This window comes from Budorcas taxicolor, chromosome 1, assembly GCF_023091745.1.
Source record: "Budorcas taxicolor isolate Tak-1 chromosome 1, Takin1.1, whole genome shotgun sequence".
Taxonomy (NCBI): domain Eukaryota; kingdom Metazoa; phylum Chordata; class Mammalia; order Artiodactyla; family Bovidae; genus Budorcas; species Budorcas taxicolor.
Genome location: NC_068910.1, coordinates 6917803 through 7206160, shown reverse-complemented (window position 1 = coordinate 7206160; position 288358 = coordinate 6917803). Strand labels below are relative to the sequence as shown.

Genomic DNA, 288358 nt, shown 5'->3' with positions numbered 1-288358 from the left:
GGAGGCTTTCAGCCAGCGAGCCGCGTGGACACTCGCCTTCAGGGAGGAGCCCGGGAAGCCGGGGCCACGCCCCCAGCGCTCCTCGTCCTTTGCGCCATTTGACCATGAACCCTCCACCCCTCCCCGAGCGTGGCTTTCCTCATCTGTTAGCGTGGCTCCGCCTTTGCTGTGAGACCACGGCGCCCTGGGTGGTGACTGGCACACGGCCGGTCTCAGAAGAGCGGCCCCAGGAGAGTCATGGCTGTTGACCAAGGTCATAGCCACAGAGGTCACAGCTTGTCGCCGTGTCGGTGGTGCTGGACGCCTCTTGACCACAAAAGGGCATTATCTGAGCGCGTTTCCTTCTTTCTGGGGCTGCCTTGTAAAGTTCGGATATTTTTCCAAGATCCCAAATGATAAAACCAAATGACTGACGTTATCAGCCCTGGTTCCAGCATCAGGGATAAAGAGCAGATTCTGTCTCAGGAGAAACTACGGTTCTAATTTTGGTCAGAAAAATAGAGACTTATTTTGTTGGTTCAGCTTTCCAGGTGGCACTAGTACAGAACCTGCCTGCCAGTGCAGGAGACATCAGACACTCGGTTCGATCCCTGGGTCAGGAAGATCACCTAAAGGAGGGCATGGCAGCCCCAGGCCCTAGCCCGCCGGATCCCACAGACAGAGGAGCCTAGCAGGCTGCAGTCCGTAGGGTTGCAGAGTCGAACACAACTGAAGTGACTTAACGTGCACCTTGTTACTTCAGCGGGCCCAAAATAATCGTCTTTTTCTCATTGCTGTTGTTGTTACGGGAAACATGATGACGTATGCTATGCTGAATATCATCAGCATATGATAAATAACTTGCTTGACGTTAGTGGTGGCAACCACCACTCTCCATACAGCATGGAGGTCATTTGTCAACTCCACTAAGAATGTTTGACTTCAATACCTACATGTAAAACCCAGATTCTCCCTTTGAGAAAGCAAAATTAAAATCCTTAGATATTTTTGTGAGCATTTAATATAAGTAAAGCATAGGAATTTTATTTGATTCTATAATTAATTATATTTGGCTGTAAAATCATGAATGATTCTCTGGATCATAGCTGTACTCACTCATTTCTATGAGCCTCTTTCAGAAAAATACATATCATTATTTGCTTTTTTGTAAAGACTATATAAAGTTTGATAAGAATCACAACTAACATGCCCACCATGGGTCTTTTAAAAGTAAATGAATTCTCCTTTGCCATCTTTTGTCTGAGTTTCAGAACAGACACATGGGACTAGGCACATTGTAAAGATCATAAAACCCTCACCTATGAGTAAAACCTGAACCAGCCTTCTCCTCTGCCCCCTCCCCCCCCCCACATACCGCAGAGCTCCTCCAGAGCTTCGTGTCCACAGAACCCTCTGTGCTGGGCACTGACCAGCTGTGTGGAGCACCGCTCAGCAGAACTCTTGCCCTGGGAAACCATAGAGCACTCCTTCCCCCACAATGGAGCCCTTCCCACTCCCTGAAAAGAGGCCCCAAATGCAGTGTACTTCAAGGAGCCCAAGGGTGTGGCCATACTCACTGTGGCTTCCGTGGGGACCATGGTGGGTCAGACTCAGACTTGCTTCTAGAAAGAGAGGGCAAAAATCAAAACAAGGACTGGCTTTTAACTGAACAGTAGCAAATACCGAGAGATGGAGATAAAGCGTTAAATTTCTTTGTTCTCATGAACAAAAAAAATCTGCCAAGCCAGAGTTAGAATCCACGTTCTACTGATGCTGAGTTAAATAGATTTCAAGTCAAGTCTAGATTTCACAGTCATCTAGGTTGGTAACCTAGAGTTAAAAGAAACCTCTCCTTTGAGAGCACTTGGGGGCTTTGACGTCTTCCCAGCGCATCCTTTTTACCTTAACCCTTCTTCTCATAACTCAGCTTTTCTACCAGACGCCGCTACTCCAATTTTATCCACCAAGTGTCCCCTGAAGACGGCAGGACAGCAGACTTAAAAGAACGCTCCAGCTGACTGCTGGAGGGGCCTCTCGGCAACCAGGTGGCAAGAACCCCAGAGTGAGGTGGCCTCTGCCAGCGTCAGAGTCCCTCGCCAGGAGGGGCCCAGCACCCCAACACCTCCCTGCGTGCTCAGTTTACAAATTCAGGGCCTGTTTGCTCTGTACCTTGCCTTCAGCAGGAAAAGGAAGTCCTGCATTTCTTTACCAAAGAAAACACAGTTGTCTCATGCAGAGGGCCTCCAAACTAACTGAGGTAAATCTCTGCTGTTGTTTTCTTGTGTTTTGAATCTCTGCAAAACCCACCCCTCTGTGGCCAAGCAAACAACAGCTTGGTTCCTTTCAAGGAAGGGGTCTGTGCCCTAGTGGGGCATTTCTTTTTTTATACACCTTCAGTGAGTGTGTTTCCAAGAAGCATGTTCAGGCCCACACCCCAAGCTTCTGGAAGGAAATTTCTCCCTCATACATCCAACCGTAACCTGTTGGGCTTTTTTATTCTTGTTTTCACAACACAGCCTCGTGACTCTCCATGCTTTTCTAAGAGTGTAGTTGTTTTAGAAACATAGCATGTGAACGGGGAGATTGAGATTGACATATATACAGGACTGTGTATCAAATAGACAAGAACTGGCGAGAACTGCTGTATGGCACAGGGAACTCTCCTCCATGCTCTTTTGGTCACCTAGGTGGGAAGGCAAGCTGAAAACAGAGTGGATGTGTATGTATTAACTGATCCACTTTGCTCTACAGCAGGAACAAACACAGTGCTGTAAAGCAACTATACTCCAATTAAAAGAAAGAAAAAGAAGCATACTATGTGGGCTAGCCACTACGGAGACCCATTAAACACACGCCATGTGGTATCTGCCTAAGCAAAGTGCAAGCTCATATCCATACAGAGACTGACGTAGGAATGTTCTGGCAGCTTTGTTTGTAATAGCCAACTACTGGGAACAGCCCAACTGTCCTTCAAGTAGAGTGAATAAGTCACCGTGGAGTATCCATACAGTGAATTCGGAACAGCTGCTGATACACACAGCAACATGGATAAATTTCAAAATGACCCGGAAAAAAGTACATACTGTGTGATTCCACTTGTATAAAATTCTAGGAAATGGGAGCTAATCAATAGTCACAGAAAGCAGATCAGTGATTTCCTGGAGAGACAGAGAAGGGCAGGGCAGGGCAGGGCAAGAGGACAGGAAGGGACAAGAGCAGGCCAAGAAGCCTCCGGGGTGAGCAGTGTGCTCACTGAATTGATAGTGTGGTGATCTCACGGGGGTACACAAATGTCAGAACTTGGGTTCTGTACTTCAGACATTTGCAGTGCTGGTAGCTGGATCTCAGTAAAGTGGTCAAAGTAAAGAAAGGAAAAACAGCAAGATCTGATGAAACCTTTCTTCTTTCTGTCCCTCTTCAGAGTCATATCGGGCCGTTAGCAGGCGGGGGAAAGACACCCAGGACTTCCTCCTTGTAGCCTTCCTGCCAGTAGCTCCTCCAAAGTGCCTGAAGTGCCTTGGGCTGTTTGGTGGGAACTGAGGGCTCAATATGAACCCATGGCTTTTAGGGTTAGAAGAGATTAAGCAGATGATGTTTGATAGATCAGTCAATCGATTGATAAATAGATACAGATAAGTTTGCATGGATGTGTTTTGTTCAGTCACTTCAGTCGTGGCTGACTCTGTTTTGCGACCCCGTGGACTGTAGCCCGCCAAGCTCCTCTGTCTATGGGATTCTGCAGGCAAGATGAATATGAGAGTGGGTTGCCGTTTCCTCCTCCTCCAGGGATCTTCCTGACCCAGGAATCGAACCCACGTCTCCTGCATCTCCTGCCTTGCAGGTGGATTCTTTACCCGCTGAGCCACAGGTGTTATGTATTTTAGCTTATTTCCTGAGTCTCTCTGCTGAGACGACGTAAAAGCAAGGACACACAGTATAATGGCCAGCAGGTGCCCAGATCTTGGTTTCTAAATACCTTTCTTCCTGACAAGGAACCAGGACCCCATGGAGAAATGCCTGATTCCAGAGTTAGGGCAGGGAGACTGTAAGATGAACTTGGGACTGATTTTTAACCCAGAAAGCAAGTGTTTAAAGGCATTGAGGACTTGTCAAAGGACAGAGGCACCAACTTGATAGGGTTCCACTAGCCAAATCTGAGGCAGTTTGAGCATCAAATTAAATAATGATGGCAGTTATTATAGCACATTCAATTAAATAAGGATCCGTGGATCCATACTGAGAAAAATAAATGAGAAAACTAAGCTCTCCGTATGGTGCCAACTAATAAGTACAGAGGATTACTGTAATTAGAAAAATCACCAATGGATGATGAAATTAGCAGGTGAACATTTGATAAGAAATTTACTTAGTCTCAAAGGATCTCCCCCCAAATTACATATTGCCCCATGGACTTTATGATTTTTTTTCTCTTATGCTCTGAAACAAATCTTTGTAAAAAGTTGCCTAGTTAAGATGGGAAAATCTCAACTCATCTAATGTAATTTTAATACATCTTGGGAAATAGCGAAATAGTTTTTAAGACATTTGTTAGAAAACACTTCATATATTTCTAGTATCTATGTAGCCCCAGACTCTTTTCCATCCCATGTCACCTCCTTTTAACTTGCATAAAAAGACTAAATATTAACCAGATAATATCTGAGAAAACAAATTCCCGAAGGAGGAGGCCACACGAAGAATAAAGAATGGATTTGGTTATAGCTAGTTATAGGTTGAAAATAAGGACTGATGGTAATGATGCTGGTGAGAGTTTGAGGGAAAGGCCTCCACACAGCAGTGGGGAGTGTAAATTTGTGTGACCTTTTCGGAGGATTAAACCGTATCTGTCAAAACATACAGAGCACAGCAGCTCTGACTCAGCTGTTCATCTGCTGGGAACATGCCCGCCCTCCTAGTACTCACACAAAAGAACATAAAGGTGCATGAATGGCCCTGATGGTGAAGAGTTCACCTGCAGTGCAGAAGACCCAGGTTCGATTTCTGGGTCAGGAAGATTCCCCAGAGAAGGGCATGGCTACCCACTCCAGTATTCTTGCCTGGAGAATCCCACGTACAGAGGAGCCTGGTCAGCTATAGTTCATGGGATCGCAAAGAATCAGACACCACTGAGCGAGTAACACACAAGATCCTGTATGTTGTTCCCCCGCCGCCCCCAGAATCAGAAAAGCTAAAAGCAACCTATGTATCCAGCAGTAGGTGATATTCTGATACACTCATTCAGTAAATTGCAGCCAATAAATAGAATAAATCAGACCTCACACTGATACAAGGAGGTCACCAAGATTTTTAGGTATACACATGCGAAATGTAGATTATGATGCATGATCTTTTAAAAGATATATAAAAGGTTATACACTTGATAGCTGTCAGTACTGAAGTGTTTTCTGGAAGGAGGTTAAACAAGGATGACCAGTGGGAAGTGTGACTTTCATTTTTTTCCTTGAGGTTTTGTAACCTATTTACATATTCTACTTTGTGTACAACATTTTATTTTAAGGGCTATCTTAAAAATAACTTGTCAGCTTAAAAAAGAAAAAAATAAGCCCCAGCACTCTTCCGTCCTGTACACCTGTTTGCAAAAGTTGTCCATAGGAGGAACTCGTCCCCTCCTAACCCTGGAAGAAGAAATCTAGCAAGTAAATTCACTGTGGCTACTATTGGCGACTTTGGAATGCTACACTGGCTCTCTGTAAAGGTTTATCTTCCTTCCGTTATATAGGTGCTTTGGGCTCATAGACGATTTGGAGAGAGCCCAGGGGTGAAACTGAAAATGAAAAACATTCCTCCCTAGACCCACCACCTAGAGAACCCCTCGAGTCTCTGCATCTGCTCCTCCTGCCCTTTATCATATTGTTTGCCTCTGTCTTATTCCACAAACCGCACAAGTGTTAGAGCGTGCTTTCATTTTCTTCTGACCCCTGAGAAGGAGAGAAAAACAGAAGGGGAAAACCCACAAGTGACAAACACACTGAAAGCAAGAGACCTCTCTGCCGTCTGTTGGGAGAACATGAGGGCTGGGCTCGGTGCCCCCCCAGGTATCCCCACCGCTGCTCCACGAGGCCTCGCTGGGGTGCGTGAGCCACCCCGTCCACAAAGCCTGCTTGTCTATTGTCTCCCGGGGGAGGGAGGTGGGGGAGCACGCCAGCCCCCATCTGCTCCTTGGCCCATCTTTTGCTGCCTGTGGGACCTTAGCAAGGAGTGACCTGCCCTCCCCTAGCCTTGGTGTCCTTGTCTGTAAAATGGACTTGATCACCCGAGCTGCTCTAAAGGCTTGTTTCCAGGGTCAAGTGCAGTGCTGTGCGTTAAGACTCTGAGCGGGATGCAGAGAACTCTGCAATGATGAGGAAGCAGGCTTCACCCCACAGCTCACTTAAACAATGCGCCTGGACACCAGATACACTTTCTTGGCTTAAATACTGTGCAAGACATGATCCATGTCTTCAAGAAGCTCGCATTCAAGTACAGCGGATACATCATGGCTGCAAATACCAATAATGGGAAATGCTATGAGATGATTTTGGAATTGGGAGAAGGAAGCCGAGTCCCCAACTCCGGGGAAAATTCAGGAGGGCTTCATTGAGAAGGCAACAATTTTGCTGGCTCTTGTAGGCTGAAGAGGGCTTCCCAGGTGGGGCTAGTGGTAGAGAACCTGCCTGTCAATGCAGAAGACACAGGAGAACTAGGTTCGATCCCTGGCTCGGGAAGACCCCTGGAGGAGGGCATGGCAGCCCTCTCCAGGATTCTTGCCTGGAGAATCCTGTGGACAGAGGAACCTGGTGGGCTACAGTCCGTGGGGTCGCAAAGAGTCAGACACAACAGAAACAACTCAGAGCGCACACATGTAGGCTGAAGAGCATGAGGGCATTCAGTGAAGGGAGAAAAGATGACTCCAGGTCAGGGAAATGTAAAAGACATCCACAAAGGTGTGAGTGCCAGAAAGCAGCAAGTATGTGCCGGGTCCTGAGAAGTGGGGAGCTGCGCGTCTCTAAGAGTGGAAAGTGCCCACTAGAAAACTTAGCCTGGGATCTACTAATAGCTATCGTTTTTCTATTCTCTGCTGTCTTTCAAGGTAACCAGCGTGAAAATCCACATGGCGTTACTCATAGTAGCCCCAAAAAACTGGATACTGATACTAAAGTGAGTCAGGAAGGCAGGTCCTGACTTTGATCTTTGTCCAACTTGCCACACGGAAGTTGAATCACCTCTTGCGTTTTGTTTTTGTTTGGAAGCTCTGCTTTTTCACGTTGCACGACAGCAGGGACTCTGAGCTGTCCCTCTGGCTGTCTGCTGCCTAAGCCTGGGTGAAGTGCCCGCCCCTCGCTGGGCAGGCACTGTGCTGGGCTCGGGGGCTGTGAGTGAGGAGCATGTGAGGGGGCTTCAGAGCAGATGGACAGATATTGGGAAAAAGAGACTGTCAGACGCCAGATGCTGAAATAGCAGGTGAACTTGGGTTTGTGTGATGAGGCGGGGGAGGAACAGGCCTTGCCCACTGGTGGCTGTACCACATCCCAGCTCCACACCCAGCAGCTGCCCTCCCACAGAGGGTCCAAGGGGCCACAGCCAGCTAAGAGCTGGACAAGTATGTTGACAGGACAAAGCAGTGGTCAGTGAGGAGTCACTTACAATAGAGCAGCTTTACTTTTATCTGATTGTAAAGAACTGTATTCCCAATGAAGAAAAAATAATCCCCCAAAGCAAGCATATATAATGAAGAAAATAAAATCTCCCCAAACACCCCTTTCCTAGGATGGCCAGTGTTAGTCTTCTGAGATGCGGTCTTTTAGACATTCCAACACAATCCCACATACATACATACACATAGAGCCCGTAAAGGAAAGGAAATCAGACTACCCAAAGCGTTTTCTGTCTTGCTGTCTAGTTAACAGTCTCTCACAGACCACTTTTAATGCCAGTTCAGTGTGAAGTTATGTCACCAGATTGAGTGGCTGCCAAGTGTCCCACTCTCTGAATTCTATATGATTCATTTAACCAGTCACCTCTTGGTGCAGAGTTCACTTGTTTCCAGTTTTTCGCTGCTACAGAGAATGCTGCCAAAAACACACTTTCCCTGGGACAGCCCCTCAGACCCAGGGACCTCATCGGGGCTTCACTTTCCCAGCCCCGGCCCACCTTCTTGTCACCCGTCCCCCACTCTTGTTTCTCCCTCCTTCAAGGAACAGATGACCGAACAGACTGTCTTGAACCCGAGCCTCACACGTGTGGGTGGGAGGTAGTCTTATTACTCACCCTGGAAGCCTGAGCAAGGCACCCACCTGACTCACCTCCGCCTCCCTGGCAGCTTCTAGCCAAGTACCCAGTGCTCAAGGCCACTGAGCAAGCGAGTGGGTTTTAGAAGCCATCGTGGCAGCACACAGCTGAGGACCCAGTGCCCCTGGGATGGGGAGGAGGAAGAAGGTGGTACTCACGGGGGAGGGCAGCGAGTGAGGCTCCAGGAGGAGGCGGCCCCGCCAGCTCTGGGGAAGGGCCTGGCTTGCTCTCTGCCTGGGACGACGGGCAAGCCTTCTGTGAGCTCTGAGCAGGCTGCTACCCATAGAAAACACCCGAAAGGAAGCCAGGCCACCCCTGCCTGAGTTGTCACTGGTGGGGTGGCCAGGAGGGTGGGGAGAGGGAGTCACCAGCTGCAGCTTCCAGCAATCAGCAGAGTCGGTGATGTGCAACCAGAACTGAAAAGCCAAGAAGTGCTGGGCTAAGGGAAAACTGTCTTCTCTGAAGTTGCTCAGACAAGCCGATCGTCTGACAGCCACTTCTTTTCCTAGACAGCACGGCTCCTTTCAGGGAATGGGGAGGTGGAGAGTCCCATCGAGAGAGATCAGGCTGGCCCAAGTGTATCTTTATAAGGTCTCATTGTCTGGACAGGCCTGTGAGGGGGTGGTTATCACCCCTAGCCCCTGCTCTGGGCATCACAGTGTGACCCGTTAGACCTTCAGTTCAGTTCAGTTGCTCGGTCGTGTCCGACTCTTTGCAACCCCATGAATCACAGCACACCAGGCCTCCCTGTCCATCACCAACTCCCAGAGTTCACTCAGACTCGCGTCCATCGAGTCAGCGATGCCATCCAGCCATCTCATCCTCTGTCGTCCCCTTCTCCTCCTGCCCCCAATCCCTCCCCAGCATCAGAGTCTCTTCCAATGAGTCAACTCTTCGCATGAGGTGGCCAAAGTACTGGAGTTTCAGCTTCAGCATCATTCCCTCCAAAGAAATCCCAGGGCTGATCTCCTTCAGAATGGACTGGTTGGATCTCCTTGCAGTCCAACGGACTCTCAAGAGTCTTCTCCAACACCACAGTTCAAAAGCATCAATTCTTCGGCACTCAGCTTTCTTCACAGGCCAACTCTCACACCCATACATGACCACTGGAAAAACCATAGCCTTGACTAGATGGACCTTTGTTGGCAAAGTAATGTCTCTGCTTTTGAATATGCTATCTAGGTTGGTCATAACTTTTCTTCCAAGGAGTAAGCGTCTTTTAATTTCATGGCTGCAATCGCCATCTGCAGTGATTTTGGAGCCCCCAAAAATAAAGTCTGACACTGTCTCCACTGTTTCCCCATCTATTTCCCATGAAGTGATGGGACCGGATGCCATGATCTTCGTTTTCTGAATGTTGAGCTTTAAGCCAACTTTTTCACTCTCCTCTTTCACTTTCATCAAGAGGCTTTTTAGTTCCTCTTCACTTTCTGCCATAAGGGTGGTGTCATCTGCATATCTGAGGTTATTGATATTTCTCCTGGCAATCTTGATTCCAGCTTGTGCTTCTTCCAGCCCAGTGTTTCTCATGATGTACTCTGCATAGAAGTTAAATAAGCAGGGTGACAATATACAGCCTTGACGTGCTCCTTTTCCTATTTGGAAGCAGTCTGTTGGTCCATGTCCAGCTCTGACCGTTGCTTCCTGGCCTGCATGCAGGTCTCTCAAGAGGCAGGTCAGGTGGTCTGGTGTGCCCGCCTTAGATCCACCTGAACCCGTACAGCTGTGCTAATACCATGGCTACTCGTCACGTCTGCCTGTTTAAATTCAAATCCATTACAATGTGACTAGTTCCTGAGTCACAGTAGCCACAGTTCGGGTGCTTGACAGCCATGTGTGCCCGTGGCTACCGTGGAACACGGCATAGGTGAGGAGCAGGCCCGGCATCTCTGAAAGTTCCGTCGCGTGGCAGTGCCACCTTCGAAGGTCACGCATGGGACAGACACATCTGGGAACACAGGGAGTGTTGGAGAGCCAGGAACTCCTTGAAACTGAGGTCAAATACAGTAAGATTTTATTCTGACGTGACCACTATCCATGAGATATATCAGCATCAATGATGCATTTCATCTTACTGATCATGGATGTGCAGGTGACATTTTGAAAAACGCCTAAACAGATGTTATATTTTTGACGAAGTCACACGTGCAAGCCTTCACCAGCCACAGCAGCTTCGATGGAGCCTTCGATCACGATACAGTTGCACCTCTCTGGGTCCCAGGGCCAGGCACCATGCCTGGCATTTGAGGGGCATTTGGGGAATAATTGTCAAAGAGAAGCTACAGTCAACAGCCTCTGATGCCCAGAACAGAGAAAAGACTCAAGTTGATTCTTTGTTGACATTATGGCAAAGACTGTTGTTTTTTGATTTGTCCCCGCAGCACTGCAGTGAGACTGAGTTCGCCTTGTCAGTATATCATATATCGGCCTGTGGCCTTGGCGGTATTCTTCCAGGCACAGGACCCATCCATCACAGCCACCACCAGTTACTATAGAACAAAGCCATGCAGAAGACGCAGCTGGGTTTCTTATCTGAATGGAAAGGCCAGCAAGTAGCCCAGACGAAACGTGCAGCGCAGTGAGCAGTAAGAATGAAAGCAGTGGCTGATTCAGCAGCCTTGAGGGAGCTGTGAATTCCCTAACGTCGTCCACATTCATTGAGCATGGTGTCTATAACGGGGCCTGACTGAGAATCGGCTGAACGCCATGGCCTTTCACTTCTCCCTTGGAGTTGGCAAATGATGACAGAGAAGGAAGAGGCCACAGGGGGACACAAATGCCCCCTGAACTGATTTCTGGGGGTCTTGGCGGAGGGAGTGGTGATGTTGCTCCTCCCTTATGTTTGCTTGGGACCCGGGAAAGCTTCCAGGAGGCTGAGCGTGCACTACAAGGGCAAACGCCCTGGGCAAGGAAGACGGCTGTGCGTTCTACCTCCTCTTGACTCGGGCTGCTTGCCCACCACGTGGCTGGTGAGTCTGGTGGGAAGAGGCGCGTTGGGGGCGGTGGTCAGGGAAGAAGAGAAGGGGTCAGTGTGCTGCTGTGGGAAGAATTCTCTCTTCTGTGTGGCCCTGCCCCTGCCCCCGCCCCTGCGGTCCACGTGTTCTGGAAGTCGGTCCAGAAGTTCTAGATGAGCCACTTTGGAATTCCCAGGTTTTCCCTGGGTTGCAGAGGAGGCTGGGATGGCAAGGCTGGGGAGGCAGGAAGATGCAGGGAGGCAGTAGGGAGAACTTCTGGTGTCTCCAGTGAGCCTGGGACAAGTGGGGTTCCTTTGTCTGTCACTCAGTTTGGTTTCATTCCTCAGAGGGGACTCCCCATTCTTTTGTTTTCTTTGCTGTGTTTCTCTCTCTGCAGGTAGAATTCGGAGCTGGGTGATCATGGGCCATTGCTGGCTCCCTTTTGCAATGGGGATTTTTCTCTCTGCATTCTCACCTAGATGAGTTCTAGAGGGCAGGGGGTGGGTGCAGGCCCTCTGGGTCCCAGGGCTTGGGGCTGCACTGGAGTTGAAGGTCAACGAGGGACTAATTGTGAAATGAAATCTGTCCCCCATAGCGTCGCAAGTCTACCTCAGAGGAAAGGCCCACGGTGACTTTGTCGCAAGGGCCAGTGGGAGAGCCACGTCTGGGTTCGCCCTGTTTGTCCCCACATTCCGAGTGTCTAGCACAGTCTCTGGCAGAGAATAAATGAGTTTTGCTTCAGTCCTCTGCTTTCCAAGGTCTCCAGATCTAAGGCTAGGTTTGTAATCCTGCTCTTCTTCCTGAATCTTCGTTATGTATTGGGAAAGTCATCTTCCAAAAGCATAGGGGGGTCTTTGGAAGAAGGCAATGGTAGATTTCCACTCCTCCTTGATTAAAGCCTTATCATCCCTTGGGAAGTCCAAAGTGTCTTGAAGGGGTTAGCAATCGTTTGGTGGTGAGGGTCTGACTAGTGTGGGTACAAGGAGTTCCAGGGATAAACTTCCAAGGAATAAAGTTCATAAGGATTTTCTTTCCCCACTAACTCTGTGAGCACAGGACCATGAGGTCTTGGCATAGTTGCAGTTCAGCAGCACGTTCTAAGAGTTTAGTAATCATCTCTTGGCTACATTAATGAGAAAAGAAGCCTCATCCAAGTGCTGGGGTCTGGAGCAGGGCCGTGCATTAGCGCTTTCTACAAGGTGGTGGGGACAACATCCTGTGTCGGCGCTGTTCATGGCCCAGCTGCCATCACGTGTAGCAGTGAGCACGCAAGCTGTGCTTAGTGCGACTCAGAAATGGATTTCTCTAAATTTTATTTAATTGCAATTGGTTTGAATTCAGATAACCCCTTCAAGACACTCTGAACTTCCCAGGGGAGGATAATGGCTAAATCAAGGAAGAGTGGAAATCTATCATCGTCCTCTTCCAAAGACCCCACTGTGCTTTTGGATTGTCTTTCCTAATATGTATCGAAGATTCAGGAAGAAAAGCAAGATTACATACAGCCAGTGGCCACCATGGTGCACAGTGCAGGTCTAGACTGACCCACATTTCAGCAGCTGATACCTGTATTGTAGGAAGACTGACCCTACAGGGTGTGGCAGGGGACCACTCTTCTCTTCCTGAGGGCAGAGGGGCTTGAAGGAGGGCCCCTCCCTCCCAAGGAGGCTTAAAGTCGGTGCAGACTTTCCAGGATAACTACAGATTGTTTTTTCTTTTTTGTTTTTCAATTAATTTTTTTTGGAGTATAGTTGCTTTCCAGTGTTGCGTTAGATTCTTTAAATTCTTCGTGTTTTATGGTTAGCACTTAAAACCGTGAGAGGAGGGGAAGGAGGAAAGAAGTAGCCATTTTTGCTAATATCAGTTCTCATGAATAGCCACTGAAGGTTGGGAAGTGACCCAGGAGACAATTGTCAGAGGCAGACGGTGGGGGAAAGAGTGGTCGACACCGTGCCCAGCAGTAGGAATGAAAGGGATGAGAGAGACGTGCCAGGAGACCAGGGAGCTGGCAAGTGGCGGGAGGTTGCAGAACGGGGGAGCAGAATCATTCAGAGGCTCTGGGGAGACTTGGGTGCCCGTAATGAAAATGAGATATCAGGGATGGTGTTGGTTTCATAAGGCGGTGGTACGTTTAGCATTGGATGTGATATGGTTAAGGTGTTGAAATGAAGGTCTCTGGAACCTGGAGGAGGTCAAGAGTTCATTGTGTGGCCGCCAGGTTCTTGCAGAATATGCACAATTTATAAGGGAAAATAAACGTCATGCACACCTCCTGAGGTTTTGTGCTCGCCACGTGTGAGCCGTGAGACCAGTTGCAGGATTTGTGACTTTATTCGCACCATCTGTTTATGATAAAACATCAGTCCTTCTGCCTGGACATGCCTTTTCTCACTGGCCGGTCTCATTTGAGTCCTTCATTCAACATCTGTTTGCCAAGTTCCTGCTCTGTGCCAGCGCTCAACTAAAAGCTAGGGATAGGGCAGTACACAAGACCAAAAATACCAAGTTAAATGACAGAGGATTAAAGCAGAGAGATGGTGGAGTGAGTGAGGGGGCGTCTCACACCGGGTGGTTAGGAGGGGTTTACTAAAGAGGTGACATTTAGGACCTGGATCATAAATTCCCATGAGCTGAAGATTGGGGTAACCATTCCCAGCCCAGGGAACAGGTGGTAGGAAGTTGGGCATGTCCAAGGATGAGAAGAACATGCTAGGGGACAGAGAGGGGTGAGGCGGCTGGGGAACCAGGAGACGCCTGGTGGGGTGGGCTCTTGAGGCCCAGGTCCGTGGTGTTGACCTGATGCCCAGTGTGATGGAAGCCACTGAAGGGGTCTCTGGAGGCAATGACCCAATCCAGTTCCCATTCCTAAGAGATCACTGACTGCTGCGTGGGAAACTTCAGGGAAAAACCAGCAAAGCCTCGTGGTTTCTCTGCAGGCTTGCTCAGCGTGAGCTCCAGTTGGCCAGACCAGCTCACGGATTCTACCTCGCCTTGACTGGGCCACTGCTGGCTCCAGAACCCTCAGCTCTGCCTGTCTCTGCCTCTCTGCCCACTCCTGCCTCCAGGGAGGCTTCTGGGCACTTAGGGCTCGACAGCCCAGAGGGAGGGAGGGCACCCTGCTGACTGTCAGGGAACCTTTGCGGTGATGAGGACAGTTAGGCAGCAAGATTGCTGACAAGCTTTGTAAAAGACAAGCAGACACACTTTTTTTGCATTTGTAGGTTCACTGCAAAGTTGAGCAGAAGGTACAGCGGGTTCCCGCATATCCCCTGTTGCTTCCCCACCCATATCCTGCCCCACAGTGGTGTATTTATAACAACCGATGAACCTACATCAACATATCATCATCACCCAAAGTCCATGAAGGGTAACTCGTGGTGGTGTGCGTTCTCTGGATTTTGACAGATGTGTAGTGACGTATGTCCACCATTATAGAATCATTCAGAATAGTTTCTCTGCCTTAAAAATCCTCTCTGCTCCACCTGTTCATCTTTCTCTCCCCTCTGACCTCTGGCAACCAGTGATCTCTTCATTATCTCCATAGTTTTGCCTTTCCAGAATGTCGTTTGGTTGGACTCATCCAGCATATAGCCTTTTTAGACTGGCTTCTTTCATTTTGTGATATTCATCTAAGTTTCCTCCATGTCTTCTCATGGCTTGATAACCTCTTTCTCGCAATATTCCTTGTCATTCACCTACTGAAGGCCACTTGGTTGCTTTCAGGTTTGGGCAGTTACAAGCATTCATGTGAGGTTTTTGTGTGGACACAAATTTTGAGCTCTTTTGGGTAAATACCAAGGAGTTTGATTACTGGATCGTATGGTAAGACTATGTGTGGTTTTGTAAGAACCTTCCAAGGTGTCTGTATTTTGCATTTCCACCAGCAGTGGATAAGAATTTCTAAAGCTTCACGTCATTGCCAGCATTTGAAGATTTTGGCCACTCGCATAGCTCAATGGTGGAGAAGGAGATGGCAGCCCACTCCAGTATTCTTGCCTGGAGAATCCCAGGGACAGAGGAGCCTGGTGGGCTACCGTCTCTAGAGTCGTACAGAGTCAGACACGACTGAAGCGACTTAGCAGCAGCAGCATAGCTCTATGGTGGTATCTTACTGGTTTTTTGAATTTGCATTTCCTTGATGACATACGATAAAGAGCTTTTCATAAGATTGTTTATATCTTTTCATATGATTGTTTGCCATCTCTGTATCTTTTTGGTGAGGTGTCTGTTAAGGCCTTTGGCCCATTTTTTAAAAATCAGGTTGTTTTTCATTGGTGAGTTTTAAGCGTCCTTTGTATATTTTGGATAACAGTCGTTTACCAGGCATGTCTCCTGCAAATACGTTCTCCCAGCCTATGACTTGTCCTCTCAGTCTCTTGACGTCTTCTTTGCAGAGCAGTTTTTAGTGCAGTCTGGCTTTTCAGTTCTTTCTTTCACGGCTGCCTCTGTGCTGTTATATCTAAAACGTGTATCACCTGCCCAAGGCCATCTGGGTTTTCTCCTGGTGTTGCCTCCCGGGAGTTTCGTGTTTTACATTTAGATCAAAGATCCATTTTGAGCTGAATTTTGTGAAGGGCGTGAGGCCTGTGTCTGGATTCATTTTGGGCACATTTACGTCCTGTTGTTCCTGCGCCATTTGTTGCAAAGACTATCTTTGTCTTTTTCCGTTGTGTTTCCTTTGCTGCTTTGTCCAAGACCTGTTGGCGATATTCATGGGGGTCTCTGTTCTGAGTTCTCCTTTCTGTCCCATTGATCTATCTGTCTCTTCTTTCCCCAATACCACACTATCTTGATTACTCAAAGGCTTCTTTTTAACTTGGAGGCTTTTTGCAACCCTAAAAATCAGTCCGTTAAACTTTCAACTCTTTTCCTATATGAAATGTAAACAAAAAATAGGCCCCTCCTCCCCAGCCTCGTCCCCCTCTCAGTTTTCTCTATGATGTTGATCCTCACCGTGTCCCCGAGCCCACACTGCGTTGGTACCTGCTAATTTTTTCAGAAGCTTGAAGGTGGTGTTTTTAAAAAGTCAGAAATTTTCCACAGCTTTAAAATAGCTGTGTCAAAATGTCCCCAGTTTCAAAATGGCCACATCAGAGCAACCACATCAAAGATCGAGTCTCTGTCACAGAGGCCTGGAGAAGCACTTCTCCGTGGGGGCTGCTGACCTGAGGCCTCCAGTCTGATGCTCTCTCTGTAGAGTCTCTCACGTGTGGACCACACAGACACTTACCGAGTTCCTACCTGCTGGGCAGAGAGAAACATGGATTAAGACCCCATCCCAGGCTTCAGATTGGCCACAGGTTTCCTTCTGAGAACAACCCGCTTTTCAAAATCAGCCACATTTGAAAAAATATGTCCCCAAAACAATGTGTAGCAGCTTTCCCAAACTTGAGTCTTGTGGCCTAGAGATGTGAGTGAGTATTCAGCACAACGCAAATTTGCAAAACAGGCAAACAGCACATCCAAGGTTCTGAGGCATTTGCAGGAAAGACATCTGCTTGCGATCTTTTCAACTTGGAATCTGTGTTTCAGTACCTACGCTGTGGGACCTGGGGCTCACATTCCTTCCCCTCACCCTTGTGTTGATGAGGCCTTTCCCCCCACATTCGAGATGACTCCAGAGGGAGACAGCTGCTCTCTGGGCTCCCACCATCCTGCATGCGTGGGGCTCTGCCAAGAGGCTGGAGGTAAGCCACCTCCCACTCCGCTGTCCTTCAAGTTGCTCTGTGACGACCTGCCCTTCCTTTCTGTTGGCCTCAAAGATTTAGCTCACTTCTCTTTTTGTTTTAAACTCACTGTTGACTTAATATCTTGACCTTCCTCCATCCCTGGGAATGGTCATGGAAGAGGGTGAAAACTGTCTCCCACTAGAACAAGGTTGGGATGACCGCCATGCCTGTGTGACCTGGGGCAAGAGACTTATTTCTGAAATGTGGTGACGGTACCCCCCTCCACCCGTAGCCCCCCCAACTGCTGTGAGGATAAAAAAAAGCTAGTATATAAAAGGAGCCGAGAAGGGCCTAGCACTCCGCATGTGCCCAGTGAGCAGTACTTTCTAGTGAAGGTACTTCGTGTCACGGCCATGACTGAGGTCTGTCCAGTTCTACACTTACTTACAGGGTGGCCTTTGTCTCAAAGCCTCAGTTTCCTCTTTTGTAAGACAGTACGTTAATATCTGTTCCATAAGGTTGCTATGAATGTCGCTATCCGAGAGCTTGGCATTTGGGAGGCACCAAAGCAAAAGTACTGGCCCTTCTTGTGATAAACAATTTCTCTTCTAAACACTGCAGAGAAATCTGTTAAATGACAATGCAGGACTTATCGACCAAATTCAACCCACTTAACAGGCTTGCTTCACTATCTCACCCTGGGTCCCCTTCCTAATAACATTTCTTCTTAATGGTTCCAAGGCCTCTGAGGGCTTTCTTGGAGGAGAATGGCTCAGACATTCTCTTGACTGAGACTCTCCACTCTTCTCCAGAGAAAAAGGACATAAATAAATGTCCTGAGCTCCTAGTTGTGCCAAGAGCTTTACAACATCATCTTATCTAAATCACATAGAAGGCTACAAGATAAGGTGTGGTGTCCTTTTGAAATATAACGAAGCTGAGTCTTTGAGGAGCTAACCGAGTTTCCCAAGAAGGGCTCTAAAGGAAATAAGCAAGAAGTGCCTAAGGAACCACTGCATAATTTAGTGGCTTAAAGCATTGGTTGTCACTTAATTCATGATTCCGTAAGTTGCAATGTAAGCTGGGCTCTGCTGGCCAGTTCTTCTCATCCCTGGCAACCTCAGATAACTTGAGCTGGGTCTACTCATGTGTCTGATCAGCTAACAAGTTGATGAGGGGCTGGCTGGCTAGGATGAACATAGCTCTCATCTGAGTGGTCTCCCATCCTCCCCCTGAGTCGCCTGGGTTTGTGCACATGCTGATGGTTAGGTTCTAAGAGAGAGAGAGGCAGGGAGGGGAGAACAGCAGGAGGGAGAGAAGGCGAGAGAGAACACTTGGGAGCAGAAGGACACAAGGCTTCTGAAGATCTGGGCTCCGAGCTAACACACCATCACTTCTGTCACGTTCTGTTAGTCAAAGCAAGGCACATGGTCAGCGTAGATTCAGGGGGTTGGGGGGATGCAAACAGACTCTACCTCTTGGTGGAAACAGCTGCAAACTCCATCTTAAAGGATGTGGAAGGAGGGAGACCATTAACTGGGAACATCAATGACATTCATCTCCCACACAAGGTGATTGTCATCGAGGGTGGCTGGGTCGTGAAAAGGGAGAGGATGGGGCTACTTCCGATGGGCAAACAGGGAAGTCTTCTCTGAGGAGGTGACATGTAGGCTGACGTATGGAAAGGAAGAGCCGTTGCCTGAGATGGCAAGAGGCTTCCGCTAAGGTGCAGTTATAAAATATACAGTCCCCAAAGCAAAATGTCTGTGTCCTGCAGACAGACCTGTCAGGCAGACATGCAGTAAATAAAGGACCTACCAGCAGACATGGGAGAGCAACGTGGCTTAAGCATAGCATAAGACTGCTCAGCCGTTCACCTCCCTCCACCCACAGAGGGCTGCAGAAAGCCTGAGGGCTTTTCAGTGGCTGATAATTTCAGGAGGTAGTTTTGGTTCCTTAGAGAAAAATGTCCCTGAAAACGAGGATGTAGGAGCAAGAGGGAGGCAGAAGGATTATGAATGAAGAAGGAAGACAGGAGCGAATAATAAGAAACACAAGGGTAGAGCAGTCTCTGGCATGTGGTGACCCCTTACAGATACTCATAGAATCCATGAATGGATGACTTCACTGTCTGCGGCATAAGATAAAACAAATTACAAATAATCTAAGACAGAATAAGAAAATGTCATGAGCTAAATATGTGTGTGCGTGTGTGTGTGTATGTGTGCACTCATGCAATGGAGGAATAACGGAGATAAAGGGAAATGGAGAAAGACACTTCTGCAAGCGGGGGGAGAGAAGCTACCTGTCTTCACAAGGTCCTGTTACCCTTTGAGTGTTAAGCAACGGATAGTCCTTCAGGGGGTTACATGAAAGCCTGAGTGGAGGAGATCTTGGGAGAGAAGGCATGATATTAGGAGTCATGAATGGCTTCAGGAATGCCCAGAGGCAGGAAGGGTTTGTTTCTGTTTGAATTTGGGGATGGAGTAAAGTGAGTGGGTTTGGGGAAGTATTCCAGAGTTAGGGGGACTTGGTAAAATATCTACTACAGGAGCTTTGGGAGGAGAAACAGAGAATTATTATGAGCAAGACTCTATAAAAAAGAAAAGAAAGCAATTCAAACCTCCTCAGCGACAGCCTTGCCTTATTAGCCACGTTCGCAAAGGCTGGAAACACAGCCCACTCCAGACCTGTCTTCCGAAAGAAAAATGGCCGGAGCCTTTCCTCTCCAATCTTTTTAAACAAGATTTGACGACAGAGGGCTCGAGGGATGATGTCACACAGACCCAGCTCTTCAGCCCACACCACACCCCATCTTTGGGGTTTATCCTTATGGGTAAACTATGGCGGTTTATCCACGACCTCATCCACAGACACAGCAGAACCAGCTGCAGAGAAGCTGGGTCCCCTACCCCCTTCCTCCTCGGCCCCTCTGTGCCCCACAAGTGCCCATTCTCTCAAGCCCCCAGGCTTCAGCTTTCACCCAGGAAGATGCCCTGTGGAGATAAGTTCCCCTGCGGTTGAGAGCAAGTCGGTGAGCCTGGGTCTGCCAACCCCTTGCTGCCACCTGGTTGCTCCTCTGCCTCTGTCACCACTAGCAGCGTCGATGAGCCCCTCAGATAACCCCAGACAGGGGCCACAGACTGATGTCACTTCCTTAGGTGGGCAACGGATGAGCAGGAGCCCGGATCCCCAGCTCCCACCAGAGGAAAGATTCCTGCAGGAAAGAGTTGGTCCTCGGGCCACAGACCAAGCCCCTGCAGCCCGTGAAAGCCAGCCTGCGAAACCAGCCCACAGCTGTTGGCTGGAAATCACCCTTATTATTAAGCATCTGGCAGAACTACCTCACTTTTCTGTCTTTCATCTTTGCCGTTGCAATCTTTGGGGGCTTCACTCCGTTTACTAAACATGTGTGGGTGTTAAAGTCACGCTATGGAAAAAAACCCATGCACGCACGCACACACCACAGGCTTTTTGTTCCCTCCATTTCTCCGCCAGCAGGTGCCTTTATAGCTTTTTGCAGTCAAACAAACTGTCTTTTGCTACTTGCTTTTGCAGTTTCTCTTTGAAAAGATGTTCTGCTCCTACAAACTCAAAAGAAAAAGACAACCCAAAATCTAAAATGTGCAAAAATATGAAGAGGCAGCTCCCAGATGAGGAAAGAAAAACACCTGAAAAGATGCTCTAAGTGGTCATCAGGGACATGCAAGTTAAACAACAACATTTCCACCCTTCAAACAGGCAAATCTGTATGAGTTTAGTAGTGACCACTGGGGCGGGAAACTAGGTAGTCTCACGCTCCTCAGTGTGTGAAGTGGTTCGGCCATGCTGGGAGGGGATGGTGGCAGGATCTGTTCATGTACAAAAGTTGCAGCGGTTCCTTTAGAGACTATCCGTGCATGTTCTCAAGGGGGTATTGCAGCAAAGGTACCTGTGTTGGTGAAAATGGAAAGTGAAGTGAAGTCGCTCAGTCGTATCCAACTCTTTGCGACACCATGGACTGTAGCCTACCAGGCTCTGAGGAGCCTCTCAGTCCATGGAATTTTCCAGGCAAGAGTACTGAGTGGGTTGCCATTTCCTTCTTCAGGGGATCTTCCCAACCCAGGGATCGAACCTGGGTCTCCCTCACTGCAGGCAGAAGCTTTATTGTCTGAGCCAAAACCACCCACATTCCCATCAATAAAACAAAATTACATCAGTTCAGTTCAGTCCCTAAGTCATGTTCGACTCTTTGCAACCCCATGGACTGCAGCAAGTCAGGCCTCCCTGTCCATCACCAACTCCCAGTGCTTGTTCAAACACATGTTCATTGAGTCAGTGATGCCATCCAACCATCTCATCCTCTGTCATCCCCTTCTCCTCCTGCCTTCAATCCTTCCTAGCATTAGGGTCTTTTCCAGTGAGTCAGCTCTTCGCATCAGGTGGCCAAAGTATTGGAGCTTCAGCTTCAGTATCAGTCCCTCCAGTGAATATTCAGGACTGATCTCCTTCAGAATGGACTGGTTGGATCTCCTTGCAGTCCAAGGGACTCTCAAGAGTCTTCTCCAACACCACAGTTCAAAAGCATCAATTCTTTGGTGCTCAGCTTTCTTTATGGTCCAACTTTCACATCCATACATGACTACTGAAAAAAAACCATAGCTTTGACTAGACGGACCTTTGTTGGCAAAGTAATGTCTCTGCTTTTTAATATGCTGTCTAGGTTGGTCATAGCTTTACTTCAAAGGAGCAAGCATCTTTTAAGTTCATGGCTGCAGTCACCATCTGCAGTGATTTTGAAGCCCAAGAAAATAATTGCTGTCACTGTTTCCATTGTTTCCCCATCTGTTTGCCATAAGGTGATGGACCGTATGCCATGATCTTAGTTTTCTGAATATTGAGTTTTAAGCCAACTTCTTCACTCTGCTCTCTCACTTTCATCAAGAGGCTGTTTAGTTCCTCTTCACTTTCTGCCGTAAGGGTGGTATCATCTGCGTATCTGAGGTTATTGATATTTCTCCTGACAATGATTCAAACTTGTGCTTCATCCAGCCTGGCATTTCACATGATGTACTCTGCATATATGTTAAATAAGCAGGGTGACAATATACAGCCTTGATGTACTCCTTTCCCAATTTGGAACCAGTCCATTGTTCCATGTCCGGTTCTAACCCTTGCTTCTTGACCTGCATACAGGTTTCTCAGGAGGCAGGTAAGGCAGTCTGGTATTCCCATCTCTTTGAGAATGTTCCACAGTTTATTGTGATCCACACAGTCAAAGGCTTTGGTGTAGTCAATAAAGCAGAAATAGGTGTTTTTTTTGATTTCTCTTGCTTTTTCGATGATCCAGTGGATGTTGGCAATTTGATCTCTGGTTCTTCTGCCTTTTCTAAATTCAGCTTGAACATCTGGAAGTTCTCAATTCACATACTGTTGAAGCCTCTCTTGGAGGATTTTGAGCATTACTTTGCTAGCATGTGAGATGGGTGCAATTGTGTGGTAGTTTGAGCATTCTTTGGCATTGCCTTTCTTTGGGATGGGAATGAAAACTGACCTTTTCCAGTCCTGTGGGCACTGCTGAGTTTTCCAAATTTGCTGGCATATTGAGTGCAGCTCTTTCACAGCATCATCTTTTAGGATTTGAAATAGCCCAACTGGAATTCCATCACCTTCACTAGCTTTGTTCGTAGTGATACTCGCTAAGGCCCATTTGATTTGTATTCCAGGATGTCTGGCTCTAGGCAAGTGATCACAAGATCATGGTTATCTGGGTCATTAATATCTTTTTTTATATTCTTCTGTGTATTCTTGCCACCTCTTCTTAATATATTCTGCTTCTGTTAGGTCCATACCATTTCTGTCCTTTATTGTGCCCATCTCTGCATGAAATGTTCCCTTGGTATCTCTAATTTTCTTGAAGAGATCTCTAGCCTTTCCCATTCTATTGTTTTCCTCTATTTCTCTGCATTGATCACTGAGGAAGGATTATATAAAGATTACATAAAGATACATGGTTACATAAATGATGGCATATGCATTCTGCTGAATACTATGCAGTGGTTAGAAAGGAGATGGGTCTGTAAGTACTAACAGGAAAAAGTCTCCACAATATGTTTCTGAATGAACAAAGCAAATTGTAGGTAATGTGTTCAATATAATGATATTTCTAATAGAAACAAAACAGAACATCAGAATGACATTAGCTGTGTTTCTGGGAACGTGTTCATGTTTATAACTGTAGAGAAAAGGCCTTGGAAAGATTTATACACAAATGGCCACCACACTACTTGCCTCTGGGAAGAAGTTGGCATTGGTATGAAGTGGTTAAGGAGGAATTTAGCTGTGTCTGTAATCACTGACTATTTTACAACGAGAGTGTTCAGGAGTAAATTGCATAATCAACATTAACCATTTTAGGATTCTAACAAGTGTTTATATAGAGTAGCATTGAAAAAAACTTGTCCCTTGTCTTAAATGTTAAGTAGACTTTGTATGCATACAGTTATTTGTCTTTAGAAAGTTATTGTAAAGTCATTCCATTTGTCAGAATCTCTCGTTGTTCACCTGAGAGTTAAAAACAAAGCCAGATTCTCTATCTTCAACCACAACCACACACAAACACACACACACACACACACATACACCATCACTCATCCTGGGCATAGCAATTTCCACCCAATGCCACATTGTGCTAACTTTCAGGATATCTAAACCACATCCAAGCAGGCCTTTCTGATTAACTGATAACTTTGTTTCCAGGCTTCCGTGCCATCTGATTGTCAACTCATAATTTCAGAGCTGCCAAAACCAAGAGACACCTGACTTGGTGGTGGTGCCTGAGTCTGTGGGTGTAGCCTGACAGTCAGGCACCTGGTTTCCTGACCCCAAACCACACGGCTCCCCATGTGGCCTCATGAGCATCTTTGTAACATGCTGCCCTGTCCCTCCCACCAGCCTGAGCTTGAGAGTGGGCCCTGCAGAGATGGTGAGAGCTTAGAAGGCTGCCGGTCTGGGAGAATTCATCTCAGGAATATCTTCATTACGGCCCTCTAACCCTCGTTCATCACCCCATTGAACGAGGCAGCATTGTAGAATGGAAAGACATGGAGGAAAATACAAAGCCAAGCATCCCTGGGGTCCATCTGCTTTTGTTGGCATAACCTCTCCCTCTGCCCATGGGCCGACCCAAAGGAGAAGCCAAATTGTAAACCTGGAGGAAATGGTTTTAGAGCAGAGGTTAGAAGATGATGTACATGTCATCTTGGATTCATTCTTCCAGACGTTGGAGGTGACCTCATCTTTCTGGTTGAGACATACATGAATTCCTCTTTAGTCCAATGAGATGGACATTTTAGGGCTCCAGAAACAAAGCTTACCTGGGACCTTCATTTCCTACCAGGCCTCCTCCAGACATTATCCACATTGCTTCTGGCCACCTTCCTCTGAGGAGAGGCTCATCTGTGGTATGAACTATTGTAGACTCAGAATGGGCTGAATTTCCTTAAGAATTGCAGATGAGAGGAGGTTTGCTCCTTGGCATGCCTGTGTGCCATCCCTGACAGGGGCAGATGGAACTTGTGGGCACAGGGTGACATCCAACCACTTCCTCCATCAGACATTGACCACGTTCTCTGGGAAACATGACAGAGTAGGCACATGTGACTTGGAAACGAAAAGGAGATTTAGTTCGATACCAGACATGGCATCTTCTTTGCCCTGTCTTCAAGGAAGGTCTTCATGAAGGCTGACAGTGAAAAGGGATCACAGCCTGCCCATCCCAGTAACCCAACAGTCCCCCATGATCGACGTGCCTTGCCTGCAGATCTGGATGCCTCACGTGTCCCTGGCTCAGCAGTCCTGGCCCTTGCCTCTGGCCTTTAGCCACAGCCCTCCACCCCTGAGCGATGCTGGCAGTGTCTGTCAGTGGCAGCCTAGCCTCCACGACGCTGGTTTCTCTGTCCCTCCCTGCCAGACCAGCCCATTACAATGGGCATGTGCTTGCCTCAGATCTTCAGTCGGATCACGCAAAATGTGCTTGCGTGGGGGACGCTGTCTTCCCAGTAACTCTGCTCATCTCTGCTCATCATTCGACGGCTGACTTGATGAGAGGGCGTTTCAGACTTGAATGTGCCTACCCGTCACCTGGGGACCTTGTTCAAATGCAGATTCCGAGTTGGCAGGGCTGCCTGGAGCCTGGGAGCCTGCATTTCTAACAAGCTTCCAGGTCATGCCCCTGCTGCTGGGCCATGACTACACTTGAGTAGCCTGCCATCAGAGGACAGTCTCATTTCCAGGTTTGGGAGATGTGGGGAGAAGCCTGTATCATAGTAGTCACCTAAACAGCGGAGCATTTGTCAGGGCCCAAAGACAAAATGTACCTAGAGAACCTTATAAATTGTGGTGTGAGGGGAAAATTTTGATGGTTATTGTACTTTATATTATATAAAGTATACTATATGCTTACTTTGGATTTCACTGCGTGAGGGCTGAGCCAGTCAGTCAATCTCAGTTTCCTTAGCTGTGAAATGGGACGATATTATTTAAAGAAAGATACGTTTGCAGATATTTTGAGTGAATGTAGTTGCATATTCATTCTCTTTGTGAGCTTCCCAGGTGCTACTAGTGGTAAAAAACCCACCTGCCGATGCAAGAGACTCAAGACGTGGATTTGGTCCCTGGGTCGGGAAGAGCCCCTGGAGGAGGAAATGAAGCCCACTGCAGTGTTCTTAGCTGGAGAATCCCATGGACAGAGCAGCCTGGAGGCTACAGTCCGTGAGGTGGCACAGTTGACTGAGCTACTGAACACATACACACACTTCTCTTTGTAATCAAAATGAACAAAAGCTGTGTGGGCGTGTATTTATTGTGTGCCTCTGTGTGTGTGTTTAACTCACTAAACATTTCTGCTACATGCTGAGAATCTGGAACCAGCACTTGGCTAAAAATCCACTCCAAAACTATTCAATCAAACAGCTCTGTTAAGAGCCATCTGGTTGTCTAAGATTTGCAGAGTTTCTTAAGGAACCCAGAATGATTTATGGTTTGTTACCACAACTCTACAAAGCTCATGGTTTCAACCAAATTTCACTTAGCCCTGAAATTCAGCAGAAAGCTAGGGAAAATCCACTCAAAAAGAAATTTGCTCCTCTGAATCCTGCTGATGACCAGAGCTATCACGGCCAGAACTTGGGATCCATTCCACTGGGACCAGCCTTTATCTTTAGCAGAGATGAGTTTTCTAAAGAAGTGCTAAGTAGTAGTTCATTTAATTTTGTCTTTCATTCTTGTGTAATTGCCAGATTTTCTATATTAAATATGTATTGCCTTTTTAAAAAAACAGATTCATCAAGATATATAATCAGCCGCAATAAATTGAACCAATTTAAAGCATGCCTGCATGCTCAGTCAGGTCCGACTCTTTGCAACCCCATGAACTGTAGCTTGGAAGTCTCCTTTGTCCATGGGGTTTCCCAGGGAAGAATACTGGGGTGGGTTGCCATTCCTTCTCCAGGGGATCTTCCCAACTCAGGGATCAAACCCACATTTCCTCTATTGGTAGGCAAATTTTTTACCATGGAGCCACCTGGGAAGCTCATATTTAAAGCATAAAAGTGAATATAAATTTTGATGTAGTGTGCATCATGGAGCCTGTCTCTACGTGAAGGTGATGAGCTTTCCCTCATCCCCCAAATTCCCATGTGCCCTTTGTGAACCTGACCACTCACCCCTCCCCATTCCAGCACCAAGCTGCTGTCCCTCATTGTTTGGTTTCAATTTCTAGAATCTTAGATAAATTGAAACGTATAGCATGTATTCTATTTTGGCCTGGCTTCTTTGACTCAGCTTTGGTGTTCTGAGATTTACGCACGCCGTTGTGTGTGGCAGCAGCTGTTTAGTCCTGTTGAGTATCCAGTTAAGCCCGTCATCCAGTCCCTAGTTAGAGGGCATTTCAGCTGCTTCCACTGTTCGGTTTTTACAGGTAACGCTTCCCTAGACATCCGTGTCTTTATGCCTGTAGATATTTCATGTGTTCTTGTGTGCACAGCTCTGAGCGGAATGGCTGGGTCACACGGTAACTCTGTAGCTTTTGAGGAACCGCCCGATTGTCTTCAAGTGAACTGTACCATATTTACATTTCTACCGGGAGTATATGAGGCCATCTTGCTTTCTTTTAAAAATTACTTGAGAAGTAAGTGACTATCTTCTGCTTTAAAGAGAATTCAGAAAAGTCAGAAATATCTAAAGTAAGAAAAGTTAAATTTCCCTTTCATTCCATTCCTTTCCTAGCTCCTCATACATACTTGTCATTGAGAGCTCGGTGCGTGTTCATCCTGAGCCTTTACTTTTTGCTTGGGCAGGCACATGTGTGTGCACACATGTATTTTTATGTGCAAATGTGTGTGGATTCTCTGGTCCTGCTGCTCTGGCTCTAGCTTCCTTCCTGCACAGTGAAGCCTGGAGACCTTCCTTGTTGGTGCCTGTGGCTCTACGTCGGTCTTTTCAGTGGTCACCGAGCATCATACTGTAATCATCACATCAGGAAAGAGGTTTTTAACACGGTGAGAATTTTTTTACCTGTCGCATGGAAGAGGCAGGCCTCTTGGAAATTATAAATGAATGTGGAGTTTCTTTTTCTTCGCACACTGAGAAAGGGCCACCGCCGGAGAAGGATTGAGTTTCTTGCAGTCAGTCCTGGTCTTCTGGTAGCAGCACAGGCTTGGCCGCCCTTCTGGAGGGTGAGAGGACATTCTGTGAACATTTACTGGATGCCACAGATTTAAACAGCTCTGCCCTCGTGTTACGTGTATGCATATCTCGTGTCTGTCAGAGCAGGATTGCCTTTTCTGGGCCCCAGCCGGGGAAGGCTCTGTCAGTGAGAAGGCACACATACATTTAGTCATTCTGAGAAGGTCAAAAGGGCTTCAACTCTTCAACTTTCAGCTTTGGAGATGAGTAAAATTAGGAGTTTCTTTTTTATCATGTCAGAACATTTACCACACCTGCCCAATGTGGTGAGAGAATTTACTCTCTGGTTTAAAACAGAATATAATGTAATCTATGCCTAATGAACTTGACAGAAAGGCAGAACACAGCCTTCCCCAGGTGTATTTTTTTTTAATTATTTTAACGGTCCAGTGTTGCTGGGAATACATTAAATGGTTCCTCTTTATACCTCTCTCAACAATTATCTGGAGGCTGAGTCACTTATACATACATAAACTTAGGACTATCTTATAATATAGTTGTATATCTGCACTTAAATTTATATCATAAACATGTTTTCATGTTGTCAAATATCAATTCACAAGTTAAATCCAACTGTTGGTAATGTCACAATATTTTAGATATGGATATTCCATAATTTTCTAACCATCCCCTAGTGATTGATTGATTTTTGCTAATAGATGAAGATTTTAAGTACCACTAAGCAAAGGAAAGTTATGAAAACACTCATCACGATTCTTGGAAATTAGGTTCTGGTAGCTATACTGTTAGCTATCAAGTCTTGAATTTTTTTTTAACTCATCTGATGATAATGCTTTCTTCATTATCCTTAAATTAAATATTTGATGCTACTCTTTTTTAACTTTACTCATCTTAAAGACTTCAGTGTTTAGAAAATGTACAAAATTTTTACTCATTATTTGATAGCAGCTTCTCATTACACGTTCCTTGCTAGTCTCTGATGAGTGTGGTAGGTTAAAGGTCTGTGTGTGTGTGTGTGTGTGTGTGTGCAGCTCTTCCGTCGGGGACCTGGATGTCATAGTCTGTTTCACACATGATGTTCCACTGTACGTCGCCGGCAAAGAATAAGTTAGAGACATCGTGACGTTACCCACTGTGGTGGTGGCGGTGTAGTCGCTAAGTCCTGTCTGACTCTTGGGACCCCAGGGACTGCAGCCTGTCAGGCTCATCTGTCCATGGGATTTCCCAGGCAAGAATACTGGAGGGGGTTGCCAGGGGCTGTTTTGGACCCAGGGATCCAACCCATGTCTCCTGCATTGCAAGCAGATTCTTGACCAACTGAACCACCTGGGAAGCCCACATTACCCTCAAAGCACCTCAAAATGCATTTCTAAAAAATTAGAACACTTTCCTTTGTAACCAAAAATAACATGATCACACCAAAAATTAATAATCATTCTTTAACATTATTTAATAGCCTATATATATTCAAATTCCACAAACGTTCCCCCAAATGTCCTTTATAGCTTATTTGTCCAAACCAAAAACAAATTTCAGACCCCAAATTCAGATACATTATACCTGGTTATCATGTCCCCTTGGTGTCTTTTAATCCAGCCTCTTTCTTTAGTCTCTTTCTTTCCTGAACCTTTTAATGCAACTACTGGGTCTGTAGAGATTCCTTGCATCTCCGTGTGTCATTTAGCTGGTTCCTCTTTTCCCTTCATTTCCAGGAAATTAACACCTACATGATGACTAGACCCCAAGTAAATATCTTTGGCTAGATCTTGGCATCTGGTCCCATCACTTCATGGGAAATAGATGGGGAAACTTTCCACTGTTTAACAGTGGAAAGTCTAACAGTGTCAGACTTTATTTTGGGGGGCTCCAAAATCACTGCAGATGGTGATTGCAGCCATGAAATTAAAAGATGCTTACTCCTTGGAGGGAAAGTTATGACCAACCTAGATAGCATATTCAAAAGCAGAGACATTACTTTGCTGACAAAGGTCCATCTAGTCAAGGCTATGGTTTTTCCAGTGGTCATGTACGGATGTGAGAGTTGGACTGTGAAGAAAGCTGAGCACCAAAGAATTGATGCTTTCGAACTGTGGTGTTGGATAAGACTCTTGAGAGTCCCTTGGACTGCAAGGAGACCCAACCAGACCATCCTAAAGGAGATCAGTCCTGGGTGTTCTTTGGAAGGAATGATGCTGAAGCTGAAACTCCAGTACTTTGGCCACCTCATGTGAAGAGTTGACTCATTGTTAAAGACCCTGATGCTAGGAGGGATTGGGGGCAGGAGGAGAAGGGGACGACCGAGGATGAGATGGCTGGATGGCATCACTGACTCGATGGACGTGAGTTTGAGTGAACTCCGGGAGTTGGTGATGGACAGGGAGGCCTGGCGTGCTGCGATTCATGGGGTCGCAAGGAGTCAGACACGACTGAGCGACTGAACTGCACTGAAGACTGCATCCCAGGTGATGCTGTGATTCAGAATGCATGACACCAGGAGACACATAATATCTGGTTGCGCCACCATTTCTGAGGCTAAAATCAATGCTTAGTTTAGGGTGATGGCAGTCTGATCATCCGTTGTACAGCTCTGATTTTCTCCTGATGCCCAGCATATTGTTGCGGTTTTACTTGGTTCCATATGACTCTCCCAGGCCCCATCTGCTGCTCCCCTAGTGTCTTCAACACAAGTGGGTAGTCCTCACTTGGACCTGCCTTCCCATAAGGAGTTGCAAGATTATGATTGTCGAAGTGTCTCATCCTTCTGCACTCAGCAGGCATTCTTCTGTGAAATAGAGCTTTATCTCATCAACTGGAACTATTTGTTTACCCTGCAATATAGTTTCTACTGGAAAGGCATTAAATGTATTTTCCCCTTAATTACATAGTTTCCAAATAAGAGGTTGTGAACTAACTGCCTCAAATGAGTTTCTTCTGATTTTCTCTTTTTAAAGTATCATTATGGACTCATGACTTTTACTATATTCAATGGGTGTGTTTTTATTGAATTATTTTCAACTCCCATAATAATAATATTCTCATCAGAAACCAATAAGCCAAAACTGAGTGTAATTTAAAACAAAGTTGCAAAACAAGAGTGGTTCCAAGTGTAACCTTTACACATTCTGGAAAGAGGAAGTGCTACTCTCTAAGAGAAGGATGGAAGACAGTTAATTATTATTATTCGCATTCGTGTCCGCTCCTCATCTTCAAGATGTGGGAGAATTCCAGATGTGCACCTGATGGATGGTCCCGTTCACCGATCGTCAGCCTGTTAGGTCTGTATTGTTACTGATGCCGCACAGATAAACTTGTATCCAAGGTCAGGATCTACTTGACTGGCCTCTACTTTAAGAGGCTTCCAAGACACATTTTAAAAAGTTTTTTTTCCTGCCTGCAGCTGAGGGCCTGACCTAGGCTCTCTTTTTTTTCCTCACGTAACAGCATACAGAAACAAGATCAGAGTCCATCCCTCAGTAAGTCATGGTTTCCCCACCCTAGTCTGTGGAAGAAGCAAGGAGGAGACTGATGTTGTTATTGTTAAAATGGCTGTTGAGGCAGGTGTGTGCACAGAGTTCCCTGCCCTCATTGACCTCCACGGCCCTGCAGGATGCTCTGGGATTGACTTTGGCCTGTCTCATTCCTGGTCTTCTCCCTGCGGAGCAGATGCATCTGGGGAGAAGCCAGGGCATTCCTGCTCCCCGCTTGGGACTTGGCCCTGCTTTGTGCTCTCTCGGCAGAGGCTGAGGCATGCTTCCAGGCCACCTCTTGTGCCATAGTGCTTCAGATGGGAAATGCAGAGGCTGCCATTAGTCTGCACATTTCTTCAAAGGAAGAACAAAGGTTTATATTATTTTTAATAAATTTTAAAAATTGAAGTAGAATTGATTTACAGTGCTGTGTTAATTCCTATGTTACATCAAAGTAATTCGGTTGTACGTGTGTGTGTATATACATATATATATATATATGTTCCTTTTAAAATATTCTTTTCCATTATGGTTTATCATAGGATATTAAATACAGTTCCCTGTGCTGCATGGTAGGACCTAGTTGTTTATCCATTCTGTTTAGAAAAGCTTACATCTGGTAACTGCGACCTCCCACCCACTTTGGCAGCCACCATCTGTTTTCAGTGTCTGTGATCCTGTTTCTGTTTCATAATAAAGTCCGTCCGTGTCATATTTTAGATCCCATGCGGAAGTCATGGTATTTGTCTTTCTCTTTCTGACTTAACTCACATAGCATGATAATCTCTGGTGGTATCCATGTTGCAGCAAATGGCATTTTTCGTTCTTTTGTATGGCTGAGTAGTATTCCGTTTTATATACACACACAAACACACACTTTTGGTTGTATAGTTGCTAAGTCGTGTCCAACCCTTTTGTGACCCCATGAACTCTGCAGGCTCCTCTGTCCAAGGGATTTCCCAGGCAAGAATACTGAGTGGGCTGGCGTTTCCCTCTCTAAGGGATCTTCCCAACCCAGCGATTGAACCCGTGGCTCCTGCCACAGCTCCTGCGTTGCAGGCAGATTCTTCAGCACTGAGCCACCGGGGAAGCCCGCTGTATATACACATAAGAAGGTGTGGTGTGTATACACGTCTTCTTTATCCATGTGTCAGCGGGCATGTGTGTTGTTTCCACGTCTTGGCTGTTGTGAGTAGTGCTGCTGTGAACACAGGGGTGCATGTACCTTTTTGAGTTACAGTTTTGTCTGGGTGTATGCCCGAGAGTGAGACTGCTGGATTACATGGGAATTCTACTTTTCGTTTTCTGGGGACCCTCTATACTGTTTTGCACAGTGACTGTACCGCCTTCCATTCCTTCCAGTAGCGTAGAAGGGCTCCCCTTTCTGCACACCCTCTCTAGAATTTTGTCATCTGTAGATTTTAATGATGGCCATTCTGACTGGTGTGAGGTGGTGTCTCATTGTAGGTTTGATTTGCGTTTCTCTAATAATCGGCAATGTTGAGTATCCTTTCATGTGCCTATTGGCCATCTGTATTTAGAGGAACAAAATTTTCGAACCAAATTTTACAGCTATGAGACTCACTTTGAAGGGGGCGACAGAGGATGAAATGGTTGGATAGCATCATTGATGCAATGGATATGAGTTTGAGCAAATCCCGGGAGATAGTGAAGGATGAAGAAAGCTCAGGCGCTGTCGTCCATGGGGTCGCAAAGAGTTGGGCACGACTTAATGACTACACAAGACTCACTTTACCTCATGAGAGTAGAGGCTGTGTCTGTTTCATCATCAGTGTGACCCCAGAGCCTAAGATAGTGCCTGCCATATGAACCATTTCATTATCATTTGATGAGCAAATAAATGAACTTGATAACCAAAAGTCCGTTGCTGGCCATATATCATTTTTTTTTCCCCTTGGGAAAAAGAACTCCATAACAGTCATAGTGGCAATAACCACCAGCTGGGGAAGAAAATGCTGTGACAGTGCCTTGTATCTCAGGCAGGCCCTGGGGCTGTTGTGGATCTCGGTTGTCCCCAAGAAAGGTTGTAGTAAACCATATGCATGTCCCTCACAGCTTTCAGTTTCTAAAAATAAATTGCTTTTTTTAGGTAAAGGGTGATAAGTTCTTGCAGTTAGTCACCCTGAGAGATGTAATTGGTGAAGCATAAGAAATTGATGGACCTCAAATCACTTGTGCACTATATCTTGTAATGAAACACCAGTATGTTCTCATGAGGTCTTACCTATGATTTTGCTTCTTGTGTCTGCCAATAATCAGGCATGACAACGTGCACACACACACACACACACTTTTGCAAATACAGTTCACTCATAGGTAGGGTCACCTTACCCATAGGACTTTCTTTGCTAAACCTTGTCCCATACCTACCTCCCCACACACACACACAAATGCACTAGCTGGGGCAAATGATTTTATGTGAGACTAGCAGCCAGTTAGAAAAACCTTTGAGGAATAAGACAGATGTATTCAGCAAGCGTCTGGCTCAGGAAAAAACAAACAGTCTGCAAACCAAACAGCGCTTCTGGGCTTTCTGAGCTTTTGGCATTTTAATCAGCATTCTTGATTTTACTCATAATCCATCTTCCCTTTTAACAGTAAAAATAAATCCTCCCTTGAACTTTTGCCCTCTAAAGTTTTGATCTCTGAAGGCATTCTTTCATAATAACTCTACTACCCACAAAGGGTATCTGTCCTGAGACTAAGCAGGTTTGGAATAAATGCTATTCCCAGGCCCTCTCTGGTTTCCCAGAAATGACACCTATCTCTCTGGCCTAATTAAACTCCTTCCTATAAGGCCAGTGTACTTGGACCTTGTGTTAAATAGAGTTACATTTTTTTTTTCCTTCTCTCTTAAAACAATCCCAAATAAAAGGCCCAGAAGAAATATGCCCAGATGAGAGGTAAGCAGGAAAATGTTGGCAATGGACTAGACCAGGTGTCAGTTCAGAGACTTGAGCTGAAAATCTCTCCTAGTAGCAGAAAAAGAGTGATTTTTAAAACTAAGGTGGGCAGGAATGTCGCTCAACTATTCCACGTTTATTATACAACCCTTGAGCTGAGCTTCCTCAATTGTGCCAGTGTTAATGAGACCAGATGAGAACCAACCTTTTTTATACTGTAAAGCTCCCCTGGAGCTCTGTCAGGCCTTGGTAATCCATTTTCCAGATTATTCTTGTGTTCTGCTTGCTCTGAAAGTCACATAGTACCTTTTACTGAAAACATAGGCACCTGGGCCTAAGTATTTTCACAAAATCTAAAATAATAAAAGACTGGCTTCCGGGAAAGAAAATCTTTACCTGCCAATGAGAACTCCAGAATTCTGTTATGAGAAAAACTATAATTTTTGTTGGCTGATGCTATTTTTTTTTTATCACCTACAAAAAGCATTTATTAAGATCAGCTCCTGATAAATGCTAATCCACCATCAGAATTATTTTAGGACCTTAAAGTCCTTTCCTGTTCATTTCTTTTCCTGCATACACACACATATACCCATACATTCATGCATATACATACAGACGCATACGCACCCATATACACAAATGCACACACATCCATATACCACACAGATGTATGCAAATATATACACACATACTGGGCTTCACAGGTGGTGTTAGTGGTAAAGAATCCACTTATCAATGCAGGAGACGCAGGAGACACAGATTTGATCCCTGGATCGGCCAGATTCCTCTGAAGGAGGGCATGGTAACCCACTCCAATATTCTTGCCTAGAGAATCCCATGGACAGGACCCCGGTGGGCTATAGTCCAGAGGGTAGCACAGTCGGGCACAGCTAAAGCCACTTAGCACACACACATACACATATACCATATACTTTACATTCATGGACATATTCTTTCATTCTCTTGGCATCATTTTTGAATCAGTTATTACTTCAGTTGCAAATTTTTAAAATATACTTGAAATCTTCACTTTCTCCCTCAAAGATAACAGTGGCTGTTCATCATGCTGTGATCCGTAGAGGCTACCAGAGCCTTATTCTGTGATTGAAAGTGAAAGTGAGTCGCTCAATCATGTCCGACACTTTGTGACCCCGTGGCCTATACATTCCATGGAATTCTCCAGGCCAGAATACTGGAGTGGTTAGCCTTTCCCTTCTCCAGGGGATCTTCTCAACCCAGGGACTGAACCCAGGTCCCCTGCATTGCAGGCAGATTCTTCAGCCACAAGGGAAGCCCAAGAATACTGGAGGGGGTAGCCTATCCCTTCTCCAGTGGATCTTCCCGACCCAGGAATCGAACTGGGGTCTCCTGCATTGCAGGCAGATTCTTTACCAGCTGAGCTGTCAGGGTGGCCCCTCTATTCTGTGACTAACATATGATTTATATGCCATTCCAAGGTTCCCAAACACTGATTTTTCAAAAAGGAAGTGAACTTTATTTCAGTTCTTCACACTATTTAATAAGTATTCCATGTAATGTTCTCTGTGAAACATTCACATTCATTCACCTATTACTTTTCACCATTGGAAAATGAGAATTAGACGGCACTGGTGTTTCTTGCTAATTAAAGATGAAAATTCCAGCATAAGTTAGAGGCCTGGACGGGGTCAGACATTTTTCTGATAGGAGTGAATGGATTAGAAAAGTTAGACCAGACTTCTAGGTTAATTATAAGATTAAAAATTACCTCCGTAAAGCAATTTTTTTTTAATACAGAAAGAGATTAGTTCCCATTTCTACCCCACATCTTGTATTATCAACTTGTGCTTTCCAGAGAAGCAAGATCCTGCATTTTGCTTTTAAGTCCAACTGTTAGAACCATACTTTTTACCTGTAAAATAACTTGTTTAAGGAGCAATGCCTCCAGCTGTCATTTCTCAGAGAGCTTCCTGGAGGCCTGTAAGCTCCCAGCTAGTGGGAACAGGTTGGTAAAGTAAATCAACCCTCTCTGAAACCCATGATTTGTAACTGTAAATGAACAAACACTGATTGCTACTGTGCACATCCCATAGCAAACATTTTCAACCTTGAGCTTCAAAATGACAGCTTTTAGAATTATGTTTTTTAATAATGACATTACCGGAAAACTCTTTGCTCTTTTGGTAAACACAGACTCAGTTTTCTGGTGAGATAAAATATGAGCCCGTGTTTAACAAAATTGACTATCCTTTTTCTTTAGACCTAAATAAGGTACTTTCAAAGTAGTCATGTCTACAGCTTCTCATTCTCTCAAAATTTTTATATATTTTTACATTGAGCTTGCTTTTTTTAATAGTATATATAGCATATAAATACAAGTTATAAAATATGCCATCTGATTTTAACTTTAACAAAGGATTTTTTAAAAAGGTATTAGGTATAATAACAGATTATCTTCAAAACTTGAGGTAAAAATGTAAGTAAGTACATTTAGTTTACCTGCCGCTTTGAATGCTTCTCTGTGACTGTTTATACCCTAGCAGTCTTGTACCCTATAGTCTCCCAAATCTTCCCTTGACCTCGGAGGTGATGTTGAAGGGCTGATTCATATTTTGGCTAAACTACTTACAAGCCTGTCGAGAATATTTCAGAGGAAAGAAGAGAAGCATGAAATAATTCTTTTGTGAAACACTGGTGTTTTTTTCTTGACGGCACACCCTGACAGTTGTTAGAAGAGCCATGTATGGAAGCATTTATTTTTAATCTGCTGTTTATATACCTATTCACTGTTCCTGGAAATAGATGTATTAGCCAGTATTTTTTTTCCTGAAAACCGAGTGCATAAAAGTGTGAAATACCTGGAAAGGCTTTTTTATAAAAGAATGATGGCTATTCATTTCATCCATTTCACAAGAAAAGTGCAAACATAGCCAGTATTCAAACTGGTACATCTTTGATAAAATTATCATGATTAACTGACTCGCCCCAAAACGAAAACTCACAAAACTATTTTTTTCACATCAGAACTGAAAACTAAAACTAGATGTGTGTGAGAATCATCGCTTTGATTTTCCAAGTCACAATTAAATTTTTTTTTTTCAGGGAAGTTTTATTTTTATTTTTATTTTTTTTGTTTTATTTTATTGTTATTATTTTTTACTTTATTTTACTTTACAATACTGTATTGGTTTTGCCATACATTGACATGAATCCACCACGGGTGTACATGCATTCCCAAACATGAACCCCCCTCCCACCTCCCTCCCCATAACATCTCTCTGGGTCATCACCGTGCACCAGCCCCAAGCATGCTGTATCCTGCGTCGGACATAGACTGGCGATTCGATTCTTACATGATAGTATACATGTTACAGTGCCATTCTCCCAAATCATCCCACCCTCTCCCTCTGCCTCTGAGTCCAAAAGTCCGTTATACACACAATTAAATTTTTATTTTGAACTCCATTTCATGGGGAAGGATCTGTACCCCACCCACCCACCTTCCACAACTTTTCCATGAGGCTGGTCTAAATTCCAGGAGGTAAGAGCTCTGTAAATTAGTACGTGCTTTAGACAGATTAGAATTATGTTCTGGTTTTGTTGACGTTGTTTTTTGGTATTATTCAAGTTGAGAGGAATAGGACTGGGGAGTAGCTGTTAGAATGAACAAGAGAGGGTCAGTGATTTTGCAAGTTATTTCAGGAGATGTAGCCCCAGGATATGCAGGCGGAGAGAATGGAGAACTCACGGAGGATTCTGAATCATCTCACTGGTGCGACTGGTGATGGAACAGGACTAAGACAGACTGGCGGACTATCATTAGATGTGCTGAATTTACACAGCTTTGGGGGCACATGGAAAAACCTAGAGATGTAAGTTGTAAGCTTCTGGAAATGTAAGTTGGGTAGGCAGGTGAGAAGCATGGCTTAAGGGTGCAGGTTTGATGGTCATCCTACATGAGAGATGAAACCGCAGGAATGAGTGAAATTACACAGACGAGGAAGGCACAGTGTGAAGACAAGTTGAGGAGAGATGCCAGCAGACACCACTTTCCAGAGTGGAGCAGAAGAGGGGTCAGCCGTGGAGAGGGAAGCAGCAGGGAGGAGAGGGAAGAGCCGCAGAAGCGCGGAAAGCATAAGGAAGGAAGCCGCCCGCCCTGGGACACGCTGCCAGCCGACTTGGACAGGCGTGAGGTTCGGCAAGTGGAGCTCATCCGATGGCTTCTGAGAAGTCTGTTTCAATAGGGAGCAGGGGAACAGAGCCAGACTGGGGGGGTGAGTGAGCTGTGGCACATGAGCGGTCATCGGGGAGTGCTCTCCTCAAAGAGGCTGGCAGTAAGAGGAGGAGGAAGCCAGGGCAGCGGATGGTAGGGAAAGTTTAGACAAAGGAAGGGTTGGTTTAGAGTTAATATTTGTTATTGTTTTGTTTCACTTTGAATCTAGAGGAGACAAGCATAATTTGAACCTGACGGAGAATCAAAGAGAGAGAAAGGGATATAGGAGCTAAGCATTTATATATATGTATATATATGAACGTGAAAATATTAGTTTCTCAGTCCTGTCTGACTCTTTGGGACTCCATGAACTGTAGCCCTCTAGGCTCCTCTGTCCATGGGATTCTCCAGAGCAGAATGCTGGAGTGGGTAGCCATTCTCTTCTCCAAGGGATCTTCCTGACCCAGGAATCAAACCTGGGTCTCTCGCATTGCAGGCAGATTCTTTACTGTCTGAGCCATCAGGAAATATATATAATGAGTGGAGTTGACCCAGCAGAGGTAGGAGGTGGTAGATGGGACCATGAAATCTGGGTCATACTTAGCCTTAGACAAGAGTTTCTCCTGAGAATCAGTAGGGAAAGAAGTTATGTGGGTGTTCTAGAAGATGAGGTAAGAACTTAGATTATGTAGCCCCTGAGATACTTTGCATGCATTTAATGACTTTGCCCTCTCTTTCTGGAAAAAAAAGGGTGGCAATAATAAACCATGATTGATAATCACTGATCATTTTGGTGTAAGTCATATCAAAATGGATATGCACCTTTCCCATAAAAGGTGTTACATGTAATGCAGTAAAGAAAATGAACCTAATGGTTTTATTGTTCCTGTACAGTGCATCTTCGTGTCGAAGACATATGCTGGTTTCCTGTTTAATTTTGTTATAAAATATCTGTTCAGCCATCTGGAGAAAGAAAAAAAAAAGAGGAAGAAAGCTAACAGCAGCGGGCTGCAACCAAAGTGAAAATATCTAAATGTTGGCCTTGTGTTTGGAGTGATCACCTCTGGGTGGTCTCCATACAGGTCTACTGTTGACCTGGCATTTCTGCCTCTTCTCTTGTTTATAGAGAACAGGCGTGAGGCTTGACCTTTCGAAGGAGGGTGCCTTGATTGTGGTGGACACATAAAACACTGGCAAATGTAACAAGGGTGCTTTTGTACTGGCTTTTATCTTACTTTCTTCGTATATCACTAAATTATAAAAGTAATGCCCGCTTAACACGTTATTGACCAGAGGCATATTAACACATGCTGGGCCTTATTGACTGGAGTGTTTCAGTATCACTTACAGAACAAGTCGCTGGCCACAGACATTAGTTTCAGAAACCCCCCAGTGAATAAAGAGTTAATAATGAAATTACAATTACAGACTACAATGTATAGTGTAGGGATCAAGCACTGCACACACCTGTCCCCATTCTATGACCCCGGCCTGGATTTGGGTATAAGGAGTTTGGCACATCACCTTTCTGACTAAGTCTGTATTTATAACTGCGTTTATAAGTAACTAAGTGGAATCTTTCAATGACTGCGATTCTCCAACTTGACTTTGTCACTTTATTATATATTGTGAATATCTTTCCATGTCAGTGCACATGGATTCTTCCTGGGCATTTTGACAGCTGCAGAAGACTCCACTTTACTGCAGCACAGTTCATTTAGTCATCCCCCCAAAAGAGGAACATTTAAACAGTCTCAGGGTTTTTACCACATCAAAGCCACAGTAAACATCTCTGTACATACTTCTTCACCCTCTTGTTTTTTCTTAAATAAATTCTTAGAAGTGAAGACAAATCACTGGGTCAAAGGGCGTGTGCATTCTCAGTTTTGATACTAATTTCCAGTTTGTCCTCCAAAAAGGAGAAGACCTGCTCCATTCTTTATCCTCCAGCTAAAGTTTTAAAGCATGTCATTTCCTTATACCCTAGGCAATACCAGGTGTGTGTAATCTTTACTATTTCCTCACTTACTGATGAAGAAAATGGGAGCATGAATTCAGGGACTTCCAGGGAGCTTACCCTTCTAGAAAAGCCGAAGGGGATCATCTGTGGGGGTTGAAGAGAGGGGAGGGGAATGATGCTTGAGGACTAGGGAACTTTAGGGGACAGCCACCTGGGTCATGTGGAAGAGAAGCTGAGCCAGAATATCAGCAGCTGTAAAGGCCAGAAGAAATTGAGAAAACATAGTTCAAAAGTTTTTATGCAGTAAATACAGTTAGTTATGTGAGTTCTCTTGTTTTGGAACGAGAAAAACAACAACAAATAGATGGCTGGAGGGATTAAAGGCTGATCAAGTTGGTGTTGTAACAGAGTCAGCTGGTAGGAAATAGAAGCTTCTCTTGGTGGAGTGATGACCTGGAGGAGTGAGTCAAGGAGAAGAGATGCTAGACCAGAAAGACATAGAAGGTTCACAAGGTCACGGTTAGGTCACAGTCAGGCCAGAGGTAAGGTTTAAGGCAAGTGTAGGAATCGGAGAAACTCAGATAGCTGGGGCTTCCCTGCTGGCTCAGATGGTAAAGAATCTGCTTGCTTTGCAGGAGACCCGGGTTCGAGCTTGGAAAGATCCCCCGGGGAAGGGAATGACTACCCACTCCAGTATTCTTGCCTGCAAAATTCCATGGACTGAGGAGCCTGGCAGGCTGCAGTCCATGGGGTCGCGGAGAGTTGGACGTGACTAACACTTCCGTTGTTCAGAGAGTTGGTGATGATCAGAGAGGGTCACTTCTGAGCTGTCAGCATGGCAGTGAAGCAGCTTCGGGCTCAGGCAGAGCCGGGACAAAGGGGCGCCAGCCAGGCCATCCTCGGGTGTGCTTGAGTGCACGCGGGATCTGGAGGTTGGTGAAGATGACTGACGGGAGACAGGCAGCAGCGGGTGACTGGAGATGAGAGATGACTGAGGCAAAGGCCAATAAGTGACTGAAGGAGGCAAGCCGAGTAGGCCCTCCAAGGGTCTGTGTATCGAGGGGCGCAGCGGTGGGAAGAAGGAAGTATTTATCTTCCGGGATTGCTTTGAGGATTAAACTAAATATCACTTTTTAAACATGAAGTCTTTGTTACTGAAACAGTTCACTGTGCAAACGATTTTGAAGGCTATAATGATTCACATCATAGAGGGTTTTAAAATACATACCTACTTAAAGAAGCAAATCTTCACACTATTGTAAATTCTAACTGAAAAATACATGGGGCCTATGGACAATCTCTCAACACATAGAACCTTCTCTGTGGATACAAGCAGAGATCCTAGGGAAGAAACTAACTCCGTGGTTTCAATGGGTTCTCTCACACAATATTAGATATGTAGATTCACACTAAATCTCTTACAATGCAAAACTTTTTCTGTCCTATACATGCCACTATTGATGTCTAAGTTGTCTTCTGACTTATACTCAGGTCTCGTTATTTTTCAGTAAGACCAGATAAGAACAACTGGGGATCATAGATCTCCGCTTATGCTCACTGAAAGTTTCAATTCTGTGAGTGTTAGATGTTCGGAGTTAACCCTCCACAGGTTTGTTCAGGGATGTTTCCATAAAGCCCCAGCCACATTTCTCCTCCACTGTACCTGCTGGTGCTGGGGACGGTGTGCAGGCTGACTGAGTGCAGGCCAGAGAGAGACACTCAGTCCTGGAAAGACATCCTCCCCTTAGGGGAACACCAGATGGGTTTCTGAGCCTCCACTGTAACAGTAAACCAGGTACATTACCTTTTTTCTTTTTTTCATTTTTAAAACCTTTTAGTTGAAGGGGAAGTGTCAGTCGCTCAGTCGTGTCTGACTCTTTGCCACCCCATGGACTGTAGCCCACCAGGCTCCTCTGTCCATGGAATTCTCCAGGCAAGAACACTGGAGTGGGTTGCTATTCCCTCGTCCAGGGTAGCTTCCTGACCCAGGGATCAAACCCATGTCTCTTGTGTTTCCTGCGTTGGCAGGTGAACTCTTTATTGAAATATTTATACACAAATACATACAGATTTGTATAAGCATTTACATTTTCAAAGACTTGATTGAAGTTATACGTATAAGAATATAACTCATTATTTTTCACAAACTAAAAATATATAACTTGCACACAGATCATGAAACAGAATAGTGCCACTGCCCTAGTACCCCAGAAGTCACCCTGTGCTCCCTTTAAGACAGTAACAGATAAAGAGATATAAGTTATCTTTATATCCCTTTGGTTTTTAGAGTGCTGGGTTATTTTTTTCCTTGTGAAGATAGTTTTTCTAGTCATGACTTATTTGTCAATACTTTTAGCAAAGCAGTGACATTCTGGGCAGCAGTAACTCCTACGCTAGATGCTAACATATTATTCACGCTTTGTTAGGAATTCAAGCACTGGACTGTTTGAGGTTTTGCTTCCTCTACCCTCTCTGCCTTGCTTTCCCAAGCTAGCTCTTGCCAATCCCTCAAGATTCAGTTCAGGGATCTTCTCAATGGTTTCCTTGAAGTCCTAGATTGAACTAAGTGCCCCTTATCTAGTTTCCCAGAGACTGACCAGTTACATGAACGTGACCTTCTAATGGGTCTAGTTCTTTTGCTACACAGTTAGGAGCCTAGAGAGCAGAGGTTTCAATCCTCTTTGCCCTCCCAACATCCACAGACATTTAAGGCACAGGGCCCAAGCCCTATAAATATGTGAAATAAAAGACTATGGATATTATATAATATATATTCAATATATAATATATAGTATGATATATGATAAAATATATAATAAGGGTTTCCCAGGTGGTGCTAGTGGCAAAGAACCCACCTACCAATGCAGGAGACATAAGAGGCTCAGGTTCAATCCCTGGGTGAGGAAGATCCCCTGGAGGAGAGCATGGCAACCCACTGCAGGCGGTATTCTTGCCTGGAGAATCCATGCACAGAGGAGCCTGGTGGGCTGCAGTCCATGAGGTCACAAAGAGTCAGACACGACTGAAGTGACTTGGCATGCATGCATACATAATAATGTGAGTCCATGACAATGAAAAGAAAACCACATACCTAAATTAGTAATAGTTTTATGAGATATCTTCAAAATGTATCATTAAGTCAACTAATCAACTAGAATTCAATTTGTAGTTATATAAAAACATAAGGGTTAAGTCACAAGAACTAAATAATTCATTCTCGAAGACTCACAGTTATGAAAGTTATATAAACCAAACTCAGAATAACATTTAACACAGGAAATAGGGATAGCTGTGAAAGTGAAAGTGAAGTTGCTCAGTCGTGTCCGACTTTTTGTGACCCCATGGACTGTAGCCTACCAGGCTCCTCAGTCCATGGAATTTTCCAGGCAAGAGTACTGGAGTGGGTTGCCATTTCCTTCTCCAGAGGGTCTTCCTAACCCAGGGATCTAACCTGGGTCTCCCGCACTGCAGGCAGACGCTTTACCGTCTGAGCCACCAGGGAAGGGATAGTTGGATGTTTGATAATATATGATGCATGTCCAGGAGAAGGCTTGCCCAGAGCAACCCCTCCCTGCCCCCTGAACACACACAGTATCTGGAACCCAGCTGCTGCTGCTTTTAAGTCATGTCAGTCGTGTCCGACTCTGTGCGACCCCACAGACAGCAGCTCACCAGGCTCCCGTCCCTATGATTCTCCAGGCAACAATACTGGAGTGGGTTGCCATTTTCTTTTCCAGTGCATGAAAGTGAAAAGTGAAAGTGAAGTCACTCAGTCGTGTCCAACTCTTCATGACCCCATGGACTCTAACTTACCAGGCTCGTCCGTCCATGGGATTTCCCAGGCAAGAGTACTGGAGTGGGTTGCCATTGCCTTCTCCAATCTGGAACTCAGCAGGCACTCACAAATGTTTGTTGAGATGTTCCTGTTTAATTTCAATTCAGTTCTTTAAGCATTGCTCAGAGGTATTATAGCCCAGCCCTTGCTGGGTGCAGGGGAGGGGCAATTCAGGTTGATCATGTAATAAAGATTCCATCCTTCAAGGAGCTTGAAATATAGTAGTGAGAAAGACAGAGAAGTATAAACTGACCAAGAATGACACCCACCCCACTGAGAAAACTTCCATCCATGAACACAGCTGCACTAGGCGATTCAGACCTTGCAAAGGGACTGCAGAGCCCTATCTTTGTAAGCAGAACTTCCTGAGCAAATCTAAGTTTTCCATTTTCTAAGATGGAATGCAGTTGGTGAACATATTTCCATTGACATTAGTCCAGGTAAACATGTAGCAAAGATCCTAGATCTAGGATTCACATTCCTGAATAAGACACTAGCATAGATACTCCATCACTGTGTACATTGTGTATCTCTTTTTGCAGTTTGACTTGAAATAACAAATCGAAAAGCACATCTCTGGACAGTTTTACTGCCTCACCTGATGAAAATTCTGGTTCCTTGCTCAGGACAACCTTCTCTCCCTCAATCATCATGCTCACTCACAACTCTTGCACACACTAAAGACCAGCTGGAATTCTTCTGCCTCCTGAAAGACTCTCCTGAACTTCCTTTTACCTTCAAGAGAGTTGACTTTCTCTTCTCTGAACTCCCATTCCCCATATTGCCTGCTCTGAGATCCCTTTGTAAGCTTGCGTCTTCCCTTGACTTGATCATAAGGCCCTGTTTGAAAGGGACGAATCCCATCTTGCTTACTGTTCCCTTCCCCAGAGTGTCTGTTGTGTATCAGGTTTCCCACAAACGATTGCTGAATACAGGGATTGAGCTTGTGCGTCTGACTCAGATGCAGACATGCACATGAGGCTGTGGAATGAGGATTTGGTGCATATCATCGTGTTGGCTCAGTGGGTAAAGAATCTGCCTGCAGTGAAGGAGACCAGGGTTTGATCCCTGGGTCGGGAAGATCCACCCAGAGAAGGAAATGGTAACCCACTGTAGTATTCTTACCTGGGAAATCCCATGGACAGAGGAGCCTGGGGCTCACAAGAGTTGGACTTAGTGGCTAAACCACCACCACACCATATGCACAGTAAATTATTCTTGTACTTCACAAGGAGGTATTCGTCCCAACCAGTTCCTAACATTTCTTAGTCAGTCTTCAGTTTTCGATGTTTTTGGTGTTTTTTTCCCTTGGGTTGTTTTAACTTTGGAGATTTAGATCAGTGAAGCTAATCTATCATTTGGGCTAAGACATTACCGTCATCCACACAGTCTTAAAGGGAGTCGTAGTATTTTATGGTGAACCACTTCCTTGCCTGACCTCCTTTAAAACATGATATTTATTTCACAAATCTAACTTGTCAGCACCCTCTAATACTCTGTGGTCACCTGGAGCATTTTGAAACCGATTGACTGAATGAGCAAATAGAAGAGCAGAAAATGGCCTCATGCCCACTAGTTGCTGTTGTTGTTAGTAGTTAAGACATGTCCACCTCTTTTGTGACTCATGGACAGGAAAAAACACTGAAGTAGCTTGCCACCTCCTTCTGCAGGGGATCTTTCCAACCCAGGGGTGGAACGCCTGTCTCCTGCGTTGGCAGGCAGATTCGTTACCACTGACCCACCAGGGAAACCCAATCAGATGCCATAGTTCCTGTAAAGCCTCTTTGAATCCTGCATTCTCTTCTTTCACGTTTTGACTACTTTCTCAGTTGTAATTGGGTAGGGTGGGGGGAGTTACAGAGGACCCTGGTAGTATCACATGGACAAAGCCATATTCCTCCTTCAAGATAATCCCCTTCCCCTGCAACGATTCTCCCCTACCATTTCCTGCCTACTACATTCAAGATTCATATTTTTTAATGATTTTCTTTATTACTTTCTCTTTTAAGTAAAGCCTCACCTTAGTCCCTCAACCCTACCCAAAGATTTATAGAGTAGGGGACTTTCGGGCTTCCTGAATCCTCCACTTCTTCCCTGAGACGCTACCTTGGCCACAGAACCTGGGAGCTCTGTAAATAGTGGCAGAAGAAGTCACTATGTCAAGACCAAGCAAATCTGTCACCTTCCCGTTCCTCCTTTTGCCTAGTCTAGGTTGTAAACACCCCCAAATTGGTGACCTGATGTTAAGACTAGTCATTTATAAACTCATAAAAGTCTCATTTTGTAACAATCTAAAAAGACAAGAGCTGATCTTTATTTACACTGAGCTCTGCTAAAAGGTGGACTTCCCAGGTGACTCAGTGATAAAGAATCTGTCTGCCAGTGTAGGAGATGCAAGAGATGTGTGTTCGATCCCTGGATTAGGAAGATCCCTTGGAGGAGGAAATGGCAACATGCTCCAGTATTCTTGGCTGGAAAATTCCATGGGCAGAGGAGCCTGGTGGCTTGCAGTCCATCCATGGGGTTGCAAAGAGTGGGACATGACTGACTGAGCATGCATGCTGCTAAAAGGTATACAACAGCCTTGGTTGTATGCCTCCCATCCAATCCGTCCAGAGTGACACTCACGTGTGCACACACACACACACACACATTTTTTTAAATTGTCACAGTGATTTAAAAAAAATAGAAGGAGGCTGAGAAACCCACAGTTAAAGTAGGGTGGAGCTCTTCTCCTTCACAGCTCAAATTATTTGCTCTGGTAATCAACACAAGCTAGTAAGCAGCACGGGTTCAGCCTTTTCATGAGCCAGATTCACCACTTTAAGACCAAAAAACACGTTCATATTTGCTGACACTATTTAGACAGCTTATGTAATAACACTTAGCTCAGCTGGATAGATGGGCTAACAGTGATATTGTTAACAACCTTGGTACAGAAGATTTTAGATTAAAGTAGATTTTTAAATTAAAATGACTGATGCAGCTTTGCAAAACAACTGAAAAAGTCACCAAGCCCCAGACGTATTCGCCAATGAAATATTTGCATCATCCACCCACTGCTTTGACTCCCCTGCATTAATAACACTCAGTAAGCATGGGAGTTTGCTAGCAAGAAAATACTTAAGTTTCCTTAGAAATGCAAACTGGTGAACAACTGTTTACTTAAATTTCTTAAAAGTGTTTATGAAATTCCTTCTTTATCTACATCATCTAGTAAAGTGACCTTCTCTCTGTGTGAATTCAGTGAGTACCTATTACAGTAAGAAAAAAAAACTAAAGATTTGGAGGATTAATTATGGAAATGGAATGTCTAGCCTAGTGTAGGCACTAAATAATGGCACTCTTATTATCAAATTTGACAAACACTCATTGAACAGAAATGTAAGGAATGGCATAGCAAAGCAGAACTTTAAGTGATCTTAGAGGGAGTCATCATGGGGGTCTTGGGATGAGAACCTGCTTTTAGATCCTGCAGGGAGACAATGGTTCTGCCCAGATACTACTGGGAGGCCAGTCAAGTTGGTCAAAGTGCTCCCAGGCCATCCTTCCATGCCTGGGAGTGCTCCAGGTGACACACAGAGCAACCTCTTGTCCCTGAGGATTGAGATCCTTCCATGGGCAACTGCCTGCATATCATTCCTGGATCATCCAAGCAAAGGACTCCTAACCATGCCCCATCCAAACAGAAAAACTGCCCTTTCACCCCCTGCTTTTCAGCAGTCATGGGACACTCAAGATCCCCTACCCAGAGGGTGAGAGGGCCTTATGTACAGAGGGGTGGGGATAAATTTGGAAGAAAAAGCTCTGTCACCTGTATTTGGGTGGAACTAAATGGTCAGGAAACCCTTGCCAAGAAGCCAAGAGATTTGAATTCCAGACCTGGTTCTGCTGCTCTTGTTCCTGGCCAAGACACTTTACTTTCCTGAGCTGTCTTTCCTCATCTGAAAGTATTATACCCTTCTAGCTCCTACTTTGTCTGAATTTAAAATTATCCATTTAAATTACTTCCATTTTACTGTATTGACCACTTAACTACTAAACGTTTTCATTGCTCCACCTCTTTTTCTAAAGACGTCATCCATTTGTAAGTAAGCTTTATTCTACAGAATTTATCTGCTACTACTTTATTCTGGCAGTTAAAGTGTCAAGGTAAAAAAGTATTGAACTCAGTTCTTGGGAAAATTACTAAGTTCTGTACACAATTTACATTAAATAAAACGAATATGGTGATAAATGAAAAATGAAATTCTTGAAACCAGAATATGATTGAATATGCACCATACCAGAATAGTTCACACCTGCTTTCTGGTTTTGCTCTTTAGAAACATATTTGTATTAGTTTCATCACTGACTCAAAGCTTCAGATGCCCCCACCTAGTCTTCTGAAGACTTGGACATGTGACCTTGCCCCTCGGTCTCTTCATCCATAAATTAACCAGGTGGAACCAGCTCTCTAAAATCCTGTCTGGATTTTTAGGTTCCAATTGTGATTCCTTTCTTTTTTCAATTGTGACTCATTTTAAGTTGTACTGTGTAGGAGCCAAAATCAATCTAAGCTCCCAAAGCATTATCTACACTAGCTTGTCTGTTCCTGAGATAGGGATGATGGTTATCATCCTCCTCCAGCTTTGAGTGTCCCAGTGTCTGGGTCTATGCTCCTTCTCATTTCAGTGTCTATCATGTGGGGCTCTCTTTCTAGTTTACAGGCTGCCTCCCCAGTGATTGTATCCTCTTGTGTTAGTCTTCTGAGCCTCTGAAATGCCCCCTGAATGGCCTAGGCCCATTCATTGGCTTTCACCTACCCAAGCCCAACACTCCCCCTTCCCCACTGACATAGTCCATCTCTTTCTAGACCTCAGCCTCTTCCAGAACAGTGGTTCTTTTATGTCTTCTTGGCCACACCATGCAACATGTGGGATCTTAATTCCCTGACCAGGGATAGAACCTATGTCCCCTGATTGGGAGTCCAGAGTTCCAACCACTGGACCACCAAGGAAGTCCCTAGGACAGTGCTTCATAAAGAGTAGTCCACAGTCAGCCCTGGAGGTTGGTAAAAATTGTAGATTCCAAAGGCCCAAGCTTGACTTCGTGATTCAGGATTTCTGGAGGTAAGGCAACGGAAAGCATTTGTACAATACTTTCCCCTGATGATTCTAGGCATAACAGTTTGAAATACACTGCTCTTTCACCAGTTTCCGTTTGCGGTTTTTTGTTTTGTTTTGTTTTTTAAGGGAAAAGGCACTTTATTAGAGATTTTTTACCAAGAATGTAAAAAGAAGAAATAGCAGTGGGGAGCGGGTTATTCAAAGCTCTGTCCAGGAATATGGAAGCTCTGGTGCTGGTGGCCTATTTCTGCCAAGTAGGAAGTCTTGGAGAGGAGAGAATTAAGTCTGGGACGCCCCCACGAGACCGTTGGAAGGTCAGGAGTCAGCAGTCGTGGCAACGGCCATTCGTCGGGGCCGCCACGCCACAGGAAGTGCTGGGCAAGGCCTGAGCAGCAAGGCTGGCTGGGATGCCCCGCGGCTCTCGGTAGCGATTGGGTGCCAGGCAGCCGCGCCTTTCCTGTTGCCGTTGGCAACAGCGGCCGCTCCCGTAGTCGGCGTGGCGCGTGAGGGCGGGACTTCCCGCGCCTAGGAGCAAATGCGCGTGCGGCGGTCGGCCGGTCTCTCGCACTTCCTGTCACGTGATCTTGAGAACCAATCAAAGTGCGTAACTCCCTAGTCCCGTGCGTCTGTTCCCGTTAGCAACGCTTCTAAACAACCGGCCTTGCCTCGCGTCTGGCGCGGTCCAGGGTTTCTCGACGACCCCGGGCTTGGTGAGGCTGAGCCTGGCCTCTCCCGCTTTTCCAGACCGCTGACTTCCCTCCTCGCCGCAATGGTGAGTAGCCGGCCTGTCGGCGCCACCGCGCGCCGAGGAGAGACGCGGAGCCGGGGCCTCGAAGTGATGGCGTGCCTTGCGGCAGAACTTAGTCCGGCCCTGGGCCTCTCTGAAAAGGGGACGCCACGCCGGGTGCGAGAGACTGTTAACCAAGGTCGAAGCCCTTCCGGGATAATTCTTGGTGGAGCCCTCTTCTAGCAGCCGCGCTCCGCCGCGTTACCATTCCTCGCTGCTGCCTGAAGGGCCTAGGCCAAGTCACACCTCAGGTCGTTGGCGAAGAGAGCTGGAGGGAACCATCTGCCAGCAGAAGGCGCAAAGCGGTTTCTTGTTCCATTCCAGAAACTCAAGTTTATGCACGCGCGCACACACTCACACACATACCCCCGCCCCCCCCCCCCTTTGGCAGTATTAGGTTAACGAGCCGAGGAGGAAGAACGTGATTGAATACAACTTTCTTATGTGAGAGTGGTACAAGAATCCCCAGACCCCATATTATACCTGAGAAAACTTGAGTGACATTCCTTGTGTTCTGACCTGTTCAAAAGAAGGCATGTTTTTCCTGGATGCTTGAACATAATCCCATTTGTCATTCCAGCGGATACAGAATGCCAACTTAAACAGCAGCCGTCCTTCGAACAAGACACAGTACTGAAGTGTTGAGGAAAAAAAAAAAAAAGATGAATCCAGAGTTGGGGGCACCATCGAAATAGGCTACTGAAATACTTCAGCAGCCAGAATTCCTCTTTAGCCCACGGGGTATACCAAGTACTGTTGCCGCTGAGGGTACAACTGTGAATGAAACAAACCATTCCCTACCATTCTTGGATCCTGTCCCACACATTCTGTTGGTTTCCATAAAATATGAACAAATTGAAAAAATGGTGATGTCACAAGAAAATTGACAGCTGCTCGCATTCTTACCTGCTGTCATTCCATTTCCCAGGCTAATGCTATTTCTGCTACTGAAATCAGCTGCTTATTTCTGCTCCCTTTCTTCACTCCCATCCATTTTAGACGAACTTTTCTGTCTTTTGTTATAAATTTCATTCTCAGTTTCAGTAATTTTTCTTCTTGGTCTGGGGACAGTCTTTACTTGACAGAAGAGAACAGACATGCGTTGGGCACTTACTCTGCGTAAGGCACTATATGAGGAAACTATGGTGTAAGAAATGATTCATGCTGTGATGAGCTTACAGTCTACTTGAAGGAGCAATACCTAAGGAAAAAAAGACTGCTGATAGTTTTTGTTTAGTCACTAGGTCGTGTCTGACTTTTTGACCCCGTGGACTGCAGCACGCCTGGCCTTTGTTATCTCCCGGAGTTTGCTCAAGTTCATGTCCGTTGAGTCGTTGATGCTATCCAACCATCTCATCCACCTATGTGCTAATTTTTGGAGGAAGGCATAACTAGAGTTAATGAGGGCATGTTGGGAGGCTTCACAGAGTAGGTAAAAAAGGTTTGATCTTGAAGGATGGGTAGGAATTTGGTGGATTTATGGAGCATGCTTATACCTCTGAGAGCCAATTATATGCATTTCTTGTCACCTCTGCAGTGCAGTGACATGTTGATAGCTTGAGACCCGCCATGCTGGGAGATTTTACACTGGAAATTAGCAAGGGCTGCAAATCAGTTTCATACTCCAACCCTCACCAGTGCCTGTTAAGCATTCACCAGCACACCACTGGGTTGGGACTCAGATTCTTGAATAGGCATGGAGAGGTGCTTTTAGTCAAGGACTGGGGTAATGAGGGTGAAAGTATAGGATGTTCAAGGCTGGTAAGCAGACTAATCTGACTGAATAGGAGTGTTCTTAACAGAATCTTGGGAAATGGGTTTGGGGAGTATGGAGGGCTTATGAGTATAGATTTAACACTGTAAGCAAGAATAATTGAAACTTTATGAGATTTTTTTTTAGCAAGTTGTGACATCATTTTGAGATTTCCAATTGTAGGATATTCTTGCTGACACTTACATGAGTATAGAGATAACATCATTTCTAACATAGGTATTGAGGTTTATTTCAAATGCCTGGTGGAGATGTGTCTTGTGAGTCACAACTCAGGTTGATTTGCAGCTGTAACATATCTGTGTTCTTTTATTTATTTAAATCAAGCCATTTTTCTAAAAAGGATTTGAAAAGCAGAGTGTGGACTTTGGAGTTAGATTTCCTGGTTCAAGTCTGTGCTCTCCCACTTGCCAATTCAATAGCATAGGAAAAAAAAAATTTCTTTGGACCTCAGTTTTCTATCTGTAAAGTAGGTTTATATTTACTTTTCCATAGCGTTGTATTGAGGACTAAATGAGATCATGCCAGGCACTTTGTAACTTGCGAATGACTTTTAGATGTTGTCATCATTACTGTTTCTAACGTTTAACATTAGAAATTAGACATTTGACATTGACATTTGAAGTAGTTCGAGGAGTTGGCTAACAATCCATGTAAACTAAAACATGAGAAACTTATTTCCATTCACATTGTCTAGCCCTAAGGCAAAAGGTTAATTTACCAGTTTAATCAAATAAGGTAGAGTCAGGAAATGTCAGTACATACTGCAAATGTGTTGGTTTGCCTTGGCCAGAATATCTCAACTGGTTGTTTTGAAGCAGTCTACTGGATAGGTAACCATTAGAGAGCATCATGATATCTTGGGTAATTCTTAACTTACTGAACTTTAACAGAAGTGTTAAAAATAATGTGGGGGAGAAAAAGACTTGATGGAGCCGTTCATGTGGTTGGGGGTACTGGTCTGTAGGCCAGGCTGTGATACTTGAGAGATGCTTGTAGGTAACACCTTGAAAGAGATCATGTCATCCAGAAGAGGATATAGAGCGACAAGAGTAAGGGTCTAAGGGCAGCGTCCTAGGAAGCGCAGCTGCTTAAGAGGCAAGCTCAAGAAGAGAAGGCTACCGGTGAGATCGAGAAGGGAAGGTGGGCTTAGCAGGCAGAGAATGGAGCAGGTCAGCAGACAGCAAAGCACCAGCCACAGTAGTTGGACTTGTTATTAAGTTGCTGGTGAGCTTTGCAGAGGTGGTTGGAGCAGCATTTAGGATGGAGACACAGGAGCAGAAGAGAGCCAGAGAAACGCGGTGGTAGCTGGAGGGAACCTACGGTTTTGTTTTGGTTTCACACGAATGAGGTTTGTGTGCAGCCTTGTCTGTAGTCTGAAGGGAAGAAGAAACCTCTGTAGAGTGTTGAGAGAAGTGATTGGTTGAAGTCCCCCAGGAGCTTGAAAGAGAACAGATGAAAGCCATGAATGACCTTCAAAAGAAGGAACTCTTTCAGGTCACTTGTTAGGCACATGTCCCCTGTGTGCAGGCAGTATGAGGAGTCCTGGGGATCCTCAGGGAACCAGAGGGAAAAGGTCATGGCCCTTGTGGTCTTATGTCCTACATCTACAGGTAAGGATGTATGTAGATGCAACGAAGCCATGGTGAGGGGCTGCGAGGGTGAAGGAGATTGTGCCCAGTGACTTTGGTGGTGTCCTCCACAGTGCTGGAGGCAGCCCTGCGTGCTGGAAGTAGGAGATAAGCCTGAAGAAGAGGATTGCAGAGGATACCGTTGTCTCCCATAAGAATGCTATGACACATCAAATTACTCTTAAAGAGAATTCTAACTGAATTAGTCCCCTGCATTAGATGTTCAATTTTATAATTTCCTTCTGTAATTTTCAGTGTAGCTATAACATGAAAAAAAATCAGTCTCTAGCTTATAGTTGTCAAGCTCTCATCTGGTTTAAAAGCAAGAGCAATTGATGGCTGCTTCAAAACCAAATATACTGTTTAAGGCTGTGTGAGATGGAATAAGGTTAAGTTGCTCTAATAGAGGTGGTTTTTTTTTTTTTTATAAAATGCACCTTAAAGAATACAGAAGTTTATTTCTCTCACACTTAACAGCCTTCTCACTGCTCATCTCAGGTATGTGGGTCTGTGCTGCTCCATGAGGTTATTCGGGGTACAGTTCCCTTTCATCTTGCTCCCCCAGCCCTGAGGTCATTGTGCTGTCTGCATGGTTCAGCAGAGTCTCACCTCCAGGTTTCAGAGACATAGGGTGTGGCAGACATGTACCCTGTGTATTAAGGCTTTAGAAATAGCTTTCATTCCTCTGTTCCCATCTGTTGCTGAGAAGTAGTCACGTGATCATGCCTGACTTCAAGAGTGCTGGAGTGTTTTCTAGTTGGGCAGCCAATGCGGGAGATGTGGGTTTGATCCCTGGGTCAGGAATATCCTCGGAGAAGGAAATGGCAACCCACTCCAGTATCCTTGCCTGGGAAATCCCACGGACAGAGGACCTTGATGGGCTACAGTCCAGGGATCACGAAAGAGTCAGACGTGACTTAATGACTAAACAACAGCAAGCCATGTGTCTGGAAAGATGGAAAGAACAGCATTTAGTAGACATCCAGCAGTCTGCACCACAGGACAGTCTGTACATTTTCATTGTTGGTTCTTTTATTATATTTTCAAGACTTAACAAATTACGTCTCTCTTTCAGGCAGAGTTGGGTCTAAATGAGCACCATCAAAATGAAGTTATTAATTATATGCGTTTTGCTCGCTCAAAAAGAGGCTTGAGACTCAAAACTGTGGATTCCTGCTTCCAAGACCTCAAGGAGAGCAGGTATCAGAGAATTCTGAGGAGACCCGGTGGGAAGTGACAGTCATCCTTTCTGGTGGCCAGTGTGGGGCAGCTGTAGCAGAGGCCATACAAACCACTGCTAGGATACAATCAATTATCCATTGTGAGCAGCTACACATAACCTTACGGATATGTAAAATTCAAGAAATCAGATTGTGGTGGGAGCAATCTGTTATTAAACATCCACATAGGATAGTTAAGGGATTGCAGAGATTCAGAAGGGCAGTCAGAAAATTGTTAAGTGCTAGTGGGTTAATAATTGGCTTGCTGTAGTAGAGATTCCAGAACTTTAATTACTTGAGTTATGAATTAAAAGAGTAGAACCATAAGACATGGCATTTAGCAAGAAAATACCTATACCGTTTTATATTGAAATAGACGAGGAGAAAACAGCAGGAAACCATGAAAAGATTGCTGACTAGTACGAAAATTGCTAGCCGACTTGCAGCAAGAGGTGATAATTCGCTTGTTTGGACCAATACTGGGAGATAATAAAAGTCCGTAGAAAATTTAGTGATAGAGGCTAATGGGAAGCAGCCTAAAGGACTGAGTAATAGAGAGACCTCAGGCTGCTTGGGGATCAGATTTTGGCACACCTGGATGTGGGGACCTAAATAAACTTGCAACTCTGGCAAGCTCTAATGTCACTCAGCGGCAGAGACCATCAGCTGTAGACTTATCTGTTCAGTTTACTAATCTAGTCTGATAATCTGGCTTCCTGACTCACAGCAGCTGTATGCCACAGTCTTGGTTGGCGAGGCTGTGAGATGGCCAAAGAAGGTGCCGCTTTATTTACTTTACACATTGGGAGTTTGGGGTACCTTAATTGCTGTTCATAGTAATGAACTTGGGTTGCTCAAAAAGCAACATTTTTAAGCAGATTTAGTTTGTTCTGTTAAAGAATACAGGAAGATTGTTGATATTTTTAATAGGGACTTAAACTTCTGGGTTTTTAAGAGTTGTTAAATTCTGCTTGGTAAACAAAACATTAAAGCTTGCTAGAGCAAATAATATTAACTTGAGTATAACTGTGAGAGAAGTTTGGTGGGGCTCCCTGTGTTCTGTCCTTCTGGACACAACATGTCCTTCTTCCTTTTGGAGTAAGGGAGAGGATGACTAGCATCAGGGCTGTAGCTCTTCATCCACTGGGTATCTGAAGGATAAAGGACCTTGGGGGTGGAGGCAGGGAGTGGAGAGGACTGTTCCTGTAAGCCTCTCACTGACCGTAGGAGGCCTGCATGGATACTTTCTCAAGGGTTCAGTTGTTGGGCATGTTTCCGAGATTACTGGAAGTGACTGTGGGGTTGAGTCACACCCCAGTGGGACGCTGGGCGCGTCACCTCCACCTCCTGAGCCTGTGTTGCATCTGCGAAGTGAGGGGATTGAAGCAAATACCTTGGGAGTTCCCTTCCAACCCAGACATTCTCTGTGAAAGAGTGAGGTTTTAATACTTTTGATGATGTTCATTTTTATGGAGCTTTAATTAAGTTCCGGGGTGTTTTCTTTCAGGTCTCAAGATGCTAAGAAAAGCAATACATAATTAGCACTAATTTTCTTATAGGCGTTTACTAACTTGTGAATAGCCTGTAAGGTCTTTGAAATGCTAGACGACTAATACAAAGAAAGGGAGGAATTAGCACCTCTCAGGTGACTTATGAAAGAATTAAATGTGATAAAGCTAATTTTCACCAAAAAGCTGAAGAAAAATTAGGTAGTTCGGGGCTTGTTTCTGAGCACATAACTTGTATGAAAGGATGTGCACATTTGAGGAGCAAGCCACAGTTTAATCATTTAACCAGACATCAAAAACTAATTGAATCTAAATTATTTTCAAACTGTTTTACGAATAAAGAAGATAGTTCCCAGAGAGACTTTCACTGTAACCTTTTCATCCCTCCGATGACACGCTGGGGGCTTCTCAGTTTTGTTTTTCGTTGTAAATGGTTTCTGTTGTTTACGCAGAGGTTTGGGGTCGTGGTTGTTTTTCAGGCTTGTGGAGGAGACCTTCACCGTCGATGAGGTCTCTGAGGTGCTGAATGGGCTGCAGGCTGTGGTCCACAGCGAGGTGGAGTCTGAGCTCATCAACACGGCCTACACCAATGTGCTGCTTCTGCGGCAGCTTTTCTCACAAGCCGAGAAGTGGTACCTCAAGCTGCAGACAGACATCTCTGAACTTGAAAACAGGTAATAATATCTGTTTCCACAGTTGCGACCATAGAGGCCCAAGCAAGAAGTTGAAAGCGCGTGCCTGTCTCTGCTGCTGTTTTTCTTGAGCATAGTGTGCGAGAAAATTTGGGTAGCCTGACAGCAACGCATCCAGCTAATGAGTCATCTCTTAGGTGCCACTCAGAGTCCTCTTCAGAGTGCCCTGTGTCCACTGTGATAAAGGCCTCGAGGTCTATGAGACTGCTCTGAAGGTGATTAGCAATTATTCCTCACAGCAGCTCTGGTTAGCCTGATCAATATTGTACTAAGTTTTTAGAGATAGGTCAACTAAGAAGTAGCAGTTATGAAACAGATTTGAAAAATTAATTCAACTACCATCAAATCACACTTAGTAGTATGGGAAGTGTACTTTTATTAATTGCATTAAAATTATATACCACTCTTTAAAATAGGGAAAGTTTTCTTAGAAAGTTTTGTAATCTGAACAACATAAAAAAGCTCCCTTATTTTTTAAAAACATGGTAAAATCAGTGAAATTGATACTCATTCTGTGAAAAGTCATGCCAGACATCTGGAAAAACTGACCTGGAGCCCGGGGGCCATTTGCTAACCACAGAGGCAGCACGGCTCACAGTCCGTGCTGAGCGTCACTGACTGTGGCCTCGGGTAGGGGAGGAAACCCTCCAGCTTCACCAACTGTCAGTAGGTAATTGATGAGAAAACTTTGAGAAATTGACGTTAAGAAGCTTAAAAGAATAGTTAACTACCATTCACTGTAGAAGCTTTTGTATAGTAAGCATCCATGTACTTTTGCAAATAAGAGGAAATGTTCAGGTGGAAACCATCCGTCTTCCTTGAGAATTTACCATACTCAGTAGATGTGAACTAATTCCATTTTTCCCAGGCTATTCTATTAAAACCAGTTTTTCTTGAATCTCTACCAGATAACAGTGTATGTTATATTAGAGCAGTTTCCCTTTCAGTTCAGTCGCTCATTTGTGTCCGACTCTTTGCAAACCCATGAATCGCAGCACACCAGGCCTCCCTGTCCATCACCAACTCCTGGAGTCTACTCAAACTCATCTCCATTGAGTCGGTGATGCCATCCAACCATCTCATCCTCTGTTGTCCCCTTCTCCTCCTGCCTTCAGTCTTTCCCAACATCAGGGTCTTTTCAAATGAGTCAGTTCTTCCCATCAGGTGGCCAAAGTATTGGAGTTTCAGCTTCAACATCAATCCTTACAATGAACACTCAGGACTGATCTTGTTTAGGATGGACTGGTGGGATCTCCTTCCTGTCCAAGGGACTCTCAAGAGTCTTCTCCAACACCGCAGTTCAAAAGCATCAATTCAAAAAAAGAAAAAAGCATCAATTCCTCAGTGCTCAGCTTTCTTTATAGTCCAACTCTCACATCCATACATGACTACTGGAAAAATAGCTTTGACGAGATGGGCCTTTGTTGGCAAAGTAATGTCTCTGCTTTTTAATATGCTGTCTAGGTTGGTCATAACTTTCTTTCCAAGGAGCAAGAGTCTTTTAATTTCATGGCTGCAGTCACCATCTGCAGTGATTTGGGAGCCCAAAAAAATAAAGTCAGCCACTGTTTCCACTGTTTCTCCATCTATTTGCCATGAAGTGATGGGACCAGATGCCTTGATCTTAGATTTTTTGAATGTTGAATTTTAAGCCAACTTTTTCACTCTCCTCTTTCACTTTCATCAAGAGGCTCTTTAGTTCTTCTTCGCTTTCTGCCATAAGGGTGGTGTCATCTGCATATCTGAGGTTATTGATATTTCTCCTGGCAATCTTGATTCCAGCTTGTGCTTCCTCCAGCCCAGCTTTCCTCATGATGTTCTCTGCATTTAAGTTAAATAAGCAGGGTGACAATATACAGCCTTGACGTGTTCCTTTTCGTATTTGGAAGCAGTCTGTTGTTCCATGTCCAGTTCTAACTGTTGCTTCCTGACCTGCATAGATTTCTCAAGAGGCAGGTCAGGTGGTCTGGTATTCCTATCTGTTTCAGAATTTTCCACAGTTTATTGTGATCCACACAGTCAAAGGCTTTGGTATAGTCAATAAAGCAGAAATAGGTGTTTTTCTGAAACTCTCTTGCTTTTTCCATGATCCAGCGGATGTTGGCAATTTGATCTCTGGTTCCTCTGCCTTGTCTAAAACCAGCTTGAATGTCTGGAATTTCCTAGTTCACGTATTGCTGAAGCCTGGCTTGGAGAATTTGGAGCATTACTTTACTAGCATGTGAGATGAGTGCAGTTGTGTGGCAGTTTGAGCATTCTTTGGCATTGCCTTTCTTTGGGATTGGAATGAAAACTGACCTTTTCCAGTCCTGTGGCCACTGCTGATTTTTCTAAATTTGCTGGCATATTGAGTGCAGCACTTTCACAGCATCATCTTTTAGGATTTGAAATAGCTCAACTGGAATTCTGTCACCTCCACTAGCTTTGTTCATAGTGATGCTTCCTAAGGTCCACTTGACTTCACATTCCAGGATGTCTGGCTCTAGGTGAGTGATCACACCGTTGTGGTTATCCAGGCTGGGAAGATCATTTTTGTATAGTTCTTCTGTGTATTCTTGACACCTCTTAAAATCTTCTGCTTCTGTTAGGTCCCTACCATTTCTGTCCTTTATCGAGCCCTTCTTTGCATGAAATGTTCCCTTGATATCTCTAATTTTCTTGAAGAGATCTCTAGTCTTTCCCATTCTATTGTTTTCCTCTATTTCTTTGCACTGATCACTGAGGAGGGCTTTCTTATCTCTCCTTGCTATCCTTTGGAACTTGCATTCAAATGGGAATATCTTTCCTTTTCTCCTTTGCTTTTCATTTCTCTTCTTTACACAGCTATTTGTAAGGCCTCCTCAGACAGCCATTTGGGTTTTTTTGCATTTCTTTTTCTTGGGGATGGTCTTGATCCCTGTCTCCTGTACAGTGTCATGAACCTCCATCCGTAGCTCATCAGGCACTCTGGCTATCAGATCTAGTCCCTTAAATCTATTTTTCACTTCTACTGTATAATCGTAAGGGATTTGATTTAGGTCATACCTGAATGGTCTAGTGGTTTTCCCTACTTTCTTCAATTTCCCTTTAGTACTTCAAAAATACAGTGTTAACTACAAACTTCAGACATGTTGTATTACCATTGTAGTTTAGTTCTGGCAATTATATTGTACACTCAGTAAGTACAAAATACCAGGTGCTATGGGGATTCAGATTTGAGTGCATGGAACTTAGTTCTTCTGCCTTTAGTAACTAGTACCATTTTTGATGTGACGAAGTTTTGTTCATCTTGCCCTGTTGTCTCTGGCATGTAATAGGTTGATACCAGTGCTTTTATTTGTCTTGTGCATATGATACAAATCTGTTTTAAACAGTTATTTTTTCATATTTTCTTTTTATCTTCAAGAGAATTATTGGAGCAAGTTGCAGAATTTGAAAAAGCGGAATTTACATCTTCAAGTAAAAAGGTAATTTTCGGTCCATATCTTAATAGCCACTGTTTAGCATCCTCAAATTGCTTCGAACATTCAGAGGCTGAAGGGAGAACTCTCAAGGAAAAGCATTCAGCTCAAGACCAGAATTCAAAAGTTGCCTTGTGGATTTTTAGGCAAAAGAAAAGCTTTGGACGTTACTGTGAAGAGCTTGCTTCTGTCTGCTGCCTCACACACAAGCATGTGCACGCTCACAACGCCCCTTCGGCCCACCTGCCTCTCACTTGTGCAGGCTTCGTTGCAGCATCCTGGCACTGCCACTCCCCAGCCGGGTGACCTTGAGCGGCTGACCTTGAGACGGCTGAGCCTCGTTCTCCTCGTCTCTCGAGTGGAGACAGCACTAGTCATTACCTACTTCTCTCCTTAATCAGTCTTATTACCTACGGTGACCCTTCCACTGTGTGCGCGAACCGTGAATGCTCTGGCGTTGCGTAGTAAAGCCCTGCCGAGATGAGTCCGTGAATGTACACACACATATGAGTTTTTTGATTGTTCCTTTGGAACTTATTTCTAGCTAAGAAATTTCTGGTTCAGAGGCATGAATTCTTTAGCTTTAATACATATTGTAGAATGTATGTATCAAGTTGTGTCAAGTTAGTCATTTGCAATGTAGTTTAGCTAAATCCTCATCATTATTGCAATTTTGGGGGGTTTGTGCAGAAATCTCGCTTCCAGCTCCCACAGTATTAAAACCTCAGTTCCTAGGTACTAGGATCTTTATCTGCTCTGGCTTTGACTACCGCCCCTCCCACCTTTCTCTTCCACCTGTTTGTTTTGTTTGTTTGTTTAAGATACCAGGAGGATGGGTTTCATTTTTATCTAACTTTCGTTGGGCACTGTGGGCCAGGCTCTGTCCTAAGCACCGGTGCGTGGTAGAGAAGCAAACCAGTAAAGCTCTAGCTGACATCCCATTGGTGGGTTTGCACAGTGTCTGCCACTTAGAAAGGACAAGGGTTCCGTGCTTACACGCGCTTTATTTGGTGGTGATTTCAGTTCGGTTTGTTTCGTTTCAGTCCATCATAGACAGCATGAAGCCAAAACTCGCTCCACTTCACGAAGGTGGCGCGGCAGAACTCCTGAACCAGGTAATGTCGCCGTCATTGTGAGGAGCGGCAGCTCTCAGGGTGTATGCTGGCCGCCTGCGCAGCTCCAGCTGGAGGCGGGGTGAAAGGCCCAGCTTCTGTCCACTGAGGGTGATGAGTCTGTCAAAGTAGTTGTCGTTAATGGTACTTAGTAAGAGGTTTATAAAAAATGATTACCAACATACAGCTATTTTTCTTGACTCTTGTGTTTTCAACGTTATGCTAGATGTTGTTACATAAAAAGAAAAGTAATACCTGGCCTTTTGCCCTCAAGACCTTACAGTCTCGTTGGGAAGGGATAACTAACATTCTAGAAATGGAGACAGGAAACTGCTAACCTTTGTACCACAGGGTGGCAGAGAAGACACAGCGCCATGTGGATGAGAGTCGAGGAGGACTGGCTGTTGGGTACGGTGGTGCCCAAGATGGGCTGAAAGGTGAAGGCGCAGTGAATTGTCAGAAGAGAAGGGGCACGAGCAGCAGGGGAGCAGAGTGGGCAGCAGCCTGAGGCAGGGCGGAGGCTGGCGTGCCTGGGAGCAGAGCGCAGGCTCCGCCCGGCGGTGGTGTGTGCGCCAGAGCGTGATGAGACCGCACTGGCAGGCGGTGCTCCTGGCGGAGCTGCTGACGAGCCAGGGCTGTGGGTCTCCGCTCATAGGGACCATTGAGGGCTGGACACAGGGTATGGAATGGTGGTGGCTGTGCTTTGAGGATAAGTGCAGGTGCCGCGCTGTATAGGCCAAGAATAGACCAAGAGTTTCAGGATCAGCTAGGTGAGAGATGGCAGAGGAGGGGGCTTTGGGAAAAGGCTGAGAACAGAGGCTGAAAAACGTCTGAGAGACTGTGAAAGAAGGAACTAGAAGTCTTAGAGCCAGAGGTGACTAACAGATGTTGAGGCTGGTGGGCTGGGTGAAGCTGGGATGTTACCAGCAGCCAGGGCATGCAGACTCTGGAGTTTCTATGTAATTTAAAAATTAAAAGTATGAGTGAAACAAGTAATTTCAAGGATGAAAAGTACTTTGGCTAATATAGTAAAACTTGAATCTACTCACAAAGGAAATTATAAGACTTCAAGAAGAGAATGAGAAATTGAAGTCAAGACTGAAGACCATTGAATCCCAGGTAACTGAGAAATACTTAAAACAAAATTATTGAGAGCATTCCTTACAGATTGGATATTGAATGTTTTCTGTTTACTCTTGATTTTAGGCAACAGATGCATTGGATGAGAAGTCAAAGCTGGAGAGAGCACTGCAAGATTTACAGCTTGAGCACGGGAATCAAAAGGTGAAATCAGTCTTAGCTTTTTCACATTTTCCAGATAGAATCAAGTTAGAAACTTATATGAAGTCTTAGTTACTATCATGCCCCACCCCCAGCCACTCCCTGAGAAAGAGCCCGCCACTGCTGCCCTGCATCGAGACAGACTTGTCCAGGAAAGGCCACGTGAGCGCCTGCTCAGGGCAGAGGGGGCGCATGCGTGGCTCACGTGCTCCACGTGTCCCAGAGCACATGGGCATCTCAGATTTGCTTAATTTTTTTTTTTTAAGTTTTTTCCCTTTCCCTCTCCCATTCCAGTTCCAATAGGAAAGATAGAAGAATGGAAAGGTTCTTAGCTAATTGGATTTATTGTTGTGGTTTAGCACTAAGTCCTGTCCGAGGCTTTGCAATCCCATGGGCTGTAGCCCGCCAGGCTCCTCTGTCCATGGGCTTTCCCAGGCAAGAATACAGAGTGGGCTGCCATCTCCTCTTCCAGGGGATCTTCCCGACCCAGGGATCAAACCCCAGGCCTCCTGCTTTGATAGGTGGGTTCTTTACCACTGCGCCACCAGGGATTTGAATTTGGGTTTTATTATACAGAACTTATTTTTACTTAAATTTCCCTTTGGGAGTATGATAAAATGAAATGAATTTATTAGTTGCGCATCTTCAGATCCATCTGTATCTAGCAGAGCTTGGGTGAAACAGTGAAATTCAGTGTTAAAGTTCTCCAGGTTTGTCTGAGTGGAGTGCCCGAGTCCCGCTCCACCCTGGAAGTCATCGTGGGCACAGTTCTGCCTCGTGTGGCCTTTGCACCGAGATGAGATGCTGTAGTAGGACCCCGTCAGCAGGGCTGTTTGACTGAATCTTCATTGCAGCACTGACTTTCCTAGTGGGTTTAGTGCCATTGTAAATGTCTACCAAATAATCCCCGAACTTGCTTCATTAGACGTTGGTTACCCTTTCTCTGTGGAAACTTTCGAACATGTATAAGAATAGAAGAATAGTGTAATGTAAGCCAGGCACTTGCCACTCAGCTTTCCCGCTCAGTCGCCACGGCGCGGCCAGCCTATGTGATGCTAACCTCTACTTTCTTCTCTTCTCCCCCATGTTTTTTTGAAACGAATTTCAGGCATTACATTATTTCATCTATAGATACTTTTTTAAAATAAAAGGATACTTCTTACATGGCTAAAATGAAAGGAAATATATATGATTTTCAATCATTATATGCCAAGGACCATAAATTTATAAAACAGCTGAATACTCTGTAAAACAGTTGCATTTTTGGATGATAAATTTGTTTTATAAGCCATTGAAGACTTTGCTCCAATTTTACTGTTTTAAGATTTAGCAAAAGCAAAATGTGTACAGAGATACAGTGAAGTAAAATCATTTCAAGACCAGATTTCAAAAATAAGGAATTTTTCTTTTGTTGATAGTAGTGCTCCATCTTCGTAGTTAGCAATTAGAGACCATTTTCTTGTCTTATTAATATTACTCTTCTTTACATTATAAATGGTATCTGGTAGAAAACATGATCCAAGTAGAGAGAAGATCCAACTGCTTATGTTACACAGACAAAGTGTACGAATACGTGTATCTCAAATTAAGGTGAAAATTTTAGTCTTATAAATGTAGCAAGCCATATACTCAATAAGCATTAATTAGGCTCTTGCAATATTGTGAAACATGTCACCCCAACTCTGGGAAACACAGCCTTGTCAAATTTAGGATCTCACCTCTCTCGTTCTCCCTTTGGAGTCCCAACAGCTCATAAATCATATTTGACATATTTGGAAATCCGTGACCGCTGAGTGGCCGTGCGTGTGTGCAGTGACCAGGCACTGGGTGCCGAGTGACCCTCCGGGACTGCAGCGGCGGGGGAGGCTGGCGTGCACGCGCAGCACACAGCCTCCCCTCTTTCCATCGCTGAGGTGTTGAGTCTAAAGCCATTGCTATTTAGGGTGTCAGCGTGAACTTATGTGGATGTATGTATTTTTCACAGGATTTTATAAAGGCCCAGGACTTGAGTGACTTGGAAAACACAGTTGCTGCTTTGAAGAGTGAGTTTCAGAAGACACTTAATGACCAGACAGAAAACCAGAAATCCCTGGAAGAGAATCTAGCGACGGCCAAGCACGACCTCCTGAGGGTCCAGGAGCAGCTGAGCATGGCTGAGAAGGTCAGCTTTGTCTGTCCACATGGGCCTGAGCGATGAATGCAGTGTGACTGAGGGAAATGTGGATAGCTGCAGATTTACTTTATTTTTTCTCAAGGTGTTAGGCACTTTGTGTTCTAAAAGACTGACCCCTTTTGGTAGAAAGATTGCTCTTTGACACCAGAACGCCTGAGGTGATGGAAAGCCTGTGCTCCTCCTGGTGCACGCGCACACCCAGCACCCGGCACCCCCGCGTTGCTCTTCTTGACCATCCCGCTCACAGTCAGCAGAGGCTTGGCGGGTGTTTCCCCGAAGGGGTCTGTCCCTGTTCTTAATTTACAAGCAGTATGCCGAGAACTGTTCTTTTCACTCTAGGGACTAGACTCTTACGAATATACAAGCTAAACTGTAATTAAATTTAAAATCCTCTTCTTAAAATACTGGCACTACTTTGGGATTTAGAAAGAAGAGCATGTCTGTTTTATCTAAAAATGAATTAACTGTTTCAAATAGATTTCCCATCTCTGTGGCATAGTATGTTTGAGTTATTTGTTAATATTGTACTTGGGAAATGTTACCATTTTATTGGCTTCTCACTTGAAAGAATGTATTTTTAAAGTTTCAATAGTCTTAATTTCATATAAATACGTTAAAAATAAATTAGAAAATAAGCAGAATCTTAGTAAATTAGGGCAAAACTGTATATTTTCATCAAATGTGTTCTTTCTTTCCTTAACTATTTCTTATTAGTGGACTGAAATTTTTCCCTATGTAGGAATTAGAGAAGAAATTCCAACAAACAGCAGCGTTTCGAAACATGAAGGAGATTCTTACCAAGAAGAATGACCAAATCAAAGACCTGAGGAAAAGACTGGCAAAGTAAGCTGTGCTGATCCTGCCCCTTGGGTTGTCCCCCTGCTGGGTTGGCGTCTGTCCTCCATTAAGTCTGATCTCGTGTCCGGAGAGGCTAGACCCGTGGGGAGTTGCTTTGTCATCCAGTCCAGCGGCCTTGTGTGGGGAGGGCAAAGGGGCTCCGGCCAGGCCTCCCTCGCCACACCCACCTCGGGTTTCTTTTCAGGTTCAGCTGGACCCTTGGGGTCACTCAGGGCCACACTGGGCTGCCTTCGCCCCGCATTCTCTCAGCAGGATGTTGGACAGGGCAGCGCCAGGCGTTGCTGCTCAGTGGTGTCCTTGCTGCAGTCCAGGGCCTGCTCACACTGTGCTCCCACGTGACACTTTTGTTGTTTAATTGCTCAGTTGTGTCTGACTCTTTGTGACCCTGTGGACTGTAGCCTGCCAGGCTCCTTTGTCCACGGAATTTTCCAGGCAAGAATACTGGAGTGGGTTTCTGCTTCCTTCTCCACGGGAGCTTCCCAACCCCGGGATCGAACCTGAGTCTCTTGTACCTCCTGCATTGGCAGGTGGATTCTTTACCATCTGAGTCACCAGAGCAGCCCCCACGTGACAATTCAGGTGCTACCAAGTGAGGTCCGTGTGTGGATGCCAGAGCCCGCGTGCCTTAGAAGTCCATGCCCCACGTAGGAGCGCTGTCTCTGGCACAGCTACGTGACACTCTGGCGGGGATGTGTCCAGGAACTCACTGCACACGGCGAAGCCGAAGCCCTGGTTTCTGCCGTGGATGTATGGTTGGCCACAGTTCTTGTGGTCCAGATGGAGTCTTCTAATCAGGGTCATTTCTGCCATCAGTGGTTCTGCCTGGAAACTCAGCTGACATTTTACTTTTATCAGAGTTCCAGGGTACCAGAGCTGAAAAGTGAATCCCAGCTCAGACTTCTCCTTAGAGAAGGGGGTTGGTTAACCTTGTACTCACAAGGTCATATCAGCTGTTTGTGTCCATCAGGCCTTCGATTAAATAATAATCTACTAAGCTGACATGGGTGTAGATGCCACACATGGTAGAGGCTTAGAGCCTGATGGTCTGTCAGTGGTTATCTGGTCCATTCTCTGGTCCAGGAATCCTCCGACTCACCCCCATCATGCCTTGAACGAATCTGACTTGTACCACAGCGGTGATTTTAGATGAAGGATGCAACATTACTGGCTTAATCACTGGAAGTGTTTCAGGTAGACTCACGTGGTACAACAATTGACATTATGCTCTTAATTAAATACATATCTCTTTCCAGATATGAACCTGAAGATTAAAAACTGATGATTTCATCTGGAAGCTGCCACAATATGAAAGCACAAGCCCTTTCTCACCTCAGGCATGTATTTGAAGCAGTTTGTTATATTCCCTCTTTATTTTTCGAAGATTTAGACTTTGCTTATGATATTTAGAGCTAGAGTTCCTATTTCAGTTACCTAATTGAGAACAGAGAAAACCTCCTGACTGATTCTGGCTGGTCATCCCAAACTCCTCTCTGCGAGTGCTCCAGATTCTTAGTTCAAAGGCAGTGAGAATTCTTTATAGTAAAGAAAGACTTAACGTTTTGCGTTAATATAAAGAGTACACCTTTTCAATACGTGTTAAAGCTAGCTTTGTCTACAGTTATGCATTCCCTAGAATAAAAATATAGAATTATTAAAGATAGTTTATTATAAATAAACCTTATTTTAAAAAATGAAATGTAAATTGTTTTCTCTATGCGATCAACAAAAAATATATATATAAATTTGTTGAAAATTTGAATGCCATCTATTATAGGCATCATTTTTACCAATTATAATGAAAGTTAACAGTGAACGTGAGGATTTGATTAACTCCTTCAGTCAGACATTTTTTTGCAGCATACATTTTCATAAATCTATATTACTGAAGAAGAAGGCAGAGGCATCCTTGTACTTCTACAGTTGAGAAAGTATCTGGACTCAGAATAAATGTAATCTTTACACTTCAGTTTACAGAATATTATATTAAATTATATGTTGAATGAGAACACTTTTTAAAAGATCTCTATTCAACATAGAATCAGTTACTAGACTTGAGATTCAGCTTTTGATTATAGTTTATTTATTTAGGTACATCTACAGTAACTTCATTTTCAAGAGGTTTTGATTATATTTCCATTGGCCTGCTTTTCTTGTGTTTGTTTTGGGATAAATCATTAGAAATTAGGTATCTGGTATCTGTACTTGGATGATGCATCAATATACAATAAGGATAAACAAAAATAAAGTTCATAAAGCATTAATGCTTCAGAAGTAAAGTACTTGCTTTTAACACATTATTTAGAAAGTAATCATTCCTACTTCCACAAGATTCTATTCACCAAGAAGAGTTTACTGATTCGAGGAAAAGGTTTGTTATTTTTTTTCAAGCTTTTAATACTAGCCTTGAATTTGTTGTTTTTCTTGTAGGTTTTATATTAAAATACTGAAGGAACAAATGATAAAGGGTAATATAACTCCCCCCAGAAAGAACACAGAAGGCAGTGTTTAAGCGGTGGCAGGATGGGAGAAGCGAGGGGGAAGGAGCCGGCCATGAGTCAGCACTCCTGCATGGCTGCGCCTCACCGTCCCCGCTGTGCAGGCCAATCCTGGGGTTCTGAGGATTCCAGTCACATACCATACTACTTCAGGCCAGAATTCATTCTCTCCCCAAAAACTATTCCATTATTTAATGGGCCAGGATATTCTATTAAATTCAGAGAGAGACTTTTTTTTTAATGGCTTGGTATCTTTTTAAAACCATATATTTTCTTCTTGCCTTAGTTTGATGCATAGGGAAGAAAGTTATGTTGAAAAACCTATGTCGCTAGGTAGAATTTCAACTTAGTATTTTTTTTCTTTTTTGATAGCAACTTTGAAATATTCTGTATATCCAGTTCAATAATAAATCAAAAGTCTTTATGATCCTGTAACACCTAACTATGCCCTGCATTAAGATAAACAAACATGACATTTTTTGACATAAATTAACATGATGATTCTTCACCATATAAATACTTTTTTGCCTGGTTGTGTCACTGTGTGTGTGTAACTCATGTGCTTAGCAAAATGCAGTCGTGAAATGTTTTTTTTTTTTAACATTTTCCTGGTCTTAAGACTTATCTCATTTAACTAAGAAAGCCTTTTTAGTTGTTGTATTTTGCATTTGTAAGAAGGCCGCCTCAAGCCCTGATTGAACTTTCAGTCTGAGCTCTACGAGCTGTGCACAGTGGCTGCCACAATGCAGCTTTAGTTTAGCGTAAATACTCAAGGCTCCTACTAAATTACGACTCAGACCTTTATGGACAAAAATAAACTGTAAAGGGTTTTTGTTACTGATTTCCTCTGCTCAGAATTTAAGTGTTCATTTTTTCCTCATGATCCATTTTGAGTCATATTAGTGTTTAATGATCATTTGTTTATGGCTTATATAACTCATAAGGAAAATACTGCTCTACATTGAACTTGTTATCCTGTGTGATAAAACCTTTGCTATGTATTATTCCACTCTGATGAGTTGAAAAGAGTTGATAGAGATGTTTACTCATTTATTCATTAATGTTGAAGTATAGTTGTTTACAGTGTCGTGCTAATTTCTGTTATACAGAAAGGTGACTCAGCCACACACATGCAATACTTTTTATGTTCTTTTCCGTGACGGCTTATCCCAGGAGACTGCATACAGTTCCCTGTGCTATCCGGTAGGGTCTTGCTTATGTGTTCTAAAGGTGATAGTTGGTGTCTACTAACCCCCAACTCCCAGCCCGCCCTTCTCCCTCCCCACCTTCCCACTGGAGTCACTGAGTCACTAAGTCTGAGTCTCTTTCTGCTTGGTGAGTTCATTCGGGTCATTTCTTTAGATACCACATAGAAGTGATTCCATGTGATGCTTGCCTTTGTCTGATTGACCTCACTTAGTGTAATCATCTCCAGGTCCATACCTGTCGCTGCAGATGGCATTATTTCATTCTCTTTTGATGGCTGTGTATGCATGCCACAGCTTCGTTACCCACTCCTCTGTCAGTGGACATTAGGCCGCTGCCATGTCTTGGCCGTTGTAAACAGTGCTGCAGCGAACACTGGGCTGCACGTATCCTATCCTTTCAGAACCATGGTTTGCTCCAGATGCACGTCCCGTAGTGGGATTGCTGGATCTGACGGTGGCTTTTTTTTTTTCCAAGGAACCTCCAGCGTGGCTGTACCAATCATATTGCCCCCAACAGTGTAGAAGGGTTCCCTTCTCTCCACCCACTCTCCAACATTTATTGTTTGTAGTTTTTGATGATGGCCATTCTGACCATCTAATAATTAATGACGTTGAGCATCTTTTCCTGTGCGTCTTGGCCATCTGTGTATCTTCTTTGGAGAAATGTTGCCTGCTGTTTTGATTGGGTGGTTTGTTTTTTTCTTGGCATTGAGCCATGTGAGATGTTTGTAAATTTTGGAGATTAATCCCTGTTGGTCACGTCGTTTGCAAATCATTTCTCCCATTCTGAGGGTTTTGTGCGTGGTTTTCTCCGTTTGTCTGTTGATGGATCCTTGGGTTGCTTCCATGTCTTAGCTGTTGTAAATAGTGCTGCTGTGAACGTTGGATGAACATTGGATGCATGCATCTTTTTGAATTAGTCTTTTTGCTTTTTTCCGGATACATACCCTGGAGTGGAACTGTTGGGTCACTGGGCGGTTCTGTTCTTAGCTTTCTGAGGACCCTCTCTGTTGTTTTCTGCTGTGGCCGCACCAGTTTACACTCCTGCCACGATACACTCTTGCCCTGTGTTTCGGTACTCTAAAGTAACATCTTTAGAGCTGCTCCAGAGTCCACTTAGGTCATTATATATTCCAAACAAATAAGCCATCTTACTTTTAATCACCTTTTTGAGGTATACTTTACAGTAATAACATTGATGCATTTTAAGGTCCTGTTGGATGGATTTTGGTTGATGGAGTCACCTGTGTATGCACTACCACAGTTAAGATACAGACATTTTCATCACCTACAAGTTCCTTCCCGCCCCTCTACAGATGGTCTTCTCCACCCTGGGCCCTGGGAAGCCACTGATGTGCTGTCTCTCATGATAGATTAGATTTGCCTTTTCTAGAATTTTCATATGATCTCACATAGTGTGTCGTCCTCTATGCCTGGCTTCTTTAGCTCAACAAAACGTATTTAAGATTATCCATATTGGTACGTGTATCGATAGTTCATTACTGTTATTATTGAGCCGTACTCCATCATAGGCTATCTCACAATTTTGTTTATCTACCCAACTAAACCTTAGAATACCTTAGCCCGTGTTCACTGCACTTCACGTGGGAGCTGAAGATCAGACCCTCTCTTTGGACGAATTTGAGATGCCTCCCTTCCCTGACCTCCCAATGGGGATTTGGGTAGGTGGTAGACATACCAGGCCAAACATTAAGGTGTGGTCGAGGCCGAAGCTACACCCGTCGTGAGCTACAAATGTAGGGGTGGCTTTTAAAACACAATTACGAAAGATACCGAGGTGGGCGGAGATGAGAAGCCCCAGGGCCCTCCGGTATCACGGATCGTGGAGAGAGGAGGAATAAGCAGAGGAGAGCAAGGAGGAGAACCAGAAAACAGTGCCGCCCTGGCAGCAAGCCTGCAAGGCCCCCAGGAGGACAGCGTGACCACCTGGCTCAGACTCCGCTGGGTGGCCACGGGAGGAAGGCCTGAGAACTGGCCGCCCAAGTCAGCCACGTGGGCCCATCGGTGACCTGGACAGGTTGTTAGAGCGGCAGTGGCTGGCCTGGGGCGGGAGCCTGTTAGCACCAGTGGGAGGAGAGAGTCTGCAGACAGGAGTGGGTATAGACATCTCTTGAGTTTTCCTAGAAAATAAAGTAGAAACAGGGTAGAGGCCAGAAGGAAAAGTGGGATCAAGCAGAGAGATCGTTTTTCTTGAGCTGAAGAAGCCACAGCATGTGTTCTTACCAGAATGCCCGTCCCAGAGAGCTGGGGTCTGGGTTGTCCCGTTTACTCATGCCTGCCCAGTACCTAGAGCAGGGCCCACCCAGCACAGAAGGACAATCAGTAATTACCTCTAAGTAAATTGACGAATCAAACCTGATAAACCAGAAACTCACATTGTATGCTAAATGGTGATAAGGGCCAAGGAGATAGCATAAAGCAGGCAAGAAGGGCATAAAACGTGGGGTGGTGGTTGACCTGTTAGCGAAGCTTATCTCTGAGGCCTCGGCGGGAGAAGCTGACTTTTGAGCAAAACTCTGAAGAAGTACAAACAGCTGTGAAAAGAAGAGAAGCAAAAGGCAAAGGAGAACAGGAAAGATATACCCATTTGAGTGCAGAGTTCTAGAGAATAGCAAGGAGAGATAAGAAAGCCTTCCTCGGTAATCAGTGCAAAGAAATAGAGGAAAACAATAGAATGGGAAAAATTAGAGATCGCGTCAAGAAAATTAGAGATACCAAGGGAACATTTCATGCAAAGATGGGCTCGATGAAGGACAGAAATGGTAGGGTCCTAACAGAAGCAGAAGATATTAAGAAGAGGTAGCAAGAATACACAGAGGAACTATAAAAAAAGATCTTCATGACCCAGATAATCATGATGGTATGATCACTTACCTAGAGCCAGACATCCTGGAATGCCTAGTCAAGTGGACCTTAGGAAGCATCACTACGAACAAAGCTATGGAGGTGATGGAATTCCAGTTGAGCTATTTCAAATCCTAAAAGATGATGCTGTGAAAGTGCTGGACTCAATATGCCAGCAAATTTGGAAGACTCAGCAGTGGCCACAGGACTGAAAAAATTCAGTTTTCATTCCCATCCCAAAGAAAGGCAATGCCAAAGAATGCTCAAACTGCCACACAGTTGCACTCATCTCACATGCTAGTAAAGTAATGCTCAAAATTCTCCAAGCCAGGGTTCAACAGTATGTGAACCGTGAATTTCCATATGTTCAAGCTGGTTTTAGAAAAGGCAGAGGAACCAGAGATACAATTGCCAACATCCGCTGGATCATTGAAAAAGCAAGAGAGTTCCAGAAAAACATCGATTTCTGCTTTATTGGTTACGCCAGAGCCTTTGACTGTGTGGATCACAACAAACTGGAAAATTCTGAAAGAGATGGGAATACCAGACCACCTGACCTGCCTCTTGAGAAATCTGTATATGCAGGTCAGGAAGTAACAGTTAGAACTGGACATGGAACAACAGACTGCTTCCAAATAGGAAAAGGAGTATGTCAAGGCTGTATATTGTCACCTTGCTTATTTAGCTTATATGCAGAGTACATCATGAGAAACGCTGGGCTGGAGGAAGCACAAGCTGGAATCAAGATTGCCAGGAGAAATATCAATAACCTCAGATATGCAGATGACACCACCCTTATGGCAGAAAGTGAAGAAGAACTAAAGAGCCTCTTGATGAAAGTGAAAGAGAGTGAAAAAGTTGACTTAAAGCTCAACATTCAGAAAACGAAGATCAAGGCATCTGGTCCCATCACTTCATGGCAAATAGATGGGGAAACAGTGACAGATTTTATTTTGGGGGGCTCCAAAATTACTGCAGATGGTGACTGCAACCATGAAGTTAAAAGACGCTTACTCCTTGGAAGGAAAGTTATGACCAACCTCAGTTCAGTTCAGTTCAGTCATTCAGCTGTGTCCGACTCTTTACAGCCCCATGAAACGCAGCATGCCAGGCCTCCCTGTCCATCACCATCTCCCGGAGTTCACTCAGACTCACGTCCATCGAGTCAGTGATGCCATCCAGCCATCTCATCCTCGGTCGTCCCCTTCTCCTCCTGCCCCCAATCCCTCCCAGCATCAGAGTCTTTTCCAATGAGTCAACTCTTTGCATGAGGTGGCCAAAGTACTGGAGCTTCAGCTTTAGCATCATTCCTTCCAAAGAAATCCCAGAGTTGATCTCCTTCAGAATGGACTGGTTGGATCTCCTTGCAGTCCAAGGGACTCTCAAGGGTCTTCTCCAACACCACAGTTCAAAAGCATCAATTCTTCGGTGCTCAGCCTTCTTCACAGTCCACCTGTCACGTCCATACATGACCACAGGAAAAACCATAGCCTTGACTAGACATAGATAGCATATTAAAAAGCAGAGACATTACTTTGTCAACAAAGGTCCGTCTAGTCGAGGCTATCGGTTTTCCAGGAGTCATGTATGGATGTGAGAGTCGGACTGTGAAGAAAGCTGAGCGCTGAAGAACTGATGCTTTTGAACTGTGTTGTTGGAGGAGACTCTTGAGAGTCCCTTGGACTGTAGGGAGAACCAACTAGTCCTGAATATTCATTGGAGGGGCTGATGTTGAAGCTGAAACTCCAATACTTTGGCCACCTGATGCAAAGAACTAACTCATTTTGAAAAGACCCTGATGCTGGGAAAGAGTGAAGACAGGAGGAGAAGGGGACGACAGAAGTGAGATGGTTGGATGGCATCACCGACTCGATGGACATGAGTTTGAGTAAACTGGAGTTGCTGATGGACAGGGAGGCCTGGCGTGCTGCAGTCCACGGGGTCGCAAAGAGTCGGACAGGACTGAGCGACTGAACTGAACTGAGGAAGTAAGAGAGCCTGGCTCTCTCCAGGCAGCATAGCACCTTGATTAAGTAAGCACGGAAAATATTTCGAGCTCCTCCGGTCCAGGAGGAGACATTTTTGTTGTATATACAACAAAATTATCTTTCAGATCTCTTTTTGTTTACTCAGTGTATTTTAGAGAGGAAATTGGAAAGGTGGGGAAAAGCAGGTAGAAGGGGACCATTTACAAGGGGCCCTGGGGACATGGGAAGTGGAAACTGGAGTGGAATTTTGAGGGGAGGAGATGTGCAGCCGTGAATAAAATGAGTGTGTAGTGGCAGCAGTAAGGCTGCTTCTTCTAGAAAAAGGAGCCGGAGCCGGCTCCCACATGACTTCCAAAGGGACCATTCACTGGGCTCCTGCCTGTGTGCTTTAAAGCTGCATAGAGGATCCTGCTGTGAAACCAGGTTGAAGAATGCAGCAGTGCTCCGGAAACCTTGACATCCCTACAGAGCCCATGGGGGTCTTGCTGAAACATAGGTTGTGACTCAGGAGGCCTGGAGCGGGGCCCGGGAGTCTGCATTCCTCACAGTCTCCCCAGGGGTGCCCCTTCTGGGCCGGTGACCACATTTTGAATACACACAGGCAGAAGAAATCCAGTATAACTTGAAATGTTGAGCTTGTGAAACGAAGCATGTGTGTTTTTTGGCAGAGTGAGATTCACAGGGCTGCTTCTGGTATGAAATGAGAGAGCAGGCACAGAACAGCGCAGCAGGACATGGTGAGGCCCCTTAGGGGCCACTAATTGAGGCTGTCGGTGTGCTCTGACCCTGGGAAATATTTTCACAGGGTTCTGTTTGTTTTTCTCCACCAGATTATGCCTTCTAGTGGGTCCTGATTGCTTGTTCCTGGCAAAAAATATTTGAGGTGACGAAATGAGTTTAGCCAAGACCAACACACAGCACGGAAGGGTTCTTTGCGGCTCTCGGGCTGCTGTTTTCATAGCACTTGGCTGGATCTTCCTCAGGCAGGTGATCAGCTGAGTGGTCGTGGGGAGAAACTGCACTGTTTTCCAGATAAGCTTGTTTCTCCATCTGTTCCCTCTGACCTGAAAAAGCCTCTTTGTTCCGTCCAGGCCCTTCTAAACAATGCCCACTTGGTGCGCTTTACACACATGAGTTCCTGCAGACAGCGAAGGATCAATGTACAGAAAAGCGTTGCAGGTTATTCAGTTGAAACAGTTGTCCTTTGGAAGTGAGCCTGTGGACAAAAGGACACAGCATATTGATGTGTTATTTTCTCTAACCTTACTCTGGGTCTCACAAAGCCCTGAGTTTTGACCTGAATTAATAGTGAAGTTGCTGGTGTTCAGTCGCTCCATCATGTCCGACTCTGCCACCCCATGGACTGCAGCGTGCCAGACTTTCCTGTCCTTCACTGTCTCCTGGAACTTGCTCAGACTCACGTGCGTTGAGTTGCTGATGCCATCCAACCATCTCATCCTCTGTCATCCCCTTCCCTTCCTGCCTTCAGCCTTTCCCAACATCAGGGTCTTTAGTACACAAAGAGTAAATTATACAAATTGAGACATTTATATTATGACTTCCTATCATTTTAGATTAAGTCTTTGCATTCAAGCCTCAGACTTCTCATTCTCTTTTATCTTAAACTGCCATTGAAGTCGTCTGTGTCCCATTAGTTTTTCCCATCTCACAGCAGAAACAACAGCCACAGCCTGCAGCTGCCACCCCAGGCCCAGCTCTGTGCGGTCACCAGACTTCGGTTCTAGCCAGCAGTTCTTCAACATCCTAGGGGCTCTTGGCTTCAGTGACATATGCCAAATAGTCTCAATTTAGTGGAGAACTTCAGTTCAGTTGCTCAGTCATGTCCGACTCTTTGTGACTCCAGGGACTGCAGCACACCAGGCTTCCATCTCCATTGCCAACTCCTGGAGCTTGCTCAAACTCATGCCCACTGAGTCAGTGATGCCGTCCAACCATCCCATCCTCTGTTGCCCGTTTCTCCTCCTGCCAGCAGTCTTTTGCAGCATCAGGGTTTTTTCCAGTGAGTCAGTTCTTCATGTCAGGTGGCGATACGTCACAAAGTAGTGGAGCTTCAGCCTCAGTCCTTCCAATGAACACCCAAGACTGATCTCCTTTAGGATGGACTGGTTGGATCTCCTTGCAGTCCAAGGGACTTCCGGGAGTCTGCTCTAACACCACAGTTGAAAAGCATCAATTCTTCGGCTCTCAGCTTTCTTTATAGTCCAACTCTCACATCCATACATGACTACTGGAAAAACCATAGCTTTGACTAGATGGACCTTTGTTGGCAAGTCATGTCTGCTTTATAATATGCTGTCTAGGTTGGTCATAGCTTTTCTTCCAAGGAGCAAGTGTCTTTTAATTTCATGTCTGCAATCACCATCTACAGTGATTTTTGAAGCCCAGGAAAATAAAGTCTGTCACTGTTGCCATTGTTTTCCCATCTATTTGCCATGAAGTGATGGGATCAGATGTTATAATCTTAGTTGCTTGAATGTTGAGTTTTAATCCAGCTTTCTTCACTCTGTTCTTTCACTTTCATCAAGGAGTTCTTTAGTTCCTCTTCACCTTCTGCCATAAGGGTGGTGTCATCTGCATATCTGAGGTTACTGATGATTCTCCCAGCCATCTTGATTCCAGTTGTGCTTCATCCAGTCCAGCATTTTGCATGATGTACTCTGCATGTAAGTTAAATAAGCAGAGTGACAGTATACAGCCTTGACATACAGATTTCTCAGGAGGCAGGTCAGGTGGTCTGGTATTCCCATCTTTTGAAGAATTTTCCACAGTTTATTGTAATTCACATAGTCGAAGGCTTTGGCATAGTCAGTAAAGCAGAAGTAGTTGTTTTTCTGGAATTCTGTTGCTTTTACTATGATCCAGTGGATTTCAGCAATTTTATTTCTGGTTCCTCTACCTTTTCTAAATCCACCTTGAACATCTGGTACAGTCTCCCATTTTACAAACGTAAAATATAAACGCAGGTTATACACTCATTTTTTTCCAAAGTCTGGCGATAGGAAAAATATAAAAATGCCTAAGTGTATTTACAGTGCTGTAATATATATTATGCTTCCCTGGTGGTGCAGAGGTTAAAGCGTCTGCCTGCAATGTGGGAGACCTGGGTTCGATCCCTGGGTCGGGAAGATCCCATGGAGAAGGAAATGGCAACCCACTCCAGTATTCTTGCCTGCAGAATCACATGGACGGAGGAGCTTGGTGGGCTACAGTCCTGCCATATAAAAACTAAATTAAACACATTTTCTGCAAGTTATAGGGAGAAAAAAGGTGTTAAATAACCCCCAACGAAACAGTCGGGCAAATCCTGAATGTAAAACATTCTGCAATTTAAGCAGTCAGTTTTGTCTCTTCAGAAAGTCAATGTCATGAAATTTAAAAGTTGGGAAAACTGTCCTAAAATCAACTCTGTTCTTACCAACTGCATGCAATCTGTGACCCTAATTAGGTCCTGGGGAGCTATGGAAATCATCTGGGCCGAGCCCCTGAAACGTTCACTGTGCGTACCATCACAGGGTCTAAAGTTACTCACCTCTGTAGAACATTTGAATTCTTGGGCTGTGCTGCACTCGGTCACTCAGGTGGGTCCAACTCTGCGACCCCGTGGGCTGCAGCCTTCCAGGCTCCTCTCTCCATGGGATTCTCGAGGCAAGAACACTGGAGTGGGTTGGCATTTCCCTCTCCAGGGGATCTTCCTGACCCAGGGATTGTGTCTTCTGGGTCTCCTGCATTGCAGGCAGATTCTTTACCACTTCACCCACTCTTCTAAATTACATGCTATTCTACTTTTTCAGACCTAAGTTCTATTTTCTAGTTTTTCAAAACCCCCCAAATTGAACAGTCCTCTGCAGCAAGACCTTTGTCATGGATTAAGGGCTCACCATGATGTTCTGGAGCTTCATCATGAGCCATCCTGATATATATTTCATTTTTTTTTAATCTTGCATAAGATTGACTGGACTAAATGAATCCATAGTGGAAAGTGCTGAGCTCCTAGCACTTTTATAAGTATGGGTCTGTCTCAGTCTCTTTTCTCATTCTAGAGCTATAAATAAGCGGATACTACTGCATTGCCCTGTGTATCTTATCTGTGTGTCTTCTCATATATTTCTTACCTGTTTCTGTGCAATCTTCCAGAAAATTTCTGACATATCTTTGAGTTCATAAAATCTCTTCAGCTGTGTCTAATCCACTTTTAAACCCATTCACTGGGTTTCTGATTTCACTTATTTTTCATTTCTAAAAGTTCCATTTGGCTCTTAGTTTAATAATCTGTGTCTTTTTTCATTCCTTGTTCTTTACTTTTTATTTTCTGCTTTATCGGTGATGGAGAGAGGAGTATGGAGATCGCCATCATGACGTGTCCATTTCTCCTTGTTGTTCAGTCGCTCAGTCGTGGCTGACTCTTTGCAGCCCCATGGACTGCAGCACTAGGCTTCCCTGTCCTTCACTCTTTCCCGGAGCTTGCTCAAATCCATGTCCATCGAGTTGGTGATGCCATCCAACCGTCTCATCCTCTGTCATCCCCTTCTCCTCCTGCCTTCAATCTTTCCCAGCATCAGGGTCATTCCCAGTGAGTCGACTCTTCTCATCACGCGGCCAAAGTATTGGAGCTTCAGCTTCAGCATCAGCCCTTTCCATGAATATTCAAGGTTGATTTCCTTTGCTTCTCAGCTGTGGAAGCTATATCTTCCTGGTGATAGATGTTATTTCTATCATTAATGATACTCTTTAAAGTCTATTTTGTCTGATGTAGTATAGCTCTCCTTAGCTTTCTTTTAGACAATGTTTTCCTGCTCTTTTCTTTTTATCATTTTACTGTATATCTTTCCGTGATCTTCTATTTGATTTTCCTCTTGTATATGGCATGTAATGTATGTGTGAATTTTTAAATTCTGGTCTTATAAGTCTCTGTCACCATACACATTACTGATGACATCAGTCATGTCCCCACCAATTAATCCAACAAGCCTACAATAACTGTAATACCAGAGAGTAATTTAGTATTGAATATTTCCCAGATCATGTGAATCTGAAATTCATTTTAATCTGTTTCCTTTGTATTTCCAAGAATTTATGTAAGCACTAGTTTCATTGCAGCACATGTACTCTTAATTGCAGCACGTAGAATTTAGTTCCCTGACCAGGGCTCGAACCCTGGGCCCTCTGCATTGGGAACCACAGAGTCTTAGCCACTGGACCACCAGGGAAGTCCTTCCTGCTTGAATTTAAAAGGACTCCCACCACCCCGTTCTTTTTAGTCTCAGGAATTGGAGAGGGTCAGGAAAGATCAGTTGAGAGTCCTGGTAAAACGCTTACATCTCAAAGGCACAGGGAAAAAGGAACGGGTTCCTCTTCCAAGACCAGCTTCTTCCAGCTGCGAACGCAAAAACCCGCTTGGGAATATCAGCAGAGCCCCATCTTGGCCATTTCATGCTGGTATACTTCAGTTCTCAAATAGCCAGTTCAGTTTAGACAAATCACAGTAATATTTAGTAACACATGTCATTCACTCACCTTCACACTTCCAGACAAACTTACCTGTTCTGAATCAGGCTCAAGACCACATTTAAACTGTCAGTTTCTAAGAGTGTCTCAACCACATTTTCAAGTTACCAAGGACTCTCTAAATGGTCAAAACCAGGGATAGAAAACTTGAACGTGTGTGTCAAGACACTCATGCACACACACACAAGATGAAAACCAAACTAATTCCAAAAGACTTATGTTGGTACAATGGGATAAAAGCCCACACGTAAGCAATGTCATCCCAGTTTCCTTCCCTTTTACAAAGCAGTTCTAACGGAAGGACGGTGTTACAGTCTAAAGAGCATTGAGGGGTGGTGGTTCTCGAGATCCCAAGGAGTACTGAGGCTTAGCACTATTACAATAAAGTACCATTTTTTTCTTTTATGGGAACATAACTGAAGATCTCCCAGTTTTGAAAAATACACCCTAGAAAACTCCAAAATGGAATAGAGTTACTGTTTCCCATTATTCTTTCACATGGCTCGTATTAGTAGAAACAGGCAGATCAGTACCCGATGCCTCTCAGAGTCACGGTTCCCTAGCACAGGAATGGAAGATTTCCCAGATGGGGCTGCAGACAAGCCTTGGTCTAACAGTGAGTTTCCCTCTTAGCACTCAGGCAATACCTGATGGCCCAAGGACTCCTTGACCCAGAATGGAAAACCCAGTAAAAGCAGTGCTCCGCTCAAAACCAGATGACCGAGTCCCATGCCTTCCCCTCCCCAGAAAGGGAAGCTCTAATCAGGGCAACCCAGCAGAGAGGGATAGCCTGGTGTCAGCACTCAGAGGTTGGGCCCCTTGCCAGAGAAGTGGTACGCACCAGGGTCAAAGCCTTGCTCCCATCCCCATGACTCCAGAGCACCTGGGTTAGCAGCGAGTTTGGGGGGTTTGTCCATGAGACAGGGGCACTCAGGCAGCTGCCAGACAGGACCCACCTGCCACCACCAGCCAGGGGTCAGTGTGCCATAGGCAAGATGCCCACTTGGGACAGCTGTCCTTTCGTGGTTGACAATATTTTAAGTGAACTTGAGTTCTGCACAACAGCAGGTTGTGGTGAAGGAAAGTACAGCATTTATTTGCAGACCATCAAGCAAGGAAAACAGGGAGCTTAGGCTCAAAAGACCTTAACTCTCTGCATCTTTCAAGAAGGGGTTTCTACAGGCAGCATTTGGGGTGAGGCTACAAGGTGGAAGACTCCCTTTGGATTGATTGGGTGAGGTAACTGGTGTTTCAGGAACCTTAATTATCAGCCTCCTGATTCCAGTCTGAAGTCTGCATGCTTGGAGTCAGCAGAGTCACTGCCCTCCACCTGGGTGGGGGGTCTTAGTTTCTGCCTAAAAACTCAAGAGATATGCATCACACTGCTACATGTATCCCCTGAGGGGAGCTAGGGCTGTGTTTTATCACTGGAGTGATTGGTTTTCCTGCTGAACCATTTGCTTTTCCTTTGTGTGTTCCTTCACTTCCCTAATTAGTAACAGGCTTGAGTCTGCTCTTTGGAATTCAGGGAAGGCCTAGGAGACTAAAGCCTTTTTCTCCAGACAAGAAGCAGGGGACATGGAGAAACTTCTGTACCCAGGAAGGCCTCGCAGGACCCCGCTCAGTTTCGCTGTCTCCTCTGCATCACACGTCGATGCACACACAAATACACATTTATATACATGTGTACATGCACTCACAAGCATGTATGCAGGCACACATATAAGCACACAAATACACATACATGTGCTCAGTTGCACACAGAAACACACAGAAGCATGTGTGTGTGCAGCCACACATGCACACCTGCAGGCACACACAAATACCTGCACATGTGTGTGTGCATACTCAGCCCTGGGGCAGGGCCTCCCCCAGACTCTGTGGAAGACCCTCCACCACCTGGGCTGGACCAGTGACCCCAGCAGCTTCAGCATTTCTTCTGCAGGACCTCCTCCTGGTGGCTGCCACATGCCTGTGCGTACCGTGTGTGTGTGCGTGCGTGCGCGCCCCACAGGAGAATGAGCAGGCGCCTCAGACAACAGAGGTAAACCTCAAGTCTCCAGGCGCACAGTAGCAGGTGGGCAAGAAAGACTTGAATGTCTGCAGAACCTGCAGCATGGGTGACTCAGGGTCTTGCCTGGAATTTATACTGAAGTGCTCGGAGCCTGCAGCAGGCTTCTCATGCACCCACAACCTCACTGAGACTCTGGGGCGTAAAGGGTGACTGTAAGACATTCCAGCCACAGCCCAGAGGGGATGTATATGTATCTTGCAGTTTTCCTGCCGAGGCAGCACAGAAAGTGTTAGAAACCAGATATGCACGCGGTCCTGAGGGCAGGGGAGAAGAAGGAATAGATTCTGCCTGGGGATAGAGCTGCTGGCGCTTCTGGAAAAGGGTAATATTCCATCTGGGTCGAGAACAACGGACTGGCTTTTCCCGGGTCAAGAAAGGAGAGCCTTTTCCTGATTGAGGGAGCTGCCCTGAAGTATAAAACTGCACAGCTGTTTCCAGGAGGTGAAAAGTCTGGGCTCTCCTGGAACCTAGGTGAGCAAGGGTCAAATTCCTCAGGGCCCAATTAAAAAGAAAAAAATTCCCAGAGCCTCACAGACCAGGCTGAGGAGTTTGGACTTTTATCTTGTGGGGAACCGAGAGCCACTGATGGGATTAAGTAACAGCGGGGTCACTAGGGTGAGTGCATTACTGAAAGCTGCGTGGCTGTAACTTGTGGGGTAAGAATCTGGAATCCTGGCACGGGGCTGTGACCCACACCCACACAGCTGAGTCAGGGCCACCCTCCCTGGTTCCACCCTCGTCCAGAAATCAGATAAGGCGCACAGGCTGGCTTCTTCGGGGAGTGTGTCCTGCGTGACGTGGCCCAGTGAGACCGGACAGGCCGGTCCATGGGAAGGCTTCTCCTACACTGCCCATCGCGGCCCCCCAGGAGCACTCAGGGTGGGGCTTAGCTGAGCCGAAAACCCTGCTGCCCGTGGGCCCTGGCCCCTGAGAGCTGAACTGCCCCTGTCGCCCCGCCACACAAGTTGCTTCCCCAGCCCCAGGTCCTTATAGAGAGCTGGGCCAGGGCCTGCGGGCTGGTGAGCGCCACCAGGTACATTTTCAGCAATTGTGTGTGGGAGCTAATTGCTAAACACAGTCATCGTTAAAAACTGAGTGTTAGAAACCAGATAAGCACCCAGTCTTGAGGGCGAGGGAGAAGAAGGAATAGATTCTAGCGGGGGATAGAGCTGCTGGGGTTTCTGGCTAGCAGTCCGTCTGGGTTGAGGAGAATGGACCAGCTAACAGTTTAAATCAGAAGTAGTAAACCCTCAAAGGCCGCCACTTCCTGAATGATTTCCTACACTATTAGCTGTGCTCTCACTGAGGTTGCTTTGTCTCTGTGTTTGTGCGGTGGGCATTCAGTTTAATGGTGAGCTCCTGTACTTCTCTCCAAACTCCTCGTTTGGTGACACCACGTTGGTAGCTTGGAATCAGCCGTAGTGGAGACATCTACACCATAGAAATGGTTAGCTGATGTATCAGCGCTCCTCCCGCAGGGAGCCGGTTGTTAAACGCCTGCCAGCCAGCTGCTGCTTTGCTGGGCCCCCATGGAAGCACACCCCCCTTCCCAGGCCTGTTCTGTCCTCTCCGAGCAGCCACAGCAGCGCGGTGGGTCTTGTCAGCTTACAGTCTTGTCAGATGGGGTTCAGGAAGGTGTGGGGACCTTACCAGGACTCCTGAGGATTTACTTCGTCCTGTTATGGGGGGTGTCTCCTTGTGCTTCCCACGCCCCGCCCAGGGCCTCACACCGTGAACAGGCCCCCCACGGTGTCGGGCAGTGTGACTGGACGGAGGTGCTGGCTTGATCCCCAGGGTAGGGAATTGAAGAGGGGCCTGGCCTGTGTCAAACCAACAAGTGCCAAGCAGCCTCCTGTTTCAGGTCGTAGGCTGGGCATCTCCCTAAGGTGTCCTGTTCCTGAGCCGCCGTATAGCCAGCTTCCCTCTGGGAAAACTCATTTATGAGAATAAGAAAGTGCCAAGTGAATGGCTGGAGACAGCAACATGCCTTCTTTACCATTCAACAGCAATAAAAGGCTGACCAATCTATGTGTCACCGAGGCTTATTTTGCCACAGATTTTGATTATCTCATTATGACCCTGGAGTTGAGAGATTTATAAAAATTGAAAAAGAAAAAGAAACCAAAGGGGAACACTGAAATTAGCCATTGGTAAATTAGGACTTTATTAAAATTAAGTATCCATTGGTAGATGAAGACACCGGTAGAATAAAAAGGCCACTCACTGAGAAAAGAAATCTGTAATAGACAAAACTGACAAAGGGCTGATATCCAGAATATATAAAGAACCATACCCACAAGGCATTTAGAAGCTGGCAGTAGACTTAGCCCTCCAGGAAAGGATATACAAATGACCCCATCAGCCTATGGCAAGGTATGCAATACGGAGCTTAAAAGCCACCGTTAAGGATCACTGCGCACCCACAAGGTGGGGTAGACCTTGGAAAACAGCATCAAGTGTCAGAGGCACAGCCACCGTGTCAACTGGTACAACCTCTGCAAAGGGTTTGGCAGCGTCTGCTAGAGGTGCGCGTGTGCCCACCTTACAGCCCCGAGTTCACGCGATGAGTGGGTTCACGCACCCAAGGCCTCGTACTAGATGTCGTTAACACTTGATTCCTCACAGCCACAAACTGGAAACAACACAGACCCCATCAGCCACGATGGACGCACATTCACACCTCGGAATACTAGGTGGCAGGGATAAAGGACATTGTCCACTGCACGCTGGAATGTGAGTAAGTCCCACTGAGGAAGCCAGGCAGCACAGCACATGTTGCAAAAGTTCAGTTTTGTAAAGGTCAAAGCAGCTGAAACTGAACCATGGGATATAAACCGGGGGGGGGGGGGGGGGGGGGGGGTTGCTTGGGCAAGGAGGGCCAGGGGTTAAAAACAACAACTACAACAACAAAACCCGGCTATCTAGAAGATGAAGTCTAGAAGTCAAAATCGTCTCCCTGTTGCATTGAGAATTTGTTCTGCTTTGGTTTTTGGAGGTAGGAAGGTTGAGGACAGGTAATATGTCTAAGGAGCCCCTACCTTCCTCACGACACCCCACTTTCTTTTCTGCCACCAGCCAGGGGCAAGTCTACCCTGAGACTGAAGCACAATGGTGATTTCCTTTTGGCATCACATAAGATTTCCACTGGCAACACTGCTTTTCGTCTCTTTAATTTTACTTATCAAGTATTTTCTTAACTGTTACTATACACCAAGTGGACTGTTCAAAGTATGTAATTATTACTTAGTGTATTACCCATTCATTTATTCAGCCTATAATACTGGCTGCTTTACTGAGCACTTAGTATGTGCCAGATAATAAGCTAAATTGTTAATTCTCACATGAACCCATGGAAAGGGGAATATATTTGTCCGCACTATAGATAAGGAAGCAGAGGCTCAGAGAGGTTAAATGCCTTGTTCAAGGTCAGAGCCATGTCAGAGGCTTTGAATCAGAACTGAGATTCAAAGCCAGATTGTGCATTATTCCAAAGCACCCCACTTGGTCGTTGCTAGGGACCTCCTTAAACCCAGTCACCTTGAGAGACTGATAGAAACAGGAGGCTTCTTAGGTCCAGACCTGAGGCTAGTGAATCGGAATCTCTGGCCCCAGGAGTAGAATATCCCTCAGCGGTTGTCCGGAAACCTGGTCCGGCCCCATCTCTCCCTACCGAGCCATACTCGTGGCCCTGCACACAGTAGGCACACACAACCTGCCTGTAGACGGAAGCAGATGGCTGCGTGCGTCACTCCCGGTCCGCTGGGGAAGTGGGGGAGCCCCTCACTTTTTCCTGGTCTCTGAACAAATGTAAGCCCCCTCCTCTGGGAAGCCCTCCTTGACCACCCCAGCCTACCCCCCGTAACTGCTGACCCCTTTGCTTTGGCTTAGTTGCCCTCCTTGTGTCTCTCTGTCTTAAATACGGAGTAAGATAAACCACATGGAGTTATCTTTTCTGAGGGTAAAAACTGGTGGAAAATGGGCTCTTTCGTCCAGTCCATTGAAGCAATTCCTTTTACCAGAGTGTCAGCTCCAGGAGGGCTGGGGGATATCTGTGTCGTTCACAGACCCATCCCCAGACCAAGAGTAGCACACAGGTGGCCACACTGTAAATGACCACCCCCCACCCCCACCCCCGCGGAGCTCGCAGCCGACACACCAGCCCCCACGTGGAACCGGAGGGGCCGCGGCGCCTCCCTGGACGGCGCAATCTCGGGCGCCTTCCCGGCCGCGGCGGCCCGAGGGCGGGGTGGGGCTCGCCGTCACCCATTTACTAGCCTCGCCCCTCCGATGGGCGCGCCGTTAATGAGATTAGCAATTAAAAAGCGGGCGAGAGGCAGAGGCGTGGGGCCATCCCCTGGCCGAGCCGGGCGGTACGGCGCTCCTGGCGGCCGCGCACCCGCCGCGCCGCGCGCCGAGCCCGGGGGCCATGGAGAAAACGCGGCCGCTGTGGGCCACCCCGCTGCAGTTCGTGTTCGCCTGCATCTCGTACGCCGTGGGCCTGGGCAACGTGTGGCGCTTCCCCTACCTGTGCCAAATGTACGGCGGAGGTGAGTGCCGGCGCCCGGGCTGCGCCCACCCCGCCAGACCGGCGCGCGCCCCTTCCGAGCCGGGGGGCCCGGGGCGCGCTGGGCTTGGTCCCGTGTTGCGTGCCAGGAAACTGAGGCTCCGAGAGCGAAGCGATTTGCCCAGAATCACGGAGCCCGGAACTGGACCTAGGACATCCCAGTCCACGGCTGGAGCCCTTTTCCAGAGCGCCCTCCCGAGCCCTCTGGGGCGGCCAAGCGCCCCCCAGCACCCCCTGCCACCCCGGTCAGGCTGCGGCGCTTGGAGCAGCAGGAGCCGTCAGGGACACTCTTTTCCTCCCTCCGGAGAAGTGGCGATGATCTGACTGCTAGTGTGTAAACCTTACGTTTAAGTGTAAAAAGTGAGCAGGAAATTGTGTTGTTTAACAGAAACTCGTTATACAACTTTCAGATCCGAAGCATATTCCTGGCAGCATGACTTGAAACTCAGGATAAAATGATCTTGAGCTAGTTGTTTGTTGTTGTTTTTTTTTTAACTTTTTAATCACAAGATTAATTTGGGTTTGGAACCACAGTAGGCAGGAAGGCTAATCACTCTATTTCAGTTTAGTTCGTTTATTTGCCAAATTGTCCTCACATCGCAGGGCATCCCAGTGCTTGCACTAGACAGGAGCGCACCCACACAGCCTTCCCCCGCCTTGCAGGGAGCTGGAAACACCTTATAGGGCCCGCCAAGGGACCTCGGAGGAGGCAAGGTGGCAATAGGGGTTGAAGTCTCAGCACTAAAAAAGTTTGTGAATTATCCCATTTCCAGAACTTTACCTAAGTAAAATAGTTCTGAGAGAAGGCAGACCCCAGGAAGGATGGCCTCCGTCTTTAAATAAGAGCAAGACGGAGACTTCCTAAGCCCTCAATTAAAGGGAACTGCTTCCCTGAGTTATGGGACCTGCATGCCACGCACGGTGCTCTTGGAAGTCATTAAGATGGTGTTTTCAAAAAAGGTATTTGAGTATTTTTTCACGTCATACATTAAACAGAGGGAGGGGAGTCAGATTCGAATCTGTATAAAATAGGTGCTCTTAATTATGTTTGAAACAATGCAGAAAAAAGGGAATGAGCAAAAACCTACCCAAGAGAATAAAACAATAGATATCTCCGGGTGGTTTTTGCTGACCTTGTACTGTGTGTGCGTGTGTGGTGTCTTCTATAATCAGCATGAGCTGTTTTTTTTTCACAATAAAGGACAATGAAAGATGTTAGGTCAAAGTATTTACCAAATTTAAGCCATTTAAGAAGAATAAGGCTAAAACACTGCTCCGTCACTCTCACCCCCAACTCCCAGCTCAAAAAAAAGAAGAAAAAACTTGACAAAAGGTTGTACAGGTTTTTTAAAATAGTGCATTCTTCGTCCTCTGACTCCTTTTACATTTGAAAGGCATATATATTATGTATCGTAATTATGTGAGGTTCATGTGTTCTCATATGCTGTAAGAGCTTGAGAATTGACTTTTGAAAGAACTGTCAGCATGAGATTCCCACATCATTCTGTATTGAGCGCACCTACCCGCAATACCTTTATCCTGGCTACACGTTTCCCAAACATCAGGTCAGGTGAGCCGTACTGCCACAGGGCTATTCAATCCCTTGTTTCTAACAACACCATCACCTGAATAGTCTGCAGGTTGACACCGGTAGGGAGGGGTAGTTCTCAGGTAGAATATAATTGACCCTGGAACAACATGGGGGTGAAGGCACCCATCCTCCGTGCTGTGGAAAATCCCGATATAACTTACAGCTGGCTCTTTGTATCCATATTTCCTCTAGATCCACGGTTCAGCCAAATGGGGATTATATAGTATTTTTGGATTTACTATTGAAAAAAGTGTGCGTATAAGTGGATTCATGCCGTTAAATCAGGGTTGTTTAAGGGTAAACGGCATATATAAGTTGCTGGGGAGGTGATAAGACCTTCAAGACCCAGGAAAAGAAGGAAGAAATCTTGTACCTGGTACAGAGTCCACTTAAGCTGATAGGTGGACAGGTAGATGGATGGGTGATGGTTGAGCAGAGAATGGATACTGGAGAGAGGATGGATTAGGGGGTGGGCGAGTGGACAGATGAATGGATGGATCTAGGGTGGACAGCTGTACTTAGGTGGGCGGCATCCTCTCAGTCATGTGTCTGCACATCAAGGACTAAAGAGTTTATCCTGTCTCACTGAGCATGTGGCCACCCAACACCTACCCCTGTTCTCACCTCATCTTCCAGCTCGCCCTCCGGTTTCTGGAGGAGGCTCTGTGTTTACTGAACACTCACTCTGCCTGCACACTCTGCTCAAGCTACTCGTCCACCTGGACGCTAGCCTGGGACACTCCCAGCACTGGGTCTGAAGCACTGCACTCTGTTCTGGAGTTTCTGTCCCGTCTCTGTGAAGTGGTGGGGTCAAAGGAGGCGCCCAGTCAATGTCTGTTGAATGAAGAAGGCTGATCTGTGAGGAAAAGCTGCCGAGTTTGGGAGGCGGGGGAGTGGGGGGCTTTCGCGAGCCTCTCACTGCCCAGTGATGTCACCTACAGTCAGTGACGTGTGTTTACACTCCCATCCTGTACCTGACCGCTAACCAACCACATCATGAAAAGCTCTAGTGGGGTGTCTAACTTCCCTCCACACAGAGCCCTGGCTTCCACCACCCCTACCCCTCACCCTCCAGCCAACAAAGAGCTTGTTTATAAACGGCAGAGCCAGGCCATGCCCAAACACTCCCCGGAATAAAAAGGATTAGGGTCCCGCTCCTCTCCGTCAGGCTCTGCCCGTGGCCAGGGAGGCTGGTTTCCTGCCTGCTCTGCGGGCTGGGCGGCACGAGGAATGTTAATTCTGAAGATTACAGCCCAGGTGCTTACAGAACCCAGGCCCAGAGCAGAGGAAAGGCAGCGGAAGGGACTGCTCGCAGTCTGCGCTCGGCGAGGCCAGCAGGCCTTGGCAGCTGTGCCAAAGTCTAAGGCCGTGGTGTTCGGGAAGAAGTCAGGATACAAACGTGTTGCGTCCTAATGTGTGGAAAATGAGTGTACCCACGGTTGACTTTTATATAAATTTTCTCTTCCTCAACGGCTCAGTGGGTAAAGAATCTGCCTGCAGAACAGGAGACACAGGACCCACGGGCTCAATCCCTGGGTGGGGAAGACCTCCTGGGGGAGGGCATGGCAAGTCCACTGCTGGATTCTTGCCTGGAGAATCCCATGGACAGAGGAGCCTGGCGAGCTACAGTCCCTGGGCTCGCAGAGTCGGACGCGACTGCGCGTGCTCAGATCATGGAGGACTAGCCAGTTATGTGGCTAATGGAAAGGTGGATTATTTTTTCCCCTATATTTTCCCTATATGATATTTACCCCTTACAAGGGGGGCAGTTAGGGGACACCTGACTTGGCAGTAGGAGAATGGGACTTTTCCTCAAAGCCCCTCCTGCTCCTCCCTGGTACTTAGACCTTTGCATCTCAGATTTGCCCACCGAAGCGTCTTGATGAACTACTGGTCCCACCCCTAGAGATTCTGATATGGAGGCCTGGGGGAGAGGGCAAATTTCTGACAAGCTCCTAGGTGATGCCGATGGATGCTGCTGGTCCGTGGACCACACTTTAGAGGAATCCCACCCCACCAGGGCACTAGCTGCTGGGAGCCAGGAGAGGGGCTCCATTCATGCAGTGCTGGCTTTGGAAGGACGAGCAGGACATAATTCATAGTGTTGGCTGGTGTGCGATGTAAACACTCGCACGATGGCCGCGTCAGACGGCAAGTGTGGTGTCCAGTGTAGTGTGGGGTTTGAAGAGACATGCAACTCTCGACAGCTGGTGTGAGCGGGCCCCGGCACGCCTGGAGCCATGGCCCTCTGGGCAGCACCCAGCCTGGGACTGAGCCACAGCGGGTCAGTCCACGGATGGACAGGTGGACAGCACGACCACTGCTCCCCTGTCCTGTGGGTGCGTGTGCGTGCGTGTGCGTGCGTGTGTGTGCGCGCGTGCGTGTGTGCTCAGCCTCTGGCTCTTGATGTTTCTGCAGTGCTCCTGGACGGAGCAGAATCCTGAGTTTCAGAGGCTGTAAAGTGTCAAGCACAATTTGGCAAGTAAGCTTGAGATGCTGGGTCCCAGGTGTAAGGAAATGTGGCCGGGTGGTCCCTTGAGAGAACACATCTGTGGCTCATCCTGGGGATTCTGGATTCAGTCCCAGTAGCAACCAAGCTCTTGGGCTCCTAACACGTGCTGGGCACCTGGAGGGTGGACACAGGGGACTGCACAGAGATGCCAGCAGAGTTAGCTTGGGGTTAGGCTGGGCCCCAAATAGGGAAGAACGTTAGTATTCTAGCACAAGTTAATCACTAAAGGGATGTTGCCTCAAGCTTGAATTATACATAATGAGCCATTTCTGGGAACCCTGGCTCCCAGGGTAAGAAGCTTCAAGCTAAAATAGCTTTGTTTAGCTCACAGGAAGGACTGTCCAGGTGGCTCAGTGGTAAAAAATCCACCTGCCAATGCAAAAGGAGACCCAGGAGACGTGGGTTCGATCCCTGGGTCAGGAAGATCCCCTGGAGGAGGAAATGGCAACCCACTTCAGTAGTCCTGCCTGGAGCATCCCCTGGACAGAGGAGCCTGGCGGGCTATGATCCGTGGAGTCGCAAAGAGTCGGGCACGACCTAGCGTCTGAGCACTCACAGCTCAGAAACATCCTGATCAGGCCCACGAGTGAATTGGCTGCATTGCTCTTGCCGCCCCGCCCCGCAACCAGGCTGACCAGAAGCAGGAAATGCTTGGCTTTACTCCCTCCCCCTTACTATAAAAGAGCCTGATTTACTCTGGGCTTTGAGTCCGCTATCTTCTCAGTCCACTAGCTTTCCAGCCAGAGTCGCTATTCCTTGCCCCCGCAACTCATGTTTCCATTAATTGGCCCGTCATGCAGTCAGCAGTGCAAACTTGGAGTGAGTAACAGATTTTGCATGGGGGAGTGTCTGAGTAAGGCCCTAGCAGCCCTCGGGACCACTTGTCCTGCGCACCTGGGCTTCAGAATTCTCCAAAGCAGTACTGGCTTCTCCAGCGCTTGGCATTTGGAGCTAGGAATTGATATTTGGGATCCGATGGACTTCATATAGTAAGGTAAATCACTCTGGTGTGTACAGCCGGAAACTATTTCCTTTGGGTGTGCGGCTTTTCCTTCAAAATAAGGCCAGTTGTCATGTATGTGAGTGGGCTGCTCTGTTGGAGAGAGGAAAGAGCTGCTGGACTTCTGCCTGGCTCGTTTGCCTCTTTGCTTTCTGTTCTTTTGTGCAGATTGATTTTCGGCTGCGGCGCATCCTCGTTGCGAGCCTGGGCTCTAGGGCACGTGGGCTCTCCTCGGACCAGGGATGGAACCCGTGTCCCCTGCATCGGCAGGCGGGTTCTTTACCCCAGGACCACCTGCTTCCTCGGATGTTAGCATTTAGATGGGCCGTCTGTATTTTGTCTTGACTTTCGGTCTGTAAAAATGGGAAATGTTTCAGCTATCCCTAAAGAAAGCTTTCCGAGGCGTGTTTTGGGTGAGTGATCTGATTACAGCTGTGAGTGGAAGGTGAGGCCGGTTTACTGTACCCCCGAGTGGCCACGGTACCTGTTAGGATCTCCCCCTCAAGGGGCTCAGGTGGGGGGACCCGTGGGCCCTGCACGCCAGGTACTGCCACCCTTGCTGTGTCAGTGACGTCGCTTGTAGCCTTCTGTATTGTTGGTATATGTAAAACCCCGAGACCAAACTGGAGGGTTTATTTAGGATTTCCTGATTGTCTTTGGGGTTTTTTGTTTCATTTTGTTTGGCCCTGTTCCTCCATTTACAGCCAAATCAAATTGATGGTATTTAAAACCCTTAATGATGTCACATGGAGGATAGTAATAGAAAAGAAAAAAACAAAAACCTCCTCTTATCCCAGGGATAAGAGAAAGGTTCCGCTTGGGTCCTAAAATCACCAAGCGCCCCAGCCCAGCATTCAGCCTGGTTGTTTGGTGCCAAGGCGAAGGCACCCTTTTGTAGTTAGACACAGTCCACTGCTACGTATGGCCTTAGGGTGGCTCTTCTGTGAAGAATGGCAGGAAATGATGACATTCTCTACATGCAGGCGTTCGTGCTGTTACATCAGAGAAAATAAGAAAAAGAAGGTAAGGAGAGTGAGGACAGGTCGCTCCAAACCTTAACTCCTCCAGCTGAGCCCAGGATGGCCCCTCCTTCAAGGGATCAACCAGAAGACCCCGTGTGAGCACTGGGACACCGGGACCCGGTCTGGTATCACCATCTAAGACCCGACAGGGCACCAGTTGGGGCCAGAAGCCACTCCTGGGACAGGGCAGCTTGCCTTACCCCGTCACCTCCTGGGGGCCTCAGTGTCAACCACCTGCTGGCTGGGTTTCTCGGACGAGTTTATTTGGAAGGATCGTGACCCCCTTACAAGGAGGCTCTCCTACACCTGAGCCCACTTGGCAGTATCACAGCTGAACCAAATTGGGTCTCAACGAGGGAGGCCCGCTCTTATTCAAATGTCGCTTATCAGTACGTCCTAGCCGGGCTTTGAAAAGCGGACCCAAAGCAAGAGAGTCTGAACAAAATTCAAGCAATTCAGCAAAAACCATGTGAAGACCCTTCTGAATTTTTGGAAAAGATTTATCAGGCCTACAGACACTATACCAATACAGATCCCAAGGCCCCTGACAATATAAGAACGGTAAACTTGACCTTTTTCTGGCGGGTGTTAGGGAACACCTTACAGCAGGAGAAAGTTGCAAACATTCGTGCGTTTGGAATGAACCCTTCTCAGTTGGTAGATGCTGCTTCCTAAAAGGGTTCAACAGGGAACAACAGAAGAAAGAAAAGGCAAAATGAAGTGCCACTTTTTTGGAAGTGGCACTGGATTCCGTCAAAGGTGAGTAACTCAGAGTTCAAAAGCCTGGGCGCTATGCTACGCTCTCCACAAGTTTGCCTCCAGCAGCTCTGCCTGTCCAGTGAAGTAAATGGTCATTTCATTGTAACCGGAGACGTGTCAACCTGTTCGTTTAATTCTGTCCGAGTAAAAAGTCACAGCTAACACGATTTGCCTCACACTTCTGTCGCTGGCTGGGCACTTCTCTACCAGTCTCATCAGGCCTGGCTCACACGGCTACATTTGCTGGTGGGTCAGCTGGGCTGGAAGGCCCCCCACGTGTTGGCAGCTGGACGCCTTGGCTCTTCTCCGTGTGGCCCCTCATCCCCAGGTGGCCTGTGCGGGGTGGCCTCCGGGCTGGGCTCCAAAAGGATGAGGCTGGAGCTGGAAGGCATCTTGAGGTCTGGAGGCTCTGTGACCATCATGGTGCCCCCTTCCCCACATTCCAGTGGACAAGCTGAGTCCCAGGGCCCGCCCAGACCCACGAGCGGAAATAGACTCTGCGTCTCTGCAGGAGCGGCCAAGAGCGCACGCGTGTGTGGGGAGGTTAGTCTCCCCCACTTTTGCCGCATTGACATGCAGGGGAGCAGGCTGTCCAGTCTCAGGCCTCTGTCAGCCTCTCTCTGATGCCAGGCTCTCCTCATGCAGAGCCTGAGTCAGAATTCTTATATAAAAGGAGTTTGAGGAATAGTCCAGTTGGAAGAGAGTTTGGTGAGTGGACTTGTTCTCAAACTGATCACAAAACAGAATTCTTTCATTGAGATTTTTTTGCATGCAGAAAAATTAGCATATTTTGGTGTACAGTTACATGAATTTCGACCAAAGCAGGCAGCTGTGTTACCAGCACCACAATCATGCCCCGTGTAGTCAGCCCCTCCTCACTCCAGCCAACCCCCGAAGCCACAGCTCTTTTTCCCTATAGTTTTGCCTGTTTCAGTTTGTCCTGTGAATGGAATCGCACAGTATGTCGCGTCTTTTGAATCTGGTATCTTCCACTTAGCATAATGCTTTTGAGATTCTCCCATGTTGCTGCTTGGGAGAGCTTTTTTTTTTTTTAATTGGCTGAGTACCATTTCCTTATGTAGATATACCAGGGTTTATTTATCCATGCACTCACTGAAGGACAGTTAGATTGTTTCTAGTTTATGACAGCTGTGGATACAGTGTAAATGTCAGTGTGTAGGTTTTTGTGTGAATGTAAGTCTTCATTTCTCTGGAGTCAATACCCAGGAGTGGGATTTCTGGGTCATATAGTTCACGTGTGCTTAACTTCAGACGCAACTGCCAAGCTGCTTTCTAGAGTGGCTGGACCATCTTACAATCCCACTAGTGATGTATGCAATGGCACCCCACTCCAGTACCCTTGCCTGGAAAATCCCATGGGCGAAGGAGCCTGGTGGGCTGCAGTCCATGGGGTCGCTAAGAGTCAGACACGACTGAGCGACGTCACTTTCACTTTTCACTTTGTTGCATTGGAGAATGAAATGGCACCCCACTCCAGTGTTCTTGCCTGGAGAATCCCAGGGACAGGGGAGCCTGGTGGGCTGCCGTCTGTGGGGTCGCACAGAGTCGGACACGACTGAAGCGACTTAGCAGCAGCAGCAGTGATGTATGGGTATTTGCACATCCTCCTCAGCACTTGGTGTCATCAGCATTTTCTGTTGTAGGCATTCTGTTAGGTGTATGCTGTCATCTCGTGGAGGGTCAGATAATGCATTCTCCTAATGGACACCATTTATGGATTTTCTTCAGTGAAATGTCTGTTCATTTTTGTACATTTTCAAATGTGGTGTTTTCTCATTTCTGAGTTTTTATTAATATCTATCCTGGAAATAAAGAAACGTGGATGTCTTTGTCAGATGTGTTTCCCTGATGCTTTCTCCCAGTTCCTAGCTGGTCTGTTTGGTTTCCAGACTTCTTTCTTGAAGTGCAGTTTTAAAATGGAGCCCAATATCTTATCAACATTTATCAATGTTTTCTTTCACAAAAAGCTTTTCTGATGTTGTATCTAAGAAATCTAGGCCTAACCCAAGGTCAGAAAGACTTTCTCTTGTGTTTATTCTAGAAGTTTTATAGTTTTAGGTTGTCCCTCTGGTCAGTGATCCATTTCAAGGGCCTTTTTGGGGGGGGGTGAGCGGTATATAAACTGTGAGATATGGGTTGCGGTTCACTTTTTCGGCATATGGATGTTCAGTTGTTCCAGCATCGTTTGTTGAGAAAGTGATTGTAGGCCAGATCCACTGGGATTGTGTGTCTGTTGGATGGTTGGGCGGTGGGAGGGGGTAGTAAAACCCACTGAAGGGCAGGGCTGAAGAGCCCTCATATCCCGATCTGGGCACCAGGCCTTGAATTTCCAACCTTCCCACTGGCAGTGGACCATCAGGCAGGCCCTGTGAAAGAGAACAATGTTCTGTGGACCTTGCCAGGCCTCCCGTGGTTACTGTTTAACATCTTGGGTGAAATGAAGCTTTTCTTACAACCACTGAAGGTTGCTCCAGGCAGGCTGTATCAGCACAGCCTGTAAGGATGGTGTCTGTTGGGCAGGAGCCCCCCATGGCCTCTCAGACTCCTTGCTGTTGAGAGGAGCCGGGTGAGATGCTGAAGCCAGGCGAGGGCCTGGCAAAGTCCAGGAACGAGGCGGGGGATTCGCCGTCGCCCTGATGTGAGCAGGGAGTTCGGAGCTGGATATGCAGAGCCCTGCTGGTGTGGGGCCTGCTCTGGTGAGCACACGCTCGCACCTTTCCGAGGTGAGAGGGGTGGGCGGGGGTGGGCGGGGGCTCTGCGTGGCCTTGGTGCCAGCCACCTCCTTCTGGGATTTCTATCCTGAGGAGATAAACGCACGGACCAGGCTTTGCTTGTGATGGCAGAAGACTGGCAACAGCCTGAGTGCCCAGGGACCGATGAGGAATTGTGGGCACGCTCTCCTAGTGGAATGTCCGCGGTGTGGTCCAGAGAGTGCTCATGAGACCCTATCGGGGGAGACGCGTGGGCTACAGGACAGCACGCGTGTACAGTGGAGGCTTTAAAAAGAAATCTATTTGGCTGTGTTGGGCCTTGGTTGCTGCACGTGGCATCTTGTGTTGCGGGATGCAGAATCTTTTTCTTGTGGCCCACAGGCTTAGTTGCCCCGCGGCATGTGGGAATCCTAGTTCCCTGACCAGGGAGTGAACCCGAGGACTCTGCATTGGAAGGCAGGTTCTTAACCACTGAACCACCAGGCCAGTCCCCAAGGGACCGTTTTTGTGAATATTCGATGTGTCGATGAACATATGGATTCTGTTTACCTTAATCCTTCGAGAGCCAGTTCCTTCTGTAAGCAGCCCTTAATCCCTGCAGCTGTAGGGTCAGGGTTTTCTTTTAATCAGAAGTCCTGCCCTCCTCTCCCAGTGAACGTTTCTTCAGGTCCACTGCCAAGGAGCCAGGAGCTGGGGGAGAGGTGTCTGGGGGTGTGTGGAGGAGGAGGAGACGGGACCAACAGCAGAAACAGTGGGGCGGCTGGGCGCCCCCAGCAGGCTGCCAGCCTCTTTCCATGTCTGCGGGTGGGGGTCCTTTCTTGGCTCTGTTCACTCACCCTGCTCCCCACCATCACCAGGGGTCCTTGTCTGCAGATGGCTGCTTGGGAACCTGTGGTTCACATCGCTCTAGTCATAGTGGCAGGCTGCAGTCGCTCAGTCGAGTCTGACTCTGTGCGACCCTGTGGACTGTAGCCCACCGGGCTCCTCTGTCCATGGGATTTCCCAGGCAAGAATTCTGGGGTGGGTTGCCATTTCCTTCTCCAGGGGATCACCTGACCCAGAGATAGAACCTGCATCTCCTGCACTGCAGACAATTCTTTACCGCTGAGCCGCTCGGTAACCTGTTATTGAAGTGAAAATGTAGGCCGAGGGCCACTGTATAAGACAGACACACATGCAACAAAAGTGCTCCTTCAAGGGAGGCGGCGGCCTGGGTTCTGTCTATTGGGGAGCCCTTGTCTCCACGCATGCCTATCAAGCCCCGGCCGCGTCTCTGAAGACATAGGCCCTGCGGAGTACCTGTGGCTCTCGACAAGCATGAGGCCACGGAAATTCTTCTGCTCGGGTGGCCGCTCGTGGGCAGGAAGCGGGGCTGCTGTTCCCCCATCCTCCGCACACTTGGCTTGGGGCCTGGCCCAGAGGAAGCGTTCAGTGAGACACCTGTTTAGGGTGACACCTGCTGTGGGGCACCATGCGGGCCCGTGAAAAGCCCAAGGGAAGTACGTGGAGGTGGGTGGCTGTCTGGCCGGATTGAGGGGCGATGTGCAGAACAGTCAACCACTGAGCGGCCCGGGCTCTGACCAGCCATTAGCTGCTTTAGTAGAAATGGAACGGGGGTTTCTGGCAGAGGGTTGGGGGCAGCCGAGGCACTGAAGGCGCTCAAGGGTCTTGGGACAGGGGCAGTTTACCACGCAGGATGGAAGTATTTAGAAGCGTTAAGGACTGATGTGGCTGCATGTGGCCCATGGGTGGAACGGTGAGTCGAAAGGTAAAAGGATAGAAGGATGGGTGGATGGAAGGACAGACGAGTGCACAGGTGGGAGGGTGGATTCTGGGGCAAAGGGGAAATGCAGGAATGGATGGATGGGGCTTCCCTGCTGGGTCTCTGGTAAAGAATCCAGTGCAGGAGACGCGGGTTCGATCCCTGGTCCAGGAAGACCCCACATGCCACAGGGCACGAAGCCCCTGTACCGTGACTGCTGAACCTGAGCTCTAGAGCCCCCAGGAGCCACAGCTATGAAGCCCGCTCACTGCAGCTGCAGAGTAGCCCCCACTCGCTGCAACCAGAGACAGCCCGCACGCAGCGACGAAGACCCAGCACAGCCAGAAGCAAACAGAATACATTTTAAACTGTGTTTAAGCGTGGATGGACGAACGGAAAGTTAGGGGAAGGAAGCGGCGAGTAGAATGGGGGGGAGAGAGGGAGGGTGTGTGTGGGTCCCCGGGGGGAGCCCCGGGTGACGCCCGGCTTCGTCTCTGCCCCCCGCAGGGAGCTTCCTGGTGCCCTACGTCATCATGCTGGTCGTGGAGGGCATGCCGCTGCTGTACCTGGAGCTGGCGGTGGGGCAGCGCATGCGCCAGGGCAGCATCGGGGCCTGGAGGACCGTCAGCCCCTACCTCAGCGGCGTCGGTAAGTGGGCACCCCTCCGTCCCCTCTGGAACAGGGAAGTAAGGGCTTCCCGGTGACTCCCCAGTGAAGAATCTGCCTGCCAACTCAGGAGATGCGGGTTCCATCCCTGGGTGGAAAATACCCGCTGGAGGAGAAAGTGGCAGCCCACTCGGGTATTCGCCAAGACTCGGACACCACTGAGCGATTTAACTCACGCTACTTGTGGCTTGCCAGTGTTCTTGCCTGAAAAGTCACATGGACAGAGGAGCCTGGCCGGCTACCGTCCAGAGGGTCTCAGAGTCAGGCGTGACTGAACAGCTGCACACACACGAGAAAGAGCTGCCCAAGACAAGAGCTGTGACCCCTTGTCTGGGCCCTTCCACCAGCCGTTGCGGGACATACAGCGGCTCCTGCTAAGTACTGACGTCTCCCCCCAATCAGCGGGCACCTGCTCCCTGCTAGGCGCTGGCCTGTGTGGGTGTGAGCTCACTAATCATCATCACACCAGAGGGCTTGTGGGGTGCTGTTAATATCTCCAGTGCATGGAAGTAGGGGCCCAGTGAGTAGCAAGAGGGGCACTGCCTTCCCTCCCGCCTCCTGAGTTACTTTGAGCCGGTGTCTGGGGCGCCCTCGTGGGATCTTCGCCCGCCCAGCGCGGCCCTCGTGTGCCAGGCTCCCCTGGGAGCAGGACGAACTTTGGCCAGCAGTGGCCACGGTCTGTTCCGCTCACCTCTCCCACACCCACACCCACACAGGCAGAAAGGGGAACAGGAACACACAGGAAAGTTTCAGGAACAGGACGCATGTGAACTGGCAGGTAACTTCATCTCAGGTGCAGAAGAAGTGTGTCCAGAGGCCTCACACATCCAAGCGGAACTGCCCCCTCGTCTTGAACGGCTGTTAATTTTTAACACAGAGGTGTGTGGTTTTACGATCGGCCCGAGCCGTCAATCACAGAGGGCTTCTCCAAGGCAGCGTTTGCGGCCTAATAGGAAAAACACCAGCTGTGGCTGCCAGCCGGGGATGCTGGTGAATGTTTACCAGCCAGCTCTGCCAGGCGGGGTGGGGTAGGGGAGACCCGAGGAGAGGTCGCGGAGCGGGGCCCGGGCCCGGAGGCGCGCACTGGCTCTCCAGACCCCCACGCTCTGCTCCGGGTCCCCTGGCAGCGCGGCTGGTTCCCCGCAGGCCCGGCCGGCGCAGGGCAGCCCCCGTCCCCTCCTCGCCTGACACCGCTCCCAGGCCGCCCCCGCCACCACCGAGCAGGGTGTGGCGCCGGTGACCCCGCTGTAGGCAGGCCGAGGAGCGGGCCGCTGTGGCGTCTGGCGTCGGTGACGCGAGGCGCGAATCCCAGCTCCGCCGCTTGGTAGCGGCGGCCTCGGACAGGCGCCGTGTGTGGGCTCCGCGTCTGCGAAGTGGGCCTGAGGTCGCGCTGCACAACGCAGCTGTAGCGCCGCCGGCTTCACGGCCGGGGAGGCGGGGAGGGCAGCAGAGGGCGGACCGACCCTTAGCGCTCGCGGTGCCAGGCCCCACGGCGGCCCTGCCGGGCAGAGCGGGCCCTGCGGCGGGTCCTGGCTCCGCGTGCTCCTCAGGGCCCCGCGTCCTGTCTCTGCAGGCGTGGCCAGCGTGGTGGTGTCCGTCTTCCTCTGCACGTACTACAACGTCATCAACGCCTGGGCCTTCTGGTACCTCTTCCACTCCTTCCAGGTGAGCGGCCGCGGGCTGCAGCAGGAGCAGCGGGGTGAGGGGCGCCGGCCTCAAGGGCGCCAGGCCATGGGCGGCCAGGCACCCTGGACCGAGCAGAGGGCTTCTGAGCCGGGGATCCATGGACCCCTGCTGTTGTGTGCGATGTGTGCATACATTTTTGGGGAGCAGGCCCCCAGATCTCATCGGGCGCTCTCTGGAGGATGTGACCCCCTCCAAAATATTAAGGACCGCTACCTGCTGGGCCCAGGGGAAACTGTGGGGACAGGTGGGGATGGGCCCCCCACTGAGTGTGACCGCACGGCCCCCCCTTCTGCCTCCTGCCTCTCACCACGCGTCCTCCCGGGTTTCTGACCCTTGCCACATCCCTTCTGGTCCCTGCAAAAGTTCTAGAAGAACCACCGTCAACCTATAACACAAAGATGCACATTTGAAACCTGCCTTTCTGATCATAGCCCTAGCTGATGCTCACTGTAGAAAATGTGGAAGGGACTGGGACTTGTGGCGAAGAGAGGAGCCTAATTCCACACCAAGAGGGGGTCTTAGTGTCCAAAGCTTCCCCTCATGGCCTGTGTCCACACCTTTTCCTCAGAGTCTGTCCGTCCGCTCCCGGGGCCCCTCCTCATGCGGCCTCCTGCACCTCAGCCTCTTCCCAGACGGGGAAATATGGGGAGACGGGAGCCTGCTGGGGGGATGCCTGCCCCTTTGCCACTGAGCCAGGCCTTCACGAGCCAGACCCTGTCTCCAAGGTCAGAAGCTATGTGGCCTGGTCGTGGAGTCTGAACTGACCCCAGCTTGTGAGGCCAGTCTCTGGAGCATTTGAGCACACCCTTGAATCTTCGGGGCCCCGAGAGTCAGGGGCCAGCATCTCTTCTCAGAAGGTGCTATATCCACCTCCAGTGGTAGCCTTCCCCTCTGCCACACCCAGGTCATCTGGTTGGAAAATGCCCTGACAGGACGGACTATGCCCTGAGCTGACCTGTGCCTCTTCCTCTCCTGGCTCAACCTCGAGTTCCGTGAGGACGGATCGCAGCTGTGCCTGCCCTCCACCTTCTGGGTGGCAGGGGGCAGCTCCTCTGCTCTCCCACCTGGGGACCGTTCCCTTCCTCCGTGCTGGGCTGTCACATGTGGCTGGGCAGGCTGTGCGCCGCACAATGCCATTCCAACTTCGGCATTGCCATACGTGCCGCAGGCATTATATATAGGCATCCTGAAGGCCGTTTTCCGAAAGTGGAAGCATTGTGTGTTCTTGTAACAAATCAAGATGATTTGACCATTTTCCAAAGGCAAAAATTAAGTATATAAAGTAAGGGGGTACCATTTTCTAACCCTCAGAAGTGTAAAAGTCAGGGACTCTGGAATCACTCGGCCGTTCATTCCAGCCGTCACAGGTCCGCGTGCCCCTCCCATACCCCTCTGCCAGGAGGCCGCCTCCATGGTCCCATAGGAATGACCGTGCCTCCAGCTGCAGACGCTCACTCACACTTGCTCCGGGCCAGCTAGCGCCACCAGCACGTTAGAACTATCCCCTTGTGTAATCACGACCACACCCTGCAGTGCTGACGCCCCAGGTTCCAGAGGGGCCTTGCGAAGCTGGAAGGCTGGATGCAGCAGCCTGGCCATGGGGTCTGTGCTCTGGTCCAACCAAGTGGGGCTTTCCAGCTTTTCCCCGTGGGAGCTCCAGGCTAATAAGCATGTGAATGCAGGGGTCTCCGCCGCCTCACCTAGTGATTCAGAGGGGGAGAGGCTGGGTTCTGAGAGGTGGTCAGTCAAAGTCCTTCCACACTTTAAAGCTTCTCCACGCCGGCTGCGTGCTGGAAGCACCTGGGGGAGCTTTTAAAACCCTGAGACCCAGGCCCCACCCAGACCAGTGAAATCTGAGTCACTGCCGATACAGCCCGGGCATCAGAGTTTTTAAAGCCTCCCTTCCTCTCAAACACGTACGTGATTAAGTCATGTACGTGTAGCCAAGGTTGGCGACCAGGCTGTGCTGAACAGCAATGAATGGACGCAGTCAGTCCCCCGTAGGCCAGGTGGACCCAGGGGGGCTGTGGTCTGGGCTTCAGGTCCACAGGGACCCCCCCCCCCCCACCACCTGATGGGGGCACAGTCCTGGCTGTCACTCCACCTCGGTTTACTCCACGCGGCCTTTCTCTCCACGAGTCCTCCTGGCTCAGCAGTCCAGCCCGAGGGTCTGTGCAGGGTGCTGGCCCACGAGAATGAAAGTAAAAGCTGCAAGGCCTCGGATGTGAGGCCGGGAGGTCATGCGGCTTCACTCAGTGCCTCCTGTTGGTCAGACCTGGACACAGGTCAGCCCGGGTCACGGGCAGGGGCAGAGGGCGCCACCTCTCAAGGGGAGTTGCTGGTGGTCACCTTTGGAAGCATTTTAGGTCAACGCTAGAAACCGGCTTGGGGGGATCGTTTTCTGCCCGGGGTCCCAGCAGCACAGGGCCTAAGCACTTTCCAGGTGACAGACGTGGGCTCCAGCTCCTTACCAGCGGAGTGGCCCTAGCCCATCAGGTAATGCTGTTGGGGCTCATTCCTGTTTCTTGCGAAATATAGGGGTTGAACCCATTGGGGTTAGACTTGCTTCTGTCAGCGGGGAATTTTTATCTAATGAAATCTGATCCACGTTGGGCTGGTTTTTGGCAGAGCAGAGGTGGGACCCTAACCCCCCTCCCTCCCCCACCCAGTTCAGCACTTCTCTTTAGCTCTTGGCCTTGGGTCGTGTTCATCATACCGGCACCATTTCAGTTCAGTTCAGTCGCTCAGTCGTGTCCGACTCTTTGCGACCCCATGAACCGCAGCACTCCAGGCCTCCCTGTCCGTCACCAACTCCCGGAGTTCACCCAAACCGCTGCACCATTTAGGCGCCCTGGTTTCTAAGGGAGAGAGAACCCAGCTGGAACTGGCTGATGCAGAAGAAGCCCTTACTGGCTCTACCTGCAAAGTCCAGGAGTGGAACTGCTTCAGGTGTAGCTTGACTCAGGCTTAACAGGAGTCATCAGTATCTGCTCGTCTGTCTTAGATACAGAAGAAGGCTGTGGTGGGGGCAAACCGCAGCCCCCTCGAACCTCCAGACACAGTGACTGTTGGGAAATGCCTGTCTCCACCCAGGTAGCGAGGGCAGGACCCAAGTCTTATTCCTGCTGGGACTTGCTAGGGGCTTGCGGAAATAAAGACCACCCAGATGAGAGCAAGCAGAGGCTGTTTATCCAGAGCTTGTCACAACGAGGGAGTCCCATCGCTTGCATTTGACAGAGACTCCAGGGCAGGCAGAGGACTGGGGATTGTGCTGGGTGTGTGATTGGTTAGGGGAGGGTCTCTGGCTGTTTCCTCTTGGTCCTGAGTTGGAGGGAACACAGGTTCAGAAAGCTGCAGTCAGTGACCAAGTCCTGACTGTTCCGAGCTGATGACTGCAGGCGCTGCAGTTTGGGATCCTGGGCTGGAGGCTATAGAGGTTGTGGGTCAGAGTTCATTGGTCATAGACGGTCTGGCCGTTGTCCCTTTGATTCGGTCTCTCCCACCCACCGTAGAGCTGAGATATTTTCAGCAGACACCCACGGGATCGCTGGGAGTGTGGGGCCTCTGCCCAAGCCCCACCGGTGCCCGGGGTGGGGGAGAGCCTTTGGCTCCTGGTCTGCCTTCAGGAGCTCCTGCCCTCTGGGGACCAGCGACCTCCTCCAAGAGCCTCCCCTCAGGGCCGCCTCCCGTCCTCCCGCCCCGACCTTTGGCCTCCACCCGCACCTCTGAGTGTAGCGTGTCTTCTGACCCCACAGGACCCCCTGCCGTGGTCCGTGTGCCCGCTGAACGGCAACCGCACGGGCTACGTCGAGGAGTGTGAGAAGGCCTCGTCCACGCAGTACTTCTGGTACCGGAAAACCCTCAACATCTCGCCGTCCATCCAGGAGAGCGGGGCGGTGCAGTGGGAGCCGGCGCTGTGCCTCGTCCTGGCCTGGCTGGTGGTGTATCTGTGCATCCTGAGGGGCACCGAGTCCACCGGCAAGGTAGGGCTTGGGGGAGTGAGTGCCCCGGGCAGCAGCGAGGCCGCCGGCGCTGGCGAGCGGGGGCGGATGGCCATGCTGGCTCGAGTCTAGCCGCCGGAGACGGGGTCCTGGAAGTCACAGCGCTGAATGTCAAAATGAGGACCTCCCCATTCCCGGCAAGATGCGCATGTCTGTCCCGGTCCCCCGCCCGTGCCGCCCAGGGCAGCCAGGCAGCTCGACCTGGTTTTCCTCTCTGAAGGCTTGTCACGGCGACGTCCTCCCCGACGCGCACTGCGCCCAGCCGCTCCCGCACCGCCGGGAGAGCCGCTAGAACTCGGCCGACCCTCGGAGCTGCCGAGACGGTCCGTGTGGGGCCCCCTGGGCACTGGGGCTTTCAAAGCTCTGCAGCTGGCCTGAGTGGGCAGCTGAGTCTCAGAACCTTTGGCCCATGCTGAGCTCCCCGACCTAGAGAGCTGCCAGGCCTGGTTAGAAACCTTGTCTCTTCGGTGTGTCCCTAAGTTTGTGGTCCTGCCGGAGCGGGGACGTTTCTTTGACCCGCTCCGTGTGGACCGTTTTCCTGGAGGGGTTCCCTCACCTCCCGTCTCTCCGCAGCTGCAGCAGATGCTCTGGACACGCATGTGCCCCCCTCACGCTCAGTCACGCCTCGCAGTCCCTCCGTCGTGGGCGGGACACGCCCGTTGTTTCAGTCTTCAGTCCTTCCCAGTAGGTCTCGCTGTCCACTCACCTGAGGCTTTCAGAGGTGAAGTCCTGCCCAGGGGGGCCGAGTAGAGAGGGCAGAGCCAGGCAGACCCCGCTTTGCCCCAGAAACTCCCATCATTTTTGATCGCACACCTCCTGCTGGCCCACACTTTTCAGGACTTAATCAAGCCCAGCTTTTCCCTTGTGAAGGTCGTACGAGTCCACCTGGCCCCTTGCTCCTGGCCAGCCCGGTTGCCTTCTCCAGCCCCGCCTTGTGTCTCTAACACTGGTTGGTCTCTTTACAGCTGTGTTAGTCTTAGCGTGGCGCAGTCCTCGCTGTAGCCTGTGGCATCTTTCGATGCGGTGTGCGCGCCTCTCTCCGGCTGTGGCGTGTGGTCCCAGGAGGTGTGTTGTGCTGGTTTAGTTGCCCCGCAGCACGTGGGATCCTAGTTCTCCAACCAGGGATCAAACCCCTGCCCCAGAAGGCAGATTCGTGACCACCAGACCACCAGGCTAGTCCCCCCACTGTGTGTCTCTTGAGGCATCAGGACCAGAACTACCCACAGAATTTTAGGTGTCCGGTGACACCCCAGGACCGTGTCTAGTAGGTTATCTTTAGGTTTCCAGGGCCCTGTGATGGTCAGCATCTTAGTCCCAATAAGCCCCATCTCACCACCAAAAAGTTGAGATTCTACAGCAGCTCACTCTGTCCCATCTTGAAGTTTGGAGGGTATTTTATGCTCAGAATAAAGGTTTCGCCACTGGCCTCTGCCAAATTATCACGAACATGATCCAGAAGATCCAAGGGCAGTATCTGCAAATGTGGAGACTCAGTGTTCAGTTCAGTCGCTCAGTCGTGTCCGACTTTGCGACCCCATGAACCGCAGCACGCCAGGCCTCCCTGTCCATCACCAACTCCCGGAGTTCACCCAAACCCATGTCCATTGAGTCAGTGATGCCATCCAGCCCTCTCATCCTCTGTCGTCCCCTTCTCCTGCCCTCAATCTTTCCCAACATCAGGGTCTTTTCAAATGAGTCAGCTCTTTGCATCAGGTGGCCAAAGTATTGGAGTTTCAGCAATGAGGCCATCCCTTTTCCAGATCACTGAGAAAGTTGCTAAATGAGGACATGTCATGACATGAAAACTTACTATTTCCTCAGCTTAAGCCATGCCCCTCTCCATGACAAAAGTACCCCAACAGCTGTTAGTTTGTGGCGTACAGCAGTGATTCAGTTATGGACCTTCTTTTCATATTCTCTTCCATTATGGTTTATTACAGGATATTTAGTGCATCCTGGGCTAGACAATAGGACCTTGTTGTTTATCCATTATATATGTATATATCTTATAGTTTGCATCGGCTAATCCCAGACTCCCAGTCCAGCCTTCCCCACCCTCCTTTTTCCTTAGCAACTGCAACTCTGTTCTCTGTTTTGTAGATAGGCTCATTTGCGTCGTATTTTAGATTCCACGGATAAGTGATATGACATGGTATTTGCCATTCTGACTTACTTCAGTTAGTATAACTTCTGGGTCCATCCATGTCGCTGCAAATGGCATGATTTCATTCTCTTTATGGCTGACTCATAGGCCATTGCTTCCATATATCACATCTTCTTTATCTATTCATCTGTTGATGGACATTCAGGCTGTTCCCACGTCTTATCTGTCATGAATAGCGCTGCCGTGAACGTAAGGGTGCATGTATCTTTTTTAATTTTAGTTTTGTCTGAATATATGCCCAGGAGTGGGACTGCTGGGTCATATGGCAACTCCATTTTTAGTTTTCGGAGGCACCTCCATATTGCTTTCTCTAGTGGCTGTACCATCTTACATTCTCAGCAACAGTGTGGGAGGGCTCCCTTTTCTCCACACCCTCTCCAGCATTTGTTATGTGTAGACTTTTTAATGATGGCCATTCTGACCGGTGTGAGGTGACGCCTCATTGTAGTTTTGATTTGTCTAGTGACCAGCGACGCTGAACATCTTTTCATGTGCCCATTGTCCATCTGAGTGTCCGGGAAAATGTCTCTTTAGGGCTTCTGCCCATCTTTGGATTGGGTTGTGTTTTTTTGCTGTAGTTGTTACTGAGTCATAGGAGCTCCAACAGCTCTGTTTATGGGGGTGAATTTTGTTAAAGCCTGTGTGCTGTGTGTTGGCCTTCTTTGTTGGACTCTGCTTTCTTCCCTTCCAAGGTTTGTTTTCAGATTATTCACAAATGGTTTTCCCAAGTAGTTTAGGCTGGATCACACATCCAGCAATCCTTCTAGCTTCCCTGACTGGGGAGAGGTGAGCCAGCCTGGTCTCGACCTAAGAGAGCTGCCCAGGAAGTGTGCTGACCTCCGGGGGCAGGTGGGGGCTACCAAGGCCTGGCTCCGTGTGTCCTCCGAGCATTCCCTGGTTAGACACTGGTCACCCCTCCCCTGTGGTCTCTTGATTTCCTTCAGCTCACTAGCCAGATGCCCTCTTTTCACTTTCCCACTCCCATCTTGAACCTGGTTTATCTTCATGTAATCTCATGTGGGTGCATTACTCATCTCAAGTTACAATATCCTCACTTAAGCAATCATAGAAGACACACCCAACGTCTGCCTGCCATCCCCAGAGTGACAGGGCAGAGTGCCACTCAGGTGTCCTTGGAAATTCATGGGAAGATAGTGCCACACCTCAGTGGGAGTGGAGGGCCGGGTGCAGCTGGGCTTGGGTCACCGGCTCTGATTCTCACAGGGGGACCAAACATGAAGGGAACTGGTTTTACTTAAAAAAAAAGAAACAAACCCCAAACAATCCCCCCCACCAGAGAAAATAACCAAGCAGACAAAAAAACGTGCAGAGTGTTTGAAAAGGGGCTCTGGTGCACATACGAGCTGATCTGCAGGAAAGCAAACTCCAGCCCCGTGTGGGCATCCGTGCACTTGAAGGTCTCTACTGTAAGACTCTGTGGAAAAGCTGCCCAGCGTTGAGAGACTACTTCCAAAGCTACCATGAAAATCAAAGATAAAACATCAGTGAACCCATGACATACGTCAGCAGGGAAAGAACTGGTTGACAAAAAAAATCCCACTGATATGCACCTTTAAAGCCCATGGAAGGCCTCTCTCACCTTCTGAGGTGGCCCACACTCTGTATGTGGGGTGCGCTTCCCTCTAAATAAATCCACTTCGTACCTGAAAAAAAAGAAAAAGCCCGTGGAGGCGAGGCCTTTCATAAAAACCATTGCATTGCTATTGTATTTTTCACAGGCACACCAAATGACACTGCTTTCCTTTATATACTCATGGCCAAGCTTGCCTCAGGCCCCAGTCCTGGGGGTACCTGACCTTCCTCCAAGCTCCTGTTTTTTTTTTTTCCTTTCAGAGGTGATATAAATCCTGTGTGACTGCTTCCTGCTCTGCTTGGGCCACGAGGGAAGCTCAGAGATCAGTCTGGCTCAGAATCTGGGTAGCACCTCACCTCTTCTGTGAGCCTCCTTTTCCTCGGGGCACATCTTCCTGGATTGCCTACATTTTCTTTTTACACAGATATCTCATGATATTCCTGTGGGAAGCCTTAAGTCCTTTCTGGAATAAGGTTGAGTTGAAGGGAGGCTGGAGGACAGAGGTTTCCAGGACCTGTTCCCTCTTCTCCACTGAACAGGAGATTTCCTGGGGGTCCCACACGTGGGCATCCATGTCCACCACCCAGTTCCCCAAACTCAGAACCCGTGTCTGACCAAGAACCACAATACCTTCCCAGCTGTTGGTTGCCCGAACAGCCAAGATGGTGCCATGGCGTTCCGTGGGGATGGCGGGTCTGCCTTCGTTGGGCCTAAGGGCCATGTAGTCCCTGCTTCTCCAGGGAGCTGACTCTGTGCTCTGGTGCCCACAGGTGGTATACTTCACTGCGCTGCTGCCCTACTGTGTGCTTATCATCTACCTGGTCAGGGGCCTCACGCTCCATGGAGCCACCAATGGCCTGGCGTACATGTTCACTCCCAAGGTATGGGCTGGAGGGGAGGGGCCCCAAGGGTACCCCCATTTATCCCCTCACCTTGCAGGATGGGTGGAAGGGGGGAGACCAAGCAGGAGTGGAGCAGTCGTGAACTCAGGGAAGTGGATGTGAGCCCGCCAGGCAGTGAGGGTCGTGCCTTCCATGTCCTCAGCCAGGGAGCCCCCACACCTGTGGATGCTAGGGCGTGACTCTGTGCTCCACCTTCATGCTCATCCTCACTGCCCCCAACCTCTGCTGCCCCAGTCTCACCCCAAAGCCTCCACTCCAGCTGCGGACCAAGTTGTTCCCCAGGAGCATCCCTGCAGTCAGCTCACCCTCCTGCTCGCACTTCTAGGCACCCCTTTCCCTATGGAGGTGAATCCACACGGCAGGGTCCCCTGTGATCCTGTCCCAGGCACCCCACAGCTGATGCTCATTAAGAGGGCTGCTGTTGCCGTTGGGACAGGGCAGTCGTTTAGCAAGTCTGGTCCCTGGGGACAGTGTGGCTCTAGCAGCATTGCCCCTAACGTCAGGCTGGGGCACAAGTCAGCCCCAGGCACCAGCACCTGCATCCCTGGAGGCCCAGACCCGTGCAGTGCCTGGGTCATGGACCAGGGCTTCAATTCCTTTGAGAACTATTTTATCCGATACTGTCTCCTCTGGGTAAGAGGTGGGGGGGTGGGGGTGGGGGTGACGTGAGGATGTGTTTTATCCTCTGAGAACCTAGCGGGGCCAGGAGTACTGGGTTCGAGCCTCAGGCCTGCCCTGGCTGGCTGTGTGCCGCAGGCCAGTTCCTTCCCCTCTCTGCGCCCCTGCTGGTCTGAAAGCCTGGGGTTCCCATCTGGGGTTCACCCACCCTGTCCCCACTGGCTTTACCCCCCAACTGCTCCCCACAGATGGAGCAGTTGGCCAACCCCAAGGCCTGGATCAACGCAGCCACCCAGATCTTCTTCTCGCTCGGCCTGGGGTTCGGCAGCCTCATCGCCTTCGCCAGCTACAACGAACCCTCCAGCAACTGCCAGAAGCACGCCATCATCGTGTCCATCATCAACAGCTCCACCTCCATCTTTGCCAGCATCGTCACCTTCTCCATCTATGGCTTCAAGGCCACCTTCAACTACGAGAGCTGCTTGAACAAGTAAGCCTGGGCCACCTGGTGGGCCCCAGCCTCTAGGGGGCCAGTGAGCCTGCAAAGGCCTGAGCTGAAGGGCCTCTGTGAAGAGGCAGAGGCCAGAAACCAAGGGGTAGGGCAAAGGGCACTGTCTTTGCCGACCTCAATCCAGGCTTCAAATCAGAACCACTGGCGTCTGCCTGAGGGGATGAGGGCAGTTTTGCTCACTTAGCACCAATAGGGCATTCAACACGTGAGAAACGAGCATCTTCTGCCCCATCTCCCCCGCCTCAGAGGTAACCAAGAGCTCCCCAGCTGAGCCGTGGAGCTTGCAGAATCTTTCTGGTGCCCCCTTACCCAAAACATAAGAAACATCATCCAGAAGGTATGCTGTCCAGCACAGCAATCCCTAGCCACAAGGGGCTATTTACAAATTTAAATGTAAATTGAATGAACAGTAGCTAAAATTTTGTTTTGTTGTTGTTCAGTGGCTAAGTCGTGTCTGACTTTGCCACCCCATGGCCTACAGCACACCAGGCTTCCCTGTCCTTCACTGTCTCCCAGAGTTTGCTCAAACTCATGTCTACTGAGTCAGTGATGCCATCCAAACATCTCATCCTCTGTCAGCCCCTTCTCCTGCCTTCAATCTTGCCCAGCATCAGGGTCTTTTCCGGTGAGTCAGCTCTTTGCATCAGGTGGCCAGAGTATTGGAGCTTCAGCATCAGTCCTTCCAATGAATTTTCGGGGTTGATGTCCTTTTAGGATTGACTGGTTTAATCTTTTACTGTCCAAGGCACTCTCAAGAACCTTCTCCAGCACCACAGTTCAAAAGCATCCATTCTTGATTTAAGACTGGTCTCCATCTCGGTATAAGGTAATGAAATCAGCCTCTCCGTGGCTCTAGCCTGATTCAAGTACTCAGTGGCCACACGTGATGAGTGGGTACGAGATTGGAGAGCACTGATGTAGAACTCGCCCATCATCGCTGGAGTTTCTCTGACAATGCTGGTCCAGAGGGTAAAACAGCCCACCCAGCAGTGTGGGTCTGGTTCCTTTGATTATCACTGTTTCTATCTGAGGCTCCTTCAAAGCCATTTACAATCACCCTGTCCTTTAAAAGCTCACCAGTCAGCACATGCCCTAAGTGGGAGAGGGTTTGGTGACAGTGACCTTTGTAATCAGCTGCTGTGCTCTGCAGGGTGATTCTGCTGCTGACAAATTCTTTCGACCTTGAAGATGACTTTTTGACAGCCAACAACCTGGAGCAAGTGAAAGATTACCTGGCGTCTGCCTACCCCAGCAAGTACAGTGAGGTGTTCCCACAAATTAAAAACTGCAGCTTGGAGTCGGAGCTGGAGACGGTAAGCTGCTGGCAAAATCTTGACTTGCTTCACCCACACGCTTCACAGGGGCCTTTACCCCTGCCCATGAGAAAGGGCAAATTGAGGGGTATACACACCCCATGAATATCAGGGAAAACTCTGAATTTTCTTCCCTGTGCCTCTTAGAGGACGAGCACCCTGCCACCATTCTCCTGGGTGCTGCACGGGCGTCCCAGTCACCACACAGTTCCTTTGGGACCCCTGTGTCCTTTGTTTCTTTAACTTGGCTCTTTTTAAAATTTAAAAATAGAAGAAAGGATGAAGAGTAATTAAACACCCACTTGTCCACATCTCAGAATGAAAAATGTAAACATTTTGTCAATTTAAGGCTCAGATTTTCTTTTTTACGTAAAAGGAAGGAACATTTTCGGGACAAAGGTAGAATTCTCTGTTACTCTCCCGAGCCCAGAACCTTCGTTTTGACGACTTTATTACCCATATATATCATGAGTAATGTTGTTTTTCTTGGCAGTTTTTAAGTGGAAATAAGTGGTCCTAAGAGAGATCTTTCTCATTCAGCATTTTATTTGAGATTGCTCTATGGGGATACATATGGACTTCCATTCATTCAGTGTAAGAGTGACATTTTGTTCTATCATAAATATCCCACACTTGATTGAACCTGAGCCACCAGCACTGGAAGCCTAGAGTCCCCAGCTGGACCTCCAGAGAATTCTCTATGAACTTCCCTACTGATTTATTTAGGTTTTTCAAAAAACTTCTGCTACAAAAATCACTCTGACATACATTTTACAGAATTAAATGGCTATGCTTGGACCTCTATTTTTAAAAATGTTAAAAAAAATTGAACTCTGCTTGATTTCAAATCTGTTATTATAAACATCACAGTGATTCAGTTACACATAAATTTTTTTTCATATACTTTTGCGTTAAGGTTTATTATAGATTATTGAATACAGTTCCTTGTGCTTTAAGTATTACCTTGTTTATCTAATATATCAATAGATGTGTGTGTGTGTGTGTGTGTATGTATATGTAAGTTTTCCTCTCCAGGTTCTAACTCCCAATTCAACCTTCTTCAGAATCCCCCGCCCAGGCAATCACAAGAATATTCTCAATGTTTGTGGCTTTCTTCTTTCATAGAAAACTTCCTTTTAGTCATAGTATTTTTTAAACTATTATTAATATAATTTTATTTTATAATGAGTAGAGTTGATTTATGCTATTGTGTTTGTTTTGGGTATCCATCAACGTCAAACAGTTATACATAAAAGATTTCAGATTCTTTTCAAAATCCATTTTGAGTTTATTTTTGTGTGTGGTGTTAGAAAGTGTTCTAGTTTCATTCTTTTCCACGTGGTTGACCAGTTTTCCCAGTACCACTTGTTAAAGAGATTGTCTTTTGTCCACTGTATATTCTTGCCTCCTTTGTCAAAGATAAGGTGTCCATAGGTGCGTGGATTTATCTCTGGGCTTTCTATTTTGTTCCATTGATCTATAGTTTTGTCTCTGTGCCAGTACCATACTGTCTTGATGACTGTGGCTTTGTAGAAGAGCCTGAAGTCAGGCAGGTTGATTCCTCCAGTTCCATTCTTCTTTCTCAAGATTGCTTTGGCTATTAGACATTTTTTGTATTTCCATACAAATTGTGAAATTATTTATTCTAGCTCTGTGAAAAATACTGTTGGTAGCTTGATAGGGATTGCATTGAATCTATAGATTGCTTTCGGTAGTATGCTCATTTTCACTGTATTGATTTTTCCGATCCATGAACATGGTATATTTCTCCATCTATTAGTGTCCCCTTTGATTTCTTTCACCAGTGTTTTATAGTTTTCTATATATTGGTCTTTAGTTTCTTTAGGTAGATATATTCCTAAGTACTTTATTCTTTGCGTTGCAATGGTGAATGGAATTGTTTCCTTAATTTCTCTATTTTCTCATTGTTAGTGTATAGGATGCAAGGGATTTCTGTGTGTTGATTTTATATCCTGCAACTTTACTATATTCATTGATAAACTCTAGTAATTTTCTGGTGGAGTCTTTAGGGTTTTCTATGTAGAGGATCATGTCATCTGCAAACAGTGAGAGTTTTACTTCTTCTTTTCCAATTTGGATTCCTTTTATTTCTTTTTCTGCTCTGATTGCTGTGGCCAAAACTTCCAGAACTATGTTGAATAGTAGTGGTAAAAGTGGGCACCCTTGTCTTGTTCCTGACTTTAGGGGAAATGCTTTCAATTTTTCACCATTGAGGATAATGTTTGCTGTGGGTTTGTCATATATAGCTTTTATTATGTTGAGGTATGTTCCTTCTATTCCTGCTTTCTGGAGAGTTTTTATCATAAATGGATGTTGAATTTTGTCAAAGGCTTTCTCTGCATCTATTGAGATAATCATATGGCTTTTATTTTTTAATTTGTTAATGTGGCATATTACATTGATTGATTTGTGGATATTGAAGAATCCTTGCATCCCTGGGATAAAGCCCACTTGGTCCTGGTGTATGATCTTTTTAATGTGTTGTTGGATTCTGATTGTTAGAATTTTGTTAAGGATTTTTGCATCTATGTTCATCAGTGATACTGGGCTCTAGTTTTCTTTTTTTGTGTGGCATCTTTGTCAGGTTTTGGTATTAGGGTGATGGTGGCCTCATAGAATGAATTTGGAATTTTACCTTCCTCTGCAATTTTCTGGAAGAGTTTGAGTAGGATAGGTGTTAGCTATTCTCTAAATTTTTGGTAGAATTCAGCTGTGAAGCCATCTGGACCTGGGCTTTTGTTTGCTGGAATATTTCTGATTGCAGTTTCAATTTCTGTGCTTGTGATGGGTCTGTTAAGATTTTCTATTTCTTCCTGGTTCAGTTTTGGAAAGTTGTACTTTTCTAAGAATTTGTCCATTTCTTCCACGTTGTCCATTTTATTGGCATATAGTTGCTGATAGTAGTCTCTTATGATCCTTTGTATTTCTGTTTTGTCTGTTGTGATCTCTCCATTTTCATTTCTAATTTTATTGATTTGATTTTTCTCCCTTTGTTTCTTGATGAGTCTGGCTAATGGTTTATCAATTTTATTTATCCTTTCAAAGAACCAGCTTTTGGCTTTGTTGATTTTTGCTATGGTCTCTTTTGTTTCTTTTGCATTTATTTCTGCCCTAATTTTTAAGATTTCTTTCCTTTTACTAACCCTGAGGTTCTTCATTTCTTCCTTTTTAGTTGCTTTAGGTGTAGAGTTAGGTTATTTATTTGACTTTTTTCTTGTTTCTTGAGGTATGCCTGTATTGCTATGAACTTTCCCCTTAGCACTGCTTTTACAGTGTCCTGCAGGTTTTGGGTTGTTTTCATTTTCATTTGTTTCTATGCATATTTTGATATCTTTTTGATTTCTTCTGTGATTTGTTGGTTATTCAGCAGTGTGTTGTTCAGCCTCCGTATGTTGGAATTTTTAATAGTTTTTCTCCTGTAATTGACATCTAATCTTACTGCATTGTGGTCAGAAAAGATGCTTGGAGTGACTTCAATTTTTTGAATTTACCAAGGCTAGATTTATGGCCCAGGATGTGATCTATCCTGGAGAAGGTTCCATGTGCACTTGAGAAAAAGGTGAAATTCATTGTTTTGGGGTGAAATGTCCTATAGATATCAATTAGGTCTAACTGGTCTATTGTATCATTTAAAGTTTGTGTTTCTTTGTTAATTTTCTTTTCAGTTGATCTGTCCATAGGTGTGAGTGGGGTATTAAAGTCTCCTACTATTATTGTGTTATTTTTTATTTCCCCTTTCATACTTGTTCGCAGTTATCTTACATATTGCAGTGCTCCTGTGTTGGGTGCATATATAATTGTTGTATCTTCTTCTTGGATTGATCCTTTGATCATTATGTAGTGTCCTTGTCTCTTTTCACAGCCTTTATTTTAAAGTCTATTTTATTTGACATGAGTATTGCTACTCCTGCTCTCTTTTGGTCTCCATTTGTGTGGAATGTCTTTTTCCAGCCCTTCGCTTTCAGTCTGTATGTGTCCCTTGTTTTGAGGTGGGTCTCTTGTACAACATATATAGGGGTCTTGTTTTGCTATCCATTCAGCCAGCCTTTGTCTTTTGGTTGGGGCATTCAACCCATTTACATTTAAGGTAATTATTGATAAGTATGATCCCCTTGTTATTTACTTTGTTGTTTTGGGTTCGAGTTTATACACCCTTTCTGTGTTTCCTGTCTAGAGAAGATCCTTAAGCATTTGTTGGAGAGCTGGTTTGGTGGTGCTGAATTCTCTCAGCTTTTGCTTGTCTCTGAAGCTTTTGATTTCTCCTTCATATTTGAATGAGATCCTTGCTGGGTACAGTAATCTGGGCGGTAGGTTATTTTCTTTCATCACTTTAAGTATGTCCTGCCATTCCCTCCTGGCCTGAAGAGTTTCTGTTGAAAGATCAGCTGTTATCCTTACGGGAATCCCCTTGTGTGGTATTAGTTGTTTTTCCCCTGTTGCTTTTAATGTTTGTTCTTTGTGTTTGATCTTCGTTGATTTGATTAATATGTGTCTTGGGTGTTTCATCTTGGGTTTATCCTGTTTGGGAATCTCTGAGTTTCTTGGACTTGGGCAACTATTTCCTTCCCCATTTTAGGGAAGTTTTCAACTACTATCTCCTCAAGTATTATCTCATGGTCTTTCTTTTTGTCTTCTTCTTCTGGGACTCCTGTGATTCAAATGTTGGGGCATTTAACATTGTCCCAGAGGTCTCTGAGGTTGTCCTCATTTCTTTTAATTCTTTTTTCTTCTCTGCTTCACTTATTTCTACTGTTCTATATTCTACCTCACTTATCCTATCTTCTGCCTCTGTTATTCTACTGTTGGTTCCCTGCAGAGTGGTTTTGATCTCATTTATTGCATTATTCATTATATACTGACTTTTTAAATTTCTTCTAGGTCCTTGTTAAACCTTTCTTGCACCTTCTCAATCCTTGTCTCCAGGCTATTTATCTGTAACTCCATTTTGTTTTCAAGACTTTGGATCATTTTCACTGTCATTATTCTGAATTCTTTTATCAGGTAGGTTCCCTATCTCTTCTTCTTTTGTTTGGTTTGGTGGGCATTTATCCTGTTCCTTTACCTGCTGAATATTTCTCTGCCTTTTCATCTCGTTTAGATTGCTGTGTTTGGGGTGGCCTTTCCGTATTCTGGCAGTGTGCAGTTCCTCTTTATTGTGGAGGTTCCTCACTGTGGGTGGGGTTGTAAGGGTGGCTTGTCAAGGTTTCCTGGTTAGGGAAGCTTGTGTTGGTGTTCTGGTGGGTAGAGCCGGGTTTCTTCTCTCTGGAGTGCAATGAAGTATCCAGTAGTGAGTTTTGAGATGTCAGTGGGTTTGCTGTGACTTTGGGCAGCCTGTATATTGAAGCTCGGGGCTACGTTCCTGTGTTGCTGGAGAATTTGCATGGTATGTCTTACTCTGGAACTTGTTGGCTCTTGAGTGGTGCTTGGTTTCCGTGTATGTATGGAGGGTTTTGGATGAGCTCTTATCAATTAATGTTCCCTGGAGCCAGGAGTTCTCTGGTGTTCTCAGGATTTGGACTTAAGCCTCCTGCCTCTCGATTTGTCTTATTCTTACAGTAACCTCAAGACTTCTCCATCTATACAGCACCAATGGTAAAACATCTAGGTTAATGATAAAAAGTTTCTCCACAGTGAGGGACATCTGGAGAGGTTCACAGAGTTACAGGGAGACGAGAAGAGGGAGGAGGGAGATAGAGGTGACCAGGAGGAGAACAGGTGGAATCAGAAGGGGAGAGAGCAAGCTAGCCAGTAATCAATTCCCTGAGTGTTCTCCACAGCCCGGAACACACAAAGAGCTTCACAGAGTTGGGTAGAGAAGGGGGAGGGAGGAGATAGAGGCAACCTGGTGGAGAAAAAGGAGAGACAAAAGAGGGAGAGAGCAATCAAGCCAGTAATCACACTCCCAAGTAAAAATGGGTACTGAAGATTGGGTTCTTAAAGGTCAAAAGTGATAACAAATACCAAAAAGCAAAGATTAAAAATCTAGAGGTTAGACTCAAAAATACAATATTAAAAAAAACAAAACAAAGTCACAGAAATTATATATATGAAGTTTGCTTTAAAAATAGGGTCTTTTTTTTGGCAAGGTAATAGATTATAAAAATGAAAATTAAAGGAGTAATAGAGGACTTAAAAATAAAAAAAAATTTTAATTTAAGAAATGATAATAGTAAAAATATATCTAAGAATTTCTCTGGAGCTGTTGTGGACAGTGTGGGGTCAGTTCAGTTTCAGGTAGTTCCTTGATCCGGCTTACACTTCTGGAGATCTCTAGGCCCCTTGCAGTGTAGTCAATGCTAACTACAGGGTTTTAAGCTGTTGCACCTGCCCCTTCCAAAGCGGTTCCCTCTGTTTATTTTAGCTTCTCCTGTTTGCTGGTCTCTTCAGTGTTTAACTTCCGGCCTGACACAAGGGGGAGAAGGTGGTCACTTATTTAGGCTCACTTGTTCAGTCGTGCTGTGGAGAGGGACAGTGGGAACAAATATCACTGGCGCGTGGGGAGTGCGCGCACTGTCAGCCGCTCTGGGTTTGCCCCGCTCACGGCGTGGGGGCTTTCATGGTCTACGCTGCTCAGGCTCTGGGTTGCTCTGCCGGGAACTGTCTGAGGCGGGCCCTGGGTTGCCTGCACTTTCCAGGTCTAAGCCGTTCAGGTTCTCGGGTACTCCACAAAGGCGCAGACTCAGCTGGGCCTGCGTTTTGTGCCCTTCCCAGGTCCGAGCAGCTCAGGTGACCAGGTGCTTGGTGAGCGCAGTCGCCCCCAGGTGGGGGGGGGGGGTCTTATCACCTCCCCCGCCCCAGCCGCTCGGTTTTCTGGGTGTACAATGGGCGCACCTTCTCAGGTGTGCTGTGTCTCCTGGGGAGCTGATCTCTGCTGCAACCCTACAGGCAGAGGTCAACCGTCCAGAATCCCAAGAACTCTCGGTTAGCAGCAGAGCCTGCTTGCAGTTGGGTAGAGGATGCCTCTCTGGGGCCGCGATTGCCCCTTTCCAGCTCTGGATGCTCCCCCGCCCTCCGCTTGTCTCCCGCGGAGGATGGGCCGGTCTGCAGCCAGCTAGCTCTCCTCTGGTATTCACTCAGTCCTTTGTTCTGTGAGCGGGCCTGGCAGTGCCTCAGGTTAGGGCGTTTCGCGGGACAGTTCTTTCTCTTTCTCGCTATCCCACAGTTCAGGTTGCTATCTCAGGTTAGTTCCCTCAGATTGCCCTCAGGGCATTCGTGCCTGGTCCTTACCCTAAGCAATGCAGCCCACCCTCCCTGTTCAGCCCCCCGCTTGCTGGTGGCGGCTGTGAGTTGCTGTTAGGCATGTAATCTGTGGGGTTTAATTATTTTTCCTCCCGGTTATGTTGCCCTCTGGGATTCCAAGATTCCCCACAGACCCGCCGGTGAGAGTGTTTCCTGCTGTTTGGAAACTTCTAAGACTCCCTTCCCGGGACAGATCTCCGTCCCTACCTCTTTTGTCTCTCTTTTTATCCTTTATATTTTGTCCTGAAGGACAGATCTCCGTCCCTACCTCTTTTGTCTCTCTTTTTATCCTTTATATTTTGTCCTGAAGGACAGATCTCCGTCCCTACCTCTTTTGTCTTTTTATCTATTTTGTCCTACCTCCTTTTGAAGACAATGGGCTGCCTTTCTGGGTGCCTGATGTCCTCTGCCAGCGTTCAAATGTTCTTTCGATGAATTTGTCGGGGAGAAAGTGGTCTCCTGGTCCTATTCCTCCACCATGTTAGGACCGCCCCCAACCCCCGTATCCATTTTAAAGTTACAACTATAAATGGCGTCATATAATACTTGCAATTATCTGGCAAACTTGACTAGTATGGTCACCTCTGGTCCATCCATGTTGCTGTAGGTAGAGATCTCATTCTTTGACCCAACAGTCCGTCATGTGGCCGGTGCACATCTTCTTTTGTGTGTATTCTGAAGGTGGACAGATGGGGGGTTCACATGCCTGTTGCAGGTGGATGGGAAAAGGCCAGTGGACTCCGTGTGTGACTGTTGTCAATGGTTTTCTCTTTGGACAGACAAGCAGGAGGGGCATTGCCGGACCTTCGGGGAGCTGCACCTTTCCTTTCCTAAGGACCTTCTCTACTTCTCTCCATACTGGCTGTGAGAAATTTACCTTTCCACGTATACATTGCACAGGGTCCCTTCTCTCCAGGCCCCCTCCATCATATATTCTGTGTAGTCTCTCTAATGACTGGTGCCAGGGGATACCTCCTTGTAGATTCCATTTGCATTTCTCTAAGCACTAGAGATGCCTCCCCCGCCACCCAGGGGTTTTAAAAAGAAAAACACAGGTTGAGTGAACTTTCCCCTTTTGAACTTGGTTTGTCGCAGGTTGGTCCATTTTTGAATTTGTCTTCGATTACCTCATGCAGTTTCTTGAGAGCTATGGTGTTTCACAGCCCCTGAAGCCTTTTTGCATGTTAAATACCCAGAAGCACAGGGTTTAAGGCTGTTGCTTCTAGAAACGGCCACAAGGCGGCAGCACTTCTGCATCAGCTCTCTGGTAACCTAAGTAACCAGAGTCTGGAGAACGTCCTGTTTCTTGCCTGTCAATCAGGTGGAAAGTGCCCTAACAGACACCCAAGGGCTTGTGTCTCATTTCTCCTGGCTCCATGAACTTCTAGACAGATCCCAACACCTGCGCCAGTGGTATGCAACTGAGGGAGTGTAAGGAAGGAGGCTAGAGGTACCTATTCACCAGAAGCCATGAAGACTGGGGGGCTTGCTCTCCTTGCCCAGGGAGTCCACCACCCTTTAGCTGTGTGAGACTTGGTTTACCTGTAGGATGGCTCATGGTTTACCTGCAGAATGGCTCGACTGTATTTAGAGATCAGGGTCCCATCCAGAGGAGACCAGGTACTACAGGTCCAAGGTGGCTTGTATGCTGGCTGTCCCATTCTCCCCTGGTCACTGGGGCCCATGGCTGTCAAAGCAGGGATCCAAGCCCCCTCTGCACTCCAGGAGATGAGCCCAACCAGAATCATGAGGCCTGAGTGAAACAGAGGAGGCGTTTTTACACTGCATTTTTATCTTCTCCTGGAATATGGTCAATAGGAACTGGATTCAAGTTCACATCAAGGACCGATTTTTCTTTTGATTCTTTTGTGACGGTGTTTGTAGAGTGAGTAGAGTTGTCTGTGCTGTGCAGTGGGGCCTCATTAACTGTCTGTTTACATTTGTTTGTATGTAAGCGTGTACCAGTTCAGGCGAACCTCGTGATTTTTGTCTCCAACCTCGCCATCATGCTCCACCAGAAACTCTAAATTTTCTGTCTGAGGGTGGGTGTTTACATTTCCCTGTCAATTAGTTCAGTTCGGTTCATTTCTAGTTTCCACCTAGAAGTGATATCATCAGCTTGGTCTTTCTCTGCCTTACCCGAGTTAGTGAGGCCTTCTCCAGGTCCAGGCATACTGTTGTCAATGGTGTGTTGTAGTTTGGTTTTCTGAGTAACAGCCTGTTGTATACATGGGGTCGTCTTTGTATAAGATGTATACGTATGTAGTCTTTGTTGTACTATCGCTGGACAATAGTTTGCGTGCTGTGCCCGTTGCAGGTAGATGGGAAAAGGCCAAGGGAGGGAGTGGGTGGTCTTCACTGTAGCTCTTCTCTTTGAACACGAAAGTAGGAGTGCTTGGCCAGATGTGCGGAGCTGTAGCTCTCCTTTCTTAACGAGCTTCTTTACTTCTCTCTATACTGGCTCTGAGCAATTTACCTTTCCACGAATACCTTGCTCAGGGTACCTGTTCTCCAGGCCCTCTCCATCATGTATTGTTTGTAGGATTTTTGATGATTTGTGTCAGAGGTACCTTGTTGTAGATTTCATTTGCATTTCTCTAAGCAATGGAAATGCTGAGCATCTTCTCAGGTGCTTTAAAAAGAAAAACACAGGTTGAGTGAACTTTCTCCCTTTGAAACTGGCATGTGGCAAGCAGACTCTTACGAATTTTTCTTCCATTACCTCCTACAGAACTTCATGAGAGCTGTGGTCTTTCACACTCTCCAAGCTTTTTGCTTATTAAGTACCCAGAAACATAGGTCTTACCTTAGGGTCACAAAGAGTCAGACAGAACTGAGTGACTTCACTTTCAACATTGGTTTTAAAGTTGTTGATCCTAGAAACAGCCACTGTCAAACTTGGGATCCAAGCTACCTCAGGGCTCCAAGATATGACCCCAGCCCAGACCAGTTAGGCCTGAATGGAAAAGAGGGGGCATTTCTAAAGTGAATTCAAGTTCTGAGGTGAATGGGAACTGGACTCAGATTCAAACGTACATGGAATGACTGTTGTTTGGATTCTTTGGGACATAGTTATTTGCAGAGTGAAGAGAGTTGTCTGTGTTCCACTGCAGGGTCTCCTAAATCATCTATGTTAAACATATATACAAATGCATGCATCAGTGTGCAGCTGTGAACTCCGAGCTCGTAATTCCCCTCTCCACCCTCCCCATCTTATCCCTTTGAACAGTTTGTTTTTCTGAAATTGGCTGTTTCCATCTCCTGGTGTGTTATCTTGTCCGGGTCCATCCAGTCTAGTCAGGCCTGTGCTGTTACTCGGTTATCTGAGCAGCAGTCCATTGTTTATATGAGGCCCATCTTCTTTATCCTTTCTTCTGTCGCTGGGCATTCTGGTAGTTTCCATGCCTTGCCTGCTGCAGGTAGATGGGCAAAGGCCAGTGGAGCGTGTGCGTGTGTTTCCAAAGGACGGTCTCCTCTCCCCACATGCAAGCAGGAGTGGGGCTGCCGGAGCTTTAGGGAGCTGCACCTTCCTTCCCTAAGGGCTTCGTCACTTCTCTGCATACTGTGAGCCACTCAGCTTTCCACAAACACCTTCCTCAGAGTCGCTTTTCTCCACACCCTCCCCGTCAGATACTGTGTCGTCTCTTTGATGACAGGTACCAGGAGATACTCTTGTAGATCTCACCTTCCTTTCTCTAAGCACTGGAGATACTGGGCATCTTTCCAGGGATTTTAAAAAGGAAAGCACACGTTCACTCTTCTTCACGCTTTGGCGCAGCCTTGTCGCCAGTTGGCCCTAGTTGATGTTTTCGTCCCTCACGTCCTGCAGTAATTTCTTGGGAGCCTGGTCACTCACAGCCCCTCAAGCCTTGTGCACATTAGGTACGCACAAGGATAGCGTTTCAGGCTGCTGTTCGAGGAGACGGCCACAAGGAGGCAGCACCTCCCCCCAACTCCGCTCACCAGGGCAACCAGAGTCGGGGAGAAAGCCTTGTTCCTGGGATGTCAATTAGGTCGCAAGTACCCGAATAGACATCGAAGGTGGGCCTCATTTTCCTCTCCCCATGAAGCTCTAGACCAATTCCAAGCCCTGCACCAGTGTTGTGGTTCGCCAATTCTGAGGAGGAGGGCAAAGCTACCTCTGCTCCAGGAGCCATGAAGACAGGCTGGCTTTCCCACTCACTCTGCCCCGGGACACACCATCCTCTGGCTGTGGGAGGCTTGGGGTACCTGCAGGAAGGCTCGTTTGGAAATAGAGACTGGGTTCCCATCTAGGGGATACTAGGAACCACAGGTCCGCAGTGGCCTCCTTGGAAGGCTGTCACTTCCTGCCTTCCTCAGGTGGTCGGGGGGGACTCATGACTTTCCACTGAGGAATCCCAGGCACCTCAGGTGCCAGGATATACCCCAGGCTTAATCAGTTAAGCCTGATTCCAAACAGGATGCATTCTTAACCTCTCACAGGAACTGGACCCACCTTTCCGTACGCCTGCAGTGATTCTCCTCCACCTACTTCCGTATGCTTCTGTGTCCTTAGCTGTGCCTTCACCATCTCAACTCCTAGGTCACCTCCTCAGTCCCGATTAGGAAGCAACAATTATTCCAAGCTGTGAATACTTTATTAGTAGAGAATGATATAAGTTCTGGCAGAAAAAGCACACTCAGTGTTTGAAGCAGTTAAGAGTCAGGTATGAGGTCTCGACAGGTTACAATTCTCTCTAGCTTGGGTCAAGCTCGGGTGCTGCTGTGTAGATGGAAGATCCAACCTCAAGATGTGGCTTCTCCTCGCCGATTTCAAGGTGCCCCAAGTACCTTAGCAGCAGGGGTCTTGAGGGAGTCCTAACTTCCCTGGGTGTGTACCTGTGTGTTCCTGCCTCGCACAGGCTGTCCAAGGCACTGGCCTGGCTTTCATCGTCTACACGGAGGCCATCAAGAACATGGAGGTGTCGCAGCTGTGGTCCGTGCTCTACTTCTTCATGCTGCTGCTGCTGGGCATTGGGAGCATGCTGGGCAACACGGCCGCCATCCTCACCCCTCTCACGGACAGCAAGGTCATCTCCAGCTACCTGCCCAAGGAGGCCATCTCCGGTGAGTGGGCCAGGCACCGAGGCGGTGGGGCTCGGGGGGCCGAGCAGAGGCGCAGTCCTCAGGACGCACCTGCTGGGAGTCCTGCCGCAGCTGTCAGGCGCTCTGGGAACGTAGTTCACCCCACGTCTGGCCCTCCACATCATGGGCAAGTCAGGTGGTCACCCCAACCTCCAGCAAAGGCCAGGCTCCCCACCATGGCCCTCCAAGCTCTCCAGGCATTCGGAGAACCTGCTTTTGTCTGTGCTGACCTAAGAGTAACAATGACAATTTGTACATTTCTTAAGCACACTCTCAGCGACCCACCACCGAGTCAAGGTACAGAGCCTTTCTCTCCTGAGGGCCGCTTCCCGCTGGGCCCAGGCGGCACGCCCCGCCCCAGCAGCCGCCTCTGCTGTGAATGCTGCCGTCTGAGGTCGCTCCTGCTCTCACACTGCAAGCCAGGAACGCACACTGCACTTACCCTGTCTGTTGTCGCCATCCAGACTCAGTCTGTGAAATCCACTCTGGTTCAGTTCAGCCCAGTCGACTCTGCGACCCCATGGACTGCAGCACACCAGGCCGCCCTGTCCATCACCAACTCCCGGAGAGTTTACTCAAACTCATCTCCATTGAGTCGGTGATGCCATCCAACCATCGAATCCTCTGTCATCCCCTTCTTCCACCTTCCGTCTTTCCCAGCATCAGGGTCTTTTCCAATGAGTCAGTTCTTCGCATCAGGTGGCCAAAGTATTGGAGTTTCAGCTTCAGTCCTTCCAATAAATATTCAGGACTGATTTCCTTTAGGATGGATTGCTTCAATCTCCTTGCAGTCCAAGGGACTCTCAAAAGTCTTCTCCAATACCACAGTTCAAAAGCATCAATTCTTTGGCACTCGGCTTTCTTTATGGTCCACCTCTCACATCCATACACTCTGTGGCAAGCACTAATCATCTATCTCTCTTCTATGAAAAGAGCCATCGACAGCCCACACGCGACAACTTATCTGCCCACTCTGCTCTTGGTGGACAAGCATGCCTCTCCACTCCACTCCACCACCCATGTGCTCCTCTCCAACCCACCGTGTCTGGAGGACCCGCGGAACCCCCAAGCCCTGCCTCTGACACCATTCCAGCACATCCACAAGGGCCCTCCAGCCCCAAGCCAACTCTGCTCCTGTCAGCGCCTGCTGGCCTCTCTCAGGAGCCAGCACTGCATGGCTGCAGCCCCCCGCCGGCTCACAGCCTGTTCTCCCCTCAGGACAGCAGGGGAAGGGGGGCGCTCACGGCGGGTGACAGTGGAGGGGTGAGCGTTAGGGTCTGATACTTTTTTTGGGGTGAGGGGGAGGGTGTCTGAATTCCGTCACCGCTTCTTTCTCTGCTGTGTGATGTTGGGAAAGTTACCCGACATCTCTGAGCTTTGGCTCGCCCCACCCTATAAAAGGGGGCTCAACTCCTGCTACCTGACTCATAGCCTTCAGGAGCCGACAGGGGACAAATGCCTAAGGCGCCGTGGGATCTCGGTCAGCGTTTATGTCTCCTCTTCCCCTCTCTTCCGGTCAGATGTCAGTTCTCGACTGGGAGTCCTGCAGCTCAACTCTCCTCCCCACTAATTCACCTCCCCTGAGCTCGGAGGTTGAGTCGCTGGGATAAAGAACATAAGCAGGCCCACAGCCCTGATGAGACCACTTAGACAACAGTGCGCCCAGTTTTACCTTCTACACTGGGTCGGGCGTCCTCTGCCAGACCCCTCCCCCCCTCCCCGCCCCCCGCCATGAACGAGCGTCAGAAGTCCTGCTGACCAGCCTCCCGCCGCCTTGGCCCCCTGGGAAGCTGGGTGCACAGGCGTGGATGCAGGCGGGTAAGCAGGGGTGTTGTGGCCCCAGGTCTGGTGTGCCTCGCCAACTGTGCCATTGGCATGCTGTTCACCATGGAGGCCGGCAGCTACTGGTTCGACATCTTCAACGACTACGCTGCCACCCTGTCCCTGCTGCTCATCGTCCTGGTGGAGACGGTCGCCGTGTGCTACCTGTACGGGCTGAGCAGGTACAGCTGCGCGGGAAATGCACGCACGAAGGCCACGACTCCCAGCACTTTCTCCGTGTGTGGTTTCAACAATCCCGGAGAAGCCTCTCCAGTCTACTGTAGGACAGACACTGTCAGGCTATTTTTGAATTCAGGCAAGGGTCAAGTTATGAGAAACAAAGAGAGGGCCCGCAGACACGATGGACATCACAGTGGTGGGCTGCAGGCGCTACGGCTGCTGACGAGCAGGAGGGACGGGGCAGGGCTGCCCTCAGGGCCCCCCCGGGGCTGAGGACGGCTTCACGGGCGTCTCACCAGGTCCTCTATGCCTGCTGGCGCCAGGCGCTGCCCTCCTGTCTACAGCAGTGGCCTCCACCTGGAGGCCGGCACCAGTGGCGTGTCCTCTGATGGCCACTCACCTGTGGGCGGTCGCTTTGCCCCCTTGGTGGCAGCCTGTGCCCTTCTCCCCTCCCCCAGGACCCCTGTCCCTAGGAGAGAGGGCCCCCCACGGTCATGTTCAAGCACCAGTGCCCAGCACAGAAGCTTCCTAAGCACAGAGGGCTCCGAGGCCTGGACCGCCTGCCTCCAACAGCACTCCAGGCTTTCTCTCCCCGCTCTCCAAACAGATTTGAAAGCGACCTCAAGGCCATGACTGGACGCGCCCTGAACTGGTACTGGAAGGCCATGTGGGGCGGTGTGAGCCCGCTGCTCATCATCAGCCTCTTCATCTTCTACCTGAGCGACTACATCATCACGGGGACCCTGCAGTACCAGGCCTGGGACGCCGCCCAGGTACCTGCCACCTCGGGGGTCTCGCTTTCTGAAACCAAGTGGTCTCCAGAACGGGGGCGGTTATTTGTCACAACGGGGAATCGTCACCCAGGTACTTGCTTTCCTCAGTTGCATTAGTCTCTGCTGCAGGACAAAGTGAATCAGTCACACACGTCCTTTTTTTTGGCACTTTCTTCCCATTTAGGTCGCCACAGAGCTCTGAGTAGAGCTCCCTTTGCTAAGAGCAGGTTATCATTAGTTATCTATTTATACACCGTATTATGTATGTCAATTCCAACCTCCCAATTCATCCCACCCTGCTCTCCCGCTGATACCTCACTGTAGTTCTCATTTCTCTCGTAACTTGTGAAATCAGAGTCTTTGGTGTTTCCAAGTGTGCAATGTTTTGTTCTGGTTCTGTGAAAATTTCCTCGGTAGACTGGCAGGGACTGCAGTGAATCTGTGGACTGCTTGGGGTAGTACAGTGATTTTCACAGTAGAGAGTCTTTCAGTCCAAGAACATGGGAGATCTCTCTATCTGTCTGCGTCATCTTTGGTTTCTTTCGTCACGGTTTTAGTTTTCTGAGTACAAGTCTTTTGCCTCCTCGGGCAGGTTTATTCCTAGGGATTCTATTCTTTCTGTTGTGATGGTAAATGGAATTCTTTTCCTCTTTCCAGTCTTCTGTTAGTATACAGGGATGCAAGAGATTTCTGTGCATTAACTTTGTATCCCTGCAACTTTAACCAATTCACTGATTAGCACCAATAGTTTTCTGGTGGCTCTTTAGGACTTGCAGATGACATACTATACACAGAGAACAGTGATCGTTTACCTTCTTTTCCAGTTTGTATTTCTTTTTCCTCTCTGATCACTGTGGCTAGGACTTCCAAAACTGTACTGAATAAACCTACTACCGCACAGCGCAGGGAACTCTGTTCCCTGTTGTGTGGCGGCCTGGATGGGAGGGGAGTCTGGAGAGAATGGATACCTATGTATGTATGGCTGAGCCCCTTTGCTCTCCACCTGAAACTATCACAACACTGTTACCCAGCTTTACTCCAACACAAAAAGTTAAAAGTAAGCGTCTCAGAAACAGTCACAGAGGTATGGATATGAAGGTCCCCACTGCTGTTGTAGCAGACGCTGTCCTGCTCGCAGCATCAGGGAGCCCATCCCGTCTGTGTGGACGTGAGAGTTCATGAACTCAGAGCCCAAGTGCGCTCGCTTTCTGCTCCCTCAGATGTGCAAGCTGCCCGGCTAGAACTCTGCAAGCTTATTACCAGTCTTGGACATGTTCTTAATTTCTAATTCCGAACAGAGGAAATAAAAAGTGGGGAACAAAGTCATTAGGGGGGTGTACGCACCGATTTCAGAAGAACAGACTGAACATATACAATATACCCTTTCCCCTGATTATGAGAGAAAGAGGCTGTTATAAAGTCATAGAAATACTAATTTGAGAGGGCAATTTATTCTGTTTACATGGAGAAGCGAACACTAGTATCTCCATCTACAAATACAAAGCAGGTCTACAAAACAGCACTTCACATGAAGCCCCCAAAACAGGTAATGGGAGGAAACTGGAATAAGCACGGTGGGAGTGGCCATCCTTGGCCTGCTCCTGATCTTGGTGGAAATGCTTTCAGGGTTTCACCGAGAATGATGTTTGCTGTGGGTTTGTCGTTTATTGCCTTTATGATGTCGGGGAAGGTTCCCTCTTTGACTGCTCTCTGGAGCGTTTTTACTGTGAGTGCTGAGCTTTGTCAAAGCTTTTTTTTGCATCTGAGACACACAGAATGTAAAGAGCAACAAGCCTGTGGGCTGCTTCCCACAGCCACACTCGGCGTGGTGTTTTGGTTTACACACCGTACGTACTTTGGTTGACAGCAGGCTCCCTCGACTCGAGTGTCCTCTGGTTCCTTGGTGGGAAGGCAGCGTTTGTTGGCTTTGGGGCCTCAACTGGTTTGTTATCAATTTCGTATTTAGGGAAACATCACAAATCCTACCGACTAAGTCCATCAACCCTTCTCTTGAGACGAGAGCTGTGTCACTGGACTTAGTAGCTAACAATCCACGTGGGGGTGGGTTGAACTCCTTAATATTAAATGAAATTGAAAATCCAGCCCTCTGTCATCTCTGGCCACATTTCCAGGGGCCACCTGTGTCCGGGGGCGGGCAATCCTACGGGACAGCACTGGGCAAGGGGAGCCCCTGCCCTTCGGTGCCTCTCTTGCTGCCTTGAACACAAGCCTTTATCATTCCCATGGTTGCTCTTCACAGGGAGCCCCAAACAGCAAGCACGCTGCTAGTGTTCACCGAGGGGCACGAGGGCTGGGTCTGCCCCGGGGGTAAGGACACGCGCCTCCTCCCATTGGGGGGCATCTCCTGACACTCGGGCTCTCTCCTCAGGGTCAGCTGGTGACCAAGGACTACCCGCCCCACGCCCTGGCCGTCATCGGGCTGCTCGTCGCCTCCTCCATCATGTGCATCCCGCTCGCGGCCCTGGGCACACTCATCACACGCCGCCTCAGGCGGGGAGACCCAGCCCCCGTGGCCTGAGAGCCGGGAGCCCCGGGACCGACGCCGGCCGCTCTGTTCCAGCCCCTCACCCAAAGGTGGGCGCATCGGCTGCTGCCAGAAATCCTGACTCTGGACGCTCTCGGCCCGCGGTCTTCTCGCCGATCAGGAAGGTGAGGAGGTGACTCCCTGAGGAGGAGCCCCATCCCGCCCACCAGGCGGCCCTGTGTCCCCGCCACCAGAGGCAGGATTCCCATGGCGAGTCTGGAAGGTGGCTGCTTGATGGCAGCAAAGTCCAACAAGCAGGGCGCACTATGAACTGAAATTTTTATGAAATAAAATTTTAGCAGTTTTTTTTCTGAAGAAATCTCAGAATGTTAGAGGGCATTCATTTGTACAGAAGTTGGGAGAAGGAGTTTTCAGTGCCTAAGATGACAGATTTCAATGTCGTCAGTGCAAAGTGAGTTCTATTCTCAGTCATGGTGAACCTGCAATCAACTGTATTCCTCCCTGAGAGGATGGGCTGTCCATCAAGAAAGAGGGGCTTTGCTCAGGGCTCACACAGGCACTCATGATTCCCTCACCTGCGGCCTCTCCACGAACAACCCCAAGCCCCAGTGTCTCAGAGCCCTCACCAGCTGCCAGAGCCACTGCAAGGATGAAAGTGAAGCCAACTTTCCCACAGGTCTAAGGTCATATTTGGACATAACGACCAGCTCTTTATAGGAAAGACCATGATCACAACTTAGTGTTAATTTACCTGTATGTAAGTCTTCTAAAATGTATAGGAAGACTGGTCTCAAACAGAGCCTTTCTTAAGTGGAGACACCATATTTATGACACGGCATTAGTCCACCATGCAAACATCTGCTTTTCACCTGTAACAGTAAGTAGGTCAAGGTCATCCTGACTTGAGAGGGTCCCTTCCTGTTCTAACATTCCTGAATCCCATGATCTCAGTGAAGCACAGGAAGGTTCTTTGGGTACACTGTACAGACATCTTTAAAGACACTTAAACACTCACCTGGGACATCGGCTGGAGATGGCTTTTCTTTTAAAACTTTATTTTCATGCTGTAAACTTCCAGTTTCACCTGATGCCCAGTTATAGAAAGACCATTTGGTGGTGTGGGGTAAGCTGGAGAGTCACATGTAAATCAATGAAGTTAGGAGAGACCCTCACCCCATATACAAAAATAAACCCCAAATGACCTAAAGACTTAATATAAGACATGATACCATAAGACTCATAGAAGAGAACATAGGCAAAACATCCTCTTGACATAAACCATACCAATATTTTCTTAGGTTAGTTTCCCAAGGCAATAGAGATAAAAGCAAAAATAAAATAGGGCCTAATCAAACGTATAAGCTGTTGCACAGCAAAAGGAAACCATAAACAAAACAAAAAGACAACCTATGGACTGGGAGAAACTATTTCCACATGATGTTACTAACAAGGGCTTAATTTCCAAAATTCACAGATAGCTCACACAACTCAACAGTAATAAAGCAACCTAACCCAAAAATGGGCAGAAGAACCAAAGACAACGTACAGATAGCCAATATGCACATGGAAAGATGCTCAACATCAGAAATGATTAGAGGAATGCAAATCAAAACTACAAATTAAAACATCACACTGGTGAGAATGGCCATCATTGACAAGTCTACAAATAGCAAATGCTGGGGAGGGTGCAGCAGAAAGGGACCCTCCTACACTCTTGGTGGGAACGTACACTGTTGCAACCACCGTGGGGACCAGTATGGAGGTCCCTCACAAAACCAGGGTTGCTGTATCACCCAGCAATCCCACTCCCAGGCCTATGTCCAGACAAAACTAGAATTCACAAGGGCACACGCACCTGTAATGTCTTGGCAGCACTATTCACAACAGCCAAGACCCGGTAACAACCTAAATGACCATCAGCAGATGAATGGAGAAAGATGTGGTGCGTATATGCAGTGGAAGATCATGGAGCCATGAAAAAGCACCAAACAATGCCGTTTACGGCGGCAGGGATGGACCTAGAGATCATGCTGTGCAAGCCAGAAAGAGAAAGGCAACTATTGTGCTGCCACTTCTACGTGGAAGCTAAACCTCGATGCAGATGAACTCATCTACGAAACAGAGACAGACCCAGAGAACCGACTTGTGGTTGCCGAGGGGGAGGGATGGTGGCCAAAGGATGACCTGGGAGTCTGGGAACACTATATACAGGATGGACAAACCGCACGGTCCTACCGAAGGGCGTGGGAACTGAGTTCTACATCCTGTGATAAACCGTAACAGGAAAAAAACACTTGGCTTTAAAATGTATGCATTTACGTACCACATCCCGTCAGTCCTGTGAGTTCTCATCAGAGGGTTCTTCACTGTCCAGACCCCTCAGCTGTCAAGGCTTGAAGAGTGGACATGCTCGAGAGGAGATACACAACACAGAGTCTGTTCCCACCACCTGACAGCTCGGCCCCCACCTCAGCCCTCAGTCACGATCCCTACAACAGAGGCCACCCATCCTGGCATTGTTCGTCAGCTGGGCGTCTCAGCCCCAAATGCCGGGGTCCTTAGGAGCGTGGACAAATTCTGTCCTCGAGCAGCACCGCACTCACCGCGCTTGGACCTCGGGGGTCCCTGCCAGCCCGCTGGGCGCAGGTGAAACTCCTGGTGCGCAGCCCACACCGTGGACCCTGCCACCCTGAGGACCGGTGCCCCAGTGAAGAGAGATGCGGAATGGGCCAGACGCTCAGGCACGTGGACATCAAAAGTGACCTGTACAAGTCAGAGAGCACGTTTGAGCACGGAAAAGTCTCTTCTCCGAAATAATTTCTGCTCACAAAAGTCAAATACAGAAGAACCATTCTTCTAGACTAATGTGCTCCAGATGAAAATGTCTCTAGTTTCAGTTCAGTTTTATCCTGGTTTCTAAGAACTGCATGAAGAGCAGAACATTTCACAGTCGTCCTCTTAAACCATTAGTCCTGTTTCAAAAAAGCCTTTCCTGGCTGTTTTCTAGGGACTGCACCAAGTAGTCATCTTGGCATCCGTCCACCCTCCTCCAAGAAGCTGGAGAAAGAAGGCACATTCCATCCCCGCACCCTTAGCGGCACCATGACATCAGCACCAGGCAGGGGCTCTGGAGAGCTTTCCACTTAAACTAAGAACACACCAATTCCTAGTGCTAAAAAATCAGGTAGGGAAATATTTGTGTTTTTAGCCACCGTCATAATAAAACCCTAAACAAGTATCTCTCTCGATCTTTTTGGTCATTTATGGGATGAAATCTCTAAACACAAGTTTTTCCCCTCATTATGTAAACATACTAATTTTGGGAAAAAAAGGAAAATAAAGGAACAGAGAACCCGTCCAATCTCTTACGTTTGCTTCCTGACATGCACTGAAGCCACACCAGCGCAGCAGTGTGTGAAGGTCATCACCTGAGAACAGGGTCAGACGGTAACAGGAAGGGCAGCTTCCCAAAGAAAAATCAGGAAAAAATTCTAATTTGCTGGATTTAAGCAGAATGTGAGCTCTTCTGAATTGCTGCAGAATCTTTCCAATCCTTCTGAGAGAGAGGTCCTGGGCAACCTGCCCACCTCAGGATCCCTTGTTGGTTGAGGCCACAAGAACCCACTCAATAGGCCTGGGTGTGACCTCGGAACTGTCCTGAGGGGGAAAAGGTGTGTTACCTACTGCGTTAGATTTTTTTTTTATAAGTTATTGTACATAAAAAATTAATTTATGGCTATTGACAGAAAAGCTGGGGAAAAGAACTCACCCAACATTTTCTACCAAACATTCAGGGAAAGAAAGAAAAAGAGTGACTGGTTTAAAAAATCCTTTTGCAAGGCAAAAAGTGCACCTACAAATATGAAATTCTCAACCAGAACTCTCTGACCGGCCTCTCCATGTCAGCCTCGTGTCCCCTGGCCACTGCCCACCTGTGCAGGGTCCACCTTTCACGGAGCCTGTGAAAACCAGCCCTGAGGAGGTTCTAGGGATAGTTCTGGTCCCTGGACTTGATCGCTGTCAGATTCTAGGAGAGAGAACAATACCAGATAATAAATGATACGATTACAGACCGCAGTCTTTTCTAAAAAGGAAATAAACGAGCCTGGTGATAGTGTGAGCGGGACAATGCATAATATCAAGTGGCTGAGGAGGAGAAGCGGGGCCTGTAGTTCCTGGAATTGCTGGAAGGTCCATCCAGGCAGAAGCAAAAGCAGTGCACAGGCCCGCACGGAGGAGGAGCAGAAAGGAGGCCTGCAGCTGGCCCAGGAGGAGAGTGACGGTGGGTGGGCGGGAGCAGAGGGACCAGGCCAGACGAGGCCTGGCAGCCATGACAATGAGGTCGCGTTTTCTTCAGAGAGCAGCGAAGTCTCACCCAAGGGCCTTACCGTGGGGCCCTGTGTCACCCAGCTGACACTGGAAGATGACCAGCAGCTGTGGAGAAGGGACCAGAGGGGCTATAGATGGGCTTAGGGGTCCACGTCAGAGACGGGGTTGGGGTGGACACTGACATGAGGAACTGGTGGGTCTGAGGTGTATTTTGGAGGGGAGAGTTGCCAAGACTTGCTTATGGACAGGGTGCGTAGTTGGAGAGAGGGATACAGTGTCACACTTACTGGGTGGATGTTGGTGGCATTTTCTGAGATGGAGAAAGCTGGGCATGGAACCAACCAGTCTACAGAGTATAAACCAAGAGCCCTGGGGAAAAAAAAAAACAAAACAAAACTGTGCTAGACTGCATGAAGTTTGAGGTGACTGTGCATCAGGGGGGAGTACATGGTAGACAGCTGAACATCAGAATCTAAGCTTCGGGAAAGATCCAATCTAGAGGCATAATTTTGGGAATCACAGTATAAAGATGCTATTCAACCACGGTTTCTCAACGGCATCACCGGGGGCAAGTGTGTACGTGGAGAAGAGGGCTTACGGCGGAAGGCTACAAAAACCCCCGTGTTACAGACACAGCATGGCTTCCTTTCCATCCTTCTCACGGAAGAGGGGGTCTGTGTGCCTCCCTGAGCATCTGAATGGGCTTCTGAGTGCTCCGACCAGGGAACCTGGTGGAAGGAACACCCTTTGACATCAGAGGCTCGACCACACAAGCTTCCACCTGGATTACTGGACCCCTCACTCAGGCCGCCCCAAGGCTGCAGAGCCATGCGGGAGGCGCTGAGCTAACAGAACCAGTGGCACTCACCTTCTGGCCTCCTTTGTTTAGCGCCAGACCAACCTGGACCAGGGAGACCAGCCCCTCTGTCAGCTGAGAGACCCAAGTCAGCGCCCCCTGGGTCACAGGAATCACCCAGCTGAGCTCACACCCAGCTGTGACTCCTGACTCACAACACTGTGAGACTACCATCCAGCAACAGGAAACCAGAACACAGAGAAGGTATCAATGGGTGAGAGCGTGGAGTAAAGAACCCAGGAGGAGGTGTGCTCCCAAAAGCTCAGACAGAAGGACATCTCCAGGTCTCCTAGACACGACTGACAACCTGTAGTTTCTACTTCTCACCTCAGAATCTACACTTAAACCCGACGGTAACAGGAGATCAATTTAGGACATGAAATTTAAGACGATATTTTAACGGATGACACTGTAGCTCTGCACAGCTAGAAAAATACATACACAAAAGGCATGCTTCATTGAAAATGGTGAGTGAAGAAAGAGGAACGCCTGGGCCTTGGGCTAAAACAAAAAGGAAAGACAAAGTCACGTTCAGAATAATCGGTTAAAGGAAGTGCTAAGAACAAGCAGGCCATCTAACCAGTTCAGCCAGGGCCCGGGCAGTTGTGGCGATAATTGCACATGTCACAACTCATTACCTGTTCCGCTCCCCGCAGTGAAACCCCATTCATGGCGCCTCTGTATAACGTCCAACCCAGAGGATGGGAGCTGGACCTCCAGGAAGACCTTCCGCCTGTAGAGTACCTGGGATTCTCAGCAGGTGTGTGCGTGCGTCTGCGTGGTGATCTTAGTGAACTGCCGTGTGGATGAGAATCAAGAAGTGTGAACAGACCAAGTTCAACACTCAAGTGAGGCCCAAATACAAATCTGACCCCACGTTTTTCAACTCCAAGGCCATTGCTCTCATGCGTGCCTTATCCAAAAGCAATTTCACAAGATGCTCTGTAAATAAAAAAATCCCACAAACCAACAATTCTGGTGCCGCTGTGTTACACTCACCCCTCTCTAAGAGTCAGTTTTCAAACCTCTGACAAGCCCAAGAGTTGAGACAACTGTGACTTTAATCTGATGTCTGCAAATGGCTCTCACCTCAGATCCCTACTGTCAAAAAAACAAAAACAGCTATGAGTACCTAAGACTCGGGTTACTGCAAAACACCCTCCAGAGAATCCTCTGGCCCACAGACTGAGGAGCCGGGGCCCTGAGCTCAGGGCAGAGCCAGGCCACCCTGCAAGAGGCGTCAGAGTGAGGACGCGTTCTCGGCAGTGGAGAAGCCCGACGCCCCTGGCAGTGGAGGGAGCCTGCGGTCCAACAGAGGCAATGCTGTACCACAGGGCGGGGGAGTCGGCAGGCTCTCTGCTGACTCTCCCAGGAACCAGGCGGGACAAGAAAACTGGACCGCGTGTCGGATCACAGCACACAGTCCCTCCTGGGCTGTGCTCCTCCATCCGGTACCTCAGGTTTGGCCACGCGACCTGCTCTGACCAATGACATGGGAGCGGAAGGGGCTGTCACCTTCACGCGGAAATGTCTCCCTTTCCTTCCTGCGAGGACAACTGGTCATGTTCCCGTGTGAAGCTGTTCCATCACTGGGCCCCAGAATGCAGACGGCACGTCGCAGAGCTCCAGCAGACCCTTCAAGGATACACAGAAGCAGTGAGAAATAAGCCTTTGTTTTTTTTTTTATGCCCTTGAGATCTGTGGCTCATTTGTTACCTTAGCATAACGTGATCTACCTGGACGGACACAGACCCTTTCCTTACTTTACAGGGAGGAACAAAGACCTGAAAGGTGAAAAGATCAAAATTATGTCAGAAGGACCCCTCCACCCCCACCTTGGAGTTGAGCCATGTGGCCTTCCCCAGGCACAAGCAGTGGGAGGAAATGTTTGGTAAATTCAACACCACTGAAATTGCACACTTCACCAAAAGTAACAAGAAAATGAAACGAGAAGTCACAGATTAGAAGATACATATAGTACACATAACCAACAGAGAATTCCTCTACAAACAAGGATTCCAACACATCTTTAAGGACAAGCAATCTCACAGAAAATGGTCAGAAGACCCGAAGGCACAGCACAGGAAACACCCGATTCTCAGCAGCTCTGAATCACGACCTTGGATCGCTCCCCTCCTTCCAGGCTACGTGACCAGACCTGCAGAGAGGCCCTGCCCTGTACTCGCACCCCGCGTGGTCCCCTCCCGAGTGCGCCGACCCAGTGGCTTGTTTCTAGCGCAGAGACTATGGCACACGTGAAATAAGAGGACACTTCGGAGAGGAGGTGGAAGAAGACTGTGACTTACGGGCTTTGACGAACCAAACTGCCAAGACAGAGAGGCCTATGTGGCAAAGAACATAATGTTTTAAAGGTAAAAATGACCGTGCACTGCTTTGCATGATTCTTAAAATTCTGAAATAAAAAAGATCATCCCTTTGAAGACAAGGTGCAGGAATGACACCAACATTAGTAAGAAAAGAATATGTCATTTTATTTTCACTTACAGATGAGACAGTACATGAATTTAGGAATAAAATCACTGCAGGTTTCTGAAATATTGACACCTCAAGGTCTAACACACCAACATTAGCCCATTCACTGCAAAACAGCCACATTAGCAGTTCAGATTTGGTCTTTGTCATGGTTGTTGAAATAAGTTCTTAATGTGAAATGCCCAGTAGCATCTGACGATACATCACAGTAGACGTGAGCCGAGTTTTGATATTTCCTCTTTGGAACAAATGATGCTTATTTACAAGTTAAGAGTAGGCAGTTCTAATTACTTACCCTATTGTGAGTGTTAACGACTGACTTTAAGCTACAGAGGGTTTTCCAGCTATTATTTCCTTTAGAGTTTCTAAAAGCAACAACTCTTATTAATGTTTATAAACGATAATGTTGGAAAAAAAAGGTGATATTAAAATCAAGGTGCTTTTTAGAGATATTTAAGGACAACAAAAGGTATTACCATTGGAAAAAAAACTGTACATATTTTCAAGCACAACACAAATATTGCAGCAGGATTTAATCGAACTATTTTAAAATAGTGGCAACTGCACTACCTTAGATACTTTCTAGTTTTTAAACCTCATAATTACAATTTCAATATACAGTTTTCCGACTTATTCATTAGAATTATGCACAGCTTCTAAAGCATATTTTTCAGGTTTATTTCTGCACATAAATTAAAGCTGTAAGTTGGTCCTTGATCTGGAGAGCAATAACTACCTGGAAGCACTAAATTTCAGACACACTTATTGATGCCAACAAAAATAATTACAGAGTGAAAAGCGCCAACACTGCCGTGCGTGGACAAGCAGCTGCTGCCTCCAAGGGCAACACGGAATTCGGCATGAGACGCGCTCAGGGACCTGCATGTCTCGAAGAAAGACGCTAGGAAAGCACAAGGGCCAGGAGGGAGGAGCTGACCAACCGAGGGTGTTTCCCACACTGGGGCAATCCTGAAGACCAAGGAGGCTTTGGACCTCTAGCATGAGGAAGAGACTTTACATTCGCTGATTTCATCTACACCTTTTAAAAAAGATAGAGTACATCTGAACTTCTTTCATCACACTTAAACTGCACAGCTCAAGCTGACTGAACTCGTAAGGCAGCCCAACTAGAACTCGAGAGGAACACCAGACCCTGGTCTCCTCTTTCCTACTATGTAGTCATGGACAGTTTCGTCCAAGTATCTGATCTATTAGGAGATTTACATGTTATGAACAGACTAGATAGCTTATCGTTAAGCTGTTAAGAAAAGTCCAAAGGTATATGGAAAAGTAAGCCTGCTAATACCAACTGCTTTTACAGTGACAATAAACTGAGCTAGAAAAATAATTTCACTGTTTCAAATGAGGGAAGAAGCTAGATTTTTTAAATATGTTACTCATTCTGCAATGGCTGATTAAACTGATGATGTATAGGTTCCTTCCATTCGTGAGCTGAATTCAGGTTACATTTTAATTATAGACTAGCTTCAAATTATAAATATAACTATCCCAATAGTAAAGAGATCATCAAGGCAGTAACACCAGATCAACCCTAAGTCATCACCCCCACACCAAGCACAAGATGTGCTCCTGGATAAACGATTTACAAAGACCTCGGCTGCCGTGGAAAGCGGGTCAGTAAAGACTCCAGTTCTGCATGATGGAATCTTCCAGGCCAAGCCGCTTTCCACAGACACAAATTCAGTCTATCTTTTCTTTTTGGACCAATCTGGGAGCATCAACAAAGTCTTTGCCATTGTAAAGAATAATAAAAAATGTTCCGATGCTTGCGACTCCCCAGAAGAGCACATAGGCCAGTGTTTCTGTCCAGGTGTCACCTGTTGATTTTAAAAAACAAAAAACTGATAAATAACAAGCCATTTTATTGACACCAGTTCCAGCTTTCAGCTGTTTAGCACATCTTGACAGCATTCAAGTTTACAAACACATCCAAAGGAAAAACTTAAGAACCTCTCAGTTAAGGTTTGAACCAGTGGTTCTCTGACTCTGGCTGGCTCGAGAATCTTCTTCAGGGCTGGAAACAGTGTCAGCTGCGAGGCTCATCCCCAGCCTGTGTGCTTTGGCAGGGTTGGAGCAGGGCCCCCGAAGCTGCATTTCTCATAAGTTCCCAGATTATGCTGATGCTGCTGGTCAAGGGACCACGTTTGAGAACCACTTGACTACACTTCCCTGGTGACTCAGACATTAAAGAATCCACCTGCAGTGCAGGAGAGCCGGGTTCAATCCCTGGGTTGGGAAGATCCCCCAGAGAAGGGAATGGCAACGCACTCCAGGATTCTTGGGCTTTCCGTGTGGCTCAGCTGGTAAAGAATCTGCCTGCAATGTGGGAGACCTGGGTTCGATTCCTGGGTCAGGAAGATCCCTTGGAGACAGGCAAGGCTACCCACTTCAGTATTCTGGACTGGAGAATTCCATGCACTGTCTAGTCCATGGGGTTGCAAAGAGTTGGACACGACTGAGAGACTTTCACTAAAAACCAAAGTAGGGGCTAGAAATCAAACACTGTCATATCTGACACCACAAAGATCATTATGTTACAAGTAACTGAAGTCAGAGATTACTATCCACAGCATCCAGTCCATCTTCACTTGTGCAACAGTCACATTTCTACAGCTGCTAATTCTGACAGCTCGGGTTTTAAAGCTCTTTCTGGATAAAGAGAAAGGTGGCTCCTCAAAAGTCTACCCTGGGTCGCTCCCCAAAGGGATGGTCCCTTTGTTCCAGCTGAGTCTCGGTCCTGACATCCCTGTTTTTGCAGACGTTCTACAGGGAAATGTGCGTATATAAAAAGACCAAGATAACTCAACAGTGGAGTGGCTCCCAGAAAAGGCATCCCCTGGGCAGTGTGTTAAACAAAGAAAGCAGAGGACCAAGGGCGTGGACTGAGCCATGAGCACCACAGTCCACTGGTCCCTCCTTTTCCTTCCTGCCCCGAATGTGACACAGGCCCCCGTCCTGGCACACAGCGATGCTACACTCGAGATGCCCTGGCCTGTTTTCGTACTGTGAGAGTTCTCACATTTTCAAACAGCTGCAAAAACAGTACGCAAGAGAGACCATACGTAGCTTGCAGAATCTAAAATACGTATTGTCTGGCTCTTTCCAGAAAACATACGCTAACCTGTGCCCTAGAGTAACAGGAGGGCAGCTCCTTCCTGTGTTGTGACCACCTTCACTGCTGAACACTCAGGGATTACAGAGACGAACAAGTTTCGAGCCACCCCTGGAGAAGCTGGCAGAATTAGTGTGCGGGGTGAACAGGAGGCCTTAATTCAGGAAACTTTTGCTGAGGGCTTCCTGTATCCAGTATTCTTGCCTGGGAAATCCCATGGACAGAGGAGTCTGGTGGGCTACAGTCCATGGGGTCACAAAGAGTTGGACATGGCTGAGGCAACTTAGCACGCATGCCCTGTATCCTAGGCACAGGAGGTAAGATAGTAAGAAAGACAGGTCTTTGCCTTCAAAAAGCTGCTGATGCGCTCAGAAAGATGAGCAAGTATGCAAAGCATTCCCACTCTACCCAACTAGAAACACACGCTGGGTGCCGGGACACCACGGAGCGGAGCGCCTCCGAAGATGAAATCCCTCAGTGCTGAGGCTGTTAGGAGAGGAGTGCTCTCGAGGGAGCGACACGCCGCGCTGTGGAACCCAGAAAGGGGGGGCTGAGGTCTGTGCAGGGGAGCGCAAAGGGACACTCGATGAGAGGGGAGCCTGTCAGCCCAGCGATTTCAGGACGGAGGCTGAGCCCAGCAGTGCCCTTCAGAGTGGCTGAGGCTGCACCTCCAGGCAAAACACCAGCATCACAGACTCATTCTCAGAGCACTGAATATTACTAACTAAGCGGTTAAGTAACTTAACCCCATTAGTTTAGTGACACAGGAAAACACTAAGAGGAAAAAGAAAAGCAGCAACACTCCTGTTTGTTGGCTCAGGTCCCTAGGCAATGTTTCTATTTAAATTTAGTAAGTAATGTATTAATCTCTAATAATATTGACTTGCCCAACAGTAGGTGCTTGGTTACATAAACTATACATCCATCAACGGAATACTTTGCAGCCATTCAAAATAAAAGACATGGGGAAATGTTTATACTACTCAGTGAAAAAAACAGTACAAAAAAGTTTATAGGATCTGCCTTTTGAAAAAAAAATACACATCTATAAAGATTAAAACATCAAAATGTTGAAGAGTAATTAGCTGATCTCTGAAAGGCAAGGTGATAACATTTTCTTTTTTGTCTAACTGTATTTTCTGTAATTACTATGTATTACTTTGGTAACGAGAAAAAAAAAGTAAAGAGCTTAAGTGGAAAAAAACACACCATCAAGCTACCGAGTATGCATTTTCCTTCCCGTCACATCTAAGGACGCACCTCACCCGCTCCCTTTGCTCATCCAGTTTAACAGGGACACACCACGTACTGAGCAGGTGCAAACTGAAGACGCTGTACAGGAAAGTTCAACATTCTAAAAGATGAATGTGAAATCAGTGCAGACTTACCAGCCATCAGCAAACAGATAATGCACATGGAAAAGGCAACCACCATGATAATAGGCAACTGGAAAAGGAAAGAGAGAGAAACCATCACGTAAGATGCTAATCGATGGTTGCAAGATCAGCTTCCCTGAAAGACAACAGAACCCGTCTGCATCTAATATACAAAATACCTTTCAGCAAAACATCATTAGAGTTTTGATCATAACTGTCCAAATCTTCAAACAGATTAAAAGAAAGTGGAAGGAGGTCACCCAGATGTGTACTCAGACTCTAGGCCCCTGACTCCAGGACACCCTGCCCGCTGGCGTGAAACCCCAGAGAGGCTCTTGCAAAGTCTGGTGAACGAGTCAAAAACGAGAGACGTGTCAAACACATACATTGACCTCTACATCGCAAATTTGCCTCCAGCAACCCCTGAACCTCCGGGGGAGCAGAGTCTCCCTGAAACAAGAGAGCCCCACACCTGTTCCGCATCTGTGTTCTCACTTAAACAGCATCTGCGGCTAGACGTCTAGGCGCTTCTGCGTCTAGGCTACGGTAAACGGTGCTGCGATGGACGCCAGGGTGCGTGTCTTTTACAACTGTGGTTTCTCAGGGCATATGCCCAACAGCGGGGCTGCTGGGTCACACGGTGGGTGCATTCCTAGTTTTTAAGGATGGCATGCTTTTCTCCATAATGGCTGCAGCTAACATTCCTGCCAACAGTGAAGGAGCGCTCCCTTTCCTCCACATCCTCGCCAGCATTTACTGTTTATAGATTTTTCAAAATGTGGTACATATATACAACGGAGTATTACTCAGCCATAAAAAAAAGAACAAACCTGAGTCAGTTTTAGTGAGGTGGATGAACCCAGAGACTGTTCTACAGAGTGAAGTCAGAAAGAGAAAAACAAATACTATGTATTAACCCATATATGTGGAATCTAGAAAATGGTACTGATGAACCTATCTGCAGGGCAGGAAATACAGGTGGAGAGGAGGGGCATGTGGGTGCCGTCGGGGAGGGAGAGGCTGTGACGAGTGGAGAAGTAGCACCGACGTGCACACATGATCGCGTGCAAAATGGGAGCTGGTGCTGAGCCGCTGGGAGCCACAGGGAGCCCACGACCCTCCGTGCTGACCTGGAGGCGGCCGGATGCCAGGAGGGGAGGGAGGCTGGGGAGGGACGGGCTGTGTGTATAATTATGGCTGCTGCACACTGCTGTACAGCAGAAACCAAGACAACACTGTAAAAATTAACAAAACAACAAAATAAAGGAGCTGCAAAAGTCAGTCAAGTTTGAGAGAGGACAACATTCCAAAGTTACCTCACTCTTCTCCCTGACCTGCTCCTTGGGGCAACATAAGTATTTATATTTCATTTAGAACAACACATAATGTTTTATGTCAAGGGGAGCTGGACCATCTGTGCCTTCAGTCACAACGCTATTAACAACTTAAAAAACATAAAGGTTTCTTACAGCCAGGAATTTCAGATCTCTTGGAACACTTAAAGGACTATGAGAGTCTAATTCATCCACTGAATAGTTCCCAAGAAATAAGTCTATGGAATCCTAGAAGAGAAAAAAAGGAAAATAATAACTCCCAAATTAGGTATGGGGAACAGTACAAAAATACAGCCACCAAATAACCACAAATTAGCATCAGAAAACAAACTTACTTGTCTAAATCCATCAGAAAAGTTGTTCTTGTAATACCGTATTAATGAGTTCCAGCCATCCATTATAAGTCCCAACTGAGTTCTCTTCCCAGTTCTGGTTAAATAAGAGGTTAAGTTTTGAGTTACAGATTTGCATATTAAATTCTCACACTGTTTATAGCCAATAACTACGTGGTAAGGAGATAAGTAAATTATAAAGATTTCTTTTTTAAAATTCTTGAATATATAAAGGAGACATCTCACAAAAGAAACCGAACTGAGTCCAAGAAATCTGCATCCTCTTTCTAAAGCATTATCACAGTAGACACAAAGAGGAAACATGCTCAGTTCCCCTTGCAAAGATAAGAAACAAGAAGAGAAACACATAGCCCAGGCTAAGTGGTATAAAGCGAACAGACTAGAAATCTTATCTTGCTCCCAGGGAATCCATACAGCAGAAAAAGACCCAACCACATCCGTAACAAATTCAAAACGTTCCAACCTCTCACTACCCAATGCGGTCCTTGAAACCAGCTCCAGCATCACGCAAGCACATAGTCTCAGGCCCCTCCCAGACCTGCTGAACGGGCCTGGGGTGAGTCAGGTGCACAGCAGGTGGCTGAGAGGAGCTGAGGTGCCCTGGTGCTCAACCCCACTGTGCGCCAGAATCACCCAGGGACGCTAACAAGCCACCGCTGCCTGGGCCTTATCTCCCCCGAGTCCCAGCTTGATGGCCTGGAGCGAGGCCCGGGCACCAGCGGGCGCTCTTGGGTGAAAGCTGCGCGAGCGATCTGCCATGCACCGGAGTGTGCGATCCAGCGCGCGGCTTACCTGGTAAAGTCAGTCTTCAAGGCACCGGTTCCCGCGTACTGTTTGGCACAAGCATTTGCATTGTCAGCCCAGGCTGTGGAGGGGCAAAAAGAGGAAAACTCAGTTAATAACCATTGACAACCAATGCTCTAAATCCAAAATGTTTATTTCAAAATTTGAATGACCTTGCCTCTGTTCAAGAAATGACCTACCATTTTTGTAAATCTTTTCAAATTCATCTTGTTCTTCAAGCTTTTGTCCCACATGCAAAACTCCTAGTCTCTGGAATAAGAATCATACCCATGTTTACATGTTACAGATTTCAGCATAGTCTCCACAGAGTCTCACGTGCTTGCTGGCTTCAGCCAGGAGATGTTTTCCCTGTAACACAGCCCTCTGCTGCTCAGCCCGGCTGCAAAGCCTCTCTCTGGGCTCGCATCCGCCCACAGCCCCTGTCTCCCCTGAGCCCCAGACCACAGCACCAGCAGCAGGACTGTGTAAACCCAGAGACAGGGGCAGAGGTAAAGGCAGGGAGTATGCAGTCAATGCTCCCTCCTTCCCTGCCCCCGCCCCCAACCTCCCATCACCTGGACCCTCTGCCCGCCTCACAGTTCACCACCCAGACTGCGGACCTCCACACTTACCCCTAGCCAGGGGCCCTTTGAGAACCAGAGGAATGCAACCCCCTCCCTCCCCACAAACTGCACAGAAGCACAGCCCTCTGCATATCAGCTCACAGGACTCCGGGCAGCCCGAGTCTCTCTACGGACTCCCCTGTGGAGTTCACTGACCACAGACTGGACTCCTACCTTGGCCTTTGTTTTGGACCTGCAACCCTCTTAGAGCCACTATCCTCACTGCTCGCCTCCGATGGCCTCTCCCTCACTCCCCCAGCACAGGGCCTGCCCACCCCGGTGACTATCCTCACTGCTCGCCTCCGATGGCCTCTCCCTCACTCCCCCAGCACAGGGCCTGCCCACCCCAGTGACCGGCCCTCTCTGGAAGGGGACAGGCACAGCTGGAGGCCCCACGTCAGCGGGCCCTGAGGCTGGAGAGGCTCCTGCCCCCAGGCTCTCTGCAGGCTGCTGAGCTTTCATAGGACTGTTTTTAGCATGTAAATTAGTTAAATACAGATTACAGAACCCAGTCCAATAGATTTCTGTTAGCCAGCCTTGGAAGCAACCAGTCTCAATATGGTTTCTGTTGAAAAATATCCTCTGAAGTAAATCCATCAGACTGACGAGGACACATATCACACAAGCTAGAGTACTCAAAGGCGGTGCCCACGCCTTCGGCATGGCTACGCGAGGGCTCGGGGAGGCATTTTACTCCACAATTCTTCCCCGAGTTCCACAGAACTGCCATAAACAAAGATGAATGCTTACAAATTATTTAGGCAGGAAATCATTTGGGATGCATTTTGTTTGCTCCCTACAACAAACACCACTGCAGTCTGGAAATCTAGGCTGTATATATTTTTAACTTCATATATCAACAAAAGAAACTATTTAAACCTACTCTTTCTCAACAACACAGTCACACTGGTGAAGCAAAGCTGTGTCACCAAGTATCTTCCCGGGTGTTCACATCCCTTGCCAACGGTAAAAGAGATGCAGACAAAACGACCTAGAGGCCCTACTCTGTGCCGCCAGAAAGGAAACCTTCCTAAATAAAAGTGACGCTAGCAAGACTCTTTCATTATTGCTGGTAAGTATTAGGGGCAAACTGGTGCAACCCTCTTGGAAAGTGTGCATGCACGCGAAGTCGCTTCAGGCGAGTCAAACTCTTTGCAACCCTATGGACTGCGGCCCGCCAGGCTCCTCTCTCCATGGGATTCTCCAGGCAAGAATACTGGAGTGGGGTGCCATGCTCTCCTCCAGGGGATCTTCCAGACCCAGGGATCAAACCCACATCTCTTATGTCTCCTGCACTGGCAAGCAGTGCCACCTGGGAAGCCCCTTGGAAAGTATAAATTCTCTTTAACCCAGCAGGAGTTAACGCAAAGGAAATAACCCGCTAAAAATATTATACGCAGATGTATTCTCTACAATCTTATTTATAAGCCAAAAATGTAGCAACCTAAATGGCTTAGTGAATTACAGCACAACAGTACAACTCTTAAAAAACTATAATGCTAGAGCAAAATAGCCAACTTTAAAACTGTGCACACACTGACCGTGGTCATGCGCAAACCACACCCGTGGATGCCAGGACACAAAACCACAAAGAGCCGGGTTAGGGCACATGGATGTGCTTTATTCCTGGTTTTCAAAAATTGCTTACTTAATAAAAGAAAAAAAAGCGCGTGCACCTGAAGCTGGGCCTGAAGTGAACGGCGAGCCAGCAGGCTCTGGATCACGTTGGTTCTGTCCAGACAGTCCATGCAGTTGCTGCGGAACACGCCCTCCTGGTTACTCAGCACCGCGCCGGCTGGGTCTACTAGAAAATAACTAAAACATATTTGTATAAACATTCTCATACCAAAGCCAGCCAAGCGATCTTCCCAACCCAGGGATCGAACCCAGGTCTCCCACACTGCAGGCAGATTCTTTCCCAGCTGAGCCACAAGGGAAGCCCAAGAATACTGGGGTGGGTAGCCTATCCCTTCTCCAGGGGATCTTCCCCACCCAGTAATCGAACCAGGGTCTCCTGCATTGCAGGCGGATTCTTCTCTGAGCTATCGGAGAAGCCCTCCCACTAAGGACAGTCCTCCTATAATACAGGTCTATGTCAGAAACATTATTAAAGCTGGTACATTAGAGGACAGACAGGAAATGTACAGTTCAGGTATATTTGATCACCAAAGACCAACAGGAAGTGTGAAGAGAACAGGCAAGACAGACTATCTCAAAACCACCGCAGCATCCAGGTCACTTCACCCGACAGTCGTGAGAAAGGAGTCGGGAGCACTGCAGCAGATGCCTCGGGCCACACCATGTCTCCCCAAGGCCACAAGGGGGCTTCCTTGGACCTAGCGCAACTATGACCCATTCCTCCGTCCCCTGTGCTGTGTCAGAACTCCCTGAGTTGTTCATTTAAAATGAACATGCTTGACCTTCATTTTTAACCAACAACTCAGAAATAAACTGAGTAAGAATCTCTGAAGAAAGGACTGGATATTGTGCATTAAAAACATTTTAAAACCCCTTCTCCAAATGGCTAATATATGCAAATAGTACACAGTTTATAGGGTATACTAGGGTATTATTTGAAACATCTGTTTTACTTTCCCCCTGAACCACCCAGATGTCTGCACTGGAGCCAAACAGTTACCAGTTCCTGTGGTTCCGTCATTGTTAACAGTATGTTCAGATAATTCTATGAACCCCCAAATTTGACAACAAATAGTGTAGCAGTGAGGAGCATAGACTTTGCCAGCAAAGTTTGCGAGCCGTAGTTCCTAGGCAAGTTACTAGCTGTGTAATTTTAAGTAAATAACCTAATTTCTCAGAGCCTATATATTTTCATCCACAAAGTGGAGACAGCAGCACCACCAAGAGGCTGCTCTACAGTTAAATGAGATCATGCATAATGCATATAAGGTGCCTGGCGGAGTGTACGGGACAGGAAATACGATGAATACCAAACAGCATTAAATTAACCACAATTATTCCCTAATATCAAAAAGTGAAGGGGAAATACAATAGATTCACCACAAGCTAAAAATCACGACCTTAAAAAACATGGGCTTAAGGGATTTCCCTGGCAGTCCAGTGGTTGACTCCACGTTTCCAATGCAGGGGACACGAGTTAGGTCCCTGGTCAGGGAACTAAGACACCGTATGTCAGGACACCAAAAAAAAAAAAAAAAAAAAAGGCTTAAAAGAATGTGTTTAGATTAAAGATATACAAGAGGTTCATTCCAAACCAGTGAGGTTCAATTAGAGTATGTATATATAGACTGCATGTGAGTGTTGGCATCCCATTCAGTTCAGTTGCGTCCGACTCTTTGCGATCCCATGAACTGCAGCACGCCAGGCCTCCCTGTCCATCACCAACTCCCGGAGTCCACCCAAACCCATGTCCATCGAGTAGATGATGCCATCCAACCATCTCATCCTCTGTCGTCCCCTTCTCCTCCAGCCCTCAATCTTTCCCAGCATCAGGGTCTTTTCAAATGAGTCAGCTCTTTGCATCAAGTGGCCAAAGTATTGGAGTTTCAGCCTCAACATCAGTCCTTCCAATGAACACCCAGGACTGATCTCCTTTAGGACTGAATTGGATCTCCTTTAGGACTGGATCTCCTTGCAGTCCAAAGGACCCTGAAGAGTCTTCTCCAACACCACAGTTCAAAAGCATCAATTCTTTCGCGCTCAGCTTTCTTTACAGTCCAACTCTCACATCCATACGTGACCACTGGAAAAACCATAGCCTTGACTAGACAGACCTTTGTTGACAAAGTAATGTCTCTAGTACTTATAAAATAAATACTACATATTTTATAAATATTGCTTCTTAAACTACAGAACAGGTCTAAGAGATAAGTATTATTATCTCCACTTTTCAGATGGAGAAATCAAGGCTTAAAGATAACTAACTAGCTCCTGTTCACACGGCTACTAAGAGGCAACCTGAGATTTCAAATACTCTGGGTAGGGCCCCAAAGCCCAGATTCTTTCCACTTTCCCCCAAATCCCTGAGAACAAATGTGCAGAGAGGTCTGAACGTCACAGTTTCGTGAAAGGGGTCTACTATCCCTGTGGAACATGGTGACTGCAATGGACACAGATTTTGGCGTCAATCTCTCCTTCTTTCTTAACTCTTGTGGGGCTGCAATTAACAGGGGAACTCAAGGAAATATTCCCCGACAATGTTTCTCTACACCCCAGTAATGATATAGGTCATCCCCTCTACACTAGCTATGCTCAAAACAAAACCTCATGGGGAAGGGATGGGGGTGGGGGAAAAAAGCAGATTAAACTAACTATAGCTGGGATTACTGGAGAAGGAGATGACAACCCACTCCAGTATTGGCCCAACCCACTCCCACTCCAGTACTCTTGCCTGGAAAATCCCATGGACGGAGAAGCCTGGTAGACTACAGTTCATGGGGTCACAAAGAGTCAGACTTCACTTCTCTTTCATTACCAATACAGAGACTCTCAAAGATTTTAAAAACCATGAAACAAAAGGTTGTAATTAAACAGCAGGCAGAGGCAATTCCTGGAGAAGGAAATGCCAGCCCACTCCACTATTCTTGCCTGGAGAATCCAATGGACAGAGGAGCCTGGTGGGCCACAGTCCATGAGGCTGCACAGAGCTGGACATGACTGAGCGATTTAACAGCATCAGCACGCATTACTTAATATGTATACAGATATTTTTTTCTTAACGCTGACCAAATGACTATAGGAGAAGCTTTACTATGTTACCATGAAACTAAAATTAACACAGTACATTTGGCTTGCCAGGATTAGAACTACAAAGGCGAAAACAAAACAAGACTAGTTTCCAGATTCCTACTTCTGGCTCTAAAACAGGTAAAAACTGACATGCATAGAGTACAGTCCATCTATGAAGCCACACAGTAATTAACACCTTAACACACATAAGTACCATAAAGGTATTTAGACCCTTCAGTCCATTATCCTCCCCTGAAGACTTTAAGAAACGATTTAACAGAAGTAAAGATGTCTTTATACCCAGTGATTCACTGAAGCACCATCTTTCAGGGACGGAAGAGAAAAGGAAATGAACCAGATGCCCAGTGTGAAGAAGAGCATTTAGCTAACTGTGCTGCGGCACAAGGGAACGCAGCGAAGCTGCTGAATGCTCACATTACAGAGTCTTGGTGGGCTAACGACAGACAGCGACAGACAGTAATGAAATAGTGAAAAGAACTGAACATAAAACAGTAGCCAACTATCTTTAATTGAGTAAAAGTTTGTAAATGTGTAGAAGATAATACATAAAAATATGAAAATACCTAGACTTGGGTCATTTTTAAGAATTTTAAAATACTTAAAAATCACCAAGCCTAATCTTTCAGGAAAAAAACACAGACTGAAAATGAGAACAGAGCAGTGCTATGAAGCTAGTGAACTCTATGCGTAGGTCTGCTAGCTAACGCATGACATCTGTGATTAATGCATGCATCTATCTCACCCCTCAGTTTCCACAGAGAAACGGCAGAACTTACCTTAATTCATCTTGCATTTCTGCTACCTGATCCAATAAAATACTCAGCCGATCCCACCTCATATTTTTACATTCCTTATGGAAGTCAAAGGCAATGTACCTAACAAAACAAAAGATATTCAGAAAGTGACTAAAAATTAATCATTTTTTCTTTAATACTACCTTCATAAGCTGATCCTCCTCTCTAAATACATTTCACCTAGGAACATACATTTACTCTGGGTTTACCACTATACATACACACACACAGAGGCATGCACAGATACGCTGACCTTCTCATGCGCATAGCTAGTGAAGGAAAAAAATACACACTTGTATCTTTACACGTTTCTCTATAGGCCCTAAGATAGGCGTCAACAAGCCCAGCAAAAGGCTAGAGACGTGAGCTCCGGCACAGCAATGAGGCATGTTAATATAAAGGAGCCTTGTCCAACTGGGTTATCTACTGTGTATTTATTCTCTGCCCCAGGTGCCAAGAAGAGGGCCCCTTTCTGATTTTCCAATCAATTAAGATATTCCAAATGGTCAAACTCGATTCAGGCCAAGGAGGGCTGGACTGCGTTGGGTACTTGAGGCTGTGAGAACAACAGAAACAGGATGGCCCCTACTCCGGTTGTTACTTGTTCATCCTGCCAAAATATTCACTTTATCAATATCCACACATCACACACGCAAGTGGTACAGAAAACTTTCTGGTCTGTCAATCGGTAATGGGTTGTTTTCAGTTATCTGATATTTAAGAGGCATAAATCTCAAAGCTGGAACACATCTATCAGTGAAGGTGTCCTCCTAGGAACTTGAAAATGCTGCCCCTTGAGAGGGAGGAGAAAATCATTAACCAACTCCCAAAAGTCAAGAGAGGAAGAAGAATGCAAAGCACCTGGGCACCAGGGTACCTGAAGATTCTCACACAAGCCACCTTCACCCAACTTCCTATTCCAGCATCAGGTCAAGTCATGGAGGAGGAGGACCAGAAGGACACTACACTCTCCCCAACAGAGCAAAATTCAGACTAGGCGCCTGCTCTCGTGTGACCTCCTGGCTCCAACGGCCGAAGGGACAGCAAACACCAATACAGGATGTGCTTCCAGCAGGTCAAGAGAGAGGTTCTATCACCTTAGCGGTTATCTCAGGGCACAAGAGGGGCCTTAGCCACTAGCATAAAAACAGGTTAGCCAATTGTGAGGCCTTGTCGTTGCTGAGTCACATCCGACTCTTTTGCGACCCCATGGACTGTAGCCCGCCAGGCTTCTCTGTCCATGGGATTCTCCATACTAGAGTGGGTTACCATTTCCTTCTACAGAGGGACCTTACACACTGGCATAAAAACAGAAGTTAGCCAACTGTGAGCTAACTTCTGTTAGACTGCCAAAGTAGACTTTGGGCAGACTGAGAGTCGGGGAAGCACTTTCAAAGGCAGCTCCATTAAAACTGGTGGCATCGTATTTATTTTTGGAGAGCTCTGATCATGGCCATACACTCGTCTGAAGAATTTAAGTGGCTCATTAGCACCTAAATGCATTTGGATTCTTCGGCTTACATCATTCTAAAATTATGTTTGTGTCTTCTCAGAATATGTGTTACATCATTTCGGTAACAATAGCTTTAGGGTTTCACTTCTTGGCAGGAGCCTTCCGAGAGCACTGGAACACCAAAGGCACAACTTTAGACTGACATATGCCTGAAGTTCTCAAAGTTAGCTTCTGCTGCAAACTCACCTACAGAAACCCTCTGAAACACAGAAAGGGTCTTAACCAGGGGTGTAACCCAGCAACCAGGAGATAAACTTTTGCTAGAATATATGATACATGCTGGACTTTAAACCCAGAGATTCTGATTTTTCAGGTCTTAGATATATTCTGAGTAATTCCTCTGAAAATTTAAGGCACATCTTGGATAGGAATCACTTCTCTGATTCACGCAAAGTGTGTTTGGGCAGGTTCCACCGTGAGAAGGCAGAAATGTGCATGAAGCAAGGGTCTGAAGAATTTGCTAGAGTTTTTGAGTTGGATAAAACAAACTTAATTTCTTCCCCAAAGGTTCATTATGTCCTAATTTTGTTTGTTTTAAAATTTTCTATAGCTTAAAAAAAATGGTCCCCAAATAACCCAGTACCATTTCTTTGAAAGTCTTCCCCAATGCCTGTGACCACGTCCTACCAGAGTACACCCTCATCTCCTAGCCCAGATTCTGGATGCAGGACGCTCCAAATGGGCTGACTTTTCACCCTGCACATGTCCACAGGGCAACTACTACTGTTTTAGGATCCCTCTCTTTTCTGACAGAGCTTCAGAGAATTTCTAACTATTGTCTGGTGGCTGACAGGAGAGACAAGCTGCTGCTCCAGACGAGGCCACCACACAAGAGTAAGCTGCTCCAGCCTGTGTGGGGTCAGGACCAGGCAGAGGCGAGTAACTTAAAGACCCAACGGCTGTGGCAACACAGAGCCTCAAGGTGAGGATTTTAACCAAAATTCAAATTTAAACTCAACTGTTAAATTATTCTGTACAAATGAGCTTATTTAGAAGTAGGGTCATGGATGTAGAAAACAAACTTAGGGCCACCAGGGATATGGGTTGCAGGGGATAAATGGGTAGACTAGGACTGATATACACACACTACAATACATAAAGAGATGAAACTAACAAGAACCTGCTGTGAAGCACAGGGAACCAAGGAACTCTACTCAGGATTCTGTAATGGCCTATATGGGAAAAGAATCTTAAAAAAAAAGAAAAAAAGAGAGTGGATATATGTGTATTTCACCCTGCCATATACATGACACTAACACAACACTGTAAATCAACTATACTCCCAGTAAAAATTAAAAAAGAAGTTATCCTGCAACATGAATTAAGTCTGAGAAAATTTCAAGCAAACAAAATCACGCTTCAGAAACAACAAAGTGAAATAAGTCTAGAGAGAGATCCATGTACTTGCATGCACATGAAGTGCACATCTAACCTGAAAAGCCCAACAACAGATTTCTAGTGAGGTACCTGATCATTCCGTTCCCCAAGGAAGACACCATTGTTGCAAATGCCTGTTCAAGTGGCTTCTCTGAGCCCTTCTGATTCACCTGTAAAAAATTAAAACCACCATAGCTGTAAGTTTAATTAAAAGGAGACAGTGACATCAGCAAAATGGCAGACTGTGAAGCTTTAAGCTCTTGTACCCTCACAAAAACATCGGAGAAAAGAGATGCTGTCTAAACCAAATTTGTAGGAACTCTGGAAAACAATCAAAGGTTTTTAGCTACCAAGGAGAGGTCCAATCAAGATATAGCCATCTTCAAACCTGGAGGACAATTTTGTAGCATTTTTCTTGCCCTTGCCTTAGCCTTTCTCCAGTGCAGTGACAATCTTAGCTTAAGCAGCAGCAACAGTTCTCAGTCCCTCTCCTCTAACTGGAGGGAGCAGACGAGAACTTATTTGCAAACTATTGTGTATGTTCTGTTCTGATCTGAAGGAGTGACTCGGCGGTCTCTGTCCTGCATAAATGTGAACACAGGCAGGGAAAGTGGTAAACGCTGCTCATATAAGCTGCAAGAGGACTACAGACCAACAGATGCCTAGGGCAAGATATTTCAGGTGGTGACATTGAAAAGACCATCTAAAGCCTGCAGAAGCTGCTGGGGTGTTAATGATAACTCTTTGGGAAATTAGGATATTAAAAAACAGCCACATTCACGGAGGGTTTTAGAAAGCCATGTGCATACCCAAGCAAGACGCACACTCTGAGAAATCCTAAAAAGACCTTAAGGCTTCACCTCAAGCTAATCTCTAGGTTCAGAGCAAGCCTAACTAAATACGGGAAGGACTGCTCCACCACAGAACCAGTCAGCAGAAACTGGGAGATGGGTTTGTTCTCTTTTTCGGTTTTTCCTTTGTCTACTTCAGGTCCTGATACTCAAGGAAATTTCTATCACACTGTTAGCTGAACACAAGCAAGCTCAAAGAATAGAGACTTTAGTGAGCATACACAAGGAACAGTCTTTGCAAAAATAGTTTGGAAAAGTCTCAAAACAGATGGATTACTATAGCATTCAACAATCAAAACAAAAACAAAACAACAGGAAACCCCTAGGAAAGAAGAATCTGACTTCCTGAGTTACTGTATTCTGTACATCCAATTCCCTGTTCTCAACAACAAAATCATAAGGTATACAAAAAAAAAAAAGGAAGACAAGGCTTAATGAAAAAGGGTAAACTGATAGAAATCATCTCTATAGAAGCCTTATTTATAAAGAACTTTCAAAATAACTGTCCTAAATATGCTCAGAGCTAAATGAAAACACGGACAAAGAAGTAAAGGAAATCAGGAAAACAGTATATGAAAAAAAAACAGAGAATATCAAAGAAACAGAAATTATTCTAAGGAACCACACAGTAAGCCTGGAGTTGAGAAGCACAAGAGGGAAACTAAAAATTCACTAAAGGAGTTCAACAGCACCTTGGAGCAGGAAGAAAAAAGAATCAGCAAACTGAACAGAGTCTAGGGGACTTGGGACACCACCGAGCACAAAATATATTCACTATAGGAGTCCTGGAAAAAGGAGAGAAAAGGCCAGAGAGGTTATAAAGAGAAAATGGCAAAACAACTTCCCGAATTTGATGAAATATAGAGATCTTCAAATTCAAGAGGTATCCAATCTCCAGATAGGACAAATCCAAAGAAATTCACATCAGACATTATAATCGAACTACTTAAAGACAAAGAGAGATCTTGAAAGCAGCAAGAGAGAAAGGACTTGTCACATAGAGTGATTCTGAGTAGAATTATACGCCAATTTCTCTTCAGAAACCTTAGAGGCCAGACGGCCATGAGATGGCATATTTATAGGAAAAAAAGGACTGTCAACCAAGAATTCTATGTCTGGCAAAACTGTAATTCAAAAATGAGAAATTAATAAGATATTCTTAGTTTTAAAAAAGCTGAAGGAATTGGTAGCTCAGCTGGTAAAGATTCTGCCTGCAATGAAAAAACCCTGGTTTGACTCCTGGGTCAGGAAGATCCCCTGGAGAAAGCATCGGCTATCCACTCCAGTACTCTTGGGCTTCCTTGGTGGCTCAGACAGTAAAGAATCCGCCTGCAACGCGGGAGACCTGGGTTCAATCCCTGGGTTGGGAAGATCCCCTGGAGGAAGGCACAGCAACCCACTCTAGTAATCTTGCTAGGAGAATCCCCCACGAACAGAGAAGCCTGGCGGGCTACAGTCCATGGGGTCGCAAAGAGCTGGACATGACTGAGCAACAAAGCACAGCACGGCACAGATCTGCCCTAGCAGAAACACTACAGAGTCCTCAGCTTAAAACGGCAAGACACTACAAAGTAACTCAGAGCCAGGTAAAGAAAAACAGCCTGCTCAAGACAAGCAAGACACGAAGGGATAAACACTGCACAGCGTGACTTAAGACGAGGCACTTAGAACAGGCACATCTACAGAGACAGAAGCAGAATAGAGTTACCAGGAGTTGAGGTGAGAGGGATAACATAAGGTGACTATTTAAGGGAGACTGAGTTTTTGTCTGGTATGATGAAAACTTCCGGAAATGGAGAGTGGTGATGGTTGTGCAACACTAACTTAAGGCCACTGAACTGCACACTTAAAAATAATTACCAAGGTTAAATTTTGTCATGTTAAAAAGAATATGCTAAGGTTTTGTGCCCCAAGAAATGGAAGAAAGACACATACCAGATTGATTATGACTTGTTTTCCATAAATAATTATTTGTGAATCAAAATGCCTTTGGAAACCGTCCATCTAGAAAGAGGGGGGAAAAAAGTTATACACTTTACCAGATTACAAGAATATTTCCAGGATGTTTAAAAGGATCTCCTTAAATGTCCTATCTCTATATTCAAGAAAATGACATTAAGCTGTCTTCTAGATATTCTTAATACCATTTAGTAAGTAGTAATTATAAGCCATTCTACTCTGAGCTACAATATTACTATTTTATTTCTGAGCTTAATCTCAATACACTAAATATTTTAAACAGCATAAGGCTGCAAATTTTACTGAGATCTCTAAAATCAAAATTTACTGTGACATTCAATTTGTTTTTCCACATTTTAATATGCCATCTATACAGTCTCTTGGTTTAGAGGTCCACTCTGTGCCAGAACCAAGAAGAAAGGCCTCAAAGATACTGAAGCCTGACTTATGAGGAATACATGCTCTATATGCAAATTATAATTCCAATAAGCTTCTGTTCATAGTCAATGAAAATAGCATGGAAGATACACACATGATTTGCTACTTTGTTGATCAGTGGCAATGGTTTGTACTTGAGGTTTGGTCTTTGAGACCAGTAAAGTGGTATTGATCCTCGAGTCTACAAAAAAAGAGAAGATACGTAAAAAGAAACATATACACACACACACTTGTTTTTCTCAGCTTTCTGCCAGGCGTATATAAGTATCAATGACTGAAAAATAGAAAAATAAACATATGACCTGCTAACTATGAAATAAATTCATGATTACCTGCTCCTAAATTCGTATTTTGTGGGGAAACATTTAGAAAGGACTTTTTCTGATTTTACATACATGTACTTGTGGACAGTTGGGCTTCTCCTAAATTCTAAAATAAATCAATTTATCTGCAAGTAAAAATTACCAAGTTATGTCTGCTATATAATTTGGCATATAATAAAATGGAAAAAATAGCTTTATTCATTCTCAAAAGAGTATCTTTATCAACTTAAAAATATTTTTAGCCATTAATGCTCTCGACCAACAAGTGACCCACTGCTCAGGTATTATGTCACAATGACGTGCACGGCAGGTCGGGTCAGGCACAAGCCAGCTGCTTGTCCTGTCCTCACGGCCCTGTAGAGGTCTGACAGGTTAAGCACACCCCTGCACCGCCTACCCTATCCTCTTCTGTAGGGATTTAATTCAAGGGCCGGAAACAGAGGAAGCTGAGTGCCGGCCGGCTTAATGGAATATCCTTATTCTGGGTGAACTCTGTCCACATCATAGACTGCAATATTACTTTAAAAAGGAGAGAAAAGGAGAAAAACGTCAACAGTGTAACGGGAAATCACAATCCAAGCTGTAAAGCCCGACTGGCTGGCTGCCTCACAGACACGGTCACTTGCCTGCACGAATGAAGCCTTGCTCCCATTGTAGTGCACAATCTGCTCTGTCTCGACAAAGTTAGCTGCATGGCCTTCGGAATCAATCCCTGAATTGAAAAAAATAACTATATTTATTACGTAAGAAAAACACAAGAAACTCGCTAATTCACTCTTAACTTGAAGAGAATTAAGTCAGTTCAAATTAGTGGAAAAGTGCTTTCAAAACTAAATTTCAAACAAATGCAGAGTACACCATCAGAAAGCTAACAGATGCTTGCTCACTTACATGGGCTTAAAAGCAGTATTAAGGACCTATTAATAAACAAATGATGTTGACTGCTATTTACTACATCAATTATTTATATATACACAATTTCTCCAAAACAGTGTTTCTCGAACTTTGTACCTCTTTTAAAGAAAAAACAAGTTCTCAAAAACCTCTGAGAGTATATTATGACATAGATCCCAGTTTGAAAAACACCATTTTGGAAGTTAAACCATTAAACACAGTATTAAATGCAAATGTGGGCCATTTTGTTAATAATTTTTGTTATGATGATGCAAGTAGCCCAGGAGATGCTGATAACTTTAACCATCAAAATGAAAGCACAAAAAACTGTATATAATCCTACAATTTCTAGAACTCCATGCATATACCAAAAAAAACTAATTTGAAAAGCACTGCTCTTATTTAGCCTTGATTTAGTTAGTTCTTTCACATGTTTGAAGCATTACCTTACTGTCTTGTTTATATTATCTATTTTAACTAAGAAAAGTTTGCTAAAAATAAGCAAAAGCAACTTTCAATTAGTGCCTGACTCAAATTATCAGGGAAAAAAAAAAAAAGTAGATTTTTAACCATCTCAAATATTTAACATCCTTTCTATCTGACATATGTCTAAAACACTTAACACTGAGGTGTAACATATAATATCACTGTTTTTGTTAACATATTTACCAGAAGGGGAAAAAAATTATGAGTCAAATCAACAATAAAATGCCTTTTCAACACCTTCTAAAACCACTTGTTGAAGCATGGGCTATACTCGGTTCTGCCTAGAATTTTCATTAAGGATAATATGTAGTTATTTTAAAAACTGAGACTAAGAGTTAAGAGTGTGTGAGAGAGAGTTAAGAGTTATGTGTGAGAGAGAGGATCTTTAAGTAGGGATTTTCAATATATATTTAGTTTAAAAAAACCCAAGGTACAAGAAAATGTACACAGTATACAACCACTGCCTACAAAAGGAGAAGACACTTGCAATAACATAAAAATTATCTGAAAGATAAGAAACTAACAACAGATCAGCTGGTCAGGGGTAAGATGTAGCAGATACAGTCAGAAAGGCGAAATATTTTTTAATTGCATATCTTTTTATATTTCTTGACTGCATTGCAAATTTAAAGCTTTTAATTAAAAAATATGACTCCATCCAAGACAATCCAGATATAAAGGCATTGCTAACTTTAATCCTGATTCTATAACCGTGGTCAGTTAACTCACTAAATGTCTTTCTTCCTCTGCTATGCTAAAGATTAATGAAATGACTTTTACAACCTCCTAGCCCAAAACTTTCATGATTTACCATAGAGTAAATCCAGTTTTATTCTGATATATTTTGGCTTTAAAAAAATAGATTGAAGGAAACTTCTCTCATAATGACAGTAACTTTTAACACAGATTTTAATACCCTGGTTTAAGCAAATTAGCATGTTGCTAGAACAAAGTCTAGAGAATAAATGCTCGAATGTAAATCTTAAAAGGCTGAAGGCACAAAGTCAAATGTCTAGCTTTATACATGCAAAGAAACCAAGAGCAATAAAAGAAAAATACTTTCCGATATGGGTTTAGGTTACTGAAAACTATAGTGATTTCAGTTATGCTTTCAGACATTCAGCAAATTACACGATTGGTTCATCTTAAAGTATTAAGCAGCAGTCGACAGTGTCTATGAACAATGCAATGAATGTCACCGCAGAAGCTGGAGGAAAGCACAGAAGACCTACCTAATTATCATAATGGAGCAGGAGATAAACATTAGCGAGGCTATCAAATGATAACGAAAACAAATACAAAAGGTTACACTCAGGTCACCATGAGCCAAACGCTAATTAGAGACAGATATAACCCAGTACCAAATCGCGCTGACAAAATTCATCTCACCTCTCACATAATAGCGCACACCAGCTCTGAAACAACTCCTCCTCGAGATGAGAATCCAATCAAAGTATTTTCCATTAATAGAACATGAGTGCATGGTAATAACTCAACTACATTAAGAAAAATACAACATGTGGAGAAATCATATGTATTATTTTCAGATGAAATTTGAATCTCTCTACCCTAGTTAGAATGACTGTCTCTAAAAGGAAAAAAAAGAGAATATGCAAATCTTTGTTTCTTCATGAATATTCACAAGCCTTTACTTCTGATTGTGAAGTTCTGTCAAGTCAGTAACCCTATGATGACGTATAGTCAGTGTGTTTCAGTGGTTCATTAGAGTGTCTCTATTTACATAATATGATCTCCATTCCCTGACAGTCTCAACCACTTTGTGAAAGCAAAGAATACTAACCACATCACAAAAAAATCATCTTTGAGTCAAAAACATATACATTTAAAAATAGATTAACCTTCAAATAAGAAATGGAAAAAAGATTAGGCTACTGAAGTTCACATTATATATATTATATACATAATTACAAATAACAGTTGGTACGCATATGAAGATTTACAGGTCAAATTGTAAATTAAAGATTATTCAGAAGCAGATGATAATTAAAAATTATCTCCTCCTTCCTCATGTATTTGGCCATGGTTACTTTACATATATATAACATTTTTCTTAATATAGTTTGATTCATCCATTATAAAGCACAGTATTATAATAAAGTATCTATAAACCTACTTTCAACTTCCAAACAGTATCAAAACCCTGAATCTAACCATGTGCTCCTCGATCCCATCCAACTGTCTACTTGCCCACAAGGCTTGTGGAGACCAGTCTTCTGCCTTTTAAGTGTAGTCCCTGATAGCTCATTTGGTAAAGAATCTGCCTGCAATGCAGGAGACCCCGGTTCAATTCCTGGGTCGGGATGATCCGCTGGACAAGGAAGAGGCTACCCACTCCAGCATTCTTGGGCCTCCCCTGTGGCTCAGCTGGTAGAGAATCCACCCGCAATGTAGGAGACCTGGGTTGGATCCCTGGGTTGGGAAGATGGCCTAGAGAAGGGAAAGGCCACCCACTCCAGTATTCTGGCCTGGAGAATTCCATGGGCTGCGTATAGTCCACGGGGTCCCAAAGAGTCAGACACGACTGAGTGCCTTTCACTTTTTCATACGCAACCGTGACTTAAAAACACACAGCTTGTTTTATAAGAATGGCACAACACTCTTAATGTAACTCCAAGTCCTTGTTTATTCCCCCAGTAAGTACCTAACAGTCATCATTACTGCTTGAAGCAGCAGCTCGGTCCTCTTCGGTGTCGTATGAAATCTGAAAGGACCGTATCACAAAAGCCCTAATTGTGCTGATGGAACCTGCAGCTCCGAGTCGGTTCTAACACTGGTGCTGCGGACATTCTTGAAAAACCTCCTGGTATAAACATGTTGGGTATCCAGAGGGGAAGGCCTAGTCAATTCATAAGAAAATGCTAAATAATTTTCAAAACAGCAGTACTGAATGACACGAGCAATATGAATTTCTAATGATTCATCCTTCTCCATCATCTGGTATCATCAGCTTTAATGACTCATCTTGAGCTCCCAATTCACAATCCTTTAAAAGCACAGTGCTAAAGAAGACTTCAAAGCAGTATTTATGCATTCATTTGCTCAAGTTATCTCTTTGGAGCAGGGCAGAAAGACGAATCAGACAGGAGCCTGCCCTGACAGAACTGAGTAAAGCATGGAATATGTCTGACTTTTATGAATCATTTTCTTCTGATTACAAGATGAATATCCTTCCAGAAAGCACCGAAGGAACAAGAGAAAAATAAAAAGTCACGCAGAAGCCCATCATCACGACACAGCTTTTAAAATGTCAATGTGTTTACTTCTCATCTTGTATCAGTTAGTGACTCCCAGGGCCATGCGCTCCCACGTGGGATGCCCACCTCACATGTTGTCCTCAGCTTCTGACCACTGCTCACAGCTAACAGCACTGCTTTCATTTCACTGTGAAAGTAGCCACCACCACATACTCCCACCACATCTAAGCGCCCACCGGCCTCCACGCCCACCCAACTGCTTCCTTGCTACCATGGCGGCTGAGCTGGACAGTCCAGCGGACGAGCTGCCCTTGCCAGGCCTGTGACCTGTGCACGGGGCCCCAGCCCCTCACACACTCAAGGACACTGCGCCAGCAGCGATGGCGTTCTCGCCTTCTTCACAACCTGGCTTCCGGGATTTGGTGAGAGCCCCCACTGGGGAGGGGAGTGAGGGAGCAGGAGCGAACCTCCCTCCCTAATGGTCATTTTAAACGACCAGCAGCACGTCAGCTGATCCAGCCCTCTGCTTGGACACCTGGTACGCCTCTGCTTTGGGACACAGCTCTCACTTGGCTGGTTCTCCTCTTCCTTAGCGGCCTTTGCTGGTTGGTCTTCATTTCCCCAACTTTAACTCTTAGAGCCACTCTGTGCGACTCATCCTTCCATCAGCCACTCTGACGCCCCGCTTCAAAGACCCTCCATCCTCACCGGGGCCAACAGTCTGCGGCTCTAGCACGGACTATCTAGAATCCCCTTCAGTCAGGCTTCTCTCCTTCACACCGTTTCCTTCGCTATTGCCTTTCTCCCTCTGATGCTCTCATCCCATAGCTTTGAATGCCATCTGCACCCTGAGGTCTCTCAAACATATGTCTCCAGTGTGGACTTCCCGCCTAAATTCCACTTCCACTAATCCATGTTTTCTTGCCATCTCTACTTTGATATCCACAGACATTTCAGGCTTAACGTGTCCAAAGAAAGGCCTGAATGCTCTGGCCTCCCTCCCACCTCAGCTCTGACCCCTCAGTACATGGCTTCCTTCCACTTACTCTGGCCAAAAACCTTAAGATGCATACTAAACCCTCTGCCCTTCCCCGTGCAATACAATTTGTCAGAAACTCCTTTCAGCTCTATCTTCAAAACTTATCTGGAGCCCGACCACTGTTGATCACCATCACCTCCCACCCAGGTTACGACAACTGCTCCTAACTCTGCCTTGCATGCCCCCTGCTCCCCTTGGGCTTATTCTCTGCACCAGTGTCCGAGTGGCCCTGTCCGACCATGCCGATTCTCTGCCCAGATCCCAAGCGCTCCTCCTGACAGTTAGGCCAAGCTGCTGAGGGCCTGCAGGATGTGGGCCCAGATGCATCTTGGAACCCAGCTCCCGCCTGCCCTGTCCACTCTCTGCCCCAGTCATGCTCCCGCCACGGGCCCTCTGTCCTTGCTGGTCTCTAAGTACACGGAACGTCTGACGACAGTTCTCCAAAGTCAACACTAAACAAAGAACAATGTAGGGACCCCTGGCGGCTCAGGGGTAAAGACTCCCCCGGCCAATGCACAAGACATAGGTCTGACTCCTGGCCTGGGAAGATCCCACATGCAGCGGAGTAACTGAGCCTGTGCACCACAAGTACTGAGCCCGTGCTCCAGAGTCCAGGAGCCGCGACTACTGAAGCCTGCACGCCCTACAGCCTGCGCTCTGCAGAGAGAGAAGCCACCGCGATGAGAAGCCCAGGCACCGCAGTGAGGAGCAGCCCCCACGCGCTACAAGCAGAGAAGAGTGCACGCAGCAAGAAGACCACCACAGCCAGAAACAACGAGCTACATTCAAACATGTTTAAAAAGCCAATGTTAAGCTTCAGATTTAAAGCTAAATGGATAATCTATTTATATAATCTCATTTACCATTATTTGCCCATTTACAATCTCATTTTGGAATTAAAAAACACACACACAAACAAGTGGCCCAGATCCTTCAAGTGCTACTGAAATAGAACATCTGCTACTATTTTACCCTTAGGAGAACTTGAGAGAGCTTCAGGGAAAAAGCAAAACAAAACCAGAATAAACAAGTGCTTTTACCCTGACATTTTCTGATTTCTATTCCCTCACAACTGTACAAAATCTTTTCCTGCATTACTATTTTCTGCTTTTAAGTATAATAGGCATGATAATTTAAGGAAATCACATTAACACAATGAACAAATAAATCACAGACTGCCGTGTTAGCTCACAAGCTTCTCTGGCAGTACCTGAGAGACCCCTCAGTTTCTAGCAGAGCCCTGGTCTCGGGCGCTCAGCAGCACGCTGTGCGGGCCCTTTAACAGCTAGCTCAGTCTGTTCCCCTGTTTTTATTACTACAGTGATGTCTCTGATAAAGGTGTTTTTAAAAACGAACTTACGATTAGATAACCATTACTCACTCTGTACTAGTACCGTACCTTCTCCGCAAGCATCACTCTTTGTAAAAACGTCTATGTTTCATTTTTTCTGAGGCTATTTCAAATGACAAATATAATTTTCAACTGTAATTCTCCTCTCCAAGTTGCTGGTCACCCTAGTTCCTGAGTCTTTCTTAATTACTAAGAAAAATGTTCACGAGTCAGGCTAAAATTATTCTTGTTGAATTGATAAAGTCTTAAAAAGCCAAAACACAGTGGACATATTTCTTCTTTTAACCCACTAGCCCCAGAATTCTGGGAGAGAGAGAACATGATTCAGTCTAAAGAGTTCATTCTATTAAAAAAAAAAAAAAAGGGTCATTTACAACCAGTATTCTCAGATTTTGTTAATAGGTTTGATTTTATCAAAAGCAGTATCTACTACTTCTAAAATACTCTCATGTAACAGTTGAGACTGTCTTTAAATCTGCCTTATAATAATATTTAAACAAAGACTGCCACAAAACTGAAGAGTAATATGCAAGGATACAGCCATGTAATACCGGAAGGGCAAACCGATGGACCTGAAATGAAGATAATGTTTAGGAATAAATATACTTTAATAATAAAAAGAAGCACTATATAAAAAATATTTAAAGATGGGGAGGTGATACACGAATACAACAAAGCAGCAAACTTATGGGCAACTTAATTTTAATGAAATTTTTCTACTGTCACATTGCCTTTGCAATTTAAAAAATTTAAGTATTTGCTGGAATCATTTGGGCTTGAACATTCATAGATATTGGAACACTAACAAGACTACACAAAGGGCCAGAGTGTTTATCTCTCTTTGTCAGTCTTGGCCTACGACAACTGCACTCCTCCAGGGAGTTCAATCTACTTTTCTCACAAAAGCAAAGCAAATGTCAAAAAATGAAGCCCTCAGGCAAATCTATTTACCTAGATTCCATACATTACGCTTCTGAAGTGGGCCTCCTTGTCTATACCTCATTTGTGTAAACCAGGAACAGAGGGAGGTGACATCTATGCACGTCTATCCTGGGTGACTGAAGGGAGTCAGGGTCCCTTACAGACGCAAATGCACAGCTTCCCACTTGCCTGGGGAATTAGCTAAGGCCCGATTTCTACATTGTTCATTTTCCAAGACGTATTCTCTCTCTCTTCCTTATGGAAAGCAATGTTATTTTTACTCAGGTATTTTTTCCTTATTTAAGGCTTCCATAGCAGAGCAAAGTAAAATAACTAGGCTTCTTCAACCTAGAATGATGTGAGAGGGTAGATCTAATCGAAGTCCACAAGTTTATAAACAGTTAAATCAGATTTCTTTGCCAAAATCCTTAGTGATTAACTAGCCGTTATGTAACGTATTCAATTACAACTTGGATGGTGACAAATAAGCTGGTTTAATTTAGTGCACATTACCTCTGGCTGAGCAGAAAGTTCTCGGAGAAGATGACCATTCCATACAAACCGCTGATCTGCCTGAGAGAGAAGTTTTAAAATCAGCGTGGGCTCAGCCATGTCCTTTGCAACCTCATGAACTGCAGTATGCCTCTGTCCTCCTGCAGACTCCTCTGTCCTCCACTGTCTCCTGGAATTTGCTCAAATTCACGTCCACTGAGTTAGTGATGCTATCTAACCATCTCATCCTTTGTTGCCTCCTTCTCCTTACACCTAAGACTACATATAATTTTACCAGAGTAGACTATTATAGTCTTTAGTAAGTTAGTCAACTAAAATATTGATTCAGGTTGAACTGTATAAAATTATCACTTTTATGGGTCAAAAATGGTCAATTAGTGGCAATTTCATATAGTCTAAGCCAATAGATAACTGACTACAACTTTATAAATGCTATCTGCCCCCCTAAACATATCTATTTTTGTTAACAACAACAACAAAAAAATCAAGGCAGCAATTATCTAGGTTCTTGAACAGCAGAAATTTCATGTTAAGATCATCTGAGATCTAGTTTTAAAGATACGCTTAATTAAAAAAGAGAAGGCGGGGGAGGGGGAAATCACAAAAAAACCCACACTAAACAAAAGCATATTTTCCAAGTTAACAAGCTGTTACTTTTCTTGTTGTAAAAGCTATAAATGACACCACTACAAAAGGAAGTTCATCTCTTAGAATATTAATTTTACAAGCACAATGGTGTTGCTAATATTCTGTTATACCACAGACCACTGAGAGCTAGGAAATGACCAACATGTGTGTTCAAGTTAGATTTCTGAAAATGCACAAATGCAGTTCCCAATCGTGTCTGTGAAACATACAGATTCTGGGATCTTGAATCTGGAAGTGTGATGTCTACTTGAAACACGGTATGTTTTCAAAGCCCCATACATGATGCTGATACAGCCAGGACTGAGAAAAATCAATATATATTTTTTGGATAAAATAGAGGCATGCTCCTAAAAATTAGAAAATAAATCAAAATTTAAAAAAAATAGAAGATTAAGCTTACCCTTTCCAAGAGACTCATTTCCTGGAATTCTGGACTAGTGTTGGAGAGCCGCTGCAAAGTATGGGTCAAATCATATGTCGTTGAAAAGTAAAATCCATCCATACTCAACACATGGTTCATCATTGCTAGGAAAGTTTTATTATCTTGTAACTGCAAAGAAAGCAGAGAGCACAGTCTATCTTACCCCTGAAAAGGAATCAGCATGATCACAGGGTCAAAGTAAAAACCTTTAAGTCAAGCCCTGTTAACTGCCATCGGCACGAAGGCTGCACGAGGGGGATGCTCACTTCCCTCGGACCTGGGACAGTTCCTGTCACATGGACAACGCTCAGGAGCGCAGGGTATTACAGAAACTGGGAGGCAGACCTCCTTGCCATTAGCATCCTTCACAATTTTTGCTCTAAAGGGCAGAAGAGGTAGTTTAATCAAACACCACCACCTTAAGTTATGACCTACTGAGTCTCAGATACTTTATACAGATTCTCTTGTCATGTTCTCAGAAACTCCTTGCGAGGTTAGCATAATTATCCTCATCTGACAGAAGAAAAAAATTCTTTTAAAAAAATAAAGCAAAAATGCAAAAGTCTAGGAGAGAATGCAGTGGTCAAGGTGGTAATGAAGGAAGACCCTGAACTCACCTCCTCCCACAGGCACCAAAATTACAACAATCCACACAGCAACTGTCTATGAAAGCAAGCTGAAGGCTGGTAGGACAGATTTTTCACAGCTAAAGATATCAAGACGGAACCATGAGATGGGTAAGAGAGGTGAAGACCTGGTATAGTCAAGACCCACACCCTCAAGCAAGTGATTCGCAAATGGGAGGATTATCACGACTACCGAGGTTTTTCCCAGTGAGCAAGGGGTCTGAGCCCTACGTCAGCTCTTGAGGTCAACGATCTTGTACCAGCAAGACAAGCTCCCAGAAATGTCTGGATTTGAAGGCCAGAGGCCAGCAGGGCTTGTGTACAGGAGAGCAGGACCGCTGCAGGAAACAGACTCCCCTCCTAAAGGCCTGCAGAGACTCTCACGCGCTCCAAGGCCTAGCATGGGGGCACCTGAAAGGAGCCAGGGCCAGACCCACTTAGTGATCTCAGCAAGCCTCCTGGACAGGCAGAAGGCAGTTGGGACTGCCACTGTGGATGGAGACACTGGCAGCAACCACCTTAGGGAGCTTGTTCTACCAGAAGGACAGTAGCGCTAGCAAGTGCCATTCTGGACCTCCTTAACGCCTGTTAGTGGGGGTGGCGGGGGGGTGGCTTCCGCGCCCACCAGCTGGCTGGCAACAGCACCCGGACACCCCAGGGCAGACAAGAGAAAAGAACAATGAAACCAAGACCTGATCCTTTGAAAGGGAAAACAAAATTGACGAATCAAGGGGAAAAGGGAGAGGACCTAACTAAGTAAAGTCAGAAACTAAAGAGGGCAAATCACAGCGGACACTGCAGAGACACAAAGCACAGAAGAGCTTACTACAAGCAACCGCCCGCCAGCGAAACAGACAACCGAGGAGACGGACACACTTCTAGGAAGGACCTCCCAAGACGAACCAGGGAGAAATAGAAAGTGTGAACAGATTTATTACCAGCAATGACACTGAATCAGTAATTTAAAAACCACCAAAGTCCAGGATCAGACAACTTCACCGGTGAATTAAACCAGTGAACGCCTCTCTGAAACTATTTCAAAAAACTGAAGAGGAAGGAATGCCAAACTCATGCCAAAAGGCCAGTATCACCCGGATACTCACATCAGATCAAGTTATCACACAAACTCACAATCATAGGCCAGTATCACTGATGAACACAAGGCAAAATCCTCAACAAAATACTAGCAAACCAAATTCAGCAATACATTAAAAAGATCATATGCCATGATCAAATGGTACTGAGCCCAAGGATGGGAGGACAGTTCAATACCCACCAATCAAACAATATACTACATTAACTGAAGAATAAAAATCGTATGATCAACAGATGCAGAAAAGGCATTTTACAAAATCTATTATGCATCTGTGATAAGACCTCTCGACAAAGCACGTGTGCTGCGCTTGGTCGCTCAGTCGTGTCCGACTCTTTGCGACCCCAGGGACTGTAGCCACCAGGCTCCTCTGGCCGTGGGATTCTCCAGGCAAGAATACTGGAGAGGGTTGCCAAGCCCTCCTCCAGGGGATCTTCCCAACCCAGAGATCAAACCCAGGTGTCCTGCATTGCAGGTGGATTCTTTCCCATCTGAGCCACCAAGGAAGCTCATGAATACTGGAGTGGGTAGCCTACCCCTTCTCCAGAGGATCTTCCCAACCCAGGAATCAAATCAGGGTCTCTCAGATTGCAGACAGATTCTCTACCAGCTGAGCTACCAGGGAAGCCCATGAAGGGAGCATACCTTATTAATAAAGACCATATCTGATAAACCTATAGCCAGTATCAAGTTCAACAGGGAAAATCTGAAAGCATTTCTTCTAAGTTAAGGAACAAGACAAGGATGCCTATTCTTACCACCTTTACTCAACATATCAGATGTCCTAGCCAACTTGGTGGACATGAGTTTGAGTAAGCTCCGGGAGTTGGTGATGGACAGGGTAGCCTGGCACGCTGCAGTCCATGGGGTTGCAAAGAGTTGGACACAACTGAGAGACTGAACTGAACTGAGCTATAGCAATTAGACGAAAGAAATCAAAGAAATTTAAACTGAAAAGGAAGAACTAAAATTGTTACTGCTTGCAAATGACATGATACTACACATAGAAAACCCTAAAGGAAAGATGCCACCAAAAAAACTAGTAAAAGTTGGGATATAAAATTAATATATTGAAGTCCATCGCATTTCGATACAGTAACAATGAACTAACTGGGAATAGGCATTAAGGAGAAAATCCCATGTACATCTGCATGAAAAGAATAAAATACCCAGGAAAAAAATTTAACCAAGATGGGAAGAAAACATGTCACTGGAAAACTATAAGACAACGATGAAAGAAATTAAAAATGACACAGACTCCCAGAGAACAAACTGATGGTTACCAGTGAGGAGTGCAGGTAAGAAGGATGAGTGAAGTAGGGAAGGGAGACTAAGAGATACAAACTCCCAATTATAAAATAAGCAAGTCATGGGGATAAATTGTACAGTATAGAGAGTACAGTCAATGATACTTTGTATAGTGACAGATGGTAAGGACATTTATTGTGGTGATCATTTTATAATGCATAAAAATACTGAATTACCATGTTGTATACTTGAAACAAATACTGTAAATCAACTATACTTCAATAGGAAAGAAAGGAAGATTCAGTAAAAGTAATATTTCTACTTATTTTCTGATAATCATTTTAGCTGGCTTTCACAATGAATACTGAGACTGATGTTCGTTTTTATCCTTGTCTAAAAAAGTAATTTTTAATGTCTGGTAATACTTAATGTTTAACAAATGATTAACATTTAATCTACACATTACAAATCTACATACTACGAAATTTTTATTTTGGCCTCAACATTGTTTTGAAAAACGGAAGATACAAATAAGCAATTAGTTACACAGCCTGACAACAAACTAGAGCAATCAAGAAGAAATTGTTCACTATTACGGGGCTATTAAATGTAAACAGCCTCACTGCCTTAAATGATCGTGTCTCATAGAGGATGATATATTAATATACTGATTGATATACAAGTAGGAGAAAAAATAGATTTTAAGTTTAAATAAATTTTGAATTTTAAGTTGCTGTTGTGTTCGACTCTTTTGCAACCCTATGGACTACAGCCTGCCAGGATCCTCTGTCCGTGGGATTTGGCAGACAAGAACACTGGAGTGGGCTGCCATTTCCTTCTCCAGGGCATCTTCCTGACCAAGGGATCGAACCCATGTCTCCTGCGTTGGCAGGTGGATTCTTTACCAGTGAGCCAACAGGGAAGGCCATTCTACAGCTTTACTTAGTCAAGAAGACAATAGTGTTAGGACTAATTTTTAAAAATGTCTATTACAGGTAAGATACACGTTTCAGAATAGTTTGCTTTCTCTTAAAAACAAACTTTTTGTAATTCTGGGAATAAAAATACAATGTAAAAATTTTTTAAAGCAAATACTATAATGTACATTTAGAAAACAAATACTCAATAGCTATAAATCTCTAAATATAATGTTGATTTAATGTAGTTTTCAAAAAATAGAAGAGTTAATACCATTCAACTAAGTTTTTTAAAATACTTCAAGCAAAAATAGCTTTGTTTGAATAAGAATACAGGCAGTCTTTGTTTTGCACAATAGGGCTGGACCATGCAAATGACCAGGCTATCCTTCTCAATAATCTTAACCTATGTTAATAATCAACAGGAAAAATTACAACTGTTGCATGACAGATTTTTAAAAACTCAAAACATTAAAATACTCTCCTACTGTAAGTTATAAATGGAAAAATGAAAACATAGTAAAACTAATATTATTTAGTACACTATAATTTAAAACATCAAGAATTTAAAGTATTTTATTTCTTGTCAAAACTGTATCAAGAGTAGCCTGAACAGTGCCTGTGCTGCTCCCATCATGCAACTTATGAGCCATCTGCCCTGTGCCCTGGTGGACTATCACACAGCTAGGCCGGAACCAGTTTCTAACTCTTAAATACGAACTTAAATCTATGTGTTGAGTACATGGGCATTTTCAGTTTGTTCTTTTCTCTTTTATGAAATTTCATATTTTAAGAATTGAGTCAGTTAAAAAAAATAAGCAACAACCCAAGAGCAGTAAAATATACGAAGAGTTATATATATATATATCTCCCTGATCAGGGAACTGGATCCCACATGCCGCAACTAAGAATATGCCTGCCGCCACTAGAGATCCCTCACACTGCAACTAAGATAGCCAGATAAATACATTGTTTTAACTCCACCAAACATTCTGTGTTCCACCTCCCTTCCCCACCCACGCCGCGGGACTTCTTTGGGTTTTGCAATGAGTAAGCGCTTCCAGTCCTTACCTGAATATCAGTTAAGTGCAACATCGTCTTCTTATAAGAAAGGACATCAAAATCTGTTGCTTTCCAGATTACATGATTGAAAAATTCACCTATTTTTTTCTTTTTGGTAATGACAATTAGATAATTACCTGCAAAAAGCAAAGCCAAACTTAGGTAAATAGAAACAAGGCAACCAGAAAGCCAGGAGTGGCAGTCCCTTAAACTCCAGAGGCGGGAGCGTGCTAAATAAAGGACAAGTACGTTTTTAAGGCAATCTTAGAATTTATGAATAGAGAGACAAGCATATTATTTAAAAGTATTTTTTTGAAAGGTCAAATTTTTTCTCAAAAAGGTAACAGCAAAAGCTTTTGGTAACCAGAGTCGTGATCCTAGCAGATAGAAAATGAGAGACAGAAAACACCTCTCTCTCTCTCCTTCCCCCCTAAGTGTGCCCTAAGCATACACGCCTCTGCTCATGCATTTCCCAATGTGCAGCTTGAAGCATGACAGGTCATGAGATTTGGCCAGTGCAGGACAGTGTCCCATCTGCGTCCCCCACGTCGTCCCGTTATTCCACATGGTAGAGATGTGCTTGGCAGCGTAACTAACTGGTTACTGTGACACTCCAAAGATGAGTGGTCAGGAAGCAAGAAGCCATCAAAGCACCATGTATAACACACCAACCCTGATCTTGACCACCTCCTCTCCCTCCCACAAATAAGCCAGGGAACGTTATTCTTCAGATCTGTTTGGGGCTCTAACCAAAAGTGCCCTCTCTGGAAGTTTTCCTAGGTATAGCTCTCTACTAGAACTTGTCACACTGTACTGTAGTAACTTACCATTTAAATGCCTCTCTCACTTGACTGTAAACTGCAGGACAAAAGGGACCTGAATCTTTTATAACAGCATTCAGCATTTTATAGATATAACAGCATTCAGTTATATTCAGCATATAACTGTATGCCTGAAACAATAGGAACTTTTTAAAAGTATGAAATAAAATTTAAATTCGAAAAATCACTCTTTTAATAACTAGAACCAGGTAACATTCTCTAAGATGCTCTATGTCATAATCAACCCCAGTAAGGAGCTGAAGGTATAAAAAACTCTGGTTCATCAATGCATTAAAATTTTTGTGTAAATACTCTTAAAATTTATGAAAAACCTCTAGCAGACTAGAGATTTCAACTCCAGTTGAATAAAACCAAAATCAAAACTTTAAAAAAAAAGAACCTCAGCCTTTTAAATGTAACCACTTACTATTAGGGGTATATTACTTTTAGAAATTAAGTACAAATACCTAAACTACAGATTCACTGCTTCAAGTAAGATATAAAGTGTGCCTTCACCTTTATACTCTGATAGGGTCGATTTAATTACCGTTTGCCCCCACTTTAGCTCATTTTTCTTACCTGCCACCAGATGGATTGTGCCCAGTATACCAAATATTGGTCTCGTGACTGCTGAAGGAGGAATATCTTTCTTGACTTTAAAGAAAAAAGTAAAGGAAAAAAGAAAATTCATTGAGAAAAAGCTCAGCAACAGAAAGAGAAATTTAGTTTCATTTCAATGGTTACTTCAACTAAATCAATGTGCATGCTTTGTTCTAAGAAAGCGATATTCCTTCATTAACGCTAGCCCTGTATTTTGGCAGAATATACGACAAAGATGTCCATGTCACATCACAAAGGTCTCTGCCTGGTCTAGAATATGGTGCCAAAAGTAGCATGCTTCAGCAACCTCACTATGTAAAGTATGGATTATTTCCAACGGCAATTTTCAAATAACTTATTCAGCCTCTTGTCAGAAACCGAATCTATCCCTTTAAGAGAATTAGAAAGTAAATGGAGGTTGAGACGAGATTTTAATTTCAACGTGCAACAAATGGAATGTAAAACAGGACTCCGGTGTTCCTGTCTAAGAATGTGGGAAGTGGGGGCAAAGAGCCAAGAGGGGAAGGAGGCAGGAGAAGGCTCCTCTTGGTGCCTAAGAGCTGACGCAAGCACCCAGGGAGGCCACATCATCAGCTGTGATTCAGCAATGCCCTCATGAACGAAGAGAACCTTAGATGCAAGGTTCGTTTCACAACTGTTAAACTTTAAGCCAATGAGCCACACAAAACATATTTTGTAGAACTCTAGTTTAAGGGATAATGGCAGAAAGGAGGGAAAGTAGGGTCTCCCAGTCAAAGAAGAGTGTTTCGCTACATCCATAGTAACTCTGCTTCCTGAGTCACAATGCACAGCAGGAGAGTAGAGGCTCTGAGAAGGCCTACGTGAGAAAAGCTGCTCCGTGGTTTCACTCAGTTTCCCAAGTTTACATGGCTATAAACTGTTTCTTTCAGTCACACTGTAATTAGCATCCATTCTGAAACACTGCTGTCTTGTGTCTTTACGGCACTCCTGTAATTCTAAAATTTACTTTTCTCTCAATAATTCAATTTACTTAGTAATGCTATGCCATAACTAACCATCATGAAAAATGGGAATACCAGTGCAGTAAAAAGCTCAGAGGACACTCCGAACATGCTGAGAGAACTGATAAATGCACTACTGATAGAGCTGTTAAGTCATAATAACCAGAGTGTGGCAGCAAGGGAAGTAAAAGCGTCAGGCACTCAGCTGTGTCCGACTCTCTGCGGCCCCACAGGCTACAGCCCACGCTCCTCTGTCCGTGGAATCCTCCAAGCAAGAATGCTAGGGTGGGTAGTCATCCCCTTCTCCAGGGGAGTCTTCCTGGCCTAAGGATTGAACCCGGGTCTGCTGCATGGCAGGCAAATGCTTTACCATCTGAGCCACCGGGGTGGTAATTCCTAGGACCATAAGTTTTCACGGAAGAAAAAAGAAAAAAAAAACTCCCCTTTCTGTGGCAATGGTCTGCATTCCCAGTGGTAAAAGGAAACTGGCAGGGAAACTGGGATCAACAGGCTCTCATCATCACTGGCTTAAGGTCAGCATCTCTTCATGTGTCTACCGATGACCACTAACATTTTTACATCCACACTGTTCAAGACCTTTAGCTTTGTCCACTCAAATGGGTCAGCAATCTCTACTTACAAATAAAACGTCACTGACAGGTCAAAAGCGTAATTGAAAATACATCTACACTGACGCTTTTATAAGACACTAGGTTGTATCAATGTGGTATAAAGAAGTTTGGGGACTAAAGTTTAGAAGTAAACTAACAGTGTGATAAAAGCAGTCAGCCATTCTGAGAGAGCAGCCACCAAGCAAGTCACAGGAAAGGCCACATCACCAAACTAAAACAGCCGTCACTCCATTTGGTCAAACGAAGAGTTATATACAGTACTTAACAAGAACAAGCAGATACTCAAGAAAACAGACTTAGTCCTAACTTTCTCACACTTTCGTATCCTATGCAAAATATCTTCATGTTTCACTTTATCCATTCCGAGGATAGTTACTATTTACTGAATGCCTACCCTATGGTCACTCAAATACTGTGCTTCAGGAAAAAAATAAGAGAGTTCTGTCTGGAGGTGAATTTTTAAATAAGTGACATACGACCTTCTAAATGGGATTCTCACATGGCACATTGATTTGTCACTGAAATTATTTCACATTAATCTAGTCAGAAATCAGTGTTCCACACAATTTAACAACAAGTTGTTTTTCACACCCCAGAGAAGCAAAACCGAAATACAGATAGATTAGATAAAGGTTAGGAAAACCATTCTGCCTAAAACATAAGTTTTAGTGATATATATATAATTTTTCATTTATTAAATTATCCTCATAGTCATGAATATTTTCAAACACAAAGCGGTTGTTAAAATTCCACACTTTACGCTAAAACAACTTTCTCACACTCTAATACTTTAAATAGTTAGAGTTATAGTTAATAGAGAGGAACATTAACATCAACAAAATCAATCCTGTTCTAGTACCGTTGAGAAAACAAATAATTAAGTTTTAAAATCCTTATGAACAGTAAAATGCTAAAAATTTCAAGAAAAAGCATAAAATCAAGGCACAAAAATCAAATGAGGTAGTAAGAATTAAATTTTTTCTAAGAAGGCGCTCAGAGATCCACACACCAACACAGACCTCGTCAGTTTAACTACTACTGCAACTGAGATGTAACATCTTTCAGGACGCTCATAACCCTGGCCGTGACGTACCTGAGAGCGTAACTTCTGTGGACACGCGGTCGATGATAAGTACATCATCTGCTCCGTCATCACAAGCTTCCACATAGAATTTTTCAGGGGTGATGTGCCTAAGAAGAAGTTCAAAACCATAAACAACTGAAGGAAATAACATGAACACTTCCCCAAAACCTACTGCAACAAGGTAGTTCAACTTGGCATCATTTCCCCAGCCTTTGAACAGATGAAGCTGTTACGCGGTTCGTATGTGTTCACTGCCACTCTTCTGACTTACTTTAAGGCTGACACGGTTCCAATCTGCTCTGGCAGCACAGTGACTCACAGAAGACAATCACACCAGAATCTAACTCGAGTCAGCAGCTGCAGAGGGAATGCCGCACAGCAGTCAGGAGCACGGCCTGCGGGACCAGACTCACTGCGCTGTGTGAACCTGGGCACGCTCCTTATGCTCTCTGTTCTTCAGTTCCCTTTCCACAAAATAAGGTACCACCAGACTCGTGAAATAGCACTGCTGTGAGGATGCAAAGAGCTAACCATTGAGAGACTCTCAGAACACTTGATACACAGTAACCAAGACGCGTTAGCCAAAAATACTAAGAAACACATTTCCAGGAAATCGCTTAAAATAAACTTTAACATTTTGGCATTTTGTTAGAATGCCACCTATAATGTTCTTGGGGGGAAGACAGACACTCTGCAAAATAAAAAATAGGGTAAAATCTGGGTTGGGAAAGAGTACTCAAAATGTATGCAACTTTTTAACATGAATTCAACAAAAATGAAGTTGGATCTTCAAGAGAGAAACTGGGTAACTTCAGCAAGCAACTGAGCATGGTTCAGGAAATAACCATCAACAAAAACAACAGTGAAAATCAAGATTTGCATGCACTAAAACAATGGAGATTGAGGCTGTTGTTAAGGTGGTGTGTGTATTAATCACGTCCGACTCTTTGCGACCCCATGGACTGTAGCCTGCCAGGCTCCTTTGCCCATGGGATCTTCAAGCAAGAATACTGGAGTGGGTTGCCATTTCCTTCTCCATGGGATTTTCCCAATCCAGGGATTGAACCTGTATCTCTTGTGTCTCCTGCACTGGCACCTGAGAAGCCCATTGGGTTTATTATAATATTATTAAGACAGATAATAATAAACTATGGCCTCAAAAAGTTGGGAGTATAAAATGAAGAAGGGCAAAGGTTAACAGAGTTTTGCCAAGAAAACACATTGGTCATAGCAAACACCCTTTTCCAACAACACAAGAGAAGACTCTACATACACATGAACATCACCAGATGTAATTAGTCCCAACTTTGCTCATTACTCTTGAGAGTCCCTTGGACTGCAAGGAGATCCAGCCAGTCCAATCTAAAGGAGATCAGCCCTGGGATTTCTTTGGAAGGAATGATGCTAAAGCTGGAACTCCAGTACTTTGGCCACCTCATGCAAAGAGTTGACTCATTGGAAAAGACTGATGCTGGGAGGGACTGGGGGCAGGAGAAGGGGACGACAGAGGATCAGATGGCTGGATGGCATCACCGACTTGATGGACATTATTTTGGGTGAACTCCAGGAGTTGGTGATGGACAGGGAGGCCTGGCGTGATGCAATTCATGGGGTCGCAAAGAGTCGGACACGACTGAGCGGCTGAACTGAACTGTGTAATGCGGGCCAAGTTAGGAGTGTTACCTCACGCCAGGCCTTGTTAGGTACTAGAGGTACAAAGTCTCCGGATAACAGAGCTTACATGGCAACGGGAAAGACAATACACATGGAAGTGATTCCGTGATTTCAGATGGTGATCTGAACTACAAAGAAAATAAAGGGGCCTCCAGTTCAAGAAGGTAGAGGGACATGCGTTCATCTCATCCTGCGAGAACACCAAAATCACAACCATCTGTTGAACTACCATCAACAGGAGGATGCTGGAACCTATCAAAAATGATACTCCATGACCAAAGACAAAGGGAAAACCACAGCAAGACAGCAGGAGGGGCACAATCACAATAAAATCAAATTGCATACCCGCTGGGTGGGCGACCTACAAACTGGAGAGCACCAAAGAAGTTTCCCCACTGCTGTGAAGGCTCAGAACCCCATGTCGGGCTTCCCGGCCTGGGGAACCAACGGAGGGACTGGGAGGCCCCGGGGAATGCGACCTTGAGGCCAGCAGGATTTGATTACAAGACTTCCCAGAACTGGGAAGGACTTCCACAGGACTTCCACGCTGCTGCTGCTGCTAAGTCACTTCAGCCATGCCCGACTCTGTGACCCCAGAGACGGCAGCCCACCAGGCTCCCCTGTCCCTGGGATTCTCCAGGCACGAACACTGGAGTGGGTTGCCATTTTCTTCTCCAATGCTTGAAAGTGAAAAGTGAAAGTGAGGTCGCTCAGTCATGTCCAACTCTTAGCAACCCCATGGACTGCAGCCTTCCAGGCTCCTCCATCCATGGGATTTTCCAGGCAAGAGTACTGGAGTGGGGTGCCATCACCTTTTCCTCAGGAGGATGCTGGAACTCACCAAAAAAAAGATATCCCATGTCCAAAGACAAAGAAGAAGCTGCAGCAAAGACGGGAGGAGGGGCGCAATCACAATCAAATCAAATCCCATACCCATCACGTGGGTGACCCAAAACTGGAGAAGACGACGACCAAAGAAGTTCTCCCACTGCTGTGAGGGTTCGGAATCCGCAGGGCTTCCCAGTCCGGAGATCTGACAAAGGGACTAGGAATCCCCAGGGGATCTGGCCGCGAAGGTCAGCAGGACTTGATCACAGGACTTCCACAGGACGGGGGGAAACAGAGCCTCCAGCCTTGCAGGGCACAAACAAAACCCTGGGCACACCAAGACCCAGAGCAAAGGAGCGGTGCGCCCACAGGAGTCCAAACCGAGACCACCTGCTAGCGTTGGAGGGTCTCCTGTGGGGGCGGGTCTGCAGGGGCTCCCCACAGGACGGGGCACAGCAGCAGCAGGCCCGGAAGGGCCCCTTGGTGTAAGCCCTCTTGGAGGTCACCATCAACCCTGCCACAGAGCCTGCAGACGCCAGGGCTGGGTTACCTCAGGCCAAACAACTACCAGGGAGGGAGTGCGACTCCACCCCTCAGCTGACAACTGGATGGAAGCTTTACTGCGCAAGGCCCTGCCCTCCAGAGCAAGACCCAGTGTTTCCCACGACCAGTTCCTCCCATCTGGAATCTTACACAAGCCTCTTAGCTTCCTCCATCAGGGGGCAAACAGAAGAAGCAAGGAGTGGCTTCTTGCCACAGTGGCTGAAAAAAAATCCATATTACAGAAAGTTAATCAGGATGAAAAGCAAAGTTATGTCCCTGAGGAAGGGACAATATAAAACCCCCAAAAAACAACTAAATGAAGTAGAGATAGGAAACCTTTCAGAAAAAGATTTCAGAGTAATGATAGGGAAGATGATCCAGGATCTAGGAAAAACAATGAAGAAGATTCAAGAAATGTCTACCAAAGACATACAAGAACTAAAGAACAAGCAAACAGAGATGAATAAGAAATACACTGGTCGGAGTCAATAGCAGAATAGTTGAGGCAGAAGAACAGATAAATGGCCTGGAGGCCAGACTGGTGGAAATCACTGCCACAGAAGAGAATACAGAGAAAAGAAAGAAAAGAAATGAAGACAGCCTCAGAGACCTCTAGAACAAGATCAAACGCACCAACATTAGCATTATAGCGGTCCCAGAAGGAGAAGAGAAAGAGAGAAAGGATCTGAGCAGAGAGAGTCCCAGACAGGATAAACCCAAGGAGGAACACACAGAGACACATAGTAATGAAACTGACAAAGATTAAAGACAGAGATAAAATATTAGAAGCAACAAGGGGAAAATAACGTATAAAGGAACTCCCATCGGGCTATCAGCTGATTTCTCATCAGAAACTCTACAAGCCAGAAGGGAATGGCACCATATGTTTAAAGTGATGAAAGGGAGGACTCTACAACCAAGAATACTCTACCCAGCAAGACTCTCCTTCAGAGGGGACGGAGAAATGAAAAGCTTTCCAGACAAGCCAGAGTGAAGAGAATTCAGCACCACCAATCCAGCTTCACAGCAAATGCTCTAGGAACTTCTCTAGGCAGGAAATACAAGAGAAGGAAAACACCTGAAGAAAATAAACCCGAAACAATCAAGGAATGGTAATAAGGTCTTACACATCGATAACTACCTTAAATGTAAATGCATTAAATGCACCAACCAAAAGACTGACTGGGTGGATTAAAACACGCAGGTACGCACTTTCACTTAGCACACTCTGCTTGACCCTCCAATAGTATATAATTATTTTATATTGTTTAATTATGTTACCATTATGGCTTGCAACCGTAATTAACTTTTATTTTTTTGTCTGGCTATTGACTGTGAAAACTGACAAACATCTTTCACTACTGTGATAACGTAACTATTACTCACTTAATACCATTGGAGCATGACTGGTCAACAGAAAAATAACAACTCTGTATCACCGAAACTACAACTTAATAGAAACAACTGTAGTCACTTTTCAAAATCCAGGTGCATATCAGAATTATCTTGAAATGTTTTGAAGAATACAAATGCCCAGGTATTTACACTTGTTTGACTTACTATGAATAGAATGTTAGATTTCCAATTTAAAAAATAGATACATAACAAGCAACAAAAGTTTACATACAGCACAGGGAACTATAGTTGATATCTTGTTACAACCTATAATGGAAAATAATTTCAAAAATAATATGTGTATAACTGAATCACTTTGCTGCACACTGGCAACACTGTAAGCCAACGATACTTCAATGAAATATATATATTAAGAAAAAAAAAAGAGCCGCAGAATAGGAGAGCACAGAAAGGAAGAACGGGGAGAGGAAGAAAGAGAGGGATACAATCCAGGACGCTCAACATCCGCTGAGCAGGAACTTCAGGACAGCAGACAAAAAAAGAAATCTATCAAAGAAACCTCAAACCAAAGGACAAGTTTCCAGATGTAAAAGGGCTACCAAATAAACATGCACAGCGCACACGTGTGTGCGCGCGCACACACACACACAGGCACATTCAGGGTAAAACTACAAAACACCACGCAGACACAATCCTAAAGTTTCTAGGGGAAAAAAAAAAAACAGCCAAAAAAGTAAGAGAAAGAAGTACTGAAATATTCAACAGTCAAACTACTGGATTACTCAACAGCAACACATTCTGGACTATTTAACAGCAAGGTCTTCAATTCTAAAGGATAATAATTCTCAGTCCTAGTTGAGAATTCTATACTTAGCCACAGTATCATATAAATGCACCTGAGGACAAAATGGAAACATTTGCAGACGTGCAACATCTGAAAAGATACTTCTCTTTCACTCTTTCTGAGAAAGAAGGAAAAGCTCTTTCACCAAAATGGAGTAAATCGACAGTCAGAATCCAGAGCAGGAGAGAGATAAAAGACATTGTCCCGATGATGGTAAAGCGAGGGTCCAGGCCAACAGCTTACACAACAGGCCTAAGGAACAGCCAGTCAGATTAACGCAGAGAGGACAGGGCTCCCAGAGGCGGAAATGAATCGACAGCTACCTGACTTATCTGAGAAGTTTTATCGCTGTCCCAGAGACTGAAGATTTATTAGCAATAGGAACACAAAGGAAAGCCAAGCAAATAAAATACAAGCAGTTTTTTTTAAAAAACTCCTTATTTTGCACTGGGGTCTAGCCCATTAACAACCAATGTTGCGGTGGTTTCAGGTGAACAGCCGTACATAGAGTTGTATCCACTCTGCCCCAAACCCCTCTCCCATCCAGGATGCCACATCACATCGCGCAGAGTTCCACGAGCCGTGCAGTGCGTCTGTTAGTCATCCATTAAACACAGCAGTGTGTACATGCCCATCAAAAAAGACACTTTCTAATTCAAGGAAAAACAAAGCGCTTTTATAAGCAAATATAATAACATACTGTTGATGTCCTTTGAGTCAATCATATGCAACCATAATAATGTGAGCACTGAATCTCTTAAAATTACCACATTGAGAGAAGAGAAAGAGAGGTACAAAAACTAAATTCCCATTCTTTGAAGCAGAAAGTCATCATGTGACTAAAACTGAAAAAAAATCATTAAATGGCACTGCAAGCGTGTCATTCACAGGCGCAGAGCGAAGCACCGGAGGAAACTGCCTACAAACATGAAAGCAGGTCTCTGGGACAGCGGGGCTTGGGAGTGTGAAGAGTGCTCTTTACAATAAGCGTTGTTCGTTTCAAACCGCTCTCTTGTATTAGATGACAATGAGAATTAACTTTTGAAAGGTGTTAAAAGAACAAAAACAAACATAAGAGTAACTGTGGATCAAGCTAAAAAAAGAGTTCCATCTAGCCCAAGGGCTCTGGGAGCTTTGCTGACTCTAAGTTACTACTGGGCTGCCAGCAGGCTGCGCTGATCGATGTTATTGAAAACAGTTTACGAATTGGAAAAATGAAGATACGAACAGTGACTGCTACCTAATCAACATTTCTAAGAGTAATTACAAGTAACAGCCCAGAAGCCCACTAATCTTAACAGCAAGTATCATTCCAACTCGTATCTTGTTTAGTCCTGCGGTCCTGTCAGACTCTTTTCGATCCCACGGACTATAAGCCGCCAGGCTCCTTTGTCCACGGGATTTCCCGGGCAAGAATACTGGAGTGGGCTGCCACTGCCTGCTCCAGGGGATCTTCCCGACCCAGCGATCGAACCCACTTCTCTCATGTCTCCTGCACTGGAAGGCGGGCTCTTTACCACTAGCGCTACCTGGGAAGCTCTGCGGCAGTTACACTGTACCCAATAAGAGAGAAGAACTGGGTTTTCTCTGATTAGAAGCTCTACAAACCATCACTAAAGCCAAGTTCTGCCTGGAGTTGGTCCAAAATCAACCAGTCAACAGGCTACACCAAGTTCTCAACGGATTAAGTACACAGAAACTAAGAACACTCGATGATGAACAAATATAGGCAAGGGACTTCCCTTGTGGTCCAGTGGTGAAGACTCCCTGTTCCCAATGCAGGGGCATGGATTCCAGCCCTGGTTTGAGGAACTTAAGATCTCACATGCCCCTCTCTGTGGCCAAAAAAAAAAAAAAATCCTAAGATAAAAATTAAGATTGATTCTCTGGTTTGCAAATGTGTGTGTGTGTGTGTGTGTGTGTGTGTGTGTGTGTGTGTGTGTGTAGGCAAGATTTTCTTCCTGTTGCAAAAGGAAAAGTGTGTGTGTGTGTGTGTAGGCAAAATTTTCTTCCTGTTGCAAAAGGAAAAATAATGGCCCTCAACTGATGTGATGTTTTTTTCAAATTACTTATCTTACAAGGTAGATTTCAGAAGTTAAAGAAATTCCCTGTGAGAAGATTATTTGGTCATTAACTAAGCTGTTGATATCAAATCTCTAAAGTTCAGAGTAATATCGCATACTAAAATAAACTGGTGAAGTCATAAGAATCCAGGAGGTGTTAACAATTCTAACTCAACAGGAATACTACCTGGTGTCTTTCAAGACAGCGGACTTGACATCAACCCAGAGTTCTGGCCTCTGTTAAGATGACACTTAGTTTTTGGAAGACACATCAAAGTAGGCCCAAGCTTGAACTCTCTCTTCTTGATCCCAGAGACCATGGACTTCAAAGCCCATTAGGTTTTAAAAATAAAGGGCTGTTAGGTCCATGGAGATGTGTGGCCAAGATGGCAAAGGTAGGAAGATTGTGAACTCGCCTCCTCCCACAGGCACACCCACGTCACATTTACAGAGCAACTACCGATGAGACAAAGGCAAAGACCAGCAGGAGAGAGCCTCTATAACTACGGACACAGAGAAGGAACCACAAGACCGGCAGGAGGGAGGAGACGCAGGCTAGGCAAGATCCATACCCCCGGGCAGGTGCCCCCCCAAAAGGGAGGATACCTCAACTGCAGAGGCTCTCCCCAAGGCGCGAGGGCCCCAGCCCCACGCGGAGTGGGCGCTCCAGCTGGGCGCGCCTCCACTGGGAAGGCCAGTCCCTACAGCATTTCACTTCGAAGGCCAGTGGGCCTTACTTTCAGGAGAGCCAGAGGGCTGTGGGAAACAGATTCCACTCTTAAAGGGCGCACACAGAATCTCCCATGCTCCAGCACAGAAGCAATCATTTGAAAGGAGCCTGGGTCAGACTCACCTGCTGACCCCAGAGGGAGAAGGATGGTAGCAGACATCCCCCCCTCTATCACAAGGTCGCTGGCCCTGGCACCTGCCACTCTGGAATCCTCTTAGCTTATCAGCACAAGGACCTCGCCCCACTAGCTGCCTAGCCTGGCCTGACTCCACAAGCGTCAGTACTGGGACACCTCAGGCCAAGCAACTGGCCAGGCAGAGAAACAGCCCACCTACCCACCAGCAGACATGCTGTCCCAGCCCTGTAACACCAAAGGGCACGGGATCAGCCCTAGACACCTGGGTCCCGGGACTAGCCCCAGGATCGCCAGGACCCTGCAACCAGGGCCCTGGGACCCAGCTCCACACACCAGTGGGCTGGCACCACCCCTGGGGCCCCCTAGGTCCCAGCCCCACAGTCCAGTGGGCAGACAACAGCGCCAGGACCACTGCAGCCCTACAGCCTGCCATATCAGAACCCAGCCGCACATTCTGAGACCGAGCTCTGCCCACCAGCAGGGCAACTCCAGCTCTGGGCCACCGTGCACTCTGCAGCCAGTGGACACGGCCAGGAAAATCACCTGCATCCACAATGAGTAGTTAAGGGATACGCAAAACAAAAAGATACAAAGCATGATGTCAAATGAGTAAACACGCGGGGCTGGGGGTGGGGAGGAGAGCAGTGAAAGTGCAGGGTGGTTACAGTGCTTTTCACTTAGGAGAGCAGCAGCTTAAAATAATGATCGAGACTTCTATACATAAACCTCACAGTAACCACAAACCAAAAATCTATAACAGATACACACATGCGTGCACGCACGCACACAGACACACACAGGACTTCTTCCAAGTGCACAGGGAACATTCTCCAGGACAGTGTGTTGGGAAAACTGTGGACAGCTACGTGTAAAAGCACTAAAGCGTTCCCTCACACCGTGCACAAGGGTGAATTCAAAGCAGATTAGAGATTTAAATGCAAGCTATGAAGACATAAATTTCTAGAAGAAAACATAGGCACAATGCTTTCTGACATCCATCTCAGTAATTTTTTTTTTTGATATGTCTCCGCAGGCAAAGGAAACAAAATAAAAAATAACAAATGTAACTACATCAAATTAAAAAGCTTTCGCACAGTGAAGGAAACTATGAACAAAAGGCAGCCTCCTGAATGGGAGAAGTTATATGCAAATGATATATATGACATACAGAACTCTAACAGCTCAAGAGGAAAAAGACGAGCGACCTGGTTAAAAAATGGGCAGAGGATCTGAACAGACATCCTTCCAAGCAGACATTCAGATGGCCAACATTCACATGAAGAGGCGCCCCGCATCACTACTCATGAAGGAAATGCCAATCAAAACCACAACGAGACGCCGTCTCTCACTTGTCAGCTGGCTGTTATCAAACAGACAACAAAGAACAAGTATTGGCAAGAATGTGGAGAAAATGGAACCCTTGTGCCCTGGTGATAAATCAGTGCTGCTGCTAAGTCACTTCAGTCGTGTCCGACTCTGTGTGACCCCATAGACGGCAGCCCACCAGGCTCCCCTGCCCATGGGATTCTCCAGGCAAGAACACTGGAGTGGGTGGCCATTTCCTTCTCCAATGGGTGACAGTGAAAACTGAAAGTGAAGTGGCTCAGTCGTGTCCGACTCAGTGACCCCATGGACTGCAGCCCACCAGGCTCCTCCGCCCATGGGATTCTCCAGGCAAGAGTACTGGAGTGGGGTGCCATTGCCTTCTCCGATAAATTAGTGCAGTCACTATGAAAAAGAGAAGGGAGATTCCTCAAAAAATTAAAAACAGAAGTACCATATGATCCGGCAATTCCACTCCTGGGTATTTAACTGAAGAAAACAAAAACGGTAATTAGAAAAAATAAATGCATTCCTACATTCAATGCAACATTATTTACAAAAGCCAAGATATGGAAACAATCCAAGTGCTCGTCAATAGAGAAATGGATAAAGATGATGTGTTTTATATACATATATATATATACACACACACACACTGGAATATTACTCAGCCATAACAAAACAATGAAATCTTGCCATTGTTAACAACCGATGAACTAAAAGGGTATCATGGTGAATGAAATGAGTCAGAACGAGAAAAGCAAAATCTGTATGACTTCAACTGTATGTAGACTCTAAAAGACAAAGCAAAGACACAAACCTAAAGGAACAGAAGCGGAATCACAGACGCAGGGAACGGGGTGCTGGGGCGGGGGGCGGGCGATGCAAGATTGGAGGGAGGGAGAGGGAGGAAAGGAATACGTGAGGGAGATTAACAGGTACAAACTTCTAGTTAGAAAATAAATGAGTCAAGGGTATGAAGTGTACCATGTGGGAAATACAGTCAATAGTTATTAATATCTTTGTATGATGAAATAGCACAACCAGATTTATACTCTATGAAAAGCACAAAAATACCAAGTCATTATGTTGTGTACCAGAAACTAACATAGTGTTGTAGGTCAATTATACTTAAAAAACAAACTCCTAAAAAAGAGATCAGATTTGTGGTCATCAGAGGCCAGGCAGGGGGAGGCACAAGTGGATGCAAGCAATCAGGAAGAGAGGTGTGAGAAAGATCTGAATGCTCACTGTACTGGACAGACTTCGGACGCCGTCATCACACTAGCCCAGCCTACGTCTGTTCTCAGGGCTCCAGCGCCTCTGCCCTGGTTGACCTCCCAGCTATGACAATTTTTTGAAAAAGGCCACTTCTTAACTGAGGACACAGCTGGAAGAAACACCTTTCAGTGTTTCCAATAATGGACTTCTGTTGTCAACTGTCTTGTAATTTCAAATTTGTCACTGTTTGACATCAAGCTTACATAAATGATTTAAATGAAAAAGGATACTCAGAACTGCCTGGATGTTAAAGTTATATAAATTTCAGATTCCAAACAAATCAATATTGTTTTATACATGTTCAAATTAAAATTGAACATGCCCGTGATTTTCAGTCGTAAGTAACTCATTTCCATACCACCCCAGGACTAAGATGAGAGCAAACTGATGATAAGAGAAGATAAGGTCGTGTGTAGTGAGCAGCGCATCGGAATGGAAAGGTCGGCGGGCTCTGGGCCTGCTGCGCCCCACGGCCAGTGCTGCCACCGCTGGGCTGCGTGACCCACCTGCGGGGCCAAGGGCAGTGACCTCCCTGTCTGCCACACTGACAGAGAACACACATCAGCCTAGCTTCACAGAGGCACTGGAAAGATGGCACCATGCAAGGGTACCCCGCACTGTGATCTTTCTCAAGTGCTAGTGCTACTTTCTACACTAGACAGTTCTTTTCATTTCCGCAGGTGCTCCACTGAGGACCTGCCACGCACCAGGCTTTGTGCTGGGTACTGAGGAGGACCAGAGAAGAAATCAACACTAAGATGTTTCTATTATGTTCCACATCCTCGTAACCCGTAACCCGGCTGGAGAAACAAAGTATACATGATGATTTCATCGTTTCCAGACGGGGAGAGAGTGCTACAAACAGCGCTATGATCGGGCTCTCTAACTTTCAGCCTCCTGTCCAGTGGATCCTAAGCACACTGTTAATGAATCCTAAGAGACAGAACGGGCAAACCCATATGGACATCTGGGCTCTAGTGCCTGTGAGTAAACTGTTACAGGAGCTCAGTGAAGAGACAGATATGGGGGGAAAGCTTCACAGAGGAGAGGAGTTATCTGTTACGCATGCTGGTTTTGCCTCCATTCTGTCAATCCTTGTAATAATGATACTGTGAAGTAGAAGCCTCCCCGTTTTACAGATTAAATCCCATTTCAGAGAGAGTAAGTAACAGGGTCAGGACACAAAGCGGCAAGGGAATATTAAGTCTGCTGTGACTAGAAAAGCTTGCACTCTCAGCTCTACCACAAATGTGATCAGCATGTAAAGAAGGGAGAGAGGAAGAAGCCCTTCTGGATACGAACATCTAAAAAGGACCCACCTGGAAGTAAAAAGAGGGTGGCCAAGTCTGGCGAAATGAGAAACAAAAGGCATCGAGCAGTTATGGGAAATAAGGTTAGGGGACAGACTGTGAACAGGCAAGAATACAGGCGGCTAAGAAATGTGGACTTAATCCTATGGGTCAATAAAATGGAACTGGAGACTGTAAGCAGGAGAGGAGAGGATGAAATGCAGGCATTAGGAAGGTGAACGTCATATGACAGAGATGGGCTGGAAAAAATGTACGGCATAACAAAGCACAAATTTTTAAAATCCCAAGCACTTCACTATTTAAACGGAGAAGGCAATGGCACCCCACTCCAGTACTCTTGCCTGGAAAATCCCATGGGCAGAGGAGCCTGGTGGGCTGCAGTCCATGGGGTTGCAGAGTCGGACACGACTGAGCGACTCCTTTCACTTTTCACTTTCATGCACTGGAGAAGGAGATGGCAACCCACTCCAGTGTTCTTGCCTGGAGAATCCCAGGGACGGGGGAGCCTGGTGGGCTGCCGTCTGTGGGGTCGCACAGAGTCGGACACGACTGAAGTGACTTAGTAGCAGTCACTATTTAAATAAAGCCAGTAACAACGCTTCCATTATAAAATAATCATACCATCTCTTGCACAAATCTAAAACACATCTCTAGGCACTTTAGAAAATGACCATCGCATCCCACTAATTCTTATGTAGGTCAGAAACTGCTTCTACCTCCAGTGCATCAAAAAAAAAACAACAACACAACCCCTCCGGTCAGAGAGGCCTCAGAGCACAAGGGCAAAACAGAAGAGATAAGAGCAGGCTCCAACACACACACTCCTTGACAAAGAAAAACAAAGTTGTAGAAAAGCTGTATCTTTCCAAACAATAGTTGTATCTTCATTTACAGAAGCACTTAGAACTATTTTTTCAGGCAGAAAAAGTTAACTGACAAACTGGAGCATGACTTTCATATAACCCCAGATCTGCTTTTTCACCAAGCAAATTTCTAGCTTCCACTTCTCACGAAAATCAACACAAAAGCATCAGGCTCACCCTGTAAGTGCCCATTTTCCTTTCTCTTCTATGTATACGGAGCGCCCTGCCCCACCTTTTTAAGCGGGGGCTGCATTCAGTGCCTCCTAGGCGGTTATCACTCTAACTCTCAAGTTCTACAACCCATTCAACCTTGGCCACAGGAAAATTCGACCGCGTTTCATAACCTAATGCTGAGCTGCATTCAAGCCAAGGCTCCAAACTGCTTCAACACAACTGACACCTGGTGCAGGATCCCATTAAACCCTTCAGTGACTGTCAGGTAGACAACAGCAACCTAATTAGCCAGGACGGCCCACGTGACACGAGTCTGGCCAGTACCACAGTCAAAGACAGCTCCCTAGACTCATTTAACCAACAAGGATCACCTTGCAAAGGAGAACCAGGAGAAGGCGCGCAGCTGGGGGTTTCCAAGGGAATTAGAGTCAAGAGACGTGGCAAGGTGAGGGGCCGGGAGCAGCTGAGGAAAATGTAATTGTCTTTTACGCAAAACGTGGACATGACCTCACTTTCAATTCTGCAGCCTTAACCTTTATCGTAACCTTCCAGAAAATTAAGTGCACTTGAGATTCTGTGAGCATAAGAAGTGTCCAAACCACATCTTGCTGTCCTCCTTTCCCTGTAGAGGAAATGTGATATCTCTGCCTAAGTCCCAAGATATTTTAACTTATTTAAAGACATATAAGCTTCTCGAAAATTACATTTGCTTCTGCTGCCCAAGACATTCTGAAGTACCAATCACTGGATTTTCAGTCTAGAGGTAAAACATTAAAACACAAAGTGGGTAGAACAAAGTTATTCACAGACAAGCAAAGTGCAAGGGCTGATGGTAACCCTAAGGTAAGTACACATTACTGCTTTTTAATCCAGGACAAACCTCAAACCCTACAAACACCTAATTCACAACTCTTAACAACCAGAGCCTATTTTCTCAAAGCCTCGAGAGCTTGGCTTTACCGACAACTCGGTCTGCAGAGCCAAAAATTCTCGACCGAAGCCCCTGGCTGTCAACATGGACTTAGGAATCTGCTTTATGCTTGGGCGACGTAACATTTAGAGCCAAGTAGACTTTTTTAGGACCTTGAGAGTACTGACTTGTACTTTTAAAATTTTCCTGCAGCCTAAAGACTGGTCGGTAAGACTTCAACGGCCAGCTAGACCAGGTTTATCCACTTGTGTGTGTGCCTTTAAAATGCTGCCACGGGCCCATGAAACAAGAAAAAAACTTTTTCTCTACTAAGCAATAAGGATAAATATAGACGCCACCTCTGCAAAAAAATAAAAAATAAAATGGGAAGGAGGGCGCCCGGAGGGCTGCATGCTAAGGCCAAGCCGGGCGAGCAGCTCTGCGCCCCCGCCGCGGGCGGAGACAGGCTGGCCGGGACTGTGGCTCCCGGGCCTGTGGCGACTCCGGCAGGGCCCCAGGGGCGGCCGCGCCCGACCAGGAAGGCGCGCAGCGCGCGGGGGTCCCACACCCGGCCCGCCGCCCCGGGCGGGGACTCAGGAAGCCTCCCGGCGGCCGGCGGCCGACACCTGCCCCCCACCGCACCCCGCTGCCCTGCAGGCCCCCTCGGGCAACGGCCCCGGGCCCGCGGAACTCACAGCTTCAGCCGCTCGTAGGTCGTGGCCGCCATCCTGCACCACAGCCTCCCTCCTCGGTTTCCGACCGCGCCGCCCCGCGCCGCCACCTCGGCTCCGGCGATACCGGTCACCCTCCTCCAGCGGCCGCAGGTCCCAGCCTCTTCCCACCGCCCCGCCCCTCCAGGCTGAGAGAGGAAACGGGACGCGGCGGCGGACAAACTTAGTGCGCGGGCACCGAGCGCCACGGGCGCACATTCCGACGCGATGCCGTGGGAGGGCGAGGAAGAGCGCGGTGACGTGGCGGCTGAGGATTGGCTGAGCGCGTGGGCCGGGGAGAGGCGGAGCCTTGGGAGCTTGCGGACCCGAACCACGCAGCGCCCGGCGCAGCGGCGGAAATGCCGCGCTAGTGTCGTGGAGCCTGTCGTTAGGTGCGTAAGGCGTGATCTGCCCTCCAATGCAGGTCTAATCTGTACAGGGCCAGTGGCGCAATGGATAACGCGTCTGACTACGGATCAGAAGATTCTAGGTTCGACTCCTGGCTGGCTCGAGGTGTACTTTTTGTCGTGTCTGGGCTTGATGTTAACAGGGTGTCCGTAGCAAGGACTCTGGTGAGAAGGGTAAATGTCTCGGATCTTAAGGCTTGTTGTGTTGCTGTTCATTCGCTAAATCTTGTCCGACTCTTGACGACCCTATGGACTGCAGCAGGCCGGTCTCCCTTGTCCTCCGCTATCTCCCGGAGTTTGTTCAAATTTATGTCCATCGAGTCAGTGATGCTATCTCATCACTGCCCCCTTGTCCTTTTGCCTTCAGTCTTTCCCAACATCAGAGTCTTTTCCATTGAGGCGGCTCTTCGCATCAGGTGGCCAGAGTATTGCAACTCCACCATCAGTCCTTCCAGTGGATATTCGGGGTTGATTTCCTTAAGCCTGTCCGAAATGTCATCTGTTGAGCTGGGTTTGGAACCCGGAGTTGTCTCAGGTGGTTTGTAAATTGCAAAGTGCCCTAATTAATGATGCGCAAGAGGAGACTCTGTAAACGGGGTACATTTAAGAAAACACAGCTAGGATGGTGGTAGTTGGGGGGTGGGGGTGTGCTGTGGTCGGAGATTAGCTGGCGGATGCCACAACTGCGCACTTAAGGCAGGGGTTCTGGCCCTATTTCCAGAGGAGCAGAAACCCCCGCGGCGTCGCGAAGAGCCGCGCAGTCCGTTTCCCGGGATCCGGCGAGCTCTAAACCGCAGCGGAGGCGGGAACGCTGCAGTGCGACTGTGCGCGGACTGGGGGTCCGCAAAGTGCTCGGGGTCTGCAGCCCTGTTCTTTCAGAGGGTGTTTTCACATTACCAAGACCCCAAAGAATCGAATATATTACAGCTCCTTTTATTCGTGCCTGAGTGGAAGACCTAAGAAGGACCGTAGGTCTGTGTTGGAGAGTGAAACCTGAAACGTAACATCTGACACTGTCTATTCACTAATCATTCAATCGATCAGTTAAACTCTCCAATACGTTTTTTCCTCCTGAAGAAATTACAAGACATTTGTAAAATACAAAAAAGTACTGGGAATTAAAAAAAAAAATCCAAATTCCAGTCACGAGATCATTACTATTAACGTCACAATTCCTCATTACAATCAGCGTCATAATTTTTTCTTATGGACTTCTTCCATAATTTTTAATATAAATAAACCTATACACGTATTTTTTCCAAATCTTCTTTAATTGAAGGATAATTGCTTTACAGAATTTTGTTGTTTTCTGTCAAACCTCAAGTATTTTTTCCAAATTAGAGATTGACAAATGTCTTTGTGTTCTCATTTTGTTCCCTTAGCTTTCGTCTGAGATTTATGGTCATTAAATATTCCTTGAAGATAGCCCGTGAAAAAACTATATATTTCAAATATTAACCTCTTTGTTGGGAATTTGAATCATCAGTTTAATACTTAAAAAAATAATGCTGTGTTGAATTATTTCTGATATATATTAAAAATTTTTAGATGTTGAACGATCAGACAGACATTTTTAAGGTCCATTTCATGGATGTTTTTAATACTTTGGTACATATTTTCACATTGTGTGCCAAAAAACTAGATACACATTTCCATCAACAGCATCAGTTTCCTTGAATGCTAATGAGTATTACAAATTTCATTATTTTTTGCAATTTTCATAATTGACAACTGGAACTTCCTTTTGCTTATATTTATTACTTGATGTATATATTTTATCTTGATATATGTACTAATTTTCTTAATAGATTTGTTGAACTTTTAAATATATTAAGGACTTTAATTCTTTAGCTGTCAAACACATTGCAAAGTTTTTATTTACATTTCCTTTTCCTTATATTTTTGAACCTCCAGTAATTTTCTTTTATATACTCAATAATTACCTTATGAGTTTTTCTTTTCAAATTGTTTTGTTTATATTGCTTTTTCCCATGTACTTTGATCCATTTGTAATTTATTTTGTTGATTGTCCCCATGGAAAGATCTAGTAAGTCTTCAAACCTGTAACTTGAGCAGCAGTGGCTTCCCTGGTAGCTCAGATGGTGAAGAATTCGCCTGCAATTTTAGAGATCTGGGTTCAGTCCCCTCGGTTGGGAAGATCCCCTGGAGAAGGAACAGCTACCCACTCCAGTATTCTTGCCTGGAGAATTCCACAGACAGAGGAGACTGGAAGGCTACTTTCACTTTCTTTCAAGAGCTCTGTTTGCTACTTGAACTGTGTGTATGTGTGTGTGCTGTGCTCAGTCGTGTTTGACTCTTTGTGACGCCCTGGAATGTAGCCCACCAGGCTCCTCTGTCCATGGAATATTCCAGGCAAGAATAATGGAGTGGGTAGCCATTTTCTTCTCTGGGGGATCTTCCTGACCCAGGGATCGAACCTGCATCTCTTGAGTCTCCTGCAGTGGCAGGCAGATTCCTTACCACTGAGCCACCCAGGAAAACCCTTACTTGGACTAATTCAGTCAATTTCACAATAGTCCTATAAGTTAAGTTCCGTTGTTATAGCCATTTTTACAGATGAGGGAACAAAATTTGATTACATTCATTGAGCAATTAGGTGGTGGAGCCTGAGTTAGATCTTGAATCCAAGCTTTTGATCCCAAAGGTGCCCTGCCCAAGGGCTTCCTGTGTACCAGAGGGTTGACCACAGGAATAGACTCAGGGTCATTCCCTCTCTGGTCATGGATGGCCATCACATGTGCTCCTCTCCCCTTCTTCCATGCTAGAGCAACCAGGAGACCTCATCTCTAGTCCTGGGCACACCCCAGCCCAGATGTCTTCCCCAGCTACATCTTCATCCCTTGTAGCATCAGTTGCAGAAAAACAGTAGCCTACATCTGAAAAGTCAGAATAGCCACTCTCGTTGCTTGCCCCTTCCTCTTGCCAAGACCTACCGTCCTGCACATGGCTGCCTTAAATCTAGAGGGTCACTCACCTCTGGGATTAAATATCCTGTGATAAACCATAATGCCAAAGAAAAAAAAAATCCAGAGCTCTAAAAGACCAAATCCTGTTACCAAAAAGCACCATCTACTTATTACTCCACACACAGAAAAGAAGATTCAAGAAACATCATTATGGTGGAGATCACTTTAATAGTCTACAAATTAAGGCAGTTTTATCATGAGATTTTGAAGTTTTACAGTAACAGTAAACACTTTGAATAATTTTATCATAATCTTGAATAATTTTATAGTAATCTGAATAATTTTATAGTAACACTAAAATTATGGATAATTTTACAGTAACAATATTTTGAATCAAAGTAAAAGAAGAGACACAGGGAGGGGACAGTGATTTCTCTGCCAAGTGAACTCTTCATCCGCCCGATGAAAATATCCCACATCTGTCCAGTTCTGGCTCAGAGCAAATGATAGCTGACACATCTTCCTCATCTTTTTCCTATAGCTTTTAAAAGCTGTTAGTACTTCAGATAGTAACTGGGAAATCAGGACTCATTCCTGGCACAAAGGAGAAGACAAAGCATGTGGTTTCCTGGCCGACAGTTTGAATAGGTGCAGCAGACAGCAACAGTTTGGGGTCAAGTCTCGCACACATTCTTTGCAAGAGCACCAGCAGCCATCATAGCCCTCATAAACTCCCACACTTGTAGGAAAACGGCACACAAACATGGCCTGCAAAGAAGTGTGAATTCCAGATCATTCTCTCAAATTCTAACATTATTCTTTTTCATCGTGGGGGACTCGAGCCCAGGGAACCAAGCCAATGGCAGGACCTGAAAGCGATCGGAACTCTTTGATGACATCACTGGCTGCCCAGGACTCAGGAGAACAACTTCAGTGGACTCGGGCTGAAAGCGGTTTTCACTCGAGCGCTATAACCATGGAGAAACAGAGTCCTGCCGCCACATGCAGACAATGACCCAACAGGACTCAATGCCCTTCCTTATAAAAAACGAACAAATCGCTTTCTACTCAGCCATGGATGGGAAGATAACAGCAGAGAGAATCCTGATACTACAGGCCCAGCTGGCTTTGCTCAGGGCACCCAGGCAGTCTTTGAAGGACCCTAGCTGGGGTGGAAAAATTGACAAGAAAAAAACTAAGGGGGAAAGTGAAGCAAGGGAGAAGGTTGGAGGCTGGCTCTGGGGTCTGGAATCAGCCATAATTCTTGTTTTATCTAAAGTCCAAGCGTAAAATAAGGCTGTTTGCTCGACCTTTTAAAACAAACTCATTCATCCTGGTCTAGGAAGTGCTTGTGTGTTCTGTGTGTGTGCACGCTAAGTTGCTTCAGTTGTGTCCAACTCACTGCAATACTACAGACTGTCGCCCGCCAGGCTCCTCTGTCCATGGGATTCTCCAGGTAAGAATGCTGGAGTGGGTTGCCATGTCCTCCTCCAGGGGATCTTGCCGACCCAGGGATGGAACCCGGGTCCTCCTGTGGCTCCTGCATTTGGCAGGCGGATGCTGCTCCACGAGTGCCACCGGGAAAGCCCATGTTCTTTCTACACACCTCTAAATAACCACCCGTTACCGCTTGATTTGGTTAGTAATTTATAGAAAGTTTAAACTGCCTGGTAACTGTGCATCTATTCATGGCTTTTGTGCAAGGGCCTGAGGAGGGGACAGAACTGGCACAAGATTCCTACCCAGTACCCTCTCCAGGAGAACCTGATAATAAGAGAAGCTGCTGCTCAGGTTTCTAGAATGTCTAGAAATTCTGTCATTGTTCTTCAATTTGTATGAAATATTTGCTGAGATACTGAAATTGCCTCAATCAAGGCCACTTTAAAAATTTCATTTAAAAAATCAATCACCGGTTTTTAAACTATAGTTGATCTCCGAGAAGCCCTAGGGTTAATCCTCATATAACTTACAGTCAGCCATCTGTAACCATGGTCCCTCTGCACTGTGGATTCAACCAACCACAGATTGTGGAGTACCAACTGCAGTATTTAACTACTGAAAAATAGCCACATATCAGTGGACACAGGCAGTTCAAACCTGTGTTGTTCAAAGGTCAACTGTTACCCAATTTGCAAACCAATCCTCTGCTTCTGACGTGGCTCCAAGGCAGTTTTCTTGGCTCTGCTTGACTTGAAAGTGGAAAGGCGTGTCACCAAGGCCAGAAGTCAACCTAGGTTGGCCGAGAACGGTTAAGACACACTGACTGGCTCCATCTGTCCACCAGCCTCACCGAGGCTGAGCTGGATGATATACTGGGAAGGGAGGGGTGAGCCCAGGGTTCACTTCCCCAGCCCCTCTATACTCACAGGATTTTAAGAGGCTCGGCCTGTGAAAAGGAACCAATGGAAGCAAACATCACAGCCTGGACTGAAGTGACATCTGGCCAAAGTATCCAACAGAAATGGAAAACACAAGCCACAGTGCCAATTCTGTGCTGCTCACAGGCAACTGCCACCAAATGAGCCAAAACATAGCTTAGGAGTAGAGCAGGGCCAGTGAATAGCCTGTGAGTCCCTTGTGCCTTTGGGGTCCACGGACACCCTCCAAGGTCCCAGCCACCAAGTCCCTGACTCTGGGTGTGAGGAGGCAGACAGCAGACGGCGGCCTCTGTGTTCCCGGCCGGGCTGGCAGCGGTGAGATGGCCCCCGCCTTCCTGCAGGGCTCCTCCCCATGGGCCGAGAGGGTGAGTGCCCAGCCAACCTTTTACTTCCTCTTTTTTCTCACTGAAATACCAGAGGGTACTGACCTCTGGCCCTGGGCGTGTGACACACGGGGCAGACTTTGGCCTTGAGATCCTGCCACCTTGGGGGAACCAGGAGGATGAAATGAATACAGCAATCGCACCCAGTATCGATCAGATCTATTCCCAGCCGACCTTTAGTTACGATTTCAGTGTACTGACCCACTGGGCTGACCTGGGCAAAGCCAGAGATTCCTAACATACACCAGCTACGCCAGTGTGATGGACAAGTCCTTCCTTAACCTGAAGCTCTCTTCTGTGAGGTATTTTTTTGTGTGTGTGGGAGACTGAAAGTAGAGGGAAACAACTTTTTAAAAAAGAAGAAAAAAAAAAAAAACAGACAAAAGCAGTGTACCTTATACTGGTTTCTTCAGATGTAATGCCTGGGCCAAGAACTGGGCAAGAGAGAAACCTGTGAACTGAATACAATAACTTATGCTGATTCTCTCTCCCAGGCTGGCTTTGAGATCTCACACACACAAAGTCTCCTCGTTTTTAAGGGGCTAGGTCTCAGTACATGTGGACACCCTCTCCCAAAGCCCATGTTAAATAAGCAAAACACAAGAGGATCCCCACAGAAGATCCTGAGACCTGCCTTTGCAAGAGAAACTCTGAAGTTCCAGACTCTCGAGAGCTCCAGAGGGAAAAAGGGCAAACAGGCAGGCAAAAGAGGCCTGGCGCCCGCACTGAGTTCTCACCCCAAAGCCCACTTCTTCGACAGAACAGGGTCGACCTCCGCCAGGGCCCCCGGCTGCCTTTAAAGGCATGAGGATCTACGGGGCACCAGAATGCTGTCCGGGTAGGAGGAGGAAATTCCGTCTCATTTCAAATCTTGCTTCTGTTTTAACCAAGTGAATGCCTCCTAAGATGCAGAGCACATGTTAGAACTTCCCTTTTGCAAGGATGCAATTAAGATTTGCAGCCATTCTACAGAAGTGAAGCTCTGGAGTGGAGGGAAGTCTTAAATTACGGGTGTGTGTGTGTGTGTGCGTGTGTGTGTGTGTGTGTGTGTGTAGGGGTGTTTCTGGGGGGGAGGGGTGTGTGTGTGTGTGTGTGGTTGGGAGGGGGTGTTTGTGGGGGGAGGGGGTGTGTGTCTGTGTGTGTTTGAGAGGGGGCGTGTGTCTGTGTTTGGGAGGTGGTGTGTGTGTTTGGGAGGGGGTGTGTGTCTGTGTGTGTGTTTGGGAGGGGGGTTGTGTGTCTGTGTGTTTGGGAGGGGGGGTGTGTCTGTGTGTGTGTGTTTGGGAGGGGGTGTTTGGGTGCAGGTATTTCCCAAAGTGGAGGGAAAGGGCTGAACACACTGGCAGCTGAACTCTCTTCAGAGCATACGCTGAATACAAGTCTTTCCCTCTGAAGCATGAGCTCCTCCCAGAAGGACAGGAGGGTTCATTCAATCGCCTTAATGAGATCTGTCACGTGCCACGCGCTTGCTGGGGCGTCTTCCTGAGTTGGCTGATGAGGGTGTGGCAGCAGAGAAAGGCACTTGGAAAATACACAGCCCCAGCCCTGCAGGGATCCCCTCCCTGGTTAAAGGAAAGGCGCCCCCTGCACACACTCAAGAAATCCCCTGCCTCCCCCAGCCCCAATCCCACCCCGGGTGTGACTGGAATGAACTGGCGGGCTTCTCAGGATGCAGCCCTGGCTCCTCGTCTGGCCGTGAGGTCTGCAGGAGGCTCTGGCTAGAAGTGGTGCTGGCGAAGCGCTGCGGGCGAGGGGCCCTTCTCCAGCCTCTTGACGTGGCAGGAGTGGCAGAATAGGCGGTCCTCCAGGGGGTAGCATCGGTGACCGTCTTCATCATTGAGCTCCAGGCCGCAGTCCTGGAGTGAGGCAAAAACATGCAGTGGTGGAAAACCAAAAAGCAGACTGTAAGAGGTCCTGTATGGCTTCCGATTTCAGTACCTTTAGGCCGTGAAAGTCTGGCACCTTGTCTTACGACCCTGGATGTGTTCCAGTGTCTCCTGGTTTATAGTCTGTGGGAACTTGAATTTGAATCCTGCTGTTGCGTGAAAATTGTATAAACCTCATGTTGAACTGGTTCATAGTGCTTTTCAGATCTACTCTATTTTTCTACTTTTCTGTCTATTCATTCTGTTCATTTTTGAGCGCTTGATACTGAAATTCCAACTAAAAATTCTTGATTTATCTACTTAAAAGTTGTAATATATAGTGGAGCTATATGTAACTTTGATCTATATTTTCCACGTCTCCTGCAAATGTCTTATCCTACTTTCATAATTAAAATAAATAAACAGGACTTCCCCGGTGGCTCAGATGGTAAAGTGTCTGTCTACAGTGTGAGAGACCTAGGTTCAAACCCTGGGTTGGGAAGATCCGCTGGAGAAGGAAATGGCAATCCACTCCAGTATACTGCCTGGAAAATCCCATGGACAGAGGAGCCTGGAAGGCTACAGTCCATGGGGTCGCGAAGAGTCGGACACGACTGAGCGACTTCACTTCACAAACAGATTGCAGGAGTGAGAGGAAGGCGACACACAGACCCAGACACCAGCAGAGGGCGCTGCCTCACTCTGTCTGGGCAGAAAACGCCAGCGCAGAGACGCAGCTCCAGCCTGCCCGGGGAGGGCCTGCAGTGTGCTGTTCAACACCTGAACCACTGGCTGCAGGAAGCTCCCCAGCAGTTGCAATGGTGCTGCTCAGAAATGAGATGTCATGGTAGTGCCAACACGCACCAGATTTCCAAAACTTAGGACGGGAAAAGGATACAGAATAGCTCAGGAAGAATCCTTTATCTAGACTGCGCTTCCGTCACATGTTGGATGTATCAGTTCAGTTCAGTCGCTCAGTTGTGTCCGACTCTTTGAGACTTGAATAAAAGCACAGTCCAGCCAGTGCCTCAACGTTTTTCTCCAGCACCTGGGGTACCACTGACAGTGACTCCCACCTATTTCTTCAGTGCTGGCAGCGGAGTCAAGCTGTATGACCACCACACTTGGTGTTCTCCCTACCCACAGCATCACAAAATAAATCACCCCTTCTGTGGGTGAGTCCACTTAATTCTGGCTGAAACTCCATGGGCACTTTCATCATTTGAGTCCTTCACAACCCCCGGCTCCCCTGACAGTGACGGGGCACCGATGACTCCTTCAGCCCGGGGAGTGGCAGCAGAGAAGGGACCGACTGGGTCCGCCTGGCCTCACACCAACCAAGGACATACCTGTTTCCACGTGTAGGATGGCAGCAGGGTGGGGAGGGCTTCTTCATGATTTTCAGGGCTCAGTTGAAGAAAGGGGCTCCCGGCAGACAGAACAGCCCACAAGCTGAGGGGAGTCTTCCCCCAAATGACACACCTGCCTGACAATCTGGCCCCCCAAAAGGATCTGAAACCCACACTTCCCGCCACCCCCTCCCTCAACTCTGCAGCTTCAGGGAGAGCAGCCGTGACCAGTTCAGGACTCAGTGGTTACAAAGGTGGAGAAAATAGTAAAAAGACTGTTATACCCAAACATCTGCATCTTTTGCAACCTCCGCCCCCTACTACCACCAAATCAGGCTTTACCCCGCTTCTTCCATCAGCTCTGGGACACAGCTCCTGGCCCGCATCTTGCCCCCGTCAACCCAGGATGCTTCCTTCTCAGACTTCTACGACACGTTCTGAGGGCCTTCTAGGGCAGGAAGGGGCTGCCTACCTCACAGTGGTAACACTCCACGTGGTAGTCTCTGTCCATGGACACGACGCGGATGGTCTCATCTGAACCCTAGACCGAAAGAGAGCAAGAGCCTGAGGCTAGCTGGGGCCATCAGGCTCTGCTGCCAGGGGCTGGGGGAGGGCCCGGGGCAGCAAGACAGGGGCCTTAGGAGAAGAGCAGGAATCAGCCGTGGATACTAACGGCGGCAGGAAAAAGGACACAATTAGGGGATGAGGGGAAGCGAGAGGGATGTAGGTCTACCATCTGGAATGCTGGAGTCAGCAGTGAAAAGACCACCTATGTGGTTTTGTTCATCTCTCATCGTCTAACCTGGGAGCTAGTATCGAGTCAAAGAATACTTTGCAGGGACTTCCCCACACGTCCACTGCAGGGGACATGGGTTTGATCCCTGGTTGGGGAACGAAGACCTCACATGCTGTGTGGTACGGCAAAAAAAAAGGATAAAATTTTTTTAAAGCAATTGACCCAATTATAGGGACAGGTAGGGTATAAGAAGGGCACCAGGCTTGGGAAGGCAGCTAATGAGAAAGAGGCTTCTTGGTGTGGACACCAGTGTCTCAGAGCTGAGATTTTAGAAGAATTTTTAAACAGGTATAAGAACAGGGCTTCCCAGGTAGCTCAGCTGATAAAGAAACCACCTGCAATGCAGGAGACCCTGGCTCAATTCCTGGGTCAGGAAGTTCCCATGGAGAAGAGATAGGCTACCCGCTCCAGCATTCTTGGTGGACCCACGCCAGCTTCCCTGGTGGCTCAAACAGTAAAGAACCTGCCTGCAATGCAGAAGATATGGGTTCGATCCCTGGGTTGGAAAGATCCCCTGGGGAAGGGCATGGCAACCCAATCCAGTATTCTGGCCTGGAGAATCCCCACGGGCAGAGGAGCCTGGCGGGATACAGCCCACGGGGTTCCAAAGAGTTGGACACGACTGAAGCGACGGAGCACAGCATAGCATAAAAACGAGACACAGATCTTGTAAATGACCCAGGGAGACATGCCTTGGAAAACGCCAGGAGCAGAGCTGAGAAAGCATCTTACCTCAGGAGGAAGGATGGGAAGGCCGCAGGCTGCACACTTGGGGGCCAATACCCTGTGAGGAGAAGCAGAGGGCAGTTGGCTCTCCCCACCTCCCGCCCGTCACCCGTCACATGAACCCCTTTATGAAGACGGGCCTGGCACACTCTTGGGACTATTGCTTTGGGCTTGTTCCCCAGTGGTAACAAGCGCACGTGGCCCCCTCACTCCACTGGGGGTGGAGACTGACCTGTCTGTTTAGCCCCCTCACGGTGCCTGGTGAAGCCTCAGGCAAACTGGGGCTGTGGAGGCCAGCCCTGAATCAGTGCCTGTTGAAGTCTGGTAAGGCTGGAGCCACAGAGCTTGGCAGACTCCTCTAGCGGCCTAGCCAGGAATCCGATTATAGGTTTTTTTGGTCCTGTTTTCCCTATAAACATAACTCTTTAGCCAGTTCCTGTCCGCATCGGCATCCACTGATCCAGAGACCCGGTCTGCACCCCTCCAAACCACTGCACGCTGGCTGCACTGTGGACAGCGGTGCAAACAGCCTGCAGACACGCCTCCTCGGGTTCCCCACCCTCCACTCTGCAGGGCTGCAGCCAGCGTGGCTGGCACGAGCGGCTCTTCCCACCCCGTCCCTCCTTACTTGTGGTAATCCCGGACACAGTAGATCTTATTCTCTGAGTCCACGGTGAAGGGCACCCCGTCCAAACACTCATTACAGATGACACAGCGGAAGCAGCCGGGGTGGTAGGACTTCCCCAGGGCCTGCAGGATCTGGGGGTGCAAAAGCAAGAGGCCAGGACTCAGCAGGGATGATAGGGAAGGAAGGGAGAGACACATCAGACCAAGGGACCATATGGGAAACTGTCACCCTCAAACCAGTCCATCCTAAAGGAAATCAACCCTGAATACTCATTAGAAGGACTGATGCTGAAGCCGAAGCTCCAATACTTTGGCCACCTGATGGGAAGAACTGACTCACTGGAAAAGACCCTGATGCTGGGAAAGATTGAAGGCAAAAGAAGAAGGTGGTGGCAAAGGATGAGATGGTTAGATAGCATCCCCGATTCAATGGACATAAATTTAAGCAAACACCAGGAGACAGACGAGGACAGAGAAGGCTGGTGTACTGCAGTCCATGGGGTTGAAAAGAGTAGGATACGACTTAGCAGCTGAACAACACTCTCATCCCAGTTTCACTTGGACCGAATCAAAAGATAATGACAGACTTCCCTGGCAGTCCAGTGGTTAAGACTTCACTTTCCAATGCAAGGGGTGTGGGTTCAATCCCTGGCTGGGGAGCTAGGATCCCACATGCCTTCAGGCCAGAAAACCAAAACACAAAACATAAAATGGAAGCCATATTGCAACAAATTTCATAAAGACTTAAAAATGGTCCACATCAAAACAATTCTTAAAAAAAAAAAAAATGATGATGAGGCAGGAAAGGCTAACCGAGTTACAGGCATAAACAGGAAAAAACCAAACAGGATCCTTCTCCAGCACTTATAAATCTCCAGGAGGGAGGGTTCTCTATCAAAAATCATGATTCTCTGTACGAAATGATGCAAAGCAAGGCTCAAAAATCATGATTCTCTGTACGAAATGATGCAAAGCAAGGCCATGAAAAGACCCACCCCAGATTTGGAAAGCAGCAAATACACGGAAACTCGAAAGTTAACTCCATAAGGAAACAGCAGAGCTCAGAAAAAAACCTCTTAACTTCTCCCTCCCGGGTGCCCCTTCTAAGCAGCTTAGTCTCTGCAGCCATTATAATCCAGAAGCCGTGACTCTTATCTCAAATCCAAATGTAAGTAAAGTGAAAGTGAAGTCGTGTCCGACTCTTTGCGACCCCATGGACTGTAGCCTACTAGGCTCCTCTGTCCATGGGATTCTCCAGGCAAGAATACTGGAGTGGGTTGCCATTTCCTTCTCCAGGGGATCTTCCTGACCCAGGGATCAAACCCAGGTCCCCCGCATTGCAGGCAGACGCTTTACCATCTGAACCACCAGAGAAGACTAAGTATAAGTAAAGCCTCTGTTACTGCTGCTTTTAAACACAGCCAGGAGAAAGCCCCAGGCACCTTCTTCCTCTAAGCATCATTTGATCTGGATGTGGTTCATACCTGGAACTGTTAGAGTCCATCCTGAAACCAGGACAGAGCCTAGACGCGGAAGGTGGGAGAGAAATGAACATCCTCAGTGATGGAGGTGAGTCACCAAATTAACTCTCCACCGAACTGCCTACCCACCCGCTCCCCCAGCCTCTTACATGAGATAAAACATTTTTCCTATTAAGTTCAGTGGTTCTCAAAGTTTTGCCTCTGGACCTGCAACATCAGCATCTTTTGAGAACTTAATTAAAATGCACTTTCTTGGGCCCTGCCCCAGCAATGGGTGTTTTAATACAGTGGTTCTGACACAGGTGAAAGTTTGGTAACCACCAGCTTTTCAAACTTGAGCTGAGTTTCTGTGATTTGCAGCTCCAAGCACCTCCAATAATTCAGCAGCAGATTCGTCTCTGGGATTACCTGCACCATGACACTCCAACACAACCGTGGAATCAGCGCCCGCGAGCCGGAACCAAAATGCCAGCTGGCGAGGAACCTACAAAGTAGTCATGCGCAGCCCCGAGTAGGATCACACAGAAAGCCTCCCACCAGGCAGAAGAAGGGGACTTGGAACTAAACAGAACCTCGGCAGAGGGTCATGAGTTCCGTGGGAAAGCTGTGCTGTGTCCTGGCTCCTTCCAGCGCCCGACGCTGGCTGCAGAGGCCAATGCCAGGCCTCGCAGCTTGCAGTCCAGGGGGCACCAGGAGGACACGGTGCTAGTCCAGCTCTCCTCGAAAAGCTCAGCTTTCAAGCTTCCTCATTCCCTCTGGGATTTCATTAACCTCCCAGGCTCCTTCAACTGCCAAAGTAGGAAGAACAAGCGGCCAGGCTTCAAAGACTCCTTGGCAATCTGGACCTTGGAACGCATTTTGTCCCAGACTAACGCTGTTGTGGCAGAAACAGACCCTTAAATTAATTTAACCCACACTGTGCCAGAAGGCAACGGCACCCCACTCCAATACTCTTGCCTGGAAAATCCCATGGATGGAGAAGCCTGGTAGGCTGCAGTCCATGGGGTCGCTAAGAGTCGGACACGACTGAGCAACTTCACTTTCACTTTTCACTTTCATGCATTGGAGAAGGAAATGGCAACCCACTCCAGTGCTCTTGCCTGGAGAATCCCAGGGACGGGGGAGCCTGGTGGGCTGCCGTCTGTGGGGTCGCACAGAGTCAGACATGACTGAAGCGACTTAGCAGCAGCAGCAGCAGCAGTGCCGGAAGTACGGTAGGGTAATGATGCCACTTTGCTGCATTCTGACCAGCTATAATAATTTTTTTTTTTCAGGTGGAAAATGCCCATTTCCAACCTCCAAGCCCAGAGTATTTCCCTCAATGAACAAAGATAAAGCAGAGACAGACAATTTACATCACGAGCTGGACAACTGAAGTGTAACTGAAGGAATCTTTCTCTATATTGTTGTGATTCTTAGTGGCAGTTATGAGTTCTATTGTCAAAACTAAGTGTCACTATCAGACAGACATTGGCTGGAAGTTTTCAGGTCTGAGAGCAGACCTGTAAGAATCCAGGGGTGACTTGGCTTTATCCCACGAGGTAGAGAAGGTCTCCAAACTCAGTCCCTTCCCTTCCTGTATGCACAGGCTGCTCCTTCTGTCTTTCAGCCGGCAGTGGCTTTGTGACTTTCTTTGATCAACAGAATGAGGAAGGCGGACTTCCCTGGCAGTTCAGTGGTTAAGACTCCAAGCTATCAATTCCGGGGGCACGAGTTTGATCCCTGGTCAAGGAACTAAGATCCCATGTGTCCCTCAGCATAGCCAAAAAAAGAAAAAAAAAATGAATGAGAAAGAAATGATATTCTGAGATTTTTTTAAGTCAATGATGAAAAAAAACTGGTAGCTTCCACTTCCTCTCTCTTGTTGAAAGGAAGTCCAGGCTAGACTATTGGGTAAGATTAGTGGCCACAGGGAGAGAAGCCTGGAGGGTGAGAGGTCACCTTGTGTACCAGCTGAACACAGCTGAGTAAGTGACCCCATTCATTGCCACATGGAGCAGAAGAACTGCCCTGTTGAGCTTTGACCTAATTCCTCACCCATGGAATCATAATCAATAATGATCACGTAGCAATAGCTAAGGGCTTCCCAGGTGGCTCGGTGGTAAAGAATCTACCTGCCAATGCAGGGGATGTGGGTTCGATCCCCTGGGTGGGAAGATCCCCTGCAGTTGGAAATGGCAACCCACTCCAGCATCCTAGCTTGGAAAATCCCATGGACAGAGGAACCCGGCGGCCTACAGCCCACGGGGTGGCAGAGAGTCAGACATAACTTAACAACACAGCACACACACAGCAATAGGTAAATGAAACACCCTGAGACCCAGAGAATGCTTGGTGTATTGACAGATAAGAACAGGGTACAGGCACGTTCATAAGTTTGGACACCGTTGGCCTCATGTATAGTAGGTTTGTTGGAAGGGCTCTAAAATCAAGGGCAAAATCTGCTAGAGAAAAGGAGCCCTGTGGAGTCGGGCAGGGATCTGGGGAAGGTGGGAGTGGGGCAGGCTCCACCTGCCTCCTCCAGGGGGGTGGCTGGAGGGCCGTGTTCCCAGGGAGGCCTCAGCCGCTTACGAGGACACTGCTCACGGGGCCACGCTGTGCTGTGCTGCGTCAGAGCCCAGAGTGCAGCGGGGTCTCCTCCGCTCTGGTTCTGTTTTCTACATGTCAGCATAAAACCAGCTTATGTCCATCAGAGACATGCCTACGAGTGTTCATGGCAGCTCAGGCATAAATGGCCCCGAACTGGAAACACCCACATCTCCATCTGCAGGAGAATAGATATATAAACGGTGCTCTATCCACACAGTGAAATTCTACTTAGCGATGAGAAGAAATGACCTTACAACACGCAAAACAACATGGATGAATCCCCAAAACATTTTCTAAGTGAGAAAAGGCAGATCAAAGGAGTCTATACTGTAAGATTCCACAGTATGGAGTTCCAGGACCAGTGAAACGAGTCTGGGGCCACAGGGGTCAGAACGGTGGGTGTCTTCATGGGAGAGGATCTTTCTGGACATGGGGAATGTTCTAGATCTTGACCTGTGTGGTGTTGACACATAGGTATAGTGGTAAAGAACCGGCCTGACAGTGCAGAAGATGCAGGAGACGGGGGTTATTAGATCCCTGGGTGGGGAAGATCCCCTGGAGAGAGAAACGGCACCCGACTCCAGTATTCTTGCCTGGGAAAGCCCGTGGACAGAGGAGCCTGGTGGGCTACAGTCCACGGGGTTGCAAAGACACAAATGAGCGAATAAGCACACAGACACACACACATTCATTCAGCTGTGCACATAAGACGTGCGCCCTCTGGGTTGTTTCTCAATAAAAAAATGGTTCAGTTCAGTTCAGTTCAGTCGCTCAGTCGTGTCCGACTCTTTGCACCCCCATGAATAAGAGCACGCCAGGCCTCCCTATCCATCACCAACTCCCTGAGTTCACCCAAACTCACATCCATCGAGTTGGTGATGCCATCCAGCCATCTCATCCTCTGTCGTCCCCTTCTCCTCCTGCCCCCAATCCCTCCCAGCATCAGAGTCTTTTCCAATGAGTCAACTCTTCGCATTAGGTGGCCAAAGTATTGGAGTTTTAGCTTTAGCATCAGTCCTTCCAATGAACACCCAGGACTGTTCTTTAGAATGGACTGGTTGGATCTCCTTGCAGTCCAAGGGACTCTCAAGAGTCTTCTCCAACACCACAGTTCAAAAGCATCAATTCTTCGGCGCTCAGCTTAAGAAAAAAAATACAACTAGCAATTCCCTTTGCCAGAATAGAATTAATGGCTCAGCTTAGAGAGGGATTTAACTCTTGCAATGAAAAGAATGGGATATAATGATTCTCTCTGACCAACATATGAAAGAAATCTGACAGGGCCGATGTCCAGTGCTGGACAATTTGATCCCTAGACACAATAAGAACCCTGTATTCATAAACCTCACAACCTGAGGAGGCCAGGAAGGAAGACCTGTCCCCACTAAGGACAAGCTCAGAGAGCCATGGCTGAGCAAGGAATGGAGTGGATAAAACCCGCTCCCTGTTCTGCTATCTCAGAACTAACGATGGGGCCCCAACCCTCGTCTTAGGAAATGATTAAGCTGGGAAGAACATGGGGGAAAAGCAACTGTTTATCTCACTTTCTGTAGCCGATTCCAAAGCAGCTAAGATTTCTCCATGAAAACACTATCCGTTTGACATCTCACCTGGGATGCCGCAAAGATCAGAGAAAATCAGAGAGAGGCCAGCATGACATGAACAGCCCAGAGGAGGAGAGCACCTTCAGAAATGACCCTGTATGGAATGCATGGTGAAGGATGCTAATTCCAGTAAAAGCCAAATGCGGGGCTACCACAGCAAGCAAGCTGCATGGGGTCTTCTTCAAATAAACCCAGCCATAGGGACTTCCCTGGTGGTCCAATAGGTAAGACCCGCCTCCCAGTGCAGGGGACACGGGTTCGATCCCTGGTCTGGGGAAGACTCCACGTGTTACGGGACACCTAAGCCCAGGAGCCGCAGCTATTGAAGGCCGTGTACCCAGAACCCTGCTCTGAAACAAAAGAAGCCACTGTGGTGAGAAGGCCACTCACCGCAGCCAGACAGAGGCCCCACTTGCCGCAGCCAGAGAGAAGCCCGCACAGAGACGGAGACCCAGCAGAGCCGTGAATAGATGCAGAGAAACCCAGCTGTGATCACAAAGCAAGGTAGGAAACACTGCTTCCAATAATTAATTTATTTCTTTCTGCCAATGCCTCCCCCGCCCACCACGTAATCAATATTACCTTGTTCGCCTGACCCTACTCACCATGTCCATGATCAGATGTCCACAGAGAAAGCACCTGTCAGCGGACTGCTGGAAACCAGAGTACTGCAGAGAGAAGAGAAAAGGAAGTTCAGCCCAGGCGGGGCAGGGGGATCTAGCTACTTCCCCGCCAGCCTCGAGGATCACAAAGAACGTCTTAGAGAGACGTGTCACTCTATACAGGAATCTCTCATGTCTCTGTGGACAACAGTGTGGTGAATTACAGAATACCCTCCGCCACAAGAGCCATTACAAACGCTGATACCGCTCATCTCTCAACAGCTGCACCCAGGCATCCATGACCGGCCAGACTCTGCATAAGAGGCTGTGCAGAGAGCTAGCAGCCTCTAACCCAGCAGTCCTCAAGACTCATTCCCTGGCATCACCTGAGAACTTGTCAGAGTGCAAATTCTTAGGCGCCATCCCTAACCTACTGAATTGGACAATTGGAAACTAGGGGCAGGGGATGAGGGGCAGTGGCAATCTGGGTTTTTGCAAGCCCTCCAGGGAATTCTGATGCATGCTCAAGTTTGCCCTAAATTTGCAAAACAATTCTGCAAGGTATATATTACACTGTTTCTCAAATGGAGACAAAGCAAAGCTCAGAGAGGTAAAGTTACTTTCTCACGGTCACACAGCCTATTGGGGGTGAGGATGGGATTCAAATTCATGTCTGGGTCTGGTTAAAAAGCCAGCGCCTTGATGGAAGCATATGTACTACCACAGGTAAAATAGATAGCCAATGGAAATTTGCTGTATGACTCAGGGAACTCAAACTGGGGTTCTGTAACAACTTAGAGGGGTGGGAAAGGGTGGGAGGTGGGAGGGAGGTTCAAGAGAGAGGGGACATATGTACACCTATAAATAATTCATGTCGACATATGGCAGAAATCAAACCAATATTGTAAAGCAATTATCCATCAATTAAAAATAAATAATTTTTTTAAAAAGCCAATGCCTTTTACAATCAGCTTCAAAGAAACTGGATAAATATGATTTACCTTATCTTACCAAAACACATATACACACACACACAGAGCTGGAATCTGGAAAGAAATGAGGAACTCACCTCAAAAAACAGACTAAATACTACACACTGGAGGATACTAGAAGCTTAGATATTGCAAATACAATTTAACAAGGGACAGGTAATAGAAATGAAGGTGGAAAAGAAAAGGGAAATTTTCTGGAGCCTGACACCACATAGTGCAGGCGTTTGCTGCCCAGCACTTCCTGATTCTAGGGGTAACAGTTCTTTATTTTTTAACTTTATTTATTTCTATTTTTGGCTGTGCTGGGTCTTCCTTTCCGCGTGTGGGCTTTCTCTCACTGCAGCAAGCGGGGGCTCCTCTCTAGTTGCATTGCATGGGCTTCTCATTGTGGTGACTTCTCTTGCTGTGAAGCATGGGCTCTAGGCGCACGGGCTTAGCAGTTGTAGCTCCCAGGCCCCAGAGCACTGGCTTGGCTGTGGTGCACAGGCTGATCTGCCCTGTGGCATGTGGGATCCTCCCGGACCAGAGAAGGTCTTTATTTCTGCTTGAGATCCAGCCTTGTTCTGCCACCCGGTAGTCCCATGGTTTCTGTGGGGCTGGCCCCCCACGCTAGGTTCCGAGGCGAGGACCTGGTCAATCAGAGCCTTGCATGCCTCCAGCACCCATCACTTTGTCCAGGCATGGGCAGACGACCCACCCAGAGCCCATGGGACTCTAGGAGCAGGACAGGCACTCAGCCCAGCAGATTTGAAGCTGGGAGACAGTCAACTCTGGTATGGCACCACCATCTGACTATCACATACATAGCACCAGCGACTAAAGTGAACACATGGGAGGAAACGACCCCCCCCCCACCCCCGAGGGCATGCAGGAATCAGTTTCCTTGGGTTTGCCTGCCCGTTACTGGCAAACATGAGTCATCATGAGTCAACCCACACGTCCATGAAGAAGCCGGTCATCCTACTGACCGGGCATGGCTCCTTGCCTGGCGCTGTGTTAGGGTCTAAAGATGAGAAGGTGAAACACCGTGTTCCTCCCTCCCTAGGAACTTTCAGTCAAGTCAGGGGAGACTTGTAAATGGATAGGCCGTGTGCTAACCGCAAGGGCAGCAGTACAGAGGAGGAGACCCACTTTGAGGCCAGGGAACATGCAGGCTGTCAGAGGATCTGGGCAAACAAAGAGGGAAGGCATTCCAGGCAGCGGACACAGCGCCGGCTCCAGCACACAGGGTGGGACATGGGCTGCAGAGAACCACAAGCCCCACAGTGAGTAAGACGAAAGGCTGCAAGGGAGGCTGCCCGGAGCGCAGGGAGCCTCCGCGCATGAGCCGAACCCTGGCGCCCAGCCTGGGCGACGAGGCCGCGCAGCAGGGTGCAGGCGGCGGGGCCACAGGGGCCCGAGGGCGACACGGTGGCACCAGTGCCTGGCCGCGCCCTAGGAGGGAGAGGAAGGAGGCGGGGTGCAGGAGGAACCTAGGGCCCTGGTCTCAGAGACAAGGTCCCAGGCAAGGCGGTTTTTTGGCTTCAAGTGACTCTCAAGGGAGTGGGAGGGCTGGGGGGCCAACCCTGGGCCTGCCCGGTGGGCAGGGAGACCGTGAGCAGCTGGCCTCAGAGGTGCCCACAGGGCTGGAGTTCAGCTCTGGGACTCTCTAGGACATGGATGGACTTTTCAGCGAGTGGGAGAGGCAGAATGAGACATAAGGGGGGCGTGGATCCCACAGAGAGAGCTGGGTGCAGGGCTTCCCAGGGGGCTTGATGGTAAGGAGCCTCCTTGCCCATGTAGGAGGTGCGGATTCCATCCCTGATCCAGGAAGACCCCACACGCTGCGGGGCAGCTAAGCCTGGGGGCCACAACTACTGAAGCCCGCATTCCGAGAGCCTGCGCTCCTCAACAAGAGAAGCCAGCGCAATGAGCAGCAGGGAAGACCCAGTGCAGCCATAAATAAATAAAATTAAAAAAAAAAAAAAAGAGCTGGGTGAGATGGGCAAGGCACAGGAAGTCAGGCTGAGTGACCGTGAAGTCCCTGAAAAGCACAGGCTTGTCATTTGCCTGGAAACGTGGGCCACTCGCCTGCTGCTGCAAAAGAAACGACTGGAGCCCTTTTCCCAGCGACGCGGCCTCCAGAGGGCGCTGGGGGCGCCACAGAGTTAAACCGCCTTCTGCCAGGCCTGCTTGGGTGACAAACTCACCAGGAAGTCTTCCTCGCAGAACACTTTGCCGTTGACGAAATAGAAGGCTTTTCCTCTCAGCTTCCGGCCTACGGAGAAAGCACAAAGGCAGGGTGAGAAGAAAATGTTCACAGGCGCTGGAAAAGGAGGCAAGAAGGGCGAGATCTTATAAAGCAGAAATAACCAAGCGGAGAACAATGCCAACTATTAGCAACAGTTTCTGGTTTCTGGAAGGTGACGTGGCCCTTGGTAACAGGCAGACTCGGGCCAGAAGACAGGGCCTCTGATACGGGTGCCGCCTGGCAGGCTGACTGGGGAATCCTCCTGTTCCTACTCCTGCCACCTCCTCTCTGCTGAGAAAGAAGCCGCTGAGACTCTGGGTGAGAAGACGGCAGCGGCACCCGCATGTGGGGGGAGCAGGTGACGGTCTCCTGTGACGCTGCCGTTGCCCACAGGACTGGGGACCCGCACCTCTGAGACGTTCTCCAGGCCATGCTGGAGACAACCGGTCAGGACAGTCCTATAAACTGGTCAGCTCTTATTTTGCTTACTTTCACGTCTTTTCTCATCTGAACGACAGAAAACACACGCTGAAGAGATGACGAATGTTCCTGTTTTCTCTTGATCTCAATGGGGTGGGCGGGAGTGGGAAAAATTCAAGACACCCTGACTGCTCAGATGTAACTTTAGTTTCCAAAGAGCTAGGATGCTGACAAGAAGTGTACTATTTATCAACTCCTTAGAGCCCTTTTGAAAAAAAAAAAAAAAAAACCACCTGTTCAAGGTAAGTGGGAACATCTTGGCGGGGGACCTTGAAGCAGCAACCCCAGGTCTAAGAATATTTCCAGGGCCACGCACAGAACATACCCGACAGACTCCATGGAAGCTTCAGAAACTGAATAATTTCCAAACACTAGTGAATCAAGGCCCTTAGGCCTAGTTCACCTGAAAGCAAAATCACCAATGTCAAAAACACTAACAGTGCTCAAGACACACAGAGATCCCCCCCGTACACAATGGGTGTCCTCGCCTGTGACACCCCAGAGCAGGCAAACAGTAGAAGGTAACTGGGGAGACGGTGCTAATGAGGACGGTGCTAATGAGCTCAGAGAGGACTCTGAAAGCATCAACGCAGGGGACACACCACAAAAGGGGAAATAAATCCAACTACAAAAGCAAACCTCCAGACACACTAAAGACCTCAGACTTTCTGTGAAACACAAAAGCTACTGTGTTAGAAAATACAGGCGACTGTCTTTGACTTTGGCAAGGTAAGGATTTCCATCCAGTGACCTTCCACTAGTAATGGGCTTCCCTAGTAGCTCAGTTGGTAAAGAATCTGCCTGCAATGCAGGAGACCTCGGTTCGATTCCTGGCTTGGGAAGATCCCCTGAAGAAGGGATAGGCTACCCACTCCAATGTTCTTGGGCTTCTCTGCTGGCTCAGCTGGTAAAGAATCCACCTGCAATGTGGGAGACCTGGGTTTGATCCCTGGGTTGGGAAGATCCCCTGGAGAAGGGAACGGCTACTCCACTCCAGTATCCTGGCCTGGAGAATCCCATGGACTGTATACTCCATGGGGTCACAGAGAGTCGGACACAACTGAACGACTTTCACTTTCATAGTAAGCTCCTCAGGAAGGCCCTGAGCCTCTCCTGGCCTCATCAGACCCTTTGTGTGCTGTTAGCTGCTGCCAGATTCACTGTTATCTCACTGTCGCCCAAACCCTCTGATTGGTTCCTGTAGAACAGTTTAATGCTCGGAGCGTGTGCTACATTCCCTCAGGATATAACTGCAATTTTAACTCAGCCTTGGGCTAAGCGGGCTTGGTAATCATCTCAGTTCAGTTCAGTTCAGTCGCTCAGTCGTGTTCGACTTTTTTCAACCCCATGGACTGCAGCACACCAGGCCTCCCTGTCCAACACCAACTCCCAGAGTCCACCCAAACCCATGTCCATTGAGTCGGTGATACATCCAACCATCTCATCCTCTGTCGTCCCCTTCTCCTCTGGCCCTCAATCTTTCCCAGCATCAGGGTCTTTTCAAATGAGTCAGCTCTAAGTGGCCAAAGTATTGGAGTTTCAGCTTCAACATCAGTCCTTCCAATGAACACCCAGGACTGATCTCCTTCAGGATGGACTGGTTGGACCTCCTTGCAGTCCAAGGGACTCTCAAGAGTCTTCAACACCACAGTTCAAAAGCATCAATTCTTCAGGGTTCTGTTTTCTTTATAGTCCAACTCCCACAGCCATACATGACCACTGGAAAAACCATAGCCTTGACTAGACGGACCTTTGTTGGCAAAGTAATGTCTCTGCTTTTTAATATGCTGTCTAAGTTGATCATAACTTTCCTTCCAAGGAGCAAGCATCTTTTAATTTCATGGCTGCAGTCACCATCTGCAGTGATTTTGGAGTCCAGAAAGATAGTCAGTCAATGTGTCCACTGTTTCCCCATCTATTTGCCATGAAGTGATGGGACTGGATGCTATGATCTTAGTTTTCTGAATGTTGAACTTTAAGCCAACTTTTTCACTCTCCTCTTTCACTTTCATCAAGAGGCTCTTTAGTTCTTCTTCACTTTCTGCCATAAGGGTGGTGTCATCTGCATATCTGAGGTTATTGATATCTCCTGGCAATCTTGATTCCAGCCTGTGCTTCTTCCAGCCCAGCGTTTCTCATGATGTTCTCTGCATAGAAGTTAAATAAGCAGGGTGACAATATACAGCCTTGACATACTCCTTTTCCTATTTGGAACCAGTCTGTTGTTCCATGTCCAGCTCTAACTGTTGCTTCCTGACCTGCATACAGGTTTCTCAAGAGGCAGGTCAGGTGGTCTGGTATTCCCATCTCTTTCAGAATTGTCCACGGTTTGTTGTGATCCACACAGTCAAAGGCTTTGGCATAATCAATAAAGCAGAAATAGATGTTTTTCTGGAACTCCCTTGCTTTTTCCATGATCCAACGGATGTTGGCAATTTGATCTCTGGTTCCTCTGCCTTTTCTAAAACCAGCTTGAACATCTGGAAGTTCACGGTTCACGTATTGCTGAAGCCTGGCTTGGAGAATTTTGAGCATTACTTTACTAGCGTGTGAGATGAGTGCAATTGTGCGGTAGTTTGAGTATTCTTTGGCATTGGCTTTCTTTGGGATTGGAATGAAAACTGACCTTTTCCAGTTCTGTGGTAATAATCTAACCGAGGGCAATAAATTGAAGAGAAGGGAAGCAAGTCAGGGATGAGAAGATGGCTACAACGCAGCATTAGTATCTAAAACGCATAAAGAACATCAATAATCCTTAGAAAAAGACAAGTATGTGTGTGTTTGTATACCTAGATAGGGATAAACACGCAAAAATAAATGTATGCTCATACATATATGTAAACCGAATGTCAACCGTCACCTCTGAGTAAAGGCAATGGTGATTTTTATTAGTTTTCTCCCCCCCTGCAATCACTGCATATATCACTTTTATTGCCTGAACAACAAACTTTAATGGACTGAGAGAGTGTGAAGGGCAATGGAGCGTATGTTAGAAGTCCTTAGCTCTCCAAACTTTCCTTCTGTCCTCCCCTCAGAGTTGTTCTAGGAGGTTCTCATTATAGAACCTTCACAAGCACTTCCCAACTAAGTGAAGTCGCTCAGTCGTGTCCGACTCTTTGCGACCCCATGGACTGTAGCCTTCCAGGCTCCTCTGTCCATGGGATTTTCCAGGCAATAGACTGGAGTGGATGGCCATTTCCTTCTCCAGGGGATCTTCCCAACCCAGGGATTGAACCCGGGTCTCTCGCACTGTAGACAGACACTTTACCATCTGAGCCACCAGGGAAGGTCTTCCCAACGAAACTAGAGTAAAAAGAACAAGTACCCACAGCTCAATGATTTCAGGGTCCCTGTAACAGAGCCCTCTGACATCCCTAGAAGTGTAATTTAATAATGCTACTGACTTACTATTCTCCCCCTCCATAAAAAGATTCCGGAGGACTCAGAGTTTCAGAAAGGAAAGTGAGAGCTAACAAGAGTATCTTTTCCATCTTGTGCTCTGTCCAGGCTCAGGGTGAGCACTAATGTACTGCTTCCCTACAGCCAAGGCAACAAGCACACAAAGAGCCCACCGCTGAGAGGAGCTGCCCAGACATTCAGGAGAACAGTCCCCTGCCACACACACCATCTGGCTGCGAGTCTGCAACGCGCCCTTGCTCTGCTCTGGGATGTCCCGACCAGGACGAACCGGTGCGGACGACAGCCAAGGAAGAGAGGCTGCAGCTGCTAAGGACGCCACTAGAGGGAGCCAGGAGGTTGCCTGGAAACGCACAGGACTTCCCAGAGAGGGAGAAAGCTTCTGAGCCAAGGTGTGGCGAACACCCAGCTCTTCTCTTGGAATGGGATCCGGGACGTTCTAAGGAATCTCGGCAGGAATTAGCTTTTTGATTTAATAGAGGGCAGATCACCTCTCTTCCAAAAATCACAGAGGAAAAGGATCACACACGCCAAACTCAAACCCCGTAGCATTCTAAGAAAGATAAATGAAAGCTTTTTCACATATGATAACAAAGATTTTTTAAAACAATCACATTTGTTTGTGATGGCCGTCACTGCATATTTCCGTAAGCTACAGAGAAGACTGGTAAAATGATAAGCTCACCCTGGAGAGGAAACTCTTGAATTATTTATCTCTGACTCAGTGGGGCTGTCTGGGACTGAGCTTAGGGAATGAATCAGAAATATGAATAAATGTTTACTTGGATCCAAACTGGCAGCCTTAGAGGAAATGATCACATAAAGCAGAGTACATTTCAATGTAACATGTAGCCATTTAAAATACCCTTCAAATAAGTGTTTCAGTGGTATGAGAAAATGCTTTACTAGAGGTGAATACTCAAATTATGTTAGTAAGGGAAAAACTCAAGCTAGATACCTGCCCGTGCATTTACAGCACAATTCCATTTTGGTAACCTATACCCACACACACACCATTGATGTTAAAAAAAAAAGGAAGACTGCATACTAAAACGGATAGTTTTTAGCACTGGTTGACAGTACGACAGGAAAATGTCACTTTCTATTTTCTATTTTTCTTTCAAAACCTTATCTAATGTTATATAGCACTGACAGGCTTATTCAAAGGAAATTTCACTCAGCACTTTATACTTTTCAATAGTTACAAAATCTTTCTATTATTAAATACAGTAGAAGATGGTATGAGAAATTTCACCTTCTGCTTCACACATTTTACATTTTTCTAGAATCATGTATTCATAATCTGAGAAACAGTACTGTCTTCTTAATTTTCAAATAAAACTCATGTAATAATGTGAAAAGTTAAAAAAAAAAAGGAAGATTCAATTACGTAGTGAAGAAATGTAAAGAAAAAAGGCTGGGAAGGAAAGCTGTCCAAGAATGACAGTGTCTCTCGGTAGACACACATGGTATCTGAATGACTGTGGAGGGTGAGGCAGGAGGTCACTAGTGGTTTGCTTCTTTATACTCTCCTAAACCTCCCCAAACTTAATAATGAGCAGGTGTCAGTTTGATGATCATTCTAAAAGGTGCCCAACTGGCCAGACAAATCCTCTCCCTGCCAGGTCCCAGAGCTGAGGAGTCCCATGTCCAGACGGCAGAGGCAGGGGCAGCAGGCAAAGGCTGCCTCTCTATTTCCTTTATTACCAAAAGTATATAAAGAAACAAGGACTTCCCCCACAGACCCAAGAAGGTGGGGCCTTCCTCTGCTTTGAAGGACTCAAACTCTAGTTTTCACGAAAGTTTTAAAAGATCCACTGCCCCCCAACCCCGAGTTTAGAAACTGACTTCCACACCCATAGTTAGTTTGCATTTTGTCAAAGTGAGAGAAAGCAACTAACATCTGTTGATGGCCTCCTGTTGTTTCAAGCACCGTATTTAGAAGTTTCATACACTAAAAAAAGTTTTTAAAGTGTCTGAATACACTGCCACACATGTTATTACATCATTAGCCCCCTGCTGTTCCCACCTTCCACGTTCCTTTCACAGAGACATTTCACAAACCACTCCCTGCCTCTTACTCCAGGATGCACTCAGCCAGGAAAGAATTCACCAAAGAATCAGGCAGAAACAGGACCCATCACGTGTCGACATCACGGAGCCGTGTGGGGACGCAGGAACTGGGGATCACTGGACACGACAGCCAGGGATCTGCGGCCGGCAGTCTGGGCTTCCTCTTCTCTTTCATAAAGACGCCATGTGTTGTTGTCAACTCGCTCCGGTGTGTCTGACTCTTTGCGACCCCATGGACTGCAGCCCACCAGGCTCCTCTGTCCGTGGGATTTCCCAGGAAAGACTACTGGAGTGGGTTGCCACTTCCTTCTCCAGGGGATCTTCCCAAGCCAGGGATCAAACCCACATCTCCTGCACTGGCAGGCGGATTCTTTACCACTGAGCCGCCAGGGAATCCCTAAAGACACCATGGAAAGTGAGTGTTAGTTGCTCATTTATGTCCAGCTCTTTGTGACCCATGGACTGTAGCCTGCCAGGTTCCTCTGTCTATGGAATTCTCCAGGCAAGAATACTGGAGTGGGTAGCCATTTCCTTCTCCAGGGGATCTTCCCGACCCAGGGACTGAACCCAGGTCTCCTGCATTGCAGGTGGATTCTTTACCATCTGGGCTACCAGGGTACTTACAGGTCAAACAATATCATCTCCACTTCCTACATTAGGAAGGCTCAGCGAGGCTTGCCCAGGCAATAAATGGGCAGGTTGGAAGCCAGGCTGTCTGACGCTGATGTGTGCGCTTGTTCCATTGTACCATGAGCCCACCTGCACAGTTTAACACTTGCTGAGTACACACCGCCATGTGGAATCCAGTCTCTCTCTCCCTACTAGGGAATGGGGAAGGGCGTTTCCATTTTTTAAAGTTCTTTCTATGTACTGGGCATTTTACCTACCCTGTATCCCTTTAACTGTCTTGACAATTCTGTAAAAATCCCTTGTGATGGCACCCATGTGGGATATGACTTGACCGGTGACAACCCCCATCTTCTACCCTAGGCACACTGAAGGAAGGTAAGGCCATGCAGAAAACAGCAAGCAAACTCATCTTGAAAAGCAGGGAGGCAGAAATAAGGTATTCTCCAAGCTGAATCACTCTAGATCTAGCCAATGAAACAGACACCGATGAACTGGGAAATTCCTGGAATCACAGCCGCTGTCCTTAAAGTTCCAGGCAAGTGCAGGACCCGGAACCATCCTCACTGACAAATAAGCTAGAGCAGCCGAGCACCACCAGGTGGCGCCAGACCACAGCCAAGACGGGACAGGCAGGAACCACACAGCAGGGCTGAGAACTCCAGGCTGGTGGGCGTTGGAGGTTAGCTGGGGTCATCTCATTAAAGCCGGCAATAATGTGACCCCAGACTTTAAGCAGTTTAACTCCACTTATGGCACTGTATGCAGTTTCACTGAGTCTTCATGTTGCAGATGAGGAAACAAAAAGCTAAAGGGGTCAAGAAAATTTGGCTGTCTGGCCAAGGCCAAGAATAAGAGCTGGGGTTTGAACCCAGGCCTCACAAGAAACCCACTCCAGGATTCTTGCCTGGGAAATTCCATGGCCAGAGGAGCCTGGTGGGCTACAGCCCATGGGGTCGCAAAGAGTCGGACACAACTGAGCGACTACACAACTCACTGGTGCCAGGTGAACACTCTTCCCATCGCACTATACTATCCCTTTGCCCTGGAACAGGCTGTGGGAGGGGAAGACGGTGGACGTCTAGACCTTCCCAATGATACTTCTTCCCCATGTGACTCCCCTGAGTGGTGGTGACGAGCCGCAGTCCTCACACTTCCGATGGTGGCACGTATTTGGAGCCAGCAGAGCCGTGCCAGAGCTCACACAGACCAGAAGATAAAGCAGAACGGCCAAGGCGTGAACACGAGCAAACAGCCTGCGGTCCTCAGACGTTAGCGTGCTTCAGGGCACCTGTCAGGTGTGCTAACACACAAGGTTTCTACGGCTCCTCCGCAGAGATTCTGACTCAGTAGTTCCGGGAAGGGCCTGAGGATCCGCCTGTTGGACGACTTCTCAGGTGCTGCTGACCGTGCCGGTCCAGGGACCACACTTGGAGAACCACTGACTTGGGCTGCGCCTCGGGCCTGTCTCTGAACCAGCATCTCCACTTGAAGAGACTCATCGTGGTCCAACAAAAGTGCTAAGCCCTGGACCGGGACTTCCCTGGTGGTCCAGGGGTTGAGAATCCACCTGCCAACGCAGGGCATGTGAGTTCCATCTCTGGTCCGGGAACTAAGATCTCACACGTCACGGTGCAACTAAACCCGTGTGCCACAGCTACTGAGCCCGCTTGCCCCAGAGCCTGCCCCGCCCTAGAGAAGCCACCGGAAAAAGAAGCCCGCACACTACAGCTAGAGAGTAGCCACCGAGCACCGAGCATCGCAACTAGGGGAGGTCCGAGCAGCAACGAAGAACCTGTGAGCTGCAGGTGAGACCCAGTGCAGCAAAAACTAAGGACCCGGGCCATTCCTGTAACAATCAGCATCAAACACAAAGCTGTTGAGAAGGAAGAAGGTGTGTCGGGTTACATCTTTAGTTTCAGAATCATCCTGCTTCAAGCAGAGGAAGCCCCTGAAACGGGAAACAGCTGGTGATATGCACACGAAAAATATTCCAAATGAAGAGTTTTTCCAGAGCTATGGAATATAGTAGCCAAAGTCGCTCTTTATTTTCCGATCACAACAATAGCTCATAAAATATTGACTAATACATGTACAGACTCAGCAAGAATCCACTCCAAAAAGCCACTTCCCATAGATGCAGTGAATGAATATTTTATATACGTCTACAGGGGCATCTTCAGATGAAAAATGTGGATAAAGTCAGTGTAGTTTAGTGAAGGAAAGAGCAGCTGAGGACAACACAAGAGAGGTCAGCCACTTAGTGTGACAAATAAAACTAAACTTGCAATACTCACCATTCTTCCTGATTTCTAGAAATAGAAACAGCTCATCTATTCTGGAAAACTAACTGGCCCTTAGCGTTAAGGCCTTACCGCAAATTTGTTTCCAAAATATCTCCCTGAAAAGTAACAATGCAAAGTTTTCCCGACAATGAAGATACTTGCTGAGAGACATAAAAACCAGCAATCCTTCAGATATGTTTTTATTGTACTGTTCCAGCTGGTAACTTCTACCTGTGCCATCCACAGTGGCTACCAGCCCATGTGTGGCCATTGACGTGTAATTCTCGATTATTCAAAATAACATAAAAAATTCAGTTCAAGGGCTTCCCGAGTGACAACAGTAAAGAATCCTCCTGCCAACGCTGGGGACGTGGGTTTGATCCCTGATGCGGGAAGATCCCACGTGCCGCAGGGCAGCTAAGCCCCTGCGCCACCACTGATGCCTGTGCACCCTGGAGCCCGTGCTCTACAGCAAGAGAAGCCGCTGCAATAAGAAACCCACACATCACGAGAGAGCAGCCCCGATCGGCGTAACTGGAGAAGAGCCGTGCACCAGTGAAGACCCGCACAGTGAAATAAACAGATCCTTTCTTAAATTCAGTTCAGGAGGAGGAAACGGCAACCCACTCCAGTATTCTTGTTCTGGGAAATCCCATTGACAGGGGAGCTCGGCGGGCTACAGTCCATGGGGTCGCGAAACAGTCGGACACGACTCGGCGACCAAACGAGAACAGCGTTTCAGTGCATAATAAAATAAAATGTCTGCTCAAAAAAAAAAAAAATGAGTTTAAGCCTCCTCAAGCAGGGTCTGGGGAAGGAGCGGCAGGCATCACGTCAGGCTTCGAGGGTGGACAAGGAACATAAGGCATTCCAGCACAATCAGGAGGAGGAGCAGAAGAAACTCGAGGAGCTAAAAGCAAAGGGCAAAGGCCTCAGGGAAAGGCCGTCCGGCCACCTGTGGAATTAAGAAATCCGGCAAAGAGGAAGCTATTCCTTGTGCCGAGGCAATGATGAGCCTTAGTTCCATTCCTGTATAAACATCTGGATTCACTGCCGTAACAGCTGTTGCCACATATAGCTAGAATGAAATGTTGTCTTGGAACCTACTGTACATTTAAGAATAAACTTTTGTAAAAAAAAAAAAAAATCAGTTCAAGTATTTGAACAAGTACATTTCAAGTCCCCGGAGGCCACTTGTGACCAGGGCAGCTATGGAACAGCTGCGTCATTCACAGAGGCCTACCTAATCTACTTCTGCTTTCCCAGAACAGGTGAACTGTTAGAAGGCATTGCTAGTAACAAAGCAACAGAAAGAAACCAAGCAAACTGGCTGGGTTCCGATGAACAGTCCACCTGGATTCCACAGGCTCACGCCGGCCCAGGGGGACGAACATCAGAGCAGGAAAAGTGGAAAAGCGCTCAGGCTGGGGTCCTCGGCTTCTACTTCCCAGCAGTGAGAGGCTGGCCGGTCACCTACACCCCTGGGTCCCTTCATAGAAGGTATTGTGGAGAGGACAAGGTTAGGGATGACAGAGGGCCCATCACAGCACCAGCGCATACTAAGCACGTGCCGTGAGTCACCGCTGCCAGGACCCCATCGAACACCTTTAAGGAAAAAAATCCCCTCCACCTCCGTCTCCCTCTTTGTCCAAAACCTCCAGATCACTGCTGCTTTCTGAGTTTTTCTGTGGGCAAGGGCCAAGTCTCGGGGGTTTTGTTTTTCATTTCCATCTGCCAGACTTATTTTCTCATAAAATATAATAATGTGGGGAAATGAAAACATATGAAACCCAAGCCCCAATTTGCTTTGTCAGGCTGTTATGAAAGTGTTCAATGTCTGTTGGAGTGTTAGGAAAAGCCTCATGTCTGTGCTTCTGCCTACTGGCCAGCACTGGTCGAGGACCACACTCTTGAGCAGCCCACTCCACGCTCCAATCGTCTTCTAAACCGCCGCTCTGGAGTCCTTTTGTTTGTTTTTTTTCTTACAGTTTTACAAATCCATTCTCTTCTTGTTTTCCACGTCTATTCTCCCAGACCATCATCATCTGGGTCAGAGAAGAGAACGCTGCACAGAAAAAAAAAAATCCCGGAGCTTCGCAGAGGGTCTCCTTGGAGGATTTAGCAGAGCACAGATCAGCACAGGCATGTGAAGAAAATAACCACAGCTGGGGCCGAAAGACAGCGAGAAGGATGAGAGAGAACAGTGCCTGACGTTCACAAGGGCCGGAAACGGTCTGGTCCCAGCAGACAGACGGGAGGATGCATAATAATCCAGGCGATGCTGAGTAAGGTTGTGCCCTGTGTTGGAAGGAATAGTTAACCCTAGACTGAGGTCTGCTGTATAAAGAAAGCTGAGCGCCGAAGAATTGATGCTTTTGAACTGTGGTGTTGGAGAAGACTCTTGAGAGTCCCTTGGACTGCAAGGAGATCCAACCAGTCCATCCCAAAGGAGATCAGTCCTGGGTGTTCATTGGAAGGACTGATGCTGAAGCTCCAATACTTTGGCCACCTGACGTGAAGAACTGACTCATTTGAAAAGACCCTGATGCTAGGAAAGATTGAAGACAAGAGGAGAAAGGGATGACAGAGGATGAGATGGTTGGATGGCATCACCGACTCAATGGACATGAGTTTGAGTAAACTCTGGGAGTTGGTGATAGACAGGGAGGCCTGGGGTGCTGCAGTCCATGGGGTCGCAAAGAGTCAGACACGACTGAGTGACTGAACTGAACTGAGGTCTGCTATAAACTCACTTAGCAAATCATAAAAACCACCCTGGAAAGGATCACTGTTTCCAAGTAACTTATCTGCACCCCAGAAGATTTAACTGCTCAAGAAGATTTAATAGAATGTAAAAACACCCAGGACTCAATAAGGTATGGTTCACAATGCGTGGCTTCCAGTCAAAGATGATCCGGTAGGCAAAGAAGCAAGAAAACACATCCCATAATGAAGAAAATAATCCATCTGTGGAAATCAACCCAGGTCTGACACAGACATTAGAATTAGTAAAGAAGGACAAGTTACTGTTGTTCTATTCCATGTAACAGTAAATAACTTTGCCCCCAAAGTTAACCAGCGACCCAGAAGATATTAAGAGGCCCAGACAGAACTGCTAGAGATGAAAAGGATGTCAGAGATGAAAGAGACACTGAATGGGATTAAACGCAGATTACACATTGCAAGAAATAAAATCTATGACATTAAAGGCACAGCAACTGTCCGAAATGCAACAGAGAGGAAAAGAATATGAGATATGAAAAGGCCATGAAGTGAGCCGTGGGACAACTTCAAGGTGCCAAAACGGGAATTCCTCGGCAGCCTAGCAGTTAGGACGCGGCGCTTTCACTGCCGAGAGCGTTGATTCAACCCCTGGTGTGGAATTAAGACCGCAAGCTAGAGTGTAGGGGGAGAAAAAAAAAAAAAAAATATATATATATATATATGCCAAACCAAGGGATCACTGAATCCCTGAAGTGGAGGCCCCAGGGGAGAATGGCAGAAAATCTGAAGAAATGATGGCCAAAAATACTCCAGATTCGATGAAGACTATAAAGCCACAGACCCAAAAAGTTCAGCAAATTCAAGCAAAGGAAGCATGAAAAGTACACCAGGGACATCATGATCAAAGTTCTCAAGATCAATGACGAAGAGAAAACCTTAATCAAAGGAAAAAGACATTACATACGAAAAGACAAAGAAAAAGATCGCATTGGATTTCTCGTTGAAAACAAGACAAGCAAGAAGACAGCGAAACAACATCTTTAAAGATGAAATAAAAAGCTATCGACCTAGAATTTTACACCCAGCAGATATATATATATATTTCTATTTATATATTTTAGGACAATTTATATCTTTTATAACCATTATAAAAGGCATTATATCTTTTATAATATTATATCTTTTAAAACCAGTGTGAAGTAAGAATGAATTAAGACATTCAAAAGCTGAAAGAATTCTTTACAGGCAGATCAGCTCTACCAAAAAAAAAAAAAAAAAAAGTTAAGTCTTTCCAGGACAAAGAAAATGGAACCAGATGAAAACCTGGATCTAAACAAAGGAATGAAGAGGACCAGAAACAGTAACTGATCTCTTTCTTATTAGTTAAATCTCTTTAAAAGATACTTGATTAGCACAATGGAATAAAATTGAAAGACCATAAGTAAACCCTAACATTTAGCATCAATTAATTTTTGATGAATATCCCAAGACAATCCAATTGATAAAGACTGGTCTTTTCAACAGATGCTGCCGGGAAAACTGGCTGTCCACAGGCAAAAGAACGGATTTGAACTTCTGCCTCACACCACATACAAAAATGAACTCAAAATGGATCAGAGTTCAACCTAACAACTAAAACTATAAAACTCTTAAGAAAATATGGGCATGAATCTTTGTGACCTTTGACAGGGCTACGTTTACTTAGATAAAGCACCAAAACCACAAGAAACAAAAGAAAAAAGAGATAAATTGGCCTACATCAAAATTAAGAACTTTTGTGCTGCAAATAATATCAAGAAAGAGAAAGAACAGTACACAGAATAAGAGAAAATCTTGGCAAATTATATCTGATAGATGTATATGAAAAACATATAAATAACTATTAAAGTGTAACAATAAAAAGACAAATAACCCAACTAAAAATGGGTAAAGGGTCTGAATAGACTTTTTCCAAATAAGACATACAAACAAGCCCATGAGAAAAATGCTCCACATTACTGGTCATCAGGGGAATGCAAATCAAAACCACACTGAGATTCAGCTTCACACTCACTAGGGTGGTCAGACTCATTCAGATAATCACCGGTGCTGGCAGGAAGCGTGGAGACATCGGAACATCCATACACTGCTGGTGGGAATGTGAAGGTGTCGCCACTTTGCAAGACGGTTCCTCAAAAAGCTAAACGTGGAGTTAACCATATGACCCACCAATGCCACTCCTAGGTATCTATCCTAGAGAACTGAAAAAAAATATGTCCACACAAGAACACGCACAGGAATCCTCACAGCGGCAAACGGCCAGAAAGTGGAAAGGAGCATCCACTGACCGATGAATGAATAAAATGCACTCCATCCGTACAATGGGCTATTGTTCAGCCATGAGGAGGGATGAGGTTCTGATACACCCTACAGTGTAGTTGACTCTGGCTAATATGATGCTAAGTATTAATAAAAGAAGCTAGTTACAAAAGACCATATACCTATGAATCCATTGGTATGGAACATCCAGAATAGGCAACGCTATAGAGGAGAGGTTGCTTCAGGCTAAAGGATGGGGGATGGGGAGCAGGGTAATGGGTAACTGCCACCTTTATGCCCCCCGATATTTCCTCAGTGCTAACTGTGTGCTCTGCCTTACGGTAAAGGTGCCAGATAAAGGGAAAAATCAAGATCAGTTAAACGCTGTCCCCATTCTCCCAGAACTAACCTCAGAGGGGGAGGCACAGACCCTGCAAGCAGCTTCAACCTAATCATATTTCCTCACACCCCAACACAGGTATGGTGTTCCTGAGATGGATCCGAGACCTGTACCCGAGGGGCCACAGCAGAGACCGCAGTGGAGGACACCGCTCAGAAAGCGACGAGCACCTGTTGGGATGAAGCGGGAGGCACAGGGGTAGGACAGGGGTGGGTGACGTTCAGTGCGGCCGGAGGCTCCCAGGGACACGGGGTGGAGGAGACGGTGGCAAGAGAGCGGACGAGAAAGGGGCTGGAAGTACGTGGAGGAATGTGCTCAGCGTCAAGTAAAGGAATCAGACTATGATGTTATGAGAAGAAGTGGCTGAGGTCTCGGAGCTGGGGAGTGGTGCTGTGCTCAGAGGCCAGCTGAGCTCAGAGGCCAGCTGTGTGGATGGGGCTGCGCAGGGCAGCCAACAGGACCTGAGGCGGTTAGGAGGAACAGAGAGGGTCTTCCCCCCGTGGGGGACCCAGACAACCAAACCCCCCAGCGGTAGCCAGGAATTGGATCTGCCAGACTCCCAGGCTGGCCGGTGCCCCAGCGGTGCCTTGAAAACCCAACCACAGGATCCACGCCTGCCCCCCGTGGTCAGGGTTCTCTTCCCCTTTAAACCTTAACTGGCAGAAAGGTCACACTGGCTTTGAAACATCAAGTCAACAGACTCGTATGCGGCAGATGCTTCAGAAGACCACAGGGCGATGAAGAAGGAGCATCAGACGTACTTCTAACTGGGAGAAACAGAACATAAAAGCAAGCACCTCTGCTTTTATGCGTGATGACCTCTGAGCGCTTGAAATGTGGCTAGCGTGACTGAGGAATTAAAACTTTTATTTCATCTTAATTAATGCAGTTTCCATTTAAATAGCCACACGCAGCTACTGACTACCATATTGGACGCTGCCAGTCTCGAGTTCCTAACCCACGGTTCACTGATCAGTAAGAAACAATCAGTAGGTTTATTATTTCTAGCTCTTTATACATCACAAAGGCAATATAGTCACATTGTGGAAACAAATACATGTGGGAGAAGAAAATCACCCATGATCCCCAAAACAAAACAAATGACGTCAGTTCCGGGGAATCCTGCAGACAGAGCAGCCTGGCAGACTATGGTCCATAGGGTCGCAAAGAGTCGGACACGACTGAAGCGACTTGGCGCGCACGCACACTCACACGGGCGTCATCTTTGCCAGGGTTGTCATCCCAGTACTATCATTAGGCCAAAATCTGGGTGCCCAGTGGCCCGGTCAAGCTGACACATAAAAGGAACCGTCACAGGGCCAGGGTGGGAGACGGAAGTGTAGAAGACCATTTCAGAGATGGACCATCTGAGCAAGAGGAGATGCTCTCAGCAGGATGAGATCACCAAGAAGGCCCGAGCAGTGACTGATGGAAGCACAAAGCTCAGTTTCCTGTGAAAGCTCTCACTCCCTAAATCCGGGCGTCTGGCACTCGCTGCAGCATCACGTGTGTGTTAGCATGCAGTGAGCCCCGCTGCGTGTCAGGGCACCCTCCACTCTGCGTTTAGAGTTGAGGAGACCCTGGGTCCCACCAGGGCTCCCCTTTGGTCTGGTTCTACTGAGGGAATGGGTGCAGATTTCCAACCTCACCACGTGTGTGCAAGTATCAGGAGCTTGGAATGCGGATGTGGCTATCAGCGACACAGGTCGCACTGGAGTCACCCTCACACCGTGGCTTAGAAGTCCCAGGCTCCTCCTGTGTCCCAGGCACAAAGAAGCTGACGCCTTCCCGCTGTCAGGGATGCCATGGCCTGGGATGGCAGCAACAGAGTCTGCGCTGGGAAGCCAAGTCTGCTCCCAATTCTGCTGCCTGCGGCAGAAGGGGATTTGCTGGAGAGGGACACGTGACCCTGTGACCACGCGCCAAGTAAAATCCTCTCCTCTGACCCGCGCAGCCCTTGGCTCAGCTCCGTCTATTCTGGTGGTTTCCTGATTCTGCCCTCGCCCGCTGGCTCCCTTTGTTATCTGCCCACTCTCCCTTTCTCACATTCTTGTCTTCAGCTTTTCCCCGAGATCCAGCTGACTCATTCAGCTCACACGCCAATGCTGAACATGATGAGAAATATCGGGAATGACTCAGCAGCTCAGAAAACTCAGGGATCAAAGGGCCTAAGGAGGAATGGCCCTCTAATGAAAGCCCTTAATCCGTTTCTCTCCTATGGGTGCATCACACCCGCTACCGAATTCTGACTCCCCTATTCCAAGTACCAGGCCACTCTTCTGCATTCACACATCGGAAGTATCCCCAAACCCAATCTTTGCTGTCACACAGCACCCAGGCAGAACTGAACCTGAGATGTCACGGCAAGATCCCGTGTCTCTCTAAGCAAAGCTCATTAGATACAGTGGCTGCGAGCAAGGGCTGTGGGTCCACACGGTCCTGGTTTCCAGTCAACCAGGCTATTTAACATCGATATAACCAACCAGAAGGAAACTCAACTTTCCAAGCCTCTGCTCATCTGTGAAATGAGAGTAATAACAATGCTGAACTCCCTCAGGTTGATACGCCAATTCAATGAGCTGGTGGAGGGCTCAGGGCACGGTCAGGCCAGCATAAGTTAGAAAGCTTACCTGTGAATTACTTATAAATACTGAGATGACTCCTAAGAAAGCAGGCCTGCCATGAATTAAAGGGAGACCTCCCTAATTCAGGCTCGACTATTTCAGAATCTGAACATCTCCAAAGGCTGGGTTGCTGAGGCGGCATATACAAAGTCAACGAAACATAACTTTGCCAACAAAGGTCCATATAGTCAAAGCTATGGTTTTTCCAAGAGTCACGTGCAGATGTGAGAGCTGGACCATAAAGGAGGCTGAGCGCTGAAGAACTGATACTTTTCAACTGTGGTGCTAGAGAAAACTCTTGAGAGTCCCTTGGACAGCAAGGAGATCAAAACCGTCAATCCTAAAGGAAATCAACCCTGAATATTCATTGGAAGGACTGATGCTGAAGCTGAAACTCCAATACTTTGGCCATCTGATTCAAAGAGCTGACTCATTAGAAAAGACCCTGATGCTGGGAAACATTAAGGGCAGGAGGAGAAGGGGTCTATAGAGGCTGAGATGGTTAGACAGCATCACTGACTCAACGGTTATGAGTTTGAGCAAACTCTGGGAGATAGTGAAGGACAGGAAAGCCTGGCATGCTGCAGTCCATGGGGTTGCAAAGAGTCGGATATGACTAACAGAAACGAAACACCCTCCAAGGACCCTCTGGTACTTTAGCTGTGACCTTCCTGGTGGATAAATCATCAGTCACTGATTTATTCACTAAGAACCTCTGTCCCACAAATCTGGGCTTATTTCTAGTTGTTTCATTTACTCAGAGGAATGGATTGGCACTTCTGGTGTTCTCAGTGCCGACTCTAACTCTATAGATAGAGTTCCCCAGATGTTTAGTCGACAGTCATGTCTGAATCTTTGTGACCCTGTGGACCGTAGCCCGCCAGGCTCCTCTGTCCATGGGGATTCTCCAGGCAAGCATACTGGAGTGGGTTTCCATTCCCTTCTCCAGTGGCTCTACCCGGCCCAGGGTCGAACCCTGGTCTCCGGCATTGGCAGGCAGATTTTACCACCTGGGAAGCCCCTTTTCCCATGTGGGGTCTAAATAAAGGTGTGAGATCTCACCAAACCACCCCTTCACTGCCTTTAACAAGCATGGATGTTTGGGTTTGGGCAGGTGGGATGGGCAGTGGCATACATTCCTAGTTTTGCTGTGTGTCTTCCCTCAGGTACGGTTGGCAGATCACAGTGCATGCGTCCCTCCAGGAACACCAGCATCAGAGTCACCTGCTCTGGCCGTGACCCGCACACCTCAGCCCTGTCCCGGGAGGGGCCCCATCCGCCCTCCTCTGGGCTCAGGCCCGCGCTGGGCATATTCCTCATTGGCCTCGGCACTGCCTGCCCCCAAGACCAGGGCACCCTCATGGTCCATGGGCTTCCGGACAGGAGCATCTCTTATCTAGTCCGTTATTTTCTAATCCATGCAGCTGAAAAATAGCAGGGGCTGTGAACCAGGAAACTGGTTTCACGTGCATGATTCCAGGGTGGAATTTATTTAGTCTTTACAAGACGAACAAAAGCTTACTTCCTGGATCTAAAACAGCCTGGGGTGAGGACAGTCCGGACTTCTCTGCCTCGTAGTTTCTTCTGGAAGGTGCCAAGGAGACTTTACTTGACTCCACAAGCCCAGCAAACTGTTTCTTCCTTCTTGTTCAGCCTCTCTCGAGCCCCAGACAGGCGCCAGCTTCTCCTCGGACCGGCCACTTGACACAAGGTATCCAGACACGCGGCATGTGGCTGCCGGCCAAGGGCGTGCCCTCCCTTCACCCAACTGTGCCCACAGCTCCCGTAGAGCATCCAGCTGGGGGCACGGCCTCCTTGGGTGGGCAGAGCCCATTGCGGGAGAGGGAGACCCACTGCCCACCTCCCCATGGTAACCAAACATACCCACTGCTGGAGGAGCCCTTAAGAAAGAACTTTAACAAACCACAGAAACACCCACGCATCATGGCCTGAATGCTTGCTTCTGGGAACCAACTCCAAGGAAGCAACTCACTAGAGGGAGAAAAACACAGGCACAAAGGCACTTGATGGAGCCGTGTGTAATGTGCGCATGTGTGGCTGACTCGCTGTGCTATACAACACAAACTAACACAATACTACAAAGCGACGCTACTCCAATAAAAATTGAACCAACAAGAGACCCCAGCTGCGCCCTGTGCCATCAAACTGTCGAACGGCTCCGCCGACAGCCATGTAACTATTAAAATTATTAAAAATGAAACAATTTATTTTAAAACCAGTAAAATGACCACTGATGTAATGAATGTAACTGTGTAACTAACAAAATTATCACTGTTATTACAAAGATGACAGAGACATGGGTGAATGTATGCCACAACATTAAATCAAAAGGGATACAATATCGGTGTACAAGAGGACAACTCTAAAAAATGCATATTCAGTTCAGTTCAGTTGCTCAGTCATGTCCGACTCTGTGACCCCATGAATCGCAGCACACCAGGCCTCCCTGTCCATCACCAACTCCCAGAGTTCACTCAGACTCACGTCCATCGAGTCGGTGATGCCATCGAGCCATCTCATCCTCTGTTGTCCCCTTCTCCTCCTGCCCCCGATCCCTCCCAGCATCAGAGTCTTTTCCAATGAGTCAACTCTTCGCATATAAAAGTGGACAAAATCTAGAAGGGAAAATGTGAGTGAAAATACCTGTTCTAGAATGACAACAAGACGGGTTTCTGTCTTTGAAACTTTTTGTGGCTGTGATATTGTTCGAACAACTAAAAATGAACTAGACATTGTTGCCTGTTGGCAGATGGGGAACTGCCACCATCCAGAGGCAAGAGGTTTGTCTGGGCGTGTAGACACCTTGGGATCGGAAGGGGGCTATGGGCCATGTGTCCAGTCAGCCTGTCCAGGACTGGCTGCTGAGCACCCCAGAGCTCACACGGCAGCCATCGGCCCTTTCGTCTCAGTGTCCTCCTTTCCGGGGTGTGCGAGAGGGAAGAGGCACCTCTGACAGGCCCTTTCTGTTGCTCACAAAGGGAATAAATTGTCTGAACCTAGAAACAGCTCGTTTTCTCTCTAATGGTCAAATCCATCAGGCCTCGGCCTTGCCTTGTAAGTGCGTGAGAGCTCAACAAGATGCCAGGGTTATGTTTCGATAAAGTAGCAACAAGACCTAAGAAGCGAGTGTGAGAGAGTGCAGGTGTGTGCAGGCATGCGTGTGTACGCAACAGTGTTTCAAGCCAGATTATTTTCACAAACGAAATGAGGAAACAGAAAAACATACACACAAATATGGAAAAAAACACACTCATCACATACACTTTAACCAACCAAACAGATGTTCAAGGCTAACCTAATCTAGATTTGGAAGCCATGGATTCAGCTCAAACGCTCGGTTTTCAGCCTCGAGAGAGGCCCTTCCCCTCTCTGACCCCATTTTTCTCTTCCACCAACAAAGTCGGGGACGGAGCGGATGAGCCTGGCCCCTACTGTGCCATGTCCACACACCAAGGCTCACTGAAACACACTCGAAGACCCGCAGAGCCAGGATGCGGGGCAGCCTGGCACCGCCTTCCGCTGAAAGCATTCACCGGCAGCAGCAAGTTAACTGAACAAAGGTAGGCCACCGCTGGCGTCCACGAGAAGCTGCTCAGGCACGTGCCTGGGTCTCCAACCACCCCTGCAAGTGGGGAGGAAGCCGCGTGTTTACCCACAACAGGAGTGCCACCACACTCTGTCCTGAGGCCTGGTTTGCTGGCACCGGAACTGCAGAGACAGTGGTTCACGGTTTATGTGAGAAGCCAGGGTGCGCCTAGTTCAGGAGAAAAGGTTCCTTCCTGCTCAGGGAACAAGGAAGGCTTTCTGGGGGAGGAGGCACTGGAGCGGGTGCTAAAGGTGGGACTAAATTTAAATGCGTGCAATGAGTGGGGAGAGGGGTTTCCAGGGAGCGAGTGTGGAAGAGAGAAATTCAGTCAGACTGTAGCAAGAAAGTGGGAGGCAATAAAACAGAGACCAGACCACAAGGGCCTCAAATGCTGGAGCAAGCCCCATCCCAAAGCAGCTGTCGTCTTAAGTGTGTGTGTCCGCCGTAATTGCAAACTAAACTGATTAAGGAACTGCCAGCTAGTCAAGCGGCCACTGGTGGAACCAACGGACTCAACAATAGCCCTTTGCCCCCAAGGACTTTCTAGTTCAAATGGTAATTGCTGGAGGTATAAAAACAGCCTCTGCTCAATATTTATTTTCCCTTTTCCTGGAAGATAGAGCAAATAATCAAGAAACAGCTGCAGGAGCCGAGAGCCTGAGATCATTTTTAAAAGAAGGCATGATCACCACTCTACAAATAAGACAACCACACAGGTCAGATATTTTATTTAATTCATCAATTAATGAGAGACCAATAAGATGTGATTGCCTTCCCAGGTGGCTCAGTGGTAAAGAATGTGCCTGCCAGTGCAAGAGATGTAGAGATGTGGGTTCAATCCCTGGGTTGGGAAGATCCCTGCTCTAACATTCTTGCCTGGAAAATTCCATGGACAGAGGAGCCTGGTGGGCTACAGTCCATGGGGTCTCGAAGAGTCAGACGTGACTCAGTGAGCATGCACACACACAATAAGGTGTTACACCTGGGAGACAGCAAAGAACCATCTAGATGCTGGCCATCAGAAATGCTGAACTAACTTGCTTACCAGATGCCAAAACTGGTCAGTCTCCACCAGACACAGTTTGCAGTGCTGTGGACAAGAACCACAGGCTTTGCCATCAAGATTTTACAACTTAAGGCTCAAAGGCAAGGAAAGGTCCAGAGACCCAGGGAATCTGATAACCAGCAAAGCCTTACATTCCCACTGCGGATGCTAGGAGATGTGTAATCCATCTCAAGTGAAGTGAAGTGAAAGTCGCTCAGTCGTGTCTGACTCTTTGAGACCCTATGGGCTATACAGTCCATGGAATTCTCCAGGCCAGAATACTGGAGGGGATAGCCTTTCCTTTTCCCAGGGGATCGTCCCAACCCAGGGATTGCACCCAGGTCTCCTGCGTTGCAGCCACATTCTTTACCAGCTGAGCTGCCAAGGAAGCCCAATCCATCTCAAAGTCTTTCACAATTTTCCTTACAAAGGTGAATAATGATCAAGGTGGAAACCCTTAGGCATGTGTTTTATGGGAAACCTAAGTGAGGATGAAGCCTGAGGTTGGGAACCAGGCATACACCTGTGTCGTCAAGACAAGGCAGGCCCATGCCAACCCAGGGAACGGCAGACTGGGAGCCCCGAGGCCCTCAAGGGCTGTGCCACAAACCAGGTGGCAAAGACCCTCCCATTTCTGGAGGCTCCTAAAACAAGGAGCCTGGCACGAATCCCAGGTGCTCAGTCTGGCCATGCCCGGGAGTCACCTGAGGAGCTAATAAATCTCTCATGCCCCACTCTAGAAACCCCAGACCTAGAGCTTCCGATTGTGCTGGTCAGGGAGAGGCCACCACATCACTGGCTTTTAAAATCTCTCCACCTCCCCAACACCACCCCGATGAGTCTAATGAAAAGTCAGGACTAAGGACCACCAGGCCAGACGATAAGACCCCTTTGTCTTGGACACTTTGGGCTTTGTTGTGATGTTCTCTTTCAACTGATGGCTGTCAGCCTCAGTGCAAAACTGGAGGATGTCAGTGGGACATTTTTCAAAAACGCTCCTCAAAATTAATCTTTGCTGGATACCATGAAACAAGCAGAATTCGTGACTTGGTCAGACTTGACAAACAGCCTTCAAATGTGTTACAATCTTCCACTATGTTTGCCATTCATTCAATCAGCAGGCTGCTGAGCTAAGCACAGGCCTGGTCTCCTGATTTGATGTTTTAGGCATAACATCCACAAAGCAGTACAAAGATACCCACAGGTGTTGCTAAGAGGCACCCACACGTGTGTGGCGTGCATTCACACAGGCATTCACACGCACACACTCACACTGTTCACTCAAACAGCAGCCTCCAGACGAAAGATCAGGGCCAAAGAGCCAAGAAGGGGCCCCGCTTCACACTGGGGTAACTGATGAGTCACCCTTTTGGTTGGCTGGTCCCCACAGTGGGGGAGATAAATGACAAGAGGGCAGACAACGGTGAATCTCAGCGCTCTCCTCCGAGACCTCTGATGTTATTAGCGATCGCTCAGCTACACCAGAGTGGGCGCCAGGCAGTGCCTGGTACTCTGATGGGCCTTGAGCTAACAGTACAAACCCCTCTTCTAGAGGACACTGTCCTGCCTTCCCGCGGGACCACGCAGGGACATGGGCCAAGTGTCTCCTGGAAGGATGCTCTTCTGTCTCCTCCCTTCCTTGGTCCTCCTGTTCCTCACCCTGGGCCCCCGCTACCCCTCCACACACACACACACACACACACACACACACGCACACACACACTTACTGCAGGCCGCACAGGTGAAGCATGCGTCGTGGTAGAGGTTCCCCATGGCCTGGCAGGCCTGGCCGGCCCCAAACACCCCCTTGCTGCATTTCACACAGGCTCCTGCAAGGGAAAGAACACAGCAGTGAGTGGGGAGAGAAACACTGTAATGTGAGTCAATAAAAATCAACGGACAAAAGCAAGATACCCAGCCCTCCCCACAACCAGCCCATCCCCAAATCCCGAGGGTCACTCCTCTAGAATGTGTGTGTGTCTCTCTCTCGCCCTCTCCCTCCATCAGTCTCTCAACTCTCAGTCCTTTCCGCTGCAGGAAACAGCCCTGGGCTCGTGTCCACGCTCCCTCCACACCAGCGCGTTAATGCTCAGAAAACCTCCACTTCTTGCATCTTCTTCCTTGTCCAAAGCTTTCAAAGGCTCTCACCAGGGACTTCCCTGGTGGCCCAGTGGCTAAAAGTCCTCACTCCCAATGCAGGGGAGTGAGGGTCCCTGGGTTCAGTCCCTGGTCAGGGAACTAGATCCCAATGCATCAACTAAGACCTGGTGCAGCCAAACAAATGAGTATTAAATTTAAAAAGGCTCCCACCGTTACAAGACAGCGTCCAAACGCTGCACCATGATTAACACAGGCCAGATATGCTGGCCAACTGAAAGCTGCTCGGTCGTGTCGGACTCTGCGACCCCATGGCTCCTCTGTCCATGGAATTCTCCAGGCCAGAATACAGGAGTGGGTAGCCTTTCCCTTCTCCATGGGATCTTCCCAACCCAGGATCGAATCCAGGTCTCCCACGCTGCAGGCAGATTCTTTACCAGCTGAGCCACAACGGAAGCCCAAGAATACTGGAGTGGGTAGCCTATCCCTTCTCCAGTGAATCTTCCCAACCCAGGAATAGAACCGGGGTCTCCTGCGTTGCAGGCGGATTCTTTATCAACTGAGCTATGAGGTAAGCCCAATATGCAGGCTGGCCAACTTCAAATTATTTCCTTTAAGTCTCAATGGGAACCACCAACGGGGACTTACTAACCTCACTTTTTACAAACAGCGATCAGGCCCCCAAGCCCTAGGCCCATCAGATGGCGCGCCCAGTGCTCCTTCCTGCCCCCACCCTGGCCCCTGGGTCTCAGCTCCAGGCTCCCCCGCCTGCGCCCCACGCCCACCCTCTGCTCCCTTTATGTGGTCCCTTACGTGGGTCAATCCACATACAGGGGGGTGTTGGCATCTCCATCCCAAAGAACTCCCTCATTATAGTCAAATGAAAAAAAAATTACAATTACGTAAATAATGTATGAATTTTAAAAAAAAGATTCAGGAAAGAAATACGCCGAAACTATAAAATTATGACTCATTTCACCGCTTTGCATCTTCTGTATTAGAAAAAAAAAATCTTACATTGCTTTACAGCCGAAAAAAGTCTAGTCTCAGAAGGTATTTTTATCTGGTTTTTGTTTTTGGCCATGCTGAGCGGCTTGTGGGATCTTAGTTCCTTGACCAGGGATTGAACCCAGGCCACGGCACTAAAAGTACCGAGTCCTAACCACTGGACTGCCAGGGAATTCCCCTGGATCTGTTTAAATGTATTGTACAGTGTTACAATTTTTGAGAAACTGATTATATACTTATATACAATTTTTATATAAAATACAAATAAACATATGTAATTTTTCCAAAATTTAAATGTATATTAAAAGGTCCTCTAGGCTTCCCTCGTGGCTCAGTGGTAAAGAATAGGTCTGCCAATACAGGCCGGGTTCGATCTGTGGTCCAAGGAGATCCCACAGGCCGGGGGGGCACCTAAGTGAATGAGTCACAACTACTGACCCTGTGCTGCAGAGCCCGAGAGCCACAGCTCGTGAAGCCTGTGCGCCTTAGAGCCTGTGCTCCTCAACAGGGACGCTACCACAATTAGAAGCCCACAGACCGCATCTCGAGAAAGACTGCTCGGCGACAAAGACCTGCCATAGCCAAAAAACAAGAAGAGCTCCCCTAGCATCCAGCAGGGCAACCAGGGGCTCAGCCAGCCTTTCCTGGCTCTGTCCAATCTGCCAGGCTGCTCTCGGGCTGCACACTCACAGCCACATTCTGCCTACAGGGCCAAAGTCCTGTGTTTCAAAGTTCTTATCATTCCAAGCTGATAAATGACTTCACCTTCAAAGGAAGTCCAAGCTGACACAGCCTCCATGAAATGAAGCGCACCCGCTCCAACCCCACCGGGCCCACAGAGAACACAGAAGCCCAGGACCCGCACGCCGCTTCACCATCACTCCCTTAGGAAGCAGGTGCGGCCGTCTGTAAGGACGGTCCTGTGTCAGCTGAGAAACCGGCTCCCGAGAGACTTCGCTGTGCACAGCTCTAGGGATCACAAGTGGTGGTTATTTGTCGTTCTTCTGTTTCAACATTTTATTATGAAAACTTTTAAGCATGAAAAGAAAAATGGAGAAGAGTCCCATGTGCCCATGACCCCCATTCTACAATGGTTAGTACTTCGCTGCCCGCCCCTCAGTCAACCCTGCCATCCAATTCGTGATGCATTTCGCAGTAAGATGCAGAGAGCAGTCCGCTTCATCCCAAACACTTCAGTTTGAATATCATTAATAAGAGTTCATTATTTGCTTACAGTTATCCTTTTCAAGATAAAATTCAAACAGTGAAATGCACAAACTGTAAGTCTATCACCCGATGAGTTTTGACAAGCAACCTATGTAATGTAAACCCCAAATAAGATACAGAACATTTCCAACACCCCAGCAAGTTCCCCAAGGTGCTTCCCTTCCATCTTCTCTTACTGGCTATGAAATTGCCTGTGTATGTGTGTGCGTGTGTGTGTTTGTGTGTGTGTGTGTGAGTGAGTGTGTGTGCAAACACACATGCAGGATGAAACTGCTGGACAGCTGGTATTTCTTTACCTCGCCAACAGCATGATAAAATTGAAAACTCCAAAGAACTCAGAGGCAGCAGCGTGTATTTTTGTCTGATTATTTCATATACAACGTAGGCTGCTCAAGTAAGTCAAGAACTACATCTATTCTGGAACTTCCTTGGTGGCCCAGGGGCTGAGACTCCACACTCCCAATGCAAGGGGCCCGGGTTCAACCCTTGGTCAGGGAACTAGATCCCACATGCTGCGACTAAATAGCCCACATGCGCAGTCAAGACCCAACACAGCCAAGTAAATAAAAGAAGTACATCCATCCTGGGCAAACTGCAATCCTTTGCTGGCACATTCAGAGCTGCCTCCAACGAGCAAGAAAGAATGACAAGGTACACACTACTGCATATAAAATAGGTAACAAGGATTTACCACACCGCCCTGGGAAGTGCGTTCAGTATCGTATAACAACCTACAATGGAAAATAATCTGAAAAAGAATGTATACAGCGGCTCAGCTGGTAGAGAATCTGCCTGCAATGCGGGCGACCTGGGTTCAATCCCTGGGTTGGGAAGATCCCCTGGAGAAGGGAAAGGCTACCCACTCCAGTATTCTGGCCTGGAGAATTCCATGGACTGTATACAGTCTCTTGTGTCACAAAGAGTAGGACACGACTGAGCGACTTTCACTATATTATACATACATATAAAATCCAAACTGCTTTGCTGCACATCTGAAACTAACACAATGTTATAAATGAACAATACTTCAGTAAAAAATAAATAAGAATGTTTAAAAAGTAAAATAAAACAAAACCTCCAACCAGAAAAAAAAAAAAGATGGGGCCATGTCTTAGCTATGACCCTGGAAGTGTTCAATGAAGAACCGCTGAGTTGAGTCAATTTCTGTGCAGCTCCACGCACAGCCCATGCTGCCTGCCCTCTGCCCTGGCCCTCACCCGTTGTACCTGGGGTACCCACATCCCCTTGAGCGCCTTTTACAGAGATTCAGTCTTACCATCTCTGAACACCTGCAGTCCCTCACAAGGTACACTCGTGTGCCCTCAACAAACATACATCAAAATGGAAATGGATGGCATGGCCCTCCACTGACCACTTCCGGGGCCACTGTATAAACACAGTGATGGGGGGAGAACTTTCTCTTGAATGGCAATTATTGGACCACGGTGAGGTATCAATAATACTATTTGGTGATTCTGGGGTAGATTTTCAGATCACCCATCCCAAGTGCCCTGGAAGTAGACTCTAAATCTTTACAAAGAGCAACAAAGGCTGGTTTGTCCGGCAGCAACCAAAGCCGGCTCAAAGCAGCCCGGAAGGAACGTCAAAGCAACCTGAGTGTGGTTCTGCTCACGGACACAGAACCTCCCCACGCTCCACATCCCTTCTTCCCTCTTCATCACCGTGGTCTCCGTGCTTAAGCCCCACAGAGATGCCGGCTGCAAAGCGCAGAGGAGCACTGAGACTCAACAGCGTGGTCAGACTTCCACCCAGCCTCGTGGTGAGCGTGGGGCCCCTGAAGACCATGAGGAGAGGCGGGATACACCTCCTGAGTCAGAGGGATGGAGCTGACTCAGGATGCCGTGAACTCAGCTGCTCCGGGCTTGGGGGATAAAATCAGACCACCTCTTGCTCCTGCTCATAGAGTGGCCAGACGGCAGCGTCTTCCAGTGGACACTGACAACTGCCCGGCCCCCCCTTGGCTTCCTGCTCCGTTATCTCTCCACATCAGGCCTTCCTCTGCTCCTGCAGCCCGTGGGGAGACACTCTCTCTGGCTTCCTCTTGGTCCGCGAGCTGGGACCTACTGACTTCAGCCTCCCCCTCACTCTCTCTCGTTCCTTGGGGCTGCCGACATCCTTTCTCACCACTTGGAGCACCACGCACAGATACAAAGCAAGGAAGGAAGCCACTTGTGTTCTAAACACTCAGTCACGGACTTAGGAGGTCCCCCGAGGAGCCGAGGAGGTAGGAAAGCGTTTCACCCCTGCGGCTTGCGGTGAATGGATAGCAAAGCACTTCACGGGCAGGAAATAGACTCAGTCTTCCTTTGGCATGGGGGAAAAAAATACTGAAGTAAATTTCATATTCTAGGAAATAACGTTCCTACCAGACCCCAGGCAGGGCTTGTTCGTTCAGTGAATGTAGGGTGTGCGCCCCTTTCTCAAACCCAAGTTCCATAAAGGTGCTGTGATGAAGGTCACGCTGCTGGCAGGTTTGAAAGATGGATCTGAGCCCAAGTTCTAACTCAAAGGTCCCGTTATCCCCATCTGGTTGGCAGTCATGCGGCTATTCCTGCCACACACGTGGAGTCCCTCTCCCCAAAGGGGGCTCCTTCATCACCACCCTCCCGCCACTGCCCAACACACAACCTGTTCAGGCGTTCAGACTCAAGGGAAGCTCCGCCCCAGATCTCCCACTGGCCATCCGGGCCACCTCCCATTCTGGCCCATCCTATACATCCAAGGCCATCTTCCTGCCCAGAGCCTCCATCCCAAGGCCCCCCGCCCCCCGCCCCAGTGCAGAGACCCTCTGTTCCTCCTGCCCTTCTGCCGGGGACACTGCAGCTGAAGGATTTACCCACCAGTGCTTCTCCACCATTCATTCGGAGCCAGGCTCTCTGCAGACGCTGGCAGCAGGATGGTGAGCAAGCTGACTCTGGCCCTGCCCTCGGGGGATGGTCATCCAGGGAGCTGGGAAACCAGAATCTGCCCATGCTGATGGGTGAGCTGACCAACATCAACCCAAGTCTCGCGCTGTGAGCTCACTAAGGGGCCAGCGCTGAGCAGAGGCTCGCGTTTGTGAAATAACAATATATACAGCGCAATTTCTGCCCTCAGCTCCCCAGTTTGATCTCAGTTCCAGACATGGAGCCCCTAAATCTCTCAGAACGTCCTGGGCAAAATGAGCATCCTTGGTTCTACTGAGGAGGTTCTGGGTGGGCTCCTGGTTGGGTGCTGGTCACCAGAAACACCAAGCCAGGCTTCCAAGTTTGGAATTCTCAACTCTACCCCTCCATCTTCCAGCGAGGGGAGAGGGGCTGGAAAATGAGTTAATCAATCCTGGCTATGTGACGAAGCCTCCTCAACGGGCAGGGTTCAGAGCGCTTTGAGATTGGGGAATACATATATCTGCCAGGAGAGGGACATACCCTGACTCCCCGGGGCAGAAGCCCCTCTACTCAGGGCCTTTCCCTATGTATCTCTTCATCCAACTGTTTGACTATATTTCTTATCATACCCTTTGTAATAAACTGGCAAATGTGTTTCCCTGAGTTCTGTGAGCCATTAAAGCCAATTATCAAACCCAAGGAGGGGGGTGGTGGGAACTCTGATTTGTAGCTGGCCTCTGGGAAGCACAGGTGACAAATTGGGAGGGGACCGTCTTGTTAGGGCTGAGTCCTTACCCAGTGAGGGCTGTGCTAACCCCGACTAGCACCAGACTGAACTGAACTGTAGGACACCCGACTGGTGCTGGAGAATTGGTTGACGTGGGGAAAACCGTATATCTGGTGTCAGAAGCATAAGCACTAGTATAGAGGCAAAACAGAAGTGAGGTTTGTTTGTTTGTTTTCCCCAAAACAAGACTCAATGAGGGGTTGAGTCACTGAGCCACTGTCGGCGCAGTGGTCAAGAATCCTCCCGGCAATGCAGGAGACATGGTTTCAATCCCTGATCCGGGCAGGTCCCATAGGCTATGGAGCAACTAAGCCCATGCCCAACAACTACTGAGCCTGTGTCCCAGAGAGAGCCCGTGCTCCTCAACAAGGGAAGGCCCAGCGCCATGGCTGGAGAGTAGTCCCCGCTCACCAGACTGGAGAAAAGCCCAGCCAGCGATGGACACTTCTCTTTGCAGCAGCCCCTCCTGTTGCAGAGCCCACGGGCTTCCGGAGTCGCAGGAAGCAGGCTCAGTATTTGCCGTGTGCAGGCTCGAGGGCTGCACCAGGCAGGCTCAGTAGGTATGGTGCACAAGCTTAACTGCCCTGTGACATCCGGGATCTTCCCAGACCAGGCATCGAACCTGTGTCCCCTGCACTGGCAGGCGGACTCTCATCTGCTATACCCCCAGGGAAGTCTTCACAGCTTTATTTAACTCAAGGAGTCTCCCAGGCTTGCCCCACTTGCTTCCCATCCCTCAAGGATTGTTGTCCATCCTTGCTTGATATCCAGTATCTTGAAAATCTTTGGTTTATAGACTAATTCAAGCTGGTCTAACTCTCGTGGTGTACAATAGCAGCTTTCAAATGGCTTGGAGGGGGAAAAACGTTTCTCAAAAAAAGTATCAGTGGAGCCGCGAGTATATATAACAGACAAAAGGGAAACCATGATGGTTGAGGTGGGACAGAGCCTCCTGGAACATCTCGGGCCCCTGAGACAGTTCCAGGAAGATTATTTGAGCAGCAGTTACGCAGCATAACTGATCGAATGCAGACACCACCCAGCCTAGCCTAGGCAGCGTTCCACGTGAAGTAAGTGATCTTGAACTGACGTTAAATGATCTCCTGCATACCCAGAGCCAAAAAACAAATTGGGTTTAGGGCCACGGCATGTTCCCCCGTGGCTTGCAAAGGCAGGATTTACAAACCAGGAGGCTGGCAAAGCAGCCTGAGTGTGAGGTTTTGGCTCCAGCAGAATTCCTGCTTCCTTCCTGCAGACAGCCGGACAGCTGGGCTGAGGACCCTGCAGCCATCCTTCAACTGACACACAGCCAACCTGGGTGACAGCCGAGTCGGCACCTTTCGTTGTTAGCATGAGGTCTGAAATAAAAAGACGCCGTCGGGCCAGCTGATGGGACTGGCCTGGCAAACCATTCCCTCCAGCTCACACCTGGCCTTGTCCAGGTGACCGCTCCCCTCCCAGTGAGGACGGGAGGCCTCTGGAAGGCGGGGGGCATCATTTTTAGCTTTATCCAGGTGCTGTGAGTCACATGACATCACACAGCCACGGACCACATATTGCACTGAAGAGAGGCTGAGGGCAGGTGCAGGGCACGCAGTCCGGTTAGGAGTGGTTGGGGGAGCAGATTTGAATGACTGAGTCTGCATGCAAGTTGAACAAGGCCTTTTCTCAGTAGAAGGTCGCAGCCTATGGACCTGGAGGTCAATAGGTTCTGGAAGAGGTGCCAAGCATTTGGGGCAGAACCAGACGAATGGCCCCAGCAACAGACTTCTACCAGTCACCATATAAGCTCATGGAAAAATCCCCCAAGGCAGTGGGAGCTGGGCTCCTGCCTCCCAGGCAGATGACCACTTCTCAAGTCTGGCTGCAGGTATCAGAGTGGACGGCCACCCCTCCACCTCCAGAGACTCAGGTTCCAGTCTGGGGACGGGACCACAAGGCCTCAGCTGACTTGAAGGTGCGGCCAAGGCGGAAAAGCCCGGATGCGGAGGACACACCCAACCCCACACTCCCTGGCCCCTGGGCCTCCCCTGCCTGCCCTCTCTCCCACACACCCTGTAGTGCCCAGGTCAAGGGATGAAATTCTCACCAGGCCGCAAAGGAAGTATTTAAGGCCATTCGGGGTTACAGGGTCATTGCACTCTCAAAGCTACTCAGAACCAACGATGGCTTCACCTCGCTGCAGCGGGAAAGGGAGTGTCTCGCAGTTTCCCAACCAGTACCCTAAGCTCGAGCTTGCTTCGCCAGAGTACCAGCAGGCGTGCTTCTGCTCCGGGTCAAGCCCATCCCCTGGCCTGAATTGTTCCCTGCCTTCCACTCTCTGGAGGAAAAAAAGTTCAGGGTATCTCCGAGAAAACCCTGCACCCAACTCCCCCAGAGCCCCCAGGGCACCCTGAGCTGTGGCTTCTGGGCTTGCCCACTGACATCCTCCCTGTTCCAGAGCCCAGGTGTCTTTCTCAACTCTAACCTGAAACAGAAACAGCCGGTCAGCGTAGGAAACGGTGTTCCACCTTGTTGCTGCTGTTCAGTCGCTAAGTCGTGTCCGACTCTTTGTGACCCCATGGCCTGTAGCACACCAAGCCTCCCTGTCCCTCAGTATCTCCCGGAGTTTGGCAAGTTCATGTTCATCGAGTCGGTGACGCCATCCACCCTGTCAGGAGCCAAATGCAAAGGTGGATGCCACTCCTCACTGTCTCGGGGGCAGAGATGAAAATCAATGGTAAAAACAATAATAAGAGTGTCACGGAGGGTGGAGAGGAAAGGACATCCTCACTCACCATTAGTGCAAGCATAAACGTGGAGGGCCTTTCTGGAGGGCTATGGGGCACCATGTATTAAATACAAGCCTGAATAACTTCCAGATGTTCAAGCTGGTTTTAGAAAAGGCAGAGGAACCAGAGATCAAATTGCCAACATCTGCTGGATCATCGAAAAGCAAGAGAGTTCCAGAAAAACATCTATTTCTGCTTTATTGACTATGCCAAAGCCTTTGACTATGTGGATCACAATAAACTGTGGAAAATTCTGAAAGAGATGGGAATACCAGACCACCTAACCTGCCTCTTGAGAAATCTGTATGCAGGTCAGGAAGCAACAGTTAGAACTGGACATGGAACAACAGGCTGGTTCCAAATAGGAAAAGGAGTACGTCAAGGCTGTACATTGTCACCCTGCTTATTTAACTTTTATGCAGACTATATCATGAGAAACGCTGGGCTGGAAGAAGCACAAACTGGAATCAAGATTGCTGGGAGAAATATCAATAACCTCAGAAATGCAGATGACACCACCCTTATGGCAGAAAGTGAAGAGGAACTAAAAAGCCTCTTGATGAAAGTGAAAGAGGAGAGTGAAGAAGTTGGCTTAAAGCTCAACATTCAGAAAACGAAGATCATAGCATCTGGTCCCATCACTTCATGGGAAATAGATGGGGAAACAGTGGAAACAGTGTCAGACTTTATTTTTTGGGGCCCCCAAATCACTGCAGATGGTGACTGCAGCCATGAAATTGAAAGATGCTTACTCCTTGGAAGGAAAGTTATGACCAACCTAGATAGCATATTCAAAAGCAGAGACATTACTTTGCCAACAAAGGTCCATCTAGTCAAGGCTGTGGTTTTTCCAGTGTTCGTGTATGGATGTGAGAGTTGGACTGTGAAGAAAGCTGAGCACCGAAGAATTGATGCTTTTGACCTGTGGTGTTGGAGAAGACTCTTGAGAGTCCCTTGGACTGCAAGGAGATCCAACCAGTCCATCCTAAAAGAGATCAGTCCTGGGTGTTCTTTCGAAGGACTGATGCTGAAGCTGAAACTCCAATACTTTGGCCACCTAATGTGAAGAGTTGACTCATCTGAAAAGACCCTGATGCTGGGAGGGATTGGGGGCAGGAGGAGAAGGGGATGACAGAGGATGAGACGGCTAGATGGCATCCCCGACTCGATGGACGTGAGTTTGAGTGAACTCTGGGAGTTGGTGATGGACAGGGAGGCCTGGTGTGCTGCGATTCATGGAGTCGCAAAGAGTCAGACACGACTGACTGAACTGAACTGAATAATCTCACACCACTGGACCAAGAATTTAACAAGGTTAAAAAAAGAAAAAAGATGCTGCCCAAAATGGATATGCAGAGACAGTAAGTAGATGACTTGGGGACAGGGGGTCAGGGAGAATCTGCTAAGTAGCGGGCTTTCTTCTGGGGAGGGATGAATGTGTTCTAAATTAGATATGGTGATGGTTGTACAACTCAGTGAATATACTAAAGGCTGCTGAATTGTACACAATCAACGGATCGGATTTATGGCATGTGAATTATATCTCAGGAAAGCTGTCATAAAAAAACAAAAATAGTCATCAAAGTAGTATTAAAATACTTCAGTATGGATAACTGAAAACAATTTAAGTACCCAAATGAAGAGGGAAAGTTAAATACTGCTGCTGCTGCTGCTGCTAAGTCGCTTCAGTTGTGTCCGACTCTGTGCGACCCCATAGACGGCAGCCCACCAGGCTCCCCCGTCCCTGGGATTCTCCAGGCAAGAGCACTGGAATGGGTTGCCATTTCCTTCTCCAATGCATGAAAGTGCAAAGTGAAAGTGAAGTCGCTCAGTCGTGTCCGACTCTTAGCGACCCCATGGACTGCAGCCCACCAGGCTCCTCCATCCATGGGATTTTCCAGGCAAGAGTACTACATAACTTTAAAAAATCATATTCTACAGCACTGCCATCCAACAGAACTTTTTCTGTGATAAGAAAATGTTCTGTTCTACATTGTCCATGATGACAGCACTTGTGATTGTTGAGCCCTTGAAATGCAGCCAGTACACCTAAGTATGGGCTTTCCAGATGACGCTAGTAGTAGGTAAAGTATCCACCTGTCACTGCAGGAGACGCAAGAGATGTGGGTTCGGTCCCTGGGTCGGGAAGGTCCCCTTGAGTAGGAAATTGCACCCTATTCCTGGGAAATCCCTTGGACAGAGGAGCCTGGCGGGCTACTGTCTATGGCATCGCGAAAGAGTCGGATACCACTTAGCGATGAAACAACAGCAACAACTGGGTGACGATCCATTTCTATTATTTGTTCTGAAGACTGGTTCTCAAGGTAGCTCACTTTTAACATCATTCTTCCTTGTGAGAAGGCTCAAAATTGGGCCTGTTTCCCAGGATCTTTGCACAAACATAAACTACTGGAACAAATGTCAACCTCCAGCAGAACCCATTTCGAAGGCAGAATGGCATGGCACTTACATCACTGCTCCCTTCCCTGTCAGATTATTCCACACAACCCTGTCCTGACATGGTTCCGTGTCCCACTGGCATCTCAGCATCCCCAGCCTGCCCCCATCTGCTCTTCTCCTGGATTATTTTCTTGCCTTTGGCCTCCAAATCCTTTGATTTTTCACATGAGGCTCAGTTGTGTTTTCACCTCCTTCCCATCTCAGCTCAAACAAGGCTTATCAGATAAACTACTGGTTGGCCAGTTAAGCGTGAATTTTAAATAAACAGTGAGTAATTTGTTAGTGTAAGCGTATCGCGTGCAACCTGGATTTTTAGGTAAGTGAGTAGCTGTGTAGCATAAGCAGCCCGGGCTTCCCAAGTGGCGCTAGTGGTAAAGAACCTGCCTGCCAATGCAGAACAGATGGGGGTTCGATCCCTGGGTCAGGAAGATGCCCTGCAAGAGGGCACGGTAACCCACTTCAGGATTCTGGCCTGGAGAATCCCATGGAGAGAGGAGCCTGGTGGGCTACAGTCCATGGGGTCGCAGAGTCGGACACGACTGAAGTGACTTAGCACGCACGCACTTAAGGATAACGTGCATGAAGAAAACCCCACAGAGCATTGTTTACAGCTTGATTTTTCACACAATAAGCACTCCTGTGTAAACACCATTCAGGTCAGGAAGTGGAGAGCTCCAGAATCAGGGTCCACTGCTGCTGAGCCTGAGGATGGCCCAGCACCCCTCCCCACCCCCTACCCCGTGGTGGATCTGAAAAGCATGAGTTTGGGCATAAACCCTGGGTTCAAATCTCACCTTGGGCTCAGGCGTGATTTCCTCACATGCCAAATGAATTTTAATAGCATGCACATTTCATGGGGTAACTCTGAGGATCACCTGAGATCATGTAAGTGCCTGAAATTGCTCCTGGAACACGGGAGGTGCCCAGGAAAAGTCCATTTCCTTCCCTCCCTTCCCAGGGAAGGTGTTTTTCCTTCCTAGTCTCCTCCAGGCCTGAGACTGAGAATTAAAACGTATCAGCCGCTCTCCTGACAGTCGCCCATGCTCCAAACACCTCACAAAACTCCTGAGTCCTTCTGGGCAGGGGGTGCAGATCTGAGCTCCCTCTGTTTCCCACTGTGTTCTAACTGCACTGGGTGGGGCGGGGGCAACTGTTTCTGCCCAGGACATGTAGCTGCTCAACGGACATTTGCTGGTTGCATGAATAAGTGAATGAATGAACGGACAAAGCCACACTCCCCCGGCTCCTCTCCTGCCCACAGGGCTCCATGCATTTGAGGGGACCGCCATGACACAGAGAGGCTCTGAGATGAGTGACCTCGGGTAGGCTTAGCCAGGAAAGAATCTGCCAGCAATGCAGGAGACATGGGTTCTATCCCTGGGTTGGGAAGATACCCTGGGGAAGGGAATGGCTACCCACTCCAGTATTCTGGCCTGGAGAATTCCATGGACAGAGGAGCCTGGCGGGCTACAGCCCATGGGGTCGCAAAGAGTCTCAGACACGACTGAACGACTAACATACACACACACAGGCATGAGAAGTCTCATACAAAGGTCTGATGCCAGAGGCACAGCTCAACCATGTGCAACCAGAAAGGAACGGGAATAAAAATCCTTTTTTCCAAGGAAGAAATCAAGTCTTGAACTTTCCTTAGAAATAACAAAACTGATTTTAGAGATGGTAAAGATTCACATTCACCCAAGATGAGAAAAGGGTGTGATGGAGAAGAACAACAAGACAAATGAAAGATGCCGGTGGAACTGTGATGCTGAGGGGACACCTCTGTCTCTGCAGTTCCCAAACAGAGTCCTCCCATCCCATCCTCCCTCTCCCTCCCCTGGGGAGAGAGGAGCAGAGAGCTGGGCTGGATGAGTCTCCAGCTTCAGGACTGGTGGGAGAGAAACCCCAGCAAAAGATTTCCCTTTAGAACAAAGAGGAAGTCTGGAAGCAGGCTTTGATGGGTTCTGTGGCTGAGCCAGTGAGCCATCTTGGACCAGTTACTTCATTGCTCAGTTTTCCCATCTTCAAAACGGGGAAGTAGTCCTGGGCATGCTGCAGGGCTGCGGGGAGCCTGAGAAGCGGCATGGGTGAAACCCCTGCAAGTCACGCCTTCCTAAACAGTCTGAGCCGTGCGTGGGAACGGTGGTTTCAAAACGGAGGTCACTTGTAGGCTCGACTGAGAATGTAACACATTCCCCTTTTAGAGAAAAGACAAAATAACTGCTTTTAAAGACTATCCCATTTAGAATCTGCAGAACGGATGAGCTACCTGTGAGGCACGGAACAGACGTGAGTTTCCTGGCGACCAAGAACCAAGACATCTTTCCGGGAGAGGCCTGAACAACTAAGCCAGCCAGAGAGAGGAGCCTGGAATGGTGATGTCCATCACGCACGGACCGGCAGAAGGGAGGAAGTGGAGGAGAGAAGGTTGGCTGGACAACGGCTCCAATTCTGAGAGTGTGGAATGGGGAAGAGGGGAAGGGGGAGTCTGAGCCCAGCAGTGATAGGACCTGGTCGTTTGAACAGGCCAGTTGGGTCAACTCTAGGAAGATGGGAGCTCAAACAGAAGACTTCCTAACGATCAGAACTGGCCGACTTGAGACTGAGCTCCCTGGACTGCTGGGTGACACGCAGGAGAGAAGAGGGGTGTTCTGCTGCATGGAGTTGGTGGGGGGCGGCAGGGGGAGAGGCTCCAGGCTCTCAGTTCTGATTCTTTAATAACTTGCATGAAGTTAGACTGGCTGCTTGCTCACCCTGCAGAAAAATCAAGCCAGCAGCTGGAAAGACACAGAATCCCCAAGAAGTTCCAGAAATCAAACAGAAGTGCCGCTTCCAACAAGCGACAGAAGTGGGAAGCGCCTCTGCACTCTGGCTCTGTGACATCCCGGGAGACCCCTCAACCACTATAATTCTAGCCAAAATCTAAATATCTATGCATTTAAAACAGTCTGTCTTGGGAAAAAAAAGAAAAAGCTGTCTGTCTTGGGACTTCCCTGGGTGATCCGATGGTTACAACTCTGTGCTTCCAATGCAGGGGACCCAGGTTCAATCCCTGGTCAGGAAACTGGATCCCACATGCTGCAACTAAAGATCCTGCACGTGGTAACGAAGATCCCGGTGCAGCTAAATGAATAAATAAATACTTAAAAAATAATACCAGGTTAAAAATAATAACAATAAAATAGTCTGTTTTAAGCATGATTATCCCTATGTAAAATGATGGACGCCTTTAATTGGCTTGGCCAAAAAGTTCGTTCAGGTTTTTCCATAAGATGTTACAGAAAAACCCAAACAAAGTTTTTTGGTCAACGTCAATATTATTATTTTTGTCTATTATGTTCTGACTTTTCTACAGTCAGTTGTGTTTGTTTAAACGGTTTTAAAATGACAAAAACCAAAGAGAAAAGCTGCTGGGAAAAAAAAAAAATCAAACCCTTAAGATGGCATAGTAACTACCAAAAAAGGGATGGAAATCTCTTGCAAAGATATTGCAACAGAAGAAATTGGAAGGGTATCAGCCAAGTGACACCAGCTTGCAGAGCAGGTGGTTTAGAAAGCGACAAGCAGAACAGAGCCCAAAGAAATTCCAGAGACAGGTCAAGTCAACGGCCGTAGAACTGGTGCAGCCACTATGGAAAACAGCACAGAGGTTGCACCAAACACTAAAAACGGAACCACCACACCACCCAGCAATTCCAATTCCAGGCAAATATCTGAAGAAAATGAAAACACCAATTCAAGAAGACTCTGGAGAGTCCCTTGGATTGCTAGGACATCAAACCAGTCAATCCTAAAGGAAATCGGCCCTGAATATTGCGCCAGTCCTTTGGCCACCCGATGTGAAGAACTGACTCCCTGGAAAAGACCCCGATGCTGGGAAAGACAGGGGGCAGGAGGAGAAGGGGGCGACAGAGGATGAGACGGCTGGATGGTGTCATGGACTCAATGGACAATGAGTTTGAGCAAAGGCTGGGAGATAGTGAAGCACAGGGAAGCCTGGTGTATTGCAGTCCATGGGGTCACAAAGAGTCAGACTCGGTGGAGCGACTGAACAACAAACAATTTAATAAGATACACACACCTCAGTGCTCACAGAAGCACTATTTACAACAGCCAAGATTCGGAAGCAGATTAAGCATCCATCAACAGATGAATGGATTTAAGAAGATGTAACCCCCCAACACACAATGGAATACTACTCTGCCACTACAAAGAACAAAATTCTGCCATTTACAGCAATATGGATGGGCCTAGAGAATATTCTACTTGGTGAAACAAATCCAACAGAGAAAGACAAATATTGTGTGATGTCATTTATACAGTAATACAATACAAGTGAACGCATATGGAAAACAAGAACAGTCTCACAGACACGGAAAACAACCCTGCGGTTACCCAAGGGAAGAGGGAAAGGAAGAGGGACAAATAGGGGGTATGGGCCTAACAGATGTCAACTACTACACACACACAAAGAAACAGATAAGCCACAAGGGTATACTGCAGACAACAGGGAATGATAGCCATCACCTGGTAATAATTTATAACAGTATAATCTGCAAAAGTTGAGTCATCATGTTGTATTCCTTAAACCAGTAGAATCTTGTAAATCAACTATGCTTCAATTAAAGATATTTGCACACATATACACACACTGCACAGGAGGGGCTCTCACACTGCTGGCAGGAATGCTACAGCGCACAGCCACATTGGGAAGCTTTCTGGCAGCTGCTGGAAAAGTTAAACGCACTCCTACCATATGATCCAGCATTTCCACTCCTAGATATGTGCCCCAGAGAAATGAGCGCATATGTCCACAAAACTGATCACAGCAGACGTATTCATCATGGCCCTACACTGAAAGAACCCACAGTTCCTTCAAAGGGAAACACAAAAACGTGTATTCACACCACGGGGTATTACTAGGCAGTATAAGAGGGCCAACCACTGACACAGGCAGCCACAGGAATTAATTTCAGACATCGTCTGGGTGAAGTAAGGCAGACAAAAGAATGCTACAGTAGATTCTCACTATTCGCGAGGCACTCATGCGCCATGAAGTCACCACAAACACCAAACTGTTCTGCTGTTGTGCAGTGGCTAAGTTGTGTCCAACTCTTTGCAACCCCATGGACTGTAGCCTGCCAGGCCCCTCTGTCCATGGGATTTCCCAGGCAAGAATACTTGGGTATTCTTTTTTGGGGGGGTTGCCATGTCCTTCTCCAAGGGATCTTCTCGAGCCAGTGATTAAACTCACGTCACCTGCATTGGCAGGTAGATTCTTTGAGCCACTGAGCCACCAGGGAAGCCGAAATTGTGAACAGCAAATCACTGCTCCCAGAGGAAACACGAGGTTAGGTTTTTCCTCTGGGCACAGGAAAGTCAGCGTTCTATTTGGGGTTCATACCCACCACTCTGCTTCAGGACTCCAGAGCTCTACCCAGCCAAGCAAGACAGGAAACCATCCAGAGACGCACACAAGTTCCATGCCGTCCCACCGAAACCCCCTTCTCGGCAAAATGTGGTCACGCTTCAGGTTTGCCCCGGGGAACAGGACCTCTCCAGGCTTACAGACTAGCCCACCCACCACCAGCCATGTCACCCAAGTCCTTGCTCAATAAGCTCACCCTTCTGCTCAGATCGGTGGTCAGGGTCTGACAGACATCAGCACGGGGTGTCACAGCTACCACCGGGCACAAGCGACAGGAAAAAACTGTGTCCGCAGCATCTGCTGCGTATCAGCCTGCTGGCATCATACCCAAAACACTTCCATTTTTCACTCTGAGGGCATAACACGATAAATCCACTCCATGATTCATTCGTTCAACAAATACTTTACGCGTAACTTCTATAGACCAGGCCCGGGGTTTTGTATTTTGAATCTTGTCACTAAATCGATGTTTGGTTCGATTTCCTCACTGTCCTATTTCTTTTTAAAAAATTATATATTTATTTATTTGGCTGCCTTGAGTCTTGGTTGCAGCACTTGGGAGCTTTCCTCATGGAATGAGGGCTCTGTTGCCCCAAGGCGTGTAGGATCTCAGCTTCCAGACCAGGGGAGACGGGCTCTTAACCACTGGACCACATGGGAAGTCCTTTCCTTATTTCTGAAGAGCTGGTTTATCACAGAGCTCCGATTTTGTTTCCCAAAAGAAAGCAGTTCTGAGTTCATGTGCGCGGCTGATGATGACCAAGCACTTTCAGGGGGACAAGGGCATTTCGCCGTCACCTCTGCTGGGATGTGATCTCACGGAGGGACGTGGCGGGTCAACCAGGAGAAGTGCCTGTCATCACCACCCACTGGCCTGCTGCCCAGGGCGCATCTGTTGTTTATCACACCCTCCCCACTCCAGCTTCTGTGCTCTGTGGCTGGGCTCTCTGCAGGCCAGCGAGGGACCCACTTCCATCCAACTGATGCCCATACGCCCCCCACCTAGTCTCTGGGTCCCACCTCCAACACACCGTCACCCCTAGAGCCAGGCGTTTCCTCCCAGCCAACAGCCCTGAACCCAAAACCAGCTCTGGAGGCTCGGAGCACAGAAGAGGAATCAGAATTATTAGGAGCCCAGGCCCTCCAGTCCCCATCAGCCAAGTGGAGCAGGGTGTCCGAGCTGGCACAGAAGGCCCGCATCTTGCCGCCAGCATGTTCCACATGACTGTAGCTGTCAGCAAACGCGCTGGGGCCCAGCCCTGAAATCCGCCTCTCTCTACATTCACCACCTGACTGCACCAGCAGGAAGCAACGCGAACCAAGGATGGGGAGAGGGGGACAGAACAGGAGATGCTCCGGCAGATGGGAAACCTGACCTCCTCCCCGGGGCCAGCCCTGCCTGTCCTGTGAGCAAACACGGCCACGACTTGGCTCCACTCTGCTGAAAGGAAACCATAAACCCGGCTCACCACGAGGTTCGGCCGAACAGGGAAGCCGCTGTCAGGCTCCCAGGCAGCAAAAGGCCAATCTGCTACTGTCTTCTGAAGCTGAGGTGACTGTCACATGCAGTCAGGCCCAGGGCTGCTGTGATGGGTGCACCCTGGCTCAGGGCTGCATTATAAGATGGGGACCCTGTTTACAAGGTCCTGAAAGACCTGAGTCACTAGACCTCCCAGGACCAGCTACAGAACTCACGTCCCCTCCTCGTGAATGACAGCATTGCGGAAGGCTTCCAGAACCTTCTATATGTTACAAAGACATGTGTCAGGGGGAAGGACTCCTGACTAACTTCCAGTGACCGGGAGTAACCAGACCACATTCCCCCGGGACACGCGGAGACGAATCACAGAACAGAACAGATGAGGGGAGAGCTCGGCCAAGTCTAAACTCGTGGCTCTCGAAATGTAAAAATAACCTGGCTCTAAAGTATTCCCTCAGAAACACTCAGGCAGAGAGCCTCCAGCCTTCCAACATGACCCTGAGGTTCTCCGTCCAGCTGGTTTCCCTGAGAGGGGACAGATGAGAAACAAAGCCTGACACAGATCTAAGTATTTGCTGGCAGGCACAACCCTGCAGCTGACACGCCTTGGAAATTTTGGAGGCCTGTTTTCATTTAGGGTACAGTTTCTGTTCGGTTTGCCAGATGGACTGAGCGTAGCTTCGTCCGACGTTTGGGTTTAAACATCTAGACACACGGCCTGGGGTTGATACTGACCCTGAGACCAAGACACCCTGGCTGCTGGCACAGCCCCATCCTTGTGCACAACACTTGGGGGTGTCACAGGGCACTACCGATGGCATGGCCCGCTCGCCCTAACCCATACTCTTTTGGGAACAGAAGTCCGGGGCCTGACAGGTTACGGGCACTCTAGACTCCTGAGCAGCCCACTTATGTATTAACACCCCTGAGCCTTCATGGTTGTGTCACCACCCAGCAGGGAGGGGCTGATAGGAGCCCCTGGCTCCTGGCCTGAAGACGAACCGGAGGGCACACCTGGCTGCGAGAGGGGGATGTGCCCCTCGAGCCACCCCAGGCATCCCGCCGCCGTGGCCTGCCTTCCTCATCACTCCACCTGCAAAGGGCGAGACCTCAGGCCTGACCTCTTCGTGGCCATGATGCCCCCCTGAGGTCCCTCCGTCAGAAAGCCACCGTGCTCCCAGGAGCCGGGGGCCAGTGCAGCATGCAGGTCAGGATCCCGGGCTTAGCAAACCGCCTTAATAGATACCTTGGGCAGGTTAATTCACTTCCGTGTACCTCAGCTTCCCCGTCCACAAAACGAGGATCATAAGATAGGCTTGTTGGAAGGATTAAGCACGTTAATGCGTGTGAAATGATTAGCGAAGTGCCTGACACAGAGCAACTTGCTCAATAAATTTTAGCAAAACTACCTCAGAGCCACAACCCAGGTAAACATCCTTTCCTTTTCCCCCTCCACAGCCTAAGTGAAGCCCCTCCGTTCCTGCAACAGACATCCACCCAGGCCCCACGAGGGGCCTGAAGGGCCAGGCCCCAAGGCCACTATTCCCGGCCCCGTGCTAAGCCTGAGACCTAGAAACACTGAGACCCAGACACACAAGAGCCCTTCAAAGTGTCCTGGGATGTGCCAGCAAAAGCAAGTTCACTGAGTCCCGCGGCTAGGCCCCCTGCTGTCACCCACGCTAGGGACCCCAAGTTTAATTAGACTGAGAGGGCCTCCCAGGTGGCTCCGTGGTAAAGAATCCACCTGCCAATGCAGGAGACATGGGTTCGATCCCCGATCCAGGAGGATCCCACATGCCGCGGAGCAACCAAGCCCGTGCACCACAACTTCTGAGCCTCTGCTCTAGAGCCTGGGAGCCTCAACTCCTGAGCCCACTCGCTGCAACAGCTGGAGGCCGTGCGCCCTACAGCCCATGCTCCGCGACAGGAGAAGCCAGCGCCGTGAGGGGCCTGTGCTCTGAAACTAGAGAGTGGCCCCCACTGGCTGCAGCTAGAGAGAAGCCCACGCAGCAGGGAAGACCCAGCAGGGCCAAAAACAAATGAAGTCAGAATTAGACCAGAGCCTCAAGGCTCCCGGGGTGGGTGACACCTCTAATGCCACTCTCTCCCCATGTGTGGCTATTTCCTAAAGGACATCTTCAAGTCCTTCCTAAACTCCCTTTCATCAGACACACCCTGCGGAGCAAAGTGGCTTCTAGCTCAGTAAACGCTTCTACATCTGGTCAAAGGGCCAAGAGCCATGACCCATCCTGCATCACATGAGCTCTGGCCACTACTGGGGATGAGAAACTTTCTGCAGAAAATTTGAACACTGATTATTCTAAGGACAGAAGGCAAGTCAGGGATCTGTGGTTCTTGTTTTAGTTGAATGTATTTTCTGGCATGCCTGAAGTAAAAAATGATTACTGCTTACAACTGAAAATACAACTGTAACTAAACAAAACAAGTTGTTTTTTAATTCTGTAGAGGCCTGGAAGGGGGATGAGAGGCTTGGCGGGTCAGCCCTCTGCCTTTCCAGGCTCTTGCCACTGTGGATAACGCTGAGGCCCAGGCCCTTTGCTACTTGACCAGCCAAGATCCAGGAATCCAACTGGACCCACGGCTACAGGACTTCGGGTCAGGAAGGGCCCTCAGAGGTGCCCCGGGGCTCAGTACTGGAAGAGCAGGTGGCCCCACGTCACACCTGGGGCAGCTGGTAGCCTGGGACCCAGAACAGCTGGTTGCCTCCCTCCCAGATGCCTGCCTTTCTTCCACAGTTCCTCCTCCCAAGGGGGAGCCAAAAATCAAGAGATGTGAAGGAACGTTAGGAAACCTCTGGCAGGAACAGCCACATCGGGCCAATTTGATGTTCTGGGTTATGAATCAAAAGAGCAGGAGAATAAGATGGAAAAAACAAGACATGCTTTCCTGGTCACAAAGGAACAGAGCAGAAACATTTCACGGCGGGAGGACCTCGATGAGGCAGCCGCTGTGGGAAACCGCTGTCAGGACAGACCAGGGCTGCAGCTGCAGAGCCGCTCCCCATGCTTCCGAGAGGGGGTCGCTGGGGGCCGCGCCATGCTGGCCGGAGGCATGGGCTGGGGAACAGCAAGAGCAGAAGTCCTGGGGTGAGAAGGAACGCTGCGAGTTCAGGACCAGGCATCAAGTCGGTGCGACAGGAGCTGGTCATCGTGGTGGGGCTGCAGGGGACACCCTGAGTTGGGACCTGAGGCCGGGGTGACAGAACAGCGGCTGTCACTCCAAGCGCGAGGACTTGAGTCTGACCCTGCAGCGTCCTTCCAAGCCCAGAGCTAAGAGCACGGCGGGGACCGGACATGTGTACCTTGCTGACAAGTGAAGTCAGTGAACAGACGACTCACTCTGAATGAACTCTGGGGGCTGTTCATAATCCCTCCACCCCAAAATCTCAGAAGAGAAATCCTACAGAGAGAGGCAGGGGTAGGAACAGGGCTAAAGTGTACGATGAACCGTCCATCCGTCTGGACCGCAACACAGAGGACCCAAACAGTATCGGAGCCCTGACCGCTGGCCACGAGGGAGCAGCCGCTGTTTCAGAGCAAGCTGGACAGTCCCACTGACGGCACTCACTCCTTGCTGTCCGAGCCTTGGCTGCGCCCTGATCAGCCCTGTGCCCTCCTTCCATCCCAAACCTGCCGTGATAGGTTTTGTAAATCATCTCAAGGTTGTAGGGAGCTTCCTAGGTGACCCTAGTGGTAAAGAACCTGCCTGCCAAAGCAGGAGATGAAAGAGACTCGAGTTCGATCCCCAGGTTGGGAAGATCCCCCGGAGGAGGACACAGCAACCCACTCCAGTACTCTTGTCTGGAGAATGTCACGGACAGAGGAGCCTGGTGGGCTACAGTCCATAGGGTTGCAAAGAGTCGGACACGAGTGAAGCGACTTAGCAAGCACGCGCAGGTTTTAGAAGTTACTTTAAACCACACGATTGCTCAGAACCTCATATTTGCAGTCAGAAGCCACAATTATGTGTGGAGAGGTGCTCACTGTGGGGGCCACATGGGCGGGGCTTCTTGGGCGCTGGTCCTGTCTTGTGCTTTGATCTGAGTTCCAGGCGTGTTCACCTCGTGGGCATCTGAAATATGTGTGTTTTGTTCTTGTTGATGCTGTTATTTATTTGCTTAGTCGTGCCGACCTGTTTGCAACCCCATGGATTGAAGCCCGCCAGGTTCCTCTCTGTCCCTGGGATTATTCAGGTGAGAATACTGGAGTGGGTTGCCATGCCCTCCTCCAGGGGATCTTTCTGACCCAGGGACTGAGCCACAACTCCTGTGTCTCCTGCACTGGCAGGGGATTCTTTACCACTGACCCACCTGGGAAGCCAAAATGTATATACTATACATCAATTTCTTTTTAAGTGTAAAATACATACACTCCTGGTTTTGAGGGGAAGATTACCTGGCCTACAAAAAAAAAGATTCACGTATGCTTTGCAATTTTTAAACGGCTAGGAGTCCCCACGTCTTAGGGTGTGCACCTGCTGGGCTAGACAGGCAGAATTGGACACTTGAGTGTCATTTACAAAAGTTACCAAAGGATCAGAAATTCACTGCCATGGCTACGGAAGCCTGGATCCAGTAGGTCCAAATGAGCATACCATATTTCCTAAAGGAATGTGGGCAGAAGTTCCCACACTTGGTCATGCCAGCTACTCAGACAGGCCCGATGGTTAATGATCTTCTGTCCCCTTCTGCTACTTCAGCGTTTGGTTTACAGCAATGCCTGATGTCTGGGGGCCGGGGGGTGAGTGGGGCCTCTGGGGTGCACAGAGGCCACTTCCTAAAACCTGGAGGGACATCCCTTCTACAGGAGTGGCCCATGTTGTTTTCTTTTATATGACAAATGCTCTGAAAAATCACTCTCAATTGTTCGTTCAAGGCTGGACTTAAACCCCATATCTCAAGCAACTGTTGCTAATAAAGTCAGATAAATAAGCTCAAGTCGTGTCCGACTCTTTGCGGCCCCATGGACTGTAGCCCACCAGACTCCTCTGTCTATGGAATTCTCCAGGCAGGAATACTGGAGTGGGTTGCCATTTCCTTCTCCAGGGGATCTTCCCAACCCAGAGATAGAACCCACGTCTCCTGCATTGGAAGGAAGGTTCTTTACCAGCTGAGCCACCAGGGAAGCCTGGAAGTCAGATGAGACTTAAAAAGGTCATTAAGACAACTTGTAGCTCAATGTTGAAGAGACGCTCAGATGGGAGGGAGCAGGGAGGACATGTGTGGGGTCCTTGTCTGGACTGCTTACTTCACCTCCTGAGCTGCTAGTAAAACAAAATCGGGTGTGACAGGCCCCCAGGCCCCTGGCAGGGCTGGGCCATCCCCGGGAGGAGTCACACCTCTCCTCAGGCTCCCAGGCCAGGGCGGGTCTGCTGTTAACAGTTTTCCGAGCTCACACACTGCTGCAGGAATGTCCACCCAAGACAGGAAGACTGGAGACGCAGCCAGGAGTGCAGGTGGGCTAGTGTCCATCCGTCCACCTGCTGGGTGACAGATACCCTGGAACCAGCTTCCTCTTGCCCCGCCACCCCGCTCGCTGGCACCTAACAGAGTGTGGCTCTCATGGGTGGCACCAGCAGTGCCTGGTCCCCGACAGCGGCGAGGGGAGACCTGGGGGGGTGGCTGCAGGTCCAGAGTCCTGACCCTGGAAAGGGCGGGGAGCCCACTGAGGCCTCTGCAGCAGCTGAGCGGAGACTGAATCTGGAGGGGCTCACAGAGAACACCACCTCAGCCCAGGAACACCGCCCAGTTCTCCATTCGGGGGGTTGGGGACCCAGCTGGTGCGGTAGCTGGGGCTCCGACCTCAGTGTGGCCCTGAACCCTTCACGGCCTGGGTCCCTCAACTGCAAGCGGAGGAGAACGGAGTCTGGCTGTGAAGGTTAAATACAGGCGCTCAACAGACATCACAAGATTAAAACCACGGCCAAGGTCAGCAAGAGCGGGGTCTTATCTGCCCTGGACAGGGGATGTGGCGGGGCGCCCAGATCGCCCCTCACTGAAGGAGCCTGGCACGGTGGCTGGGGGTGCAGGGGGGCAGCCCTCAGCTGTCAACCCCTTCAGGCACGGCCCCAGCTACACAGAGGCACCTTGCCGGTCATGCCCACCCGGAGAGGTCCAAGGAGGGGGTGTGTGAAGGCCAGGCCGTCTCACCCCAATTCTGGGCAGCTATGAAGGGCTTTTCCAGCCCCAGAGCACCCTGGGGTCGGCCCAAGCTGGTCAGGCCCACAGCGCAGCCGGGGCGTCCCCCTTGCCCACTCCTGCGTCCCCCCTCCCTCCACACACATGGTCCCAGCAGTGTCCGCTAGGCCGCCCCCTGCACACTAGACTCTGCCTTGGACTCAGCTTCCCTGGTCACCCCACCGGAGACGGGTGCTTCATCTGTGCCCTTTCTCCTTAGAAGGGGAGGAGAGGCCCAGTGTGCGGAGGACAGATGGCCACTGAGGAGGAAAAGGCGAGAGAGAGTAAACAAAAGGCGCGAGGGCCTCTCCACGCGCTCTGCAACGAACCCACTGGCGTGAAAACAACCCACAGCGGCATCATCCTAGCGCGAGGCCCGGGACCAGGAACCCGACGGCGTCCTCTCAGCAGCATCAGCTCTCCTCGAGGGAGAAACACGCAAAGCGGCCGCAGAGGAACACGGCGGAAGGACCGGGGACAGCAATGCCTCCCTGGGACCAAAGTGTCCCAAACCCACGAGACCGGACCATGGAAAGTGCCAGAAGGGTCCTCAGTGATGAGCTGATCAATAACCAGGCACTGAGGTGTCTTCAGACCCAAGGGTCCCCGAAGGTGGTCTTAGGGATTCACAAAGTCTTCCCACAAGGTCATGTCCAGGAAGGGGTCCAGGTAACCAGCCCAAACATCAACTCTGCTTTGCTTCTGGCTAGAATTACATTGACTCTAACGGGGACCATTGCATTTCCCTGAATCTCTCTGGCAAGAGCCCTATATCAATAGACAATCTTTCTGTTGTTCAGTCGCTAAGTTATGTCTGACTCCTTGCGACCCCACGGACTGCAGCACACCAGGCGCCCCGTCCTTCACTCTCTCCCAGAGTTGGCTCCAACTCATGCTATTTAGAAGTGAAATCTCACCTTTATTTAATGTTGGACAGACAGAAATCTTTCAGATAACACCAGATCTAGAGACAGGAAGGGCATCTGCTGACGTGAGCCCCTCAACAGGCCAAGCTCCTCGTGCTATGGAGAAGGGGAGAGGCCTGGAAGGGACTAGGGCGTGATCAAGGTCCCACAGCAGGGCTGGGCCACGCCCCTACGGCCAGGTGCTGGCAGGAGGCGTGTCCTCCTCCGCCGCGTGGCCGGTTCCATTAGAGCAGCTGGAAGCTCAGCTACCACAGCTCTCCTATATGATGGGCCCTGGGGTCCCCCCACGAGCTCAGCGGAGGGCGACTAGACAACACTTAAAGGGCACAAATGTAGTCCAGCCCCCCCCGGAGTTTGTCCCAGGCTAGGCTTGCAACGTGCAGCTGGCCTGAAGTCCACATGAGGCTGCTTACGTGACCAGAGCACACGCAGAGAGGGTGACACAGAGTCAGCGCAACACGTGCTGATGTGGAACAGCTGCCAAGACGCGCTGTTCCGAGGGACAGGCAGAGAGCAGGTGGACAGCAGGCCTGGCTGCGACCCACACGCACGTACTCACACACCAGGATGCTTGGCTAGAAATGGGTGGGCAGGAGACTAGCGCTTCACTCCATCTGTTTTTCTGTCTTTGGAGTCTTCTACGTGTGACTGTAATGCTTAGTGAAAAAATAAATTAGATATGATTCCCTCCATATTTCATATAGCGGTAGAGCAGGTAAGATCAGAGGGCTAGAACCCAGATTGGTCACTGCCAGGAGCTGGGAGAGATGAGGGATTGAGAAGCAACTGAGTTATGGGTGTGGGTTTCCTCTGAGGGTGATGAACAAACGCTTTGGAACTAGACAGGGGAGGTGTTTGCATTAAATGCCTCTGCCTGCTTTTTAAATTAAAGAGATCGATTTCATATTATAGGAAGTTCTTCTTGATTAAAGGAAAAAAAACATAAAAGTAAATAAATATAGCAGGCTTTCACGTCTGAGCTTGGAAGGAAGCTGGCAACGCTGGTTAGAAGAGTGGGAAGCGAGGCTTCTCCGGTGGTCCAGTGGTTAAGAATTCAGCTTGCAACGCAGGGCACGCAGGTTCGATCCCTGGGGGGAACTAAGATCCCACGTGCCACAGAACAGCTAAGCCCTTGCGCTGCAACTGCTGAAGCCTGTGCACTCCGTGGCCCGCGAGCCACAACTAGAGAGTCCACGCGTGGAACGGAAGACCCCCCCCACCAACGACGCAACAAAGATTCCTGGTGCTGTAACTGAGGCCTGATGCAGCCAAATAAATAAATATATTTAAAAGAAGAAAGAAAACAAATTTCTTTTTTTTAAAGTATGTGAAAATAAATAAATAAATAATAAAGAGGAATTGGCAGGGAGGCCCAACTGTGGGGCTCAGACCGCACCTGTACCCAGTAGGCCCTGTGAGACGTGGGTTCGGTCATCTAACCTCTCTGAGCCTCAGTTTCCAGGCTGGTGAAATGGGCTTCCTTCCTAAGCTCACATGAATAAAGTAAATAGGCCCCAAGGGCCTCTGCTCCTGCTGTCTGCCCTGCTGAGCATGCCCTTTCCCAGAGCAGACTCAAGGGTCACCCCCTTGCCTCCTTCAAGCCTAGCTCCAAAGCCACCTTCTTGTTGGGATTTCCCCTGATCACTGGCTTGAAAACCAGATACCTCCCTGGTTCGACTCCCTGCCCTGAGGCTCCATCCTCTCCACTTCCTGTTTCTCTCCCTCAAACCTGCTTATTTATTTTGTTCATCTCCTGCCTCCCTCTTCCTGCACCACCTGCTCTGGAGAAGTAGGGGTTTCGGTCTGCCCCGTTCATTACGTACCTCAAGGCAGGTGCTCAATAAATACGGGATGGATGAATGGATAGCGTTAGCTAATAGTTCTGCTATGATCTGGTGTGTAAACTTGCCTCCCTCCCAAAATAATGTTGTTTGTTGTTTAATGATCTTGAAATTAAAAATTCAAGACAAATACTATATTTCACATAGATGTGTAATCTAAAAAAAAAACCAACACACACAAACAGACACAAAAAACATAAACAGAGGTATACCTACAGAGAACAAACAGGTGGTTGCCTGAGGGGAGGGAGGGTGGGGAGGAAAGAAATAGCTGAAGGAGGGTATCAGGTACAAAGTTTCAGTTGCAAAATAAGCCAGTCATGGATATGAAATGTACAGTGTGGGGAATATAGTCGATAACAATGTAATATCTTCATATAGTGACATATTGTAACTAGACTGACTTGTGATGGTCAGAAATGTACAGAAATACTTAATCATTACATTGCATAATAGGAATTAACGTGTTGTAGGTCAGTTATACTTCAAACTCATAGAAGAAGAGATCGGATTTGTGGCTACCATCAGGGAAGGTGTGTGCTCCTTTGGGCTTCCCTGGTGGTTTAGACGGTGAATGAATGAATGAAGGCATGAGTCCACCTGCAACGCGGAAGACCTGGATTTGATCCGTGGGTTCGATCCCTGGGTTGGGAAGATCCCCTGGACAAGGGAATACCTACCCACTCCAGTATTCTAGCCTGGAGGATTCCATGGTCAGAGAAGCCTGGCAGGCTACAGTCCATGGGATTGCAAAGAGTCGGACACGACTGAGCGACTTTCACTTCACTTCAGTGGAAGGTGGAAGAGGAGAGGGGGAATGGGACAAGAAAGCAGTCAAAGGCATAAACTTCCTAAGGATATAATGTACAACACGATAAATTTAACCAACATTGCTATATGTTGCATATGAAAGGTAACAGAGGAAATCCGGAGTTCTCATCACACCGAAAAAGTGATTTTTTGAGAAGCGATGAGATGTTGGATGTTCACTAACCTTATTTGTTATCACCACTTTATGATGCATGTAAATCAAATCACTACATAAATCAAGTCATTATGCTGAGGCTCTCCTGCTGGCTCAGTGGTAAAGAATCCTCCTTCCAACGCAGGGAAGAAGGGTTCGATCCCTGGTCAGGAAAGACCCCACATGCCACGGGGGGCGGACAACTGAGCCCGTGAGTCACAACTGCTGAGCCCACGCTCTCGAGCCTGTGCTCCTCAACAAGAGATGCCCCAGCTCACCGCACCTAGACAGAACGCCCAAAAGCAGCAATGAAGACCCAGCGCTGCTAAAAATAAATTTGTTTTAAAATTAAAAACCTTTTAAAAAGCAAAAACTTAGAAATCGTTTAAAAAACTACTACGCTGTGCATCTTATACAATACTGTGTCAATTACATCTCAATAAAACTAGAAAAAAAAACTAAAAAAAAAAAAAGCCCACAGTATTTCCAGAGAAAAGTATTATTCCCAAGGAGGGGGATTTGCAAAGGAGAAGAGATGGTTCACAGTGAGAGGGTGTTCACAGTGAGAGGCCGCTACACGCTCTAAACCATAAATGGCGAGTAAACAGCCACCCTGACCTCTGCCCAGGGTGGTGTGAGCGCTGCTCCTGCGAGGCTTTCATGAGCAGCAAGAACACAGTGCCCGTTCCTCAGACACGTCCCTCCAAGCACCTCGGGACAGGATCATTCATTCATGCAGGATGGGGCAGACAGACAGCAGCAAGCCAGTCACCCTCCCTATGCAGGGCCTTCCCTGCCCCCCGCCAAAAGCCTTCATACGGGGAAACAGTGACATCAACTACGCACAGTTCAAAAATGAAAAACTAAAACAAAATATTGATACTATGCATAAAATAAAATGAGAAACTACTATACTGTACACCTCAGAGAACTCGACTCCATGCTGTGTGGCGATCTAAATGGGAAGGCGATCCAAGCAAGAGGCGCACATGCAGCTGATTCTCTCTGCGGAACAGTGGACACTAACACAACATCGTAAAGCAACGATACTCCAATCACAAGTAATTTAAAAAAATAAATAAAACTCAGGCTCCCTAACAATAGGCTGTCTTTCTAGTTAGCGCTTCTGTGAGATGGCTACATCGTTACTCAACAGGATGCTATCTCTGCTTTTCTGCTGCCTCCAAACTCTGCGGGGAGGCAAAAATAAAAGCTGAAGCCAGCAGTCTCCAAGAGTTTGTGGCTTTAAAAAGAGAATAAAACAAAACCTGCAAGAGGGAGTAAAACCAACAAGGGGCATCTTCCATTCTCGTAGGAGCCACAACTGTGGGTATAACCTGGCTGCTGGCTAGTAGTCAGGGTTGGGGTGCTGAGTTGGAAGGTGCCTAATGCATGGGTCTTCAATTTCCCAGAACGTCAGGACCGGAGCTGGCTTGTGAAAACTGCCAATTGCTGGGCCCCACGCCAGAGTTTCTGATGCAGTAGGTTTGGGGTGGGGCCTGAGAATTTGCATTTTTAACTAGTTCCCAGGCAAAAGGACGCTGCAGGTTCAGACTACACTTTTGAGAACGACTGCTCTAGAACAAAGCCTTCCAGGTCAGAGTTTCATCTCCCTCCGCTGAACACAGAACGTGCAGGCAGACACACGTGTAGACAGGGAGCCGCAGAGCCCACACCCAACCACTGGTCCTCTAATAGCCAGGCTCCCCTGGCACAGCCAACAACTGAAGGAACGAACCCTCAGGGGTCCATGGGCCTCCTAAGAAGCCCATTCAGGTCCCGCCTGAGCCAGTCACTGCAACAGGTTCTAAGTCACTCCCGAAACCCTTGAAATCCAAAGTCACAGATTTCCCTTTTTGCAGGGAGCAGTCACGAGCAATCCCGCCCTTCGCATATGAGTAACCACCAGTAGCAAGATCCGCTTTCTGCCTAGTGATGATCTCAAGCCTCTTTTCAAGTTTCAGAAGAAGCAGCTGAAAGAGGAAATTAAAAAAAAAAAAAAGGCCCACTCAAGGAGAGCGACAGCACCCCTGGTGGGGGAAGGGGGGGCACTTCCCCCTTAACACCCAAATGCAGGGACCCCGTCACCCACTGTGGGCAACCACGCCAGCCTCTCACTACTCACCAAAGTAATCGGCCTTCGGGTGAGCATCCATCTCCCGCTCCAGACGCTGGGTGAGGGCTTCTAACTTCAATTCGGCGGCCGTGGGTCCAAGCTCAGGGCCCGGGATGAGCGTCTGGCAGGGTAGCCTCACTCTGGGGGAACTCGGCGTCTCTGGGAGCACAGGCCCCAGGCTGCCATCAGAGGCCCAGCCAGAGGCACCTTCTTTACAAGGTAACTCGGGCAGGGTGGACATCACTGGATGGACAAGGCTGTTGGGGCTGAGCTTGGGAATAACACCAGAATCTGTACAGCCAGGCTTGGGACCCAGCCCAGGGACGGCACCCGCCTGCATATGGTCCATGCTGGCTGGAGAGGATGAAGGGGCAGAGCTAGAAAGGTAAGATTTGGGCCCATCTTGGAACCAGGGTTGAGGGTCCACAGTGGGTTTGGGCATCGTGCCTGAAACCTCACTCCCTACAACCGAGTTTGTTCTGGGAAGAGACTCTTGACTGGGCCGGTTCAGGGCCAGAGGCGCTGAGAAAGAAGGGGTCCTGGGCTGAGCAGACCTCGGGAGGGCGCCATTCTCTGGGCCAGGGGAAGGGAGGCCAGGGCTCACTCGCTGGGAGGAGGCGGTGGTCCAGACCCCCACTGGCTTCTCGCTGTTGCCTCCTCCAAGCCCACCATCCAGGCCACTCTGCAAAGACCTGCCGGAGCCTGCGGAGAGCTGCTGGTGGTACAGGAGAGGATCCCTGGAGGGCTTAGACAGTAGAGGGTCGCTCCCTGGGGTCCCAGACCACCCACTTCCTACACCCAGCCTGATGCCAGGGGACACACCCGGGTCGTCGGCCCACTTGGGGCCTGCCAAGGACAGGTTGTCATAATAGTCTCCGTGGGTGAGGCAGGAGGGATCCTCACAGGGGCCCGGCCGATGGAAAGCAGACATCTCAGAATTCACCATGCTCTCCTTGGACCCACAGTCTTGGCTGACTTGCCTCGAACCCCGGACGTACAGCTTGGCCCTCTGCTCCTGGGGTGGGTACGAGGGCTGCCCAGGCGCCACGGTGGCGGTTGTCCCAGGGGCCACGGTTGAGGCAGCGAGAGGGGGCTTGGCAGCACCGTCCGTGGCCAGCTTGCTGCCCCCACCAGCTTCCCGGTGGGCCAGTGGGCCCAGGCGTCCCCCACCATTAACGGGACCCCGGCTCGCCCTGGGCAGGGTCTCCTCCTGTAGAAGCTGCTGCTGCTGCAGGTGGATTTTGGCCATCTTGGTAGCAAACACCCTGCGTGTTTCCTCAAACTCTGGGTTGTTGCCTGCACCCTTGTCCACTCGGAAGAGTCCATCTTTGGAGGCCTCGTACATGTTCAGGTCCTCAATGAACTTACTGGCCTCCAGGCCCAAGTCATCGTACTTATCCATGTTGCTGACCCGGCCTAGCCTAGTTGAGTGCGTGGAGGTGGGGCAGTGGGGGTCCTGGCAGAGGGCGGACACTCAAGTCCAGCCCAGGACAGGTACAGCCTTCCACCTGCCCACCATGGGCGTCATGACCCAGGGCCTTAGAGTCCAGCGGATGCTGAGGCCTCAGAGTCACTTGGGCCAAATTCGCTTCCAATTCCCCTTCCCCTCGGAGGTGTCCGCGTGGGGGCCGCTGGCGGCGCTTGGCTGTCCGAGCTGGCTGTGAGTTCTTTTCTCCGTTTCAAATCATAAAACGTAAAAGAAATACGGAAGAAAAAAAAAAATCACATCCTCCTTAAGCAGCCAAACTCAAGACACCCACAAGAAGGCAGCAGCCGCTGGACAGGAGGGAAAGTTGCTCAGAGCAGAGAGCAGAGGGCCCAGGACCGGCCGGGCCGGAGCGAAGGCGCGGCGGCGGGAGGCGCGAGCACGTACCGGGCGCTCGGTCCTCCGCGGCTTCCCCTGGTGGCGCGGAGCTGCGATCGTGGCCGGCGCGGGGACGGATCGGGGATCGCGATCCGGGGCACACGGGCCAGCCGGGCCCCGGCGGGAAGTTCACGGCAGCCGGGCGGTTGGTCTATTGTCCGATGGCGGCGGTGGCTGGGCGCGCGCGAGCCGGAGGGCGGCGGGACGCGGAAGTGAGTGCGCCGGACGCCGTCCCCGCCGCTCGGCCGCCGGCCGGGCACGTCGCGGGCCTGCGAGGAGGCGGAGGCGGAGGCGGCGGCCGAGGGGCGGAGGCGCGGGAGAGGGGCGGGGTCGGCGCGCGCGGCGGCGGGCGCCCCGGGGCAGGCCGCAGCCCGACCGGGCTGGGGAAGCTGGAGGTGTGGCCCGCGCGCCTCTTCCAGCTCTTGAGTGGCGCCGCCCCCGGAGAAGTCCGGCCCGGCTCCGGTCCCTGGGCAGAGCGGGGCGGAGGCCACTCCACGGGGATCGCCGGCAGGCGACCTGGACGGCTTGCGTGGACCGGAGACGTGCCGCTTGAACTTTGCGGGAGTCCCGAGGTCGCGCGCTCCTCGTCCCACTGTGCCTCAGTTTCCCGAGTGGAAAGTGAACCCCTTGTGCCGGCTTGGCCCCGGCAGTGCCCTCGCCCCTACGCAAGGTGCAGGATTGGCGACCCACGGAGTCACCTGAGGTCAGGCTCAAGTCCTCTTGGACAGGTAGGGAGACTGAGGCATGGAGGGAAAAGGGTCCAAGATGCCATCATGACTAGAGAAGCGTGCATGGGTGCCCAGGTCCTCTGAAAGGGGGTTAAAAGGCACGTTGTTGCCCGGAGCGAGCGTCCTAAGTCCCTCTGTTCGGCCATAAAATCACGTGCCCTGCTGGCTCATTATTCACGGGAGGCTTTCTGATCCCCCAAGTAGATCCGCACGACGCTGGGGGTGCCAGGCCTGCTTCCTGGGGACCCTAGCAAGGCCCACCACTCCCTGCATTACCTCCTAGGTGACCCTGGAGAGCTTTCATTTCCTAGAGAGCAGACATCGTGATCCTAAGGCCTATACCAGACAGGTCAGTTCCCTGGTTAAACCCTCGGTGCTTACCAAGGACTTGGATTGAACCGACCCCACAACGGCCTTCCTGCCCTGGCAGGGTCTGCCTGCCCGTGGCAGGTCTGACTGGGCAGTCTTCCCTGCCACTAGTTGCAGAAGCTTCTTGGTGTCTGCCCAGAGCTGGCCCTTGAACTTCTCCATAGCTCATCTTACCATCTCTGCCAAAATAACCATCTCTAGAACCCTTCTTTTTCGGCATCCTCTTTATTTCCTCATCGTTCTGATCACTATTTATATTTATCTGTTTACATGTGGTTTTTTGGTGGTTGGTTGGTGTTCCACCCCATTAGACCATATCTGTATGCCCAATATCTATATGTCACAGTACCTAATGGTTGAATAAGTGAATTAGTGAATCTTTTTGCCAGTGTTGTGACAAGGAACAAATAGTGCAATACACATGACTGTGCTTTGTACTCTATAAATCCAAAATGTGGTTCAGGAGCAGGTAGACAACCTCAGACATGCAGATGACATCATGCTAAGGGCAGAAAGCGAAGAGGAACTAAAGAGCCTCTTGATGAAGGTGAAAGAGGAGAGTGAAAAGGCTAGCTTAAAATACAACATTCAAAAAATGAAGATCATGGCATCTGGTCCCATTACTTCATGGCAAATAGATGGGAAAACAATGGAAACAGTGGGAGATTTTATTTTCTTGGGCTTCAAAATCACTGCAGATGGTGACTGCAGCCATGAGATTAAAAGATGCCTGCTCCTTGGAAGAAAAGCTATGACAAACCTAGACAGTGTATTACAAAGCAGAGACATCACTTTCATGCCAAAGTTCATATAGTCGAAGGTATGGTTTTTCCAGTAGTCATGGACAGGTGTGAGAACTGGACCACAAAGAAGGCTAAGCACCAAAGAATTGATGCCTTCGAATTGTGATCTTGGAGAAGACTCTTGAGAGTCCCTTGGACAGCAAGATCAAACCAGTCAAACCTGAAGGAAATCATTCCTGAATATTCATTGGAAGGACTGATGCTGAAGCTGAAGCTCTAATATTTTGGCCACTTGATGCGAAGCGCCAACTCGTTGGAAAAGACGCTGGGAAAGATTGTGGACAGGAGAAGGGGGCGACAGAGGATGAGATGGTTGGATGGCATCATTGACTCAATGGACATGAATTTGAGCAGACTCTGGGAGATGGTGGCAGACAGAGAAGCCTGGTGTGCTGCATTCCATGGGTTTGCAAAGAGTTGAACACGACTGAGTGACTGAACTGAACTGGTAGGAGGTAGAGTTAGCTGAGAGTGACCCGGGGACGCGGCTGCAGGGAACCGGCTGTTTAGGGCAGTGAAAGCGTGAATGGGCTGAAGAAGAATTCATGATGGAAGCATGAAGCCTCCCCCTGTTCTCCCCACCCCCACCTCCACTCCCACCCTAGATCCTGGCCCTGAACTGCAAGGAGGCCAGCCAGCCCAGGGCACGTGTCTCTCCAGCCGAGGTTCCGTTGCACAGATGTGGGTGTGGAGTTGGGTCTAGCCAGGGCTGCCTTTTGCCAAGTGAGCTCAATGTAACTAGAGGGACAAGAGAGTCACTGTCTCTTCTGCCTAGAACTGCTCCACAGAAATGCCTCTGACTCCCTCCTTTACAGCCCTCAGGTCTCCACTCAACGGTCACTTGCCTGGGAAGTCTGCCTGCCCCGTCTCCATCCCCAACCCCACCTGCCCCCACAGTGACCAGCTGTCTCCTCACCAGAATGCAAACATCACGAGGCCCCAGATCTCTGCCCATTTTGTTCATCACAGTAGCCCAGGAAACCAAAACACTGCCTGGTGTGGGGTAGGGCCCCCAAATGCTTGATAAATGAATGCATGAGTCACATCAGAAGAGGAAGTACAGGTGTTACCATCCACAGAGAGAAAGAATTACTTGGACTTCGGAATTCCCTGGTGGTCCAGTGGTTAAGAATCCGCCTGCCAAGGCAGGGGACGGTCTGGGAAACCCCACATGCCACGGGGCAGCTAAGCCTGTGCTTCACAATAAGGGAGGCCCCCGCAGTGAGAAGCTCATGCCCCGCAAGTAGAGAAAAGCCCGCATGCAGCAACGGAGATCCAGCACAGCCAAAAATAAATCAGTCAAACCATTAAAATAAATGAATAAATAAGCTATAAAGACATGTCCATAGTAATTAAATTAACAACATGGAAATAATTCACTGGACTTAACAATGACCCAGATTCAGAGCAGTTCAGAGAAGAATACAGAGGAGGCCGTACACTTCCTCTTGTAACTCTGTGTGTCACTACAAACCTTCTGCAGCTCTTGTTTGATCACCTGGTACCAGATATTTGATCTGCCTCGGAGACCATATATCTTGCCAGGCAAGAGTATGACTACATAGAATTGTACGTGTGTGTGTCTGAATGTATACAGGAATGTATTGGACTGAGAATATCTGTTTGCATGCCTACATATATGTTTTTATATAAGCGTGTATAAAGAATCATTGACCAAGCGGCATTTGAAAAACCCTCGTCCAACAGACTAGAGGCAGTAAACGGTGCTCAGCCAGCCAATGAATTACCGGGGGGCCCAGGAGGCAAAGGGCCTCGTCCTTGGACGGAGCCCTGCTTATTTTGCAGTTAACTGAAAGGGCCTTTCTGTCCCTTTTGCTGGGCTACAGGGAATGTCCCAGCACACAATGCGGTGAGTGTCCTAAAGCTGGAGGGCTACTTCAGGGAGAGCTCTGAAAAGAATCTTTGTATTTCAGCCAGGCGGATGGATGAAGAACTAAGAACCCAGGTTCCTCTGGGCTCTTTGCATCCCACGGATGCCTCAAGCAGGCCAGGAGACCCTGGCCCTTCCAAAGCTGTTTCCTGAACCTTAGCCTTTGTCTCTGGTCCCAAGCTTCTCTGCAGAACTGTCCCATGTATGGAGAGAAGCAGCTTCGATGAAGGCCCTTTCCTGGCACTCCTAACAGGCCTGTGTCTCATGACTGTCTGCCCTGGAAAGCTGCCCAGGCCAGCCCCGATATGAGGACCGTGATCTTGCCCTGCGTGTGCTACCGACGCCCGCTCTTGACCAGCCTCAGCCCCACACCCCAGCCTGCCGCTGCACAGGAAGGCCCAGCTGCAGGCATGTGCCTGGCCACAGGGCCCCACCTGGCTCCCCACAAGGCTCCCCACACACGAGGGAGGGAGGCTGCCCCCTGGCCCGGGCCCAACCCCTCCCGGGCCATCTGCTCAGAGTGCAGTGAAATATGTTTAGCAGAACACAGTGAACTGGAGTGCTGATTTTTGAATCAGCACCAGTTTTCTGCTTACTCCTTTTTTGTGTGTGGTTGTTAAATAAGTAACACAAGGATACAGCTTCAAGTTCAAAAGGTGCAAAAGAGCACACGTGGTGAAAGGAGTCTCTGGTGCCCCTGCAGACACACCCTATGACCAAAGTACGCAGGCATGTACATTTCTTTCTTTTTTAAAACACAGAAAGTAAAAGTGCACTGCCCTTTGCCTTTTGCATGTGACAGTACTCTTGGAAACCTGTTCACATCATTTCACATGCAGCTGGCTCGTTCTCTTAGAGGGCTAACATTTCTTTCTTTGGGTGAGTCATGGGTTTCTGAACCAGTCTCCTGTTCACAGACATTTAGGCCGCTTCCAGGTTTTAGCTCTTACATACTCTGTGGCTATGGCTGACTTATAAACCGTATCACACCTGTGCAAGCAGGGCCCTGGGATAAACACCCACGAGGCAGGCGTACTCTTGAGAACTCCACCATACTGCCTGGATTTCTTCATCGTCACCAAGGAGCTCCACCTTGCTCTCTGCTGGTTACTGTCTCAATGGAGTCAGAGTTAGAACCGTTGATGAGTCATAACAGAACAACAATTATGAAAAGCATCATAGCACCTACGCTTTGCCCAGCACCATTCTCTACACTCAGTCTATGTTACAGTGTTGATTCCTCAAAACAGCTCATGAGATAGGTTCTATTCCTGCCCTCCTTTTTTTTTTTTTAAAAAAAAAAAAAACCTATTTTATATTGGAGTATCACTGATTAAAGATAGAAGGGAAGAAGAGGCAGCAGAGGATGAGACGCTTGGATGGCACTGTCAACTCAATGGACATGAGTTTGAGCAATCTCCACGAGACAGTGAAGGACAGGGAAGGTTGGCGTGCTGCAGTCCATGGGATCACAAAGAGCTGGACACACAACTGAGCAACTGAACAACCACAAGGCCTGGTTAACAATGTTGTGATACTTTCAGGTGGACAGCAAAGCAACTCAGCCATACGTATACGTGTATCCATTCTCCTCCAAACGCCCCTCCTGTCCAGGCTGCCACAGAACGTTGATATTATGCCCTCCTCTATAAAAGCAAGGAAACTGAGGCACAGAGGAAGGAAGGAACTTGCTTGAAATTCCACAGCTAGGAGGCATCTGGGATTGGGACACAGGCAGCCCAGCTTGGCTGCTAAAGCTGCTTCCAGAGTGTGTGTATCAGTGGGTGCTTGCCTGCAAAGCCCAGATGGGAGCTGTATCTTCTATTTTCAACATCACCCGGTACCCAGAAGGAGGCTGGACCAGCTTGTGCACTCTGTGAGGGCAGGGACCAGCTCTGCCTTGTTCACCCTGGTGTCTTACATGCCGCTCAACTAGTTACTGTTGAATAACTGAATGAATATTATCCTGGATAATAATACTGCTAGGGGACTTCCCCAGGCTCCCCAGGTGGCCCAATAGTAAGAAATCCTCCTGCCAAGGCAGAAGACTCAGGAGCCGCAGATTCAACCCCTGGGTGGGGGAGATGCACTGGAGGAGGACACGGCAACCCACTCCACTCTAGTATTCTTGCTGGAAAATCCCATGGACAGAGGAGCCTGGCGGGCTACAGTCCATAAGGTCGCAGAGAGTGAGGTTGTTGTTGAGTTGTGTCTGACTCTTTGTGACCCCATGGACTGCAGCGCGCCAGGCTTCCTGTTCCTCACCATCTCCCAGAGTTTGCCCAAGTTCACGTTCATGCCATCCAGCCATCGCATCCTCTGACACCTTCTTTTCCTTCTCCCCTCAATCTTCCCCGGCGCCAGGGACTTTTCCAATGAGTTGTCTGTCTGCATCAGATGGCCAAAATACTGGAGCTTCAGCTTCAGCATCAGCAAGAGTCAGATGCAACTGAGCACACACACACACAAAGGGGACTTCCCTGGTAGCCCAGTGCTCAAGATTCCATGCTCCCAGCTGCAGGGGGTGTGGGCTCGATCCCTGGTTGGGAAACTAAGATCCCGCCTGCTGCATGGTGTGCCCCGCCCCCCAGTTTTCTTTGAATGCTAGTAGTAGCTGATATTCGGAGAAGGCAATGGCACCCCACTCCAGTACTGTTGCCTGGAAAGTCGCATGGACAGAGAAGCTTGGTGGGCTGCAGTTCATGGGGTCGCGAAGAGGCAGACACGACTGAGCGACTTCCCTTTCACTTTTCACTTTCATGCACTGGAGAAGGAAATGGCAACCCACTCCAGTGTTCTTGCCTGGAGAATCCCAGGGACGGGGGAGCCTGGTGGGCTGCCGTCCATGGGGTCGCAGAGAGTCGGACACGACTGAAGCGACTTAGCAGCAGCAGCAGCAGCAGCAGCAGCAATAGCTGATATTTATGGAGCACCAGCTAAGAGTTTGCCATAAATTATCTCATTTAATCCTCACAATGGCTCTCTGAGATAAAGTCCATCTTTACTTCCATTTTACAGATGGAAAAACAGAGGCGCACAGAGGTTGAGTAAGTTGCCCAAGGACACACAGCTGGTATTAACAGATGAGTTGGGATTTGATCCCTGGATGTCTGCTCCCTACCTCGAGTGATTTCTGAGCGACGTCTGAGGTTCTCTCTGCACCTAAATTTGTGAATCCATGAATTTCCCACTTAGGAATTGATCTCCACTGGATGCAGCCTGAAGATAAGAGCCACATGTTCCTTAAAAAAAGTTAAATAAACAATTTTTAGAGCACTTTTAAGAGTAGAAAGACACTTTTGTGTACTCCAAGTACAATTTTCAGTTTCACAGAAATACTGAGTGGAAAATACAGAGATTTCCATATGCTTCCTGACCCTATACACATAGCCTCCTCCTCCATCATCATCCTGACCAGAGTGGTATAACTATTACAATCAATGGATTTATGTTAACACATCACGCAAAGTCCATAGTTCACCTGAAGGTTTGTTCTTGGTGTCATACAGTCTATGGATTTGGACAAACGTAAAATGATGTGTGCCCACCATTATAGTATCATACGAAGCAGTCTCGCTGCTCTAAAAGTCCTCTGCCAGCTCGTCTCTCGCTCTCCTCTAAGCCCTGAAAACCACTGATATTTTTCTGTCTCCATAGTCTTGCCTTTTCTAGAATGTCATATAGTTTCAATCATTTCAGACTGGCTCTTTCACTGAGTAAGTCTCACTGAAGTTCCCCCCATGTCTTTTCATGCCATAGAGTAAATAGGTTACAGTTTGTATCCGGCGGGGGGAGGAAAAGCTAAGAAAGTTTAAAGACAGAAAAAAGAAAGACAGCTAAAAATGAAGCAACTGAGTCTGTGGTCTACCTGAAAAAAAACCAGGGGCGAACAGAAGCAGAAAGAGGTCTGTCTACCCCAGGGCCTCCCGAGGAGCTGCCAGCCCTTTACACAGGGGCCCAGTCTCACACTTTAATCCCGGTCTTCAAGTGAAGGCAAACAGAAGGGCCAACAAGAGTGAAACTAGAAGGCGCGTATCACAGCTACATGCCTCTGTCCCTTTAGCAGCCATGTTGCCCACGCGGGGACAAGGAGCTCATTTAAAACATTAACAAATCCTGGGGCTGCCCTGGCAGTCCCGCGGTGAAGGCTCGGCACCTCCAGTGCAGGGCGCACAGGTTCGATCCCTGGTCAGAGACCTAGATTCCAGACGCCATATAGCATGGCCACAAAATGAAAACATCCTGGAGGAGGGATAAGTAGGAGGTTGGGATTAAGATGTGTACTTAGTCGTTCAGTCGTGTCCGACTCCTTGTGACTCCATGGACTATAACCTACCAGGCTTCTCTGTCCATGGGATTCTTCGGGCAAGAATACTGGAGTGAGTTGCCATTTCCTCTTCTGGGAGATCTTCCTGACCCAGGGATCAAACCCTCGCCTCCTCTGTCTCCTGCATTGGCAGGCGGATTCTTTACTTGAGCCATCAGGGATTAACATGTACGCTCTACTATATATAAAGCAGATAATCAGCCCGACCTGCCGTACAGCACAAGGGACTCTCAACACTCTGTGATAAGCTCTACGGGAGAAGAATCCAAGAAAGAATAAATCCATGTCTATATCTAGCTGAGTCAGGCTGCTGTACACCTAAAACACGACGTCGTAAGTCAACTACATTCCAATGTGAAACAAAAAAGTTAAAAGTTAGTCCTGTGGCCATGTTATGAGTGTGGAGTTTTGTGTGCATTTAGGCATGTTAAACATACTAACAGACTATTTCCTTGCATGTGAATATTTAAAATATGCCACAAACTTTGAACTCTATTCTGATGCTATTTGTTTTCAAATATACTGGGAGCCTCAACAAGTCAAAGCAGCCAGGACCTCTCTTGACCTTACGAGGCGCCATCCGCTGGGGATCTGGGAAAAAAAGAAGTTTAAAAAGAGCGTGTCTCTTGTTCAGCCCCGGCCCGAAGAGAGGATCGGAATCTGGAACGGGCTGATGAAGGATGTTGGACATGGCACGGGGTTCCAGCGGGAACAGAGGGGGGGGGGTTCATCCAGCCCATCCAGGGCTGGCCCTCTGTTCTGTGGGCTCCAGAAATTTCCATTGCTGCTGCTAAGTATCCTGTCTTCCTTGTGAGACTGGAGATCCACAGTTGTAGGTAAATGAGATGCTCAATTTTTGTTAAGCAAATGAATTTTGTGATCAAGGGCTTTCCATTTGCAGAGCGTATTTGAATATAAGGATAAGATATGTATTTGTCTCTCGTGTAAAAGATGCCTGGGGTGTGAAGGATGGTGCTCAGTCAGGGGGCCGCCCCAACCCTCTCCTCTCTGCTCATCACAGACGTCCCATTGACTCCTCGGGCCACGTGGTGATCACCACCGACCCCAGGTCCCGCCTGCTGGAGTCCAGGCCACCATAGGAAGACTGACACCACTGTCTGTCTCAAACTCTAATTCTCAGGAAGAAACTCTGATTGGCTCGCGGTTAGGTCAGGTGATTCCCTAGCTCACTCACTGTTGTCGAGGGGTGGCCGTTGTCCTGTATTAACAAGGGCTCTGTGAACTAAGTAGACACCACAAACAGGGAGGGGAAACGCCACGACCCTCCCAGTCTGCTCTAGAAGGGAGGGAACAGGATTTTCCGTGGCCCCTCGTCAGCTCATGGAAAGACTTTGGCGAGAGAAGCACGTGTCCTTCACTCAAAGCTGCGAGCGAACCGGAGGCAATTACTTCTCAGCCAGTTCTCTGTGGTGCTAACAGTGAGGCCCTGGAGACGATGGAAACAATCCATTAGCCTTTTGGTTATTAGCCTACCCACCACACCCCCACTGCTAACACACACACGCGGCTCACAGCGGAATAAAGGGGGACACGACAGTCCTCTGCACAATAGAGGCGCAGGCATTTTCAGGGAGTGTGTTAGGGAGGTAAGGTAATGCTTAAGGGGAGATCTGAAGGCTGAGAAAAAGCCAAGCCCTCAGACATCAGGCGAACATTCCTGCAGAGGGAAGGCGGCACCCAGCCCTGGGGCAGCAAGGCCAGTGGGTGTGGCTGGAACCCGGGGAGGACCGGGAGAAGGGTGCTGAGCCTGGCAGGGCTGGGGCAGAGGAGAGCTTTCATAGCTGAATTTGGCCTTGAGTGTTGTTAAAGCGGGACTTCCTGGGTGGCAGAAGTGGTAAAGAAGCCGCCTGCCAATGCAGGAGACATAAGAGATGCGGGTTCGATCCCTGGGTTGGGAAGATCCCCCTGGAGAATCCCACGGACAGAGAAGCCTGGCGGGCTACCGTCCATAGGGTCGCAAAGAGTTGGACACAACTGAAATGACTTAGCACGCCTGCACGTTGTTAAAACAAGTAGCGATCTGAACTAAAAACAGTGGACGGGCTTGAGATAACTTGGGAGATTGTGGATGGAGATGCGGAAGGCAAGGAAAAGGAGAGAACCAAGGAGAATTCCTGTTTTCCATTTGAGCAATTGGAGGGTTGGGTGATGAGTGATGCTCTTTTACCGACGGTAACAGGGTTGTGACTGCAGCCATGAAATTAAAAGATGCTTACTCCTTGGAAGGAAAGTTATGACCAACCTAGATAGCATATTCGAAAGCAGAGACATTACTTTGCCAACAAAGGTCCGTCTAGTCAAGGCTATGGTTTTTCCAGTGGTCATGTATGAATGTGAGAGTTGGACTGTGAAGAAAGCTGAGCACCGAAGAATTGATGCTTTTGAACTGTGGTGTTGGAGAAGACTCTTGAGAGTCCCTTGGACCACAAGGAGATCAGCCCTGGGATTTCTTTGGAAGGAATGATGTTAAAGCTGAAACTCCAGTACTTTGGCCACCTCATGCGAAGAGCTGACTCATTGGAAAAGACTGATGCTGGGAGGGATTGGGGGCAGGAGGAGAAGGGGACGACAGAGGATGAGACGGCTGAATGGCATCACCGACTCGATGGACATGAGTTTGAGTGAACTCCGGGAGTTGGTGATGGACAGGGAGGCCTGGCGTGCTGCGATTCATGGGGTCACAAAGAGTTGGACACGACTGAGCGACTGAAATGAACTGAACTGAACAGGGTTGGAGGGAGAAATCAAGAGAAGTGGCGAAGAAGCCAGCTGAGCGGCCAGAAGGGAGATCTGGCTGGACGTTAGGTCTGGAGTCAGTGGTGTCGGGAAGTCGTGGGCCTGAGGGAGCTCACCTGGACGGGGGGTGGGGGGTGGCGTGTAGCTAGAGGACACGCGGCCCGGGACCAGATCTTGAAGTGCTCAGAGCGAGGCAAGGGCCAGAGGAGGAGACTGAGGCAGAGTGGCCAGGGAGCTCCCAGGAGAAGAGGGGAAAGAGTATGTGGCATTAACAGGTGGGTCTATCCCTGTCGTGGGTTTGCACCATGGAGGTCACTGGCAGGGCAGTTTCTGAGAAGGCCCATGGCCTCGCCTGGTGTCATGGGGACATGGGCTGGCTCTATTTCATTTGGGTAATAAAAGTGAGTGATGCCAGGGCAGAGGGTTTGGGGACCTTTGTGCTATGTTAGCAGAGCAACGTGAAAAAGGAAAACCGTGCCTGTGACATTTACACCAGCCAGCGTGGTTGGGGTGTGAGCTGGGAGGGCAGCCTGAGAAACGGTGAACTGGGGACCGGAGTGTGAAGCCGCTGCCCGTCGCCAACCCCCGCCCCACCCCTCAGGAGGAGAAGGGTCCAGCCACGTGGAGAACCTGAGCCCTGCTGACAGGAAGGAGGAGCGCCCTGTTTATTTCTGTCTGCCTGATTTCACATCTGCTGACGTCTTCACACCCACCCCCCTCCCCTTCTTGAAGCCTCAGTGGTTTAGGAGCTAAAAATGTAGCCCTGAGGCCAAAGCTATGCGTCATGCTTGGTCAGTTTGGCACAAGCAGCCTACCGGGGAAATCAAGATGCGAAATACTGAGAAGTAAAAAGGTTCACAATCCTCTAAACCTATAAAAACACAAACTCCCGAAGATGGAAAAGATGTACCCCATGCCCTCCAAGCGCGACGACAGAAAGATGGAGCAGGCGTCCACCAGGCACCCAGCACATCTGAGGGCTGGCTGGAGCCACTGTTTCTTTTTCCTGTCAAAACAACTGGGCCTTTGGGGTTGAAAATGATTTCATGGTTTCATTTCCTTCAAGGACATCCAGCTCTCATTGATGTGAACATGCTTCATGGAAACTCCTACCGCAGCGGGCTGGCTCTCTTGGGTGACCTTCATCCTAGGTTAGCAGGGAGGCCTGGGTCCCCATCCTGCAGCCCCACCCACTGGAGAGCTGACCAGGCTGGGATTCCCCAGACCCCAGGCTTCTTCCCCTGATAGGGCCCAAGCTTACTGTTGGGCTGGGAGAGAACGGCAGGGCCTGGTGGCCATGGGCAGCCCTCCAGTCTCCTACTGTGTGGGAACAGGACTGCCTGATGCCCCAATACCAGGCTCTGGGCCCAGGGGCATGGGCGTGAGGCCACACGTCCCACGGGCTGCGCCCAGCCCCTGGCTGAGCTTGGCGGGGACAGATGCTAAGACAGTCCTGTTCCTGGGAGGTGTGGGGCTCCTCCGCAGGCAACTCTGGCCTGAGGAAGGCCTTCCTTTGCCCTTCCTTCTCTCCTTCCCCAGGGTTAACTAGCATCTCCTCCTGCACCTCCCTCCCCCTCCTCCTATGCAGGTGTTTTCTCCAAGACTCTCTCGCACTTGGAATCTCATCTTGGTATTTGTGTTTCAGAGGACCCAAGCTGGGCTTCCCAGGTGCCTCAGTGGTAAAGAATTCGCCTGCCAATGCAGGAGATGCAGGTTCAATCCCTGGGTTGGGAAGATGCCCTGGAGAAGGAAATGGCACCCCACTCCAGGGTTCTTGCCAGGAGAATCTCGTGCACAGAAGAGCCTGGCGGGTTACAGTCCAGGGAGTCTCAAAGAGTTGGACACGACAGAGCACGCACACACACGAGGACCCAAGCTAACACACCTGGAGCTTCCAGAAATTGACAGGAAAGCTGCACACAGCCCGTGTTCTGCGCCTAGCGGGCAGGGCCAGTCTTTTTTCTCAATTGGAGGATAACTGCTTTGCAATACTGGGTTGGCTTCTGCCATATAGCAACATGGATCAGCCATAGGTATATCCATGTGCCCTCTGTCTTTACCTCCCTCCCCAAGGGCAGGCTTACGCAGTATTATGTCAAAGCCCGTCTCTAACTGGGGTCATCCCTCTGTCCCCTTCTGAAGAGACACAGATTCCCTCACGAGGGTTGCACGCGGCATTCGCATGCCTCTTGGTGTCGGCTGCAGCACGCTAATGCTGAGCCCCAGCCTGTCTTAATCCATCCACCCAAGTCGCCGTGCATCCCCATGACGGCGCCCGGGTGAGCTGGTGATTCCCAGGTTCCAGTGTGAGGGGACAAGTGACCTCACACTGAAGAACACAAAGGGCATTGGCATACAGTTGGCTACCCCTCCTCCTGTTTGTCAGGGAATGTGACTTCAACCGGGGATCCTGGGTGCCAGGAGATTAGAGAAGAGGGATGGGAGAAGAGGAGGGTGGGGTAACTCGGTTATTTTACCACTACGGGGAGGTGTGGGAGCAGCGGCGTGTGGAACGTGGGCAGGAGGTTAGAGAAACCAGACAGGAAGGAAGAAACCAGACAGCTGAAGACCCGCACTGGGTTGATCAACCCCACCCCCCTGAATTCACATCCTTCCTGGAACCTCACAAGGTGACATTATTTAGAAATAGAGGAGTTGCAGATGTCTTCAGTCAAAAGGCTGTCAACCTGGGGACTTCCCTGGTGGTCCAGTGGCTAAGACTCTGCACTCCTAATGCTGAGGGGCCAGGGTTCGATCCCTGGTCAGGGAACGAGATCCCACAGGCCACATCTGAGAGTTCAAGTGCCACAACTAAAGATCTCGCATGCCACAACAAAGATCAAAGATCCTTCGAGCCGCAACTGAGACCCAGCACAGCCAACAAAATAAATATTTTTAAAAAGATGGCATCAAACCGCAGTAGGGTGGGCTCTAAATCCAACGTGACTGGTGTCCCTACAAGAAGAAGAGAGACACAGAAGCTGGGAGGAGAGACCATAAGCAAGCGGAGGCAGAGGCTGGAGCAATCCGAGGGCGAGTGAGCAATGAGAAGATTGAGGGCAACCACCGGAAACTAGGGAGAGGCAAAGATTCTCCCGCAGCGCCTTCGGAAGGGGCGTGGCCCGGCTGCCAACCCTGACTTTGGGCTTCAGGTCTCCAGAGCCGTGAGAAAAAAGATGTTTGTAGCTTAAAGCACGCAGTTTGTGGTCCGTTGTTACGGCAGCCCTGGAAAATGATACTGCAGAGTCCCACAATGAGGCGCATTGGTGAAAGTGTAATAACAGCTCATTCATTCATTCAACAATTATTCACTTGCACCTAGTTAGTGCCTGGCCCTGTGCTCAGTGCCCTGGAAGCCTTGGGAATGAAGTAGATGTGCCCCTGGCCCGGTGGAGCCCCCAGCTAACAGGAGGCAGATACACCTGGGACAGTCGCACATGGATGGAGAATCACGAGTTTTAAAAAGAGCTGGGGAAGGCAAAGAACACGTTCCTATGCAAGCGATCGGGCATGAGGGACAGGAGAGGAGTGGAGCACTCAGGGGGGACTCTGCCAGGAGGTGACGCCTCAACCAGGACTGTGTTGGAGGCCAAGGGGAAGAACCAGAGGAAGGGTGGCTGCGTGGCTGGGCATCTGGACCCAGTGGGTGGCGGGGCAGTGCTCACCCTTCAGGAACTGAAAGAGGGTGTGGCTGGGCTCATGGGCTGGGTGGGGTGCGGCTGGGAGAGGGAGGCAACCCCCTAGGGCTTCCTGGGGTTCTGGATTCAAAATCAGTGAGAACACGGACTTCCCCAGTGGTACAGTGGATAGGAACCTGCTTACCAATGCATGGGACATGGGTTCAATCCCTGCTCTGGGAAGATTCCACACGCCACGGAGCAACTAAGCCCGTGCGCCACAACTACTGAACCCAGGGGCTGCAACTGCTGAAGCCCACGTGCCTCGTGTCCGGGCTCCCCAACGAGAGAAGCCATCACAACGGCATCACATCGGAGAGTAGCCCCTGCTCACTGCAACCAGAGAAAGCCTGCCCTCGGAAACAAAGACCCAGTACAACCAGAATTAAGTAATTAATTAAAAAAAAGCTCAGTGAAAACACTCCCGGTTAAACCCTCACCCCAGGTGGTGATGCTCATGAAGGAATTTGCAAACGGGGAGAAGCGGGTGGATGAAAAGCCATGATGAAGTGTTGTCATCTCCTGGGCAGCAGTGGGTCACCTTAGAGGGAAATGCACCCTACACTCCTTCTTCAAATGTGTGCAGACCTCGGACAGAGTCTATATGGAAAAACAGGCTATCTCTGGCCTCCAAATTGAGAGGAAAAGGCAGGAAAGCAGAGGGTGGAGGGACCGCCCTTCTGCCCTTTACAGTAAAGCACCCTGACTGTCCTCTGAGCCTGGGCGGTGCCTCTGCAAGTGTGGCTGCCTTATTCAAGGGCAGTGTTTAGAGAAGAAACTTGCCTGGGTCTCAGCTCTCTCAGTACTGCCTGGGGTTTCAGAGGCCCTGCCGCTCCTGCGTGTGGGCGTCTCTTCCCTACACAGAAAGGAGGAACCTGGGAGGAAAAGCTGGGAAGGCCGAGACGCGGGTCTCCCGTGGAGGGCCACAGGCGGGGCCCTCGGCAGGAGCAGGCCAGGACCCTGGGGAGAGACATTCTCAGCACCTCTGGCTTCCGTGGAAGTCACACTGTCCCGTGCAGGTCTCCATCCTTATGTCTGTGTGCCTCTCATCTCTTTACTTGATAGTATGTGTTCATTCACCCGCTCACTCATTTTTCAGCCAATATCCACTGTAGTCAATATTCTGGAACTGCACACAGCATCAGCCTCAAACAAAACCAGGATCTTTCACATGGCTAAGCAGGCTCCCGCCCACCTCTTCGCGGCCCCTGCCCTCACTCACTCTGTCCTGGCCACTCATGCCTCTCAGTTCCTCAGTGATGCTGAGAACTCTCTTGTCACCGAGCATTTGCACAGGCTGTCCCCTCTGCTGGGACCACCCCACCTTCCAGTGTCTACCAGCTCCCACTCCCTCTCAGAGCTGGAGCTCTTCCGCTGGTCCTCATCATCTGCCCCTCCCCCCCCCCCCCCCCCCCCCCCCCCGCCCCGCCACAGCACATTGCCATCTCACTGTGACATCATCCAGAGGCTACTGCTTCTGTTGAGTGTCAGGGGATCCATCACCTCTCTCTGGAACCCACCACTCGGACTTGGGGACCACCGTTTTCTCCCAGAATGGGTGGCTCGTCCAGTCTCATTTTCATCACGTGACTCTGGCACATATACTGATAGAAACGTTCTTGGAAACAAGTTTACAAAGGGAAACTGGGCAGGTGCCAACGTGCCATCAGTCCGTGAGGACGTCAGGAAGGCCGTCTCTGGGTGACCTGCTCACCCCCACTCTCATCCAGTCCTCCTCCATAGAAAGTCAATGCCTACATCTTTCCTTCCTCCAGGGAATTCCCTAGTTCCATCTAGATAGGCACAGAATGCTCCGATATGCCTCGCCTCCCAGAACAACCATCCACAAAACCTGCCCAGCAAGGTCAGTGCTGGCGTCCCCGCCTTTGGTCCCTTTGTCGTCTCCCCTTCTCCACCTCCTGACAGAGCTGCGTCTCTCAGAAGGGTTGGGTGTACGGATCAAGGGCCTCTTTGCTCTGGGCCTGACTGAAGACCCAGCGCAAAACCCTGTTCTAAATGCCATGATGGCCCTACACCCCTCTGGTAACACACTCGTCCAGACATCTGTTTGCTCATTCAAGAATAATTCTGTAAGTGTTCGCTTTTGACCCAATTCACAACCACTATCTGTTGAGGGGAAACAGTGAAGGATGATGGAGAAGGAAATGGTATAGGGTCGGACACAACTGAAGCGACTTAGCAGCAGCAGCAGCAGCAGTGAAGGATGAGACACAATCCTTGTCCTTAAGGAGCCTATGTGTTGAGGGAATGGAGTCGGGGCAGGAGAGAGTAGAAATCCAGGTAATTCCAAAGCAATGGGGCAAAGGCATGGAGGAAGGCGTGTGTGGCCGTGGTGGGGGACTCTAACGTAGCTAAGAGGCTCCAGGAAGGCTTCCTGGAGGGAAGCCCTCAGAGCTGAAGAGTGGTTGGCCTGGTAAAGGAGAATGTCATTTATAAATCTGGCAGAGTACCTGGGGATGATGTCCAGAGTTGCCGGATCTCCTTAGCCACCTGTTCAGAGGCCATCTCTGCTGGAGGGAGGAGCCTGATACCCACTCAAGACTTGAAACTAAGTGAACTGAAATTACCAAAGCTATGACTGAGTGTCTGAAGAGTTTAGCAAGTCCTTTCTGGGAAGACTACTACCCATCCCATCCTCTAGTGTGCTTTTATAACTACACCCGGCATAAAAAAAAAAAAAAAGTTATGACACATGAAGAAGCAGGAAAATGTGATCCACCAAGAGAAAAGAAACAGATAACAGAAACACACACAGACACTCAGGTGTTGGAACATTTTAAAGATGAAGCATTTAAAATAACTTTAAATATATTTTCAAAGTTATGTAAAAGATAGACAAATATAGGAAAACATGACTAATGCAATAGAAAAATGAAAGCCTATTTTTATTTTATTTTATTTATTTATTTTTTGAAAGCCTATTTTTAAAAAGGAAATGGAAAAATTTGAATTAAAGTATATGGTATCAGAAATGAAGCATTCCTTATATAAGTTTGCCAGCAGACTAGGCACATCAGTGAACTCAAAGACATGCAAGTAAATTTATAATTCATACGACCCAGGAATTATAGTCTTGGGCATTTAGCCCAGAGAAATAAATGCTTATGTTTACACAAAAGCCTATACATACATAGCTTTATTGGTAACAGCTAAAAACTGGCCACAGGACTGGAAAAGGTCAGTTTTCACTCCAGTCTCAAAGAAAGGCAATGCCAAACAATGCTCAAACTACCGCACAATTGCACTCATCTCACACGCTAGTAAAGTAATGCTCAAAATTCTCCAAGCCAGGCTTCAGCAATACGTGAACCGTGAACTTCCTGATGTTCAAGCTGGTTTTAGAAAAGGCAGAGGAACCAGAGATCAAATTGCCAACATCTGCTGGATCATGGAAAAAGCAAGAGAGTTCCAGAAAAACATCTATTTCTGCTTTATTGACTATGCCAAAGCCTTTGACTGTGTGGATCACAATAAACTGTGGAAAATTCTGAAAGAGATGGGAATATCAGACCACCTGACCTGCCTCTTGAGAAACCTGTATGCAGGTCAGGAAGCAACAGTTAGAACTGGACACGGAACAACAGACTGGTTCCAAATAGGAAAAGGAGCATGTCGAGACTGTATATTGTCACCCTGCTTGTTTAACTTAGATGCAGAGTACATCATGAGAAACGCTGGGCTGGAAGAAGCACAAGCTGAAATCAAGATTGCTGGGAGAAATAGCAGTAACCTCGGATGTGCAGATGACACCACCCTTATGGCAGAAAGTGAAGAGGAACTAAAAAGCCTCTTGATGAAAGTGAAACAGGAGAGGGAAAAAGTTGGCTTAAAGCTCAACATTCAGAAAACGAAGATCATGGCATCTGGTCCCATCACTTCATAGCAAATAGATGGGGAAACGGTGGAAACCGTGTCAGACTTTACTTTTGGGGGCTCCCAAATCACTGCAGATGGTGACTGCAGTCATGAAATTAAAAGACGCTTACTCCTAGGAAGGACAGTTATGACCAACCTAGATAGCATATTCAAAAGCAGAGACGTTACTTTGCCAACAAAGGTCGGTCTGGTTAAGGCTATGGTTTTTCCAGTGGTCATGTATGGATGTGAGAGCTGGACTGTGAAGAAAGCTGAGCGCCGAAGAATTGATGCTTTTGAACTGTGGTGTTGGAGAAGACTCTTGAGAGTCCATTGGACTGCAAAGAGATCCAACCAGTCCATCCTAAAGGAGACCAGTCCTGGATGTTCATTGGAAGGACTGATGCTGAAGCGGAAACTCCAATACTTTGGCCACCTAATGTGAAGACTTGACTCATCTGAAAAGACCCTGATGCTGGGAGGGATTGGGGGCAGGAGGAGAAGGGGACAACAGAGGATGAGATGGCTGGATGGCATCACCGACTCGATGGACGTGAGTTTGAGTGAACTCATCACCGGGAGTCGGTGATGGAAAGGGAGGCCTGGTGTGCTGCGATTCATGGGGTCGCAAAGAGTCAGACACAACTGAGCGTCTGAACTGAACTGAACTGAACTGAAAAACTGTAAACAACTCAGATGTCTTAAAGATAGTATGTACACACCATGGAATGCATCTCAGTAATAAAAATGAACAGACTACTGATAAATGCAAAAACTTGGATGAAGTTCAAGGGCATTGTGCTGCGCAAAAAGAAAAAAAAAAGCCAGTCCTAGAGGTTACATACCATATGATTCCATTTATGTAACATTCTTGAAAAGACAAAATTATAGACACGAAGAACAGATTACTTATTGTCAGGGGCTAGGGATTGGGTGATGACGTGGTAGGGGGTAGAGTGGTTATAAAAAGGCAACTGAGGAATCCTTATGCTCATTGTTCTGTATCTTGATCACAGATTTTTTTTTATTGTGTGGGGGACACACAATAAACCTACCCTTGTGACCAAATTGCACTCGACCAAACACATGCACACACACATACCAGTCCAACAAGTAAAACTGAGGAACTCTGAATAAGATCAGCGGATTCTATTAATATTATTATCCTGGTTGTGACATTTTACTGTACTTCTGCAAGATGTTACCACTGGGGGAATGGTACAAGATCCGTTTGTATTATTTCTTACAAATGCATGCAATTTGATTTTTTTAAAAAAGAAGGAAAAGGAAAAAGAACAGAAGACTGTGAGAAAACATCAATGATCTAACATAAATGTAAGTGATATATCAGAAAGGGAGGGGAGTAACAAAAAGTGGGGCAGAAGAACTAAAGATTTAACAGTAGAGAGTTTTCCAAAATTGTTGAATGCTGTCTCACAGATGCACGAATCTCATGAACCCAAGCAGGGTGAAAACAAAGAAAACCGAATCCAGGGAGTGGGTATCCTCAGGGGAAATACCCTCGTCAACCACTGAAATACAGAGTCAAAGAGAAAACCTTAAAAGTAGCCAAAGGAAATAACATATCTTCAATGGAATAACTAAAAGAATGACGGCTAAAGTTCATCAGAAACAGTGAAAGCCAGAAATCAACAGAATGGCATCTAAAATGTTGAAAGAAATTTGTCACCAAGATATCCATATCCAGTGAAAGTAGTGGGAGAACATTTTTTTTTTCAGATAAACAAAGGCTGACAAAACTTGACAGAATGTACTGCCAGCAGAAGCGCTATAAGAAACACCAAAGAAAATTCTTTAGGGCAATGGGAAATCAGATCGAAAGTCAGATCTGCAGGAAGAATCAAGAACACACAAAATGGTAGGTATTTGGGTAAATAAAAAAGAGAATTTTTTTCTTTTAAAAGCAAAAATAGTAACCAATTTATGTGGGATTTATAACAAAATAATTTGACAGAAGGACAGGAGAGGATAGTTCTGTAAGAGTTCAGTCTGTCCACCGTCAAGTTAACTCAAGGAAGATGATTATCGGTTAAGCTTGCACGTTGCAATTTAAGATACCCACGAAAAATAACAGAAGGAGTTATAATAAGTACATTATCTATTAAATACTCACGACAACTAGGCAGAATGGGCATTACCACACAATTTCACAGGTAAATAAACTGAGGCTTGGAGAGGCGAAGGCTTTGCCTGCAGGCGCCAGATTGAAAACAGATGCACCAGAACTCAACCCAAGTTTTCAGACCCCTCAAACCCAATGTTCGCCCTCATCATTCTGAGGTTCAACAAGCTTTCTCAGTGCAGGACCAGACTATGAATATTTTAGGCTTTGTGGGCCACAGAGTCTCTGTCACAACTACAGAACTCTGCAAAAACAACCACAGAAAATTCATAAATGGCAGTGTTGTGATAAAATTTTATTTATAAAAACAGGTGGAGGGCCAGATTTGGCCCACGGGTCACTGTTTCTCAGCCTTGTGCTACTGTCCAGAGGTTTTTGTTTTTTCTTTTTTGTGGCTCTGGCCCAGAGAGGATCATTGTGACCGACAGTCCGAGCCCAGGGCCACCAGCATAGCGACAGGCTCCTTTTGATCTGTGGATGTCACCTGTCTCCCCTGCCTGGCTCCCGTGGGCCCCACCCCGCCTTACGATAAGTAGAAACCTTAGTTCCTTCTCATTCCGGGGAAACATCCAGTGAAAGCCTACTGCATCACATTTTGCTCCCTCACCCTTGTCAACCTTAAAATAAAGCCACAGTGCTCCCTCCAGCAGCAGCTCACTGCCTTCTCACTGTCTCCACGTGGCCTTTGCTTGAAGCTCCCTCTCCTGAGGGCCTCCAGTCCTTGGGTCAGCCCAGCTCTTGACACGCAAGACTTTCAAACACACGCACACACTGCATTTGCAAGAAGCATATGTGCTCCAATAAAACCGCGTGACTTACCTTTATTGATTCTGTGGCAGCCCAGGCAACAAGTCTTAACTGAGAGGCTGAGCAGGAAACCATCCAACTGCTGTCATTTTGTTCCCTTGGCAGAGAAATCCCAGGACTGTCATTTAGGGTGCTCAGCAGTTTCCAGTTTACAAAATATCCACAGACTATTTCAGATTTCCCTTCCCACCCTGTCCCACCCCACCCACTAGCTGGCATCACTGTGTCCATTTTGTAATTAAGGAAATTAAAACCTCTGCTGGGTTAACAAAGTGCTCAAGGTCACTGAGCCCACTTAGGACCAGAATCATTCATGCAAATATTTACTGAGCACCTACTGTGTGCCTGATGGTGTTCTGGGCCTGAGACACAACAGAGGAAAACAACTGTAAGTAAATAAAATAAGGCTGCAAGAGTACCTGCCTTCACAAAGCTGACTTTCTGGAGGGAGAGACACATGATAAGATAAATATGCAAACTGTGTGGTTATTAGCTAGGGAGCAGGGCATACTGGGGGTGGAGTGGTGTTTTGTATAGAATGATCTGGGAGGACCTCACAGATTGGGGACCAAAGTGGGTGAGAGAACCAGCGATCTGGGGAAGAGCCCTCTTGGCAGAGGGACTCCAAGTCTCAGCTTGTGAGGCAGGCGTGTGCCCAGTGTGGCTGGGGAACAGCAAAGAAGCCAGGGTTTCTGGAGCTGAGTGAGCTAGGGGCAGCGTGGAGACGTGGGGCTGGGAGTGCGTGGACCCATCCTGCAGAGATCTTGTCCTGTTCACTCCAGGTTCGCTTTGTTGAGCACCACGGGGCACGGCTCAGCTCATCACAGGCTGACGGCAGCCGGTGGGGCTGCAGTAGCGGATGTCAGGGAGCTGGACCGTGCGGGGGACCCGGTGCTCCATCTTCACCTGGAATCTGTCCCTGAGCTCGTTCCTGCGGGGAGCAGCCTCCGACTCACATCCCTGGCTCTTGAGCTGAAAGATCGGCATGCAGATAAAAACAAGATGGGATCTGGAAGTGAAGAGCCACTCCCCAACCCCCACGCCTTGTCTCTGCTTCTCCCTGACCCCCAAGGTCATCCTCCGGGAGGCTCGCA

General features: G+C 47.6%; 5 protein-coding genes and 2 non-coding genes across 7 annotated transcripts in view; 4 read left to right on the top strand and 3 right to left on the bottom strand.

Moving 5' to 3' along the window:
- Positions 1–1577, bottom strand: part of CCR9 (C-C motif chemokine receptor 9) — a 7621-nt gene extending 6044 nt beyond the window's left edge. Inside the window, exon 1 of the mRNA XM_052651844.1 lies at positions 1557–1577. Coding sequence (XP_052507804.1) covers positions 1557–1577 — 21 coding nt within the window. The remainder of the gene's footprint in view (positions 1–1556) is intronic.
- Positions 1578–49706: 48129 nt separating this feature from the next.
- Positions 49707–67140, top strand: LZTFL1 (leucine zipper transcription factor like 1). Its single transcript, XM_052642359.1, has 10 exons — positions 49707–49838; positions 54331–54455; positions 56463–56657; positions 60061–60121; positions 61159–61230; positions 62281–62346; positions 62434–62511; positions 64493–64669; positions 65421–65524; positions 66793–67140. The coding sequence occupies exons 1-10, from the start codon at positions 49836–49838 to the stop codon at positions 66809–66811; spliced, it is 900 nt and encodes a 299-aa protein (XP_052498319.1). The 5' UTR covers positions 49707–49835; the 3' UTR covers positions 66812–67140.
- An 18857-nt stretch (positions 67141–85997) lies between these two features.
- SLC6A20 (solute carrier family 6 member 20) lies at positions 85998–128771 on the top strand. Its single transcript, XM_052643069.1, has 12 exons — positions 85998–86065; positions 86112–86242; positions 98145–98285; positions 99877–99968; positions 103745–103972; positions 108519–108629; positions 109517–109758; positions 110930–111092; positions 123236–123440; positions 125302–125461; positions 126067–126232; positions 128622–128771. Exons 1-12 carry the CDS (start codon positions 85998–86000, stop codon positions 128769–128771), a joined length of 1857 nt encoding a protein of 618 aa, XP_052499029.1.
- Positions 128772–138107: 9336 nt separating this feature from the next.
- SACM1L (SAC1 like phosphatidylinositide phosphatase) lies at positions 138108–189361 on the bottom strand. The gene is made up of 20 exons (XM_052636451.1): positions 189286–189361; positions 174565–174662; positions 171836–171910; positions 170445–170572; positions 165469–165618; positions 164421–164480; positions 163525–163558; positions 158771–158872; positions 156628–156713; positions 155773–155859; positions 155217–155285; positions 152521–152600; positions 149523–149621; positions 145695–145833; positions 143596–143665; positions 143405–143477; positions 142595–142688; positions 142395–142487; positions 140938–140995; positions 138108–138254 (listed from the first exon to the last, which is right to left on the bottom strand). The coding sequence occupies exons 1-20, from the start codon at positions 189315–189317 to the stop codon at positions 138118–138120; spliced, it is 1764 nt and encodes a 587-aa protein (XP_052492411.1). The 5' UTR covers positions 189318–189361; the 3' UTR covers positions 138108–138117.
- Positions 189362–189738: 377 nt separating this feature from the next.
- Positions 189739–189811, top strand: TRNAR-ACG (transfer RNA arginine (anticodon ACG)). Its single transcript has one exon. It is a non-coding gene; the product is annotated as a tRNA-Arg (tRNA).
- Positions 189812–192828: 3017 nt separating this feature from the next.
- On the bottom strand, positions 192829–266129 carry LIMD1 (LIM domain containing 1). The gene is made up of 8 exons (XM_052656607.1): positions 264032–266129; positions 233561–233662; positions 210213–210280; positions 207035–207097; positions 200757–200887; positions 200135–200186; positions 199079–199147; positions 192829–197248 (listed from the first exon to the last, which is right to left on the bottom strand). Exons 1-8 carry the CDS (start codon positions 265422–265424, stop codon positions 197111–197113), a joined length of 2016 nt encoding a protein of 671 aa, XP_052512567.1. The 5' UTR covers positions 265425–266129; the 3' UTR covers positions 192829–197110.
- Positions 266130–279457: 13328 nt separating this feature from the next.
- Positions 279458–279531, top strand: TRNAR-CCU (transfer RNA arginine (anticodon CCU)). Its single transcript has one exon. It is a non-coding gene; the product is annotated as a tRNA-Arg (tRNA).
- The last annotated feature ends 8827 nt before the right edge of the window (positions 279532–288358 follow it).

Coding starts and splice junctions, on each gene's coding strand:
- LIMD1 (XM_052656607.1), bottom strand. CDS start 265,424: ATGGATAAGTACGATGACTTGGGCCTGGAGGCCAGTAAGTTCATTGAG. Junction 210,281..233,560: donor CTTCACCTGTGCGGCCTGCA/GTAAGTGTGTGT, acceptor CTTTCTCCGTAG/GCCGGAAGCTGAGAGGAAAA. Junction 200,888..207,034: donor GACATCTGATCATGGACATG/GTGAGTAGGGTC, acceptor TTGCACCCCCAG/ATCCTGCAGGCCCTGGGGAA.
- SLC6A20 (XM_052643069.1), top strand. CDS start 85,998: ATGAGATTAGCAATTAAAAAGCGGGCGAGAGGCAGAGGCGTGGGGCCA. Junction 98,286..99,876: donor CCCCTACCTCAGCGGCGTCG/GTAAGTGGGCAC, acceptor CTGTCTCTGCAG/GCGTGGCCAGCGTGGTGGTG. Junction 99,969..103,744: donor ACCTCTTCCACTCCTTCCAG/GTGAGCGGCCGC, acceptor CTGACCCCACAG/GACCCCCTGCCGTGGTCCGT.
- LZTFL1 (XM_052642359.1), top strand. Junction 54,456..56,462: donor CAAGACCTCAAGGAGAGCAG/GTATCAGAGAAT, acceptor GTTGTTTTTCAG/GCTTGTGGAGGAGACCTTCA. Junction 56,658..60,060: donor ATCTCTGAACTTGAAAACAG/GTAATAATATCT, acceptor TTTATCTTCAAG/AGAATTATTGGAGCAAGTTG.
- SACM1L (XM_052636451.1), bottom strand. CDS start 189,317: ATGGCGGCCACGACCTACGAGCGGCTGAAGCT. Junction 158,873..163,524: donor CCTTCCGGTATTACATGGCT/GTATCCTTGCAT, acceptor AATGTAGTTGAG/TTATTACCATGCACTCATGT. Junction 155,286..155,772: donor TCAACAAAGTAGCAAATCAT/GTGTGTATCTTC, acceptor CCCTCTTTCTAG/ATGGACGGTTTCCAAAGGCA.